Source organism: Columba livia, chromosome Z (genome assembly GCF_036013475.1).
Source record: "Columba livia isolate bColLiv1 breed racing homer chromosome Z, bColLiv1.pat.W.v2, whole genome shotgun sequence".
Classification (NCBI taxonomy): Eukaryota; Metazoa; Chordata; class Aves; order Columbiformes; family Columbidae; genus Columba; species Columba livia.
Window position 1 is genome coordinate 68,173,401 of NC_088642.1, and position 234,548 is coordinate 68,407,948.

General features: G+C 46.0%; 7 protein-coding genes, 1 long non-coding RNA gene and 1 other non-coding gene across 17 annotated transcripts; 5 read left to right on the forward strand and 4 right to left on the reverse strand.

The window, feature by feature from the left end:
• Positions 1-22,857: 22,857 nt before the first annotated feature.
• Positions 22,858-28,443, reverse strand: LOC110355937 (uncharacterized). Its single transcript, XR_010469018.1, has 3 exons — positions 28,202-28,443; positions 26,745-27,182; positions 22,858-26,064 (listed from the first exon to the last, which is right to left on the reverse strand). It is a non-coding gene; the product is annotated as an uncharacterized LOC110355937 (long non-coding RNA).
• Positions 28,444-28,757: 314 nt separating this feature from the next.
• Positions 28,758-41,428, forward strand: SMU1 (SMU1 DNA replication regulator and spliceosomal factor). The gene is made up of 12 exons (XM_065046290.1): positions 28,758-28,943; positions 29,498-29,708; positions 29,816-29,968; positions 30,526-30,636; positions 31,375-31,503; positions 32,813-32,932; positions 33,329-33,445; positions 33,631-33,758; positions 36,733-36,859; positions 38,144-38,311; positions 38,679-38,831; positions 39,485-41,428. Exons 1-12 carry the CDS (start codon positions 28,918-28,920, stop codon positions 39,581-39,583), a joined length of 1,542 nt encoding a protein of 513 aa, XP_064902362.1. The 5' UTR covers positions 28,758-28,917; the 3' UTR covers positions 39,584-41,428.
• A 6,585-nt stretch (positions 41,429-48,013) lies between these two features.
• DNAJA1 (DnaJ heat shock protein family (Hsp40) member A1) lies at positions 48,014-57,030 on the reverse strand. Its single transcript, XM_005514563.4, has 8 exons — positions 56,743-57,030; positions 56,392-56,569; positions 55,131-55,235; positions 54,755-54,982; positions 53,203-53,317; positions 51,130-51,245; positions 50,482-50,582; positions 48,014-49,767 (listed from the first exon to the last, which is right to left on the reverse strand). The coding sequence occupies exons 1-8, from the start codon at positions 56,872-56,874 to the stop codon at positions 49,549-49,551; spliced, it is 1,194 nt and encodes a 397-aa protein (XP_005514620.1). The 5' UTR covers positions 56,875-57,030; the 3' UTR covers positions 48,014-49,548.
• On the reverse strand, positions 54,270-54,375 carry LOC135577476 (small nucleolar RNA SNORA66). Its single transcript, XR_010469289.1, has one exon. It is a non-coding gene; the product is annotated as a small nucleolar RNA SNORA66 (small nucleolar RNA).
• Positions 57,031-57,158: 128 nt separating the features above from the next.
• APTX (aprataxin) lies at positions 57,159-68,316 on the forward strand. 5 transcript variants are annotated; one of them, XM_065046293.1, is made up of 8 exons: positions 57,159-57,381; positions 58,503-58,639; positions 59,564-59,610; positions 62,026-62,367; positions 63,798-63,857; positions 66,602-66,828; positions 67,660-67,763; positions 68,096-68,316. In XM_065046293.1, exons 2-8 carry the CDS (start codon positions 58,510-58,512, stop codon positions 68,248-68,250), a joined length of 1,065 nt encoding a protein of 354 aa, XP_064902365.1. In that variant the 5' UTR covers positions 57,159-57,381; positions 58,503-58,509; the 3' UTR covers positions 68,251-68,316. The 5 variants fall into 5 exon arrangements, with proteins under 5 accessions (XP_064902365.1, XP_064902366.1, XP_021137878.2 ...); XM_065046294.1 differs by having other exon boundaries at positions 57,160-57,377; XM_021282203.2 differs by lacking the exon at positions 57,159-57,381 and adding an exon at positions 57,685-58,031.
• Positions 68,317-68,754: 438 nt separating this feature from the next.
• On the forward strand, positions 68,755-71,165 carry LOC102087911 (actin-like protein 7A). The gene has a single exon (XM_005514569.4). It carries the CDS (start codon positions 69,783-69,785, stop codon positions 70,953-70,955), a length of 1,173 nt encoding a protein of 390 aa, XP_005514626.4. The 5' UTR covers positions 68,755-69,782; the 3' UTR covers positions 70,956-71,165.
• Positions 71,166-73,371: 2,206 nt separating this feature from the next.
• Positions 73,372-107,481, reverse strand: ELP1 (elongator acetyltransferase complex subunit 1). Its single transcript, XM_005514560.4, has 36 exons — positions 107,258-107,481; positions 105,876-106,028; positions 103,552-103,633; positions 101,825-101,905; positions 101,395-101,480; positions 100,075-100,174; positions 99,108-99,198; positions 98,486-98,609; positions 97,721-97,811; positions 97,047-97,277; positions 95,334-95,504; positions 94,589-94,688; positions 93,740-93,922; positions 92,827-92,933; positions 92,229-92,332; positions 91,383-91,436; positions 91,175-91,280; positions 90,441-90,553; positions 89,642-89,715; positions 88,935-89,013; positions 88,589-88,668; positions 87,552-87,692; positions 86,377-86,462; positions 85,711-85,859; positions 84,751-84,874; positions 84,181-84,278; positions 82,763-82,964; positions 81,025-81,086; positions 80,527-80,589; positions 80,347-80,407; positions 79,471-79,584; positions 78,674-78,785; positions 77,434-77,561; positions 75,375-75,529; positions 74,321-74,399; positions 73,372-73,513 (listed from the first exon to the last, which is right to left on the reverse strand). The coding sequence occupies exons 1-36, from the start codon at positions 107,405-107,407 to the stop codon at positions 73,446-73,448; spliced, it is 4,002 nt and encodes a 1,333-aa protein (XP_005514617.4). The 5' UTR covers positions 107,408-107,481; the 3' UTR covers positions 73,372-73,445.
• A 71-nt stretch (positions 107,482-107,552) lies between these two features.
• Positions 107,553-131,365, forward strand: TBC1D2 (TBC1 domain family member 2). Of its 3 annotated transcripts, none has more exons than XM_021282201.2 (15): positions 107,553-107,763; positions 109,631-109,802; positions 111,419-111,915; positions 112,564-112,696; positions 114,658-114,799; positions 116,880-117,016; positions 117,615-117,802; positions 118,915-119,301; positions 120,118-120,228; positions 122,266-122,453; positions 123,556-124,026; positions 125,159-125,279; positions 127,291-127,476; positions 128,084-128,205; positions 128,871-131,365. In XM_021282201.2, the coding sequence occupies exons 3-15, from the start codon at positions 111,508-111,510 to the stop codon at positions 129,070-129,072; spliced, it is 2,796 nt and encodes a 931-aa protein (XP_021137876.2). In that variant the 5' UTR covers positions 107,553-107,763; positions 109,631-109,802; positions 111,419-111,507; the 3' UTR covers positions 129,073-131,365. The 3 variants fall into 3 exon arrangements, with proteins under 3 accessions (XP_021137876.2, XP_005514616.2, XP_064902357.1); XM_005514559.3 differs by lacking the exon at positions 107,553-107,763 and adding an exon at positions 108,125-108,305; XM_065046285.1 differs by lacking the exon at positions 107,553-107,763 and adding an exon at positions 109,195-109,260.
• A 4,715-nt stretch (positions 131,366-136,080) lies between these two features.
• Positions 136,081-193,845, forward strand: CORO2A (coronin 2A). 3 transcript variants are annotated; one of them, XM_065046287.1, is made up of 13 exons: positions 136,086-136,183; positions 171,660-171,860; positions 177,244-177,360; positions 181,643-181,741; positions 182,309-182,458; positions 183,021-183,200; positions 183,880-183,996; positions 185,706-185,810; positions 186,155-186,251; positions 188,069-188,181; positions 189,280-189,370; positions 189,675-189,946; positions 191,355-193,845. In XM_065046287.1, the coding sequence occupies exons 2-13, from the start codon at positions 171,660-171,662 to the stop codon at positions 191,484-191,486; spliced, it is 1,674 nt and encodes a 557-aa protein (XP_064902359.1). In that variant the 5' UTR covers positions 136,086-136,183; the 3' UTR covers positions 191,487-193,845. The 3 variants fall into 3 exon arrangements, with proteins under 3 accessions (XP_064902361.1, XP_064902359.1, XP_064902360.1); XM_065046288.1 differs by lacking the exon at positions 136,086-136,183 and adding an exon at positions 158,932-159,073; XM_065046289.1 differs by lacking the exon at positions 181,643-181,741 and having other exon boundaries at positions 136,081-136,183.
• The last annotated feature ends 40,703 nt before the right edge of the window (positions 193,846-234,548 follow it).

Consider the following 234,548-nt stretch of genomic DNA (forward strand, 5'->3'; position numbering starts at 1 on the left):
TGGGTGCTTGTGGGTTTGGCTGGAGTGTGGACATGGAAAGTCATTCCTGGGAAACTGATGCAAACGTTTGCCTGTGTTCTTGGCACTTTCTCATTAGAACAGTCTCTGTGGAAGAGATCTTTCTGGCTGCTGAAGTCTGGCAAAGGCCAGGCAGCTGTTGTGAGGTCCCCAGGGCCCTCCAGGGAGATGTGGGCTTGTTCCAGCTGGGACCAGCTACCAGCCTCTGGAGCCCAGCTGGCACAAGGGCCAGAACATCACCAAGCTCCTACAGTTTCTCAGAGCTGTGTTCTGAAGACCGAGGGCTCTGGAAGAGGACAGTGGCCTCTGCCTGTTTCATCTCTCCAGGGCTGGCTACCGGGACACTGAGAACAGTGTCAGGGCATCGTATGGAAGTTGCCAGCAGACCGGGGTGCAGCAGACTCTTGTACAGGGACGTAGGTGGTCCCTATGGCATCCTTCATTGGCTTTTGGACCCTGAAAGGCATTGCACAGGAATTGTGGGTGTTTTCTTCTCATGATTCAAAGTTTGGCATCTACAGGCAGAAAAATCGTCTGAGAGGGACCTTCCATTTTCTCCTACTTCTGTCCCCAGGGTATTGAGCTGTTCCTCCCTTCTTTTGCTCAGGGGTGAGGAATGGGCAAGAAGTCACCCAGCTCAGTGTCTGGAAGAAGCCCTGTGTGAAAATTTTGTCCCTTGCTGACAGAAGCAGCTGAGAAGTGTCAGTAGGATTTCACCCTTCTTCCCACTGGTTACCAAGGCTTCTCTGCATAAGATCAGCGTGTGGCTTGTAAAGAATCCCTTGACTCTTTTGTTATGAGACCATACTTGCTCTAGCAGACTTCCTGTCCCAGCTCCAGCTCCACCTGCCTGTCAATGACCAGGATGGGTGAGCAGAGATCTCTGACATTTATCCCACATTTTTACTGTGCTACATGTTCCTGTTTCCCGGTGCATAAGGGGGGAAAAAAAAAAAAAAAAAAAAAAAAGGATGCTGTTAGAAGGAAGAAGAGGACTGAGCTGGAGTTAATGGCCCTTTTCACCCCTTTGGAAGGAGTCTGAAGTGGGTGTGATCGCCCTTTGCTCTTGCTCTCCATCTCTAGTACAGCAGTGCTGACACTGGATCCATTCTTATTTTCCTACATCCTGTTTGCAGGATGCCTGTGCATTTGAGGACGATGCACCCGTACAAGACTTCTGTTTTCTGTCTCTCTGAGTCAACAGCCCCACTCCAGGAGGCTGTTTTCTGTCCACTGCTCTTGATGTTACTACCAGCAACACAGATATTACTGTGCAGAGACAAGATCTCTGCAGAGTCAGAGCTGACTGGATTCTCAAGCCTGCACTAGGTCTTGCAGTGAAGAACCAAGTGGGGAAAACAAGGGACTGGGGTTAAGTCCAAAGCCTGGACATGTGGACTTTTCCTGCTTAGCTTCCTGCTGTTCACATGCTTGAAAATGATCTCCAAGAAGTCTTGCTCCATGACTTTTCCAAGGATGGAGACATTGCTTAAAGACTGCTGGCTGCTGTTCCCAGTTGCCATGATATCCCACCATGGCTGACAGCAGCTTCACTCACATCAACCAGCACTGTTAGCTCCTATGGGGCAGTGCCATCCACTCCAGTAGACAGGAGTAGGGTCCAGCTTACCTAAGCACTCCTCAAACCTCACATTTGGCCTTCCCATCTCCTTCCCAAACAATGCTGGTGAATGCAGATATCTGGGAGCAGGCTTTGCCTGTGGAAAGGCTATAAAAATCCATTGATCATTGTAGTCTTTTCCATATTGTCCAGCACCGTGCTGCCTCCTCCATCTGTCAGTGGACAAGCATATTCCCCAACTCCTACCATGCCTGTAGAGTCCTGTTGTACTACCCTTGATGGCCCTCACTAGTCTGAGCTGCAGGTGGTCTCAGACCTGCCAGATACCACATTGTAAGTATCCAAGCAAGCGATGTTTATCACATTGTTTTGCTGTCTATTGTGTTTCCCATTCTTACATGCATCCTTTTGTTTTGTTTGCATTTTAGTGCAAGAACCTCCATTTTAGTCAAGCAAGACTTCTACTGAAATTCCCTGTCTTCTTGCAGAAGGGAAGGCTTGGGAAATTCATAATGGACAGTGTGAGAAACCCCTTCCCCTGGAGGGTGTTGCAGCCCTAGAACAGCACAGTGAGGTGGGGGAGGGTCTCCATCCTTGGGAGGTTTCAGGATGCAGTCAGCGATTCCCCAGCTGTGTGACCAATACAGAAACAAGCCAGCCCCTTGGGAGCAGTGGGAGAGCGCAGTCCCCGTGCAAAAGGACACTGCTGCTTTGGTGGCCATGAGCTCGGGCCATGCATGATGCCAGCAAGCCTGGAGAAACCTGCAGGGTGCTGCCAGAGAAAGAGCATGGAGCCAAAGGGTTGCCTGTGCTTTCCAAACCCGCTTTGCCCTGTGTTTCAGAAGCCAAAACTCAGCATGGTATTTACCACTGTGAGCGTCTGCCCAGCTGCAAGAGAGAAAGGGAGGAGCTGTCAAGCTTTCCACGCTTGGGTCCAACTCACCCAGAGCTGGCAAAGGGATGCTAAGCCCATGTCTGGGAGCATTTCTTCCAGGCGTCTGTGGAGGTGCTGGCTGCTGGCACATAGGACATTGCAATAAGAGCTTACAGCCTGGGGATTTTTACACTCTTCAGCTTTCTCTTGAGAGGGAGAATAAACAGCTCGGTCAAAAAATGGAAAACATTGGCAGACTCCCATGTGAAACAGAGACAAGGCTCGGAAGTCATCCCACAGCAGAACCCCACCAATCAAATGCCCCGGTTTTCTTTTTCCAAACCACAATCTGGAACAGGAAAAAACAAAACAAAACAAAACAAAACAAAACAAAAAAAAGTCACCATCACCTTATCTCTTTCCCATGGGATTTAGCAGCCTCTCTAAGGGAAATGCACTGATGCGAGTCCTCGCAGGGAAGAGCGGCGCTGGTGAAGGGAGTCTGGGGTCAGAGCATCACTGCGGAGCCAGGATGTGTTCCAGGAGCCTGGGAGGAGATGTCTCTGCAGGATAACTATTGTCATCCCCATTTCCAGAAATTCTCTCAGGAGATACGTGGGCCCAGTGAAGAGCTTGACACGCCAGAGAGAAGACCAGTGCTGGAGAAAACCAGCTTTGAGGGGAAAAGATATTATTTTTCTGTTGGTGGTCCAATTTCTTTGCCTTTCTGACAGCAGCATGACCACAGCAGATGTGTTGTTCTTACAGAGGAGGCAGAGTTAAGCTCAGCCCAGGCACTGGGGTCTACGCGCAGTTCATGCATCCACTCACACAGCATCCATGTCTGGAGACATGCTCGAGAGAAGGAGTGCCAAGACTGTGTGAGGACATCAGTGACACAGGTGAGATGGGGTGTGGAGGTGAAACAAGTCCACTGATGCAGTTGTGCTCTCAGAATGTCTGAGTTTTTCCCATTTCAGGTAGAAAACACTGACTTTCTGCTTGTGTCTGTACAACTTGCTTTTTCATGCAGCTGCTAAAAGTTTTCAACATGTTTTCCAGGTGTAAGCAGGAGCATTACAACAGAACACAAAGCTGAGGGAGTGGGTTGGATGTCTCAGGAGCAATAGTAAGGTGAAGACTACGGCTTCCACCCCACATGGACAAACCCCTGAGTGACCCAATGTGAATTCAGTCACTCTGGCTTTGATCAAAGGGATTGAGCAAGGCACCTCCAGAGATCCTTCCCTGCCTAAATCATTCTAAAACATCATTCTCTTAGAAAACACAGTTGCTGAGGCAGTAATTGACTGTAGTTTGGTTACCTCTAACTTGCATGAACATTGTGATACCTCTCACCAGAAATCCTATAGAGACAAGGTCCCAACATGCCTTGTTGATATAACAAGGATTGCCCAGATAATGTGGGGAACATGCGTGGAAACTGGGATTGCTTAGTGATGTCCACCTAGCAGCCCTCAAATCTGTGATCTCACTGAAATAAGAATTTCTGGTGGACAAGAAGCCAGGTGATCACAGGGGTAGTGTGAAATCAGTGAGGGTACAAACCCCTAATGCGTAAAGGGCAGCTGAACATCAGAGTCAGTGGTGGCAACTGCAAACAAGAAGGCTGTACCCAGCTGGCACAACATTATGCATGGGAGTTTGCCCTCTGCAAAATTAGCTGCTTCAAAAATCAGTGTGTCTAAAACACTGCCACTGGCCCAACTTTGAAAGATTCTTCTAAGGAGTGCTCTGTCCCACAGGTACTAGATTATAATGCTGCCCAAAGTTGTGATTAGACACAGTGGGCTTATACATAATAAAGCTTAATTGAGGACTGGAGCATTAGATAGGAGGAATGTGCACAAAACCCCATGCTCAGGCACACTTGGAGCACTATGCACCAGCCTGCATGACACTGGCAGCTCAAGAGGGTTTTGTTAGGGCTTCCAATCAGGTAAATAGTGAGACATGTTCAAATGCCATTTGGACATGGGTCTAGATGGCCTTGCTTGAGCAGCAGAGTTGGACCAGATGATCTACAGACGCCCCTTCCAGCCTCAGCTGCTCTGTGGCTGCATGTGGTCTCCAGGGGTTGCACAGAGCTGAGGCACCCACAGCCCTGCAGCCATCCCGCAGCAGTGATTCTGAGGACAGGAACCCCTGGAAACACGCCACATTCAGCATCCTGGCACTTCTCCAGGGCGTCTGAATTTCTAGACAGCTCTTAGGCCTCGTCCTCCCCATTCCCTGCATGGCGCCGGCAGCTGCTGCTTTCCCACACCGCAGCAGGTGCCTGACCCCATTGCTCAGATGTGTTTCTCATCGCTCAGCTGCTACTGCTGCTTTTCTTTGGTACACTTAACACAGGCTTTTCCCAGCTTTGGAGGATGCACACCTGATGGAGCACCAGGGGGTTATTCACAGTCCTGGAGTCTCTGCTTTTGACCTGTTCCAAAACTTCCGAGGCCTCTACTGCTGTCACACTTGTATCACACATCAATAACAAGAGACATCAGGTACTGCAGGCCAGTTCACACAGTAAGCAGTTGTAGCAAACTGGCAACAAGTACAGTGAGCCAGGACAGGGTCTTGGTGCAGTGAGCGTTTGCTGTTTTAGTGTAAGGACTGGGACTGTTAGCTGCAGCAGCAATGTCCTTCCTGGTGGAGCCTCAGGTGACAACTGCAGATGGTAGAAAAGCAAATCAGGAGTCAGAGAGCACGACGAAAACATTGGCAAAACCTCATCTTGCAAGAATGCAGCAAAACTCACTGTGGGACCCTATGGGAACAGGGAATATTTATTTTGAAACTAAGCTGGTTTCCTCACTGCCAGCCCCCACATCCCCTTACTCCAAGATGGGAGCATCTGAGTGGTCTGTCCAGGATGCAAGCACCAAAATGGAAGCAGTCTGTCCAAGGACACTTAACGGTGATGAAGAATAAAAGAGACACTTGCTACTGAGGTTTTGTCATGGCTCCTGGGTTGTTACCTTGGGAACTGTGTGTTGCTTTTGAGTCTTGACTTTTTGCACCCATTAGGAGCTGATTGTGACCACGATCTCCTCTCTCTCCATACTGCACGTCTTTTGAGAACCATTAAGGTGTTCTTGCCGCCTTTTGTCCCTTTATTGGGATGCTTTATGTCTCCTACCCTGTTCTTCTCATCAGTATTTTTAATGGCTTCAGTATAGCCTGCTTTAGGCTGTCACGTATTTGAGACAGTCCCTGGTTTTGGGGTTATCTGGAAAGCAATAGTACGCCCTTAATCAGCTAGTGCGAGTGCCATCCATGGCTGCCCATCCCATGGCTGCTTCTGGCACTCGGTCTTGCAGGGGCTTCTGCAACCATGCGCTCTCTGTCCACACCAGTCAGCATTTTTGTTGCAGTCCCTTGCAGAAAAAGAAAACCAGCACAGTATTTCCAGCATAAAGATAGAAGTAGTAAGGGCAAGAGAACGATTGGCCACTTACCCAACCATCAGTTTGGCACTCAGGATCAAAAACGTAGCTGAAAACAGCTATTGAAGTCAGCTGTGAGGCACAGCATTGTCAAACACACTTGTTTTCTTCTGTTTTTCTTCCTTAAAAACAAAACAAAATAGAACAGGATTATTTCTTCAGTCCAATAAAGGGAACGGTGTTTCTGTTACATAATTTGATTTCCTCAAAGAATTTTTGACTTAACATCACTTGATGCTTTGATAAGACCCATGCCTTATGCAAAAGAAACAGAGCTTAAAAAGTGGTTCAGTGACCTTTCGAAAAGCAGCTGTTACAAAACCTTCATGACGTTTGCAGATGGCAGAAATACGGTGGCATAACAAATAAAGGCTCTCTGTTGCAGGATGCTCTGAATCTGAATAAATGATTGCAGTCTGGTGAAACTGACTTTAATAAATAAATGACAGAAATGCAATCAGGGGCCAGTAATGCCAGATGTGAGATCTGACTTGGAAAGCAGTGTTGCAGAGAGACTGAAGTGTATCTGTCGGTAACATCATGAGCTCTTTGTGCTGCAGTTAATAGGGATAATGCAACCTCCAGCTGCAAGCAAGTGGGTAACAGTGTAAGGAAAAGAGGGATCTTGCTTCGGCCCTGTTAGGAAAAGCACTTGGTTGCTGTTTATATTTCCAGAGGAACAAGGAAACATACATACTCAAAGAGGCTGCAGAAATGACCAAGAAGTGCTACAGCAGGAAGATTACCTTGTGCTGCCCATCCAAAAGGTAGAGACCATCTCTGAGCCCTGCTCAGTCACAGCACAGCAAAAGGGAAGGCTCCAGTAGTTCTCTCTGGCCTTCAGTCTTTCCATCAGTAAGATCTCTGCTTTGCTCCTTTTTTTTTCCCTGACACTGGGCATGTCTCTGGGGAGGAAGCATTGACAACTTTGCAGGTAACTTCTGCAGCTCTGCCTTGTAAAAGAGACTACAAACCAGGGCTTAGGCTGTGGAGCCAGTTACCTGCAGGGGTCAGAAAGGATACCGTCTTTCCTGGCCAGCTGCATTTTCTGTTTTAAACCCTCACAACTCTTTGATCAGAGATGAAAGTGCTGAGCAAGTTTGTCATGGCAGTGAATTAAAATGACCAACAACTGCAGGATGCTCACATGGCGCAGAGTTGACAAACAAAGCTCAGCACACCTGTGAGCTGGGACAGACCTGCACATCTGAGGCTATTCCTCTGGGTGGACGATTTCATTTTGAAATGATGTATTTTTTAATTCCTAATCTTGTCTGCACACTCTTGACAGGTCTCAACACTCAGGACATTCCCTTCATTTCTGGGTGCACAGAATGAGCCCCATGACTTCAGTGTATCAGGAACAGCCAGGTGAATGCTGTGCATCCACCTGCCCAAGCACAGTCTGTCCTTCTTTCCTTCTGCAGGCTGTCCAGCCAGGGGACCTATTTTCTCTTACCATTTATTTGCCAAGCCGTATATGTGCACAACCCTGGAAGAACAACTTCAGCTCTGCCAAATCCCTTACTGCCTGTCAGCCAGAGAACAGCCTCTCCGAAAGCATCAGGTGCAAAAGCCCCAGCATGGGGTCAGCAAAAGTGGATGCAGACATCTGGTTTTAGCAAACCAGTTCTTCCTGAACTGCAAGCCAAATTCAGCTTTTTCTTTGTCCCTGGGAGGAGGGGACTAGACCCTGGACCTGGGATGTTTTCCAGCAGAACATTTATACAAGGCCTTCAGCAGTCTGCCAGAGGAGTGCCACGTGGCCAGATAGATATTAAACAGAGCTGGTCCCCAAGGGGAGCGGTGGCAAGGATGGGGGAATTCCGGCAGCTGAGCACAACACAGCCCAGGAGAGGGAGGAAAGCAGATAAGCCCCAAAAAATCCTGCTGGAAGGACGGGGCAGCTGTATGGCTTTCTGAGGAGATGCCTGAAACCTGCGTGTGCTCTTAGTGAAACAGCCTTGTGACCACAAAGCCAGAGGGAAGCCTGTGGGATGGCTATCAAGCAGAGGACCCGGGGTGGCTCACACGCCCAGGATATGGGGACGGCTGCCACCCCAAATGGCCAGACCCCTCTGGTATATTCCTTCTTTCCCTGCATTTGCCCCAGAGCTGCCTCCCCAGCCCCTACCTACAAATCTGATGGTAATGCAGCTCTCCGGGCTGTAGAGTCCTGTCCTAAACCAGTCAGAGCCAGAGGAGCTTGTTTGGTGAAGCTGTCAAGTCGACAGACTTCTCTTTATCTCTGTTGTGATTATTTCCTCCCTCTCTGCTGCATTCCTCAAATAGCAATGTTTCTTTTGGAAATTCCTCTCCTGAACAGTTTCAGGCTGGAAATCTGGGAGGATGCGGGTGCAGGATGGGCACAGAGGCCCACTTGCACTTGCTGTCCTCCTGTGTGACTGGCTGACAGTGTTTACTCCTCTTGCACCCCCCAGGGTGGCTGAGGGAAGTGATGCCCAGGTCCTGGAGCTGCTAAGCCTGTGGTTTGTGTTGTCCCATCACTTATGGTCCTTCTGTGGTTCAGCACTTCACTGCACAGCAGTGGTGACACAGCAAGCAACCCGCTCCCTCCACACCTGCCACCCCAAATTCCAGCCCACATCCTGGTTTCAGGACTGTGCAAGCCAAAGGAGAAAGTGGGTCCTATGGCAGAAGGACTGCAGCTCAGCAGAAGGGATCTGGCAGCAGCACCGCCAAGCCCTTTGTCATGTTTTGTTCTCTCTGGTGGCCACCATGCTCTATTTTGTGTTATTGTCCACTAACACATTCGTAACTGTGCTGTTTGAGGGAAGCCATGCAATCACAGATGGGCCTGTGAGCATGGGAGTTTTGGAGGACAGCCAAGGGGCTCCTGGCCTGTGTTTGAGCACAATGAGAGGGAGACTGGTCTTTGGGCTGATAACCACACACCAGGTAGTCAAGAGTCAAGGGAGGGAAAGGGGCCGTGCCATGGTTGTACAAGTTTCACCCCTGCACAGCTCCTTGACATCCTACTTCCCTTGAGAGATAGTTGCAAATAAAGTACACAGGCAACATCCTGACCTGGAGAGGACTCGATGGAGGAAAGAGCTGTTGGCACTGAACTGAGCAGCTGTGCTCTCAACCTCAGCCTGGTGTCAGCAATAGCGTGCCTAGAGAGCAGATCGATGTCACAGATCAGAAACTCATCTGCCACATTTCCAGGGAGGAGAAGACTCTCGGAGCTGCTCATGGACAGGACAGAGCCATGGCACAGCATATACAAAACACCTCTCCACCTCTGAAACCTTGGGCAGGCTGAAGGAGAGACATTCAGGCCTGTCACTATGCATGCACAAAGAGTGCTGGCAGAGACCATGAAGATGTCTATGTGCCAGACAGCCTGGAAGCACTGCTGTCAGGACCCCCAAAATCTGCCTGCTACAAAGCTGTGCTGCTTCCCGTGGGCTGTGGGTTTTTTCTTCAGCCACAGAGGCACTTCACGCACCAGGAAGGCCCTTAAAAAAAAGGGCAAGTTTTTTGAACTGCAGACTGACCTCATCAGGTGAGCAAGAGAAGGGAAACAGCATGTGTGCCCAAAAAGCCAGGCAGCATGGGTATGGAGTAGAGGCTGAAACCCTTGATCATGTTCACATTCTCACCTGCCCAAATATTGCATCATGCTGTGGGTACACACTGCATCTGGAACAACATCTGTGTGTATCTTACCCTGGATCTACTGTACCTGGCAAAATATCATCCTGAAGATGATTTGTGTTGCTGTTCATGTATGCATTTCTGCAAGGACCTAGTACGTAAAACGGCAGCAGAGACATCTTGCATTGGACCACAAGACAGAGAATAAGGTTGCGGAGCTAGGGAACTGCCATTTTCATGGCTTCATGCCAATCTGAGTATTTGTGGATAGCCAAACCCTCACACAGGAGGGTCAGCCCTGTGGGTCAACACACAGAAGAGAAACAACACCCTGCACAACACCAAAATCCTATCGCAGAGAAAGCCTGAGTTGTAACATTTTTGGGCAACCTCCAGGAAACAAATTAGCCTCCCTTCACTGCAAACACAGAGATCTACAAAGGCATTTCGAGGCAGCTGATAAGTACTGGGAGCTGCGGCTGCAGTGGGGAGAGGAGCCTGCGCTGTTCTGGCCCCAAGGGCAGGCTTGGCTTGTGTTTGGGACAGACATTCTCTGCGGCAGATGGGGCAAGGAGTCTGCTCGCAGGTTATGGGAGTTCAGAGGAGTTTGGCCACAGCTTCGGGCACGGGGAAATGTGAAACCAGCAGGCTGAGGGACACAGTCCCTTAGACTCATAGCAGAGAGGGACAGGGACCACAGTGGCAGGGGTTGGGGGGCAGCAGTGCCTCAGGGGATGGCCATGGGACAGGTTTTTCCACCTTGCAGTTTGTTTGGGCTGGTTCCTGCTAGCAATCCTGCGATGCACCTGGAGGAAGAACACAACCTTTCTCCGAGGAGTTTCACATTTCAAGGACAGCTTGCTCTCAGCACATCAGTATTTACACAGCACTTAATGGTCTCAAAACTGAACACATAAAGCAACACTGGGGGAATTCCCCATGTCCCCAAAGTGCCGTTTGTCACCCAGATCTGCTTCCCAGGAAGGGACAATGAACTGATAATTTTAACCTGTGGGTGGGGACTGAATACTTCAGCCCTCTGCCAGAAGTGAAGCTGCTAAATTAATGTGTAAATGATGTGATTAGGTTACAAAAGACGTACCCATCATTAACCAATTGACATGATAAATGCTTTCTAACCACCTGTAAAATGAAGGGATATTTTTGAAGTTTTAGATCCTTCTGCATTACAAGAATGAGACAGAAGATTAAGTAATACATTGTTTAGAAGCAGAGTGCTTAGCTTTATTTGACTAGTAATTAATAGATGGATTGTAAGTAAGAAACTAATAAATTATAACTAACTTCATACTAACTTTATGATTATAGATGTGTTGTATGCTAAAAATTTCAAAAAATGTAATGAATATGCAATAATTGTGTGAATATAAGCAACACAAGAGCATTCAGTCCTTGAAGTACTTATGGAGGATGATCCCCAGTGTTCCCCAGCACTGTTCCCCAGTGCTGTTAATAAAAGAGTGCCTGCTTGACAATATAATTGACCCTGCTGTTCAGTTTATTTATTTGTTTCAGAAGAAAACGTATTTTGCTGCACATGTAGGACTGAAGCTTACCTTGAATGCCAGGAAGCTTGGAAGTGCTCAAATGAATAGTGGTAATAATGTCTTTTCCTGGCCCAGGGAGGGGAAATAGCCACTCTGTTTATTACTGGCTTGGCTTTGGCCCCTTGCGCTTCTTGAGCAGAAACACCAAACCTCTTCTGGCACCCAAACCCTAGAAAGAGACCACCAAGGATACTCACTGGGTGCACAGCCTGGGGGGGAGAAACAGCATGGGTGGGTGCATGCTGGGTGAAGCCCTGCCCTTCCAGACGGACTTTCTCCTGACCCTTCTGCTCCCTCTTCAGAACAGATGCTTATAGGCCAGGGCTGCTTGGTGAACCGCCTGGGAGTTGAACTGCCCTCTGACTCCCACGAACACAGAAGGAGTTTGCATTGCTGCTCCTAATGGTAACTTGCAGGTCCCTGCTCCGTGCTGCAGCGGGTCACATACAGAGCACACAGTGGTGCTTGTTAGTCCTTCACACTGGTGACTATTCCTCTCGAGTTGCTGCTGCAAAGACCAAGACAGTAATCTCTGTGCATAAGGAAGGAACTTTCTCATTGCTCTTGCCTACAGGTCTGCGCCAGTGTGCATCTGGACAAAGCATTTTGCACAGTTGTAGCCCCCAGCCAGCGCATGGCAAGTGCACAGATATGCTCGGAGGAAGCTAAGGGGAGCTTCATGCTAAGCAGAGCATGTGTCCTTCAGGTGTGCATGGACAATCCCCATTCTGCAAAAGGGATCCCCATAATTAGCTGGCAGAAAAAATGGTGGATCCTATTTGACATATTTCTTACGCTCAGGGGCACTCAGACCTTATAAACACAGCCCGTCCCCTGCCCCAGCACTGCCTTTTTGGGTGCCATGCCTGGAGCAAAGCTGGGAACAGACAGCTCTCTGCATTCATGGCCACCGCAGCAGGGAGATGCTGACTCATGCCTACAGGTTACCATGGAAACCACAGTCATCACGTCATACTCCCTTCTGCAAACCAGTTTCTGCTAGCCCTGGAGAAAATCAGCCACAGGCTAAACCACGACCTGGGAGACACAGCTTCAACCCACCGCCAGCAGCTGGGACCGCAGGGAGAGACCAGCCCTGGCTCTGCTGCCTGTGGAAGACTGTTAGAAAGCCCCATCTCCAATGCCATCTCTCCTGCCAGCCCCACAGCAAGCAGCTAGGCAGGGCAGGAGGGTAAATGAGGCAGGACTGAATTTCAGGAAGCCCTTTTTTTCTGTTTCATCTCCAGCCCCAACACAGTCTTGTGTTTCCTTGCTGTTTCCCGGTGCAGTCAGCTCCTAGCTGCCTCCCCCCCCCGAAGACCCCTTCTCAATGGGCACACGCTGCCTTGTGGCCTCACGTCTCGCTGCTGTTCCTGTGCGCCCAAGGACGAGGGTGCATGGGAAGGTGGAAGTACACATTTACTTCACCATCATCTGGGCAAAGGGTTGGCACAGGGTAAAAGCTGTTTGGATGCAAGGGAAAGCTGCTTCCTTGCAGGAGGGGTGCAGCTGGGGACCAGAGGGCTGGTAGCGAGATACTCTAAACCCAAACTGATAAGGCTCAAAACAATGCCACCTGATGCTGGGCTTACCCTGCTTTGATCAGTGGATGTGTTAAGAGTGCTCCAGGGCTCCCTTCTGATTTAAGTGTTCCACTGATGTCCTGCTAGTGTGAGACAGCTGCTTGTTCAAGTCTTGCAGGACCTCTGAAGGACATGTCCTGTGAAGATCCACATATTCTATGTACAGGACTGTAACTTGCACGACAGTCAGCTGAGTCATCCCTCCCACTGCGGTGACTCAATGCTGCATGAGTCAGTTGTGCCACTTCACCACTGCAAAGATGCAGAACACATTCCCCCAAATGACAGTTCTCTGGTGGCTGCTGAAGGTGCCAACCACAAATCTACCAGGAGAGAGAGCCTCATGAGTGGCCATGACTGAGCCTGGTGGCCTTCCCCAGAGAAATAAATGAGAGACAACAGCTGATATCAGATGACATAATGACCATATGAGGACACGGCCAAGAAAGAGAAGTGGCTCACAGAGACTGCAGAAGCCCAGCCTGCAGGGTTACCCACCTTTAGGACCTGAGATGGATCATTAACACCAGCTGGGTCCAGTCTTGGCTGCCTCTGACAAGGGCCCCTAAATGATCTGCAAAGGTGAGGGTGGAGGGAGGTACAAAAGGCCACAAAACATCACTCCCAGGGGTTAAGACCATGAAAAAGCAGCCTGGGCACCTCCCTCAGACAACTCATCTCAGAAGCAGCCCTGGGGAAGATGGAACTCTCCTTCCCATCCCCTTCTGGAGGAGCTGTGTCCTGTCTGAAGACACAGGAGATGGGCAGAGAAAGTGCTGGGTGAGTCCTCATCTATGTTCCTTTGTTCCTATGTTCCTTTTGTTTACAAAACAGTGGCCAAAGGAACGTGGTCTGGCCCCAGCAGGGGGCAATAGCCCTTCAGCCTGGATGGCTCCTGCCGGTGTGTCCAGGCTGAGCCATCCCCATGCAGCACCCTTCAGCCCTGCACCCCAACACAGGTCCACCCCCAGCACCAGACCCACCTGGGGCCAGACACCGAGCACAGACCCTTCACCCGTCCTCCAGACACACTCAGCCGCCACCCAATCTCTCCCTGCACTTGCATTCCTCCCGCCACGTCTCCTATGCTCCAGCTGTGCCAGCTGCTCCACCCCAACCCACCAGAGCTTCATTCCCTGCTGTGAGGCTGAATATTCCCCCCTGACCTCTGCTTCAGGCTCTCTGCCCCAGGAATCCAGACCCCATCCAGCTCTGGTCTCCCAGGGCTGCTCAAGCAGATGGAGGTGCTGGGTGTAATTACTCAGGCTGATCGTGCATTTCTGTTTGACTGACAGCCTCAAAAACAAACACCAATCTGTGTTCACGTTTAAACACAGGAATGTTTTTCAGACCTGGTGTTAATAAAGGTTACTGATTTGCATTGGGAGAGCAAGAGGAGAAAAGGGGAGGCGGTTCTTGAATGAGCAAATCTTTCTGTCATAAAAATGCCTGGATAGCTCTTGAGTCCACTTGGATCTGAATGCAGAGAGGAGACAGATGTTGCTGATGCTCTGCTGTATTAGCTGTTGGTCCAAAATTTGTGCCTGGACCTGATTAAACTGAAATCCTTCTCTTATATCTTCTCCAAAGTATTCCATCTATGGTAATGTGAATGCACTAGACAAATGGGTCCAAAGAATAAATATCTTCCCCATTCTGATATTTCTGGACTAGAAATAATTACCTAGAGGAAAAACTTCAGACCAAAGTACTTATTCTAAGACCAAAGTCCCATATCTTCATCCCCCCACTGGCATTGCTTGTGAGAGCAAACAAAAAAGCCAGAACAAAGGGAGAAATTTAATTATTTTGTTTGGGGTATTTTAGTTGGAAAAATAAAACAGAAAGGAGTTCCTTTGTTAGCAAAGGCTGCGGCTTCTTTTGTGAGTGGTTTCCATGCGGTTGTTGGTTGCACATGAGTAAGTGATTACCCTGTTTCAAGTAACATCCAGGAAACTCTGAAAAAGCACCAGACATAATGACATTGCAATATCTTAACAAATCAAATTTCTAACCCCTGCTGTCAGAGTTGCAGTATTACTGGGACTACAATACAAAATAAGGGCAGAGCTATAAAGATCCTCCTCTAGGGAAACAAGTAACTTCTGCTAATGTTTAACTCCGTGGGCTGCTGTTGTACCAATGGCTCAGGGTAGAGACTACTCTGGCATTTCAGCAGCCCCTGCTCGGCTAACATGAGATGGTGTGGTAGTCATAAACTACTACATAGCAGAAACTATGGTGATATCGGCACAGCAACACTTGAAACATGGTGTGTCCAAGGATCCCTGGCCTCCAGAGGAAACAACGCCTAGCAGAAGCAAAACATAAGAACAAGATGAAGGACAGCAGACAGTGCCAAAAAAATCACATTTTGGCTGAGAAAAGAACAGGCTGTGTCGCAAGACCCACCCTAACCTTTGCCTGTCAGGCATGCCAGGAGCGATGGCCCCAGGAAGCAGAAGGGACATTGCTGCAGCCACCCTGCACCCTGGCGCAGTTCTCATGACTGCCCATCCAGGCAATGAGTTATTAAGGCTATGCCAACAAGCTGTGTCTGTTTATTCCAGTGCCTAACACACAGCAAAACTTCTTGCCTGCCTTCTGCCAGCATGCCTGTCTGCTTCGGTCTCCCTGCCAGAACACTTGGGTTTCCGCCGGTTTGACAACCTGCAACCTCAGCAGGTACACACAGGGCTGTGAAGGAGTATTCCTTGTGCTTCACCGGCATCAGCACACATTTCTCCTTACACATCATCTTGAAGAAGTTTTTTGGACCCACAGAAACACAAGAGTCTCCAACACCCCTCCTCTAGGCTGGCCATGGTCCTCCTTGTACAGCCCAATGAGCAGTTTGCACTGTTCACAATTAAAATTATTTCTGGCCCATATTCAAGTTCACTCATGCTTACAGTTACCTCTGTAACAGTTACCAGCAGCTCTACCAGCCACTTTCTGGCCTGGACTGATGCTCAGGGTTATGCATCCCTTGCCCCTGTGCACCAGGCACCACTGGCACTTCTGCTTGCTGGTCTTTGTGAGCATTCTGGTGGTCCAGCCTTCTCATTTAGAGAGGCTCCTCTAGACTGAGGCTCTGCCTTTCAGCGAGTCAGCCATTCCCCCATAATGACTATTTCCAGCACTGTAAAAAAGAAAGAAAAAAAAGCATGCAAGTGTACATGTACATATATGTGTGTGTTTGTGTACATATATATACACATTGAAAAATTTCTGTTTTATAGAACTTAGTCTTTTGTCTGCAGACGTGTTGCTGCACCTTTTCTGTTTTTTTTTTTTTTAATATTTCCTTGCAAAGAAATACTTTTATTCAAAGCAATAAAAATATAAATATTCAACCTACAAAAGAAGAAAACAAAAGGAGCCAGAATTTTCTCCAGCATCTTACCTGTAGACCCCTTGAGATGCTTATAATAATTTCCCTAACTAGTCAAACTTTGAATAGCAGGGTTTGTCCTGAGACACAATGCTGTTGGTAATTTATGTAAGCAACTGAAAAAACCAAGGTTAATTATCTGTGAAATGATCACCATAAATATTTTCCAACATTTACTATCATGCATGCTGAAGCCAGTCTGTAACGGATCAACATCGTCACTGGATGTACCCTAGGTGGGGATTGATTTGTTTTGTTTTGTTTTCATTTTTATCCCACAAAGGCATCCACAGAGTTTCTCCAGACAAGGGCTGGTTCCTTATCCAGGTCTTTCTGTTGCACTCATAAAGGCTCCAGTAAAAGCACAGCAAACTGACACCCGAAGCTGAAACATGCCTTGAAAGAAGTCATAGTCCCATCACAGGGAAGCACAGCCAGCACAGGTATTTGTTGTAACATTTTTCTTGGTTCAAGTGTGTGAAGGAGAGCACAGCATTGCCTTCAGAAAACAGCCATGCACCTTGGTTGTGGAAACGCTTTCCCCAATTCCTGGAGCAGAGTGTTGGAGCATGGCGTGCTCCATCATTCATGAGAGCAATGTCAGAATGGAGATGGTCCAAGCACAATTCTCCATATTGCCCATGGCCACGTGGGGATGGGAGGGAGCAGAGGCTTCTATTCACTCACTTATCACCACAGAGGTACAAAACTCTTCATGAGATGCCAGCAACAAGTGTCCAGGACCACCCTTGGGTCCTCTGCCAAGTCCATGGCCGCTGTGTGTTGGTGTGGTGCTGTGACTCAGCCAACAAGTCCAAAAGGCTCACGGTGGTCAAGGGTCTGACACTGTGTGGCAATCTGCCCTTTTGGTATAAGCCAGGAGAAAGCTCTCCTGGGGCAGCAGCTGAAGTAAGAAGGCTCTATATAACCTTCTCACCACAAGAGTGCTTGAACTATGGGAAATTTGTTCTCATCAAATTCTTGTTTAGAGGAATGAGAACGAAAGCCAAGGAAACCTTTGACAACAGCAGAATCATTGGAAAGTTCAGCCTGGAAGGGACCTCTGGAGATGCCCAGTTCCAAACCCCTGCTCACAGCAAGGACAGCTTCAAGGGCATGTACAGCCAAGCTGGGAAACTGTGAAAGTCTCCAGTAGGTCTCCTTTTCTTGTAGAGCAAACACCAGACCTGCAACCAGCACTAATTGCGTGGTTTGTCTCTGCAGATATCCTCAGCATAGGCAGGTACAGTGGATGTCTTTACTGCCACTGTATGAGCCACCCCAACTTGGATGGGCTGGGGGACAGGGCACCAGGGAGGGAGGAGGTCTCTGTCCTTGGAAGGGTTCCTAGACATGGCTGCAGAAAGCCACAGCTGTCCTGATTTTGTGCTGGGAGAAACCTGCTGTGTGCTGGGCTTGGGGACCTTCAGAGGGCCCTGCTGAGTCCTGTGCTGCTGGGTTCTGTGCAACCATGAATGTCACCCTGGGGTTGGCCCTGTCCCCAGCCACTCTGTGCATGGAAAGGTGAAAGCATGGGGGGCTGTGTGCCCACAACACCGTCCAGGTGCACCAGGAGCTGTCCCGGGTGTTCACCACCCAAAAGGCCATTTCCAGACACTGCCACCTCTGAGCTGAGCTGCTTCAGCACACTCAGCCCTGATCTGCATGGGGGGATGAACTGGAGACTCCTCAGAGGCTCCACCACTGGCACTGCTGGGGATCCAAAACCTTTGGGGTGAGGCAAGTCGCTCATGAACAGCAGTGGTTGAAGGTGCTCTACTGAGTTACTCAATGAAGCACAAAACACGGTCTGTAGTACACAACAGAAATTAAATCACTAAGAAATGCCTACAGCTTCTCATCTTGCAACAAATAAAATAAAATCCTGCTTAGGTGCAAAACACCTGATAAATCTGTGTTAAGAGACATGGGTGCAAGCTGACATATCTTGGCAGCTGCGGCATTCCTATCTTGGCTTAGAGGCTGTTCTGTAAGCAAAGATAACAACTTAGCTTTACAGAGACAGCTCCTGAATTTCAAGTAGCTGGCTATTTCCTCTTTGCCAGGAGGAGTGTCCCAGCAGATACTTCCACGACTCTTAAACTCTTGACTTCAGCCCCTGTGAGGTGTGTGCTCCGTGACAGGGACAGGATACTTGGCAATCTCCTCCAGCCAACCTGTTGCATGCTGACATTGCAGATATTAACTCACTTTTTAAAAAACAAAACAAAACAAAACACCAAAACAATCACACAACACTTTTAACTGAAAGATTCTGCTTGCCTCCAAAGTGTGCCTGTCCACGCTGAAGTTTGTTATGGTCAGGCTACACAAAGAGCAGCAAGAAGACACCATCTCCCACATTGCCATCCCCAAGCTCTGCAGCAGTACCAGCTGCTGGAGTGTTCCTCTGTCCTGGTCACTTCCATCAGCCCAGCTCTCACTTGCTGGCTGGTGAAAAAGCCTGGTGAACTTTCCCCCTGCCCAGGCGCCCGAACAGATGGGAGAGAGGCATAGCAGTCAGCCTGCATCTATTTAACTTGGGAGAAAGCGCCTCTCTCCATCCAGCAGGACCCTGCTCATTCAGAAGGAGAGCAGCTGCTGCCTTGCACTGCACCCCCCCCCCAAGAGACAACCCCAAATGAAGGGCAGGCAGCTCCAACGTTTTGAGTCACTAAACTGTTTTTGTTAGATGTGTCAGGGAGGAATGGCCAGAAGAGAGAGCTCTTGCTGGTGCTGGAAATCCCAGCCATGGGGATCCTTTCCTGCAGAGGATGGCACAGTGCCAGCACAGATTATCAAACGCCAGCCCTCCCAGAACACAGCCCAGATGCAGGTGAGCCTTGCTGTGCTGCCAGGTGGTTTGTTTTGCTCCAGAGCCACGCCTCAGTCACAGCAAAGGCGTTTCACACTGGTGACGAGTAGAGCCAAGCGAGCATCTAGATGATAGTAATGGTCCCCAGGCAGGGACTGGGGCTGGGGCTAACCCTGAAGAAAGGCTGCCACCTGCCAAATCACAAACATCATTCCCTGTCCCTTCTTTACTCCTACCGCTTGTGTTATCACATTTTGCCTCATTTATAACAGCATCCCAGAGCCCAGCCCAAGATTATGACTTGGAAATATAACACAGCCTGCAAGTTAAATATACTCAGTCCTATTTAACATCACTAGGGAGCATCATTATTCATTATTAGTCTCCAGTTACATAGAAATTATTCTTCTCACAGTTCTCCTCTGCCTGCAGTCCTTAAAAATGAAAGGCAAATGTCTTCAATCAACTTTTGCCTGTAAATAACAGCCATTTCAGCCTAATTTCTAATTTCACTTATAACCTTGAAGCAGTTTTGACATGAGTCACACTTCAAAATTGCTCCAGTGGGCTGCAAGGTCCAGCTTCAGAAATAAATCTGCAGCGTGGTCTGCCCCTCCAGGATGATACAGCCCAAGTACACCATGCCACGTTGTGCTTTCAGGAGGCCTCCTCTGCTCTGTATGCGCCCAAATGAAAGTCTGTCTGTCCTCATATCACAAAAACCATGCAGATAAGAAGCAAAGTGGGCACGTCTGTGAAAACTGTGCAGGGGTTCCTGCAGTTCTATTGGTTTAATGCACCCCGTGCCCCTGCATTGGTGCACAGCTGCACCTGCGGCTTTTGCAGGTGCTCTGTGCTAATTGCATGCAGAAACACTGTGGGGCAGGAACCCAAAAGCCATCCTCAGTGGCAACTCCAGCAACTGCCTGGCCATCTGCAAGTTGCACTGGATCTCCCCACACGCCTCAGCTGCTGCTCCTCACTGCAAATAGCAGAAAACTTCCCTGCACAACCTTGTGCCCACATTACTTTCCCTGGCCTCCTCCTTCCAGCATCATCCTTCCCTAACCAGCCTATATCAGCCTGTGGCAGGTGCCAGTCCTTCCAAGACGCCCAAGCTAGAAGTCAGAGGGCTGAGATGAAGCTGGTGGGCAGTCTGAGAACAGGCCCTTCACGCGCTGCTCCAGACCCTTTGAGGCCACCAGGTACACATGAGGAGCAATCAAGCAAGCTGGAGGCTCCCCATCACCGGCTGTTCACCCAAACCAGAGCTCAGGCCCCACTGTGGCCAGATTTGATCATTGTCCCTGCAGCAGTGGGGTAGGCTTGGTCTGAAAGACAATGTGAAACCTCCGGCTCAAGGACTGCAGGTGGCCCACCACTGAATGTAGGTGCAGGAAATCTCTGACCGCACTTGGGCCATCCTTTCACCTCTCAAAAGGAGAAGTAAGAGTGGCTCCAGCTGTAACCACACTCTGTGAGAGTCATCTTTTGCACCAAGGCCACCTTCCAGGGAAACAGCAGTTCCCAAGGCTTGCCCTGGATGCCTGTCTGAGAGAAGAGGAAACCTGGGCAGCTCTCAGAACCCTTGATGACCCACTACACACAGGTTTGGTGGAAAGGTGGTTTTCAACCCATCCCAAGAAAATATGAGAAAAATCCCATAGCTAAAGTCAACTGCGGGAGTGGTCCCCATGTTTTGAGTGGAAGGCCTGCCACCTGGTGTGACCTCAACAGGCTGGAGGAATAAGCCAGAAGCAGCCTTGAATCCTGCGTTCAGTTTTGGGCACGTCACTACAAGAAAGACATTGAGGTACTGGAGCAAGTTCAGAGAAGGGTGACAAAGCTGGTGAAGGGTCTGGAGCACAAGTCTGATGAGGAACAGCTGAGGGAACTGGGGCTGTTTAGCCTGGAGAAAAGGAGGCTGAGGGGAGACCTCATCACTGTCTCCAACTACCTGAAAGAAGGTTGTAGCATGGAGGGTGTTGGTCTCTCTTCCCAAGTAGTGAGTGATATGATGAGAGGAAATGGCCTCAAGTTGCACCAGGGGAGTTTTAGCTTGGATATTAGGGAAAATTTCTTCATGGAAAGGGTTGTCAGGCATTGGAACAGGCTGCCCAGGGAAATGGTGGAGTCACCCTCCCTGAAGGTGTTTAAAAGATGCATAGATGAGGTTCTCAGGGACGTGGTTTAGCGCCAACATTAGGCTAAGGTGTGACTTGATGATCTTGAGCATCTCTTCCAAACAAAATGATTCTATGATCCTTCCTTACCAGTTAGTGCTGCTGAAGACTCACCTCTGTGCTGCATCAGGTTCAGTGCTACCCACAGCAAGTAAGATATTGGCAAACCAGAGAGATCCTAACAGTGAACCACCAAGGTAGTGATTAGGCTGCAGCACAAGGGATATGAAGAGATGCTGAGGGAACCTTCCCCAGCCTCGGAAGAGACAACTGAGTGGTCCTCATAGGGGCCATCCACTGCCTGAATGGTGGTTATGGAACAAACAGAGCCAGATTCTTCTCAGAAGCAGACTAGAACAGAACATGGGACAGCAGGTACGGGCTGCAGGATGGAACATTCCAGCTGGACATGAGAAAGTTCCTTCACATGAGAGTGGTACATCTAAGAGGCCACATCTCTGTCCCTGGACAATGCAAAGCACAACCTGATCTAGCTTTGATCTGGGGATTAGAGCTACAGACCTCCACAGATGCCTTCCTAATGAGACCTCCTGACGATTCTGCATTACAGTGGGAGGGAATATGGAATATGGATGCCTTCCTTTGGGGCTTTCAGCTCCCCCTCCTCTGAAACACCCCTAATACCCAGGGCAGATTGAAGACACTACATGCCTCTCCCTCACCTTGCCTGGGCCACTTTCCTCCTCACGCAACATTAATGCAGGAGGGAAGGTGTTTGGTGGGGTTTCTCCACAGCCTGGCAAAGGCTGGAAGCTGTGTGTTGCAGTAGGCTTGCCTGGAAAAACAGTCTGAAAATCCAGAGCTGAGGTGGAGCTGGTGCCAGGGCACTGTGCGGTGCTGGGCCCAGGAAACCACACAGCTGCTGCAGCTCAGAGCCCCCAGCACGCTTTTGGAGATCACCTCTGCAACCTCTTCGAGGAGTATTCCTGTTTGAGCATCCACGGTTTTACTGATGCAGAGCAGTGACTGAGCAGCCAAAAGAAGGAGACAAGGGAGGAAAATGACTGCAGGCATGTATTAAAGTACTCAGCTTGTCCAGCTGAAAGAGATTTCTGCCAAACGATTTTATAAGGAATGAGGTATTTTACAGGAAAAGCAGGGCCTCTCCTCTCATTTCCTCTCCCCTCTTCTCTATGAACTTCAAAGAAAAGAGGGGTCAAAACAGAGGCCAGGCAACTGGAACTGAGTTCCTGAGCCCTAAAGCCTAATTAGGCCAAGATACATCTCATTGGGTATCTCTCAGAGACAGGCCTAAATTACTGATCCTCCCTGCCGTGCTGCTGGGGGTTGGATTGCAAGGGCGAAAGCCACGGACTCCACACGATCCAATGTGAATCCAAGTGAAGCCATTTATTGCTTGTTACAATTCTCCTTGCTTTGTCCACACGCTCACAGGCTGCATGTGATAGGATAGTAGCTACTGTCCACGTGCCGCAAACAAGGGATTGGATCTCTACAGTTAGAACAAGCCCTAGCATTCAGCGATACCTCACTACAAAATCGCTGACTTGCTGACTCCTGATTTCTTCACCGGACACACTTTCTTTTGTTCTCGCTCAAGGCTGCTCGAAGTCACATAAGGCACGTAGGCTGTTTTCCTCTCTTCTTGGTCATATAGGCCTCACAGGTCTATTCGGTTCAGTTCCAGATAATGTCCGTTAGCTTCAAGAAAATCCCTCAAATGTCCCACAATACCCCCTTTCTGCTTTTGCGAAAACCAAACATTCACAAAGGTTTTGGATACCATGTCTTCGAGCAATTTTATCAAACAAGGCACAATTAAAAATATAGCAACAATCACAAACATTATTATTAATCCATACAAAAGCAGATCCCTCAGAACCTGAAGCTGCTATTCTTTTTACTGTTTCTTCCTCTTTTATCTAGCTTCTAGCTATGCTTCCGGATCGGTTGTCTCTGCCACATCTTTGATGGCATCCCCCATGCAAGGCAGGCACAACCACGTGGCACACCCTGCCATGAATCCTTAAGTAGTTCAGAAGTCATTAGGGAACCAAAGAGAAAATCATAACCAAAAACGTGGGGACTTAAGTTGACTAAGATAGTTACACAGATTAAGTGGCTAAACAGTATTCACATATGGCCTGACCACAGGTAAGAAGGTTACAACTGCATGAGAAAACCCATCTCTCTCCCTCAACAGGCGAGTAATAACACATGCACATAGAACAAAGAAATTTTGAAAGTTCAATGAAACATTTGAGTTAAATCAAATGTATAATGCAAAAGTCAGACTCTCAGTGGCTGTCCGCTGCACTGCTGAGCTTTTTTTGGGCAGCTGGAAACCACGTGAGTGGTGCTCTGGCAGGAGTGGCATCTCTTGGGCTATGTCCGGAGCTTGCATTCTTTGGCGTGGTGACCCCACTCACCTCAGTTGTAGCACTCATCTTTTCTTTGGGGTTTCTTCTTATCGATGCAGTGAGCGTCCCCTAGGCCAGTCACCCAAATGCACTCTAAGCCCTTGGGTGACTCTGTGAAGGCAAACTGCACAGCTTCATCATCCTTCCAGCTGTGGAAACCCTTTGTGTAGATCTTGCTCTGGTGCACAAAGACTTTGATGGGTGAGTCCAAGGTCACACCACCCATGGTAGTCATGGTGAGGAAGCCCAAACCCAGGCAGGTATTGAACCATTTGCAAGTGCTGGCGCCATACAGGGTAGGCGAGATTCTGACCAGCTCCTCGCCTGCAGATTGCTGGTGGAAGACAGCTGCCATGTTTTCCACCTCTGCTGATCACCACCGTCATCCTCGAACACAGATGAGACACCACTGGAAATACCACCCCTTTTACGCTGGGTATGGTATGCCCATCCTGTAATTCCCACACTTGCTAACCACCCACTCGATCCATATTCTAATAGCTCTTAAGATGTTAGTCCAATCTCCCCCTTTTTGTTTTTGAACATTGGGTTCACAATGAGTGCAGCAAGGACTCTGGCTTTACTATTCTTCACATTCTGTATCATCCTCCAGACGATTCGGAGGACTACAATAAAATATATTACACAAGCACATCCAATTCCCACAAAAACCCATATATGCAGATTGAGGCGTGAAAACCATGTTTTTGGGTGTAATCACTTTATGTTATTAGATAATGTTAGTAGCATTAATTCTTGCAAATCATGCAGTTGGTTTTGCAGGGCACTGGCTAAATCCTGAACCAGGCCTTATGCTTTAGCTGAGGATGCTCTCTGGAGATGTTGTTTCACTTGAGTCCACTCATGAACACTATAATTTCGTTTCGACAGTGTTACACATAAATTCTTTTGAATATATTCCCAGTCACAATGCAGTTAACATAAAATACAGGTTTGAATATCAGGTGAGGAGATTACAACAACTTAAGGGTATATGAGGATACAACAACATAAAAATAATGAGGATCCACAATGTGCATGTAGTCACTCACAAGAAACAAAACTAGAGGCCTCTCGCTTCAGGGTACTCACAATAAATAATCACTCGCCTAGATTAGGCAAGGGCTTATTCAAGGATATATCTAGTAAATAATCGCTCACTCAAATGAGGAGGTGAGGCGCTCTCAATCCTGGGAAGTCTCCTTAGACAGTGTTCCTGCCTAAGGAAAGGGCTCCCGTTCACAGACCCACAGCTCTGAAAAGACCACTGAAAGGGCGTCTTCGTCGGGAACCCTGTTTTATAGTCTGATCAGATGTGGCTGTGGGCATTACAACGTACTCCAGAAGCTTCGCAGCTACTCTGGGCACCTCCTTTGTTAAGGACCCTGTCAATCGACTGAGGGTCCCACCCCTCCTGTCCCATCAGCTGGTGGAGGTGAAGTCACCCTGCCCCGAGGCAGGAGAGGATGTGACTGTCAGCACCTTGGTAACACCCTAGGCGTGTAGTTTGGGACAGGCACAGTGGGGCAGAAAAGGTGCTAAAGAGCCATCAATTGCCCCATTGAAGGCTACAGTTCTCAGTGGAATGTGCAACTGCCACACAATCAACCCTGTGATCACAGTCATCTGACAGGCTATTTTGGAGTTGTGGTGCAGTCACTTCTTGCCTCCGAAGTCAAAAGGGGGCAGAAGGCTGATTAGTCATCCTGATAAGGAAAACAAATGCATTGAAAGTTTTTTCACCACTTAGTTCCCAATCCAAATAATGTAAATCTGTACCATTCTGATATGCTAGTGCATCTAATTTACAGGGGGCCCAGTACAAACTCAAAACATCTTCTGTAGTTATCTTAAATATTTTGCATGTTAAGACCTAGAATGGAAACAAAATCCAAATTGCTCTGAACCATCCCTCCACGCCAAATCACTGATGAAACAAGTGAAATTTCTCTGACAAGCAACTGTTAATTAGTTTCTTTTAAATACATACAGGAGGGGTCTCAACAAAATACTGTTGCGTTTGATTAAATGTAATCCAATCCTTGTTTTCCAGCAATTGACCTTCTGGTGGCATCCGTGAAGCACCTACCCAGTGTGTGTCATTGTTACTGCACTGTTGCAGGAGGTGATAACTGAATAGGCTAAGAAATTGTTAATTAGAGTGAGGGGCCTGTTGCTGCCATCATAGTACTTGCATTTTGTTGTAACTTCTTCACAAGCTTCTTCCTTTAGTTTCTTCTGTTTCTTTGTTGCCCTCTGCTGCAAGGACAGAGATTGCAGCTCTGACGCTGGGTTCTGCACTGTTCTAACTCATAGTAAGGTTTAACATATTTTGCAGGATGCTACTTCAGTTCGGTTGGATATCAGTCTGTTAGCATTCTCATCATACTGTCCCACAATAGCCACAGATTTTGTGTTGTAACTATCAATAAACAAATATGCAAGTCCTACTGAATGCGGTCAGCCTGTAAGGTTGTCATAAAGTTGTTCATCAAAGTCTCTAACTCCATTTTGGCTTTCAGATTTATTAGATATTGTTTTTCCTTACCAGATCAAGGTCCTGTTTGAGAAAGAAAAGTAACAGCTATTACACACAAAATCTTATTATCATATTGTCACAGTAAAGAACTAAATTACTCACAGTCTTCTGTATAATCACAAAATGTACATCTTAAGTCAACGGATTCTCACGATTTAGCAGTCTGTGAAGGCAGCGCAGTCGCACATGAAGCCAGGTGGCCATCTGGCAAGGACAGTGATGTCCACACAGGTGTACAGCTACTCTGAGCTGCAGGCTGTGATTCTGCACCTCAGTCAGTGCCTGAATCCTGCTCCCCAGCCACTACAGACGGGTGACCTGGTCAGCGTGAATCACAGCTCACTCCTGGCTTGGTGCTCAAGCTGCTCTCCCAGGGAAGTGAGGGGAATGCAGGAGGGGAATGTACAAAACTGATGGCTTTCGGATTGGGCGGGATCTGAAGTTTCTTTTATTAAATTTTCTGCCAGGAAAAAAAGATAAAAGTTCTTCCCTTAAAAATTTTGATTCCAAGATACTCACTTCATTCTTACAGCCCTGGGATTGATGTGCACCGGGTTCTATGCTGTTTTATTGCAGATGATCTGTGCTGCCTAACTGCAGCAGGACCGTTTATCTCCCTTTGCATGCATTTCCCAATTGAGCCACAATACAAAATGGAAACCTTTCTTTCCCTTATGCAATGCTCTGCCAGAGCTACCAACCTGCACGTGCTGGCTGGAAGGACCTCTGGAGGTCTCCAGGTGTGGGACTGCTGCCAACTCCAGATCAGGCTGGCCATAGCTGTGCCTAGCTCAAAGCCAAAGTCGGCTTCTCAAGTGCTTGCGCAGCGCTGGGTGCATTGGAATCCTTTTCTCTGATGAAGTTCACAAAAAGCTCTGACTCCCCACCCAGGGAGGTTCAGCTGGGGTGTCCACCTCCCCCTGCAGCTATCAGGGAAGGAAGGGACAGATCGGATATATACCACCAACATCCATCCAGCCTGTTAGCACGTTCCTGGGCTGCAGCAGGAGAGCACCAGCTGACTTTACTGACGGACCAAGCCAGATTCCTATGTGCTGCCAGCACAAAAATAGCTGCCATCTTTGGATATTACAGCTCTGCTTTGTTATAGTCTGGACCAGACTTGTTTTCAAAACAACCTGCAACAGATATAAATACACCTGTCATTGAAAAGAAATATGCCTGGGATGATTAACCAATAATTCCCAGCAGTAATCCCCGCACCTCTGTCACAGGGGTTAAAAAGAGTGAGTTGGGATCACAGAGAGGAAACAACAGCATGCAAAATGTTAGCCGTGTGCCTCACTCAGTATTTTTTCAACTTTATGCTATTGGATTACTTTCTTAAGCACTCTGGGGACAGAGACAGGGAAGAACAGCTTTCGTTGGCAAAGGCAGGCAGTTTCTCACAGACGGCTCTATTTTCCATGGCTCATCCAGCAAATTGCACGTTAAGCCTAAAAAAACAGCAAGGAGCAAGTCCATCCAAGAGCGGCTGAGTACAGCGATTTCACATCCCCGTGCGCTGGCAGTCTAGCACTTACTGGGAGCAGCTGGGAAGAGCCCCATAACAGCAAGACACCAACAGGGAGCGAGGAACTCCCTTCCCAGCAAGGCCACCTCAGCATACATGCAGCCAGGAGGGACACGGTCAGCTTTACTCATCTTCTAGCATTAACTGGGGCTTGTGACAGATGTATGCGACCCCTTCCCCAAGCAGGACCTTAAATCACTCATCTGCAACAGGGCTTGAAGGCTTTTGGCCTCGGTCAGAATCCAGGCAGCACAGATGGACTGCCGCAGCTACCCTTAGTGCCTTCAGAGAACAGCTCTTTCTCACGTTCCTCCTTGCCGCTGGAGGGCTCTGCCCATACAGCAGCATTTTTCCAATCTTAGTACGTAATTAAAGCAGCCAATGTATGTTATTAATTTCCCTACTAATCACATCTTACTTTATGCAGTATCATTCCTTCACACATGACCACGCTCTTGAGATGCAGAGCTCGCGCCAGCTTAAGGCTCGCAGCTCTGCGGGAAACCCGGGCTCTGTGTCCTAACAGCGAAACGCTCCAACAAGGCTTGTGCTGCAGGGACAGACCACACTTCCAGGACAACGCTGAGAAGCCAACTTGCAGAGTAAATAGGCAGGTTAACTTACACCGGTGCTCCTGCCCTGATGTGACACTCGCTGTGCTCACTGAGGTGGCTGTGCTGTTTTGAGTGCTGCTATTTTGAGGTGTGAGGGCAACCCCCACCCCTCCCAGCTCCCAGAACCGGGAGCCGCTCTCTGGAGCGCACTGGTCCCGGCCTTTCCGAGGCTTTTTCCCCGTGTGTCCTGTCTCAGCCTCCCCGGCCAGGCCGACTCTGTACCCAGCGCACCAGTAACGCGGCTGCCATGACAACTGCGCTAGGGCCTTAGGCCCAACATTCGTTCCAACGCACCCACCCGATAAGCAGCCAGGAAGCCGGGGAGGGTGCGGGCCCGCCCAGCACTGCCCCGGGAACACCACCCCGGGGGCACCGGCGAGAACCCAGCGCGGGGCTGCCGCCACCGGGCGCCCTAGCACCGGCCCGGGCCCCCGCAGCCCCGGGCCCCGCGGCCCCGGCTCCCCCGTCTCCGCGGAGCGGGCCCGACACCGCCGGTGGGGGCGCCGACACCGCCAGGGGGCGCCCGCCCCTCCCGCCGCCGCGGCGCGCGGGTGCCAGCGCACGCACCCCCCGCCCCCTCCGCCGCGTGACGTCAGCCTCGCGTCACATCCGGCGCGGCGTGGCGCGATAGGAAGCGGTAGCAGCGGCGGCAGGGGCAGCAGAGTCTGCGGAGTGTGGAAGTGGTGGCAGCAGGCCTTCCGTGAGCGGTGGTGACGGCGGCTCAAGATGTCGATCGAAATCGAGTCCTCCGAGTACGTGTGGCGGCGGCGGGGAAGGGACGGGAGGGAAGAAGAGGGGGGAAGCGGGGAAGAGAGGGTGGGAAGCGGGGAAGAGAGGGGGGGAAGCGGGGGGGAGAGGGGGGAAGCGGGGAGGAGAGGGGGGAAGCGGGGAGGAGAGGGGGGAAGCGGGGAAGAGAGGGGGGAAGCGGGGAAGAGAGGGGGGAAGCGGGGAAGAGAGGGGGGAAGCGGGGAAGAGAGGGGGGAAGCGGGGAAGCGGAGAAGAGAGCGGGGAAGCGAGCCGGGAAGCGGGGAAGCGAGCCGGCAAGGGAGCGGGGAGAGGAGGGCAAGGGAGCGGGGAGAGGAGGGCAAGGGAGCGGGGAGGGCCGGCGGTGCTGTCCCGGCGGTGCTGTCCCGGCGGCGGGAGGGGGCGGTGGAGCTGGATCAGCGCGGGAGCCGTCGTGCGGCGGAGTGTCCGTGGGGGAGCGGCTGATCCTGAGGCGATCGGGGACTGAGGGCTGTGGTGGGGGAGCCGCGGGGAAGGGCAGCCCGTGGAGCTGGTGCGGTGACCGAGCTCTGTTCCCCCGCAGCGTGATCCGGCTGATCATGCAGTACCTGAAGGAGAACAGCCTCCACCGGGCCCTCGCCACCCTGCAGGAGGAAACCACCGTGTCCCTCAACACCGTGGACAGTATCGAGAGCTTTGTGGCTGACATCAACAGCGGGCACTGGGACACAGTGCTGCAAGCCATACAGTCGCTGAAGCTGCCCGACAAGACCCTCATTGATCTCTATGAGCAGGTGAGTGAGTGCAGGTTGTGAACAGACTTGTCTGGTCTGCGTGCAAGCGCCTCTCTGGAGTTTTCTGTTTACCGTTTGCTGATGCAGGTTTTTGTCTCTTTGTACAGGTTGTGTTGGAGTTGATTGAGCTCCGGGAACTAGGGGCTGCCAGGTCTCTCCTGAGACAAACAGATCCCATGATCATGCTGAAACAAACTCAGCCAGAGCGGTACATCCACCTCGAAAACCTTCTGGCCAGGTCTTACTTTGATCCGCGTGAGGTATGTCACACTGTTCGTAGAGACCTCACAGTGCTGTCCTACATGGGCCATAGCATCGGGTACAAGCTGCAAATCGTGTGCAGCACCTTTTTCATGCTGGGATTGAGAACATGCAGCTTCCCAGTTTGATGATTTTACACGTTTTATAAAATCCTTGGGAAATGGTGTGTAACACTTGATCACGGGGTAGCAGAGCAGTGGTTTTGAAGTCTGCTGCAGGGGGGAGTTTAGGGATTTATACCTATGCCCTGCCATAGGATGACATATGTGCCTTGCTTTTCCTGTCTCATATAAGCAGAAGAAAATGCACACTTTCTAAATAAAATTGTCACTGTACAATAACAGTAATAACAGGGCAATATTTCTGATTGATTGCATCAGTCCGATATTTTTGGTGAAAGCATATCCCAAGCGTTTCAAGGGTTGGTGTTGAAGAGAAGGGCTGTTTTGAATGCTTAACAGAAAATTAACCTGGCGGGGGCTTCAGTTCAGAACAAGGAATGTGTTTATGGAAAACAGTTCAGAAGAATCACTTGGTAAAAATAACTTCTCTCTAGGCGTACCCAGATGGAAGTAGCAAAGAGAAGCGGAGAGCTGCTATTGCTCAAGCTTTAGCTGGAGAAGTCAGCGTGGTACCTCCATCTCGTCTTATGGCCTTGTTGGGGCAGGTAATCCTTGAAAAATATTTTAGTAGCTATGTCAGTTTCTGTAGAACTTTGCCATAGAGGAGATTATTTTCAAAGTATGTTCTAACACACTCTTTCTGTTGTTATACTTACAACGACTCTTTTTTGATTCTCAGACTGTTTTAATTGATACTCTATGCAGACAGTATTTCTTGTATTTTGCTGTTTGGTGGCTTATGTCTTATTTGGCCTACTTACAAGGTTAAAAAGTAAGTTTTCTTGGCTGACAAGCGTGTCCTGTAGCTGAGAGCAGCTCTCTGCTGAAGGGGCTGTGTAAGGTTCCGTCTTTTGAATTTTTAATTGTAGTTTTTATCTACAATTTAATTTAATTGTAATTTTTAATTTTAATGCATGTAGTTCTAGGCAAAAAGACCACAGGTTGGATAGTTTAAATTAACACAAAATTGGACTCACACTGTGTATGTACTGTGTATTGCATGCTGAAGGTAGAATGAGAAGTCTGAGCCTGAGTCATTCTCATTTGTGAAAATCATTTGGGAATAACTTTCTGTTCTGTCTGTGGTCATGAGTTAGGGAGTATAATCTGGTAAGTCTAGTTTCAAGTAATTGTTTGCAGGGTATTTGTCTCAAACTGTGCAGGTGTACAATTTGTAAGGGTACAAGAAACTGTTGCTGCATTGTGTTGATTAGAAGCATGTTTTAGTGAGGAAGATGTGTGCTGGCTGGTACCTAACTGTGTGTCTTTCAACTTCTCAACAGGCACTGAAATGGCAGCAGCATCAGGGTCTGCTTCCTCCTGGCATGACAATCGACTTGTTCAGAGGAAAAGCAGCTGTGAAAGATGTAGAAGAAGAAAAGTTCCCCACACAGCTGAGCAGGCATATTAAGGTGATGTTATGTTTGGTTTTGTCTGTGTTACTACAGTTTATGGTTTATATTGGAAGATAAGAGTAAACCTTCTGAATTCTTCTGTTCTCTTTTTTGTTTTGTAAGTATTTTCCCTCCTCTGTCTTTTTTTTTTTTTTTTTTTTTAAAAAGAAAAACAAAACAAAAAACAACAAACAACAAACTTCTCTGTGCTTTATCCCATCAGGCAACTTTTGATGAGACTCTGAAATGAGGTCCCTTAACGTGCTTGGGTGCTTGTGGTATTTGTGGATGTGATTAATGTATTAACTGTTTCTTTGGTTTCACAGTTAAGAATAATTCAGTTTTCAAAAGTGGTTTACTTAGTCCCCTTCTTTATTTGTGCAGGGAAATACTCATTTCTTAAAATTCAGTGTGCACACATTAGCTTCTGTGAACCACATAAGTTTTGATAATGAACTACTACATACCAGGTCTACTAATATAGTCGGTATCTCCTTTCCAAGGATTTTATAATATAGATTTCAAAAGGCAAAACTGTGCTGTAATGACGTTGTTGTCCTGAAGCACTCACAATATGGAGCAGACAGTTTCCTCCTGTGAAAGCTTTTCAGCTTCACCAAGCAGTTCTGTACAGTGAGGATTGTTACTTCACTGTAGTAGCTCTACCAGTTCTCCCAGTGAACGGAAGTAACATTTTTCAGAAGTAATGAGTTGGAAATTGTAAAATAAATTTGTTGTGTTCAGTAGCAGCTGGGTAAAAATGTTTTATTAGAACTTATTTTGTTTAGTTTACCAGTACTGATCTTGGATTTTTGTATTGACTAGTGAAAACTTTTTTCTGTACTCTGTTGTCGTGAACATTTTTATTTAAAAATTTAAAATTTAAAAACAGTATATAAAAATACCAAATATTGTCTGTGACAATTTAACTGGAGAAATGTCATTCCAAGCAAAGCAACTTGTACTACTTCAGGAATTTCTGAGGTCTGCTAGTGATAAATGAAAAAAGAAAAGATGTTTGCTGACATACACAATTCACTGCAGAAACAAAAATATGGAGACAACCAGCCCAACTGATGCTGTAACTGTGGAGTGTTTGATATAAGTTTCACGGATACTAACAGACCAAAAGGAGAGTTTATGTTTTGAAGTTCTAGTATGTAGGTGTTGACAGGATTTTTTTTATCATCTTAACATAAAATTTGTTGGATGCATACCTCTAGAAAATACTGGGTTTTGCCACCAAAATGAGACTACAGTTTTGTTTTAATGATTTGCTTCTTTCAAACTGCTTATTTGGCTTAATTTATTTTCTCCTATAAAACAGTTTGGGCAGAAGTCGCATGTGGAATGTGCTCGGTTTTCGCCTGATGGACAGTATCTGGTTACTGGCTCTGTTGATGGTTTCATTGAAGTGTGGAACTTCACTACTGGAAAGATCAGAAAAGTAAGTTGCAGCTTACTTCACATGGGTAGTTCATTGACCAGAGCACCTGGTTTTATTCATTGAGGCTATACTTTACTTGCTTTGATTTCTTGGGGACTGTGAATCTGAAAAGGGTGTCTGCTTGGGTGATTCAGATATTGATCTGGAATGTTTACATGGGTTTAATTGTCTGGTTAGGACTTCCCTCTGCAATAACTTTTTTTTTACCTTTCTGGATCATTGTTGTTGCATTTAAAATTGTGACAGTAGCACATTGCTATTATTAGAAGGCTGTGAGGTCTACTTGATGATAGGTGATAAAATATAACTGAAAGTGCTAGTACTTTGTCACTTTGCCTTAAAATATATTTCCTTGAATTCACTGTTTTGACTGGTGGATCTTCTGCTTTCATTTAGGATCTGAAGTACCAGGCACAAGATAATTTTATGATGATGGATGATGCAGTGCTGTGTATGTGCTTTAGCAGAGATACAGAAATGCTGGCAACCGGAGCACAAGATGGAAAGATCAAGGTATAAATCTTTTTATGGAGTATGTTGGTAGAGTTGGAGACCAGAAAGATTTACTTGCAGTTGCAATAGTTTTGCAATTCCTTATAAAAACAAATGAAGCTTAGCATTGCTCAGAAACAAATACTTATTGGTTCTGTGATCTCATAACAAAGTAACCACTTCTTTTTCCCTTCTTTCTTCTCCAGGTGTGGAAAATCCAGAGCGGGCAGTGTCTGAGAAGATTTGAACGAGCACACAGTAAAGGTGTTACATGCCTCAGTTTCTCTAAAGACAGCAGCCAAATTCTTAGTGCTTCTTTTGATCAGACAATCAGGTAAATAAACTTAAGAATGTGTGAGCTACAGTGCAGGAGAACAGAAAACAGAATTTTCTTATTGAGCAGTTAAACTTTTTAATATAGATTGGTTTGACCGGGGATTTGGGAATCTATGAATGGGAGTCTTTATAAAAACTTTGGAGTTGCTTTGGTGCACAATCCAGTTAAGTGTACTGTAGCAAGTTGATAGGGTGTCCGTTCATTTAGAGCAGTTGGATATGAGGTCTGTCTGAAAAAAAATCTAAGGAAGCACATCCCTCTTACTGTGGTTGGGCTAACCTGAACAAACTTGCCATTGCCTGACACCTTCCATGTTCTAGGTCCACACAGTTACCGCAGCTTACCTGGTTAAGCAATAATGTGATAAAGCAATGGATTGTTGTGGGACAGGTATGAAGGTTGTCAGGTTTGCATCTGTGGTTTAAGAAAATTCAAGCATCTGTGCAACCTATGCCAGGCAGACTAGACATAAATTGTAAACCAGTTTAATTTAGAAGAGGTCTCTAGTACAACATACTTCTCAAACCACAACTAACCTTTCAGTTAAGAGCGCTTGCTCAGGGCCCTGTCCCGCTGATTTCTCAAAATCTCCATGGGTGGAGACCCCACTGCTTCTCTTGGCCTCTGACCCAGGTCTGTACAGCTCTCTCAGAGAAGATTCTGTTTGGACATAAGGAATGACGTTTTGTTTTTTTTTTTTTCCTTGTAACTTAAGTCTTTTATGTCTTGTCCTTTATCTGTGCACTCTGAGAAGAACATGACTCCATTTATTCTTTAAAATCTTGTTAGGTAGTGATATTAACCAAATAGTTACAATGTTTCAGGTGTTTAGTAAGGACTTGGGTATCCTTTATTTTTATTTTTATTTTTTTTTTTCCCAAAAAATAAAAGGGTCATTGCAGGACAGATAAAAGCAAGAGTATACATTAATTGTAACTTTAAATACTAGCAAATAGTCACACAAATACTCAAACTTCAAGTTAGCCTATGGTCAAACCTGGTAAAACCCTTGTTGCTGCAGCTTTTAGCATCTGGAAAGTGTTGCTTAACATTTCTGTAGTGCAGTAATCCTGATCCTGCACCTATTTGATGTCTTGTTATGGAGTGGAATTTGCTTACTGTTGGGTAGATTTGGTTTGCAACAAAGCTCTTCTGTTGCTATACAGACACTTTGCTGCAGTTGAGAGTCACTTAGATCAGTTTTGACTAGTTCACAATTATTTTTCATCTTTGGGATTATTCTGATTTACTTAATAGTAGTTTAATTTTTGTCTACAAGGAAGATAGCAATTAGATGCTTCTGAACTTTCAGTTCTCTTGGCTGAACACACCCAGCCCTCTTCATGTATCACATGTGGCCTAGCCCTCTGGCCATCTTAGTAGCAACCCAAAACTGAACACAGTCCTCCAGTGGTGGCTACATCTCTACCAAGTAGAGGGGAACCTTGATCTGCAGATGGTGTCTCTCCTAATGCATCTGGTGTGTGGCTGGGGTTCCTCAGTGCCACAGCACACTGCTGGCTGTCACTGTCTTCTCAAGGCCTCCCAGGTCCTTTGTTGCAGACTGCTTCTGTGGCCAGTCAGCCTACAGCTGAGTCTGATACCTGAGGTGGTTCTGCAACCATCTTTTCTCAACATAGAATCAGAGTGCTCTGAGTTGGAAGGGACCCACAAGGATCGAGTCCAACTCCTGTCCTGGTATATGACAAGCCCACAGTTCACACCATGTGTCTTGAGTGTGTTGTCCAAATGCTTCTTGAACACTGACAGACTTGGGGCCTGTTCCAGTGCTCCACCACCCTGAGTGAAGAACTTTTTCCTAATGTCCAACCTAAAACTTCCCTGGCACATTTTCCTGCCATTTCCTCGGTTTCTGTTGTTGGTTGCCAGAGAGAAGAGATCAGCGCCTGCCCTTCCTCTTCCTCTTGTGAGGAAGCCGTAAGCTGTGATGAGATGATGAGGTTTCTCTCAGTCCATCTGTCTGGTTTGTCAAGGTTTCCAACTTCCTCATCTGTCTTTTTGAAAACTGAGTTGCAGGATATGGGACATTGTGAATCAGATTGATTCCGTGCTTGATGACTGTATATATTTTATGTTTAAATGAATGGCATTATGTAATGTGTTTAATAGCTTTAGGCTCTTGCCTGTACTGTAAAACCCAATGGTATTGCTTTAGATCAACATGTATGGGTCTGGAGGCAACTGCACAGTGAATGGGCATTACAAAACATCTTAATGAGAGGTGTTTAAATACTGATACATGTGAACCATAGCATAAATATTTTAATTCAAATTATGTAAGGTTGGTTGTTTAATCAAGGACAGCAAGCTTCAAATGGAATAAGGAATTTCATTCTCAAGACTTCAGATTTCTTGAAAACTGTATTTCTGTAGCCACTTTAGTACCTACTAAAATTTAAGGCTGATGTAATTTCCTTTTAAATAACTGATCAAACTCTTCCCGGAGTTGCACCATAAGAGACGATGGCAGCAGCTTGCAAAAGAGAAAAAATCTGGCTGGGTGTAAGGACAGACATTTTCTTAATTCAACTAGACATGGCCTTGCTCAAGGCCCTTAGCAAGCTAACATCATTTAAAGGTTGGATTTGTTTTCAGAAGTGCGTTGGACTAGAGACCTCCAGAGGTCACTTCCAAACTTAATTAATTCTTTAATTTTCGTTTTGTCAGCTTCATAGTTTCCCCTTTCATAGTCCTGTTGTGTAATATGTACAGTGTATGTTACCTACCGGTCCTTGAACCTGAAGGTAGTTGATATTTCCCTAAGCTTCTCAAAGGAACTTGTAACATCTTTGTGGAAAGGGGCTTGTGATAGGGACTTCCGGCTTGCAGGTTTTTAGCACTTTTTGTTGCTGCCTATCAAAGGTATCTCATATTTAAAATATGTTGAAGCCAGAGGATGGTTGAGACTACTTCAGTTGCTCACTCTGTTTTGCCTTCTGTTGTGTGACAGGATTCATGGTTTAAAATCTGGAAAAACTTTAAAGGAATTCCGTGGTCATTCTTCCTTCGTCAATGAAGCTACTTTTACCCAGGACGGCCACTACATTATCAGTGCATCCTCTGATGGCACAGTGAAGGTAAGATAGCATTTACCCTTTTTAAGTAACACATTCAAACTCTTTGCACGTTGTAGCTGATTGGTTCTAACTGCTGCAGTCATTGGAGAAGGATTTGGGGTTACCTGCAAAAAAATGTCTTTCCGCTTGTGGCCTTTGCTGTAGGTTGCTGTAAATGGGAACTGATGAAGTTTCATACTCTGCTTACAGACAGCTGCAGAGCCTTTTTCTGCTGTGTTTATGAAAGGAGGACATGGGTGCACTACTTACCTGTCTGGTCCTGCCTTATTCTAGAAATCAAATTGTCTGTGACACCTCTTGTCCTAGAATGTGGGGATTCCCATGTCTGAAATAATGTCATTTTCCTGCTTACTGTGTTGGACATCTGTTTGTTTCTTGGTGCTTAGGAGTCCCTTGCTGTGCAAGCTAGGTAATCTAGCATTAATGAAACTGATTATAGGAGCGTTAAGTTTGGCTTCTAGTCTCAGCAAAGAGTGTGTAGTAGTTAAGAGTAGTAAAGAATTGCTGTGTACAGGACATTACTGGTTAATAATAAATAAATAAATTGATACAGAAACAGCTACATTAAGTAGGGCATCGATGCAGGGCACAGGGGCTGGGTAAACAGATCCGATTTATAGATGTGGCCTGGGAGAGGGTGATAGATTTTGCACATATTAAATTGGGCATTACTTCAAATTTGCATTCTTTGTTAGACTGCCCCTGATTGTGGAAACAGCATAAGAAGGTGCTATCTTTCATTTCGATTGTACTAGTGTATTCCACAGATAGTGAGCTATCTTTTATTTTAAATATCCAACAAGCAGTTTCGTTTCCTTTTAGTAAACATCTGGAACAGCCTGGTGTTGAGCCTGTAGCAGCTCCAAACTGGGATGCTTCTCCCACTGACATCAGTGAGGCTTTGCTTTTTCACTGATTTTATGTCTGTCTTATGTAAGGCAAATTGCATGTGCAGGGGCTGCACAAATATTCACAGATACTAGCTAAAACCAGAAAGCAAGTCTGGAGTCACCCCTCAGGGAATATGCTTAATGAAAGGGAGCCAGGCTGAATTGGGATAATGGAAATTCGCTTTCAGTTCTGTTATATTGAAACTGTTCCTGGTGTTCACACTTCAAAATAAATGTGGCAATTTATTTTTAAAAAATCTGCTTTCAACTACCGTTGTTGGGATTCATATTTCCCTTCAGCAGCCTTGAAAGATCTGGGCCCTGTATCCTGAATCAGCTTGGTTTTGTTTAGTTTTTTAAAGCTAACTGGTTTTACATTTATGTTTCATGCTAGGTTTGGAACGTAAAGACGACAGAGTGCTCAAACACCTTCAAATCTCTTGGCAGCACTGCTGGGACTGACATTACTGTGAACAGTGTCATTCTGCTGCCTAAAAACCCAGAACACTTTGTTGTTTGCAACAGATCAAATACGGTCGTCATCATGAATATGCAAGGACAAGTAAGTGATCTTACTGATGTTCTTTCAAGTCTCTTTCTCTCTCTCAGTCACTTTAACCAGTTTCTTTGGCACTCCTAATTACCTAGCCTTGGTTTAAACCTGATTTCTCCAGTTTGCTTTCATGGCAGACTATGTACCCAGTTTATAGAACAGCTTGGCTTGCAGAAAGCAGTTGCAGCTGTGGAGAGATCCTGTGTTCTAATCACACTAGTACTGCCTGTATCACAGTATGTTTGGGATTGGAAGGGACCTCAAAAGATCATCTAGCCCAGTATCTGTTGGATATCTAGATATCTGTGCCCTGAACATAGTAATGATGTGCTGTAGTTTAATCCTTCAAAATAATTTTGTGTGGTTATCTTTGCAGATTGTAAGAAGTTTCAGCTCTGGTAAGAGAGAAGGTGGTGACTTTGTCTGCTGTGCGCTTTCACCACGTGGTGAATGGATCTACTGTGTTGGTGAAGATTTTGTGCTCTATTGCTTTAGCACAGTGACCGGCAAGCTGGAGCGAACTCTGACTGTAAGTTCTTAACTTTGAGCTTCTACAGAGGTATAAGAACAAGATGATCAAAACGTTTGTTATGTATGAAGTCCATAACGAGAAGTCTGTAAGGACAAATCTCGTACCAAGAAATGTTTCAATTCTAGCAGCCATGATTGGTATCAAATGCATTCCAGAACATTTCACTGTAGAATATCTTTAGGCTTTTTTAGAGCCATTTCTGTTTTAAAAGTTATGAAAATATTTACCCACCAAGCCAAGAATTAATTGGTTCAAACTTATTTGAACTAGAGCATGTCTTGATCTGGGCTCTGGCTGATGGAGAATCTGACCAAGCTGTCAGATTTAAAGCTATCAGGCTTGGATTAAACTAAAGAGGAATACCAGCTTGAATGTCTAAATTTAATGGAGAACACTTAGATGTCATGGATTTCAGTGGATGTAAACCTCCACTAACCCTTCCCTCACCCAACAAAAAGTAATTGCTGTGTCACAAAAATTGTTTGTATTGCAACTTAATACTGAGGGAGCATGTTGTTCTGCTTTTGCTGTATGTACAAAGCATGTTAAACCTCAGTCCAGCTTTCCTCTCATTTTTGTTTGAAGAGAGTATTTGGCTTGAATCTGCTAGAGGAAGGGTTTCCTGATGCATCTTTCTGCTTATCCTCTAGGTTCATGAAAAAGATGTCATTGGCATTGCTCACCACCCCCACCAGAACCTGATTGCCACTTACAGTGAGGATGGCCTGCTCAAGCTCTGGAAGCCATAGCTTGATTTTACAACGAACTATGAAGTGTACCTGTTAGTTGCAGGTTATTGATGTTTGTGCTCTAACAAGGTCTAAATGCACAGAGTGTGATATTTGCTTGATTTTCAGTTCAGGTTTCCAGAGAATGACATTTTTACTCCTTGGTCTAAAGTTAGGTAGATTGATGCCTAAATACAGCATCAGATAATTTCAAATACTTTTATTTTTATCAGAGTAGCTGAAGCAACTTCAGTGAGAGGTTTTTTTTCTTCCTCCTGAAGTCTGTACTCTTCCTACAGTGCTTGTAAAAGTTGAACAAGCTAGGAACTATACATATTTACAAGTGGTTGCTAACTTCCTAGAATACAGTAAAATGTATTTTTGAGTGAATTATGTGACATGGGAAAACTGTCACTTCTCCCCTTCTGAAACAAAAGCACAGTTTTCCTTGAATTCAGATGAAGCTACTCTATCCTCAGCTTGACAGCAGAGGCTTTTCTAGTCCTGTGAGTTTTGCTGTGTTAAATTTTCGCTATGATTTTTCCAGTTATACCTAGTAAGTAGTTTCATGCAGCTTTGTCAGAATGAAACTATTCTTCCCCATCTCCCAGCACTTCCTGCTATAAATCTGCCTACTGTAGCAGTGAGATAAACTAAAACAAAACAAAAAAGGCCAAACAAAAAGCCCGAAATTGGCTTATTTCCAGGCTAAAAGGAATTACTACCTGGGCCCTCTTTCTGTAAGTGCATAGTGTCTTCAGCAAAAGCTGGTTTACATAAGCCAAGTTCCTAGTGCTGCAATGCTGCACATGCTGGAGTTGTTTTTTGTTTTGTTTTGTTTTGTTTTTTTTCCAGTTTACTCAGTTTAGCTTCTTACTTTCTGATTGGGGATAGCATACTTAAGCTTTAAATAATTATTTGTAAATTTTTTTTTAAGTTTTTTTTAAGTTTCTTATACCTGTGGACCTAGCTAAGTTTATACTTAGGTCCCACTCCATGATAAAAAGGTTTCAGGCTCTTCAGTTTGGAGCAGATGATTAACGTGTTTGAGATCCTGACTAATGTACACTATTGTGAATGTACACCAGAATCTCCTAAAGTCTGACCATAATTTTTCTAGGATGCAGCAGAAAAAGAGGTTTTGTCTGTAATGTTGGGACAAACGTGTCTAGATTTGGATCTGCTGCACTGTGTCCTGCATTCATCTCTTGTAGAATGCTTTTCCGCCACACCAGTCTTTTAAACAGTAATAACTTCTCTTTGGCTTACTAGTTATTAGTTCTAATTTAAATAGCCTTAGAGTTTTTCTCAGCTGAAGGGCTTCATCCTAGCGCAAGGGTTGGTTCCCAGCTGGTGACTGACCTCCTTCAGCACTGACCGGCGCACTTGCTTGGTCTGTGTTCATGTTGGTCTAAGGAAATGCAGAAAAAATTCAGCATAACTTTTCACATAGCATTGCTTGTTCACTACAATTGTAGTGTTTAGTTTTATGTTTAGCTGTAATGTTTTAATTCCTAAATTTTTTACTTCCATAGGTATGGAAATAAAGTTTTTTTTTTTAGATAGCAAAAAGTGATTATTTTTCCTGTCCAGAAAGACACCGGTGTGTCAGAAGCATCTGACAATGATATATCTGACAGGCTCCGTTGGCAGTTACTACTTCTGATACAGTAGAACATCTTGACAAAATATTTTCAGTATGATCTAACTTGTGGTTCATTTTGCCTTCATATTACAAAGAACTGCTAATCCTCAATGTAAACTATATTTTACATTGTTTGTTAAAAGTAGTTGTAGCAAATAAAACTGTCAGAATCCTCAATGTTTGAAGATTGAAATAAATTCTTAAGCTTAAATGTGAGAAAATCTGGCATTTCTTCTTCTTTTTTATTTAAGAGTTTCAGAGTTTATTGCATCGAGTACTCAAGACAAAAAAGCATAATGTACCATTACATGTAACAGTATATGGTAAAACATATATATGTAATGGTGTATGGTAAAACATAGCTGGCACTTGGCACGAAAGCACAATGGCAATCTTGAATTTTTTTTTTTTTTAATGTAAATGTTAGGGTTTTTTTGTTGTAATCTAAGAAGACATTTTCTGTCTGGAGAATCAGCCAGGTGTTTTGCCACTTACTTGTATGTGAGACTCAAACAAGTCAACGTATAGTGCAGAGGTGTCAAACGCATTTTCACCGGGGGCCATGTCAGCCTCGTGGTTGCTTTCAAAGGGCCAACTGTTATTTTAGGACTGTATAAGCGTAACTACACCTATGTTTATATAGTCCTAAAATTACATTTGGCCCTTTGAAGGCAACCGCGAGGCTGATGTGGCCCAGTGTGAAAATGAGTTTGACACCCCTGATCTAGTGCTTGAACTAGTATTAAAGAAAGCTTTGTTCACCAGTGGGCCTTGCTTGATTCTTCAATTCTTTTGCATGGAGCTGGCGAGTTCTGTCGTACATAGAGGAGCACAATATGTTTTGCGGGGGGATCACCATGTAACAAAAGTCTCATCCTGCTCATCCTCCCGTTCCTGAACTGGAGATCAATGAATTTCAACCTTACTCAGGTGGAATCAGCTGTCAGTCTGTCTGTGCTTGCAGAATGTATCTGGAAGAGCTACTGCCACATCAGCAAAAATAAAGCACACTTAGGTTCCTGCACAGTTACGTAGGTGGTGGATGTAACTTTTTTTTTTTAATATCAGTAACGTTTTGTCCTGGTAACACAAGCCTATAGATAGGGGTGCAGTCCTTCTCCGATACTACTGCCAGCTTGCCATCTGTAAAGAAAAATCAAACCCTTCTTTGAGCCCTAGTAAGATTTAATGAGAGCAGCTGAAAAGTTAATATCTCAGAAGGAAAAGATACTTTGTGGATATCCTATAAAGCTGCCAAATTCTCCCGAGGTCATAGAGATGACAGTCTCCATGGGTGCCTGCCAGCCGTGTGAATCCTTGATCCTGCACATTGCTGAGGATTTTGAACCGCGAGCTCAGGCGAGAGGGCCTGCCTCTGGTTTGAGGCAGCTTTAACACCCGTGTTCAGTCTCACGAAGAGAAAGAAAGTATGTTGCAGAGATCCGTAGGAAAGATGTTAGAAGTCTGTTATAAATGCTGTTCAGTTACAGCTTCTTTGCACTTTTTGCCTAGCATCTGCATGGGTTTCGGGAGTCGTTTTTAAGCATGGTAACTAATTCCTCTTGATGGTGTGTTCTCTGGATAGCTGTAAATAAACCCTCCAACATTCTGGATCATGGTGTGAGAGTCAGGCTGAACAAACTTGGATCTGAATGTTGGGGGAAACACAGGCTCTAGGTGAATCCTAAGGGCGGTTAAATGCCTTATTTCAGGGGTAGAGTAGGCATCATGTGGGAATTCTTTGGGTCCCCATGGAGCAAGACAGAGGGAGATGGATGCTGCTGAAGTGAAGAGAGCATAACAATTTTTCCTTTAACAGGTATTGCTTGCATTATTAAAGGGAGCAATGAATCCCTCTTCAGTTTGTGTCCCTCAGCCTACAAAATGCTCCCTGTGTAGGAACAAGTTCTGATACTGTCTCTGCTCTTTTGGGCAGGAAATTGCATTAACTTGTGTGGGAGCAGGCAACTAGTTAAGCTTTGCAAGCCAAATCAAGAAGGAAGTGTTCTTCTAAGTTTTATTAACAGAATGATAGGATGTCTGAGGTTGGAAGAGGTGGAGACTCCACCACCTCCTTAGGCAACCTGTTCAGTCACCCTCACAGTGAACCAGTGTTTCCTGCTGTTCAGAGGGAACCTCCAGTGGTTCAGTCGGTGCCCATGGCCTCTGGTCCTGTCCCTGGGCACCACTGGGAAGAGCCTGGCTCCATCTTCTTTGCACGCTTCCTTCAGGGATTTATGTACCTTGGTAAGATCCCCCTGAGCCTTCTCCAGGCTGAACAGTCCCAGCTCTCTCAGCCTTTCTTCGTGTGAAAGATGCTCCAGTGCCTTCAGCATCTTCATGGCCATTTGCTGGACTGTCTCCAGTATGTCGATGTCTGTCTTATACTGCGGAGCTGTGGCCTCACCAGTGCTGAATAGAGGGGAAGGATCACCTCTGTCAACCTACTGGCAACTGGGATACCAATAACCTTTCCAAAAAGGGCACACCACTGGCACATGCTCAACTTGGTGTCCAAGTGGACTCCCACGTTCCTTCTCTACCCAGATGCTCTCCAGCTGGGTTGCCCCAGTGTACACTGGTCCCTGGGGTTGTTTCTCACCAGGTACAGGATTTTGCACTTCCCCTTGTTGAACTTCATGAGGTTCTTGTCATCCCATTTCTCCAGCCTGTCCAGGTCCCTCTGGGTGGCAGCACAACTGTCTCGTACCAGCTACATCTCCCAGTTTTGTGTCATCTACAGACTTGCTGAGGGTAGACTGTACCATCAACCGGATCATTACTGGAGATGTTGAACAGGACCTGACCCAGTATTGGCCCCCAGGGTACACTGCCAGTTACTGACCTCCAACTAGATGTTGTGCTATCTGTCCTGTCTCAATAGATGGGATGAAGGATGAGTTAACTCTGAATGCAACATGGGCCCTGTCTCAACAGATGAGACCAGATGTGAGTTAACTCTGGGTTAATTCTGTGTGGTTATACAAAGTGAATGACAGACAGTCACCTTCGGGGTCCAATTTAATTATGAGTTTTACTAAAAGTATGTGTTGGAATACTAGTTACAGCGAATAGTGGCTTGGCAAACGTATTTTATGACATCACAGAACTTATCAATACATTAACAGCAAGAGTCCTTCCACAAGCAACGTATTGGCAAACATTAGTAGCTACAATATGAAATTTAACAAGGATTCCACAGCAGAGCTTACGATGATGTTACTCTTATATGTTCAAAAGCAAAAGAGAGAAAGAGAGTGGTAGAGAGGGAGGGAAAACTAAGGTATAAAGAGAGAGAGAAAGAGAGTAATATATCGCCACTCATGGAAGGGGAGACAAAGAAATAGGGATACAGAAAAAAAGAAGAGAAGGAAAGAGCAGGGAGAAAGGAAGAAGGAAAAGCTGATGCATCCAGCCACTCTTACGGCTCCACAGCGTGGATGACGAGACTTGTATGATGATGTATGGCCTCTGGTGTCCCACGACGAGGATGCTGGGGTTTGCAGTTCAGGAGCACAGCGTCCTGCAGTGTCTGGTCCAGTTCCCACGGTGAGGCTGATGGGCAGAGGGTCCTCAGGGTGGTGGGTTCAGGTGAGCTTTTTTTATAGCTCTCTGAGTAAAGTCTGGTGTGGAAGGGGTGATTGCGAAAGATTTACAAGTCTCAACAAGTCCTGGGCCATGTTGAAGGGCCTCAGCTTTTCCTCTTTGTGTGCCAAGCTGGGCATATCAGAAGATGGGGCTGTGTGCCATCCGGCACATCCCTCACCTCCAGTATCGGCCAGCCAGCCTGGGCTGTGGCTCGTTAGCTTGTCGTTGATATGTAAATAGCAGTTCACCCTATACTGAATGTGTCATCTCCTGCTACAATGTTTGAGGCATGATTCCTTTTAGCCTTTGACAATCCTGGGGCTGGAGGAACTAGTTTTGCCACAACGTTTTAGCCAGGATCCTTAATCAATACACAACACCATCCTCTGGGCCTGGCCATTGAGACGGTTTTCAACCCACCTCACTGCTCATTCATCTCCTGTATCAACAACTTCTCTATGAGGATCCTATGGGAGACACTGTCAAAGGCCTTACTGAAGTCCAGGTGGACAACATCCACTGCTCTCCCCTCATCTGCCAGGCCAGCTATTTCATCATAGAACTTTATCAAGTTGGTCAAGCATTACTTCTCCTTGGTGAAGCCATGCTGACTACTACTGATTATTTTCTTGTTGTTAATGTACCTGGAAATGGTTTCCAGGATTAGTTGCTCCATCATCTTCCTGGAGACCAAGGTGATGTTCACAGGCCTTTAGTATCTTCCTTCTTGAAAAGACAAGTGACATTTGTTTTTCACCGGTCTTTGGGCACTTTCCCCAGTTGCCCTGATTGATCAAAGATTATAGAGAGTGGCCTTGCAATGACATCTGCCAGCTCCCACAGCACTTGTGAGTACATCCCATCAGGGCCTGTGGACTTTTTGCTTAAGTCTTCCCCGAACTGATCCTCTTCCACCAAAGGTACATCTTCCTTGCTCCAGACCTTCCCCTTGGTCTCTGGGACCTGGGATGAAGGCCAGTGTTGCTGGTAAGACTGAGGCAAAGAGGGCATTCAGTACCCCAGCTTCTTCTGTGTAACCAGGTGCCCCAATCTCATTTGGCAACAGGCCCACATTTTCCCTAGCCAGTCCCACATCTGTACTCATAGAAGCCCTTGCCTTTAACATCCCTGAACAGATTAAACTTCAGTTGAGCTTTAGCTTTTGTAACTTCATCCCTGGATGCTCAGACAACATCTTTGTGTTCCTCCCAACTTACCCATCCTTGATTACACCCTCTGGACAGTCCCTTTTTGTGTTTGAATTTGTCCAGGATCTACTTGTTCATTCACACAGACCCCCTGGCATTTTTGCCTGATTCTCTGTTCACTGGGATGGACTGCTCTTGAGCCTGGAAGAGCTGAACCTTGAATATTAACCATCTTTCTTGGGCTCGTCTTACCTCCAGGGCCTTACCCCTTAGGATGCTTCCCAGCAGACCTTTGAAGAGACCAAAGTCTGCTCTCCTGAATTCCAGGGTTGAGAGCTTGCTTTTGACCCTCCTCATCCTTCTCAGGATCCTGAACTCTACCATTGCTACAGCCAAAGCTGCCTTTGACCTTCAGAGGCTCAATAAGCCCCTTGTTGGTTAGCACAAGATCCAGCAAAGCACCTCTCCTCCTTGGCCCCTCTATCCTTTGGGTCAGGAAGTTCTCACTGATGCACTCCCGGAACCTCCTGGACTGATTATGTCCTGCAGGTATCAAGGTGGTTGAACTCTTCCCAATCTTTGGGCACTGTAATAATGCTCATCTTACCCCCTAAGAAAACATGGAACCTGGCATTTCTTTATCTGTGTTTTTGGAAAAGGATGGCTTAAATCAAACCTTCCTTCTCCCATGGTGCCTTACTAACACTTGGAGCATCAATCAGTCATAAATGGAAGCAGAAAAACGTCTTCTCAGATGAAGTTGCTAATGAAAAAGTCATAGCGCAAGTTGCTTGCATCAAACTGTAAATCGAAGCATATTTGGGATTATTGAGTTAACTCCCCTGGGCTTAGCAAACTTCTCTCATTGCTGTTGAGTAGCAGTTAGACAAAGCACAGGGAGGAGAATTAGGGCCCTGAAGTCTTACAGGGAGAAGCAAAAATGACAGCAGGCTCTTAAATGAGAATCATTGTAACAGTCTAGACTATAAGCTTCATGATGTGAATTTGTCGATGTTGAAACTGAAAGACTGGCAGTAGTTGCAAACATCAACTCAGATTGTGGTAGGTTGGATTACTATGTTGGTAGTTACAGAGCAGCTGTTTTGTATCACTGTGTCCCCAATTTCTATACTGTCCTTTCAGTTTATTCCTTGAAATGCAAAACTGTATCCCACATAGAACAAGACGTCAGGAAAAAATGTCTTATTTCATTTTTCAGTGGCACAGAACACATTTTGGTGTTTGCTGTAGCTGTGTGACACCTCAAGTTTCATGGGAGAACTAAGCAGCTTCCAAGAGACCACACATTGTACTCAATATCCCCCTTCAAAGTCTGAGGGTGGGTCCTCCTCCTTGCTAGCTCTTGCCTTTAATTGCTAGCGCTTTTTGCTGAAGGCTTACTCCACTGCTGCCAGCTTATTTCTTTGGGACACAGCTTATGTCAGTCACCATCTCATTTCAAAGCAGATTGCTGAACTGCTGGTGTTTCTGCTGCCCTTCCTGCACTAGTAGAGCAGCCCAGAAAAAGATGCTGCTGCCAAGACTTCTGATCAGCCACCCTTCTTGGAAGCTAGACCTGACCTGTTCTCTAGACTAGCTGTGGTGTTGTCAAGCTTGACACAGAAATGGCCACCGTGGTCCCAAGAACAAGTCAAGAACAGAAACATTACCTCAGCTGTGTTGATGCAGCTATGGGTGTGGTGAAAGGAAAACTGGTGTTCCTAGGGGGAAAAAAAAGGCTATAGGAATGCTTATTTATGTAACAGTCATCTGAACCAAAATAATGTCTTGTCACCCTCAAGGCACTGCACTGAGCTGGGTTTGCCCCAACTGTTAAAGAAAAAAACAAGCTAACAAGGGCGCTTACTGAACTGAAAACAAGTACCTTATTTTAGTACTGTTTAGTCTCAAGACCGTCGTGCGGGAGCCCCAGACCTAGCCAGAGGTAGGATGACTTTCTAGTCCTCTCCTTGACTCAGCCAAACTGTCCCCCTGGCAGTGCAAAGGCCCCTGCTGGTCACATTTGTACAGCTCACCGATGAGCTCATTCAAGCAGAATTTGGAATGACATTTTGCTTACAGAATTTTATTCCTGCTGAGACAAAGAAAGCAAAAAGGGGAAACATGCAGGGGATCACTATTCTGTAGGTACCTGAAAGGGAACGATGTTCAAGGTAAAAAAACACAGTACCAGCTGTCCTTATAAACTGAAACCCGTAACACAAGAGCTAGAGATTTTTTATAGACTAACAGTTTCCAGGTATTCAAGTAACATGTGCACTGTCATGTACAAAAAAAAAAACTAAACCAGAGTTCTCTTCATGACACTTTTGCTTCAGAGCAGTACGAAAACCATAAGCTCTGTCCCAAGCCAGATGGTAGAACAAGACTAAACTACCACACCAGAGGTTAAATCTGGACCTGTCTTCTCAGCGTATTTCCTGAAAGAAGTTTTTTGCCAAGATTTTTCTGTGAATAGCTGTCTAAAAAGCAGGGGGTGGTGTCTTTAAACCAACATCTGGTCTAAGAAAAGAGGCAATGAACAATTTTGTAATTATATTGGAAATACTTCATCTACAGTAATTAGAACATTCATACATTATTTTTCAAGAGTCAGCTTAAAATAATGCACACAATACATGAACTTCAGAATGTCAGTTGGTTGTGTTCACTGACAGCAAGTTTCTCTCCTCTGCAGGATCACATATGCCCACCAATGGGGCTGGTACCGCTTTCCATGACACACCACTGAGTGGTACCCAGTGTCAGTAACCAAGGTGGAAGTCAGGCTTCACATGCCAGCAGGCTGACAGGTTCCAAACCACATGTGTGCTGATAAAGCCTGGAGGTTTTTACTCATGCACAGCAGTGAAGGAAGCGCCTGCAGCAGCCAAGCAACCACTGGCTCTATACACAGTACAGTGCAGGACAGCAGCCTAAGACTAGTCAGCAATGAACTGCAGAAAGCTTCACATCTAGCTCCAGGATCAGGACCAAAGCTGGCAGAGGCAGGGACTGTCTGACCGTAAGAGCAGCAGCTTCAGAGAGCTTGTGGATCGCATGATTTTAATTGGCCTGTGAAGGCTGACCACATCCTTGCCAGCTTCACATATCATGTGATTGCACAAGAGCCAGTCCCTATTTAACTAACACCAGTACAAGCCCAAAACATTAACATATTATCCTAAGTGGTACAAAACTTAACTATATCTTACCATGGATTGTAAGTACTTGTGCATACTTTATTAACAGAGTATAAGATCTAAAATTCCTAAAAACACCACCACCGAATCTTAGTTTAAGCCTGGGCAATTAATTGCACACATACAGGAATTGAAAACCTTAGAATAAAAGACAAGCAAGGAAGTTTTCTTGCCCAAGTATGAGTGGTGAAGTGCAATTAACTTCATTTGAGCTTGCATCCTGGAGCTTTATACAAATTGCAAAGTCACTTTAATTACTTAGTTTATTTCCTTATGCTTTTAGAAACAACTATGGCTGGGTAGAACAACAGATAGCAGGAATTGAGGGTGAACAGCTTGTAGTCCTTCACTTATCCCCTAATGCGTACAAAACAAGCATCACAAGTTAATTCACTGGCCCATTTATGATGTCTGGCATTGAACACCACCTCTAGGGTGATGCTCATCATCTTCATAGACTTCCCCATTATAGTGGTGTCTTCTTTTTTGAGATGGATCGAAGTCCACTAAATCCACTTGTTCCATTTCCTCAGTTTCTTCTATTTCCTGCCTCATAGGTAGCAGTTTTTCAAGTAAAGACAGCTTGTCTGAGGAGAGGAAGCCACTCTCTGGGAAGTTCACCTGAAATTATCAAGAACCGGGGTTACGCAAGTCTGCCTGAATTGGCTTTTTTCCATCCCACTACAGGTCAAGTATCTGACAGAGTTAGCTTTATCACCACTGATGACTTAAACCCAGTGCTTAAAATAAAATATCTAAGGCTATTTTTTAATGCCTGCAAGAAGTTAGCTTCTAATGCTGGCAACTTAAACAAACAAGTCTTATCCAATATTTCTTCTGTCTCAGGCTGCTCTCTGGAATCACCCTAGAAGCAAGGAACAGGATATACCAACATCAGCGATACAGTTGAATCTCCCCTAAAGCCACAGCAGGGTGTTCTGTGGCAGCTCACAGCACCAGCTTCTCTCCAGAGAAGAAATCAGCATTTTCCAGCCTAGCCCCTTGCTCCAGCACAGGGGAAGTTATTAATGCATTCTTCCTACAGGATGATAGAAAGTAAAGAACTTGCCAAACAAATAGAAATTTGCAAGGTATCTGAAGAAATTCTTCCAGTACTTAATGTTCTTTCAGCACAGAGCGTTCTGGAGCTCTCTCTTTGTTCTGAACTGTAATTCTGTTTGAATGATTACATGTTCTCACCATTGTTAAAACCAAATACCAAACCAGGACATCTGATAATCGGTGCCTCTTCTTGTGAGGTAATGCTTAGAAGTTAAATTTTGGATGGATATTCAGTGCTGAATGGTTACCATGGAAGTAATTTGATCCACTTACCCTGAATTCTATGATCAGACGTCCTTTTTCATATGGTCTGCGATAAATTGGCATACCTTCATTCAACACACACTTAATAGCCCCATGCTTGACAACTTGGCCTAAAAAACAACAAAAAAAGGGTCCATGCAGGCAACAGGGGCAGTGCTAGTTTTAACTCACTTCAATATTCATGTAACCTTTTACATCATATTTAGACAGTTACACCAATATGTAGTAGTCTAATAGGGATTTACTGCCTGGTCACTTCTGAGTAGGAAAGCAGGCTGACGTCTACGTTACGTTCTTGTAACCTTGTTATGCTTCCCAAAGGAAGCATACTTACAAATTTTTAAAGTGCTCCATCAGTTCCAAGGCTGAAAAAGTGGTTTTCAGAGACCCATGGCCTTCAATTCTCATGAAGTATCCTCAGGATACAAGTATGTCCGTGAGGTAAGGTCTGTTACTATATCACGCAAAGAGAAAGTTACTGCTAACTGCTATCCAAAAATTCTTTTTAAAGATTTGTACTGCAAAGACTAGGAAAAATAAGCTTGATACCAGCACACACCCCTTGTACATCAGCATGGGATGTTTCTGCTCCTTTAAATTTGCAGCTTACATTCACTGTATGCTTGGACTTCTAGCAGAAAGCAAAGCAACACTTACCAGGATGGGAAGTAATAATAATAGTTCTATTATCCAGCGTTGTGATAGGTTTTTGAAAGCCACATAGTGCTTCAACCAGTTGAATATCCATAGACATAAGAAGGTCTTCATCTCGCCTAAGAAAGAAACAATCAATAACAGTCACAGAGAAGGAGATGCAGTAAAAGGAAACATACTCAACTTCAGTATTTAACTTGGCAGGGACAATAATTCTAATGGAAGCCTGGGCAATTAAATGAAGAATACTGAACATACATGCAGCACCTCAAGCCAGCAATTACAGGAATGGCAGCCATGCTGAACATCATTATTAAACAAGTCTAGCACAGAAGTGTTTATTGAAGAGAAGTAAATACAGCAAAGCTCACTTGCATTCAGTTTCACTTCACCACTCCTTCCCAATTCTAGGAAGAAGTTATCCCTTAGCCTCCTAAACCTTGCAACTGGGACAACTAATCCTTTCCTTCATGTAGATTAATACTTTCATAAGTGCACCAGGTAGCTCTACATTATTCTGTTACACTTGGTCTCTGAAGATCTGGTACTAGGGAAGTTTGAACAGGTCATGGCCACTCTGGGTTATGATGTTATGAAAGCAAAAAGACGTATCTGGAAAACATAATGTAATTGTTTTAACTGCTTATTGTCACTTCAACACGCAAGCACTAGAGATGTCTGCATGTCAAAGGCTACAACACCCTTCAGCCTATTCAAAGAACTTTGTTATTTCACTCACCCTGTTTTAAAGGTGTCTCAAAGGAGACCTGCCTGAAGAGTTAATTTTAGGCTGCAACAGGTTAGAGGCAATATTCCACTTGTCTAGAGCAGCACAACCTCAGCATAACCCCTTAAGACCAGTAATATCAAGGGTTATCTAAGGACACTAGAAATGAAGGCAGTGGGCAGAAAGATGGACAAAAATAAGCCAGCGGAGTTGTGACTTCCAGTTCCAGGTAACTGTGCAAACAGTCTGGCCCAGACTGTCCCTTTGGCATAGCTGATTCAGTATCTGGTTTCACTGGAAGTTAAGAAAAATCAGCTGAGTAAGCTTATCCAAAGCAAACACAACTGATTCTTAACCTGTGAGCTCAGTGTTCTTTAGCATAGAGTTCTGGCACCAACTTCCAGCGCTCAGCACCACACAGGACAGTTGGGCAAATCAGCTGCAGGCTTCCCAAGAAGCTCTGACTCACCATTCCTATTTACAAGTACAATGTCCATGGTCGGTGCTGAGACAAATGCTATCTCTACATCCATCGATTCTGTTGTTACTGCTCTGAACAGAAACCGCAAGACACCAAGTGCAACAAATTTCTGAGAGATGACCGGTGTTGCTTTTAATTGGACCAAAATGTACTGGGCAGACTCATTTCACAAACAGTAACTTGAAACAAGGAGGGCTGCAACACCAAGCAGTACCGCCCAGTAACACTAAATACTTGACACATGGTCAACACTGCTTGACTCACTTTTACTTTCGCAAGAAAAGACAGACAGGACAGACTACACTGACCAGTGCACTCATGCAGGAAATTAGTGTGGGCAACCACCTTTGGTCAGAAGGATGCATGCTCTATTCAGTAAGTTTGTCATAAATAAGATTCCTGAGCAAAAGTAAACACACTACGAGTGTTATGTGCCTTGAAGCCAATTGGGCAATGAACAGCTCCCTACACTAAATGGTAATTTTCTGAAGTGATGGAATGCTATCCTAGAAGGAGCAAAGAAATAATCTGAGGCATTCATATCTGCTAAACAGAATACTGGTATTTTAAGAGTTCTTAAAATTCCAAGATCTGTAACTGGTTTTGTTTACCTTCCACCCCCTTCCACTGCAAAACCTCACAAAAGAATATGTTCTGCTACCCGAACACAAGTGGCTACGACTAGTTGGACCAGGATTCCTCCACACCTCAGTGTTCCTTTGGCCACCCAAACAAGCCCACAGTTGAGTTCTAGCCACATGATCCTATCTACTGATATTTCCAGTAGATAAAAAAGGTGAGTTGTAACCCAGGACGCACGTGGACAAGCATCTCAGGAGTTAACGCAAAGGACGCCTAGAGTTTTTACCTTGTAAATACAGAGTGGTCTTTTTGATCCAAGACAATAATAATGTCCCCTGGCTCTAGTCCTGGCTCTTGGTCGCCTTCACCATGGAATGTTATTTTCTGACCATCCTTCATTCCTGTTGCAGAAAACCAACAAAAAAAATTGTTCATCCTTTTAAGTAAACAGCAGAAATAAGGAATATTTTTACAGGCACAAGCTGGTACCAGGAGATCTCTGGATCTTTAAGCTACACCATCTGGACCTTCTCTGGAAGCATTCATACTATTTTTTTTTTTTAATCCACTCATATGTCCAACAGATTTTAGTGGTGCCAGTGTGAACTGTGTCTCAAGATCATTAAAATTAACCGTAGTGTAAAACGTTCACCTGAAAGGATAAAGTCCTTAGGGAAACAGTATCAAACCAGCTTTTATCATATAAACAAGTACTAAAATAAAAACAGAAACACTGCATACAAAATACATTTTAAGAGCAAGCAACTGATCAGCTTCTTCGGTTTTATAAATATATGTGGCAAGGCTACTTATGAAACATGATCTCAGTGCCTGCAGAGTGCAAGACTGTAACTGTCACATAAGAAACCCATTTCACCCACACAAGTCTCTGTACTAAAAATTCTAGCTGCCTCATGCTAGCTCAGTCTGTTTTTCTATAAGGAAAGGAAAATAAACTAGTCCCAATTATTTCCCTCACTAAAATGTGTGTAACATATTCCCACTAGCCCTTGTATTTAGTGTTATTGTAGTGTAGTTAGTTAGTGTAATTTTCCCTATTAAAACAAATCCAGGCATTGCATAAGATGTGTTTACACCTACAGCAGTTGCAGGTGATAATCAGGCACAAGTCTGTAGCAGCCATGTGCTTGTCAGCTCGCTCTGCCTTACAAGCGGCACTACTCCAGAGACTTCTCCCACCAGCTTCTTTCTGAGCAGCCTCCTCAGCAGAGAGGCACCTGTGACTCAATGCTGTTGTGTTCTCTCATCACCATGAGGGTTTGTGTATTGAGTTGCATTTTGCCAGGCAAAGAGCACCTGCATGGTGCAGCACTGTCAGGGTTGCATAGCAAACAGAGTTCTAAGCATGAGAGGCTTAGTACTGTCTCTGCACCCCATTGCTATAGCAGACCTGGTTCCCCTTCACACTGAAACACAGTAGAAGTGATCGAGTCTGCAGGGTTTCCCTACAGGCAGAGAAAACTGATTAGGCAAGCTGAGCCAATAAATGATGAGATTTTAATCAGTCCAGTCACCTGGACAAGACTCATGCTTATAAGGTCGCTCAAATGTACTTCACTGCTTACAATACTGCATGTTTCAGAATTTGTTCTCAGTTATGTGCAAAAGTATTAGATACGAAGACAGAAGTAATCAACCTTCCCCAAAATAAGTCTCCTACTTTTTAAAGGCAGCAATAGGCAATTTTAATGTGTATACATATTCAGCAATGTTACTCACCAAATCAACATCATGCATTTAACAAAGCTTCTGTTTTAGTGCAGCAAAGTCAGTCAGTATATCCAAGTTCAACACTTCAACTTAGTAAGAGACCTCACCTTTGTCAATGTGAACTTCTAAGATCTTCTTCTCCCTAATAATTTTTCTGCCAGTGCAGCTCTTACAGCGGTCCTTGGGGCTGATGCGCTCTCCATGCCCCTGACACTCCATACACACAGACTGGATTTGTTGCACCATTCCTGGCCCAATCTGGTGAATTCTGATCTGCATGCCTGTTCCTCTACAGTTAGGACAGCATTCTACCGCACCTTTCTTGCCACCACGACCTGAGGAGAATGAAAATTTAGAGATGGATGGTTATGCGTTGCCAGAAAAAAACCCAAAACCAAACAAACCAACAACAAAACCCCTAAACCAAACCAAAACCTGAAAGCTTTAGAATCAATTTGTGCTTGGTTTCAGTTTCACTGTTACCTTCACATTTGTCACAGATAACATTCTTCTGCAGTGCAAGTTTCCTGGTTGCACCGTTGTACATATCTTCTAAACTGACCGACAGCTGATGGACCACATTTTTGCCTGTAAAAGAAAACAGATTATTTACTTAAGCTTGAAAGCTTGGTCTCCAAGTAACAGTAAAATTCCCATGTCTCTATGCTCAAGTCATGACAAAACAAGTCTATGAACTTTAACATCCTATTTTAATATAGCTTTATCTTGTTTTGCTGATATTAGTCAATAGCCCCTTCCTATCTGATGTCCCATTAAGTAACAATTCAAATGGCTTTGTTGGTAACAGTTCTCTATTAAAATAAGTCAGACTCTTCTATGAAAGCATAAACTGTAACAGAAACAAAGTATGTAGAACCTCAGATTTAAGTTACATGGTGCAGGCTTTCATTTTTAACAAAATGACTGACTGTGTCACCTGCAAGGAAGTGGGGGAAACACACTTTCTTCCTCTCACAGGGGGACTTTCTGGAAACTGAAATAACTACATTTTTTACACGCAGCAATTAACTAGAACTTCAGCTACTGCGGCCTTAATTTTTTAAACGATACAAAGTCCTGGGTTACTAGGAATACTTTGATACAACACTGTAACATTTTGACACAAATCTTCTTTTATCACCAGATCTACACCAAGAAGGGATGGGGTCAGCACTACTCAACCAGTTTAATTAACACCAGAGCCTTTCCCAGTGTGATTAATCTGGAGTTTAATTTCTGAGCAGTATTTTATTGCAGCTTCAACTCAATTGCACTGAACAGCACAGGAAATCAAAAAGGTTTCACACACTCAATCTGAACTGGCTATCTTATTTAGACAGTAGTTACTTGCAATTAAAGACCAAATTCACATTCAGACACTACACTTCCAGTAGTTTAGTTAAAAAAATCACTTTAAGTTATGCTACCACTCCACTTCCTCTTTAGCCTATTAGAAGCTGAGCTTATGCTCAGATAAATGCTTTTCAAACATGAAATCTGGTTAGTTATTAACATGAAACAATGCACAAGAGACCACTGTATGAACCAAATGCCCTCCCCTGCTTGTTTCAAGTGTTAAGTGATAGGAAAAATGTTTCCTTCCATATTAAGATCAAGCCCGTAACTTCATTTTGACGCTATTTAAAGTCTTATGTGTATGGCATTCTCCTCAGAGACTCTGATCCTGTCTGCCACAGCACTTACGCCGTAAAGTTTGGTAAAGAGTCAGAAGATAGCACATTACCTCTCCTCTCCCTCTGCATCCTCCCTCCGCCGCCAAAGAACATATCGAATATGTCCATGGGTGACCCGAAGCCACCACCAGAGCCACCCTCTTTGATGGCCTGCTCGCCTCCTTTATCATACAGGTCTCTCTTCTTCGGGTCGGAGAGGACTTCGTAAGCTTGGGAAATCTGTTTGAACTGCGAGAGACAAACACCGCGCTTCAGCCACCCGGGCCTGCGAACCCGAACAGCCCCCGAACGCCGCCCAGCCCAGCCCGCCGCCCTCCCGTCCTCCAAACCTTCCCCAGTCGGACCCTCGCCCTCCCTGTCAGGACCCCCGCGCCAGCCGGCCCCGCCGCCCCGGCACAGACCTTCTCGCCCTCATTGGGGTTTTTGTCAGGGTGGTACTTCAGCGCCAGCTTTCGGTAGGCCTTCTTCAGCTCCTCGGCGGAGGCACTGGGCTTCACGCCCAGCACATCGTAGTAAGTAGTCTCCTTCACCATGGCGGAGGGCGGCCGCTGAGCACCGGGCGGTCCCGCACCCCACGGCGGCTGCTCGCCCAGCGCCGATCCCGACTTTTCTGGAAAGTTCCGAGCCGGTGCCGCATCCGGGCGCTTTTGAGCCGGCACCGCCCCGCCCCGGAAGTCCCCCCCCCGCCCGCCGTCAGGCTATGGAGGGCGGGCAGCCAATAGCAGTGGGAGGTGGACGGCGGCTGGCCAATCACCGCAGCCTCTCAACAGTGAGCGTGCCCGCCGCCGCCACTCCCGGCGCACACTGGCCGCGCGCCGCACTGCGCATGCTCCGGGCCCTGCCACGCGCAGCGGGCGGAGAAGCTCGGCGCGCGTCAGGGCGCCGTGCGGCGTCAGCTGCGCCGTCTGCGTGTTGCGGGGCAGTCGCCGCTGCGTCCCGCTACGCGCGGGAACCGGGCAGGCCCTACCCGCGCCACCTCCCACGGCCCGCGCTGCCGGCGCGAGGCCGTTCCGCGCGGGGAGGCACCGAGCTGCAGGCGGGTACGCAGCGGGCAGCCCGTTCGGCGCCTTTCCGGCCCCCGCTCCACATCGCCCCGCGGGCCTGGTCACCGCCGGGGCGCGGTTACCGCGCGGCCGCTCGACCCCCCGCTCCGAGCCGCGGCTCCCGCCCCGCCGCGCGCCGTCTCAGAACGCGTGCGCCGGGCCGCGCGGGGACACGCTGCGGCAGCCGATTGGCTGGGCCGGCCGCGGCGCCGGCGGCAGCGCGCGCGGAAAGGGGAGGGGGCGGCGTTGCTATGGGGACGGGGTCCGGCGCCCCTCCGCTCTGGGGGCCTGGCGGGCAGCACTGGTCGGCGCCCCGCCGCCCGCGGGGATCCCTTGCGTCCGCATCGGCTGTGCGGTGCTGGTGGCCGTGGTTTTGTGCCATCCCCCCGGGTGGTCGGGCACCGAGGGTAATGGCGGCTCCCCCAGGCAGGGTGTGTAGTGAGCACTGGAGGGGCCCGGCCGGGACGTGCGGCTGGCTGGGCATCACCGCCCGCCTCATGTTTCTGAGTGTGTGACAGAGTTGGTGTCGCACTGGGACAGAGAGTCGCTTTCCACACCGCAGAGCTGGGAGGTACAGCGCCCAGCGCCCAGCACCAGGCAGGGAGGAGAATGTGGGATCTTTGTTGTCCAGGTCACGTTTGTGTAAAGTTGAGTGTCCAGTTTCATAGCATGATCCATCTGCAGATTGTTGCCGAATGAAGCTTTCCTCCTCTCTTGCCCTCTCTGCCTTCTGCTGCTTTCTTTGTGTTGGTGTGTGAGTTAATCTCTCAGATCAACTCTGGTTCAGTGGGAAACAAATCAGTTTTTCTGAAAGGCTTTTCCGTTGGTTAGGTCCGTTGATCCAATTGATTTTTCCTATACATCATACATGGATGTGAGAACATATGGTATATTTAGAAGGAAGGAAAATAGGATTACCTTTTCAACTGCAACTTGCTCTTAGTTTATGCTAGTGTTAATGCTGTGCTTTACTTTGAATTTCAGAAACATGAGCCTGGTTAGCAGAAGTGACTCAGCTAATGAATGGCTGACAGCAGAATTCTTGGACCCTGTTTCACAGAAAGGTGACCCATTGGGAAGCTGCATGTTAGTAACATACTGTTTATTTTGCTCTATAGCACAGTGATGCGTGTGTGCTGGCTTGTGGGGAAAGAGAAATGCAGTCAGCGTGTGAAGCTGCCACACTTGGAAGCAGTGGTAATCGGGCGTGGCCCGGAGACTGGGATAACAGATAAGAAGTGTTCACGGCAACAAGGTAAGGTTTAGCTCAAATCCCGCTTTCTACATGGAGCAGCAACCAAACTTGTGAAGAGAGACAGAAATACAGCACTCTTGTTTATAAGTAAACATCATTCTTCTGTTTGGCTATATTACAGTGAAGGTAATGGACCAGTGTTTTGGCCTAATTCTTAAGACTGCTTTGAGCAGGGCCTAAATGGGAAATCACAGTTTTTCCTTGAAATCTAAGCAGGTGTTCCATGTGCTTGCTTTTGCAGTCACTGGCTTATGGCCTCCTTTCTCTGCATGGTCCATAGTGTTGCCTGATTCTTGAAGACATCAAGCTTTTATAATAAGCACTTATGGAGATCTCTAGGTCCTAAAAAGTCGAAGGAGACGTGTAATAGGAAGTTTACCTTAGTAAACTAAAGCATTGAATCATAACATGAGTCCCCAGGCCCACAGTTATGTTCCACTGCCTGTACTCTTTGTAAAGAGTGACACTTCATTTTCCTAGTCTTCTACCAGCTGATTTGTAGTATGACTTGTTATTTTATAGATGCACTGGGAGAATATATAAAACTATCTGTGATCTATAAAATACTCCCCTTTGCATCTTCTGTGCCTTATCTTTCTTCCCTCTGGACAGAGTTCTGTTCCATGCCTGTTGAGAGCTGATAAGAATAGCAAAAACTCCCACAGATTTCACCTTTATTCTGAAACAATTTTGCTGATCCGTGATGTGAAATACTTAGGTGTGACTCAGTGTATGGGTCGGTTCTGTTTTACCTGCGGTCCTGGAAACAGAGGATGAGGTGGCAGTGTTCTTTGTGTATAGATCAGCTTCAGAAGGTAGCAGGTCTTAAAATACAGGAGTGTTTTCTGCAAGGGGTGGTTCAGCAGAGTTCTGGCCTTTTTATTTATACTGTTCTGTGACACTTTGTTCTTTCTTTTGTTCCAGTTCAGTTAAAAGCAGACTGTAACAAGGGTTATGTCACAGTTAAGCAGGTATGTTTTTAAATATACAACATTTTTCATACTTACTGGGATGGTTGTTGTACTTAAACTCCACAAATGCCACAAGCGAAGATTCTGATCAGCAGGTCTGAAGGGCCTGAAGATGTTTTATGACGGAGAGGACAGCGAGTGGTCCTCAGAAGGGATCTGTCTTTTTTGTGTGTGTGTGTACCTCAGTGTAAAGACTGCACGATTCCTTTCAAATAGTCTCCAGTCTCAGACAAGACAAGACTTGCAGCATCAGGGCACACTGCTGTGAATCCTCAATCTGTTCTTCCAAGCTCTGTGTTTGGGAGATTCTGGAGGTCTTCCCCTAAACTTGCTCATCATGCCTCCTGAGCCTTAAATGTCTGAGCTGAGGCAGCCCTTCACTTATGGTCAAACTGGTTCTTGTGTTAATGGGATGGGGCAGTTGTGGAAGGTTTTTATTTGATGGCTGGTAGAGCCAAAAGCGTGGTCACCTCTGGGAAGTGACAGGACACGAAGCAGCAGTGAAGGCATCCTCATGTACTAGCTGGATGGATGTAGGCCTACTCTCATGAGGACCAGTATACCAGAGATAATATGAAAGGAACATTTTCTAGCTTCAGGTGCTGGGGCATGTGTGTGGACAACATGTCAATGTGTTCTGTCTACTGAGGAGGAATGTCTTCTGTCAAAACAGCCCCAGTGCTCAGTAAGCACACAGACCCCACCAGTATCTGGTGAATCCAGCAAAGATGTCTCAGAGTGTTTTTCACAGAAATCAGCCTTAGCTGCAATTTGGGTGCCATGTTACTGGAATTTCAGGGCTGGGAGTACTTTCTGGTGGCGGATGTGAGCGTGTTTTTGCTGCCTGCTCCAGAGGTGTTTCTCAGGTGATAAGTGTGCGTCACAGGGTTCCAGTGCTCAGTTTGATGGCGTATTGGAGGGTGTGTATGGTACTTGACATGACTGAAAATGCAGAACTGTGGACTGATGAGGTTCTGGATGGAATCAGGCAAATGCTTCATCACAGTGAATACCAAGCGATGAGAGGCACAGTACCATCTTGTGAAGCAGGCAGATATCGCAGCGACAAAGCTAAAGGAACATTCTGCGACAGAGTTTATCAGTCTCAGGGAAGAGCTGGTTTCCTAAAGCTTGTTTCATGAATAAACATTAACCAAAAGCATTTGGTGAAGTTCGAGACTCCTGATTTCCCTATGGTCACCCTCTTGATCAGGCAAAAATCATCTATCAAGCAGTCACTCTAGGTAGCCCAGGCCACTTTGTGTTGTTAGTTATGCCTGAGACACAGGAAGATGTATTGCTTTTCAATTATCAGCTAAAGTTCAGGTGGCTTCTCAGTCTTAAAGTGTTTTGAGGGGAAAATTATTTTAGAGTTGCATAGTTTCATAAAGTGATGAAATGTGATGCAGGTAAAAATTTGACCTTGCTGTCCTATTTTTCTGCTAGTACAGAATAACTAGTGTAAGATCCAAAATGAAAATAAGTGCATTAAAATACAGATAGGCTGGTATATATAGTACTTTGCATAAACTGAGGTGAACAGAGAGGTTTATCCTCTCTTGAGGGAACAGGAAATTGTTGTCACCATGTTTAGACACAGTCTTCTCTAGGCTGAAGAAGGGTTATCACATTTGGCTTGGCAAAGGAGGAAAAGACAGGACCAAGGAGCTGATCCCTGCGAAGTGGACTCTTCTAGAGACTCACAGATACTTTCTTCCTGATTTTCTTTCTTTTTCTTTTTTTTTTTTTTTTACTTCTACTGTGCAGGAGGGAGTGTGTTGCAAGTGTTAGCAGTGAGCTGTGCTTGGTGAGCCAGTGGTTTTGAGCCCAAACGTTCTTCTCTCTTGAAATGAGCCACAAGAGTTGCTTATGTAATTGAAGGCAAATGTGTTGATGGGACAGCATTTGGTAGAAAACAGAAAACAAAATGTAGAAAAAAGGAGAAGCAAGATAAACTCATTTGAAAACAGGAATTTTCTGGGGATGATTGGACTGAAATAATTAGTTAAAACTACTCATACTCTTCAGAAATAATTGTTACTAAAGCTGTTATTATTTCAGCAGTTTTTTTAATAGGATTGTTTTGTTTGTTTGTTTGTTTTTGAGCAAGTGGCATAGGTCTTGCTGTAACTGTGTAGCCAGCTGCTGCAGAGCTGTGGGGTCCCTGTGGCACCGTGCCCCTGAGGGTTGTGCACTGACAGCTGTGATTGCCGTACTGGGCTGTAGGGAGGTGTCTCCAGCGTTGGACCTCTCTGATCCGCTAGAGCGGGTTGATGTGGGCAGAGAGTGCCATGAATACAAAACACATTTGCTTTACAGGGTACTTATACTCCAGGATGATGGGGCAGTAGTTGGTGATTCCAGTTACAACACCATTTGCTATTTTCTTTTTATTCCTTTGTCTCCCTACCAAAGATAGGAGTTAACCCGACTAGTGTTGATCTTGTGGATATTGGCAAAGATGAAGAGGTGAAAATGAAGCCAGGCCAAGTTCTTCACATTGTGAATAAACTTTACCCCTACATGGTGCAATTTGCTGAAGAGTCAGTGAAAATTGTTACAGAAGCAGAAGAGAACATAAAAATCAAGAAGTGTGGCAAAAGTGTGGCAAAGTGGCACTCCTGTGAGAATGATGATGTAGAGCTTGTGCCCAGGAAAACAATGAAGAGGGAGGTGGTGAATACACAAGGCAGTTCTGCAAATCTCAAACTAAGCAATAGTGGTGTATCTCCACATGAAGGAACTTCGAGTAAGAAGGCAAGTATATCAGTAACAGTACTTGTGCTTTTTCTCCTGGGGTTATATCCTCCATCACGACTTCTGTGGGTACTACTGGTGGAGAAGCATCTCAGGTGAACACAAATCCTCAGAGTATTCAGAGCATGAGAGCTGATGTCTGCTGTGGCAAAGGCTCTGCTCCTGCAATAACCTGAGAAAGTTACCTGTGACCCATTCTGACCTGAGCTGGGTGGGTGGGTGTGAAGGGGCTTGATTGTAGGAGGTGATAATTTAATCTCTGGTTCTTGCTGCAGTTTCTGCTTAGAAGGACAGTCCATGTGAGCTCATTCACACAGGGATACTGTGCTGCCTCTTGAGATGAAATCTGCTTTGTTAGAAATAGAGCAGTGGTTATCTAAAAGCTTACGCACAGAGAATGGAACAACTTGACCTTTTTTTTTTTCTTTTTAATTGCTTTTTTTCCCCTCTTCTGGTTTGATCATTCATTGTGGTAGAACCAGGTTTACATTAATGAATGTTACCAGCCAAGATCTTTTGAAAGGGAGTTTTTAGCCCCTGATGACATGGACAAAATAGAAGACTGCTTAGTGCATCTGGAACTATAACAGTGCAGTTCCTGGAACAGAAGGCACAGAAATTAATTGGCTCAGGACAAAATCTCAGTCCCAGGTTGAGGGGGGTTTGACCACTTACTTCGTTTGTTAACTCAAGCTAGTTATATTAGGGCCAGATTTGTGGTGGTACAAAGGGGGAGACAAGATGATTGACACTGTCTGTCAGCACTATAATATTTGAACATCTTCCTCTATAAGAATATGATGAAGATAATTATTGATAAAGCTTGTAAAGTGATCCAAGCAGATAAAACATTATCTGTTTTGAAAAAAAAGTGCACTTGAGCCACTTTCTATTAGGTGTGTGGTAACCAAGTTAAGAGATATCTGCTAGTGTTGGCTTGATCTTCCTGTGCCTTTTTTGTTTCCTGTGCAAGCCACTTCTTGCACAGTATAAACAACTAAATACATCTAAGCGTATGCAGAGCATAGGACAGTTGACAGATACCCTTGTAATTCCTTTCGCCTTTGTGATCCATGAAGCAGAGGGTCTTTTTGTAAAATAATATGTCATTGATAGTAATCAAGGAGTGTGCTACAACATTTGTGTGCAAATTATTAAATTAAAACAGATCCAGGACTCCCTGTTGTCAAATTTCCAACATTTCAAAGACTGAACTTTGAATCTTAAGATCATCTTGTTAAAAGTTTTCAAAAGTAGCTTTGTGGGGGCAGGTGGAGCAGGTGTGTTGGCATTTATAGAAAGGAAATCATTTAGCTGTCATTCAGCTATTGTGCTGTTGTATAATAAAGAAAGCACTTAACTGAATGGTTTAAAACATATAACTGATTTCTTAATTATCTTTTAAAATATTTTTTCCTTGTGTGCCTTAGGAACATTTAGGCCACTGGAGTCAGGGTCTGAAGAGCTCCATGCAAGATCCAAAAATGCAGGTGAGAGGTCTGCACTTGTACTCTACAGTAGTTCTTGTCTAACAAAAATAAATGAGCTTTCTTTCATCCTTCTGCAGTTTACTTTAATGATCTGATTAACCAGTTGAGTACTGCATAAGGTTGAAAATGTGGTTGTATTCATTTGGGAGTCTCTACTATTAATATACTGATTTTGCAGAACACCATTATCTTAATTATCTTTGAACTCTCTACATCATTGTCAAATTCAGCTAACAGATTTCAAAAAGGTTGTTGGGAGAGCAGGCAAGCAGTGCAGTTGCTCTGGTTCCTTGGGGAAACAACTAAAATGAGGCTCTGTGGTTTGAAGCTGAGCAAGCGTTGGAGGTTCCTGTTTTCAAGCAGCCAGCACTGCCTTCTCCCGAAGCTTGGTGCAGTTTCCTGGTTCACAGTGAACTCTTCACTGCAACAACTCTATGCCAGCTGGCAGGATGTGACCCCTGGCTCTTCCTCCTTTTCTTTGTGCCGACAGGAATTTCCTGGGTGGTTTCTTCTATTCTTCTGCAGATTTTCCAGATGTACCACCCTCCTTCTGCTTCCCTGTGGTTGCATAATGGTTTTCCTTGAGCTTTTTTTTTTTTTGTTGTCTGCTGTGCGCTTTTGGGGAGCTCACAATCAAGACACAGAAATCAGACAAGTGTATTTTGTGGTGGAAGTGTATACACGCACTTCCCTATCCATGTATAGAACCTACTTTCATTTTATTTTTAAATTATAGAAAACATATAGACAACTCCTCAAAAACAGGTTTTTTAGCTCAGCTCCAAAACAGGGAGAATGGTCTCCATCAGTGCTCCACTGTCTGGCAGAGTAAGGCCTGAAGCTTGGGTCCACTGAGTTTGGTTTTTTTCTGGCTGACTGCTGCATGGCCACTTTAACATCAAAGGTGTGTTTTCCCCTTTGTACTTCTCAGCAAGAGTATCTGTCCAGGAGGGTGGATATCACACCTGTGATACTTGGTCCTTGAAATCACTGAATAATTTCAGTTGGAAAAGACCTTTGGAGGTCACCAGGTCTGACCACTTGAACTCGGTGTGACTGCCACAGCCGTTGTTTGAGTTGAGGTGGTCTCTAAGGATGAGGATCCCATGGCCTCACTGGGCCCCTTCAGGTTATGATCAGCCTCATGCTGAAAATAATTTCCTTGATAACTGATCAGAAGGTCCTTATTTCTTGATTTTGTTTTTCTTTTTTTTTTTTTTTTTAGTTCAAGTCTTAAGTGTTGAACTCCGTGGAGTTCTAGGAGCACTGGAGGCCCATTCTCCTGGAAATGCTAGCAGTTTCAAATGAGGCTTTCTATAAGGAATGATAAAGCTATTGAAATACTTGCTTACTTTTAAAATATGAAGCTTAATCTTCATCACCTAAGCAGAATTTCATATAGCACTTTCCAAGATAGTGCTTTCTTGACCCAAAAGATAAGCTGGATTTGCAGTTATTCTCTGAATGTTAGAACACAAAGAACTGTTTGTGAATTAATGTAAGCTGTATTAGTTGTGGTTCTGAACTAAGCACACAAACAACAGAATTCCTATCTTTGTTTTTTAATCAAATATTAAATAAATGGCAGTATTTCTTTCTTCTGAAAATACTTGATCATGATCCCATTTCCACTGGCTGCACATGCAGACACTAGTGTGTGTAAATAAAAATACGACAGCATCACCGGTTTTGCTGCTGAAAGAACTGGTCCTATGATTTGTGTGCTGATAAAATTTTAATCTTCCTTCCTGTAGAGCAAGACTGGTCAGCTCTGTATGTAAACATACGAGAATAATTAGCAAAGATGGCAAAGACATCATCCATCGCTCACCAATAGATGCACTACTAAAAGATCAGAGACACAGCATGTAGTTTCTGCCTCAGAACCTGGCAGATTTTTATTGCCAGGGCCAGATTGTGCCCCCTATCTTCCAGATGTTCTGCTGCTGTTTCTCTTCATCAGCTGCATCAAATTGTTGCAAAAGGAAAACCAAAATGGAAACAGGGGAAGAAGGGCATGATAGACAGGAATCTGTCCTTTTTGTGAGTGTTCTTACAAAGTGGCACATTGGGTAGCATGAACTGAAATAGCTCAGACTTGAATGTTTTTGTCTTTGCTGGCGGATGTCACTGGGCACACCACATGTAGCACCTCTGAGACTTGCATTTCTCTCCAGAAATCTGCAAAGGATGAGGCAGTCCAGTGCATTTGTACATGCTCTATATTGAGCACAGTGCCGTGATTTTTGTTTCAGTGACTGCAGACCTTGAATGTAGCCTGATGGAAACAGAGTTTCCCAGACATCACTGATATCTGAAGCCAGGTGATTTTCAAGAGAGTTCGTATCCACCTGTAGCAAAGCTTAACTTATTGCTATGTAAGAACAAAAAGCCTTTTCGTGAAAGTATATAAAGAGGGATGCTGGAACATTTTTTGTAGCTGCCTGGTGCTTGGTATGGAAGAGGATGCATATCCTGGACCAGCTTAGTTCTGGGAGAAGTCCTCCTTGAAGTGGAAAGCTCTGCTGCTTTATATTTGTTCCCATCTAGTAATCTTTCCTGGCTTTTTTTTCTGTCAGTCCCAGTTGCACTAGCAACACATACATGTGCTTAAGGACTTCTGTGACCACAATGTGGGATGTGCAGATGGATAACATCATCTCAAGGTCCACTAAATCTAGTGCTTATAGGACTAAGATATTTAGCCTTCAATCAGTAAATAATCTAGTTATTTGTTTTGCAAGGTTTACAAAGATGAAAAGACTGTAGTCATCAAGGATAAATATCCCAAAGCACGTTACCACTGGCTTGTGTTACCATGGGACCCCATTTCAAGCCTCAAGTCCGTCACCAGGGACCATCTTGAACTCCTGGAACACATGCATGCAGTTGGGCAAAAAATGATTGAACAGTGCCCTGACAGAGAGAGTCTGGAGTTCAGACTGGGCTACCATGCTATCCCCAGTATGAGGTAAGAGCTTGATGTGTCATCAGGTGGAGACCCTGTTCTTCCAGTTACACAGATTTGGGGCTAAATTTGTAACGTGATCGGCCATTGCTAAAGAGCAACTAACCCTCCTAAACGCTACCAGTGGTTCAGTGTCCAAGTTCTTTGGGTGCAGCCATGCACACAGTGCTGTGTACATGCCAGTGGGCTAAGCAGATGTCTTGGGGCTGCTGGGAAGTGCCTGTTGGTTTCCCCCAGCAGAGGCCTGTGGCTGAGGCTGCAGCACACCTCTGCTGTGGTCCCAGCAAAAGAGGCGGTGCTGCCAAAGGCCGAGTGCACCAGTTTGCAAGCAGAGAGTCAGTCTCAAGCCTATCGAGCCCTGCCTGATGCTAAGCAAGGATTTGAGCTTTGTGTGTAAATAAGTCCAGATCTCACAGCATCCAAATGTCTGTGGGTATTGCAGTCAGTGTTCCTCAACTGTTCTCCAGTTCTTGGATGAAGCTTTGAATTACTCATCCAGTCCTATTCGTATACTCTACAAAGTTTAAACCTCTGTTTTATTAAAACCACTGTTTCTGCCATTTTGGAAGGCAGCAGGAAAACACACGGTAGTTAGGAGCCAGCGGAATATGCAGAGTAGTGACCTTCACTGTCCAAGTGAAATGCTTGGCGTGAGACGGTGCTGCCAGGACTGACTGGGTTTCTTCTGTCGCAGGACTGTGGGTCAGACACAGTCAGGCTGGCCCATAAGGCTGGCAGTCCTGCTCTGCTGAGTCACCTTTGCAACTGATACCACTGCAACAGAACTTCGAGCATTAACATTATTCTTCTCTCTTACCTACATATTTGTTTCAGTCATCTGCATTTGCATGTAATCAGCCAGGATTTTGATTCTCCAGCCCTGAAAACAAAAAAGCACTGGAACTCTTTTACTACAGACTACTTCTTAAACTCTCAAGGTAATGATTAGAAAAAGGATTTCAAAACACATAATCCTGTTTGTGGCTTCTGGCTTTTTTTCCCCAAAAAAATCTCTAAGCCATAAATTCTATTGTAATAAGTGAAAGGTTTAATGTAATTTCAGATACTGGGGAGTAGCACTAAGTAAAAGCCAACGGAATTTTGTGACTGGCTTAGATTAGAATGCAGTCATCCTATGCTGTGCATGTGAACCAGCACCCAGAGATTCTGCAGTGTTATGTGTTTCATCATGCTACATGGTCCCAACACCTCTGGTCTCTAATTTTTTTGTGTTTGTGTTTGGTTTTGTTGTTTTTGTTTTGTTTTTCAGAAGTGCTGGAGATGGTAAGAAGCAAGGGAAAAGTGATGGTGAAAGATCATGTCTCTGAACTTCTCAAATTGCCCCTCAGATGCCATCGTTGCAAACAACAGCTGTCCACTATCCCACAGTTAAAGGAACATCTCAGGAAACATTGGCCAAAGTGACTTTGCAAAAATGATCTTACAACCTGTCTCCAGATTTCAGCCTAAAACAAAGACCTCAAAATGTTAGTGGCTGTGTGCGTTTTCTGTTAACTGGGATGACAAATGTAATGTGGGAAAAAGTGGCCTGGAAACAGCTGCGTACTAACTTTGGAATCGGTGTGTTTGCAGCTTTGTTGTGGTATTGCCATGCTAACCTATATGACAACTGGAGTCTGGAAGAAGCATTTTGTTTGAATGAAAGGATTTTTTTAAATTCAGAAGCTGAGTAGGTTTCTGCTGAGAAAGGAAAGAAACAATGAAATTGAGGTCTTCTGCATATAGCTGGAGTTTCTCTGAAGTGATAATGTTGTAGAGGCTGGAGGGGCTGACAGCAAAGTTGTCAAAGGAGTGGGAAGCAGCATCGGGTATGGTGTCACGGCACTGTGCCACAGCATGGCTTTAAGATCTTTGTGCTGCTGAAATTCCCTTTAGCTATGGAGCAGGCATCGCCCTTTGCCAGGGCAGTCACTACTCAGGCTCTAAGAGGGGCAGCCTGTCTGTTTCATGTACAAGGATGTATTTAATTGTCATAAAGACATGAACTCCCTGATAGGCAGCAGTCCGGAACTGGTTTGTGGGGTTCAATTTCATTCTAAGCCCAGCTTTGACTTGTTCAGTAAGATGCCCTCTGGGTGAAATGGCTTTCAGTAAAAGAGCACACAGAGCTTTTGTTTTACAAGGAAAATGCTGCTTGTAACTCTTTGTCCTTCTGTGCCCCCATGCAGCAGCCTGTTACTACACACACTGATGGGGCAACAGTGACTTGTTGCTGCTGGAAAAGAACAAAAATGTTCCTGTAGTGGAAAAGGCAACAGTTAAAGGTGAGGGGTTTGCCACGGCCTAGTTTCACATACAAGTCACATTTCAGTTTTTGCTGATGCCAGTAACATTATCCTTTAATTCAGAAAGCAAAACTTAAAAATAACGCCAGATAAACAATGACAAAAGCACAGCCAGTCTAGGAATCCACTCAACACAGTCAGCAACCAGGGCTTCACGTGGCCCCAGAGTTGAAGTAACACTGATGCTTAGCAACAGGCGCTGTTTTGGACCAAAAGCAGCTGCAGATGCTGGAGAACCATGGTCTTCCTCATGTGGCAGATGCAGGCCAGAATGGAAGCCATGCAGCTTTACAGTTAGAATGCACTGTTCATTCCCCATGGCCCATCACAGTGGGTGGGTGTTGTGTTTTTTAGCACCTCGGAACAGGTCCAAGAGAAGCACAAATACCTGCAATCCACCTGTATACAACAGGCGTGCAGCCAGGTCACACTTGTCACATGCTTGCATGGGGAGCACTGGTTTCTGAGGGGCAAGCCTACATGTGATGTCATAAATCAGTGGCATCAGTAGAACCACTGACGTCAGGGCTCCAGGCCCGTGTCAGCTGCTTGTGCTGCCCCCAGGTGGAGTGGTGGCAGGGCAGTGCTACCAAGAAGCACGTCCAGCACTCGCTGCGTGAAGTCGCAGCTGGACAGAATAAGTCCCCAAGAATGGCAGCAGCGGGCACAAGTCATATGAAATCTGAAAGGGACAGCCATGTATCTGCAACCGAGGGTAGCGTCAAGGCCAGGAAGGAAACTAAAGCAGTAGTTTTAGACATTGGCACAGGTTATTTAAAGTGTGGCTTTGCAGGGGAACCATGGCCTTCTTGCTTTGTTTCATCTATGGTTGCTAAGCCCATATGGGAGACCGGGAGAAATCAAGAAGAAACCTTTGTTGGAAGAGGGCTTCAGAACAGCAGTATACCCTTCACCTTCACCAACCCAATAAAACATGGCATAGTGGAGGACTGGGACTGTGTCCAAGATACTTTGCAGTGTATCTTTCAGGCAGAGTTGAAGATACAGCCAGAGAACCATGCTGTTCTGGTGTCAGTGCCTCCCCTGTGTTCCATCATGGACAAGGGAAAATATGCTGAGATCCTGTTTGAAGGACTTTGCCTGCCTGCCATCCACATTGCCTACCAGTCCCATTTATCCATGTACTCTTATGGAAAAACCTCAGCTCTCGTGGTGGAAAGCGGCCATGGAGTTTCACATGTGGTTCCCATCTATGAAGGTTATATTTTACGTAGCATCACTACGACAGTAGATTATGCTGGCTTGGACGTCACACGTTATCTCATGCAGTTACTAAACGAGTCTGGAAACACATTTACAGAAAACCAGCTAAACATCATACAAGATCTCAAAGAGAAGTGCTGTTACACGTCTCTGGACCTTACACGGGACTTGAATTTGCCTCAACAAATAGATTATGAGCTGCCTGATGGACACCTTATCACTGTAGGCAAGGAGAGATGCCTTTGTGCTGAAGTGCTCTTCAAACCAGAGTTATTTGGCTTACAGCAGCCAGGGCTCTTGCAGCTGACACTCAACTGTCTCAAGAAGTGTGATGAGGACATCAACAAAAAAATGGTGGGGAATATCCTGCTGTGCGGGGGCAGCACTATGATGGAGGGCTTTGCCAACCGCTTCCAGATGGAACTGGCCAGGATGTGTCCCAACGACAACATCATCACAGCAGTGTCCCCTCAAAGAAGGTGTTCTGTCTGGATTGGGGGGTCTATTCTGGCCTCGCTCCACTCTTTCCAGGAGCTCTGGGTTCACAGGAGTGAATATGAAGAATTTGGTCCTTCCTGCATTTTTAAAAAGTGCTTCTGAGGAAGACACTGGATTGCTTTAGAAAGACCAGCATTGACAAAGGGTACCTGAATCAATCCAACACCACATCCCTTCCACCCATTGCTGTAATGAAGAGATTTCTGATGCACGTGTATTATTCTTGTGATATTGTATGCCTAAAATATCTTGTGGGTTTATGTATGTATGTATGTATGTAATGAAGCTAGACAGCAGAAAGGTGACAAACTTCTTACTCTAATGAGAGAAGCAGTCTTCTGTACGGCCATATTTGCTCAGAAATTGGGACATCTCTTAAGCTAACTCAGTAGTTATATATTGATGCCATACCTGATAACTGCATCTGTTTGCAAGAACCTCCACAGAACTCAGAATAGCAAACTCAATGAGTCTGCAAAGACATCAGCAAAGGCATAATATTTTTCAGGATGACATGCATCACTAACAAAGCAAAAGAGCATCCTAGCAGAAATTAAGGGAAACCAGACTCTTGGCTGCTGCTGAAAAGCAGCTGAGGTTCAGCAACTGCAGAAGTAGGAAACAGGAGGCAGGACATCCCCCTAGAAGCTCATGGACATTGGGTGCTGCTTCCAGCTCTACCACTCCTTTGTCAAAGTTCATTCAGGAGAGAGAGGGGTAGGGGAAGACAATGGAGTTCAGTGACCAATGACCATGTGAATGATTTAGAAGACTGATCTTACATCTGGATGACAGATTTAAGTGATGTTACCTTGATGGGAGAACAGAAAAACGTCTAAGACCAGAGGGTCTTCAGCTTTGACCATCACTGTGATAGAAAAGCAGAAGTACCCATATACATATATTAAAGGAACCGTGGTGTTTAGGCACAAGCATGAGCCCTCAATAAGCTGGCAGTTTTTCTTGGGTTCTTTAAAGAGGGAATATCTCTAGACAATGGATCAGGCTATGCAAGGCCTCAGCATTTTCTGGCATCAGATTTAGGAATGTCAGGAATTAGTGGTGTCAGTACTGAAACTCAGTTCCAGGGCGAGAGCCCTCCATACCCTAGAGAGGACCGCAGACTCACTCATCACCCCTTTCTCCAGATCTGAAAGATGGCTTTTGTATTTCATCTTGGACTATGTTTTGCTACCATTTTGAAGACCCATATCTAGTACAACACTCCTACCTTACGCACCCTTTCATGTGCTTTGCCATCTCAAGGCTTTACTCTTGGGAGAATCACTTTGCAGCGTAATACGTGACAACAGGCTTATGCCATCCCCACACCACCCAGCGTAGTCCACGTAACTCAGAACAGCAGGAATTAACACCATTCCAATGCTTCATGAAACACCGACAAAGGATTGTTTTATCACTCCAAACCCCCATGGCAGCATGGCACATACAGTGCAAGCCAACATGGCCATCCAAATGTGATGGAGTTCTCGTATCACAAAAACAATGATTTGAAGCACTGGAAACATGCTGATGCCGTGCAGTAAGAACACAGCCCATTGCTATGTTGTGAGATACCTCCAACAGACAGAAAGTGCCTTGTTTGTGCTGGCGTTTTTCCACAGCACCTAACTGAAATAGCTGGCATTGAGTACAGCAGCTGCCAGGCCAAAATTAAAAGAGGGAGTGGTGGACTGCTACCAAAAGGTTTTCAGACTCACCTGCAGAGCTTGTCCCCTTTCTCTGCTTCCAGGACGGCTGCTGTTACACAGAAGTATTCTGAGGTAAAACCTATTTCTCAGGTATGAGGTTAAATCAGTTTCCAGCTGAAGCAGTTTTGCAATAGCACAAGGCATGATCAGGGTACAGCTGCTGATCTGTCAGTGCCACAGAGCAGCATTAGCTGATCTTCTTAAACTCAGATAATTAGGACAGTGTTACCCAGCAGTGTGTTACACTGACATTCCCCGTCCCCCTGCTTTTTTTCATGTTTACTCAAGATCTCCCTGGTGTGTATGAGCACCTTTCAGGACATAACAGCTGTTGGTACTGCAGGGTTCACTCTGAGGTAACAAAATTATTCTGATGACAATCCGGTGTTACCAACATCCAGCTTCAACAGAGAAACCACCACTCATTTGTTCAGCAACTACAACAAATTGCTATTGATACGGACTTACTGGTGAGATCTCTTAAGCCAGGTTGAACAGCTTAAAATGTGACCTGTCATCATGGCAGGTACCATCCACAGGAGGAAGCGATAGCGCAATCACCACTCGTGGGGTTGCTTCATCCAGAAGGGAGGGAACAGTGGTGGGAGATGTTAGATTCAGCCAGCAGCATTCTGAGCTGTACACCCTGTTACTTCCCAGCCTCACAAACTACCTCTGCAGTGGGATGCAAGTGCTTGTCCCCATTACCATGATGCCATGCAGGTCACAGTCACAACTGCATCTGTGGAGGGACCCTTCACTTGCACAGACCTAAGAACAGTGTATCAGAAACGCCAGGACAACAATGGTTGTATAAAGATGTAATGAAATTATATGAAAAGTTACAGTTCAGAGTCCCTTGGGATTCCTTGGCTTTTAGTTACTGGAGAAGATGCAGTTTCCACTGCAGATTTTTATTGAGTTTTGGTGGAATAAGTAATTCTGGATCTGAAAGAAAAACAGGATAAGTGTCAGAACAGAGGGTAATAGCAACATGGTTTCTTCAGGAGCTCTCAACTTAGTTTTCTTTACATCAGAGGACACAGAAGTCTCCGCCCACAGCAGAACTGCTTACAGAATTAAATCTCTGGAATAAATCAAGTTCCCTCTCCATTAAGTGTTATTGTTCATAATGAGAAGGCAACAATCAGTGGCATAAAGTAGAGCTCTGTTTGTTCACCAGCAACTGGGACATCATATACAACTGCCAGCTGGCTCTGTGTGAATGAGAGGCATGAGGTCTTCTCTGGAGCCAGCCCTGGCAAGTGTCAATAGGCAGGTGGTATCTAGAGGTTTATTAGAGGATTTCTCCAGGCAATTCCAAGACTAGTAGGGGAAGAGACTGTAGGACTAGTGGGGAAGACAGCAAAGGAGCATGATAGTCTGTAGCCTGGCCTGGCTGCCAAAGCCAGATAGAAAAAATCAGCAGGTAGGTTACCAGCAGAATTATCTAACACATTCCCTAAGAAATCAGATTTCCTATTCCCTCACAACAAACAGAGAATACACACACAGGAAGGCAGAAGCACAATCCAGACGGTACTTTCAGGTCACAAATTCAGAGGAAATAAAACCTTGTTAGGATGGCTGTTCACTTGCCACAAATTGGGAGCATGCATCATAAGGCAAAGCAAGAAACTCCCACAGCTGAATAAATGCTACAACCGTTGGCAGGTATTGGTGCTTGGCAACCCTCAAAACCCACTGATCTCACTGACATTTCACACCCACACCTAACTCAGAGCCCCAACTAACCTTGTACACCAGGAGCCATCATCCTCTTCTGCTGATAGGCAGCCATAATGCTGTTGGCAGTTGAACTGGGTCCCAGGACCTGTGTGAAGAAGCAATACCCATGTTTCAATCTGCACAAAGCAAGACTAATAGCAGGGATCCTACAAAGAAAACTGTTTGTCTCCAAAAGCAGAAGCAGCTGCCTGCAGGAGACCACACAGTACAAAGTGACTAGGAACATGAGATCAAAGCCCAGTAATGTCTCAGAAAAGTCGACACAGAGGTAGAAAGAGAGAACTGCTTTCAGACAGCTTCTCAGGACACAGAATCCTCATCCCTGCACCTACTTCATTCACAGCACTGTCATGACTTGGCAGGACTACTCTCATTACAGTGTCAGCAATATTTAAAATTTGTTTGAGAGTCTGAGCTTTCTGTCACATAAAAGAGTGTTAATCTGTCCCTAAAGACTAAGGGGAAGATACTGGGGAATATCTTGTGTTTACCATGAATGCTCAGAAACTACTTATTATAAAGAAAGACTTTTGCTTTGGAAGGAAATTAACTGCAGTCCTTGCCATTTCTTTACTCTGCATTAAGCAGAAACTTAGAAGCCTGACATAACCCTTCTTGCAATAAACTTATGATATACTGGTTCAGACTAAACTGACAAGTCTGGTAGCGTTTCACTTCACAACACCAAGTCACAAAAGCTATGCTAACACTTCAACCATCAGGCCTAAAAAAAGAAAACAGTGTTCCTATGTTCTACAAATTCCTTAAGACAGAGCTTATGAAAAGAAGTCACCACGAGGACAAGGTAACACAAGCCTTATGAGACCTCATCATGTCCAATGTGGCACTCAGTGCAAGAGACACGGCAGCCTATACCCGTTGTACACATCTAGAGTGTACTCACTTGGCAGGCACTGCACAGAATATCTGTTTGACCTCTGCAGAAAAAAAACAGATCTGGAAAGCCAGGGAAGGACTCCTGACTCTTTGCTAGAGAATGCAGCATACTGATAAATACTTGGCATTGTACAGTAGGCAGGTATTGTGGATGAGCACAGACCGGGTTGACAGAGCTCTGCTGCAGGTCTGGAGTCCAGATTTCTGGGATTGAGGTCTCCATCAACTGTAAAACCTCTTCCAGGGCTTGCTGCAGTGTCCCAGCTAGCTCATCATAACCAAACAACACGAGCTGCTTCAGAAGGATGTGTATGTCTCCTGCAGGAGGGAACAGAAGCACAAGCAATAGCAATTAACACAGGTATGCTAAATAAACAGCTGTATTTCTCTGGTATCAGGGCACAGGAATGGGAGCAGCAAATCAGAACTGGTTCTGTTCCTACCAAACTCCTACAGTGCCTGAGTACAAATTATCATGGCCCTGACAAGGTCTCATTTTTCTGCTCCTAAACTTCAAATGTGGAGAGCTCACACTATCCCATGTTCTTCCAGGCACAGAGGCAGATGAACTACATCAATGTCCAACACAGATGGTCTTACGAGCCAGGTGGCTTCTCTCCATGTGTGGCAGATGCACTTGTCCTCCTCCAGCCAAACCAGCAGCAGTTAGGTACAGACTCCAAAGGAGGTAAGGGCCTGAGCTGCAGCCGGGCCAGGAACTCCTTTTAGGAAGCCCATGAGGAAGCAGAGCAGCACACTGAATATGCACAAGGTGCGGGTGCAAGGGGTCTCGTGCATATTTTTCCCACTGTATGCAAACTGATCACAAGACAACCACTTTATTCTCTAAATATGACAACCTGGATAAGCCTACTTTGATCTCTCTCTGCTAAAAAATCTGCCTGTATGATGATGATCTTTTACTATTCACAGACCACTGGATGAGCCCTTCATATCAATCATTCAGCTTAAGTAAATGTGTACTAAAGAGACTGAATCACCTAGAATTACAATGTCATGTGACTTTTCATATACTGTCTGCTTCACATTACTTAATAAGCTAAATTTGTTGAAATCTTAAAATGTATTTTGAAAAATTCTGCTCATGTTTACCAAATTTGTATCTACTTAATGAAAACTAAGCAGCTACAAACCATCAACACCATCTGCATAATAAGGCCTGTTTTGCACCTTATTGAGAAGAACAGAATTTACTCGAACAAAAAAGCACCTTCAAGGCTAGCACAAAGCTACAGAGCATCAAGAACACCCGCAAGGTAAGGCCTGTTCTGCACTTGTTGATGTACACAGGATCCATTTGGACAGAATAACACTTTCAAGGCCAGCACAAAGTGGCTATGGACTACCAACAACATCTGCAGCTAAACAAACCAGGGCCTGTCTGAAGACAGTGAAAGAATCCAATGAGAAGCAAGAAGGCCCCAGACTCCAGTATTACTACTGGACTGAATCATCACATGAGGGGTATAAAAGCCAATGGATTTCTATGCTTGGCTCAGCACCACTGTGAAGGCACTCAGCTCGAGCAGACCCTGCTGCTATAGTACTCCCCTATATTATTTATTTCTACCAACTCTGACGTCTGAGAGCTTGCTTGGAGAGACCTAGGATCCAGACTTTGGAGCACCTTGACCACCAGGCCCCTGGAGGTGCGTAAGCAGCTTATGGTGCAGAATCATGAAACTTTGAAATTCTAGCCAAGCCATATAAAGAATCGGGTGTGCACATATAACCCTTTAGTCATAAACACATATAACTAATCTCTTACCTGTTTTCCCTTACCTTCTATGTCTCTTAGACATGATCTATTGACCAAGTCTGGGTCTAGTCTGGATCCAGCCACACCCAGATTCCTTTCTGAAAAGGAGTTTAGAAAGCGAGGGGGGCCATTCTGAACCTCATGACTCAATGGGAGGACCTCCACTACCCTTTCACATCTCCTGTCCTCACAGAAATCACTCTAAAACAACTCTCACTCAATTCTGCTTGGCATATTTTCTCAGTGCAGTAAGTAATGGAGTGAACCTTGCCATCAAACTCTGTTAAATTGTACTTTTGAGGGATCTAAACTGCTCTGCAGCAAGCAGGACCCTAAATCAGTCATCTGTGACACCCCAGCACACCAATTAAGAACAAGAAGGATCATAACTGCTTCAGCTGTCCTCACAAGCTGTGGAGCACATTAAGGTCAAGTGTCCTACCCTTCACAGTCTCAACAGCACGAACATTTTCTCCCAGGGCTTCCAGAAGAGCCATATCTTCAAAAGGACTCCCCTCTTTCAGGCTGTATCTCTTGCGTTCAGCCTTGCGCCGGTTCTTTGAAGATCGCCTGAAAAGGAGGACGCTTAATTATAGTGTGCACAAAAGGATTAGCTGTTAAAGGGTATGTCTGAAGGAACATCAACAGTGCGCATGAACCTTATTACTTAACTCCTCACTCTCTGCAGTGAGAGGAGACTGCATGCAGGCTTAGGTATCTTTATGTCCGTGTTTTCAATGCTACTCAACCAATATCCTTTGTGGTCTGAAACATAAGTCAGTAGTTGAGCTGTTTCTCTACTACAAAAAGGACTTCTCTTTGTTCCAGCACTGCCCTAAGCACAGAGTAGTGTAAATTGTTTGGCAGTAGTCACTATCAGGCAAACCTGAGCTCCACTTAAAACAATTTGGTGCCAGGGTCTGTGCTTGCCTCTGCACACTTTCATTTCTGCTGTCTGCACAAGTTGTGAACTGATACAGCTCAGCTCCTGCCCATTATCACAGGAAAGCGACTTCTCATCACAGGCCAGTACTTGTTGCATAGCATCCCCAACTGATCAGCACACTCTGACACAGGTATGCTGAATGCTAAGGTTGCATTCTCTTCCTCCTTTCATGTAGGCTACAGAAAGTGCCCTAAGAAGTCCACACTTTTCCCACAACGGTATTTTTGCACTAGGGAGTTCAGAAGCAGTCCCACAGACTACACTGGCCTCTAACACACCCCACGCTGCAGTTCACATTCTTAAGAGCACTCAAAAGCAACATGGACACCCACTGTGGGAAGACACTGGTATGAGATTTAGTAGCAACCTCCACCCATCAAGCACAAAACCTAGGACAAAGAGCACAAGCCATGCGCACAAGCTGTTAATGTCTGAGGAGCTCTGCCCATATTCTGCTTCCTACAGCCAGCTATTCTGGCAACATGCCCAGCACTCACAGAGCCAGCTCCCTGCCAGAGACTGTTCACAGCTCCTCTGCTGGGCACTCAGTTCCTGTTGCACTAGTAGCTTCTGGCATTTTCTGCTCTCTCCCTCCCAATAAGAGTTAAAATAACCATGAAATGCCTGTAACTAAAGCAGCTTCAAGGCACGCACAGTTGCGAGGAGGAACATGCCAAGCATGAGCAAATGCTGATGCCCAGGGCAGCCACTACCTAATTTGGAGGCAGATACCTACGCTGATATTCTTGAATTGCTGTGTGAATATTTGCTGTTCATGTCGCTGGCTGTCACAACACTGCTGGTTTCAGAGAAAAGATCCAATTCTGGGCAATGTGGCATATCATAATCTGCAAAACATGTTAACAACTGTCACAGTATGGAAAAAAGTCACAGTTATTCCAAGCTTCCTCTCTGGGTAACGTATGTAGCTTGTTGGAGAAGCAGCTTGGGCAGACACATTCTACCTGCTGCTGTTTCAGAGCCTTACAGCTCTCAACTCCTCTCAGTGAGCACACAAGAAGAAACACCAATTGCGAGAAGAACACTGCTCCTCTGCCCTCGGGGGGACTGTGACATTAAACAGCACGATCAGAGGGATGACAATCTGAGCGCAGCAAATCTGGACCAGGACAACGCACTCTGCTTTCAGAAAACTACCCTGAGCCTGTGTGAGCTGGCAGGTGAATGCGTTTAGAGGGTACTTGGCATGCTAAGCACTGTCTGATCCAGCCAGGCTGGCATGGTGGAGACAATGCTGTGTTACTTTGAAATGCTTTCAGGTGCATTTTCATCACATGAAAGCTGCGACACAGACAGCACTGAAAATAAAGCTCTTTTTACAGAATGAGCAAGGTCAAATAATCACAGCCCAAGTATGGTGTGAGGAAAGGGTGAGAAGAATGCCGTTCTACTGTTGTAGATACCACTAGAGCTAGAAGAGAACACAGCACCATCATGGCAAGTGGTAACCGCAAGGAAAAGGTGATCAGAGTTACGTATGCAGGATAAAGTCACATGCATTTCAATACCAACCCTGCAGGCTCTCACAAGCCTTCTGCTTCAGCTCTCGGACCACTTGCAGGCGACTCCTATGGTGAAGAAATGCTGTTTTCTGAGAATCTAGGAAGGTCAGCTGACTTTTCTGAGCTGCTCAATAAGAAAATCAGAACATAAGCATTTGTGCAAAAGACCCAGAAAAGCATTTTTTACACAAGAACTTTGAAGGAGTAAAGTCCTTCAACAAGCTCAGAAGTCAGGTGCCAAGCACACAACAGGGCTCAAGTGGAAAGAAATTCCAAGCTTATAACAGAGGAGACCACCAAACAAGATGCACTTGAATGCAGAGTGAATTAACCTGCCAGACAACCATTTTGTGGAAAAAGAGTCTGTTTCTGAGAACCAGAAAAGCAGAAAGCTCTGTGGCCACTTCTCTCTACATGAATTAGGTTTCAAAGGAAAAACAACCAATAGTAACCAACAATGCTTCTTGGATAGAAGGGATAATACATCTGTTAAATCATATTTTTCAAAAACTACTAATAAAACCTTATAGCACAGCCAGCCATTTTCTTAAGTCCACAGCTTGGCTGCCACATGTGCTCTGGAGCAAGGACCTCCTGCTTGTTCATGGACATGCAGACATAGACCCCTTTGCAGTTTGTGACTGTGAGGTGTGGAAAAGCTCAAAAGGAGTTTGGCTGAGCTAAAAAGAGCCCATGAGACTGCAGGGCTTCAAGCTGCATTGAGTAGAGTCAAATGCAGCTAACTGGACAGCATCAGTTGGGCAGAACCAAAGTATCCTTCCATACAGTTTCCAGTACTGGAGTGCTGTGACTTCCCAAAGAACCAGTAAGGACCTTCTTCAGTCTCTATAGCACAGAGAAGTCTCAGATTCTTGCACAGATTCACCTTCCAGAATAGCAGGTTTAAAGTTGGTCTCCAAGATATCCAGTCTACCATACTTGTGAATCTGGATCAGAGAAAGTAAACAAGGTATTATTTAAGGACCTAATCTAGATCCCATCCCTCTGGTTCTTGCACTCTAAAGAAATATTTCCACTCTGTTTTTTGTGCTCTAAAATGTCTTACCAGCCTTAAAGCCTCTTCCCAGAGAGACCCTTCTAAGACCAGGAGAACAGCCTCTTCATAGTCCTAGAAGGAAAGAGCAATCATATACTGTTACTGATGCTAGTTATACACCTTCACGTAGCACCTAGCACACTTTGAAGTGCTGAGATTAAAAAAAGAACAAACACAAACTATGTTACTTCTCCTATGCTGAGGGGAAATCCCTCTGGAACTCTGTCTTCTTTACTCCAGCCCTCATGCTTGAGCTCTCTGAGATAAAAGGTTTTTCTATCAAAGCAGAGACAGCTTCATAAGCGGAAAAGCTCAGCATTCATCCTCGCCCGGCTTACTGCATCACCTTGACCTGCTCTGCCCTTTCCAAGAGAGCCCATGGCACAGACTGGTTTGCTGTCAGCCTGCATGGAGTCACACGTGGCCCAGGCGAACAGACAAAACACAGATGGAATATCTCTCTGACAGGATATTACTGTGGCACAGACAGGAATGTGGTTACATTACCTGAGTGTACTGCTCCAGGAGTATGGCTGCCTCTGCATGCCTTCTCTGTTCAACTAGTTTTCCTGGAAGAAAAGGTGGAGTTCAGCTTTCCAGAAGTAGCTGGATTTTGAATCACAAAATTACTAAGTAGAGGACAATCCCACTCACTGAGGCAACTTCTACCTGCTCACACACTTTACTCAGGCTGCCTGGTAAAAAGAAGGGCTGCCTGATGTCAAGGATTCATTAATGTGCAACATTATTAGCCAGTTGCTTGTGAAAATGCTGGTGCACATCCTTCAAGGGCAGCTGGAAAAGGTTTTGCTCCCCATCTGAGACAGAAATAGTGAAGTGTCACTTAAGTGGAAGGGGCCAGGATGTAAAAATGAAATATCTCTTGAAAACTCCAGTGTATTGGCACCTTGCAATCTGCAGGGAACACTTCGCTGCCTACTCTGTAGTATTGACAGCAACCACCAAGCTTGTAGGATTCAAGGCTTCTAGTCCCCTAAAAGTCAGAACTGGTTTGGCACGGGTTAGTATGCTAGGATGCAATGTGAGAGAGCAAGTGACATATAACACCAGGGAAAAAAAAAAAAGAAAAAAAAAAAAGATAAAAAAAGGAAAGAAGAAAGGAAAGAGGAAGGAGGAGAGGAAAGAGGAAAAGGGAAAGAGGAAAAGAGGAAAAGGGAAAGAGGAAAAGGGAAAGAGGAAAAGGGAAAGAGGAAAAGGGAAAGAGGAAAAGGGAAAGAGGAAAAGGGAAAAAAGGGAAAGGGAAAAAAGGGAAAGGGAAAAAAGGGAAAGGGAAAAAAGGGAAAGGGAAAAAAGGGAAAGGGAAAAAAGGGAAAGGGAAAAAAGGGAAAGGGAAGATTACCCAACCAAAGCAAACTCATCCAAGACAGCTCATGTCTGCTCATTATGCTAAATTACAGTTCTGATTTCAGAGGGGCACCAGAAAAAGTATCAAAGGCAAGACACGAAGGATCCAAATCACACTAAGTGACGCAAAAAGAAAATACTGGAATATTCAGCTCTGGGAGATGACACTGGCAGCAGCCATATTGCCACTGTGTAAGTGGGCCCTTCATAAACTCTGCCTCAAAGTAAGGCAGAAGTCAGGATGATGCTCCCTTTCTCTTGTTGAAATATAGGCCAGGTCCACAACACATCTCACACATGCAGTCTGATGTTCACTACTGAGCACAAACTCTGAGACCAGCTACCTTTTTCTCCTGCAGCAGGACAGCACATAGCTTCACAAGTACCAGTTGGTCCCAGCTGCCAGCAGGCTTTAAGGAGAGAACATGAAGCCACAGCTCTGAATTATCCAATAGCCTTTAAGGTCTGTGACTAGGCATGGTATTTAAGTCAATGATGTCTAGAGGCCTCAGTCATGTCAGATACTTCAAAGGATCTCCATTCCCTGAGGTTAATCAAGGATGCAATTTGGAATAGCAGTTCAGCAACTGTTTGCAAGGAAAAAGTGCAAGAAGCAGTCAGCATGGGGCAGCCAAGGCACAGGTAGCTTGGCAACTCCTGGATGCCTACCAGCTCAGCTCCACCATGTTTTGGTTCCTTTGAGAAACAAACATGATGTGCAATCACACAAACCCTTGGGAAACATGGGATCTTTGCTCTCCCTTTAAGAAAAAAGCTGCCGAAGACTGAGGTTTTCCCTAAATTTTAGGAAAAATCAAAATGAACCAAAAATAACAGCAGCCAGTTTTATTCTGCACACTTCCATCTCCTCAAGGCCTACCTGTCATGCTTCGTGCCAGGCTGGACAGCTTGTCCTTTGTGTAACCAAGCCGTGATGCCATGCACAGGGCTTGCTGCCAGCTGCCACAGTTCTGAAAAGCATCAAGTGCTTTTGCAAAGATGCCAGCACGAGCAAATATCAATGCAGCCTGTTCATATAGCTGCTTCTGAATCAAGTACTCCCCATATGCATCGCTGATATCCTGCAAGAAAGGGACAAAAGAGAAATTAGAAATCAACTGTAGCACCAGTAGCAGTCCTTTGTTAGTAAAAATTAAGTGCCCATCAACATAGCCTTATTTCCCCATCCCCCAAGGAACTTCCCGGCACAATGTTCATACCCTCATACCCTATTTCAAACTTTATATCAAGCCAAGGGCTGATGACTAGCACATGGAGACATTTCACAGAACTGAAGCAAGAGACACAGGGAGGTACCTAGCTCTGCTAGCCAAAGGCTGGGTAAACTACATATTGCAGGAAATCAGCTCCTTCTTCACCACTCAAGAGTGCTGTTTGTTAGAATGTCTCCCTGAACCACCTTACTCCAGGAGTCAAAACACCAGCACAAGGGAGGATGCAAGCCCTGCAACTCTATAAGCACAGGCTGCTGTGATTCAATATGCTGAGCTTAACTACGGTATTCAAAGCGTACAATCTCCATCAATAAGTGGAGGGTGGATTTGACTGGAAGAATACAGAAGGAATAAAGAAAGACTCCCAATGAGCCAGAGTCAGGAACAGATCTCCTTCATGAGGAAAGAATCCTTTCTGCTCTCACTGTGTTGCAAACAGAGTTTCTGTATTTCCCCTCTTACTTATTCATCTACTTCTTTTACAAAGAATTCTGTGTTGTATATTCACAATATCTAAATTAAATGATATTAAATGTGTTCATTTACATTTTACCTCTGCCTTGGACAAGCTAAAGCTCTTCAGTAATACCAAAACCAGATACTACATGCTAGAAAACAGCACATCTACAAGTAACCCAAGCTCTCTAGCACTCAGCAGAATAGTTTAACAAAGTGTCCCCACACACTTTGCAAATGCCAGACAGAAAGCTGATATCACAAAGGTAAAGACAGGAAGAAAAATCCTTCTGTGATAACGAGAGTTCTCCAGCACATCACAAGATAGTGCAGCAGAAACCAGACTCCAGGTGCTCTACTAGTCATGGGATCAAAGAAATCACAGCCACTCTTTCAATGACCAGACCTTGCAGGGTCAGTGCCAAGTCATTCCAGTTGTTATCTCAGAGGAGGGTCTCAGACAACACAGGAATAGCAATGACCTGCAGAACCTGAACACAAGCAGCTGTTGTCTCATTCCTGTCCCCACTGAAGGTGCTGAGGATGTGCAAACATATGTGGGAAAGAATAAAAAACTTGTGCACTGCAGTGTCACATGCTTACACACCTTGTATTCCTGAGTGCTAGAGGGGTACAGCTTCAAGGCTTCACAATACAGATTCTGATCCTTCACCAAGTTCAGAAATTCAGAGAAGTGTTCAGGACCTGTAGAAATAATTTATTTTTCATAGCAATAAGAGAAAGCACATGGCTCTCATGGCTCCCAGCCAGCCTGGGTTCACTGCATTAAGAAGCAATGTGTTGCTTCATTAAGAAGCAAGGTGTTTTGGGTGGAAGAGCACAAAAGCACCTGCTCTACTAATATAAAAATCAAGGTGTTAACTTCCTTGAGGTTTACTCAATTTTTGGCAGCAATATTAACTGGGAACAAGCCACCTACAACAGGCACAAAACAAGACACGCTTCGTGATCACAGAGCAGCGAACATTCTCATCTCTCTCTCCCTAAGACAAGCTACACTACAAAAAACATGTAGCAGAAGTTCACCATACACTACCAAAAGAGAAGAAAACCTTGTGCAATTCTCTTTAGCTTTTCCCCCACAAAGGCTCTCCAAAATGGAAATGTTCCACTGCAGAATTTCTCCTTGGAAATGTTGCATGTGCAGGACACCTACCACATTTGCTGAGGTGTGCAAGAGCTTTTGTGTATCTCTTCAAGTGTCTGTCTATTGTATATCGCTGATAATTAGCTTCCATTTTCTGGAGGGTATTTAAGAAGGGCAAGTATTCTTTTGGGTCCTGCAAAGAATAATGAAAACTGCAGTTGAGCTAACCTGCTAAGACATATGCCCACATCTCCACCAACAGACAGTCTCATATTTGAAATTGTACAATAATACACTAAAAATATTTTTTTAATGTAAGTCATATTAAATAATTAATTATGTCTATGTACTCTTGCCAGGAATGACGAACTTAAATTACCAGGCCTCTTTCTACATGGACTCCAGCAGTGGCTAAAGGCTGGTGACATTTAAAATTCAAGGTTATGTATCATATCAAATATTATTTTCTATTAGCTATTATCATGTATAGATTTGCTGCTGTAAGGTGACCAACTTCCCCACACCAAACCTGTTAACATGACCAGGGTGTTTTAATTGATGGACAGCAGGCCGTGCTGTAACATTAGGAAACTCTGAAGCCCCTGATGGGCATTTTCCTTCAGAGATTTCAGATTAAACCTGCGCAAAGATACACATTATTATCGTAGCCACCACCAAACCAAGCAAGAATCAAGAGTACAGAACTGGGAACATAAGGCATGCAGTGATAACACCTCAGACCACAGTCCCTCCCATCCCCAGAGCTACTTTGCCATGCTACTCTAGAAAAGCCATGTTTCACCTTCAGTACAAGCAAGTTTCCAAAGATGTACTCAAGAAGTGCTGGGGGATGCAGAGACATTCCACCTTCCCAGTATCACCCCAAGCACATGCAGGACTTCTGAGCAATGGGGATCCTGCTTGGGTAGAGAGCTATGACTAACAAAACATGTGTCTGATAGGCAGACTAAAAAGAACCTTTAGGAAAGAAAAAAAAATAGTTCCTTGGCTGGAACTATAAGCCAATACCTTTTGAGACTTTTCTGCCACCATGATGACTAAATCAAAGTCATACGTCCCCAAGGAATAATCATACAATTCATTGACATCCACAAGGAAAAGCAGGTACTTCAGTGCTTCTTCTGCACTCACAGCTTTGACATCTGGAGTAATGCTTTCTGTAACAAGATAAAGCAGAATATGATCAGTTACACCATCAGCTGTGAAACCCCACTCTGAGCGAGATGCATTATCAGACATATCCTTGACACCAGACAGGAACCAAACTAACAGCATGCTCTCTCTTGCCAGAGTGGTTTCTTTGCCTTTTCTGGGCAACTTCAAGGATCAACCCAAGTACAGTAACTTGCTAAGTGTGCAACAGTGACAAGTCAGAAGTATCAGCACAGAATAAATGCAAAGTTTGCCCATTTGAGACACTAGGATCCAGAATGGGAACCTCTGGGAGAAGGAGACATACCTAGATACAAGGATGAGCCAAGGGCACGCACAGCAGTGTATCTTAGCTGATACACTGCTGTTCCATTAACATACAGCTAGTTTAAAGCACATTTCTGTTTTCTGGCTAACTCCATGAACAAACACCTTAAAATAATTTTCAGGGTGAACTATGCTAACAATTACAGCTCCTGCAAACCACACATTTTCAAAACTTTAGAGTTGCTGATACAACACCTCGAAGATCATGAACCTTCTGGAGAGCAATTTCCAGTTCTGGAGGACTCTTCTTCACATGTGCTGTCAGTATCGATAGGCAGTATCTGAAGAAAACAGGAACAGTAAATGAAAAAGCAAGAAGGCAGAAACATTGCTTCTTCCTATTTTAGCACAGTTCATGCAGGTTCTAGTTTACATTTTAGTAAAAAAAAAACCCATCTACTCTTTTTAAAGGAAGGCAGCAAAATGTGAAGAGAACAGAATATACCAGAAAGGTTTTTCTACTCAGCATGTCTGCCCAAACATGTCACAAGACCAGAGGTGTGTTTTGAGTTGAATGAGTTTCCTTACCATGCCAGCCAGTGTAATGGAGAGAGAACACTCTCTCTGAAAGCTCAGATAGCTGGACACAGTTTTCCTGATCAAATTTAGCAGGAAAATGGTCTTTTTTATAAAAGGAAAGCTTTCTAGGAGGTTATTTCCACTTCCATAAATTTCACAGGTACTATTTCAAACCAGCTTTCCCAGTTAAGGGGATGCTTTGTTTTCCAAAACCTTTTACTGAAAAGTATCTAAATTTCCAGGGTTCAGCAGCAACCCACCATCTGTTGCTCCTCTATCCACTGTTTCACATATAAGCTGCCCATGGTTTAACACTGCTTCACTAACCACTGTTACTATCCTATTTTCCCAGTCTTTATCATTGCCTAGTGTTGATTCATCCAAAGAGGATGGTTACTGAAAAGGTAATAATTCAGAAATAGGCAAATGAAGGTTTACAAAAGTAATTCAGTCTCAAATGGAACAGCTGAGATCTTTCCAAAAGGCCAGCTGATCCTAAAAGCCAGCATCTCCCTGAGATTACAATCCTTCTTGTGCCTCACTGTCCCCTATGCCATACAGGTTGTTCCTTAATTGAGTATATTTCTTAAGCCCTTACAAGCACCATGTGTCTATTACTTAAATTCTTGCGGTAAGAAGCTGCTTTGCTAGCTGCAGAATTAGACGTTGTGTTTTTCAGGACAGCATCCTCAGCAGATGGAAGGTATGGCTATGTAAGTTTTGTGGACCACAGTATCACCTCAGAGGATCTGAAGCAAAATAACTCATGTTAAGGACAGCTTCACTTTCTGCAAATGAATTACTAGAAATCTCTCTAATGGTTCCTTTACCCACAATAAGACAATGCTCACTTTTGAGGGTTGATGTGTTCCATGGCAACTCTCATCACATCACATACAAGGTTTACTTTATTCTGGTCAGGATACTGGTGTGGTTGAGCATTACCACTACCATTCAAAGATGGGTACATAGTCTTTGTGAAATCTTCTTCTCTAAAAAAAACAAGACATCGTGAATACTAGCGTCGTCCATCACACAGCCCAGTACAAAGACAATAACATTAAGAAACACAAATGTATGCAGAAAACAACTACTCAACAAAACAGCTCATATGTCATCCAGTACTTACACACAACCTTCCACACTACCAGAAAACTCTCCAACATCTCTTAACTGTCTCAACTGTTTCTCAGCCAAGAGATGCATTGAAACAAATTGTTCCAAACAACTACTCTAGTTGCACAAAAAATCAGAAGGCAAGATTTTCAAGATGCATCTGTCTTCTACTAAATCCACTAAAGAGATGCTCAGCACAGAGCACTCTGTAAAACTGAACCATTTGCTTTTGTTTCTAGACAAAGATTTAAGGTCAGGTCAAAACTGAAAATAAAACAGAACAGCTAAGTGATAGCTCCAGCTCCTACACAATTATTTAATTCAACAAGGTTAAGAAGTCCTGAAGCTACCAATGGCTTAAAGCCTCTTATCACTCAATCTTTAAGAAAGAAGTCAGGGGACCTGAATTGGGAATTTAAGCAAGTATCTCGGCCTCAGGATTCAGAAAAGCACTGCTGTATTGCTCCTCTTCATGACGGATCAAAACTTTCTCTGTTCACATTTACTCCGGTACAGCAAACCAGAGGACAAAGCAATCAGACGATGTGCTCATCCCTTGCTGTAAAATCTAATGGCTGCCTGCAAGCTGGAGTTCACAAAAAGACACACTGACTGTCCCTGGAACTACTGAGCTCACTTGAGTCTTTATGACCCAACATGCCAGATTTCTGACTGACTCCTCACATCCATATTGAAAAGCTGCCAATATTTTGACAAAATATTGTAGCACCACTGATTACATGCATGCTTCCATGTGCAGAATTGTACTCACTTCAGTTCTGTGAAAAACAAGTTGATATAGTTCACAGAATCTATTTGCCTGATAAAGGTTTCTGTGTTTTCCAGAAATACCTGAAACGAACAAGAATGTTACTACTGTTATTCTGAGTAAGTACACTAACTACAAGAACAAATTAAAAGACCTTCTCTGAATGTAGAAGATGTAGGAAATGCTAAATCCCATCTGCTTGCATGAGGATGCAGCAGTGCAGAGCAGCCACTCCTGCTGAAATCGGAACTGACAGCACCACCTACCCTTTTGAGCTCACTGTTCAATGTTGATGGATTCCAGGCTAGACGGGTATGGAAAACAACACAACAGAACTGGGCATACTTGCCTTGGGATTGTGGTCATAGAGAAGATTGAGATTGATTCGCAGCTTCCTCATACACTGAAATGCTTCCCTGAACATAAGCCTGGAGGAATGAGTCAAATGGGATAGTTTACATAGTGAATAAGTACAATATCTGCAAATAAATGTGACTGACTAGAGGTAAGCACAGACACCCTGGGAAGGGAATAGCCTAGGCAATAAGCCATGCAGAATGCCTTTCAGAAAAAATGTGCAAGGCAGTGTTCATCGCCAGTCTCTGCAGTGGAAGAGACCAGCATGCCAAGTGGAAGAAACAACACAGGCCTGCCATTATTTTTTCCTCCTAGAACAGAGAAATACATTTTAATCTAATGGACCAACTTCTGTTTCAGAAAACTTCAATGTAAATCAATTAAACAAAATGTGAAAAACAGCAAGCTTCACCATGAAGTGATCAAGACGTCTAAAGACTGGAGCAGATGAAGATTTCTCCCACCCACACAGTCTCAGCACACGTTAAAGTCCTTCAGTGTTGAAATGAGAGACACCTGGGACTGCTGAAAGCTGGACTTCTAGCTGGTAGCCCCAGAAACAGTATCATTTCCACTAATGAAGTCAATTCCCTTGAGCTTAGCCTCCCTCCTTTCTCTAGCACAACAAAATCAAAGGCAGCCAGCCTCTAACAGCTCAGACTGGGGGAGGGAATACCAGAATACACAAGTATAATTTACCTGTCGAGCCACTTTCGAATCTGAGCAAGAACCAGAGCTCGGTGGTGAACTGTCTCCAGGTTTCCTCTTGGCATCTATAACACAAGATCCACACGATTATTTATTTGTAGTTACTTTACCTACGTTGAAGGCAAAGTGAAGGACTGGCCAATTTTCTTGGCCTGTCTGCTGCTTGCAGGTGCATGGGCCCATTTGTTCACTTTGACGGACAAGTAATTCCAACAACTGTGGAAAAATATCTGAAAATCCTCTCAGCTCAGAAACATTATTTCCTCAGGAGGTTGGACTCAACCAGGCAAAACCCAGAGCAACCTGATCAGGCTTGCAGGTTACATCTGTTTTGAGGAGGACGCTGGGCTACACACCTCCAGAGGTGCCTTTCAAATGACACCCTTCTCCATTCTGTGAACCGATGCTGGTTCTGAAAGTTGAGCTCAACACTTTTAGTGCCAAAGCTAAGGGAGGACTACTAGCAAATACAGGAGGTACTAAGAGGTAGGTCTGAGATTTACTGTGAGAGGCCACAAGGCATGGAATTACACTACCTCAGCAATCAGGCATTTGGTCAGTCCTTCGCAGTTCTGTACATACCCAGCTGCCTGTGCTGAACCTAACTCCAACAGGCATGTTCAAAATCCCTCCACATCCAGCCAGGCAGCTGGAGATTTGTGAGGCACTGCGCTGCAGCAGTACAGCTTTGTAATGCTGCACACAGTGTCTGCAGGTTGACCAGCTGCCACTGATACTGCCCTCCTACACTCCGATAGCAGATATCAGCAGACACGCACCGAGCACTGACCTGCAGAACAACCTTTGTGTCCTGGGGCACAACGGTGATGATACGTGAACCTCGCTCCACCTTGCGCAGGGTCTCACTGTTGGGTGCAGCACTGCTCAGGCCAGCCTGAAGGGCTGAAGACAGCATATTTATCAGCACACATGGCACACCACAGCACGGTGCCCCAGGCAGGCTTGCCTATGTAAGGTCGTACTGGACCAACTCAGTCAACGATAGATCGGTGATCTTCAAGGGTTCCAGACAGAAAAAGGATCTCTTAATGCTAAGCACTCCTGTACACCCTTCCTGCTCTGTACAACAGGAGCACAAAGCTCAACAGAGCAGATGAGAGGAACACAGTCAGCTGCAATGGACCAACAGGACCTCTCCCAGGTCCTCACACCCCTCATAGCCAGATGCCACCAGGAACTTTTTCTACTGGGATCCTTTCTCTGACACACACCCTCAAATAGCACACAGCCCTTTCTTTTTTTTTGGACGGAGAGGGTAGGGAGAGAACACAGGGCTAAGCTGTTGAAAACAGTGAAGGGACACATCCTGTCCCCTGAGAGGAACATGTGATACACAAAGTCAGTTCCCTGTGCTCCTTGCTCTCTGATAGGTTTTTGAAAGCAGCTCCCTTCCTCCATCTCTTAAGCAGTTGCCCTGAGTGACCTAAGTACAGCAGGTTTTAATGTGAAAAATGGGAACACCTTGTGGTTCCAAGACAATAGGCAGCAGCAGGCAGCATTTACCTTGCACTGATATGTTCTTCAAGCAGAAGCACTGACAGGTGTGGGAGTTGGTTGTAACCAACAAAAACTCATTGTACGTTGCAAATGAGGTGATGTTGGAAGCGACCTGTAGAAAAAATGATTAAGTTTATAGCTGTATAGAGTGCAACAGTAAAGCTGCCTTTGGCAGAGAAAAAGGGAATGCAATGAGGGGCAATAACTTTGGTACCTCAATATCATTAACAAAAAACCGGCATCGATCTGTCAGGCCCAAGATCACCTCCTGTAAATAAAAAGCTATCAGTGTAACAACCTCCAATGACTATCACTGGATTGAAGTACCTTACAAATAGGTACTGTGTACCTCACATTAATTACTTGAAGAAGCTGGACAGGAAGTCATACAACTTCTGTACCAGGATGGCTTACTTATATTTAAACACTTCTGTCTAGAAACCCAGTCTAGTCTACCCTGTAACCAAAACTACACAGTAACAAAATGGAAGCAGAAACCATGCCAGATAATTGAGCAGCATTTGGTTCAAAATACCAGAGGAAAAGCAGTAGTACAGATCAGAGCAAAGCAACTATATACAGCATTCACCTGGATGCATGCTGAAGGAAAGAAACCCTGAAACCACCAACAAAATAGTTAGTCATTCCTTAAGCTGTTGTAACTGTCAAGAAACCATTACCAACAGGAAGCACCAGTAGCAGGAGATCTGCAGTAACTCGGTGCAGCCATATTTACTAATAGGGTAAGTTCAGATCAAAGAGAGCAAAATGCTGTTTTCAAGAAAACCATGGCAGTGACTGCTGGAAATTTTAAATCTGAAATTTCTCACTTTTCAATGACATTATTAATTGAATTCATAGAATGGGGAGATTGGGTGTTAACTGCAAGCCATCAGAAACTCTCTTGAAGAACAGGAAAGATATACTTTTGGTTCTGCATAGGGCCTTATGAAGAATGACACTGAGAAGTATCACTGGACACTGGGCAGAAGAACACAGACACATTTGACACAAGAGAACAACTGAGTAGGGAATTTAATCTGCTCACAGTCTTACTTACTTCACCATTGATCCTTGTGATGGAAGTCTGCACACAAGGGTAGGGGAACCGAACAGCAGCACCACTGCTAGTCCGCCAGGGCTCAAGGACTGGAGTAGGAGCCTCTGAAGAAAAAAGAAGATCAAACCACTTTACAGTCAAAGATTCAGACATTACAACCACATGACATGTATCTCAAGAAAACTAGAGCTGGTAATAAGCTATGCCAACTGACAGAGAGGAGGAATGCTGACACAAAAGTCTAGGACACAGCAGAAAAGAAGGTGGTAGCTTCTAGGGGCTTGGCAGCACTTTTATGCCACTGTGGAAGAATAGAGAAGTGTCAAGGACATGGCAGTCAGTCAGTCAGTCCTTCTGAAATCACCAAACCAGTCATCCTCATATCATGAAGTCTGAACTATCATTCTCAACATTAACTCCTTTCTGACACAAATCACTAAGTTGGGCCCGTTTCTGGAAGCAGAGGAGTCATGAAAGGCAGAACCAACTACCAGCTAGAGTCACCCATGACCCTGAAAGTGAAATTATCTCATTAAACCTTTTGAGGTTTAATGGTAACTACACTTCAGACCAGGTACTTTAATAGGGTCCAGCTTACCCCAGAGGTATTTCAGGATCTGTCTATCAGCCAGTTGCAGAGCTACAGTTTTGGTCACTGGGCTGCAGAACAGGCTGATCACTTCTCCATCTACAGGCACAGACAACCTGGAGCAAGCCCGAGAAAACACAAACCATCAGTCACAGGAGAGGTACATTTAACATCTAGATCCTGCATTTGTGGCCAGATGGAAGGGTGCACATCTCCAACATGGACAAATACCTTCTTCATGTAAGGATCTTCTGCAGTCTTTTCACACCTATGCCAGCTGAAGTTGGCACCACAGAACACCAACAATTCCAGCCAAGAGGCCTTTGCCTACCTGCTAGTCACTGTCTGCATGCTCACAGCATTTTGCAGACCCCACACTTCTTTTGTTCTAATCTACAGTCCATATGCAAATCAGCCTATCTTTGCTGTGTGATTGTTGCAGAAAGCAACTCTTAAGATCCCTTTGGGAAGTAGATTTCTGTACCCCCGGTGCCTTCCTTTTGTGATCTGGTTTTAGTTCAGCTGATCCCACAAAGGCCAGCAGGTGAGGAGGAGGACAGGAGTAACAAGGGGTTCCAATCCCCTTCTGGACCTTGACAATGGTTGGCAAAGCACAGAATGGAAGAAATTCAGTCTCCTCCCCACCCAAGGACCCGATTCAGACGAAGGAACAGAGCTATCCTGTACTGACACAGGCATGCTAGCATACACCCTCTTGTCAGGTTGTGTTTAGGCATTAGGACTACAGGACAAGTGCTGACCAGTAGGCAGCTTCATGAGCTGTTTGGTTCTCCTGCAGGAAGAGTGTGAATTCCACAATAAACAGCCTCCAGGCTGCATGTGTAATGAGAGACAGAATTCCTTCTAGGCACTGTCCAGAGGTGCTCTCAGACTTCACCCACAACCGACAGATCTCTAGTACCTCAAAGCCAGGCGCTCTTCTTCAGCTCCAGCTGCATGAGGCACTGCAGTCAGATGGTGAAGGACAGACAGAGCAGCATGTTGACCCTGACCAACCACAAGGAAGCTGTCATCTGGCAGCCAGGTGAGAAATCGGAGCCCCAAAGGATTCATCACTTCATTGTTGTCACTGCCCACATCAACTCTGTCACAAAATAAGAGAGGGAAGCAAATAGAACCTTGTTTCATCAGGCCACCTCACTGGAGAGGTGAAGGTCTTCCAAGGCACAACCTGTCTGCTCAGACACACAGCATGGCTAGGATGGCTCTGGTGCACACACGGGCACACAGCATGAATCCTGCCTCAGGCTGGGATAGAGATGAAGGACGAGATCCAGGGAGCCCCATTTGTTCTCCCTAGGCAGTACTGCTCCCATGCCAACTGTGTATTGGAACAAATGAAGAGCAGGGTGTGAGGGTTTTTTTATCTTGTCATTGTCCCTGCCAACAAGCAGCTGTGTTGCTCAGTGTGCCATGGACACTGCACAGCCATTGCTTGGGTTCTGGGAGCAGGACAGCACCACAATGCCAAGAGCACCAGGAACAGGAAAGGCAATCTCGGTGCTGTCACTGACAATCACTGCTCCCACCAGATCAAGATGTCAGTCAAGGGCACTTCTCAAGATAAACTGCCCACTATGTTTCCCAATCCTTGGCACTAGTTGCAGCCACAGTGTCAGCACAATTAAACCATATAATTTGACAACATCTTCAAAATCTTGAGACAAGTAGTCACAGCTGTGACCTCTAAAACATGCAGCGAGGCACTTCCCTTTTCTCCCTGCTACAAGCTGTACTAGTTTTATATTACCTGTAAGTTTTATCCAGGTATGGTGTTTCCACAGCTGCTTTAAATCCATTTCCACCCACAGCTCCAAACTTTACAGTAGTGTCATTCACTGTGCTCTGTCCTAGCAAACACAGAACAAAGCAGAGTTTAGAGATCCTGCCAACAGAGTCCCTTCCATCTTTGTTTTCATAAAAAAGTAAATGCTACAGGAAACTATTATAAAAGTCAGGAAGTACCGCCCCTATGCGTACAGCCAACACCTAATCCTCTGAGGAACTTAGGTACCTAATAATGCCACAGTACAAAACTCAGAGACATCAGCAACAGTCTCTTGTTTCACAGCACATTTAATATTACACTATACAGGACTGCTTTGGCAAGAGCTGGGTGCCTCAAACAGACCCTAGGTAGCTACTCCCAGACATTTCCAGTGCCAATCAGCATCAGTGCAAATCAGAAGAGACCACACAAAACACCACTTGCTGCAGTCTACTGAAGTGAAAGCTAGGCAGGGGGATATTATCAATATAAGCACACAGCCAAGTGCTGAACGCTGCCTTCTCACAAAGCCAATGCACCATCAAAATGCCTCTGTGCTGCCCAGTCTACTGAAGACTGGAGAATTGAGCTTGAAATCACAGATGAGCTAGATTATCTCACTCCTGACTACCAAAGGCTTGAGCAACCATGACCCTGCTAATCCCTCAGGGTACTGCTCTCAGGGACAAAGGTTTTCCTTCAACAGGACAGTGTAACATGCTCTCACCATATCTGTACAAAGAGATCTTGTTATCAGCACCCAGGACAGCCATGTCTCCACTACGTTTGGGATCTGTGTGAAACGCAACTTGATTAACTGCCTGTTGGAGCTGAAGCTCATAGGTACACATGGGCGGAGGCACCACAGCATGCTGGAATGCAGTGACAAGCACTTTATCTATGGAAGAAAAGAGAAGAAAAATCACAAGATGTAACCTAGGCCCAAAGTTAGTGAGGCTCTTGTTAGGTGTGGTGGATGCATTCGACACCGCCCCCAGCCAAACCAGCAGCACTTTGGTCCAGGCTTCAGAGGAGGGAAGGGCCTGAGCTGTAGCGAGGCCAAGAACTCCTTCCAGAGGAGATGCACAAGGAAGCAGAATGACACGCGGAATGCCAGTAACTTGTCTTGTGCATATTTTTCCTACTGTATGCAATGTGACTATGAGTCAACCACTTTATTCTATAAACGTGACAGCCTGAATGAGCCCACTTTGAGCTCTCCCTGCTAAATAAGTGAGCTGTATGGCAATGGTTTAACTACTTCCCGGTCAGTGGATGAGCCCAGTTTAAGTTTAATATTAATAATTTAGCTTAAGTTGATGCACACTAAATATAATATTTTAGAGACATAAGGCTGTATGATTTTTAATGTACTCTTTGCTTCATGTTACTTGGTAAGCTGGATTTGCTAAAATTTTAAGCTGTAAAGCTCTGTCCATATTTACCAAAAGGAACTACAAACTACACTGAACACTTGCAAGGCAAGGTCTATTTTGCACGTCACTGAGAATAAAGGATTTATTCAGACAAAACAGTATCTGCAAGGCTATGGACCATAAACAATGTCTATGACTGAACAAACAAAGGCCCATATGGAATCAGATAAGAAGATCCAATGAGTAGCAAGAAGATATCAAAGTGAAATATTGCTATTGGACTGAATCATGGTATGCACGGTTTGTAAAGATATAAAAGGCTACGGTTTTCTGTGCTCGGGTTGGGCTTCTACACATGCATCCAGCTTGAGTCAGCCCTTCTGCTATTCTACTCCACTAATTTTTTTTCCTAAGAATTTTGTCTCCTGAAAGTCTGCTACGCATACGATTATCAGGCCTCACCTGAAAGTTTGCTACTGGAATTCTAAAATACAGACTCCAGAGCAAACGGTTATCAGGGAGAGAAGAATCCTGACAGTTTGCACTGCGACGGATACAGGCCTCGCCTGTAACTTCGCCTCTGAACTCCAGGATACAGACTCCGGAGTGAACAGGTATCAGGGAGGGAAGATGCCTGAAAGTTTGCTTTGTGAATGAGTATCAGGCTCCTGGAGAGAAGGTCAGCAGCATTCGGCTTGGCATATTTTCCCCCACGCAGTAAATAAAAGAGAGAACCTGTCGCCAAACTCTTTTAAGTCACACTTCTCTTTAAGAAATCTAAACATTGTTGTGCAGCAAGCAGAACCTAAACTACTCTCCGGTGACATTAGGTTCTTTACTGAAAGTAGGAACAATGTTACAGGAAAATACAGTTCCTGTTCCCTTTAGCAGCTAACTTCACTGAACCACTGCTGAAACTTCCATCAGTTACATGGTCCCTCTCACTAACAGCTTTGTAGAAACAGCAGCCAACAGAAAAACTACCATAATCCCATCCGGTCTGCATACAAAAGCCTATGCCACCTCTTACGACTCTAAAGCTGCAAAGCAGTCCCACTGCTTACCTCCATCTATGACAGCCACATTTGCCATGTGTTGGCTATTGTCCCCTATCCCACAGTCTGTGGTCCAATGCCAGTCATAGGACAGGTAATGCCAACCCTGGCAGAGTACATGCAGTCTATATGGGTGCTCTCCATCCCACAGCAGTGACACCAACCGATTTTCCTCCAGGCTACCAAAATGTAGACTTTGCTTCAGGTACCAGTGATAGTTCCCTGTGGTCCACAGCTGAACTGTTGAAAAACAAATGGTTACCACAGACTATTTCTTGAAACCCATCTTGAACCCCTCCCACTGCCACTGCTCTTCTAGGTTGGGTTAAGATAAATGGAAATAATAGTTCTAGCTGTTAGCCCATGAGCTGTGTCATGCAACACCCAGGACAAGAAAACCTGAAAAAAGACTTTGTGCTAAAGCGTCAATCCTAGAATTCTTTGAGTTCACCTTGTGAGAAGGCACCCATATTTTATGAAGGGCTCACACCTTTAGCATTCCATTAATACCACTTCCAGTTATAGCAAGCCTGGAAGATGCTTTGAGCTGAGGTTGAACTACCAGTTCTTCCGGACCTGCACAAGGGTCTCAAATCTGTAGGAAAGCCACCCCAGTGTCTCCTAACTTGTAGAGAAATACCCACTGCTAACCACAGAGCGAGAGCCTCACATATCACTCTCACCATAACTGTTTGGGTTGGAATTTTCCACCTTCAGGTCTTCCAGCCATATAGCCAGGATCGTAGAATCTGCATTCCAAAGCAGTTCATTAACCTGAAGAAACAAGGACAGCTCTTACTGATATTGCTGCTTTTGCATAGAGTGGGTATGGTCCCAATTGGTTTGCAAGACCATAAGTTCCTCCTTATTTTCAACAATACAAGATGAATGGGTTAAAATATGAACATAGCCCTCAGGTACTGCAAAGCTTCTGACAGTTGGAGCAAAGCACCCTGAAGTAGAACCTGTCACAGAGGTTCCACACAGCTCAAGAGGCAACACAACCACAAACATTATAGCAGTGTTCTCTTCGCTTTCCTTGGTGCTGAGGAAGCATCTGCCGAAAGACCTCTTGGCATCCAAAGGCAAAAGCTGCACTAACATCCTAGCAGTAGCTTCTTGCTTTTGTTTGGCATAATGTGAGTATTTCACCTCACTCTTGCAACATCTGACATCCTGAAGAGCATTTTTGAAGCATCTGCCTTGTAGAAAGTATACAGGGGCCAGAGGCACCTACAGGCTACAATCCCCGTGTACCTGTCTCTGTACTACAGGCATGCAGGCACTACATCTTCTCCACAGGCTTCTGCATTTTTCTCTTTCAGGTCATTTTTTCCAATAGGACCAGCACTAACAGGTAAGTTAAAAACTTCCTTCTAGAATCTGGAAAAGATCTAGTCCTCTTCTGCATTACACTCGAATCAAAGAAGCCCAGACAAAGCACTTACTTTGACCTGCCCCTTCCGGAACGGGAGGGTGAACTCCCCGTGAAGAAGTCCATTCTTCTCCAAGAAAACCACATCATGTCTGTTGGGCTTTTCTTGTGTGGATGCTATCAGGTTTCCAGAGGGCCTTAAAAAAGAGCCAAATGAAAAGTAGTTGCTCACATAATCACTAGCTGTCATTTTAAACACCAACCATCTCACATTTTCTTCAGAGACATGAAGAAAGGGGCAGTAAAGGATGTGTTTTCCTCAGCACCGTTCAGACAAAGTCACAGGTCCAGAACAGACATTTTACAGAGCTTATGACATCTTCAGGTGAGCAAGTAAATGTCAGCACTGGCAAGTGGACCCTGTAATATTCCTATTTATCCACTTGAGTACAAAAACATTTGACATTGAGACTGTGTAGAGAATCTATCCCTTCTTCCCAACATAATGCAGGTACTAGGCTTTTTAGGGTTTAAAGGGCTACTCTTCCTTGTGATGGATCAGAAGGAAGCTTTCTTCAAGTTTTGAGAACAATCAAAGACCACAGGAGAAATTAAATTGATGCTGATCAAGGATTGTGACCAGGGAATAAAAAGCAACACTCTGCTGCCAGCATGCAGACTGCTTTGTTACTCACTTCCAGGATAGTGCTTGTTCTAATCCCGAGATAGGTTCACTTGTTGACTGCAGCACAAGCTCTCTGTTCCACACTCGGATCTTCCGAGCACCTACAGGTTGAGACAGCAATGAGACAAAGGTGTAAGAAAGCACTGGGAAGAGACTTTTCTAATTCCATGAGAGTAGGATAGCAATTTTTGATACACATGAATAAAAATCAGATTTCTCTTGTATACTTTAAGGGATAAGAACTTACTCTGTCTCAAGCAGTTCCATAGTAACTGAGTAGAATTTCAGTCTAATGTAGCTCAGTCATAGTCACTTACCTCTCCAACTTTCACCTTGGAAATGCTAAAATCCTCTTATAAATGCAAGATCCTCCCTAATCTGAAGTACTGACAGTACAAGACCAAACTAGTAGAAAAGCAGTGCAGTTTGGTGCAGTTCAATATATTGATCAATACATTTAAACTGCTCAGTAATATTTATCAAGGAACATACAAATTACAGTCTTACAAGAAATGTATGTGCTCATCACCTTTTTGGCTTCAGGGCAAAACCTAGGGAAAAGTATCACCTGTATTTAAACAAAAGTGTGCAAGTGTCAAACTGCTAGTATGAAGGACAGCAGGTATGGCAACCCAAACAGTTTCATCCATTTGGCATTGGGAGTCCATCAGAGATTGATAGAGCTTGAGCAGTGATTTAACGCTGGTGAAAGAAGCAGTTCAGATAGTAACCACCCAGTTGTAACCTCTCCTGGCTTCTCACTGGACTGAAAACCAAACTGCAAATGAAGAGTTCAAAAGATCATGTCTAAAAAATGCCTCTGAAAACACCGAAACAGAGAAGAGAGTAATTAACTATCTCAACTCAGCCTTGCTTTAAGTGGCTGAGAGACCACCAACATCAGTCAGTCTTTGCTTAGATTCTGCTTAAAAAGCCTCTTACACATGTTGGTATTTCAAAGAAGTCTGGTCTCATACCTGTCTCTGGACAGATGACGCTCACTGCAACAAACTGTCCATCTCCTCTCCATGTCACTCGAGGCTTGCCGTCATCCCAAGCTGAAGCAGGTGACACTTCCTAAAGTCATACATAAGAAAGCTGCATCAAAGCTTGGGAAGGCAACTGCTGTCTTTGTCTAACCAGGCTGAACTGCTAACCAAGCTCTTTCAAGAGCCTTGGCATTAAATCAATGCAAAGTTAAAAATTCATTACTCAGAATGTTATTTAAGAAAATAACAGAATTAAATCTGTCTGTAAATTCAATCTGTTCTTCCTGCAAATGCATGTGATTGTCTATTCACATGATCATACACTATCCTTCCCCTGCACCAAGGTCTGTGCTCACAGATCAGCTGTGCCTAAACCGTGGTGAATCAGGGTTTGTTCACAAATGGTGCCTGGTGTCACAACCCCTTGGGAGGAGAAACGCAAGAGAAGCATGCCATCCAGGCAGTCTGTATGGCAGATAGAAGCTGGGATGAGAAGTAGTGTTGTTCCAGGCAAACAGGTTCTTCACAGAACAAAACAGGAAAAAAAATCCCAATGGAATACACACAGAGGCAGCTGTTCAAAGGTTTAGCTTTGTCAAAGTAGGCACATTTTCCTAACACAGTCAAGCCTCATCCTGTCTGTCCTGACAGTAAAGCTGGACCAGGCCACATTTCATGCCTCTGCTCTCCAGCCTGCCAGGTTTCAGCAGGACAGTTTTAATTTTGAAATTTAAACACAAAAAGAAAAATCTAGCAGTGGAGCGGTTTTATATACCTGACATCTCACCAAATAAAAAGCAGCGAAAACAAGACCCAAACATATAAGTGTCAGACAAAGGAGCAAAGAGGTAGAGTGTGCAGGCACATGGAGCTGCCCCACATGACTGGTGATGCTCAGTAGCTCAAACCCTACTCTTGCCTTCTGGGAACTCCAACTATTGTTATTTCTGCTCCTCTCAGACAAACTATTTATCTTGGTCATATTAATACTTCATTATATAGCACAGATTCAGAAAAACCTATCATGCTGATTCAAGGGTGGCTTTCCCTCTGCAAGCATTAGTGCTTGCAAATCTTCCTGCTTTGAGCTCTGTATGAACAGTCTTAAGTAGTCCCAGCTGCTGTCTTGAACTAGGAGGAGGAGAAAAATGCTGGATTTGAGATAACAACAGAAATAAGCAGAAGAAGCCTATGAAGACAACTGCTAAAAACGTGGTGGCAAACTGGCACCACAGGAATAACAGAAGCTCTCTTTCCATGTTTTCCTAGAGACAGTATGGGTCTAACATAAAAGAACTAGTATAATACCGTCTGTTTGCGATGTGCTGCCTGTTTTCCCTCTGATCCATGGAACTGCGTCTCCTTTTTACCCCAGCCAAGAGCAACAAACTTCCCTGAAGAAGAAATAATCATTACAGCGGTAGATTTACAGCACTACTATGCACTGTGTGGTAACCACAACCACAGCTCCAAGCCACTCACACCTTCCATCCACATTTAATTCTAAAAATCCACAGGAAATTTATACAGCCCAGAAAGTCCTTTGGTACAGAGAACTTACTCTAATTTATGCTGAAAAGTAAAATACAGGTGTTCCCCTTCAGCTGCACAGCAGCATTACAGTCTAAAATGTCTCCTTGGGCCCAGTAACTGCTCAGCTCCATTTCTTTACTTTCTGCACACTTACAACACACCATTTACATCACTTTGAACAACTTCATTTCAGTGCTGCACTCACCTTCCCCAAACTCATCCTGGTGGATTTGCTTCTCAGTAATTGGTTCAAAATCCCTTGTCATCATGATGAGTGTTTGCTGACCTGCAGGGCAGATATTAAATACAGTATTAGTAATGGTATCTACAGCAAATAAAAACTCACTGTTCCCTTATGTTGTCTTATTTTTCTGACATGGACTTGATTACAGAAATATTTCTAATGGCAATATGGAGCAATAAAGATAACACATACTTCAAAGCAGATAATCTCAAACCGTAACAGAAGACTTCCAAGTCTCTCTTCAAAAACATGGTCCTGCCCTTAGCTTAAAAAATTCTTTCCATCTTCAAAATAAGTACCTGGCACTCTCAAACATTTTCTCTTGAGATATGAGGAACAACAAGGTGATTTGGAGCAGTTGGCCTGGATTTATGAAGGGGAAATCATGCCTGACCATCCTAATAGCCTTTTACAATGAGATAACTAACTTGTTGGTATGGGAGACTAGTGGATGTCACTTATCTTGACTCTAAAAAGCCTTTTGACACTGTCTCCCATAACATCATCATAGACAAACTCAGGAATGAAGGGACAGATAAAAGGACAGTGAAGTGGACCGAATAAAGCTTGCTATCAGTTGCAAAAAGTCCAGCTTGAGGTCAGTCACCGATGGTGTGCCCCCAGATACTAGGGCCAATCTTTAACATCTTCATTAATGACCTGGAAGATGGGACCCTCAGCAAAATTGTAAATGACCCAAAACTGGGAGAAGTAGCAGGTACAACAGAGGGTTGTGCTGCTGCCCACAGGGACCTTGTTGTATAGGTGAGATGGGCTGTCAAGAACCTCATAAAGCTCAACAAGAGTGTGCTAACTTGACTGAAACCAAGTTAATTTTCTTCATGCAGTTAGAAAACTTTCTTCTTTGTAGCTAGCACAGTTGTTGTTTGGACTTAGTTTGAGAACGTCACATGAGAAGAGTCTGAGTGGAATCTCTTCGGTGTGTTTAAGTATCTTATGTGGGAAGTGGGGTACAGTAAATAAGACAGAGCCAGAGTGTTAGTGGTGCAGAGTGACAGCACAAGAGGTAGTGGGCACAAACTAAAATACAGCAATTTCCGTTAAAATGTAAGAAATTTTTCACTGTGAGGGGGTCACAAACAGGAATGGGGTGCCTACAGAGGTTATGGGGTCTCCATCCTTGAAGATATCCAAAAACTGGCTGGGCATGGTTCCCAGCAATTTCCTCCAGGTAACCTGTTTTGAGCCAGGGGGCTGGAATAGGTCATCTCCAGAGTTCCCTTTCAACCTCAAGCATTTTGTGATTCTGTTTTGCTTGACATTAACTTTATTTTCTAGCTGAGACACATCTGTAGCTAAGTTGAGACTGTGACACATGCATTTCCTACCAAAGGACAAAAAACAGTTTTCGTTACTAAGAAACAATACTTATATAAAGCAGGAGTCTCTGTGTTTTAAGGGCAATATCAAATCTACTTCATGATCTGAAAGACAATAAAACTCAGCTTTTGGGGCCTGAATAGTTTCTGCTTGGATCACAAAGCACCTCATGGATCATGAAATGAAATCTTGTTTATACAGGATCAGGTGGGTTTTTCCTGTCTTTTAGTCCCAGTTTCATAACTTTGTATTTTGTTTCTTCTATCTTAAACATAACTGTGTTTTGTATTTTCACTACAGTGGGCTTCACTCCTAAAGACAGAAAGCTTACAGGCTGTTGTTGATACCTGTTGCAAGCAAAACAAGCTCTTGGTCAGGACTCCAGCTCATGGTACTCAAACCGCTGTCCACACTTCCAACACATTCCACCTACAAGACCAAAACAAGATCACAGAAGTGTAGGAACACCAGTGCTGCACCATCCCAGTACAACAGCCGTGACTCATCAGGGCAGGAAAATCCCCTCCTACTTAGAAAAGTGACAAGTCTTACTTTAACCTTTGTGTTGAATAAAACAAAAGAAACATTTCTAGCCAAAGATGGTTGCAGAATATTTATGTAGGAGACCCCAGACAATCTAGAGATTATAATTTTCTACCACACGCAGTTTTACTATGAGCTTTATTCGGCAACTCTCAGTTGCTGTCTCATCAGCATGTACATCAGCATGTACAGTGTTAATACTGTGTGATTGGGTCTGTGGTTACATTGGTAAACATACTGAAGTCACAGAACCCAGATATAATGGTTCTTAGCTAGAGAATTCCAATGTGCCGTTAAGGGGCACTACATCCGTTAAAACTCTAATCAGCTTGTGCATGCTGAACCTGAAAATTGTATATAGCTGCACTAACATCAAAGTTTATGAAAAACTGGGCCAGTTTTACTGGGCCATCATGAGTATATATGAGATATCCCTGTCAGTTCAAGAAAGACAGGGAACTGCTGGAGAGAGTCCAGCGCAGGGCAACAAAGATGATTAAGGGAGTGGACCATCTCCCTTATGAAGAAAGGCTGAGGGAGCTGGGGCTGTTTAGCCTGGAGGAGACTGTCACCTTATTAACGTTTATAAATATATAAAGGGTGAGTGCCACGAGGATGGAGCCAGGTTCTTCTCAGTGACAACCAATGGTAGGACAAGGGGTAATGGGTTCAAAGTGGAACACAAGAGGTTCCACTTAAATTTGAGAAGAAACTTCTTCTCAGTGAGGGTGACAGACACTGGAACAGGCTGCCCGGGGGGGTTGTGGAGTCTCCTTCTCTGGAGACATTCAAAACCCACCCGGACACATTCCTGTGTAGCCTCATTTGGGTGTTCCTGCTCCGGCAGGGGGACTGGACTAGATCATCTTTTGAGGTCCCTTCCAGTCCCAAACATTCTGTGATTCTGTGATATATGCAATAGCAGTGGGCAGACAACTTCACTCATGCACTGTTACTCTCATTTGCAAAAGGCATGGAACAACTGTGATAAACAGCAAGGTGATGCCATTCAAGGAATTAAGCTCAGGTGTCACAATCTTTTCAGGTAAACAAAGTGGGTCTGGGCACTGGTGGGTAGAGTAACAATCACCCACATGCAAAAGGTTTCAGAACAAGTAATCTTCAAGACTTCTATCTTGGTGCCCAGATTGCATCAAAAGAACACAACTTTAAGGTTGAGAAATTAAGCCAAAAAGCCCTGAAAAAAAGGATGTGAAGTTAAACCTCAAGTCCAACCCATAAATCAATGCAAGAAAAGTTTCATGTATCACATCTTTTGTTAGTCTCTATTCCTTTATGACATGCTTTAAGCTGCAATATGGGACACATTTTTCAGATGCAGACGATGGTATATTCAAATGGTATCTGCAAACCAAACCTAAACAAGAACCAAAACAGATAAGCTGCAAATCACCACAATCTCACAGCTAACCCAGACAGACTACTGTCACCTCATGGCTACCTACACCTGCCCTGTTGGGCTGGTATTCCAGAAGCCGATGCAGATTTCAGAGGGTGCTGCTGCAGTGTTTAAGCATCTTGCTGAAGATTGTACAAATCTGACACTGAGGATGGAACAGAAAACAAGTATCTCAGCTCCTGCCATGTTTACTCAGCTAAGACGTTTTTGTTCCCCTTAGTGTTTTCTAGGGCTTTTCTTATTCCAAATGTTCTCTATAACAACAAACAACACTTTCTTCTCTCTTCAGTTAAGTCATGTCAGCATGGTGCTCTGTATTGACTGCTAAGAATAAAAAGGCAGCTACACTGTTGGTTATGAATGGATTCCTTTATTCTGTACCTAGTCGCAGCAATATCCTATTTCTCTAAGACTGTCCAGTGTATTCTGTCCTGTGGGGTGTGTGCCAACAGCCCCCTGACCAAACACATAGGACTAGGGCTGTGGACAGTCAAGCCACCATTGCAATTCTGGCTCTTTAAGGAGTGTACATTCTGTCCTCAATCTTGCTTAAGGCTCCCACAAAAATTAGCTCATCTGCCCACAAAAGGAAGACTAACTACAGCTCAGTATGTAATAAAAATACAACTGCCCCTTGAAGAATTTAAAACAGAGTCAATCTTTCCTTTGAAATCTCTCAGTATTGTTGTGTATTTCCTGCGACATTACCTGCTTTGTGCTGAGATTGCACAGTAGAATGTCTCCAGCTGCTGTAGCAACACACACACACTCCTGCTCTGGAAGATCTTCCATACCCACAATGCAACCGCTTCCATCCTCAGGCAGGAAACCCTCCACAGTCAAGGAAACTTCTCTTGTCACCTTGGCATAGAGAGGACAAAGACTTTTTAATCACACATCACCTCACTGGGATTTTTGCAGAAATGACAGAATAACATCAATGGGTACACTTCATCCTACTGCAATTACACAGAACATTACACAGCAGAAGTATGTGAATGCTGCCAATGTGCAAGTACTTATCTTTACTTATGCACAGGGAACTTTGAAGGTTCTCTTATGTTCAAAGTGTTAGAGAGTCAAGGAGAAAACTCATATAAAGGAACAAATAATAAATGGTGATACTACAACTTCTAATTTATCTTGCTAATCACCCTTTTCCTCCTTCTCCACGTAGTGTCAACATCAAGCTGGGTGGCTGCTTAAAGTGTCCCTATACTTTTAAGGTGTCATAGACATCGCATAAGAATTACTGGAAGGACTCCAGTGGAGGGCTACGAGAATGACTAGGGGTCTTGAGCATCTTTCTTATGACAAGAGACTGAGAGAGGTGGGTCTGTTCAGCCTGGAGAAGAGAAGCTGAGAGAGGATCTCATCACTGTTGATAAATATCTCAAGGGTGGCTGTCAAGAGGAAGGGACCAGACTCCTTTCAGTGGTGCCCAATGATAGGATGATGGGCAATGGGCACAGGCTGAAGCACAGGAGGTTCCATCTGAATATGAGGAGAAACTTCTTCACTTTTAGGGTGACAGAACACTGGAACAGGCTGCCCAGAGAGGTTGTGGAGTCTCCTTTTCAAGAGACATAAAAAAACCTGCCTGCACACATTCTTGTGCAATCTGCTCTGGTGAAGCTGCTTTAGCAGGTGGGTTGGACTAGATGATCTCCAGAGGTCCCTTCCAATCCCATTCTGTAATCGTGCTTAAGACTAAGCATAAACGACCTGTGTTAAATACAACCACCCTCTTCAGTGCTTTGAAAGCACAGCAAACCACTTAAGCCGCAGTGCAGCCCCACAGACAGCTTCCAAGGCACCCTGAGCCGGCAGTAAGCGGTGGCAAGGAGCAGCAGGAGGCTCTGAGGCCCCGGACACGCCGCTGCAAAAGCGCGACCCACGCACAAACCAGCCCCGGTGGCACCCGCGCTGCCGGAGGCCCAGACACTTTATTCCCCCTTTGCGGGCGGACCGAACCAGCGATGCGCGAGAGCCGAAGGCACCAGCACCCTCCCTCCCCCGAAGCCACAGCCCTGGCCCGAGCGCGACAGCGACAAGAGGCCGCGGATCCTGGTGCGCCCGGCGGCTCTCACCGAAGCCCCGGCGGGGCCCAGCTCCAGAACGCCGTGCTGAGAGCCCACGAGAACCCTGCCGGGCTCGGCGCTGAGGCAGAAGCACTGCGGGGTGCCCAGGGGGGCGGCAGGGCGGCGCCCGCCGGCCCGCAGCAGTCGCAGGTTCCTCATGCTGTAGGGACGCCCGACAGCTCCACGCCGCTCACGGCGCCGCCATCTTCCCGCGGCCGCGCAGGCGTAGTCCGACGGCACATGCGCTGAGTGGCACAGGCGCCGTGCGCGGAGAGCGCACGCGCAGTCCGCCTGTGCGGGCGCAGTCGGTGACGGGGTCGATCGGGAGCGGCGCATCCGGGTCCGGTAGCCGCCACGCCCCGCTGCGCCTGGCGGCCTCACCCCGAGCCTTTCCGAAGAGCTCCTGGAGGTCTCAGCGCCGTCCTGGTGCGCGCTGGGGGCCACTGCCACCGGAAGATGCTGTGCCCGGTAACGCCGCCAGCGCCAGGCCGAGCTGGCAGTGTCGCCCCTGCTCGGTGCGTGTCGCGCACTGTCCACAGCTGCTCCTGTCAGGCCTCTTGCTGAGCCGCTCCGCGAGCCCGGGTCCTCTGCCGTGGTGCAGGCGGCTCTGCGGGGCGACGGACGGGCACTTTGTGGCCGTGTGAGAGCGGGACCCTGGCGGGGCACCGGGTACCCCCGGGCCCCTCCCGCACTGTCTTTGCTGCTGGTCCTACGGCCGCCTTCCCCTCTGTGCACCACCAAGTGTGTTCTGGGTCTGGAAGCAACGCGGGGCTGCGGTTTAGACAACAAAACCAGTGCTCCGACTTGCCGCCTGCTCAGTTCCCTGTGCGGTTGTATATGCCTGTGCCAAAGTATATGGTAAAACTGGGAGCAGGATGGTTATTTTGCAGCCATGCTGATATTTACCGGTTGAGGAACTCCAAATGAGGCTTTGAAGGTGCTTCCAGGGCAGCCTACACATAGGCTGATACACATAGCCTGATAGATTTTAATTGCGCTCAGTCTTCCACCTCTGGCTGAAGCCAAGGCTTCCAAGAAGAATTTCATGCAACCACAGGTATAGCCTTCATACTTTTTTTCCTCTTTTGCCTAATGGAACTAGACTCCATCAATACTGATCCAGTCAAATGGCCAACTGCTGTGCAAGTCAAATTTGGGTCAAATTGGCTTTGGCTCTGGAAATGTGTAGAGTTTGGATGCTGTTACTGGCTTCATATGTGCTACTGTTTGAGAGCTTAGGTCAGTGGAAGGATGGGCCACCAGACATCTTGACAGTTTTTCTTCTTGCTGCTCAAGTACTCCACTAAAGTTGGTGATAAAACTTGGCAAAGTTAGCTAAACTCAGAGGTGCGTTTCTTGAGACCAACAGAAATTAGTCAAATCATCAGCGCTCAGCTATCGCGGCATGCACAGAAAGTCAAAGCCGGGCAGACTCCGTATCCTGGGGAAAGGGTGTGAGAAGTGCTTTCCCAGGCCAGCCCAGTGCCTGCCCAGCCCAACAGGTTCTGGCAGCACGGGTAGGAGAAGACGCAGCTGCCAGAGAGCGTGTGAGCCTGGCTGTGTTCTGCACCCCATACCCCTGCATTCTCTCAGGACCTGCCCCCTGGGTTACAGCAGTCTCTGGCACCCCTGTTCTCTGCAGTACCTCTTTTGGAGGCATTTTCAGGGGTCGGTCTGAAACCCTTTGGCTCAGCTTGATGCTACGAGCCTCCAGTCTCCTGTGACACCAAGTGCCACCGTTTTTACCATGTGAAATTTGCTTGCCTGAGCCGATTGGTGCCGCATCACCCTGGCGAATGATTTTCTTGCCGATACTCGGCTGAAATGTCCTTTTTAAATTATTTTCCCCGCGGGTGCGGCTGGCGGGTATACCGTCTCGCACGCCTTTTGCTCCGCTGCCCCGTCCCTGCCGCCCTGCCCGGGCCGCGCCCCGCCCCGCCGGGCCCCGCCGCCAGACCGGCCCCGCAGGAAGCGCGGGGCCGCGGCCGGGACAGCCCGTGCGGCCGGAGCAGGTACCCCCGTGTGGGCCGCGGGCCCTCTGCACACCCCCCACCTCTGCCACCCTCCTCCCAGCGGCCCGGGTGCACCCCCCGAGCCTGGCGCTGCGGTGCCCCCCCGGCCCAGGCGGGCGGTAGCAGCGGTGCCACGCTCCGTCCCCGCCGCGCCGAGCGGCGCAGCCCGGTGCCAGGCTCCAGCAGCCTTCGCTTGTGCCCCAGCGCGGTGCAGCTGGGCTGGGAGGCGCTTCTGTGGCTGGGGAGGCACGGGGAGGGGCGCGGAGGCTGCCTTGTGCTGCTCACACCAGCAGCTCCAGAAAGGTCTGAGCAGGGCTCTCTTTTTGTTGAGTCAGAGTCAGACCTCCTTCCAGTTAAATTTATTTTTTAGACAGTTCTCAAGCAGCGACTGGACCAAAGGGAACTTGAGGCAGAAGCCCCTCTTCTGTTGCTGTTGCATTTGTTTTCGAGACTGTGGTTACCTGCTTCGTGGTGCTTGCAGCAGTACCTCTACACCAGCAGACGGTGACTTCCAGGGGCATCGCTCTGCTTCGCTTAAGGAGGTGAGATCTCCTCTAGAGTGCTTTGCAGTGCAGATCTGACATGACTCCTAATAACCTGATGCTTGAACCCAAAATGCTTACCTGGTCCCGTTCACAATTTGGACTTTTGGACCATGATACTGGCAAGAGGCAGGAGTCTGATGGAGCCTTCAGATGGGACAGGAGGTCCTTATGCTGGTACTGCCATAAAAGCCCCAGGGTCTTTTGGGGGGAGTTGAGACTGTTTCTTCCTCCTAATGATGTTTCCTTTGTGCCAGGCAAAATTAGCTTGGAAATGAAGCTTTTGGGTATTTCAGAAGATTACCTGAGACAGCATGTACATGAAGGGTGCTTGTTATTGGCATTTGTGAATGTGTTCAGCAGCAGGATCCATGGTGTCTGGGAGGTGAATGAAAAGAAGTTCAGTATCTTTCCAAAAATAGTGAACATTCTCTGTAGTTGTCTAAAAAACTAGTGTGGGAACAGGAGGGGGCAGCAATAAATGTGATGGTGCTTAGCCAACACTACAATGCCTAAGCCTTTTTTCAGTCATGAGGATAAGTCATTCATAAGAACGTGAGCTTGGGCAACATCTCTGCTCCACTGTCTTAATCGCCACTCACGTGTTATCACTCAGCTGTTGCGTTCAATGGTTTTGTGTTTTCAGCTGGATTCCCACTAACTTAACACTGCAACAACTTATTTGCTTATGTGTTTGCTTCAGATATGTTAGAAGTCTCTAGCAGGCTTTTCATTTATTGATATTTAAAACATGAGTGTCTGCAGCTCTGAGCAAAAAATCATGCCTGCAATATGGTTAAGCACTTGAAAAAATGCCCAGAAATGTGGCAGAATTGCCATCTTTGCATATGATCAAAACTCACTTGAATGTGGACCCAGGCTGGCTACGGCTTTGAACTTGGCCCCTTTTCTGGGAGGAAAGATGGACTAGAGACCTCCACAGATCCCTTCCAGCCTTATTTTTCTATTTTTCTCTCACACACTGCATTCCTTTTGTGAACGCAGCAGGTTACTCTGGCCACTGAGCAACCAAGTCTCTCTTTCAAGGATCAGAGAGTTACTTTCTCTGGTGCATAATCCATCAAAGCCTGTTGCATAGAGACCCAACACATAGCATGCAGGCTTTTTGACAGCAATCCTCAGCTGACACAAATGATTTATGAGGATGCTGCATAAGGCTGGATTTTTCTCCAGATACTGTTGTTTAAAATATTAGCTGAACATTCTGTGGAAATGCTAAGATACGCTTACCTGAAATCCCTTGATCACCCCTCCCTCCGAGCTTGTTATCTTATGCTGTTTTCTGCAACTGTCACTTAACATTGTTGTCTGTTGCTTCCAATGCCCTAGTTATTACTGGTGATTTGGTATACCCACAGACTGTGCTTATTTTCCACTCAGGAGGTTGTGGTACTGCTTCTTGGTTGCTACTTCAGGCTAATTTAGGAATGGAAGAGGGAGAAAACAGATATATAGAGGCCATCTGAGCCAAGGAAGGCAGGGAGAAGTGACCAAAAGTAGAAGTGAGAGACCTTGGCTGGGCGGTTTGAAAGCTAGGGAATGTTTTTTGTTGTATGCCAGACCTGAGCTTATTCCTCCTTTTTCATTTGCTGCAGGTTCTATAATGATGATATAATCAGGATCTGCTGTTACTTATTTACCTAGAGAATTTCCTGTTTTGATCTGATCCTGTTTCCTGAAAGAGATGAAAAAAGGACCAGAAGCCGGAGCTTGTCCCCTTGCCATTCCAGGCAATTTAGTGGAGTCAAATCCAGACAATAACAGCAGTGATGGAGCTTCAGCAAAAGAGAAAGACACGCTTTCCTCTTCTGGAGAACTGGAAAATGTACAGCTGAAACCTAACAGAGAAACATCCAGAAAAAAGCTCTGTGGCTATTTAAATAAGCTGGGCATCAAGGGGCCAATCAAGACCTGGAAGTCTCGCTGGTTCTTTTACGATGAAAACAAATGTAACTTACTATATTACAGAACTGCACAGGACATCAACCCTTTGGGGTCTATCGATCTCTCCAATGCCAGTTTTGACTGCAAGGTGGAAAACGGGGAAGGGGTTTTTGAGATCAGAACACCAAGCAGAGTTTTTACTTTGAAGGTAAGGGGCAGCATCTTCTTGTAGGAGCTGTTATAAAACACTCCCAGTCAGAACAGACACATCTCTACTAAGATACCTCTTAGCTTGAATTTCGCTTTAGTCCTACCAACCTGGACTGTTACCATCTGGACCTGAATTGTTTACATTGTTTTGCCAAGACTAGGACTCCATTACCTGTGAGATGGCTGTTGTTTAACAGAATAGGAGTAAAAGGTGAACTATATGCTGAATTAAAATAATTGAGGAGTCCTGCAGTCCAGATGTAATTTGCTGAACAGAAATGAGCTCCCCTGTCTAAAATGGTTGCTCCAGCAGGAACCTTTGTTAGATTTTTATCTCTGTGGAAATCACTAGTAAGAAGCTCTGTGGATTATTCCTGTCTAAAATAACTGTGACATTTTTACTTAGCCTTGGAGCATAGTAAACCAGAAAACATTTAAAATTAGGTCAGTGGCCTACTGAGGTTTTGTTTCTAAGACCATGCTGAAGATATTCTCAGTTCACCCAAACTGACATTAGGATCAGAGGGTATAGCATAGCCTTGACACAGCTGGCCTTTATTTCTGCTGAAGTGGTGGTCAGCCATTCAGGATGTGTCTCATGCTGATGAGGTCACTCCCTTCCTTTTCCTATTTTATGTTATATTAGGCAATCAGCAAACAGGCAATGATGTACTGGCTGCAGCAGCTACAAATGAGACGCTGGGAATTTTGCAACGCTCAGAGCAGATTTCCTGTGGGCAGCTCCCAGCTTGTGAATGAACCTCTGGCTGGCAGAACAAGTAGGTGTTGCATACATCAGCCTTTCCTTTGCTTTCAGCCCCTCAGTGACAAATGGTGCTCCTCATCTGTAAGTGGGCAGAGGTTTTGGCCAGGTTTTTAAATGCAGGTGCCAACTATCAAAGCTTGGTCACAGTATCACAGTATGTTTGGGATTGGAAGGGACCTCAAAAGATCATCTAGGCCAATCCCCCTGCTGGAGCAGGAACGCCTAGGTGAGGTCGCACAGGAACATGTCCAGGTGGGTTTTGAATGTCTCCAGAGAAGGAGACTCCACAACCTCCCTGGGCAGCCTGTTCCAGTGTTCTGTCACCCTCACTGAGAAGAAGTTTTTTCTCAAATTTAAGCAGAAACTCTTGTGTTCCAGCTTGATCCCATTACCCCTTGTCCTATCATTTTTTGCCACCGAGAAGAGCCTGGCTCCATCCTCATGGCACTCACCCTTTATATATTTATAAACATTAATGAGGTCCCCCCTTAGTCTCCTCTTCTCCAAACTAAAGAGACCCAGCTCCCTCAGCCTGTCTTCATAAGGGAGGTGCTCCACTCCCTTAATCATCTTTGTTGCCCTGTGCTGGACCCTCTCCAGCAGTTCCCTGTCCTTCTTGAACTGAGGGGCCCAGAACTGGACACAATATTCCAGATGTGGTCTCACCAGGACGGAGTAGAGGCGAAGGAGGACCTCTCTCGATCTACTAGCCACCCCCCTTCTAATACACCCCAGGATGCCATTGGCCTTCCTGGCCACAAGGGCACAGTGCTGGCTCATGGTCATCCTGTTGTCCACCAGGACCCCCAGGTCCCTTTCCCCTACACTGCTCTCTAATATGTAATTTCCCAACCTATACTGGAACCTGGGGTTGTTCCTGCCCAGATGCAGGACTCTACACTTTCCCTTGTTAAATTCCATCAGGTTATTCCCCGCCCAACTCTCCAACCTGTCCAGGTCCCGCTGGATGGCAGCACAGCCTTCTGGCGTGTCAGCCACTCCTCCCAGCTTAGTGTCATCAGCAAACTTGCTGATAGTACACTCTATTCCCTCGTCTAAATCGTTAATGAATATATTGAATAATATTGGCCCCAGTACTGACCCCTGAGGCACTCCACTAGATACTGGCCTCCAACTAGACTCTGCACCATTGACCACTCTCTGGCTTCTCTGTTTGGAACTTTTGGCCTTATTACGGATGAACACGAATAGGCTGTTTCCTAATACACAGTATGTGACTGGAGATGCTCAGGTATATTGTGATAATGAATTACCTCTTGGTTTTCCACACACATGTGAAATGTGCACATTTGGTATATTTCCTTCCTCTTGCGAGGCCTGTGAAATTTACAGCAAGCAAGTTGTTTTTGTTTTTGTTTTTGTTTTCAGCAGCCGTGGGATAAAGATGTGAATTCCTAGCAATGGGAGTAGACAGGCCAGTGGGTCAGGGGAAGGCACAAGCAGGGTGTCCACCCGCTCCGTTATGACTAAATGCACATTTTGTTTGAAACAAGTAACCCCCTCCCTAGTAAGTGTCTGCTCTAAAAGGTTCTGAGTACTGCGGCATTTTGCTACATCAGGCAAGAGTTTGGTAACAAACTATATTTGTGGAGTATTTTCTGCATGTTAAAACTACCAAACACCATTTGGGATGAGGGGAAGAGAACAGCAACAGCGCCCTTCCTTATTAGTTTAGGCAGTTAAAGTTTGGTGGTTTAGGGTTAGTCTTTCTCATATACAAACAGTTGAAGTCACTTTATTGTCCTTGCATAGATGATTCTATTTGTACATGTAACCTTCTGTAACTTGACCTAAAACTAAGCAAACCTGCTCTACTGTCCTTGTTCCACCTGGCTAATTGAACATGGAATGTATGCCTGTAGTAAAATGTTGCTGGCTCTCAAGTTACATGAAAAAGCATAAATCAAATAGTCTTGGTCACTTGCTTCTGTGTCCTGATTTGTTTTTACGTAGATGTTGTTTACAATGAAGACTTCCTGCCTCCAGTGAAAACACCAACAGAAGCAGTGGGTTTAAAGGCAGCATCTTTGCCTGCACCCCAAACATCTACTGCTTTGCAGAACATCTCCCTTAAGCACCCTTGGACAGAGATACAGTAAGTGCATGAGGAGAGATGCAGTGGAGCTGACATGCTGGCTTGCCTTCCTTGCCTGTCATGTGCTGTATGAAATGGGGCTCTTGCCTCGATGGAAGAACCGTGAAGCAGCTTTTTGAAGGAGATTCCAGGCAAAAGTAAACTTCTTGTGAGAGGGTCTTTCATATGCCCTTGTTCCAATGCATTTCACATTATCTAGCTCTTTTAGCAAAGATCCTGGTGGCATACCTGGGGCTTGTTTAAGCTTTCTTCAGGGTAGGCAGGGGTTTATGTGCCTACTGCAGTGCACCTGCACATCACTTTTGGGAGGGCAAATGGAAAGTTTGAGCTGTACTTGGTAGGTTAGTGGTAGGAGCCTGAAAGCACTTTCCAGTGGTTTCAAAGGACATTGAATGTCATGCACCCTTCGAAGCAGGAACTCCAAACAAAACATGCTTGAGCCTGTCATGTGGCACAACACTGCACAGCTTTCTACTGCTTGCTGAGTTTCGAGTATGTGAATATTCCCACCCCCTACAATGGTGTTACTGTCTGCAGTCACAAGGTGTATCTCCAGCAGGACTACAAGTTACAGGCCCTGGGCAGTTACAGTTGCACAAAAACAATGCCCATCAATATCTCCTTCAGTGTGTCCTAGTAACTTGTTTACATGTATCCAAAAATGTGTAAGTGGCCACAGGTGTGGTAGGTAGCCTGGCACCTGTCAAATATTTTTGTGCGAAGGTTGACTTTATATTTTACCACCACTCCTGTGGTTACAATCTGATGCTGATAGGAAGAAAGATCTCCCATGAGACCAAAGAGCATCAGGATCAGCTGCACTATTTTTCAGACTATGCATTCTGTCCTCCTTGATCTCCTTCCACCTCGCCAGCCTTGCTTTTGCTCACTTGAATAACAATCACCACTTTTAAACTTCAAATTTTATTGCTCTTCTGGTTCTGTGAGTATTTCTTGAGGCTCTATGACTATCAGACTGGGTCTTCATGAGTGTAGCACATCTGTTTTCAGCTAAGTTCAACAGATCCCTGTGCAGCTGCTGTCTTAGAAAAAAAAAAAGTGCAGTATGAGGTAGAGAAAAGTAGGAAGGTTGCCTTGTGTGAGTGCCAACTGTAAAATACAACAGGGAACGATAGTGTGCTGATCTTATAAGCCAATATGTTCCCTGAAGTCAGAAATGTCTGCTCTTTTGCTGTGGAACCTTACAGTAACCAGGCAAAAGAAAAGCAATATATAAATGCCAGCTTTATGGACAATTAGGAAGCAGCTGACACTGAGTCTTTTGTAGATCTCAAAACAAGAGGCTTCTTTTGCTTTAGCTGACAGACAACGCAGGAGGAGAAGGGAAAAGACCTGCGTAGAAACACACAACTGTCCCACTTTCCTGTATAGGTTTTACAGAGAATACTTGTGCATTTGTGGTTCTGCATGGTTCTGTAAAGTAGTCTCTTAGTGCTTCTGACAATATCTGATAGCAGCAGCTATAACAAACTGGTTCTGGGTCTGATTGCAGTTTTATTCCTGAATCTCTTTACTGCATCAAAGTCTGTTGAGTTTGGTGTGGCAAGGTTATTAAATGTGGTTCAGAGCACAGGACCTGTGGCTGCTTCAAATGTGATTGTTGTGGCAGTTTTGGCTGTGCTGTGGATAGCTGAGCTTTTCTTGCCACCTGGGGATTTCCACAGTGAGCTAAGGAAAGGCAGGGAAGGAGGAGAGGGAGAGGGAGAGAGAGGGAAGGAAGGGTTGTTGTTGATCTACTGTTACCTGTGATCCCTCTGTCCAGCCTCATACATATGTGCAGGATTCAAGCACATGGGCAGACATCTCCAGGTGATTTACATTGCTGTGCTGGTACTGATTTTGTGGCACCAACCTGATTTACATCAGTTACAGCCTTGTTTCCCTCAGACCTGTGGGTGCCACGAACAGTTCTTTTTTTCAGCACATGAAGAAGACAGGTTTTGGGAGGAGGGGTGGGATATGAGGAGAAGTAAGGCACTGAATCGTTTGAGTGTGCACTGACTGCAGTGACCATGACTTCTCCAGTTCACTAGGTTGTCTTGATCTCTTCTTGTTCCAGAAACACTGTTTACAATATCTGTGGCTCCAAGCAGCTCTGGGGGAACAACGGGAATGTCTTTAGCTTCAGTGACTTCCAGGAGCATCCTGAGGACCCAGATGAGCAGCAAAAGGCAGAAGTGGAGGCCCGGTGTGCAGGTGCTTGTTACTGAGCTGTGTGAGCTGGTCTGAGTATGATGCCTTCTAGCAGGGAGTCAGACTTAGCAGGAAAGGGAGGGAGAGGGTGGCAAACCAACATGGAACATGAAGACCTTATCACATTGTCTCAGGTCCCTTCCTGTGTTGTTTGCACTAGACCAAGTCTTTTGCCTCTGCTGCAGACTGCATCTGTCTATTTCCTACCTCTGGAACCTTCTGCAGAGGCAAAAATATGATCCATGGTGCCAGCCCATACTGGTATTTCTTTGAGGTAGAAGTTAAACTGCTGCATGGTCACAGGCTAAGCTCAGCAGCTCCACTGCATGCTGGGGAAGTTACCTCTCCAGGATGGTAATTTGTGTTTGCTGTGTGCATGATAGATGGGTGGGATGCAAGGTGGGTTAACAGGTATTATAAAACATCATGGGTTTGTTTATTCTGGAGGTACCTGTGGCTGATCCCTACTGTCTGAGCTTCAATCCTGTGGATCCTAGCAGGTCAATTTTCCTTGTCCTGTGTGTCAGTCTTCCCTGCTGAGCTGTTGTGGGTCCTCCCATGGCAACCTGATTCTGTATAAATTAATCCTATTTCCCTTCAGTAAAGGAGGGGATCCCAGAGGAGGCAAAGGCGGAGTCCAGGCTGAACTGGGTTAGGAAAGCCAGGTGGATGAACAGTGGCTTCCTAGGCTTACCTGAAGAGCTGTCCAGGGAGAGGAACCCAATGGATAAAGTGAGTGTTCTTCAGCAACAGATCCTGACACTCACAGAGGAAGTCAAGTCGCAGAAGGTGAGTGTAGAGATGAGTCTGCTGCTTCTAAGGGCAGAGCCCCAAGCCTGGTCACAGGGCCTCCCTTATTCCTTGGTGTTAGGCTGAGGAGTGCTCAGCAGGCACTCATTGGGGACCAGTTGAAGCTCCTGGTGTTACCACTTTGTATGTTCCTGATCGTGCCTAGCACAAGGGAGAATGGGCGGTCCTTCAGCCATTGCTAGGAAGCGCAGCTATCAGATGGGCTGGAAAAGGGTGGTTAAAAAAAAAATCAGAGCGTGCTCTGCAGGTGTCTTGCTGGTGCATCACTGTTTAGTGAATGCACAAAGTATAGTCCTGAATATGTATCGTGACACTGGTAGGAGCTGCCGGCCCGAGTCATGCTGCTAACAGTGATCCACCATTAGGAGGTAATTTGACTGTAGAAGTCAGTGCATGAGTCACTGCCAGGGCTGTCTCTCCTGAATGATACTGTTTTTAAAAGCATGGAGTAATGCCAGGCTCTCCACTAATGATGGTGTTAGCTCTTCCAGCAGAAGAGTCAGGTCCCATGGTGGGCAATCAGTTGCATCCTTGATTTTCTTCCTTAAGTGGCTGAGGTGGCAGAGCCTGAATCAGCAGCATGTTGCTGGGGCAAGCTTTTGTGCCTTCATGTGGAATGGAGTGAGGGTGGACTCTTGGCAGAGGGAAGATTAAAATGGGTACAGCAGTTTCCTTCTGGTAGCATGAAGAGATGCAGACTGCATTATTTTCCTCCCTCTTGTTTTACCACACTACTGAACAGGTCTTCCAGTCTGTGCTGGGCCTCTCAAGAAGGATGACTAGAAAGTCAGAATTCAGGTAGCATGAGCAGCAGCTTGTCTGTTAGCCATTCACCTAAAATCAGGTCATCTGCAGCCTGTTGCAGAGACCTTTCAGGCCAAGCTCTGCGAGCAGAGCTTCTCTACTGGGGAAGAACTGTGATGTCAAAATGGCTGCATTCGGTTTTGCTTCTAAAAGGAGTCAATTTCGAGATTCTGAGGACTCGTAACTGGTTGGGTCACTCGTAACTGGTTGGGTCACTCGTAACTGGTTGGGTCTGTGCTGCCATTCCCTTAGCAGTGTGATATAATGGCTTTGTATTCCCTTTCCAGGAGCTGGTTAAACTTCTCCACAAAGCTCTGGAGGCAGCTCAGCAGGAGAAAAGAGTATCTAACATGTATCTCACTGCAGCAGAAGATAAGGACAGGCTGGAGCTGGTGCGCCACAAAGTGAGACAAATTGCAGATCTCACCAGTCGACTGGAAGCTCTTGAGCAAGAAAAGAAGGAGCTGGAGCAGACACTAACTCTGAGAGAAAGCCACATCCAGGAACTCAAGGAGCACATGCAGCTTCTGATGGAGAAGAACCACGCCAAACAGGAAGTCATCATGGCCTTGACAGAGCAGATGGCCCGAGAGCTCTCTGACTCCCTGCAAGAAGCCAACACTATCACTGCAGAGACATTGTATAAGCAGCAGGAGGAGATTGAGCACCTGAAGGTGTGTGAGGTGGCACAGGTCATTTGAGGGGTCCCATTTCTTTGTCCTCTGGTTCAGTGGGAGGTTTTTCCTTGTGGGAAGCACAGAATGTGCTTCTGCTAGTTGTTCCATCTGTCTCCAAACCAGAGGCAGGCTGGAAGGGTCTCATCTGATACCAACAGGGAGCTCAAAAGCATCTGAGTCAGTTTCAGCTTCAGCTCAGAACCTGTTTTGTTTGACTCCTTGTCACCATTCTGTGCCTGCCTCTTTTTTTGCTCTTCTTTTGTTTCACATTTGTAGTCTCACTTGCTCCCTTCAATAGCTTTGTTCCTCTGCAGTATCCCAACATGTCCTGTTTTTCTGAAATCCAGCCTATTCTGTTTTCCTATATGCACAATTATAATGACCAATTAGCGTGGGGTGGAAAATTGCTAAAAGAGCCACTTAACTGCATTGTGGGAGAGTGTTTGTTTTTGCTGCCAGCCTTGGTGCTGAAATTTGTGTCAGATTTTAAAAAATGGAACAAAACACATCGTCGTCTTATTTAGGTGCCTCTCTAGCTTTATATCACCTGGATGTCTCTGTGTTTTCCAAACATGTACATGCAGTGCGCTTAGCATTTTCAAGTGTCTTGTCTATTCATGACACTCCTATTTAATGTTTTGCCTTGATTTCCTTTGTAGGCAATGTTTGTAGCAGGGAGTCCCATCTTTTCCCTAGAACACAAAATTGTGGAGATATTTTCTTAACACCGTCCACACCCGAGGTCCCTGAGCCGGGAGGGGGTTTCAAGGCCCTCAAGAGCTCTCCTTGTGTGACTGTTTTGCTTTGTGGCAGGATGATATTGATGCATACAAAACCCAGAACCAATTTCTCAACTCGGAGATCCATCAGGTTACTAGACTCTGGACAAGAGTTGCTGAGAATGAAAAAGCCCTTCTCATGAAGGTAAGGCAAAATGACTTTTTTTCCTTGGTGGGAGCTGTTACTAATTTCTTTCAAAAGTCAGCACTTGAATGGATTTTAGTGCACAACAGGAATAAGCTTCCCAGTGTGTTTTTTTAGTGTGACCTTTTTTTTCTGCTTTTTGTTTTTCCCAAATTAGACATGATAATTTTCATTCTTCAGTAAAAGTAAAATACCTGCAAAGCTCAGGCTTAAGGATGTTGAAACTTAACCCAGATTTCTGCATTTCAGCTCTGCTTTTAGATACAAATTAAAAAGCAACACTGGGGAATCAAAATTTTTCTGTGAGCCAGCAGACTGACTGAACCCTGGCTCCATCTAGTTTTGACTTCTCTACCAGTCTTGGCACTGCCACGTGGCAGCACTTTCAGATCCTGCAGCTAAGTCAGGGATCTTATGTTTTCTTAAGCTCTGTTCTTGTTTCTGGCCTTGTAAATGTGCATGATCTGGTTACTCTCAGATTTGTCTCATTCTGCCTTCTGGTGCTGAACCACTTCCCCAGGCTGATGGTGTGTGCTGGCATTTGTTCTGTGAGTTTTTCCTGGGTTTTACTTCCCTGGGTTTTAAGGTATGTCTCGCCAGTGTTGGATTCTGGAAAAGGGCAAAAAGCTGCTTCTGAAGTGTTATTGCCATAATTACGTCTGTTTTCTAGTCCTTTGAAACCCAGCCTTCCTGCTAACTTATTGCCCTTTTCTGATCCTGAAATTACTGTAACATTCAGAGAGGAAGTAATCAGACCAACATGCTTCACTGTGAGGCAAAATGCAGATTAAAGTGGTGGTATGAAGAAAGGCTGAGGGAGCTGGGTCTCTTTAATTTGGAGAAGAGGAAACTAAGGGGGGACCTTATTAATGTTTATAAATATATAAAGGGTGAGTGCCATGAGGATGGAGCCAGGCTCTTCTTGGTGGCAAACAATGATAGGACAAGGGGCAATGGGATCAAGCTGGAACACAAGAGGTTCCACTTAAATTTGAGAAGAAACTTCTTCTCAGTGAGGGTGACAGAGCACTGGAACAGGCTGCCCAGGGGGGTTGTGGAGTCTCCTTCTCTGGAGACATTCAAAACCCGCCTGGACATGTTCCTGTGTGACCTCACTTAGGCGTTCCTGCTCCAGCAGGGGGATTGGACTAGATGATCTTTTGAGGTCCCTTCCTATCCCAAACATACTGTGATACTGTGATATGACAGTATCCCACACCCCTTTCTGTCCTCTCTATATGCAGCCTAATTTTCTCAGTGGTTTCCATTTTGTTTTTGTTTTCTATTACTGCTTTTCTGTTACTGCTTCCCACTGAGCAGGGGTCTTCACTGGGCTTCCTGTGAGACATTGGGTGAGTCTTGTCACCTGTGTGGCCTCAGTTTCCCACTTGTAGAATGCGTTAACAGTCCTCATTCCTTTTTTCTGCTTTGTGTGCACACAAGTATGGTAGTGGCAGGGCCTGTCCTGCTGTCTGAACTCAGTTGGGCTTCCCGTGTTTGAATGATATTGTGTACCAGTGCCATGGGTTGGGGTTGCTGAGGGCCATGTGGTCACCTTGTCTCTGGTGCTACTGCGTATCCTGAAAATAGGGTTGTAGCTTAGTCCCACGGGTGGTGTGTTTTGTCAAGATATAGCTCCATATGGGGTAGAGAACTTGACTCAGGAGGAACGAAAAAGCCTGCAAAGAACTAAGCTGAAGTGGTGGGTCTTTGCTTGTATCCTGAGCTGAGCTGCCAGCGATATGACCATTCACTGGTGCAATGCAGGAGCTGAAGTATGTGAAGCTGTAGTAGGTTTCCCACTCGACGAGCAACTTCTGTTGCATGTTGTCTACTGCATCTTGTGTTTGTTCATAGACCGTGGTGATTCATTCATGGCTGCAATTCCACTGTCTGTAGAAAACTGCTGTATGTGTTTTCTGGGGCTTTGCTGTTCAGTAGTCTTCACTTTACGTGCAGATGAGTCCAGCAGAGAGCAGTGGCAACACAGAAAAAACCATAAATGAGCCAGCTCATTCCCTTTTGCTTCCCCATCAGTGTGCCTGTTTGCAAGCACGAAACTGCCAGATGGAGAGCAAATACCTGACAGTTCTGCGGAAGCTGCAGGAGGCTGTGCCTGACCTGCCCAGCTCCCATGCCGAGTTGGTGAGGAACCTCATTCAGGAAGCACTCCAGTGGGATGTGAAGAAAGAAGCAGAAGAAGGTTTTAACCTGAACCCTGTAAGGTAAGAGGCAAGAACATGGGGATATTCACACCTTTGTAGGAGTCTGGCCACGCAGGGGCGTGTGCAGTCAAGAAAGATCCAGGGACATTTTTATAGCAGGGACTTGGAGCCATGACCTAGGAGTGGGCATTAAAGTGGGCTGGTTTAGTTCAGTGGTGTGGAGACCACAAGTATTTGATAGCAACATGTCACTGTATGAAGAGTTACAGTCAAACTTTTCATGGCAGTGGCAGACAGTATAGCAAATGACAACAGCCATGGTGTGCCTGGGAGGTAAACGCTGGGCATGAGGATAAACTCTGGTAGGAGAGGAGGTCACCTGGGGGGTGGGTTATCTCCATACTTTGGGGTTTTCTAGTGCCAGCCATACAAAGACACTGTTGCCGTGTTCTAGTGCTGGGAACAATACTGCAGTGAAGCGGGGCTGGACTGGAGACCTTCCAGAGAACTTTTTTCACCAGCGCTGCTGTGGACCTTGCATTTGAGTTTATGCCTTTCTGCCCAGTTAGAGCCCCAGATCTGTAGCAGATTCTATTTCACCTGGTTGGTCAGGCTCATGGGTTTTCCAGGTAGCTTTGGAGATGAGACCCCAAGGCCAAGCTTGGTCTCTCTCTCAAGAACATAGTGCTGTCTTACCCCTGTACTATCACACTCCTGCATTGTGTACAAGGAGACATCAGAAGAGACTCTGGATCTCTCTTCTTTGGTCTGATGCCCCAAAATTTTGTGGTCCCTTCATACAGAGCTGTCTCTGCACTGGGATATGGTAGGGAGAAGGTACACAGCTTGGGCTTTAGGGTCGGGAGGGCAGACAAGGTGAGAGGGGTCTGATGAGGTTGAGCTGTAGCTCAAAGCAAAGTTAGATTTGAGTTTGTGTGTGCATGCCGTGGCTACGGGCTCTCATTTTTCTTCAAGGCCCTGAAACAGTGGACATGGTAGGCTCTCACATGCAGCTGCCCAAGCAGTGAAGGAGGCGTACCTGTGCATGGGTGACAGAAACCTGGCATCAAGCTGTATCTGGCATGGTCCCGAACAGTGAGTGGCCTTTGACGCAGGTACCAGCACTGTCCTTTGCAATTATATCTGTCTTGTGTCCCTCCAGTGAGTATGATGAGTATGGATTTATGACTGTACCAGACTATGAAGTTGAGGACTGGAAGCTTCTGGCCAAAATCCAAGCCCTGGAGATAAAGTCCAACAACCTGTGGAGCCAGGAAGTAGTGGAGAAGCCCCTCCGTGACAGGTGGAATGGCGTTGGAGAGCTGAGCCCCTCTGCAGAGCTGAAGAGCCTGATCCGAAGTGGCATTCCAGTGGAGCATCGGCAACGGGTCTGGAGGTGGATTATCAGCCGGCGCTGCAGCCATTTGCCTGGCCACTACCAGCGGCTGTTACGGCAGAGCGAGAGCACCGAGCACCCTGCCTGCCGGCAGATCGAGCTTGACCTGCCCCGCACACTGACCAACAACAAGCATTTTTCCTCTCCCACCTCCCAGCTCATCCCTAAACTCCGGAGGGTGTTGCTGGCATTCTCCTGGCACAATCCTACCATTGGATACTGCCAGGGGCTGAACAGGTGAGGAGCCAGGTATGCTGCTTCTTCATGGGATAGCACTGGGAATGTGTAGACACGTGCTCTTGGCTGTGATTTGAGCAACTCTAGGCTCCTGCCTCTCTTGAGTTCTGCCTTGGCTCTAGGTATTTTCCTGCAGAATTCTGTTTGGTTTCTTTTTTCATCCAGTGTTGTTGCTGGGATCAAGCAAGCAGCAGGATTCAGTCGTTTGGCATCTCCATAGTTACAGAACAGGAAGGAGCAGCTATAGGAGGTAGAATGGGGCAGTCCCAGAATAACAGCATGAGGCTGGGGCTGAATTTCTGTGTCTTAATGTGCTCAGAAGAACAGCCTGGTGATTCCCCTTTTCGCTGTGCAGAGTTGAAGGAAACATTGAGAAGTGAGATGAGGGAATTGTAGCAAATGACATGAGGAGAGGCTGAGGAAACTGGGATTGTTCTGTGTGGAGAAGAGAAGGTTCAGGGAAAGCTTCCAGTTCCCAAAGAAGGTTATAGGAAAGAGGAAACCAGGCTTCTTAGAATTGTGCTGCCAAGTGAAAAAGGTACCATGCACCAGCTGCAAGAAGGGAATTTCTGGTTAGATCTTTTCACGTGAGGAGAGTCTGTGGAAGCTATTCCTGTTGTTCTTTGAATGGTGTTCATAAAGACATTTTCCACTCTAGGTAGACCATGATATTAGATATCATCCTTCCAGTCTGGCTGCAAGGGGGTAGGTCAGCGCTGAAGGGGGTAAGGGCTGTAGAAGAAGCTAAGCTATATCACATAATATGGAGTATCTCTGGGTGAGCTCTTGTCTATATTGACATAGCCAAAATCAGCACACTGCTAACTTCAACAGATCTACAGAACATCCCATTAGCTGGGAAGTCTGGCTTTGTCACACCAGTTCTGTATTTGATGCTTGCTGTTTGCTGACAGAGGCACATGGGGAAGAGAATCACAGCCCCATGGTTCCTTCAGAAACCCACAGAACAGATCACTTGCCTCTCTCACCAGCTGTCCTGCCATGTTTCATGTTTTGAATGTTCATGGAGCTAGAGATATGACAAGAGTGATCTTGGATCCTGCAGTTCCTGTGCTGGCCTGTGTCTCCTCCTGCAGTACTGCATTGCCTTACCATGTCTTTTCCATCACAGATTGGCAGCTGTTGCTCTCCTGGTCCTGGAAGATGAGGAAAGTGCTTTTTGGTGCCTAGTTCATATTGTGGAGAACCTAATGCCAGCAGACTACTACAGTGACACACTGATAACCTCACAGGTAAGCTGGGCACTCTCACTCCTGCTTGGACTCTGATACAGTGATTTTTAGTGAAGTTTTAAAAGCAAGCTGCCAGATTGCAGTGTGTTTAATTTCTCGCAGAACAGTGATACCACCTTGCAATCCCTTCCATTGCAGAGGTGTTGTAGACTTGAGAGTCCAAAGTTGTTACACAGGAACAGCAAAACTGATCCTCAGCACTAGGAAATTCGGCATCACTCCTGAGTAATCATTTGAAGATCAGGTTAGTCAGAAGGAAGGTGCCCATTAGTTGCACAGTTACTTATTTTAAGGAGGGCCTAGTAGAGGTGAAGCATTAACTGTGACATGTAGAACTGTGTATGAAGAACACACCATTCTGCAGCCCTTGAGATGTTTCTTTGGAAACTGCATTCTATCTTTGGAATGCAATGTGCAGATGGAAGACAATACTGAGATTTTTATATTCACTGTACTTGCCTTAGTTCCTGGTCAAATACTTTGTTAGTTAGGCTTTAGGATTCCCTGCAGATCAGAAAGACCTTTGGCTATTTGTTGTTCTGTGAGTAACTTACACTCCTGGTTCAAAGTCACTGGATTTCAAGCCTTCCAAGATGTGTTGTCTTGTATCAGATATACTGTGTCCTTCCAGGCAGGCAGAGAGCCAAGATAAATCTCATGTGGTTCAAGAGAATTGTAATTGCGTGTGTGTACCACCCACACCCAGCAGTGCCCAGTCTGGTGAGCCTGACTGTGACCTTGGTGTCTTTATTGTGTGCATGGTCCTTTCAGAGAGAAGAGGGTTGTTTCTGTGGGCCCACAACAGATGAGGCTACAAGCATCAGTAGTTGAGAGTAACTGACTATCCCACTGAGCTGGTAGATTAATGTTTACTGGGTTAGTGGTGTGCTGGTGGAGAGGCCAACCCACAGACTGGGGAAGCAGCCAAATCACTGTGCAGATAGCAAAATGTCTGTCTGGAGCTGTAGTGTTAGCTGTGAGATTTTATAGGCAGTGCTCAATACTCAACAAATAGTGATTGACAGGGAAAACATGTCAGACTGGAAACACAGAGGCTCCGCTGCATTTGGTGAGAAAAGGCTGTCAGCTGAGGGAACCTTTTTTAGAAAGACTTCCTGACATCATGGTTGTTCTCTGCAAGTCTAGCCAAGACCCATGTAAAGAGGAAGGTCTAGAGTGATACTTTGTGGGCTGGTTTGGTAAAGTGAAGGTTCTGAATTAGCTGGAAAACTTAAGGTTTAGCTCTGGCAGATTTTAAAAAAACAAGCATGTCACCTCATCTGGTTTGTACCGTTACATGACAGCAAAGTGTACTGACACGGTTGGGGCAGTAGTTTATGACATAGGGGAAGACCTAACCATGATCTTGCTCCATAGCACTTCCCCTCATTAAAACATGGCTTCCCTGAGATTAAGTCTTTATAAACCTGGGTCAAGCATCTCATCAACTGCATTTCTGTGTCTTTGCTCATGCAGCCAGAAGCAGAGCACAGACAGTACTCAGACCACAGAGAGAAGCTAAGTGAGATTATCAGGTCCTGCTTGTGAAGTCAAAAGGGTTCTAGGTGTTTCTTCTGTTGGGCCATGTGCAGTCATTCAGACCTGGGCAGGTTCTAATCCCTGTCATTCAATTGGATGCTCATGACATCACAGAAAATCCCAGTCAGATTGATGCAGGAAGATGTGGCAGCATTTTCCCTCTTGATTTTGAGGTTGGGAAGGAATATGATCCTCTGAGAGAGAAGAATGTATGTATCTCTGCTTGTATATTGGTGCTGTTTCTGCTCCACACCTTGCACTGCGTACAGCACACAAATACACTGCTCAGACATTTTGGAAGGTTGGGAGACAAAGGATGCTCAGCTGTTCCTAGGATGTGTGTAGGCTAGAAGGCAGCACCAGTGATTACTGTAGCATGCATGGGCCACTGTTCTGTTGCACCACTCCTCTTCTCCAACACCAGGACTGCCCTTGACTAGGATTTGATTGTTTTCTTTTTTGTCAACTTCAGGTAGATCAGAGAGTCTTCAAAGACTTCCTGTCAGAGAAGCTGCCTCGCCTCATGGCTCATTTTGAGCAGTATCGGATTGATGTCTCACTCATCACCTTCAACTGGTTTCTGGTGGCCTTTGTGGACAGCCTGGTCAGCGACATCCTCCTACGAGTGTGGGATGCCTTCTTGTATGAAGGAACTAAGGTGCAACTCCAAGTCTAGGCCTTCTGTATGCACCAGCTCTGTGACACGATGGCAGGGTGATGGACATACGCATGTGTCAGGGAGATGTGGGGTTGAGCCTCTTGTCCTATCCTGCCTGTTTGGTGGGGTGTCTTGATGCCTCCCGGCCTGTATCGTCTGTATCCTTGCGGCTGGCAGGCAGACCTGGTCTCTGATGCTGTGCACAATCTCTGACAGCCCATGGTGTCTTCTGCTCTGTGACTCAGACATAGCTGAGAGTATAACAGATACAGGGAGCAGAAGATGGGCAGAGAGTATCTGAAAATGTGAATCTTGCATTGCCCTTCTGCATAGGGAGAACTGGAGAATCCTTGCAAAATCCCTGTGGGTCCTTTTGGAGGAGCTGTTGTACTCTGGGGTTCTAGATTTGCTTACAGAGGGTGTTTCTCTTGGGATTAGCTCTGTGCTTCTTTAGGCTTGCCCTGATGCAGCCTGTTGAGAGCAGGAGAAGCTCAGCATCCAGCCTGTACTGCAGTGCTATGTGCCCCACCTCATGTTTTATGTCAGGAGGGCCTGGTCCCTCAACTGCCTAAGACTTTGTTAAGTCAAATGCCTTTCAACCCTCCAGGTGATTTTCCGCTATGCTCTTGCGATTTTTAAATACAACGAGGAGGAAATCCTAAGAATTCATGACAGTGTGGAGATCTACCAGTATCTACGCTTTTTCACAAGAATGATCACGGATGGCAGGTAGGACTGTGGGTTGCAGACAGCCTTCCATCCTGGGTTTGTATCTGCTAGCTTGTTAGGTCAGCCTGAAAAGGGTTGTGACCATTCTGTTAAGAGTGATGCACACACATTGACAGGTCCGTAGGACATGGATCAGTTTGTCTCTTTTCGACTTCCCTTCATGGTGTTACTTAAAGTCCTTTTGGATTGGGAAAAGGCACACTACAGCAGAGCAGGCCACAAGTCTGGAACTTGTGCTGCCACTTGCTGAGTTTCTCTCAGCTGTCATTGGGTATTTGGGAACACAGCATCAGTCACAACCTTTAATGACAACATGTGTCTGAGAGGAAGATTTCTGTGATCAGAAGAGCTCAGCATTGGGAATATTCCTCCCCCAGGGACCATCAGAATGTGCATCTGGTCCAGTATCTCCTGACTGGTGGCTGTACACCAGGACCTTTAAAGGTGGTGTGGGGTAAGGCTGTTTATAGCGTTGCTGAGTTGGTGTTTGTGTCAGAAGGAATTGTCTGTGATCATTTTAAGACGGTCTTGCTTGCTGACTTTTGAGCTCAGAGAGGTGAAATCTGAGGCCCTGCTCTTTGCCTACTCCAGGATGCACTTGGCATATGTTACTGTCTGGTACTAGCTAGTAAATCAGTTCACTAGACCTGTCTTTTCCATCACAGGAAGCTGATGAACATTGCCTTCAATGACTTAAACCCCTTCCCCATGAAACTGCTGAGGAACCGGCGGTCAATGCACCGGGAAGAGCTGGAGGCAGAGCTGTGTGAGCTGGAACAGATCAAAGCAGCCTACGTAAAAGAGAGAGCAGAGCAGGCGCCTCAGGACCTGAAGGAGTTTGTTAGTGAAGAGGAAGATGAGATTTAACAAAAACAGAATTCCTCATCTCTTCCCTCCCACCTTGCAGAAGGTCTTCAATAGCAACTGTCTGTTAGAGATGGAGCAGAGGAGGAAAGGTGGTCACAGCAGGAGTTCATCTGCCCCAGGAAGCAAGGCTGTACGTATAAGACCTTTTGGGTACTAAGCCAGACTTTGTAATGGTTTGGAAGGTGTCAAAGGAATTTTATCCTCTTCTGTACTTCTCCCCATTCAGCCCAACTTGTTCCGTGTGGCTCAGGCTTACAGCTGAAGGTCCATAGGAAATAGCAGTTGTGGTTCTATGACAGAAGTTGACATGGTGCAAAAGACCCAGCCAGGCAGGACTATTCTGTCTTTTCTGGTGACAGCTTGAAACAGATCTTTATGTACAAGTAAAATCACCAGAAATAATGAACCGAGAGCACTCCCTTGTTAGTACCCAAAGCTTCTGAACCTGTGAGGAAGAAAACCTTCTCTTTGAAGATATGGTGCCTTCAGTGGCTAGCCTGCCAGGGGAGTGTCTGTTTAATATTGCAGTTACTGGGTCATGACACTGTTTCCAGATGAATGTTGGACATCTTCCCATTGGGCTCAGGCTGGGCCACATAAAGTGGGTTGTGGGAAAGCAGAGCTTCTTCTCCAATTTATTTTTGTTCCTGGGGAAGTCCATAGGAGCACAATTTGTGTCTTCGTGCCTGGCTGGGAAATACTGGGAGCTACCTCTCCTCTTTGTTTAGCTTTGAGCAAAGCTACTATGGGTTGGCTTGACCCAGGCAGCTCTGTGCCTTCCGGAGGTGAGTTCGCTTCAGAGAGGAGCTCTCCTCTCAGTGTTAAACCGACTGTAGTCTGGCTGCAGGTAGGGCCTAATGTTACGGAGACTGACTACTGGGGACACCTGGGTCTTCTGATCATCTCACACTTGGCCAGGATGAGTGTGTGGCCGTCTGTCTCTGCCTCAGAGTTCTGTTCGTCCTGTGCTGGGCTTCTACATTGATATCTCTGTCTCCGACTCTCCTTCACAATGGGAAGGAGGAGGTCTTTTCTGTAAAAGTTTCCTATATTTCCTATATTGAAGTTGTTTGACCCATGGAATATGGCACTCTGCCACCTGCAAGCCACTTTGACTAGGTCACAAAAGATGGCTTAGAAAATCCATTATTTTCCTGTGAACCAAGGAGTTGGCCTTCATGGGTCCAGCACACAGAGATGCCTGGCCTGCCTCTGAGAATGGGGTCTGGCAGCTTTCTTCCCTGCCTCCCAAGCTTGCCTTTCCTCTGGGCTGGATGCCATGCCTGCGCAGCTCAGTCCTCCACAGACCCCCCTGAGTCAAGTGCTTCAAATAAATACAACTTCTTCCTAACATGCTGCCAGATCCTCCTGCCCCACTTCCCTGCTGAGTGGTGCTTTATTCCAGGTATGCCTGCAGTGCTGGCATGGACACTGTGCAGCAGATCTCACTCTAAGTGGGGTTCTGCTCTACATTTTTAGACTGACCTTGAACCCAGTGGATGCTGCCTCCTTTAATCCTGTTGTGGTATGAAGTTGTCTGCTTGCAGAGGAAGGGAAAGAAGAGTTTCATAGACCGTACCACTCTCAGCCAGGTGAACTGTAGCCAAGATCATATACTAGTGAAAAGAGCAACAGCCCCTACTCACCTGAGACATCTGGTTTGCCTCAGCCCTGTCTTTGGCACAACTGGATAAATCAGCCTGTTTCAAACAAGCATAAAAGTTTGAGTTGTGGAGAGAGCTGTGGAGGCCAGCCACACAGTACAGAAGTAATCAAAGCAGAAATGAGGTTTTGAGAAGAGCAGATAGATGACCCAAGAGTGAGGTGGGTCCCCTGCATGTCACTGATAGCTGCACACATTCAAAGTGTGGGATGAGAAGAACCAGTCTTACCACACTATCTCAGAAAAATGCATTGCTTTTAAAGTGATGCCATCTAGCTACAGAAGCTCAAAAGGCAGAAGTTTTGTTTTTAACAGATGATGTTGCTAATTAATTTACTCATGCTGTTACGTGAATGGGTGCACACAAATACAGATTTTTGCTACTGTTATAGACTTTTGAAAGGCATTATCTTAAACCAATACCATGGAAATTGGATGTATACTTAAAATTGTATTTTTCCTAGAGCTTAAAAATATTTCCTTCCATCTTGCCCTTATATTTTTTAAAAAAGGCATTTGAAACATGCATTATTAAACCAAACCATAGCCTGATGTATGTCTACAGTATGAATAAACATTGGTCTATGTAGTATATAATGACCCACTAAAAATAAACTTTTCTGAAGAAGATACGAGGACCAAGCTGTTGTCCCTGGTGGTAAATTCAGGCAATAGTTTTTAATTGAAATCAGAAGGGAAGGATATCTCAGGTGTGTTAAAAGTTTCTCTTCTGTTGTGTCTTCACCACCTCCTGGTTTTGCTCCACGTGTATATTCACTGAGGGCCATTTCTTCTGGTCATACCACCAACCAGTCACCTGTGGTTGTTCCTTACTAAAATGTGGTAGATGCTGGAATATCTGCAAGGCCTGTGCAGATCTGCACTTCAGGGCCAAACTAGTGTGTCCTCATGGGCCCTACTGTGTTTCCCTTCTGCTCTGCAAACTTTAGGGCTACGGAAAAGCACTGAACTTGTGTTGTGAGATGCCAGCTGGGCCCAGAAGTTAGCTTAGCACTGTGCAAGTCGCTCGGGCCTCTGCAAGACCTGCAGTGATGATCAGTCAGTGCCAAGGGTGTTTTGAACAGAGGTTATCCCTGCATGAAGAGCACAAGGGTAATTTGTGCTGCCATGGCTGACTGTTGTCCTTGGAAAACAGTTTGACCTGTTTGCCCAGCCCAGTAGCTCCCTCTGCCTGTGCTGGTGTTTGTGGACCAAACAGGTGTCTTTCCACCCCAAAGTCAGCCTTTGCTGAGCTTTGCTGTATGTGTAACATAACTTGTTAAATTAAGCCCTCTGCTTCTGCATTAATACTAAGCTTGGGATACCAGTCCCAACTCTAAAAGGCTGGTTTTTGTTGTTATTGTGTTTTTTCCCCCCTAGAACATGCAATTAGTCTGTAGATCACCTTGTTGCAGTACTTTGGGGCCACCAAGAGTTTAGATGATTGTGAGAAGACAAATTGTTAGAGGGTGGCAAAACATATAGAAAGCCACTGCTGGCTCTCTAAGGTCCTGAGCTTGCACACAGGCAGAGGCTAGGAGGCTTCCCGTCTTCACCCGTTTTTGGCCCTGGGTAGTATTGGGCTGTAAGGTTTTTTGATTTGAATCACCTCTGTAGGCTGTAGCTAAGTGCAAAAGCACTAGTGCACGACAAAGACATTCCATCCACTCCCATATCCTGGCACTCTGCCCTGGAAAGAGGCATTTCTGGGAAAGTTGTTTCTGTGTTGGGTTAATGTTTATCCCAAGCTCGAGCTTCTCATCCAGGGGGAAGGAGAGAGCCGTGGGACAAGGTGTTGCCCATGAGTGGCAAGCAATAGCACCCCGTAGCAGGAGCTGTCCCTTAGTGCTGAGTTTCTCCTCCAGCTTGCAAGCTGGGCAACCTTCTGCTGCCACCACAGACAGAGGACCTGGGGCTGGCTCTCTTCCCACATAAGAGCTCGCCTCAGTGGCCTTGAGCCAAACCTGGGACTTCTCCAGCCCTTTCGCAGTGCTAGGAGCTGCTCTACAGAACATTAGCCCTGTCTGGTCTAGGGACTTGCCAGGTTCAAGAAGATAAACAACTTTTGAAGGCCAGGGCTATTGTGGTGGAGATGATGTAATTTAATGCCCTCTGAAGTAATTTAACCCCTTTCCTGGTGTTTAGTGAGAGGCTGAAGGCCACACTGAGATGCTAAATCCTGAGAATATCACTGTGTGCCTCCTGCTCAGCCTCAGGAGCTCTCCAGAGTGAAAATGGCACACCAGGGTGGTCAGTGGAAGAGGAAATATCACTAACCATAGCAAGCATATTTGGGGTGAGAGGTTCCTTGTCCCACTGCAGACAGATGCTTGCTTGAGGTGCATGGTCCACTACCACTGAGATGAAGTCCCCGCTTCTTCTTGTTATTAACTGATGGCTTCTTGCCAAGTGCAAAGTCTGTCTTTGAGATCCTAGCTGGTGGATTGGTATCTGCTCTGGTTTTAAGCTTAGTTTTTGTAATACAGAACCTCTTTGACACATTCTGGTGTCAAGCTGGTAGGAAGCTTTGAGACTTGAGGCAACATCCAAGGTAAGTAAAATCAAATTTCAAGGTCCCTTGGGAAAAAATAGTACTCAGCCCAACATCACAGCCCCCTGCTGAAAATAATACCTTTATTTTTTTTCCATAAAGGGATTCTGTTAATACAAAAGTATTATTTATGGCAGAAATTTGCAGGGAGGAAAAGTTGCAAAAGGAAATGAAACCCAACTGATATTTTTTGCTTCATCTTCCAATAATTTAACATTTTTCAACCTGATAAAAGCTCTTGCACATTCAAGGGGCATCCCGATGCCATAGACTCTGAAAAGACTTCCAGTTTTGATGCTGCCATCACAATGGCATTTTAAGTCAGTACCCAAAGCAGGTGGGTGTTGCATGGGCCCAGCTTCTACCCCACCCCTCCGTGCCACCCACCCCCGTACATGTGGCACAGTCAGCAATCTCGAACTTTGCAGGGCTGGAAATACAGCAGGAGAGGTGGGAGCTAGGGAAATTCTTGTTAGATATGATGCTAATTGGGTATAACTAATTAGAAGCTTCCTCCATGTGGCTCCATCCAAATGTATCGTGGGCATGTCAGGCCCCTTGTTCTCAGCAGACTGGGATGAAGCAGAACACAGTGTTTGCTACAGTGCCTTCTCCAGTGTAGATGTACCGGGCTGTGCACTGGTATAACACAGCCCTGAACTAAACCTGTATGAGGATATTGCATCTGCAAAGCTGTCATGCCCTTCCTAGTGTTGCAAGGCATATCACTATCGGAAAGCTGTTTTTCTTCTGCTTCATCTCATCCACTTCTGCAGCCTCTCCCTTCAAGGCAGGACCCTGCTCCCTGGGAGCTGCCCCCACCTAGGTGAGAGGTGCTTTATGCCACAGCCACACAGACACCACAAATATGGCCATGCCAGTGTAGCTCCTGTGACACAGAGCAAGCACAACAGGTGTCAGCTCCGCTCTGCCCAGCGGCTTGCTGCAGGTTGCAGTGCTGGATGTGGTTTCTGGCCAGCAGTATGCCAGTGACACACAATACTCCCTTCCATAATGAGCTGTGCTGTCTGCGGCGGTAGCTTTCCACTTTTCATTAATTTGCACAGACTGGGACGAGATGTCCAGAGGTGACACTAGCCTGCCTCTGCATTGATTTCTGGCACTTCAGGATGTGGGATGGCAGAGAGTTACAGGGCACACTGCTCCAACTTGTGCTGTTGGATTCCAACAGAAAGCACTAACAGCAGTGTTTTCTTTGGGGCTGCTGGTAGCCCTATGCAGAGCAAGACAAGTGTTGTGTGTGAGGGTGCTCTTTGTCACAAACCACCTCTGTGGACACAGGCTGCCAACAGCAGTTGCTCAGCCAGGCCTTTGCTGTTGGATGACCAGTTGAGAAGTCCCAGGAAAGAAGACAAGGAACAGAGTTCACCCCAATGACCAAGGACATGCCAGTACAGACACCAGTCTCAGTCTTAGACGACAAAGGGGAATGTGCAGCAAACCTGTTCACTTTGTCAGCACCTGAAGCAGCTTTGAGGAACGGCAGGGCAGGTCCAGGACAGCTGCTGCAGAAGCAGCCATGATTCCTGTCCACAGCTGGATTGCTTCTTGTGCTCTATCCATGGACAGTTCTTTTCAACAACTGTGTCTTTGCTTGATTGCCTCAGTCTCCTGGATTGTCCCAGCCTGGTAACTGGCAGCAAGGTCATTCTTGGGGGCTCCTGGTTGCTTCTGAAATTCTGGTCAACTCCCTTGAAGGATTCCGTAGAATAGCTCTTGTCAAAGCCTCCTTTCCTTTTCCCAAAAGGACTCCTGCTGTCCTGAGGGACTGGCAGACTCCCATCTCACTACCACATAATGAAAGTGGAGACACCTGAACTGCAGCATCTCCCTTGCGGAGGACAATCCGTCTCACAGTCTGGTCACACCTGCTGGGTCAGCCCTGAGCTGCCACTGCTACCCACAGACTGGTGGGACTAAAGCATGGAGATGAGTTAGCTGTCTCAGACTCTGTTTAGACAGGACCAGAGTGGTGTTAGCTGAGCGCGTGACCTGGGCAAGGAGATCTCTGCCCTTTCATCTGTCATGCTGTCTGTGAGCTAAGTTCCACATCCAAGTACTAGATGGGCTTGTAGTACCAGCTGATCCCAGAGTCTGAGTGTGAGCTCAGCAGGCATGAGAAGCTTTCTAGAGTCACTTGCCATCAGTGAAAACCCCTGCACCTTTGGTCTGATGTGGGCTGGTGTCTCTCCATCTGCCAGGGACTGTTGAGCCTGCCAGAGGCTGCCAGCTAAGGCTGGCACAACTGATAGGTGTTTTAGAGGTGTGTGCTGTGTTCAGGGAGCAGTGTCCAGTACCTGGAGGTTGCACTAAGATTATAGAAATGTGCCACCATCTTCTCAGCAGATCCGTGAGCTAAGGCAAGACCTGTGGGTACCTTCTGCACAGATGATGGCAAAGTCCTGATGCTGTCCGAATGGTCTCCTAGGAAAATGTACCCAGCCTTCACAATGTACCTCCAGACACAGACCGGAGAACCTACTGCAGGGGTGATGGTGACGAGAAGTTGTACCTGTTGGCCCAGGCGGGCTGGCTCCCCGAGCTCAGCGGCACTTTGAGCACTTTGCCGTGTTTTTGGAGGTGCTCTCCCCACGACAGCAGCACAGCAAACCCCACGCTTCCCACGGCAGATCACGCCGCCGCCCTGCCGGACCGCACCTCCCCGGGAAGGCGCGCCGGAGCATTGCGGGAACCAGCTCCCGCATCAGGGGCGGCGAGCAGCCCCCAAGCCTCGCCGGCACCTCCCGCTTGCGCGGCGGGGCGGACCGGGGCGGGGACGGCGGGCGGGCGGGGCCGGGCTGGCACGGAAAGGCTGGGCTCGCCAAGGCTCCCATGCTCACTCTGTACGCTGCCGGACCCCCGGCGCCTGCGGCAAGGTATGAGGCCGGGGGTGGGGAGGGTCCTGGGGCCGGCGCGAGCGTGGGCAGGGCCGGTCGGTGCACCTGCCACAGCCTGGGATGCCCGGTGGTGCAGCGGAGCGGAGCGGGGAGCGTCTGCCGTACCCGTGCGCCTGGGGTGCTGCAGCCCCCGCCGGCCCCACCCCGCTTTGTGCGCAGCCGGAGCCGCTGCCACCCGCAGCCGCGGGGACACCGATGGCCGGGTGATGCGGCAGCCGCCAGGTGCCGCGGGCCTCAGGAATCCCCCGGTGTCCGCAGCGGGAGCGGGGCTTCCCCACTGGTCGCTGTCGGGGCAGCCGGTGCTGGTCGCCCCCTCCCCGGGCAGGATTCTTGCTCCCTAGCAGCGCGCTGCCCTTGGGCTGTTCCTGCAGGTAACCGCAGGAGGGATTTTCGGTGTGGAGAGTGACAGACCGAAAGCCGGCCCTCGGTAGGAGCCCGCCGGCCCGAGAGGGTGTGCAGTGGGCCGGGCTCCTCTCCGGGGTGCGTGGCCGGAGCACGGAGCAACAGGGCTTCTTGCCAACTTGAGGCAGGTGGGAGTCAGCATCACACTGCCTGCCCGGCAACGCTGTGCCTCATCCTGCCAGCTCTGCTTGCCCGTGAAACGGTTTGGCATCTGTATAACTGTGCCTATGGTACAGAGAGAAGCCTAGTCTACGTCTCTTGTGTGTATGTGTGTGTCCCTTTGTGCTGGAGTCATGGGGATTTTGGGTGTGTGATGTCAGGGCAGGTCACGTCTTGTACAGAGCACGATGACAACCACATAAACAACATCTAGGCCATGCTCTCTGGCAGCAGGGTCTCCCGGTGCCAGTTCCTCCTTCAGGGCAAACCCATGAAGGGGTCTTACTTTCAGGCAGAACAGGTTTGGAGTACTGCTTCTTCTGTCAGGGGTGAAGGCAGGCTGTTGGGATGGGATATGTAATGATGACAGCACTTTGCAAACAAGTCCCCAGTGGCCTGGGGAGGCCAGCTATGTGCAGTGTCTTGCTGAACATCCATTGTTCACCCTGCAGGGAGTGGTACTCTCCTTGTCTTGTGCTGGAGCATGGAAAAACAGCCTTTGCAGCATCCTGACTGTTCCTGATCCCCCAGTTCGCTTATACCTCCTAAGAAGGCACCGTGTTTGTTGCAGTCCCTGTAAAGGGAATTTGCTTGGACAGGCTTAACCTCTTCTGGCCTCTTGGCTCAAGGGAAATGATTTCTTCAGAGGATTCAGGGAACACTTGAGGAGAATTTGGGTGTTGGTTGCTTTTTAAGCTTCCCAACTCAGGCTTCCTGATGGGTTAACAAAGGAGCAGCCTGTGTAGCCCTGCTGTTCCTTTTGTTCTCCCACTGTCTCTGCACTCTTTAGAGAGCTCTGATGTCTCCTGGCTTGATCAGCGATAGGGAGTGACTGATGGAGACAAGCAGGTAGTTCACGTTTTGGTGAGAGCATTTTAGGAAACATTAGAGCAAAGCTTCAGGAGGTGGGATAAGGGGGAACTGTTTTTTTTCTTCAAGAAAAGGCAAAAACGAGGTGTTTTCATCTGTGCTGATGTTTTTTGGTGAATCAGCGTTATTGCAGACAACGTATAGCTCTGTCAATGACAGCTATTTTAAATTCATTCAATCCATTAGGCCATAGCAACAAATCAAACCCTGTCATAGACCTGGGAAATGTGAGGCCCAGGCACTGGAGATGTTTGGACAAAGTGCCAGACAATTATGCCTCCTGCACCCCAGCTCTGCCCCGAACTCCTCCTGACCTCTGTTTCTTGGCGGCAAAGCAGGTCTGCATGAGCGTGCTGGTTTTTCAAGTCTGGGGTGGAGAGGAGACCACTGCCTGCCCTCTGTGTGCCAGCTGCACCATCCTGGCCGGCAGCATCGCTCACCTCTGTCCCACCGATCAGACCAGCTGCTGGCTGTGCAGCAGGTGGGTTTCCTGATAGCAGCTCAGCGTATATGCAGATGTGTTGGGTTTCTCACTTTCTTCCCCTGCCCTGGGTAATTTCTGTATGTCTCTCGAGTATATATGTTTGCCACTCTGAGCAGATTTCTTGCTGAGAAAATGTCAGTAATGGATAATATTTTGGATGTTTCTGTCTCTACTACATTTCTTAGCTGGATAATAAGTGGATTTTGTGTTGTCTGACTCCGTGGCAGGTTTCTGTGAGTCTCTTTATAGGTAAGTTGGCACTGGACAGGCTGCTGGTCTCTGGAACCAATCTGTGGTGCCTATTCAAGGGCAGTTCTCTCTTGCCTGTGGGCTGACTGGACTGCCAGATGCCTGAGTGCTGTGCAGACCATGTTTTGGGGATGTACGCTCAAGTATGGAACAGGTCCCTCTGCAGTGAGCTGCAGGTGCCCATGCACACAGACACTTCAGTGTTACAAAGTTAGGGGGAGCACTGAAGGCTTTGGCAAATCCACAGAAGTGAAAGCAATGTTTTGGAGTGAGAGACAGCTGCCTCAGGGACAAGCTAAGATAAATTTTGTGCGTGACCTTGCAGGCTCCTCATACATTGTGGTTAGCTTGCTGCCTGTTGTTCTTGTGTTCCTTGGCCCGCGGTAGCTCCACAGCATGAAGTCTTCATCCCACCCTGGTGGGCCTTGGTTTCCACAGCAGGGATTTTGATGGGGAAACTCTTGGAGGCTGGGTTGTGACAGAGACCTTCTGTGAAGAAACAGTGAGGAGGGAAACTGTCCCAGCTCAGTTCCCCACCATACACGCTTGGTTGGTCCAAGGGGACCTCAGCAGAGTCCTGGTCCTTAGTGGATGGACCCTCTCCTCCACTCTCATAAATAAATCTTGCCCAAGAAAGTTTGCTTGAAGTGTTTGCTTCAATCAAACAAACAAACAAGCCATCACCTTATCCGAGTATAGTCATCTGCCAGTTATAAACAGCAGCAGTCCTTTATGGCAATAAAATGGCAGCCAGTATTACAGTTGGCCAGTGGGCTGCTGTCTGGGAGGCTGCTGAAGAACTTGCTGCTAAATCTGCTCAGACCTGAGGAGACCTGCAGCTCTGTTCCTGGTGAGGCTGGACAGCGGCTGCTCTTTGAAACAGCAAGGGCTGGCTGCCTCTTCGTGCACAACGGGGCCACAGGCGGTCTGATCTCTTGCTCCTATGGCAAGAAGACAGCAGAGCAATAATGCAGTGAGTTGTTTCTCGTGTAGTCATCACCTGGCTTCCCCTAAGCGCACGTTAAGCTGCTCTGGCTGCAGAGAGCTGACTGAGGCGAGCAGCCTGCAGCACATACCAATTACGCTGACGCACCTTCTGCCTCTCCGCAGGAGAAACAGGAAAGACCTTTACATCATCCAGGAGGCTGTATGGGCTGAGGGAGTTTGACACTTAGAGGGTTATACTGGCTTGCAAGTAGAAGCCAGACTGGCCTAGTATTTCCAGGGATTTCCCCTCTGTGGTATTACAGGCTTGCCAGCAATTCTCCGTTTTGAAAATACACCCTGCAGGGCTCTATTAGGGTAATGCTGATGCTTACTATTTCCAAAGCACTTTGAAATTCACAAGTAGGACTTTCTGACCTTCAGCCAAGCAAAACCCTTTCTAAAGCTTGGAGACATATCGCTGCCCATGGTGGGACAAATGATAGTGTGCAGCTCCAAGCCTTGTTTTCTCTTCCTGTGTTGACCTGCTCCCTGCTCTGTTTCACACGCTTTCATGTTTTCCAGAGCAGTGTCCAAAGTTTGCCCTCTCTCTTCTGAGCATCCTTCTGGGCTCTGGTTTGTGCAAGGGTTTCTTTCCAATCTGGTGAGTTGCTGGGCTCTTTATCTCTGTGACAGGAAACACGGAGATTCCTACCTGCAGAGATGAGGTCTTCTGCACCGGTGACTCTGCACTACCCCTCTCCCTCTGTGGCACAGTCACTGAGGAAAATGATAAGAAAGACAAAGCAGCAGAAATTCCCAGCATTTGTGGTATTTTTATCACTGAGATTGAGTCAAAGTCCATGGAAACTGATTAGATATCTTGCAGAAAAGCAGCGGAGGCCAAACTCCATCTTGTTCTTTCTCCCGCAGCTCTGGAAGGTGTGCTTAAACAGGAGAGGAGGTAATACAGGAGGAGAGATCCTCCCAGGAAAAGGTGGCTGGGCAAGGCTCAGGTCAGAGTTACACTAGTGAAGTGAATATGAGCCTCGTGGCTCCAGCTTGTATGTAGAGCAGACCAAGGACAGTCAGCACAAAGGTGTGAGCTGGAGCCAAGGCAAGGACTGGACCTAGTTCTGAGAGCAGAAATAAAGCAATCCTTGGTCTGCAGATAACATGATTTAAATTCTCCTTGCAGGGTGCTTGTGTAGAGGGCTGAAATCTTCCTTGGGAGAGTCAGAAAACTCTGGATCCCATTCCAGGTGTTCTGGGAACCACAGACAGGGTGCACGGGTAGTGCTCAGTAGACAAGTGCCTCTTCCTCAGAGGTGTCCCTTTCCCTCAGTTGGGTCGTGGAGTGATGCTGCGGATGAACAAGAGTGCATGCAAGCGCAGGGCTGGGAGCAGCAGATCTCTCCTGAAGCCACCTGTCCTACTGCAGTCTCACCTGGGTCTCATTTAGCTGGAGAGCACTTGCACATAACATGTTTTCCCGTCTGCTAAAAAGACCCCTGAAGTGGTGCTGCCCCTGAATGCCACTCAGTGTCATTGTCACACTGACGGTCTGCGCTGAATCCAGTGATAGGCTTTTCACCATCCTCCAGAGCACAGTAGCTCTTCTCCCTTTGGGTATCTGTGGAGTTTCGCTTTCCAGGCTGTGCAAAGTTCGGGTCTGCCAGGAAATTCAGCTCTCAGCCACCTTCCACACCGTTACATGTGAGGTTATTTTAAATCAGTTATTTAAAGCAGTGTTTTGCGGTGTTTGCCCTGAGCAAGAATACACGAATCTTGGAAAATATAAAACATATTGCCTTAGAAAATTGCAGCTACCATTTTGCCTGAACTACTGGCACAGCAGCAGTGCTCCTGTCTAAGGCACCTCACATTTATGTTACTGGGAGCACTGGTAATGAATGATGCTGGGAAGTACCAATCTTCCTTGTCATCCTCTGGTTTCTTCCATTCTGTCTGGCCTCTGCAAGGAGCCTGTGCTGGCAACAAAATTGCAGGGTAATAGACACAGACAACCCAGACAGCTCTTTAATGGCAACAGACAAATACAAGCAGTCAAAGATTGTCTTTCTAACATCTAGTTAAATGTAATTAGTTCACATGATTTTTCTCTGTCATTTTCTCTAATTTAATTCGAATACCAAAATACACATACAGAGGAACAAGAACAAATCAGAATAATATTGCTCCAAGTTCCTGCTTTCATAATATTCATCTCCTCCCATGTAGAGAGGCTCTTTTCCTTAATGTCAGGGAAGATCAGAGTCTCTCTTCTGACCCCTCCTGCCTGTGGTCATAGTTGTGGCTCATGTTTCTCTTCAAATTTGCAAAGGTCTTGATATCAGTAACTGAGGCCCAAAGTCTTAATTGAAAAGATTGATTTTGCTAATTGTAGCCTGACATCCAATAGCTTCCATAGAAATCAATAGGAGTTCATTGTCTCGCAGTTTTAAAAATCATGGCACTCATTTAAAGGCAGAACAGGGACTGAAGGGCTTGACTCTATGACCTCTTGTGTCTCTTTGAGGCTTGTGTCCCCCACCATGTGTTAAGCCCTGTAGAGTAGTGGAGGGTGTGATGCATCCTGTCAGACAAACCTCGTCTTGGTGCAGAAAAACCATACCCTTTACTGTGATTTTATAAGTAAAAGCTCAAGTGGAAACATGACACTTTCATGTTTCTTGGTGTTCAGGTTGTGTTTTGGTGAACCCTTGGTTTCTGTAGAGTTGAAAAGATCAGAAGTTTCTTGTATCTTTATAGATAATGGATTCTTCAGTCTGGCTGACAAACCAGTACAAGAGCCAGGAGCTGGAAGCAGAAGTTACTGTTTGGCAAAATAATAAGGCAGTTGTGTTTTTAGCAGCGAAGAGGAGGAATCGTAGGAAGAGCTTCCTCGGATGATGCATTTCTAGAAACTTGAACAGGATGATCTTTTAAATAATGTTACTCAGTTCAGACATCAGTGTTCTCTGGAAGTAGGTGACATCTCTCAGCCTGCCATTAGCTAAGCAGCAACTAGCTGGTATCCTTCAGAGATTTCTTTCTCTGGCTTGTCACCCCAAAGCATCCCACCTCACCATGGTGGAGAGCATACACTCTTCTTTACAAGCTCTCATCACGTTCTACTGGGCTTTGCCTTTAGGGCCCCAAGGTGGTATTCTTGTTCCTCAACACAACAGCTAGCTTCATCTCCTGAGTTTGGTGTTGTGGTCACTGGAGGAGTGATAATTTGAAGGCAGGAGTCCTCTGAGTCACTTTGGACATTGACTGTAAGTGGTGATGAACTTCACTGACTGACTTGGCTGGAGATCTGGAGAGGGAGGGGTAGGTGAGTCATCCTCATGGAGGCAGAGCACTGTGTGTGACTGGTACGTGCCTCTACAGCTGTTGTGTATTGACTGACTGAGGTCATGGTTATTTGCCAGACAGTGGCTTAGCAGGATGGTTTGCTTGCCTGTAGTACCTCCACCTTTTGAGATTTTCAGAATTCATGTGGACAAGACCCTGAGAAATCTGGCCTGCTTTAACCGGGCGTTTGGCCTACAGACCCATCAGAGGCCCCTTCCAGCCTAAACTCACCTGTGATTTTGTGTTGAGAGTAAAAGTGAAAACGTGGTGATGATATTAGGAAGTGAAGTTCTAAGGATTCTAAAGAACAAAGGAAACTTCTAGCTAGTGTCCACCTGGAAGATCTATCTTGGTCTCTGCTTCCCACACTTCTTTCCTAGCACGCATGCCAAGTGTTGAACTCGGATGAGTGGTAAGAATCCCTAACATTTTGCTGCAGAACACTTACCTGCTTTATCTGCACTGGATGGAAGCAAAATATCAAAGGATGTCCTAGAGTATATTGTGGTGTGCTGGTTTGGCTGAAATGAGTTAATTTTCTTCATGCAGTTAGAAACTTTCTTTTTTGTAGCTAGCATGGTCAATATTTGGACTTGGTTTGAGAACAAGCAAATAACACCCCAGGACAGAGTTAAAATTTTTAATTGCTCTGGTCTGAGAGCCAAGGACACTCTGAGGGTTCTGCTCTCTGCACCGAGGCAGGGGGGCATGGATGGGGCAGAGCTTGACTGACATCCAGACTGATCAATGAGAGTATTCCATCCCATTAGTGTCATACTCCGTATTTAAGAAGTCAGGGCCTTTTGGTTGACACTTCTTCAGCTTTCTCTTACTTGCTCTTGCTATTGAGCTGGGGGAGTTTCAGTTGAGACGTTTAGCCCAGCCTTTTGCCATTTTTGCAGAGGCTTCTGGGCTTTCTGCCTTTTTTTCCTCTCTTCTTTTCTTCTGGAATCAGCTGTAGGACCAGGTGTGGCTTGCTGGGACTGACTGCTCAGTTGTGGACAGAGTTCGTGAGGAATTGCCTTCAGTATCTTTTATTTCTATTATATATATAGAGAGAGACTAGTAGTGTATTAGTATTTTGTTACTTTATTAAACTGTGTTTATCTCAATCCAAGTTTCTCCCTTCCCTTTTGATTCTCTCTCCTCTTATGGGGCTGGATGAAGGGGTGAGTGAGCAGCTGTCGAGGTTGTATTGCTAGCTTGGGTTAAACCACGACATGTGGTCATCCTTGAAATTTCAAAAAACATTTCAATAAAGCTTGTCTTGCTGTTAGCTTGGGGTGTCTCTTACTTGAGATTACTTGGGAGCTTGTTTTTGGTGCCTAGCCCTTTGAGGGCTGTTAGTAGAACAGGACTTCTTAAGCTTAATTGAGAGTGGATCTGTTTGATGTGTAAAAAGGGAACTGAAGTGGCAATTTCTCTACCTCCTCTTTCTTTCAATTTTGAGACACCAGAGAAACCAGTCATTATCTTGTGTATGGTTTTGTGTATTTCAGAAGAGTTTTCCAGTGTCTTATCCATTCTTCCTTCTCTGGCAGCATCGCTTCCAACATGAACTTTTCTGTGGCTTCATGACAACTTGTATCTTACACACAAAAATACAGTCTAGCAGTGTTTATACTGTTGTTTCTACCTGTCATGCAGTCAAGCTCCGTTGTGGGGGTTTGGAAGATTAATGGCACAGACACCATATGTGACACTAGAAGGGTTTCACACACCTTTCACTGTTGCGTGGTTCTGCTGCCAGTGGTGCCACTCCCAGTACAGGAAGATGATTGCATGGTGTATCTGTCTGTAAGTCTGGAAACCTGTAAGTGTCTTGAATCAGTTATTTGGAGCTCTTTCTAAAAACATTTACCTTTCTTTACTTCTGTATCTGTGGGTGTCATTGTCTGCTGTCTCTTTCCCATGCCTGGAGTTACCTGGCTTCACAGGGTGCCCAGGGTGTCACATGGGGCAGTGGCAGCACTCAGCTGCTGCCTGTGGCAATGAGGAACAACACATACAGACGCACAGACATAGAGTTCTTATTAGCAGCAAGAGCAGAGCCAGGCAGAGGCTGTCTTTATTAGCCATTGACAATTTATAGGTCTGTGTGTTTTACAGATATGGGCCTGGACTAAGAGGTTAAACGAGATGTTTTTTCAGTAATTGTTGTTAAAAACACACCATACTCGTGTTGTGACTGTTTTCAGTCATGTTCCCATGCATATCTTGTCGGTGACACTCTGACCCGTGCATTCACATGCCTAGTCCCAACGTTCACATATCATGCATATGGGGGTGGTTTTCTGACCCGAAACACCATTCTCACTGGCCTGGGCTATCACTCCTTGCACTCGTTAAAAACATACTTCTGTATAACCTGTCCAAGGCTGTTTAGCTGGAACTGCACATCCTGCTGTTCCCACAGCTGCCCTCAAGCCTGCTTGAGGACCTCTCTGTGGGACAGTTCCCCCTTGCTGTCATCTCTGGCTGAGCAGGAGCTGGGAGCAGGACACTGAGTCTCCTCTGGCTTTGAGGAGACTGGAGCCTGGTATGGAAAAGCCCTAGATGCCCATGTAATTTCATGAATGCATACAAGATATCCAGAGAAAACCGCATATTCAAGTTAGGTGCAGTGTGTCGCAGTGTGTCCTACCCGGTGCTTTTCTTCTCACTCTTCTTCACACAGATAGTCTTTGTTTTGCTGCTCAAGGCATGGAAATCACATCCCAAACTGCCTGGCCTGCATTGTATCAGGAGTTCAAATGCTGCTTTAATTCAAAGCCAGACTTCAAGAACTGTGCTACCTTTCCCTTTTCTTTTTTTTTCTCCCTTTCCGCTGGCACTGTGAAAAGATCAAGTGCTGTCTGGGTACGTCTACAGTGCAGCTGTGTCTTGAATGCCTCATGCAATTCTAGCTTTCTGCAGCTTATTGAAGACCTGGTAGTGCAGAAGCGAAGGCAGAGAGGGACTACTGTTTAGCTTGGAAAAGGTATGCCTGAAAAGGGGTATGACATATGGCCTTTGATGTATAGTAGGATGATGGGATGGAGAGTTCAGATAGGGAGCGGTTGTTCCCCTGTTTATCACTGCCCAGGAACTACAGGATACAGATAAACAGTGGAACTCATTGACACAGGATGTTGGGGATGTGATTCAAGAAAAACTATTAGATGAATCTGCAGGTGGAAAATCCATTAGGGCTGGCTAAACAGACAGATAAGCCTTTGGCTCAAAAAGTCTTTGAGGCACACATGCCCAGAGCTGACTCAAAGGCTGGGAAAATATCACTTTGTCAGTGTGGATATCAGCTATCCTGGAGAAACAGACTGGCATGGAAAGAAGCAGTGGTAGAGGCAGAGAGAGAGAGCCTGTAGCGAGGAGCTCAGCTGGGATGTGGCAGTTCTGGCAGGGCTGGAGAGAGGGGTGATGCAGAGGGACAGAGCTGGAAGGCAATCAAAAATATTACTGAGGAGGTATGCAGAGAGGCTGGCAGGAATGAACTAGGTGTGACTGACCTTACCTCTCTAACTATAGCCACATGTACAGTGCAAGAGGAGTAGACCTGCAGAGCGAAAGAGGTGGTACTTGGACTTCATATCAACAGGCATTTTTAAAGTTTTAATTTTACTCAACTGGTCAGTTAGCACATGGAGTGCACTGGGTTCTGATCTTGGAATGATTTTGTTTTCCTCTGGAGGCAATCCTGCCTGCATGCTCCAAGATGGCTTTGCAATGCAAACTGGAATGCAGTAAATAGCAGGGATAAAGAGATCTGCTTCAAAAGTGTGCTACCAGTGGGAGCCATACACTACTTCTGCACTTGAACTGATGGACTCAGTTTAGAGTGGTGCCACTGGTTTCCCAGACACTGTACATCTGCCAAGACCAGCAGGAGAAAGAATGGGCACAGGATCTCATTTCCCTGGCAGGGAAAGCATGGGTAGTCCCACCACTTAGTCTGCCTTTTATTGATGTTGCCTAAGAACCAAAAAGAGCAAAACTGAACACGCTATCTCTTCTCTAAGCAGTGAATCGATTTTCAAACTTGTGATGTAGCAGAAGAACGCATTGGCTGTTGTGTCTGGAACACCTGCATTTGCCATGCTCTCTTGCTGGCTTGTTGTGCATCCGATAAATGATGCCTACTGTTAGGATGCTCAAAAGTGTCTTAGAATTGGCATCTCTCTGTTCTCCAGGAAACTCCTGGTTCAGCCAAAGATAATAGCTTCAACTGGAACCATAAAGCAATTCCACAGGTGGTGCATGGCTGTGGGGTTGCTCCTCACACTTCTCTTTTCTGTGAGTCCCTAAGTGTTTTTGTGTGCAGATGATGCTGAAATGGAGATGGAAGACCTCTGCAGTGATAGGCTTCAGAGAAGACCTCTGATGCTGCCCACCACCTTTCAAAGAGCAAGGTCCTGCTGTCATTGCTTCCAGAGAGACAGGGACCATTTCCCTTTGCTCCTGGCTGGGAAACCCAGAGCCAGTTCTTCTCTAGTCTATGGTAGTGGGTACCTGTGTCGTCTGCTGCCAAACAAATTTACTAACAATGGGATACAATTCCTGGAAGGGAAGTTGCAGAGTCAGACTCTTCTTGGCAGTGACAGATCATGTAACAAGGAGAAAAGGATGCAAGCTGCAGCTGGAGGGAAGTAGGTCAGACGTGAGAGAAAACTGCATCCCTGAGAGGGTGGTGCAGCCTGGAGACCAGGCAGATGGAGGCCTTCATCCTTGCAGGTTCTGAAGGCTCCACATCTGCCTGGGTTTAGGACTCTGGGCAGCTTCACTGTGAGGCTGGACTGGAGATCACCAGAGGCGAGGTCCTTTAGGCCACATGTGTCAAACTCATTTTCACCAGGGGCCACATCAGCCTTGTGGTTGCCTTCAAAGGCCTGAATGTAATTTTAAGACTGTATAAATGTACGAGTAATTACATTTATATATGATCCTAAAGTTACATTGGGCCCTTTGAAGGCAATTGGGAGGCTGATGTGGCTCTAGGTGAAAGTGAGTTTGACACCCCTGCTCTAGACTGTCCTGGCATCTGTGCTTGTGCGTTGCTACCCAGACAATCAGATCCTGCTTAGTTCCCCCGCTCTTTAGCAGTTTCCATTTTGACCTGGTTGATCAGGCTCTCAGTTTTCTCAAGTAGCTTTGGAGATAAGGTTAAAAGGCTTGGCTTGATCTCGCTGGCCAGAATCTCACCATATTGTGCAAGCATTCTAGCCCCTGGGCTGGTTAATGCACAAACCTTCAGTCATGGGGGAATGTGATAACATTAGATCACTTTAGAGGTAAGGGCTGTATCTTCAGACATTAAAGTGTGTAGCATCCAAACCTTCACAGACCATGGAAGAAACATCTGCGCTTGGTGTATTTCCACTGCCTTTGCCATCCTGCTTGCCACTTCAGATTTCCTAACATACCTTTGTCCTGATTGCAGCCACAACTCTTCAGCTAGGCAGAGGTTTGGGAATAACTCTGGCCAGCCCAGTGGACACCACTTGGAGTCCTCTGGGCAACTAACCAAGGTCTTGACATTCTCTGAAGATGGCCAAACCCCCTGAAACAGTGATGCTCAGCTTTGCTTCAAGGAAAGCCTTCTGCATAGACTTTAGCAGACGTAACCCATCTGCCAGATATCTGCAGGTGTGCTTAGACCTCACTATAAAGAGCACTGTGGCCAAGTGTTCCTATAATCCCAAACAGCTTGGGAGGCTACTAAGACCCAGCTGTGTCTTTTCAAGAAGGAACTGAACTTTGGTTCCTGAAACTCAGAAACCAGCTTGGCCTTGAATAGCAGGAAGCTTCTTCCTGTGAAACAGAAGACCAAAAGCATGGTGTTCTGGTTTCAGGAGAAACTGCTGAGCTTGCAGAGGGTCAGATGATGAGTTTTTCAAGGTTGCCTTTCTGATGAGAAACGTGGCAACTTCTCTTAAAGCTTGTGCATTTCACCACTTCCTTTCTATAATGAGTTTTTGCAATGTGTGTGGGGATGGGGGAGGCATCCAGTTTTTGTTGTTCTTTGAACTGGGATTGTTGTATTTGCTTTTCTTTCGTAACAGAGCAGGATCTTGCCAGGGTAGAAAAGCTCTGTAAGGTGGAATTTGCCCTCTCATTGAATTCAGGAGCACATTAGTACTCACAAGGAAGTTGATAAGCAATAATATTTTCTTTGCTGCCCAGGTAACCGTCAGAGTGAAAGAGGGTATTGTCTCTGGAGAATGCAGGCAAGTCAACTTTATCTTTCTGCCAGAGTACATAGGCTATCTTGGAAAGCTGGCAGTGAACCAGAGGAATAAGGGGCTCGCTCTCCAAAGAGGCTGGGGTGGCCCCATCCTCTGCTTGTCATACTGCCTCCTGCCCTTCCTGGGAGCTCTGATAAGCCTAATGAAACTGAGTTGAGTTTCAAAGTAGTTTTGCATTTTTCCAGCCTTTAACGCTCCCCCTACCTACTACTGCATTTCTTAAAGGCTGTGCTGGTTGAAGCCATTTGTGTCTCCAGTCACCATCTTTCTTTCTGTCAGAGTTTTTGGAGTAGGGGGCACCACATTAAACAATCATAGGACCTGTGGCAAAGGGGAGGGTTGAACTGCCAGAAAATGGTGTTGCCACTGAGTGTGGGATCATCCTTGGAGGATTCCCTGTCCCTCCTGGGTTGCAAAAACTGACTTTGCATTGACCAAGCACTTGTTGGAGGGTAGACCATGCCCTTCAGCTTGATTTCTAGATGACATTATCTTAAAAATATTAACGAAACAACTTCTTCCGCAGCCTGGGGGAATTCATCTGCAGCAAGGCAGTGTTTCACACCCTGTGCCTGAGTGAAAAGTGTGAACCTTCAGGAAGTGGAGCTACAGGTGCTGTTGGCAGCAGAATGGCAGTGGTGGTGCCCACAGGTGCCTCAGGCTCCTTTGCTCCAGGATGAATCACTTTGGTTGCTCATGGAAAGAGTGGCGCCTGTCTGCCCACTGCAGGAAAGTCCAAGGTCTGGCAACAGACCGTCCATGGGCACTTCCCAGCCCCTGGGCTTCCTAAACAACCTGGAGGATCCCAACCTGCTTTATGCCCTTCATGGGCTTCAGTAAAGATAAATGCCAACTTCTGCCCCTGATTTGCAGCACCTACCTGGAATGGTGTGGGCTAGGTCTGACCAATAAAGAGAGCAGCTTTTCAGTGAAGGCCACGAGGGTCTGGGTGGACAAGTTTGACCAGAGTCATCTGTGTAACTTTGCTAGCCCTGCAGGCCAACTGCAGCCTGGGCTTCTCCACAAGACTGTAAGCAAACAAGTTTCCCAAGGAGGCTGTGGGATTTCCATCCTCATCTGTCTTCCAAACTCAAGTGGACAGTCTGAGCAACATGATCTGCCTTTGTACTGAGTTTTGCTGGGGGCTGAGGATGGGACTCAGGACCTCCAGAAGTCTGGACTATTTTTTCCCTGTGATTCTCTATGCTTTATTGTTGCAATTTCTTTTTGCTTCTTCAACTTGTCCCAGGGGAGGCTCAAGTACACATTTAGTGTCAGGCTTGGAAGTGACCCCAGCAATAAAATAAAGAACAGGTCACAATTCAGGCAGTACTTCATGACGTGGCTTCACTTTACAATGTTCTGGGGGATCCTACCCAAAATGCAGTCTTGGGTTCCCCATCAGGTCAGGTGATAGTCTGAGCCTCTTGGGAGCTGCCTGAGGCTGTGATCTGTGCCAGTTTTTCTCTTTTCTTTCTTCCCTGCTCCTGGCCGTTGCCGCTGGCTGTGCTGGGATGACCTAGTTAAAAATAACCTGGCTGAGCTATTTTTTTTAAGCACATATGCTTCCTCGTCCATCTCCTTGCTGTGCCAGCATGACAGAGGAGCACAGCCATGGAGTAACACCAGGTGGTGAGGATGTAGCAATACCATGGGCAGGTGTCACCATCAGGTAGGATGGGGTGCATTGTCGTTTCGACTTTGACTGAAGCCAAATGCAGTTGGAAAGCTCATCCAGGAAGGCCACTGGATTTTTGCTGTCTCAACCTTGCCGTGGGTAGAGTGATCTTGTTTCCCTCCTGTCAGCCCTAGCCTGGACATCTGTTCTTAAAATGATTTTGGGGTTCAAAATACTTGCTATATCTTCTAGCATGAAAAAAATAAATCACATAATGTGTGTTTTGTCAAGTTTGGTATGTCCTTGGCCCTTGGTGGGCTGTTTTGGAGTCCCTTGCCAGAAATATACACTGAGATGATATGGTACCAGCTGGTGACGGTGTTTGTGGGGCTGCAGTGGGCTGCCAGCATCTTGCTGTTCACTACAGACCAGGTCTCTCTGCGATGCTAGCCTTTTCTGGCCCACACAGATATTTTGGGGCAGGCAAAAGTATTTGTGGTCCAAGCAGATGATGCCAGTGTCAGCAGAGGAGCCACTGTCTCACCTCTCCTGGGGCTGTGTCTGCCTGGTACCCACTACATAAGCTTTGACCTGCTGCTAGCACAGGAGAAGGTCTGACATGTCTCCTACCAGGGACACGTGTCAGAGCTCACGTCCTGCCCTGGCCAGCATGGACCAAAAATAAGGGACAAAAGGGGCTGCTGTGCCTTCTCAGAGACAGGCCTGGGACTCATTTTGTGGATGAGGAAATAACTAATTTCCATCTTGAGTGACTCCTTCACCCTCTGATTCATGTCCTCTGTATTTGTAAAATGTTTATGCTACAGGCAGAGGTGTTTTTTCACAACCAGCTTTTCAGGGTACTGTATTTAACTGTCTTTGCTATGCTGGAGAACTGCAAATATTTTGGAGTGTTATTGAGAGCTGGATTTTCTAATGAAAGATAAGACATCTCAGACATATGGTCTTCTCTGAAACCTTGCTCGCTGTTGTCATTTTTGTCGCACACCACCTCTGCAGATTCCGGTCCATCCGCACCAGCAGCATGTCCTCCCTCAGGCAGCCAGTAGCCTGCAGGTTGTGCTGCTGCGATGAGTTGACGGAAGCAGTTCCCACAGCTCCTGATGGGCTGTCAAGAAGAGACCTTTGTGGTTCTGTATAGGACTGATGTGCAGACTGGTGTGAGTGATGGGCATGGACAAAGCACCACTTTCCTTCACCTGCTTTGCCTCTGAAAATACAGAGGTTTGAGTACATAGAATCATAGAGTAGTTTGGGTTGGAAGGGACATTCAAAGGTCATCTAGTCCAACTCCTCTGCAATGAGCAGGGACATCTTCAACTTGATCAGCTTGCTCAGAGCCCCATCCAGCTTGGCCTTGAATGTTTCCAGGAATGGGGTATCTACCACCTGTGCCGGTATTTTACCACCTTCAGCATGACTGAGGCTTGGTTTTGTGAAGGCTCTTTGCCCACACCGCCACACTGGGGAAGGGTACTTTGATCGTGAGACGGCTTTAAAGCCCAGGAGAGGTATGACATGTGCATGTTATGTGACTGGTGGGGCCACCTTGTTCCTCTTGGGAAGAGAGAATGCGAGGGCAGGCTGCACGTTGTGAGCTGCTGCCTTTGGGGGTGGCATGTGTCTGTTTCCAAAAGTGGACTGAAACCTTAGTCTGAGCTCCCTTAATCTGAGCTTCATAATGGTGGGTGTGGATCCTTTAGGAACAAAGGACAAAGAAAAGCAATTGATAAAATCAAGGCCCATTGCAGGATGGCTGATTTAAAAGGCTGGTTCCCAGCTGGCCAATTTAAAAGGCTTCCAGCTCTGGCAGCAGATAGGGTTGTTTTTTCAAGGATATGCCTCTGAGCAGCTGTAAAAAAGGTCCTGCTGCCTGATAGAAAGGCGTGCTGAAAGGTTTTTATTTGCTACTGTGGATTGATTGGAGTACAGATGCTCTGGAAGACGTGCTGCATTATTCATGTGGCAGATACCTTTGCTAAAAGCTAATGCACAGCCGGAGGCTGAGAGAAGTGGTACAGTCCTTTGTGTGCTTTTGTTGATTCACTGGAGAGCCTGGACTGCTCTTAGGCTTTTTTTTTTTTTCCCTGAATACTGAGATTGATAAAGCAAATCGAGGAATGTGAGGTCACTTAGCTAATGGCTCTCCACCACCTTTCCTTTTGTGTTTACAGACTATTCCCAGATGCCTTTTTTTTTTTTTTTTTTTTTTTTAATGCATCATTCTTAACAAAACTGCTTGCTAGACTGGTCCTGTTTGTGAGACTTCTCTGGTAACTCAGTTTTCTTGTGGTATCAACTTAAACTGTTTCTCTGACAGGGCTCAAGTGCCTGGGATGTTGTACGGATGCCATTGTGCCATTAAAAAACCCAGTGTATGCAGTAACAGTGCCCATGCTGGATTTTCCATTGATGCATATTCAGTAGTGTTACCCATGAAGACTCCAGCTGTCTATCGTAGATGCTGGGGCACCCAGCACCAGCAGCAGGGCTGTGGAAGACAACTCCCCTATTTCTGCATGCTGGCTGTGGCTGGAAAACCTCGCGTGGGGTTCAGGGTGCTGTGCTCTGAGATACAGGGCCCTCTTTTTTTGTGGGAAGAGGCACAATTGCACCGTGCATGATTGTGGCTGGACTGTCTGAGCCCCCAGAGATCTCCTTCTGAGCTGGTGCCAGCCAGCAGTGTGTGCTTATTGAAGAAACAGCTTTAAGTTACACTGCAAGCCCCAGAGTTAAAGATGCGGAATGCTTTTCCTTCTTGCACGACCCCTGGTTGGGAGAAGACCTTGCTGGACTCAGCAAGGCAGACTTTGTTTCCCAGTTGTGGTCACTGACTATAGTTGCACTAGTCCGTGAGCCAAATGCATAAAAAGCCAGCCTGGGAACATGGCTCTTTCTATAGCTGTCTTCATTGTGTTTTGGCAACTGGCTGTCAAGTAACATGGTCAAGGCTATGGTCCAGTGGTCAGGCTGTCCGTCTGCGGACTCTGAGTAGACAAACCTCACCTCCAAGGCAACATCCATGTAGGCTGGATTTTGCTTCTCAGTCTACACTTGTGGAACAGGCAACTGCCTCTGTTTGCCTTGCATTAGGTGAAACCACGCTGTGAGCCAAGAGGGGAAAACCACCATATCTGTACTGTTTATTACTCTTGTAACAATAAATCTGTAGCCTCTGAGCTTGTAGTATTGTTTGAGATTACATCTACACATGGTGTTTAAAGCTCTGGGTTGCTGCATAATTATGTTGCCTGGTTGACTTTGGATCCAAAGGAATTTATTACTGATAATTTGTCCCTGTTAGTGTTATTACACAGCAGAAGTGGAATTTGGACAGTGAGGTGCGTCTTGGGGGTGCATGACCGACTCTCTTGCAGATGTGTGTAGGAGAGCGTCCGTGGCTTGGATGGGAGCCCAGCTTAAGACCTGAGGCTCACAAACCATGTGGTGTGGCAGGTTTGAGCTAAGCTGGACCAGAAGACAAATGGTTTGTGTTTATTTGGCGCCTGATCAAGCAGGCTGATGATGAAATTCTGAAGGCTCCAATTTTGGTTTGAAGTAGTACACAACACAAACTGTGATAAAACATCTGTAAAAGGCAGGAGACTGTTCATACGTGTTTGTATTACAAATTGAAGATAACACTGACATTCCTCTGTTTGCCTTCAGGGTTGCTTTTTTGAGGATATACTCATCTTACATTTTGAAACTTTGTGGATGGAAGGGTGTGGGTGGATTTTCTTTTGAAAAATGCGAGCTCAAAAATGTAGACCTGGAAGCCTTGAATTAGTACAAAGTATTGCTTGGATGAAGGTGAGAGCCAGCATGCCAGCCTGTAATATGGCTGCAGCAAATGCACGCACCAGGGAACTGCCTAGTGTAGACCGGTGGGGCCATACGTCATAGCTGCTGTGTGCCTCTGCCTGCACAGTGTTTTGCAGGATTCTCCCTGCCCCCTGATGCTGTTTGGTATTTTTGCTAGTAATTAGGACAAAGGAATAAATAACGAATGGGAAACCAGGAGGAGCAGGAAGCCTGCAGAAGGACAGGCCTCTGGTTTGAAATTGGCTTGATGAGCTGAACACACACCACTGGGAAGTCAGGATGCAGTTTAGTGTTGAGAGGTTCAGGTCTTCAGGTGATGCAGAACCACCTGGTGCAGTTCTGCAGAAAAGTGTCCAGGGGCTGCAGTTCATTTTGGGCTGAGCACAGCCCAGTGACATGCTATAGCAAGAAAATGATAAATATGAATAGGAGAGTATCTGGTAAATTATAAAGGACGCATCTGTTCGTCCATATTAGTAAAACAGATAGACGCTGGTTGTAGTTGCAACTGCTCTGGAAAAATACCGATCAGCCAAAGAGAGCAGAAGTGAGGAGGACAAATTCATCAGTTGTTCAGAAAATGTGGGTGATAGAAGGAGAATGAGGTAAAAGCTGGAGAAGGCTGCAAAGCTATGTGTCAACAGTGGAGGAAAGCTTGCTGCAGGAAGAAGGGAATAGCCTTTTTCCTGTGACCTGGCTGAGTAGGATAAGAAGTGAGGGGCAACGATTGCACAAAAGAAGATTTAATTTTGAAAAGCAGGGCGAAGTTTTGTAACCGTAAAGGCATCTGAGTGCTGGAATAAGTTTCGCAGGAAGATGTTGGTCTGCCCATTACTAGACAGTTTTAGGAAAACATCCTAAGGGAAAGATGTAGAGAAATGGATGAGAAGACTATGGAAAAAATGGACTCCCAAGACCTGTGAAGGTCTGCCTCTGTTGCTTGAATTTATCCTTCCCGGAACACATGTAGATGTATCAATAGGGTGGTGAGAGTCTGTTTAGAACTTAGGTGTGCAGCACTCAAAAAGTATATTTTTCCCATTTTTCACAAACCACTTATACATTTGAGGACCTTCTTGTTAACCTCTTGCTGCCTTATCACTGTGGTGAGGAACCATGCTAGGATGGGAAACCGAGTACACTGTGTCACAGAGACTTTGATTTTTATTAGTGCAGTTTGGCTTTTGAGGCCTGGTGAGGATTTACAAAAGCTGTGCTGACTCTCAGTTTATCTCATTTTTATCTGCTTATTTGCTAATTTTATTCTGTTTTTTACTTATTTGATGTCATTTTAATTTCCCCAGCCTCCCCTGGAAATCTTCTAGCATTGCCTTCTCGCTTTCCTCATATGGTTGGATTTAAATGAGAGAGCACATACTATAGTCCTGCTTCTTTTGTTGCTTTAAGTCAGCTGGTTGAGTTGTTGCTGCTTGTTTCCTTCCCCTGAGCATGGCCCATTTGATGAGTCCGTGGCAAGCAGAGTTGTGTAATGGGAACTTCTCCCATCTCCTTCACAATGAATGTGCATAGGACGTTCTGGTCTGCTTTCACCATATCTCCTTGGGATGCTCTCCCTAGAGATCTTTGTGCAGATTTCACAGTCATTGCATGGCTGAGGGTGGAGATAGCCCTGAAGATCATCTAGTCCAACTGCCAGCTCAAAGCAAGTTACCTACAGCAGGTTGCTCATGGAATTGCCCGGTTGGGTTTTGAGCATGTCTAAGGATGGAGACTCCGCAGCATCTCCCAGCAAACTGTACCAGTGTTTGACTTCACTCACAGCAGAAAAGTTTATTCTTATGTTTAACTGCCTGATCAAGCTCAGGCCGAAGGGCCCATGGCTCACCAGATCCTTTATCTTGCCCTTTCTGAAGATAAGGTTGACATGTATTTTCTTCCAGTCCTCAGAGACATCCGCCATTGCCATGACCTTTCAGAGGAAACCAAGAACAACCTCTCAACAACACAGGCCAGCTTCCTCAGTTCCTGTGGGTGCATTCCATCAGGTGTTTGTGCATGTCCAGTCTGTTTAAATGTTCCCTAGCCTGATCCTCTTCCACCATGGGGTGTATCTTCCTTGCCTCGGACTTTACGCAGGTCTCAGGGGCCCAGGATACATGAAGGCTAGTCTTAGCAATACAGACTAAACTGAAGAAGGCATTCAATGCCTCAGCCTTTTTGATGTCTTTTCTCACCAAGTCTTCATTCCCATTTCTCAGCAGGCCCACATTTTCCCTGGTTGGCCTTTTGCTGTTGAGGTACTGGCAGAAACCTTTCTTGTTGCTCTTCACATCCCTTTCCAGATTCAACTCTAGGTGAGCTTTAGCTTTCCTAAGCGCAGCCTTGCATCTTTGGACAGTGTCTCTATAGTCCTCCAAGGAAACCTGTAGTTGCTTCCATATCCTGTGTGTATCCTTTCTATGGTTAAATTTCATGATGGTGTCCTGGTTGATCCATGCTGGTCTTATGCTGCCTTTGCTTTTTTTCTCACATTTTGGGATAGACCATTATGAACTTATAGGAGGTGAACCTTGAAAATCCTGCTGTGGTTGTGCTTGATAAATAATTTAGTAGCTTTTGTGCCATCTATAAATTGTTCCTCATCTCCTTCATTGTGCTTTTTTATATTAAATCTGCCTAAACTTATGAGCCTCTTTCTATTTTCTTCATTTGGCTGCAACTTTAAACACTCTTGTTCTCTGTATAATGCTCTTAAATCTTTCCATGCCAACAGCAAGGACTTGATTATTTTATCTGCTTTTTCTACCACTCCTTTGCAACAAGCTCCTTGATTTATGCTTGGAACTGCTTCCTGACCCAAAACAGAATTGCAGTTATGTTTGGGCTTTCTGCCTTCTCTAGGCAAAAGAAAAATGTACATTTCCTTCAAGAAAGGAGCTGAAATGCTGGAGATCTGTTATGACACCTGCGTCTTCCAGGTGTGCCAGCAAGAAGCTTCCTAGGTACGAGAGGACTGGAAGGTGGCCCATGCAGTACCACTACCTGCTGTTGTTGGTTATTGGGGACAAAATAACATGTTAGATGTTCATCTCCTCAATCAGTTCTGAGCAAGATTTCCTCCATAGTGACAGCAGTGTATTTCATACAGCCTTACCCCAAACCTTTCACACCTCAAGACAACGAGTGCTTAAAATGGAAGAGGACAGCATGACCCCTTCAACACAAAGTTTCGATGGCCTTAGGAGGGTTTGGCCTTGATTTATTGATGTACATTCTTTTGGGAAGAGCTTATTATAGATGAGATGTCACTGAGCAGGACGGAACAGAAGAGAGCAGTGTTTGCCTTTGTGATAGAGACCTTCATCATGGAGAAGCAAGAGCTGCTAACAGGATACCATGAGGGCAGTCCCAAATCAATGGAGCAAACGGGTGCCTTGGCAAACCTTCCACCTGCTGTTGTCTGACACTGTGGTAATTCCCTTGTTTTTTTGGGGAGTCTCCTCTAGCTTCTTCGCAGACTACAAAACAGGGACTGTCTCTCCCTCTGCTAGGTGGTGCATAGCACTTGACGTTCATGAGCACACCCATATCATTACTGATGCTGTCATTAAGAGACTTACATGCATGGAGAGGCGTAAGCAGAAGTCTCCAGGGGTAGGTCAATCTAAAGACGATGGTGCAAAGCACCAGGAGAGTGACGGATTCTCCCTCCTGGGGCTTTGCAAGGCACAGCTGGAGAAAGCTGCAGCCACACTGATGTGTTGCTCCAAGCCAGGGGGTTGTCCTTTAACATCTGTGATAGAACTGTACCTTGCTGCTGCTTCTGATGAAAGGGGAAAGAGGAGGGTGAGAACAGGGTGAGACGTGAAGAACTGACTGCTCTGGTGAAATCACCTGGGAATAATATTTGTGAGGAGCAGAATAAATGATGGCTGGTCTAGGCTGTGCTCCAAGGGGCTGAGAGCTCATGCCTGAGTCTGGTCTGTGTTAGCATAACAAAGTCTGTCCTGTCTTCCAAAACCGTCTTGGCATGAGTGTGTGCTACTTGCAGAAAACTGTTATCTTGTTGCAATACTTAATTTATCAAGAGGCACACATTTTTCTTCTCTGCTGTTTCTAGTTAAGCCTTTTTCATTGACATAAAAGCTGGTGGCAAATAAGGGCATGTGGGATGGGAAATGGAAATCCAGCCATGGTTGCTTGTGGCAAGAAAGTGTCACCAGATGAGCACAACAAGCAGACACCTTCCTTACCACTTCCTTGTTTTGTGCTCCTATCAGGGCTGCAGCCAACAGCCTTTTCTCTGCATAAGGCAAGAAGAAAGGGTGAGAAATACACGTGGATTGATGTGAGGTTGGAAGTTTTAAAGCCGTCTGGAAGTCAGAAGTTCTTTTGCATGCTGTTTCTTCAATGCCTGTCACTTTGAATGCTTTTGTTTACCTGCACAGGCAAGGTGTATTGGAGCATGTGTCCTGCAGTATGGGGTCTCAGGGAGAGAGATCTTTGCTCTGTGGGAGAAACATCAGTGATATTATTCAAAGTAAATATAATGACGTGACGTACTGATACTTGTCTTTGCCAAAACAATCACAGTCTAGCTGAGTGGCCCTGGGACGTAGCTGGCATGGTTAGCTGTCTGCAAAGAACAGCCATTTCCCAGTGAAATGTGCTCGTACATGAGTCTTGCTGGTGTACCACATACAGATGACAAATGTCTTCTGCAGGAGATGAAGGAATATTGATCTTGCTGACCTGAGGTACGTACTGTGCTTCTCCCCAGGTACGCCCTAGTGCTACCTAGGTAGGAGCAGAGAGTTTTGGAGTAGCATGCTCCGCAGCTGGACCCCAGCTGAGATGCAGCAAGCAGTGAGATACGGCAAGAAGAAGGCCTCTTCTCTGAAGAAAGGGCAAACAGTCTAAAGTGGAAATTGTGAAACAGAGACCTTGTGCCTTAAAAAAGCCTGGTTTGGGGGCAGGTAGCAAATGTCTTCTTGTTTCAGTATGAATCTATTGTGGGCAAAGCAGGGTAAGCAGAGGGGGAGTTCTTTTTATGGAGCTTTCTTGTACAGTCTTCTCCGCATGGAGTCATTTCATGAAATTTACAGTGCATGTAGCTGTCTCCGAGGCAGAAAACCAGCAGTATTTCATGATATATTAATTGTGTTATTTTAAAACGATGTATTTAACTGCTTCCTTTCCACAAGTCCTGGGGTACTGGGAATGGGAATATCTCTCCTGTTTCCCATGTGCAGCTCAGTGTTCAGTACAGTGTTGAAGCCTACTTTGTGTACATCCTGCTCTTGTCATCTGTCTCTAAGCATTATCTAATTCCCATTGGCAAATACAAGGTAGCTGAAAGAGCTTTTCAAGTCTCCCAGGGTGACTCGTCTTTTGATAGCAAATTACATTATCCATTTCAGGATGGGGAGGGATGCATTTTGAGAGGATCAGCTGTGTGGAAGAAAAAGACAGGGAGGAGAGGAGAAAAGATTTAGGAGAGGAAAAGGATAAGAGGAATGAAACTGAGTTGGAGACAATAGGAGAGAAGGGGACAGAGAAAATTATGGACCTAGGCAGATTTCAGGAAGGGCAGTGATTCTTGCTCTTGTTTGATTTTTTTTTTTTTTTTTTTTTTTTTTTTTTTATTGCTTGGAGCTGAGTGCATGTAGGGATTTCAGGAGAGGATGTGTTTATCCTCTGGAGCCTTCTAGCTGTGTATCCTTGTGCCCGTTTCAGTCTGCTTATTTGCATGGAGTTGGAAGTTTGAATCTCTTGTGGCACTCTCCTTGGATACTTGCAAACAGTGCTCCCAAGAGACTAATAAGGCTGCCCTGTGGCTTTTTTTTGGCCACAGAAACGTCACCTACAAATGATGAGGATGAAAGGGAAAAAGCATTACCTATGCAATACAAGTTTAGCATTCCAAAAGAGAAAGTGAAAAGGGAAATGAAAAGTTTTCATGGCATTTCAGATTGAAATGTTCATTATAACTTTCAAAATAACCCTCATTAGAATTGGTATTCCTTCCTTTCTCCCCTTTTTATGTCTTTTTGACCATACATGCAAAGAAAGGAATGAGTGGTAAATCTGTTTTTCTCTTAGTCTCTCTGCTTTTCAAGGTATCACTTTCCATATTGGGACCTCAGAAAAATTCTTCAGAAATGTAAATTCTCTTGATTCCCTGTCAAAAAGGACAAAGGTAGAAGTCCAACTTGCCAGACTGGATCACCTGAACATCTGAAGTACTTTTTGGAGTGGCAGTAAGGTATAGGCAGAGTTTGGAAACCTGTGAACAATAGAAAACAGTACTTAAAAGTTTCTGGAGGACTGTTATGTTATGTGCTTTCCCAGATGTCCAGACATTTGGCTGGATAGCCTGTGTCTCCTCATGCCAGGGCAGCTTTCACTCAGGTGTGTGACACAGCCCACACAGACCACAGGTCTCACGGAGAAGGAAGGCATCTTGTGCTGAAACTGGGGGAGCATAAGGCAAATATAATCATTATTAATTCATTGGCCTGTATTTGTACCCTGCTCAGATGTGAGCAGCCCAAGAAAACAGAAAATAATTGTTTGGTGAGTGGCATGTACCGTCCACATTGCACATCACAAACTGAAGATTCGCAGCCCAGGCATGGGGTGTTCTGGGGAGTGTGAGCAGCTCAGTGTGTGTTTGGATGGGGAGAGGATGCAAGTCTGTCCTTTCGGGTGATGGTGTGTCAGAATTTGGCCTCCAGAAGAGCTTTGGCTGTCCTGAGATTGCTGCAATAGTCCTGAGATCAGAGACAGAGACAGGCAGACTGTTCTACCTTTGCTTACCTGAAGGCAGGCAGAGCTAGAGAGCTTCCTGTCAGAGCTTACAAACTGTTATTTGGCCCAGAAGTTCTACACTGGCTGAATTGAGTGCTACTTCTGCAATCCATGCAGCTTTTATGTGCCCTGCTTCCATACTAGAATTGTAATACAGTCTTGTGAGAGACCCCTCAACTAATGTGATGCTCTACAGACAGTGATATTGTGCTTGTGGAGGCTTAGCTTGGATGAAACTCGTTAAAAGTGGTTTTAAGGTGATCTTATAGCTGGTGTGGAGTAGGATGTATCACTGGAGTTGACAGCAAGCCTACTCCCTCTGCAGCCTTCAGTCAGTGAAACGTTAGTATGTGTTGGCATGGGGACAGAAGGGGCCAAGGATGCAGCAATGAGGAATGACACACACTGGGATGCAGACAAGGATGCACACAGAGGCAGAAATTTTGTTCAGGAAGGAGCGCAGGCCTGGGCAGAACAGAGAGCTGAGCTAGATTGAGGCCCTCTTCATTAGCCGTTGACAATTTATAGTTTTACAGATGTGGGCCAGGACTAAGAGGTTAAAAAAGAAGGTTTTCAATAATTGTTATTAAAAACACACCACATTCATGTTGTGTCTGTTTCAGTTATGTTCACACTCATTCACAGACCAGGCCAACAACATTCACACATCACATGTACTTGGGGGCAGTTATCTGGCCTGAGATACTATTCTCACAAGTCTTTACAATCATGAAAAACATACTTCACCACAGCAAGCCCAAAGCTCCTTATATTTTTGACTAGTTGCTGTGATCTAATTATATTAGTATTATTTCTTCTTTGACCATCCAGATGATCATGTTAGTATTGATCTTCCTTTATCATCCAGGTGGCTGGAACCATGCATCTTGCTTTCCCACACAAGGACTTCTGTCTTGATGGGTGCATGTTGGGTGGGTGCACACTGTGTGCTTCCAGGCCCCCACATGTGCTGTGCATGAAGGTGGAGATAGGGGCTTGGTTCATGCCTGGAGCCAGGTCCCACAAGAGATGGGTACTGGGATGGCCCTGGGGCAGATCTGGGTGTGGAGAAGCCAGCTCTCTGCAAACAGGGAGTTGGTTTCCAGCTTGGTTAGCTTGAAAAACTTCTGTAGGCAGACACCTCAGATAATTTCCCTGAAGAAGCTCCAGGTAGTATAGCCAAGAGGAGAAGTTTCTTGTGCCCACTGGCCTTGTTCAGCTCCTGGGAGTTCTCCAGATGTGGTTTCATGTTGCTTTGAATGGTTTTGTGCTTCTGTTTCCTCATTTTCTGTGATGCTGTATGATCTCTGCTTCTGAAGGTCCCACCCCTTTAGTTCACTATCATCTTTGGCTCTGCATCTGGATGGGATGATCTCTTCCTTCTACACATCCTTTTTGCAGTTTCATATGGTTGAACTGAAATCCCAGTGCAGGTATGTGGAGTGGGGCTGGAGCTCACAGTCCAGCGTCATCCTCTCTGCACACTTATGTGTCGATTCTTTCCTGGAAATAGAGACAACTCATGCCATGGTTAAGTATTTCAGCACAGAACCAGTCTACCTCATTCCTTGCTTGTATTTTCAGAGAAGGGAATATGCCTAGAAGGAAAGAAAATACATGGAGAACATGTAGGTTGGTAAATGATGGAATTGCTCAACCTTTCGCCTCACATAAAGTCAGCGGAAAATTGTCACTTGTGGCGATGAGGAACAATGCATACAAATGCAGACAGATGCACAGACACAGAGTTCTTGTTAGCAGTGAGAGCAGAGCTAGGCAGAGCTGGGCCAGGCTGAGCAGATTTTATTAACAGTTCTCAATTTATAGGTTTACAGATACGGACATGGACTAAGAGGTTAGATGGGGTGATTTTTCAGAAAATATTATCCCAAACACACCACACTCGTGACTGTTTTCAGTCACGTTCCCATGCATATCTTGTGGGCAGTGTTCTGACCCACTCATTCACACACCCAGGCCCTTTATATTTTGACTAGTTGCTGTGATTTCTTCTTTGACCATCCGGATGGTCATGTTAGTATTGATCTTCCTTTATCATCCAGGTGGCTGGAACCTCACCTCTTGCTTTCCCACAGTCACTGACACTAAGCCAGTTGCTGAATCAGGATGGATGGTAGTGGACACTCTTGGCTCCAGAGACAGCCATGTATGCCTAGCCCTTGGTGTCCATTTGGTGGATGGAGGCCTGGTAGCTGATAGTTCTGCTCTGTGCACCTGGGAATTAGAAAATGAGTGCCCTTCCAGGCAGCCAGCAGCAGGACGTGTGGAGGCCCTGGCTCACATGCCTTCTGGTGTCACCTCTCCCCTCCAACAGAGGGGATCCACTGTTAGCTTTTGTGTGCATGGCATGATAGGACACGCTGGGTGGCAGATGGTACATGTGCTGGAGTTTGCTGGTCTCTGAGGGCTGGGAAAGAGCAGAAGGCTGGCATGCACTAGAGACTGTGCAATACAGGAGATGGGCATGCCAAGTAGGCTTTCCGGCCGTCAGATTTCTTGATTAGGTTACAAACCCATCTCCCATCTGACCCTAATGTACCCTGAATTCCTTCCTGCTCCAGCTGGGTGCAGCACAGTCCGTGATGTGCATCCAGCCATTGCTGAGATGTGTATGCTGGCTCACAGGGTAATGGGGCAACGTCTGGGTTGTAGCTACTCCTCCTTTCCTGGAATGACACTATTACACTGCCTGACTGTGGTTACCTAGGTAAGCTGAGGGGATCTCATTGCTGCCAAAGACACTTCGATTCTATCTGCTTCCAGCTGTGGTGTGACACCCATCCATTTGTGCTCCATTTGACCCACATCAGATACTTTTAATGATCTGATTCTGCTCTAGTGCCTTGTTTTGATGATGCTATTATTATTTTTTTTCCTCCCACCAGGGGTTAGAGCATTAGAAAGCAGCTAGTGGATGGGTCTGAAAGTTCCAGGACACGAACAATCCAGGAGTGTGTGCTAGAAAGGTCAGCTTGTAACAGTGCATGGAGCTACACCCAAGAGCTGGTATTTCCAGGAGATAAGGTGCCCATCGATCTTCTTTCAGGCTTTCCTCAGGGCGTGAGGTAAATAACTTCCTGGCCTGTGTGCCCTCCAGCTGCTGGCACTATCTGTGCCAAGGATATCAAAGATGATAAAAGGCAGAATAAAGTGCTGTCATTGTCTTGACTTTCTAGACTGTTAGGGCTGTGGCTCTTCCACAAAATACTGTGCACCAGAAGGAGGAGAAATTTGTCCTGAACTCACATATTCAATGCACAGTGCAAGCAAATCGTAATCTTAGGGTAAGCAGGATGCAAGGGGGCAAGTGGGAACGTGTTGCCTTACGGTGAAGCACATGTTCAGTCAGTGGGACATGTATATGCCCATTTGTTTTGTCTGACATTTCTTGGAAAGTAGTAATTATGCCACAGCATAGCTCTTCCAAGACTGCTTCTAAGTGCTGCAGACATCTCTGGACTTCACAACCCTTTTAGGAGCTCACACCTTCAGCAAGGAGCTAGAACCTTTGCAGTCAGGTTTCATGGATGAGTCACGAAAAGATATCTTTTAATAAATAACCTCATACAAGGGTCAGAGCTAAAGCAGCACAAAGTTCCTTTGATACTGCTGCATCATATGTCTGAAGACAAGTGGTAGACAAGTGGTAGATTCTACATCTTAAGTGTTCTAAGTGTTCTTTAGAGGTCACGTAAGTATTTCCATGCTCATGTCTGGTAAACATGAAAAGGCTGAGTAGGTTTTGCTTGAGGGTATCAAAGTACCACAATGGTTTTCTGGACACCTTTTCAGCTGCCAGGAAGAGAAGTCCCACCTGTTCTTTGAACTGCACTGAGCATTGCTGCTGTTTTGCTGTTTTTTCTTATAATATCAGACCCAACCAAGGACAATATGACTGTGTCTTTAAAAAAAAAAATTAAAAAAAAAAATAAAAAATAAAGGAACAAAATCCAAAAGGATTTGCAAGCAGCAGACCTACAGATCAATTCTAAGTCAATTCCCTTGTCTACTTTGCATGAGCCATTGCTGACTGTGCTTACTGCACCTGTCACTTAACCTGTGCATACACAGAAATGGTCATGCTCATTGCAGGCTCATTTTTCAATGAAGTTTGCACTCTGTGCTGCATGTTGAAGACACCTCCAGAGGTTTCTCTGCTGCTCTCAGGGTTTCAGTGTGCTGGGCCAGTTGTCCGAATCCCTACTGCTTGCAAGGGACTGAACCAGACAAAATTTTCACAGAGAGCTTGGGTTCTAGGAAGATCCCGGTTCTCAGAATGTGGGAGAAGTCACAGCCACAACTTCACTATCTCTGCCTCCTTCTGCTGTATTCTGGACGTTGGACAAGAGGCTAGGATCATTTTACATTCTGAGACCAGTTTGCATGGTTCCTCTGTTCCTCAATTGAGGCTCTCCAGACCATCAGATCTCTCAGGGTAGCCCATGTTGTGTCCTTCTTTCAGCTCAGAGCCAAGGACCCAGAAACGCCTGTTGTGAGAGGCTTTAGGGAGACCTTTAAAAATATTTGTATGTCCTTGCTTCTTGCAGCTGCATTATTCTGCTTACGGACTCAGAGGAACTGTTTCCTTTGTCTATGCCAGCAGTGAGGAACTATGAAGCAAATTGATGCATTTCACTCTATTTCGTATAGAGCACTGCATACCCTTTTATGAGATTATGGTACTCCCAGTGCTAAGGTTGGACATCTCAATGGCCCTAAGCTGGCTAGAAAACACTGTCCAGCCTGCAAAAGCTTGTGCTGATTGCCTGCTGCAACCTGGTAAGCAGAGATCTGAGAAGTAGTTGCAGAGATCTCTTGCAGCTTCAGAAAAAAATCTGCTTATTGTTCTTTTTTGGAAGAGGTGGGAGTGACAACCACAAGGTCCCACTTTAGGGGAGGATGGTGCTAAGCACTTTATTTGCATGAGCTGTATGATTAGAAATATCTGGACACATGTACAATCTGCAGTGTCGCCTTCCAGCCCAGTTCCCTCTCCCCTCACAGTGAGGCTGGTGATACTGAGAATTGTGTCAGGCTGATGGGGAAGGAAGGCAGGAGGCTGATTCTTGGATTGCAAAGGCTACAGTCTTCCTCCTTTCTCCAGGATGCAAAGGGTTCTGTGTCATGCTGGCAGAGGGTTGATGGTCCATCTTCAGGATATTTCATACTTTTGTCATTTCAGCAACAGTCTCTGTGCTGGGATAGTGGCACCAGAGCCTTGAGCAGCAAGTGATGGGGGATCTTCTTACTCCTTGACCAGGTGACAGGACCCAGCCCTCAGCTCCAGCTGTCTCTCAGCATGGGGATATGCTGCCTATGGGCAGTGCCCAATGTGCAGGGATGGTCTGCCTGTCCCTGCTGTGGGCAGCCTGGCTCCTTGCTGCCCCACAAGTGAGTGAGTTGAGGTGAGATGTGGCTTCAGGATCTTCAGGAGCTTGGTCTCTGCCCATGCTGACTTGCCCTGCTCTGACATGGCTCTGCAAGGAGAGACTCTGTACATTGGAACCAGACCTCCATTGAAGGGAGACAGCTAACCCCATTAGTCCTAAAATACATCCAGGGAAAGCGTTGTCAAGAGACTATGCAAAACATTTAATTTTGCAGCTCTATAAGATACATAAATATACCTTATTTATTTATTTGTTTGTTTGTTTTTAAATTTTGGAAGTGATGGTGCAAGTTTTTGCAATGAAAAAACAGTCCTTATCTTGTTGACAAACTGGTGATGTATTTTCCCACACTTTCTCCCCCTCACCCCTTGTACCAGTTCATATTAGCACAGTTTTGAAAATGGTTGCCCCTTCAAACAGCATTTTGCATGGAATGAGGAACAAATGTGTTCTCAGCAGGCCCACATTTTCTACAGTTGTCCTTTTACTGCCGTGGTACCTCTAGGAACTTTTCTTGTTGCCCTTCATATCACTTGTCAGACTCAACTCCAGGTGGGCTTTTTTTTCCTAAGACCACCTCTGCATGTTGGGACAGTGCTCACCTTCTTTTGCCTGGTGTACCCACCTGCCCTTCTGTGCTGTGGAGAAGAAAACTGGAAGGAAACCAAGTAAGTGTGACTGGCAAAACCTGAAAATGGAGAAAAGGGAAGTGAACATTTAAAAATGAGAAAGAAGGGCCTTGCAGGGAACGCTGAGCAGATCCCACCACCCCAGGATGGGCTCAAGGAGGTAATGGATGCCCAGGGCTCTGCCTGCTGCTGTGAGTGAAGAGGAACCAGATGTAGCCCTGCTACTGTGAGGATCTCCTTGTCCAGCTCCCTTTTCTTCTGGAAGTGGAAGCCTAGCCCTGGTCACACAGGAGGAGGTTGGTGAAAAGGTCCTGCAGTGTGGTGGGGCCTTGAATGTGGATGGGTAGGTGAAAAGTACAGCCAGATCCTCATCAGCTTTGTAAGAACTGAGGAAAGTTACTTGCACACCAGGGTCTCCTGCTTGCCACAGAAAGATGAGGGAGAGGGGGATCCCCTGGAGGTGCCACTGCCTCCTGTTCTAGGGAGGACTTTGCAGCTATCTCTCTTTGGCCCATGGAGTCAGCTCTGACAATGCTGCATCCCCCCAGCCCCCTGCCCCCAGTAGTGAGGACTTATCTCCTAATGCTGGCGTGGTACGCAAGAGTGGGGCATGGAAAGCATGAGATGAACTTGGAAATGTGCCACTGTGACATGGCTTGGGTGGACTGGTTTGATGTGAAATTAGCTTCTTATGGAGAAGGTGAGGGCTGCTCTGCTGCAGGAGTCATCCAAGATGGAGAAAGATTCAAGGTGGTCTTCCCTCCAAGAGTGAATGGTGGGAAACACTGCTGGTGGCCCAGGCAGCCATCTCTGCTTGCTGCCAGGAAGCTGTTACCATTCTGTGAGGAAGCTGTTTTGAGGACCTGACAGTCTTGCAGCGATAGAAGACAAAAGATGAAAGACCAGTTATCTCTTCCTGGTACATGGATGCAGCAGATAACATTATATTGTTTTTCTTAAAGAGGCACTGGGGAGCTGCTCCAGAGCAGCCGTTTAGAGAAGTGTTTTTCCCAGACAAGCTCTTTCCAGCTTCTCTATCTGGGCTGCTGCTTGGCTCTCTGTGTGTCTCACTGCAGCCGTGTTCAGAAGTGGCATCTTACACTTTTGCAGACATGTCATGACACTCCAGGCTGCACTGCAGCTCCTTCTGAGAGCAGGAGATACATCAGAAACTGGCGCTTCCTTGCACTTGTAAGCTGAGGAGACCCTTTCCTCTCAGAGTATTCTGAGAGCTGCCTTCTCTGACACCTGTGTAAGGAGTCAAGCCCAGCTTTTTGCCAGCTGCACCAGAAAAGGTTCTCTGAGTCCTGGATGGGAGATGCTGGAAGCACACTTCCTCCTCTTGCCTGGCCATGGCAATTTTTGCCTAGGTCTGCCTTCGCCATGATGCTTTCTGCTCTCCTTGTTGCGAGGAAGGAGCAGAGATGCCTCTCTTCCCTCTGGCCAGTCTCTCTGCACCACCTTCAGCCCTGAAGAGTGGACATGGTGCTCAGTCAGTTTGTCTCTGCCAGAAACAAATATGGCATTGCGCCTAGCAGGACGAAGAGAGGAGGCTGATCAAGATGGTTGAAGTACCAAATGAGGAGTGAATAAACCAACCCCTTTCGTCCAGGAAAGTAGAAGGAGGAGGAGCAGAAGTGACTGGAAAACCTGCTGCTTTATGAAGAAAACAAGGAAGAGACCCATAGCTGTAGACTGGAGAGCCCCTTCTGCCCTCTGCAAGCACAGGAGCTGAGCAAAGAGGCTGGGCTAGGACTGTTGATGGAAATGGGCTACCAGTGGCCTGTGACTGGTGCCTATGTTGCCCTGATAGCAGTGGAAGGGCAAATCTGGGCAAGCTGCTTGAAGGCAGACTGCACTGGGGACCTGCTTGGTGTCTTCTTCATGTAGTTAGAAACCTTTCTTTTCTGTAGCTAGCACAGTTGTTGTTTGAATTTAGTAAATGTTTTCAACTGCTCTATTCTGAGAGCCAAGAACATTATGGCAACAGGTGTGAGGTGTCGAGGAAGGGGAGCATGGATGGGGCAAAGCTTGACTGACATCCAGACTGATCAATGAGAGTATTCCATCCCACTAGTGTCATGCTTCCTGTTTAAGGAGAGTCGGGATCTTCCACTCTCTCTCTGTCTCTTCTTGCTTTCACTCTTTGCCAGAGCTGGAACAGAGACATGTTCTGGGGAGTTTTGTTTTGGAGTATCTTTATTTCAGCCTTTTTCCATCCTGCCGTTTTGCAGAAGCCTCTGGGCCTTCTGCCTTTTTCATCTTTTCTCTCTCCGAGATTGGCTGTTGGAACCAGGTGCTGCTTCCTGGTACTGGCTGCTCGGCGTGGACAGAGTTTGTGAGGAATTGCTTTGAGTAACTTTTATTTTATATTCCATTTCTCATATATATATATACACACACACACTAGTAGTGTATCAGTATTTTATTATTTTATTACACTGTGTTTATCTCAATCCAGGTTTCTCCCTTTCCTTTCGATTTTCTCTCCTGTTTGAGTGGTGGGGGGCAGAGGGAGGGGGGTGGGGAGTGAGCGATTTGCTATCATGGTTATGGTGCTAGCTTGGGTTAAAACATGACAGCAGGTAATTATTTTCTTTTTGCGAATATAAAATTCCTGCTCTAAGGAGGAACTGTTGTATCCAGACAATACAATTTTTTTGTTTGTGTTTTTTGTTGTTGTTGTTGTTGTTTGGTGTGAGTAAACCTTATCACTCAAGCTGTAATGAGTGTGAAGTTGTTTGAGAATGCTGCGCCTCTGGGACTCTTCGGGGACCTAAACAATTGCATATAATCTCAGCTGTAATTCTGCCTGTGAACATCCCTTCTTCCAAGATTAGCTTCACAGGATCACTGCTTTCGTATTCAAGTAACTTGCATTTCCTCATTTTTATTTGGGATAGGTATCCTTTACTGTGTTAGAAATAATTTGCACCTGATGTTTGTTGCACAAATAATATATTCAGCTAAGAATACGGACAAATGCAGGGTTAACATAGGTAAAACATACCAAGGTAAAAGTGAGCAGTAAAAATGACTCTAAAAGCAACCAGTGATCTGCCAGGACTGATTTTTTTACAAGCATGTGTATTTTTCCAGGGTGGGGTTGGCTCTGAGCTGTGCCAGTAGATTGGGAGGAGGCAGGGATTGGGACAGAACTTGTGTCCTTCCACCATTCACAGCCCAGATTTTCCAGTGTGACATGGGATGTGAGCTTTGTGGATCTCTGTGTTGATGAGTGCTTGTAAAGCTCCAGTTTGCCCAGGATCAAGCAATACATCTTTCTAACATTTAGCAGTCATTCTAGGAGGATGCAATACCGTGCCAGCAATAAGGACATTTTGGTTTAGAATTGCTTAGACCCCTGCTTGTCAGGTAATGATGCACTTGGCTTCTTGCCATTGAGTACATGCTTCCCTTCAAATGGTAACCCACCTGAGTGAGCAATTTAAGTCTTGCCGTAACTCAAAAGCTGCTTGGTTGGGTTCCTGTCTCAAACTGGAGTATCATTGATCCAGCATCACTGATGATACCGTTCACCCAATGCACATTAAATGCATAAATATGTGGCAAAACTTCTCCCAGTCTTTGCCCGTACTTCCAGCTGATTGTGTGGGGCTCTCTTTTACCCATAACTTTCTTGGCTGATCTGCATTTCTTTTCCTTGGGGCAGCAGGATCTTATCATCCCTGTCATGTGCCTTCTACTGTCCAGGTCTTGTGGAAAGTGCAGGAGTTAATAGTCTGAATTGCCTTTTCTGTCCAACACGGACAGTTTCCTATTTGAAATCAGTAGCATCAGTTCCATTAAGCTTTTTGTGGGAAGGGATTCTTGTGTTTAGCATGCTTTATTTTCTCATTTAAACACCATTTAAAATGCTGTCTGTCAGACAGCTGTGGTGCAGTTACAAACAAGATATGCAGAACATCGTTATCAGTGGGGAAGAAGACAACTGGTGACTGTAACTATTTGTATGGTCTGTCAAACCTCTTTTTTTTTCCCATCATGTGAGCAAAATTTAGACTGACTTTTGGTTGTGAACCACCTGAGGTCTAAATGAAGCATGCATCCAGACTGACTCATTCACTCGTCATCTTTCAGGCTTTCCTCACCCAGATATTGTATCTTTCATGCTTCCTGACCTCTGTGCTACTGGGATTCATCTCTTCTTCAGCTTGCTGCTGTGTCACTACCTCAGTGACAAGGACTATGGGTGCATGCACAGCCCAGCTGGCTGGTGGTGCAGAGGGCTGTCTTCTCTCCTGCACTGTCTTCTGTCCATCGGAGGTGGGCAAAGGGTGCGGAGATGGGTCATGCCGAAGGGGTGAGGACCAGCAGAGAAAAACATGGCTGCTGCTTGCTGGCTGAGGGTTGGTACAAGGAGCCCAAATGGGGAGGGTGAGTCTGTGCTGGGGAGAGGGAGCAGGGCTCTGTGACCCCTGCTGGCATATTCGGTCATTGTGTCATGGGACTTTGTGTTTCTTCCCCTGCAGATGTCGTGGCACCCGCAATACCGCAGCTCCAAGTTCCGCCATGTGTATGGCAAACCTGCCAGCAAGGAGAAATGCTATGACTGTGTGCCCATCACCCACAATGTCCACGACAACCACTTCTGCGCTGTGAACCCCCACTTCATTGCAGTGGTGACTGAATGCGCAGGCGGCGGTGCTTTCCTTGTCATTCCCATCCACCAGGTGAGCTCCACCAAGGAGAGCCAGCTTTCCAGAGGCTGGAGGAGAGCCAGGCTTTCCAGGGAGCTAGTTTGTGGAGAGGAGATTTAATTGATGCTACTATCTGAACTGCAAAATGATGGAAGAGACCCCAAATGCCCTGGCAGGTGCTAGCCAGGATGTGTATACTTACGTCTTACATTGCTGCTTGCAGGTTTTTAGCACTCCCTTTTGTTTCATTTCTCATTTGCCTTTCTTGTATAATCACCAGGAGCTGTGCTGTTCTGGTGTTTGTCTCCTGGGACAGTTGTGAATAAAAAACCAGTTAGTAGACACAGAGGGCAAAAACTAAGAGGTGCTTTAGTAGTATGGCTTCAGCTGTGAACAAAGGATAATATGGTATGTTTTGCTCTACCTTCTCCTTTGAGAATGTCCTGGTTTTGTTAAAAATGCGTTTCTCTTTTAATGAATCTGCCTGTCAGCTAAAGCCTTCATGTTAGTTGCATTTTTTCTGAAAAGCCAGATACATTTTTTGGTAGACATAGCAATGGTATGCAAAGTCATTGATAGGAATTTGAGAATGGATGCACATCTTGTGAGGGAGGCAACGAGAAACAGGTGACCAAAAAACTGACCAACTGAAGTATTCCATCCTGTTCACGTGATACTTCATATAAAAGTGGGAGATCACAAGAATCTTGTCCCTGTTTTCCTCATGGCCGACATTAGGAGAGGACCTTGCAAGTCGTTCCTGTGAACTGAGGCCTAGTGACAGACTGAATCCAGCTCCGGTTGGCTGCAGAGTCCAGTCCAGGACTTCAGGTGCTGGCCCAGCACTTGCTTGGACTTTAAAGATATGTTTTGTATATTTTGTGTTATTTTCTCTATTTTTATTAGTAGCATTAGTAAAACATTCGTAATTTTTCCAGCTCTCTTCTCTCTGTCCTTCTTTCCCTCCCGATTGCCTGTCCTTAGTGGGAAGCGGGGAGAGGGAGGGGCTGAAGGGAGAAGCAGGGGCAGAGGGGGTTAACAATACATCTGCCACGGTTTATTGTCACGTCACAATCAAACCTCGACAGAGAAATAATGGAGACACTGATATCAGGCAATGAAGCTCTTAAGCTTCAAGCACTGGTGCTGGAAAAACTTCCCTTTCAGAAACAGGATCCCATGTTCAAGGGTTTTGATGGCTTAGGGATCTGATGAGAGGGAAAAGCTGTCTGTCTGATGTTTATTGCTTCAGAAAAATTAGGCATGCACTAATATGAAGTAACTTCGATATGAGATTATGAGCTCTCTGGAATCAAGGCAGAAGAGATGAAAGGCAGAAGTTCAGCCTTCAATTAGAAGTTAATTGATGGTGTTATTGCAATGCCACTTTTTCAGCGTGTATTTGCTAAGGATGAAAGTGAACTGGCTATGCTTGAAGAACCTAGCACAGTTCTTGGCCGTCCTATTCTTTCTTTACTCAGCTTCTTCAACTATGGTGCTCTTCAGAGACAGTCCATGTAAAATTAACCACTACCCTGTTTTTCTTGACTGAGTGACTTCTCTCCCCTCTGCCATGATGTGTTGAGGTTTAAGAACTTGTCGTTGTCACCGAGCTGCATCTGTAAGCAGGCAGCTGATGACTCTGGGACAGAGGGTGGGACCCAGCTCTCAAAGTGTTGGCAAAATGAGCTGAAGGTGCTTGCAGTGCTTACTATTAATTCTTATGTCTTCTCACCTCTTCTCAGGTTGGCTAGTCTTTGTAGCAATTCTTCCATTCTTAACACCTGCTCACATACTCCACCCAGATCTGAAATACTGCTTGTGGAAGTCAAGGGCATGGTAGAACTAGGAGATACAGAAAAGGATAATTGAAGTACATTAATGAAAATGTAGAACTGTTTTCATATGAGGAAAGACTTTGTAGGTTAGCCCTCAATCAGTCTGGGAAAAAAAGACAGATGAATGAGATGCATAAAACTGTGAAGAGAGTGGGAAGAAGTGTAAGGAGTGATTCTTCTTGATTTATGTGGTGATCCTGGAGACTAGGGAGCATACTGTTAGCAGCGGATGTGAATGCTTCTGCAGTTCAGATGTGGAGCTCACTGCTCTGGAAGAATTAAAGGGTTCAAACCAGGACAGAGTTATGGATGGTTTAGTTCAGGAAGTCCCCTGGGGATTCACCTTTGGTTGATCAGGGAAAGGATCTGTATGTGCTGTGCTTTGTACTGCTGTTCCTCACCCATGCTGGGGGGAGAGCAGCCTCAGCCACTCACAGAAGGGGGTTCTCTCAGTCTGGGGGCTGCAATACCAGTTACTTTTTTTTTTTTTTTCATTATACGCTTCCAAACTGCTGAAAACTTTCAACTTATGCTCCTGGAGGTGGTGTTTGTGGCTGCCACCTCCTGTGATGGTGACCCATGGTAGAGAGTGTACAGTGCTCTTGGCTTGTGGCCCTGGCTGCCAGGGAACCAAAGGCAGCCTAGTCTGGAGATGTGTGCCTGGGACAGTATTGCCCTCTAATGATGGACATCTGGTCTGTTGTTACTTTTGCCACATCCCAAGCATGTCACAGTATGGAAGAAAAGCCCAAGAGCCAAGACATCATGTTCAGCAAAAGTGGAAGATGGTAGCCAGGGCAGGGAGGGCTGTACTTTCTGGGGAGGATGAACAGCCTGGGGAGCTGGTCTTGTCCCTTCAATGCTTTTTTGAGTTCATTCTGCATGTGCTACTGGAGAGGCTGCCTGCCTCAGGATGTGCTCAAATATAGGCTCAACCTTGCTCTGTTTCACTGTGCCTCCTCGTTTGTTGTGCTCCTCTCCTGCTGAGTCATGGACACAGAGTTCTCTCTTCTCTCCGTGGATAAATACCGCTTCTTGCCTTCTGCACCATTCTTCTTTGAGAACCTGGGGGTGAGTTAGGGTTGGGAGCAGCAGAGGTTATGTAGAAAAAGAGCTCTGAAACAAACTGAGTGCTTTGTAAATCTTGCAAGTCTTAGGAGACACAAGCTCAGTGTCATTAGCTGGCAGATGAGCTGCTTTCTCACAGTGTGGCCTGGGTGTAGACTGGTGTCTGACACAGATGTGTTGGGGAAGTGCATGCACCGCAAGCGCCACATGCCAGGGAAAGAGCTGGACTCTGAGGGCAGTTGTATGGCCTTCCTTTGAACAACAAAGGCCTTCCTCTTTCCTTTGTTGATGACCAGACATAGTTGAGACTGCATCTGTCTCTTCCTTTGCAGCATAAAGTGAAGAGGTAGCAAAATGAGAACAAAGTCCCAAGGGACAGGGAGATATTTGTGTCTAAGCCTTTGCAGTCTCCAGTATTTCAATGTGCTAGCACCAGGTGTGAAAAGGAGGACATCTGTGGTCATATAGACCTCCAATACACAAACCCTGCTCCCTTCTCTCTGGGGACAAAGACTATGAAATGAAACCTGTGATGACCCCTCAGGCCTTACCTGACTGATGCCATATATGAGTGCAGTGCCACGATGTGATGATGAGATATGTTGGTGCCCTTTGGAGAACACCTGAGAAGTGAGGCTGACACGTCTCATGGTAATCTACCCTGTACAAATCTGCCAGGAGAGTTTTCATAGCTGTCTCATTTGAAGTGCTTTTTGTCAAGGAACTCCCTGTTTGGCTACTTTTAAAAAAAAACTACTCATTTTTGTGCTCTGCAAATAAGTGGAAGCTGGGTACCTCTGCATGAATGATAAGACATCAAGTTACTGAAATAGTTTTTGATCTGTGAAACAAAATTTCCCCTAGCACAAGACAGAAGGAGAGCTTCACTTGCACATGCAGATGTGCATCTGAGACCATCAGCCCTACCTGCCACTTAACGCTTGCTGGCAGCCTGGGGGTCTCTGTGTTGTGGGTCCTGGTCTGTCCCAGGGCTGCAGGATTGCACTGGGGCAGGTGGGACTGGTGTCTGGGAGAACAAGGGCTCCATTCTGGGGCCAGCTGAGCCTGCTGGAGACATGGGGGTAGGAGAGCCTTGCAGGATGGGGCAGGCAGAGCAGGCTCAGGGCAGCCTGGGAGTCTCCCAAATGAAGTGGGGAGGGGATGGGCAGCCAGCTCTGGGAGGGGATGGAGTTCCCAGAGGGATCAAGTGATCCCTATGGAACTGGCTGCCCAGCCCATTTTGTTGCCAGCTTGAAACCGAGCACTAAAGCCTGCAAAAGGACACCGTGGGCGGGGGAACGCTTCTTATTAAAGGCCTTTTATCTGTCTTCTGCCTTCCCAAGTCACTTTGTATTGTTGGTGCTATAAAAGGGAATTGTTTTAGACTGTAGTCTAAAAAACCAAGGTCTTTTACATTTCAAAGCCTTTTGGGTGTTCAAGTTTAGAGCAGGTTAGTCCCAGTCTATGTGACAAGCTTTCCAGTGAAGCCAGAATAGTTACATGTCATGTCATGTTCTGCGTTCAAAACCGTACAAATTACCAAGGCTGGGAAACTTACATTATAGCCACATCCATTTTGTGGCCAATATTGATTTCCTTCTGCTGTGCACTCTTAAGGCCCACCTCTGGAGAGGTCTTCTCCTGGAGACAATGGAAGGGTCTGTTTTCCAGGAGGGGTTCATGTTTCTTCCAGAAGCAATGGAAGTAAGCAGGTGAGCATCACCAGCCTGCCACCATGTCTCTCTCATTAGGCAGCTCAGCTTTGCTCTTGGACAGATGTCTGGGATGCAAGGTGATTCCTGGAGCTCCTCACACTTCTGCTCCTGGCAGGGGGAAGCAGGTGCTGATTCAATGTTAATAAATTCCCTAGCACCTTTTCTAGCACTTAGCAAATATACTGACCTGACTTTGTAGCAAAGACGGTGACTGCAGTGTGGGTTTATCCTGATGCAACACAGCCCTCATGTGGCGTAAGGCCTTCAATACGCCTTAGTGCATTTTGTGTGTGGTGTGTTTGTTTTTTTTTTTTTCCAAGACCTTTAAAAAATGTGGAAGATTCAACTCATTCATAAGTGCTTCCAGTCTACATTTCATTCTGCTGTCTGAACCAAATATTTGCTCCTAACTTCAACAGTCTCTACTGCTGCATGTGTACAGATTTCCTGACTGCAGTGTGTACCTAAGAAGGCACGAGCACTTCTTTTTCCCTTTCCCTTTCCCTTTCCCTTTCCCTTTCCCTTTCCCTTTCCCTTTCCCTTTCCCTTTCCCTTTCCCTTTCCCTTTCCCTGTCCCTTTCACTTTCCCTTTCCCTTTCCTTTCATTTCATTGATATCATCAAGACTTGCCTTGCAGGGCCAGCAAAAACCCATTCTCAACAGACAGAGAACACCCAGGGTGTTTGGAGCATAACAAGCACGAAGAGGTTTCTTGCTGGAACTGGCTTGGATCTTCCTTGAAAATGTCCTGTAATTCCATAGCTCACTTCATGTTTGATGTTTGTTTTCTTCCAGACAGGCAAGCTTGACCCACATTATCCCAAAATATGCGGGCACAAAGGGAATGTTCTCGACATCAAGTGGAACCCATTCAATGACTTTGTAATAGCGTCGTGTTCAGAAGATGCCACAGTAAGTTTACCAGCTTGTGCTCTGTGTTATTACCCGGCTTATGTGCTTTTTGGGGAAAGAAATAAAAAAGAAACCAAAAGGTCCATGGATCAGATGTGAAAGCATATGTATACTCATTAAAAAATATCAGACAAGACTAAGGTTCCTGTCTTTCTCCTGAGGTGAGACTTGTGTGATCCCTTCTGGATGATGTACTGAAGTCAGTGTGAGGAGGAAGATATGTTTTGTGGGGGCTTACATCTTTTTGGATGTGTTTGCATGAGAAAAACAGAATATGAATTTTAAATAGAATAACTATTCAAGTTTAATCACTATGAAACTCTTTATTGTAGAATAAAAGCTTCGACACAATGTAACCTGGAACAGCTATTTCAGATTAATTTCCTGCAGAGCAAGTTTGAGCTTGTTCCTGCACTCAGTTACTCTGTTAAGTCACGTCGATCAGTTATAGGGTAGCTGAGGAATCTGTGTCATACTGCTCTGCAAAAGGCATAAATGAAATGAGCATTTTCCTACTGAAACCACAGAAAGTCTCCAGAGATGCAAAGGTTCATCTTAATGCAAACCTATAATTAGATATTGAATAAATAATATCAGGCTTAAGTTTTAGGCAGTAGGTAGTTTGGCTGTATTTACTATAATTAAGATGCAGTCACATATTTTACTTCAGTCTAGGTGCAGACTAGTTATTAGAAATTGAAAGATTCAGTTAATGTTTGCAAGGGACAGTTTAGCCCATATGTACCCACTGAGAGGTTGCTTTCCATGACCTGTCACAAGCATGGTGTTGACTTCTGTGATAGTGAGGGCATCTGACTAACCGCTGTGCTTTCTTCCAGAGATCCCGTATGTATTTTCTCTCACTGTGCATGATCATGCTCTGCCACACAGCATCAGAGAGGTTTCCTTTGTCATGTCCTTCAGCTTCAGCTTGGTGCACATCCTCTGCCATTTCAGCTCTGCCAAAAATCACTCTTGAATTGGAAATCTAGGCTCTTGGAATTGTCCTTCCTGTTTAGTAATTTGCCTTTGCTTCTTTGGATATTCATGTCTCTTTTGAAGGCTCCTTTCAGTTCCTGGGCTGTCTCAGGGCGTTCTATTTTATCTGCAAACCCGTATGCCAGGTTTTCTCATTGTCTCAGACGGGACTTGTGGCAGGAAGGCACCACCACGACTGCTCTTTTGAGCCTCAGATGAGGAGCACAGGCTTTGAAGTTTGCTGCTCCAGTTACAGAATCACAGAACCATTTGTGTTGAAAGGGAGCTTGGGCCATCTCTACCTCCACATCCTGTGCAGGTCCATGGAGCTGAGTCTTGAAAACTTCTAAGGATGGAAGTTTCACCACCTCTCTGGGCAACCTGTCCCTGTTCTTCGCCACTCCCATGTGGAATTTTTTCCTTATATGCAGTCAGAACCTCCCCAGTGTAGTTAGTGACTACTGTACCACATCCTCACACTCTGTACTTCCAGACAGAGCCTGGCTGTATTGAAGGCTTCTTTTGGTTCTCCCTGAAGCTGTCTCTTCTCCAGGCTGAGCAAGCCCAATGTCTCTCAGCCTCTCTTCGCAGGACAAATGCCGCAGTCTCTTGAGTATCCGGGTGGCCTCCACTGGACTTACCAAAGTTTATCGTCATTTCTCTGGCATGGGGATGTGCAAAACTGGATGAAGTATTCCAGATGTTGTTTTAAAGATTCCTGAGTAAAGGGGAAAATTGCTTGTTGCTTCCTGTGATCTTGTGCAGGGCTGTCCAACTCATTTTCACTGGGGGCCATATCAACTTTATGGTAGCCTTCAAAGGACCGAATGTAATTTTAGGACTGTATAAATGTAGGAGAAGTTACTTTTATGCAGTCCTAAAATTACATTCGACCCTCTGAAGGCAACCACAAGGCTGATGTGGCCCCTGGTGAAAATGGGTTTGACACCTCCAATCTAGTGACTATCTTCTTGTTGTTCCAGACCAGGACGTTGCTAACTTTCATCCCTGACAGTACATACTGCTAGGTCATATTTATTCTATTGTCCACCAGACCCCGGGATCCATGCAGAAGGGCTGCTCTCTACCAGCGTTCTTTTCCAGTTTCCTACTGAACCTTGGCACTGGATCATTCTCTAGGCTAAATAATGGAAACACTTGGTTTGTCACTGTTCTGAGCACCAAAAGTTGTTCTAAGAAGTCTTGCTGTTTGTGACTGTACCCTCTTGTTTTTGGTACTACCCTCCCATCATTACCCTGGCACCAGGAAATGGGATCTTAGGGGTCCCCTGCACGGTGACACGGTGTTGGGACACCTCTTCCCTCCCTGCTAAGCAGTGAGGACAGCAGATGTGTTTCTTAGTATGACTGTCTTTCCTGGTACCTTGTAGCTAGACATGTGGAGGTCACTTAGTCCAAGTCCTGCTCAAAGCAGGCCAGTTGAATCATGTCGCTCCAACCCTTGTCCAGATGAGTTGGGAAGATCTCCATGGCTACAGATCCCATGGCCTCTCTGGGCCCTTCCTCCAGGGACTGAGTACCTTTCTGGGGAAAATAGGGCTCCTCTGGTCTCCAGGGAGTGCCCATATTGACATTTGTGTCCATTGCCTTTAGTACTCTCCTCGTTCACCTACAAAGAGTTTGGCTCTGTCTTCTCTGTGCCTTCCTGCAAGGTAGTCGAAGGGCAGCCAGAAGAGGTCACCTTTGCCTTCTCACTCCTGAGCTGAACAAATTGTTTTATTTCCAACTCCCTTCAGGTTTGCTGTGCTCCTGTCCCCTCCTTATCTTAGTGGCTGCTGTTGGACTCCCTCCATGGGGTCAACATCTGTCTTACTTGTCCTGGCCTGTAGTGGAGAGGTCAGATTGGGCATAATGTAGGAAACCTCAACAGCAACACTTTCTTTGTCCTAAGAGAAGACTGAGGAAGTTTTTGGGGTCTCAGAGGTGTCTGCTACTTCCTTTGGGCTAGACATGAGAGCCAAAGCCTTCCTTGAAGTCTGTTATTAAAGGCTTGAGTGCTCTCTGCCATTTCTCAGCATTAGAATTAGCCACTGTTCTGGATTGTGTGCAAGGATGTATGTGATTGCTCTTACAGGACTGGGTCTCCCTGGTGCTTCTCAGGAAGGTTGCAAGCTTCTGTGAAGATGATGGAAATCTCCCATCATCCACATTCCTCAGAGTTTTTGTGGCCATTAGTCAGTCTTTCTGGAGCTTGCCTTGGTGATATCACAGCAGTCTTTTCTGGTGTGTAGCTGAAGCATGTAGGGTGGTACTTTTGGGCACGACGGGATGGATAATGTCTGTGAACATCCAGTGCCCTTTCCAGTTCCCACTGCTGCTTCAGTCAGCTGAGGCTGAGGCCACTGCAAGTGGCCAGGGGCTGAGAGTTTGAACAGGATGGGGAGAGGGCTTATCCTCTTACCCCTTCCGTTTCTTTTGACAAATCATCAAGCGTGTACGAATTCAGCTTACTTAAGATCTTCTCCTCCATGGCTAGAGGGGCAACTCTGTGCCTTTTACTTTGCTTTGTCGGATTTTCTTCAAGATACAGAAGGGCAGACAGCTTGTGGATTGTTCCTGCTTGTCCTGGCAAGTCTGGCTTCAACACCTGCTTCTTCTGCATACTAAGCACTGGCAATTTCTGCCATTTAATGCATCCTGAGATTCCAGCCTGCATTTACCACCCATCATTTCATAGCATGAGGAGTGAACGGTTCATTTTAGGCAGTTCTTCTTAGGATGAACATAATCTATTTTTCCTTTCCCTACTCTCTCAGCTCCATTCCTTTAGTGATGGCTGTTGAAGCTGTAGAGTGTGATGCTTTCTGTTACCACTGCGGAAGTTCATCTAGAGGCTACTGGACCCCACAGTCCATAGGTTTCTGATGGACTTGATTCCCCAGTGGGCTAAACAGTGTTGAGAAGGGTGCTCATGATCTTTCTCAGCGGGTCCCAGCATTTGTCCTTCTTGGGCATAGAGAGGCATGATCCTCATTAGTCAAACAGTGGGAGACTTGAGCAGGTGTAGCTTATTTCCATAAATTATCTGATTTGAAGAGCCTTTCCCTTTTGCTTCAGGCTAAGTCCTAGAAAATTTATGACAAACATAGTCATTTTCATTGAACCAAAGGGCTAATCATCTGTTAGAATCCTAAATACTTGTGCTTTTAGAGTTAGTGTGAGAAAGATTATTTTTTTTTTTTTTTTTCCCCCTTCCCTGCATTGGTTCAACCCCTTTTGCAGGTTTCCTCTACTGTCTCCTTCCGCTCCAGGAGGACAGTGGATTTTTGTCTTCATGCTGCAGGTTAACGTGTTATGGGACAGCACACTCCCGGTGTTGAGCGACTTCAGTGCGGTGTTGCCCAGTCTCTCTACTCAAGACGCCTGCTGTGTGGCCACCTGGGTGGGCTTCTGTGTACTTTGATAAATGGCTGTGTCATTTGCAAAGTGTTTAGCACTGGTGCCATTTGTTATGGAACAAACAGTACTACAGCTGTCATCTGACCAGGGAAGTTTGCAGTTCTTTTACCAGGTAGCATTGAGTGGATGACTGTTTGGATCAGTCATTGCTATAATATTTTCTGGGAGCCTTTGCTGAAATTTATTTCAGATTTGCTTGTTCCTGATCAAAGTTTGCTAGGAGGCAAGGTCTGCAATATCTGTGTTTTTCTTCTTCCCCTTGGAAATAACTCTTCACAATTGTTCTGACAGCTTGGCCAGGTGTAAGGGTTAGATTGCGAAGATTAAACAATCCGGTAAAACTGTTGGCTAAGGATAGAGGGTAAAGAGGAGTATTCAGGCCCACAGAAAAGTAAAGATACTGGTTTAAAGGACTGGTATTCAATAAAGGTAGGAGCATTCCTATTCACTACCAAAGGAATAATAATACCAAGGGAATAATAGTTTTTAGTAACTTCCGAATTGGCTTCTTGCTCAGGAATCTCACTGATACACATTTTGTACCATGCAGATCAAAATCTGGGACATCCCCAGGCACTTGCTAACAAAAAACATTACCAATCCGAAGAAGGAACTTCTTGGGCATGTTCGAAGAGTGGGCCTCATTGAATGGCATCCCACTGCTAATAACATCCTCTTCAGCTCTGGCTATGACTACAAGGTGGGTCTGTTCTCTGTAGAACTCTCATCCTGGGACACCCTGTTTGGCAGGGCCTTTTGAAATTTGTTTTAATTTCAAGGTGTAAGATAATACTAAAGAGTTCAGAAGCCTTCTTCAGTCAAAAATTCCATGGTGACTGCAAAAACAAAAAGACATTGCTGCAAGTTCAAAAGCAATTGGTAATTTTCCAGTCTTTTGATGAATTTCGGTCTACTCAGCCCTTCTCCTTTACTGGATTTGGTATAATGTAATGTAATGTCATGCACTTTTTTGTTTGGCTTCATTCTTGTGCTATTTCAAATATCTGCACTGATGCTGGCCATTTTTATGTGTAAAATGTAGTTCCAAAGGAAATTTGAATATTGGACATTCTGAGCAGACACTGTGTCCCTGATATATGCTGTAAGTACCAGGAATTATGAGTATTTTAAATGCTGGAGAGCAACCAGTTATTATGGTAAGACCTATATATGTAGAGAAGAGAGGAAGAAGTGAACAAGGTATACAAATTCCCTGGTTGTTCAGGCAGCAGAGGGCTGATTTTTTTGTTCCTTTGCCTCAGATTATGATCTGGAACCTTGACAACAAGGAGGCTGTCATCTCAAACCCAGTGAAGATCCTTGATGCTCACAAAGATGTGGTCCTCTCCATGTCATTCAACACAGATGGCAGTCTCCTTGCCACGGCCTGCAGGGACAGAAAGATACGACTGATAGACCCTCGTGCAGGAACAGTCCTACAAGTAGGTTGGGTTCAGAGGTTTGTGATCCAGCTGATCTTACCCCTTGGAGTGTTTCCCCTTTTGGGTAGGTTCATTGCCACTGAAGAAGATACACCTGTGCCCTGCATTGCCCAAGGAACCAGATGGTAGTATTTCATTCTACTTTTCATGGAACACTTGCTGCCATTGTTGAAAACAGGGTTTCTGCATCTTGCTACCATGCTCTCTGAAACCCTTCCTGAAGCACACTGTTTACATAGCTCCCTCCTGCAGCCCTCTGAGTAATGCCTTGGGAGGGCTTGTAGAGATCAGGTGGACCGGTGAATGCAAGCGGACATTTGTCCCACTGCCAGGGTTGTTTTTGTTGCCTGTACTTTGTATCTGCTGGTAAGGTGAGGCTGACTGCATTTCGTAGGTATTTGCACAGATTTGTGTATATAGAAAAGTCTTCCTTACCATGAATGGGGTTGCCCTCTTTCAAATATGTGAATCAATAGTTGGAGATATTGACTGGGCTTTTAGGAAAGCTGCTGAAGAGTTTAGGGCACTTTTCTTGGATCCCTATGAAATACTGCTTGCAGTAGTTGAGCTAGGCTGAGCAGAGCTTTCAGATGTGACTGAATCAGAGGTCTCATGTAATATGAAATGTAGCTATGCAACAGGTGCCGTTTCTTATGCAGTGTCCTTTCTCTTCCTATAGGAAGCCAGCTACAAGTCTCACAGAGTCAATAAAGTCTTATTCCTTGGAAACATGAAAAAGCTGTTCTCTACTGGAACATCTCGGTGGAATAATAGGCAAATTGCATTATGGGATCAAGTGAGTTGAACCAGCAATCTTAACCAGCTTCAGTTTTCTCCCTTTTGCTGTCACTTCAACTTTTCCAGCTGCCAAATACCTAAAAATTGATTTATGACAGATCACTTCTGCATTGCTGCTAAATTATTTCTTAATGTGTGACAGACCTTACTGCTATAACACTGTTAACTGAGTATGAGTGTCTGAAGAAGCTCTCAAAGCTTTCAGCACAGAAATCCACCAGAACAAAAAGAATGCTATGCCCAACATGGGAAGAAATAATTCAAAGGACCTTTGGGTTATCACTGTGTCTCTGACTTAAAGGCAGCTCTTAGTGGCAAATTGTTAGTGGTACTGGAAAGAGAAATAAGTTCTAGATACAGCCTCGGTGAAGCCCTCAGTGGAGAAAAAGTTGTGACATGTTTTTGGTTACTGATAATTCCTGACAGAGTATTGAGGTAGCACTTATTGGTCACTTCCAACACATGGTCTCCTATCACGGCTGCTGCTAGCCTTACAAAACCTGACCCTCCTGTATGCCTCTCATGTGCAGTGAGATGCTTTTCCTTTGTCAGCATCTCGTTTTGTCCATCCATACCAACCACATTGCAACACAATCTTCTGCCTCTTTGTTGTGCTGTCACTTTTTGTGCCACACAAAGCTGACAGACCAAGTTTATGATTTGTGATTTGGCTGTGGTTGGACACAGTTTCTTTGCACATGTGAGAGGCAAATCACTGTGTGGCTGTCTGAAGGCTTTCTACAAAGGTGAGCAGTGCTCTGACACACCGTGGGTCTCACATCAGGGGTTCGGAGCTGCTGGAGGAGCTGGGCACATGTAGTTTGAGAACACAGTGGGAAGGCCCATGAGGCCAGGTGTGTGCAGTCTCCTTAGGGACAGACATTGGCACAGAAGCTGCCCAGCAGGCATCTTTCTGATGTTCACATCTACTTATGTCATTAGTGCATCTAAACAGAAACTCTGGCTTTCTGGAGCCTGCAGCAGGACAGTTCTGCAGGACAAAATATGTATTAACCCTATGCTAAATACATATTTATTTGGCAATAGCCACAATGGCAGCCATGGGACACCATACTCTGCCCCTTTGGTGGTCCTCCCAACATTTATCCCTTCAGCAGTACTGCGATAGCTCTGTGTAAGGCATGCCAGCCTGTGTGTGGACTGCTGTGCTATGTGCTACTACATGGCTTACCTGCAAAAGGCTGATGGAAGCTTTTGCCCTTGCAATGGACACCTTTCCACTGTGCGGGGTGGAGACTGCTTGGCTGATGTGGGTTGATCTTGTGGTGGGTAGTACACTATTGTGGCGGTACTGCCTTCACTAGACGTAGAGAGGGAACATGAGTGTGTGATGCAGATATGCCCCAAAGTCCCCTCCATCTCCCTGAATCTGGCAGCCCATGCAGAGGCAGGCAGTGTTTCTTATCATATTTACCCACTGTGAAGTGCCTGAGATGTTCTAGTGATAGGAACTGATGTCCTGGGGTGCTGACCTCAATCAAGACCCAGTGACAGAGCACCTATTTCCCGCTCACAGAGCTTTGAAGAAGCCTTTGCATTGCCCTCTGCTCCAGGCAGCTGGCTGTGACCTAGGATCATTATACAGCTGTGCTCCTGTGCTGCTGCCAGGTGGGGTTCAGGTAAAGTGTCCCTTGGCTTGAGGTGACTGACAAGTGATCACAACTGTTTTTCCTGTGTCCTGCCCAGAATGACCTTTCCGTGCCTTTACTGGAGGAGGATCTAGATGGCTCCTCAGGACTCCTGTTTCCCTTCTATGACTCAGACACACACATGCTTTATGTGGTAGGAAAGGTAAGTGCTTTCCACATCAGCAAATGCTGGCGTGTCTCATTTTTCTCCTGGCCTATGTCGCATCAGACTGAAGTCAAAGATGCTCCTGAAGCACATCAACCTAGGGGTATGGGCTGATGGCATGGGGCCTAGTGCTGCAGCATCAGGCCACACTTTTCACTGCAGACCTGCCATGTTTGCTCTGGGGGAGGTATGCTGCAGAGCCCTAACCTTTCCACAATGGAATGTGAGGGTAAATATTTGGTTCGTTCTTGACCCTTCATGGCTTCTGGGACCAGGCATTCATCTCATGACCTCATGCTGAACAGCAGGGTATGGCTTATGTTAATTTTCTTTGCATTTAGGGTGATGGAAATATACGATACTATGAGATAAGCCCTGAGAAACCATATCTGAACTACCTGATGGAATATCGTTCTCATTTACCACAGAAGGGAATTGGTGAGTGGCAGCATGTGTCTAACGTTTCAAGAAGATTATGGCTTCTTTGTTTTGAGGCTATCAGAGTCCAGGACTATCCAAAACATAATTTAGGAAAGAGTGGGTCAGATTCCAGTCTCCACCCAGGTTTACAGGTGCACAACAGTCGGCTTGGTCCAGCTTACCTATGTACCATAGGTGGCTTTACAAAGTCACAGCTTGGAGAAGTCCCTTCTGACCAGCAAAGTATGGGTCGGGCAACTTTATTAATCAGTGCTGCATCCCTTCTCACACACCTGGTCAAGGTGGAAGGGAGGATAGTCTGGATTTAAAGGTGGAGGATGTTCCTTGCCCTTAATGAATCTGCCCCAAGATTTTTGGCATTGAACACTGTTGACATTGTTTCCACTCTTTGATTTCTCTGGTAATGGGTGCACCATGTCTTAATGCCTTCACTCTAATCACTTGCCTACTTTCTCATGTACTGGCATTTCTCGTTTAGAGATACCCTAATCACAGTCGGTCTATCCCTCCTTTGTTGGAGACCCTTCCTTATTAACCTGTCCGCATACTACCCGTTGTTTAACCCACTCAAGCTACAGAGTTTGACTTTCAGCCTCAGACCTTATTGGTAGCCCTTTCTTGAACCTTCCAGTCTACCCTGTAAGCCATATTCTTCTGCAGACTGATGTGTTTTTAGGACCATTTGCCGCTGCTCCACACTACCTATGGACACTGTTATTCTTCCAAGACATTGGTACAGATATTTAGCAGCATTAGATTTTGTGCCTGCAGGTCTCCTTCAAAAAACTGTTACTGAAAAGGAATAAATCACTTAAAATTTAACTGGAAGATCTCTCTGTTATTCAGGTCTATTAATCCTTCCAATGTACAACATCCTGGTTTTAGTGTCATAGTCTCTTTAAAAGTCTTCCATGAAAAGAAAATACACAAGTGTTTTTAAAAAGCCTGAGTGAATCAAATCTCCTTGCCTTACCTGATCTCTTCTGCTGATCAAAAATTCTGCTAAGGCTATTGCAGAAGAGCTTCCTTCCCAATACTGCCAAAATGAAATACATTGTAGAGAAGTGGAGTATAGATTCACATTTAGATGAATACATACCGTAAGAAACAACAGTCCTTCATGTTGAATCTACTATTTAATGAAGTATTTTTTTATTAGAAGAAAACAAAGCTTCTGTAGAACACCATGAAGCAAGGTTTCCAAGGAGAGGCAATCTTCTTGTTAAGGGAACTGACGTGGTTGTAATCTTGCAGAAGAGAAATCCACTGAGGTTGACAGGTACTTAAAGACCTTGTGGGGCTTAGCCAGTCCCTGAAACACAAAGGGTGCTTTCTGGCAAAGTAGATGTCCACACCCTTCTCATACTCTCTTCTGCTTTGGGACAGTGTTGAGGGGAGGATACTGAGGAGGGTTTTCATCCTGGCCCATATGGCTATTCTGGTGTTTATGTGTCCTGAACTCCCTTCCTGCTGATCCTGGTAACCAAATCCTGTGGTATCACCTACCAATTCTGCTCAGTCATGGTAGCTCTATTTGCAGCTTGTGAGAATGAATAAGGAACAGGAGGCTTAGCCCAAGAGCCGCAGACCTTGTGTGTAACTCTGTGGCCTGACAGAAAAAAAAAAAAAAAGAAAAAAAAAAATTGTCTTGTCATTTGTGCCACTGAGCCAGTTTTGGGTGCAGATTTCAGACCACTCTGCTCTGGAGCTGATGCTGTGACTTCTTTTGTTGTTTAGTGTTGTTTTTCCGTGGCAGATGACATTAAGTTTCCTAGGGAGATTTATACCCTGTTTCTTTCCTGCTACCCCACCAGGAATGATGCCAAAGAGAGGCCTTGAAGTGTCAGCTTGTGAGATCTTCCGTTTCTACAAGCTGATTCCAACTAAGAACATGATTGAGCCTGTCTCCATGATTGTGCCTCGACGGGTAAGTTCGTGTTCATGTCTGGGACAAATATCAGTGCAAAAAAGGGCGGCTGTGGCTCCCCTCTGTTACTCTATGGGGGAGGAAAGTAGGTAGTACAAGGGATTTTCTCTCTCCTCATCTGAGGGACAAAGTCGGTCAGTTTATGGGGCAGTCCTACAAACAAACCCTGGCTGTGTAACTCTTGAGTTAGGTCTCTGTGTAACAACCAGCTTTCTAAGATGTGCTCACCAAGATGTGGGTGCAACAAGGGGTCTCTTTGGCTGTTAGGTCAACTACCTGGCTGTAAACTTCCTCAGTTGGTGGCATTTGTTTGATGTAATGATGAAACAGAGAGAGGGGTTTGGCATGATGTTGGATGACATGATAATCTCCTTGTGGAAGGAAGAAGAATCACCCTGGGAAAAAGGGAACAATGGGTTCCCAGGTCTCCACCCAGTAGGTGCAGGTGTGTTACGGACAGTTGTTCTGCAGCATGTGAGACATGACCCGTTGCACAGAGAGTGATGTAGAAGTAAGTCTCAGACCTGGTGTGGCTAGAGAATGACCCATGAGCAGGGTCATGAATCTGTAGCTAACTAAGGTAGCTCCATATGACTGTGTGAGCAAAGGTACATTGTAAATGTCAGCACTATGTCCTACACTTTCAGAAATGTTGGAAGGTACAAGTGCCTTGAATTCAAAGAGGCTCATTGCAACTACTAGTCAGGCATGTTCCTTCAATGTTATTTCCTTGGCCAGTTTCTGTCAGCTGATGATGTGTGACTTGTGTCCATCCTTCATATGTACTTCTTCATCCTCAGGAACAGAGCTCAGGAGAGCTGGGTTGCCCATGTCACCAGCCTCTCCCAATCTGTTGTTTGGATGTGTAAAGGCCTTACTGGCAGAAATCAAAACAGGCCTTCATATGCAATTCTGAGTTGTGGTGGGCAGGAGAGAGGCTCAGGGCAGGTTAGAAGATTTTATGTGCATGCCAGTGAGTGCTCATGACACTCCTTGTGCTGAGGTGGAACAAACTTTTTTCTCCATCACAATCCAGTGTGGTCACTGTAAGCCAAAACCTCACTGACACAGCAACTTTGGACTTTTTTTTGCTTGCAGTCGGAGTCATACCAGGAAGACATCTACCCCTTGACCACAGGAGACAAACCGGCACTGACAGCACAAGAGTGGCTGAATGGAATTAACAAAGGTCAGCACATGTTGAGCTGCCCAGCTCTCCAGCTCCCCAGGGCTTGGGTAAGCTGCTGCTGCCACTCACTCTCTGGCCTGTTAGCTGCCAGAGAAAGAGGAAGGGAGGTAAAGGAGAGACATAAAAAATATGGCTGGAAGCTAAAATAATTTGGTGGCTAAAATAATCACTGCTGTGAACTCTGGAAGCCACTTCAGTCAGGTGCCTCCATGTTTTTACCTACAGGTTGTTTGAATGAAGTGCTTACAGCTGATTTCTCAGTGGGGTTTGTGAGTGCTAACCTGTTATCTGCCTCCCTCCCCAGGGCCTCTCTTGGTATCCTTGAGACCAGGTTATGGAGCTGTGAATTCCTTACCACGGTTTCCTGAGCCAGAGCCACTCATGAAAACTACTGACCTGAGCCAGCCTCAGAATCAGGGAGGAAGGATGCCACTGGAGGACGTGCAGAAGCCAAGTGGGGCTGAAGACAGCAGAAAACAGCCAGAAGTGCAGGAGAAGTTGCTGAAAAATGAGCGAATGTGGCTCACCAATGGCTTTGACATGTTTGAGTGTCCACCACCAAAAACTGAAAATGAGGTGTGAATGTCTGGGGTGAAGGCTTGGGGCTGTTGGGGCAAGCGCAGATTCAGCTGGCAAAGGATGCTGTTCCAATGGTGACAGAATCTGTGCAGGGTTTATTTTATAGACTTGGGGTGGTGTGAGCTCTTCACTCTTTGTGGGGACAAAAGCTCTGCCTGCCCTGGCTGCCAGATGGGAGGAAAAAATGTGCACCAGCAGCACCCCAGCTGAGGAGTTGAGGGGTTCTGAAATGAAGGGAGCAATCAGTATTCGTGCTTTCTTAGGCATCCTTGTGGTGCAGGCCTGCCCAGTGGCTGGCTGGGAACAAGGGGGTTCTTGTGACCTCCAGGCTCTGGAGAAGGGGAGGAAGTTTATGCAGGTTTATACCCTTCTATGAGAGCCACACTCAGAGAGCCTGGTGAGAAAGCAGGGGATGCCTGTGAAAGAAGGGGGTGTACCCTGCTCCCTTGGCACATGGTGCATCCCTGTAGTCTTAAGCGCCTAACCATGTTGTGGAGCCTGACATGGGAAAGGGGCTGGCTTTGCCTTGGGAGCTCACAGCTGGGGGACAACTTTGGAGTGCAGGGCCATTGACGCCGGCTGTTGGTCACAGCCTGCTCCTGGGAATGGTTCCAGAAAAGGTCCTGGCAACTCCATTATCTGTTTTCAGCCATGGCCATCCCACTGTCTGTATAGTAACCAAAGCTTGTTCAGTGTTAGATCTCTGGTGATTTGCAAATCTTCCATCACTGTCAGCTCAGAGACAGTTTTGAGTACATGGAGCCTGTTTGCTTTTAGGAACCCTGGAAGGATTTCCTTCCCATAGCTGTGCTCAGGTCCCCTTTCTTGCTCTGCAAGATTTTAGCATCTGCAGCTTGATGGGGCAGGAATTTCCACAGCTGAATTTTCCCGTGGTGTGAAAAAGCATTATTCTTCTGCGTGTTTCTGAGCTGCTGCCCTGAGGTTACAGAAGCAGCCCTTGCAGAGCTGGGTGCCTAGCTTTGTGCACAGTGAAAGGCTGTGCTAGTCCCAAATGGAGAGGACAGAGCACAATCAACAGGAAAAGAGAAGTAAAAGGACTTGCCTGAGGTCAGACTAGATGTGGCAGATCTAGGAACTAGGACTAGGACTCCAACTAGGATCTAGGACTCCAAATATTCTGTGTCTAGCCTTTCTTTGAGTCATCAGTGGTATGGGGTTATTTTTTCTGATCTTTTCCATTGAATTAAGCAGATGTAGTGTTACTAAATGATACTGAGAAATAGCTGCACTCATAGTTTAGGCTCATGGACAGCAGGAGCACTCTGGATGTTTAGTGTGTAGATGCTGTTTCTCTCAGAAGTAATGTGACAGGACTGGTGGCATTTGATGAGTTAAGTCTGTATTTTCTTAGTGTAAATGAAGTAAAATGTGACTTTTCTTACAGCTTTTGCAGATGTTTTACCAGCAACAGGAAGAAATTCGTAGACTACGTGAGATGGTAAACCAGAGAGATGTCCAAATTAAGCAGATGGAGCTGGAGCTCAGAAACCTCTGCACGAACACAGGCAGGCACTGACGGTGCTGGCCTGCAGCTATTTGTACTCCTGGCAACTTGAGCAGATTCCAGTTCTGTGGATAACTCCTCCAAGAGTTTATGCTGGGGGAAAAAATTGATGCTTCAGGCAGCATGGACTTTCCTAGCTTGTGGTGGTCACATTTCCCTAATCATCACCTGACTTATTGATGGACAGTTATTGCTGTGTTTCTTCAGGCTCCCCTTGCTTGCCCACTCATGTCAGAAGCTCATGCACTATAGCTAGTGAGTGACTTTGGAAAATCTTGCTCTGCTGCTGCTGGAGAAACCACCTGTTAAGCTCCAGGAACAACCTGTTTAGCTGCCCCTTGACATGACAAGAGGACAAGAGACTGAAGGCAGCTGCCAGCTTCTTTTCTCACCGTTGGACCCAGCAGAGTGGCTCCTGTGGCTGCTGCGCTCCTGCGCCAGGAGGTCACTCTACATCTGAGCTTCAGAGGCACCTCCAGTTCCAAAGTGATCATCATGCAGCCCTCTCATCTTGCAGCTCGGCCTGCAGCCAGGTGGCTCGGCAAAGCCGTGACTGCCTTGACCTGGTGCTGGGGATAGTCCTGCTCTGAGTGGGAGGCCGCACTGGGGCTGCCATGGGCCAATACTGTTGTGATAGGTAGAGGAGAGTTGCTGTTTGGAGGTCCCACTGTAAAGGGGCAATGGTGTGTGCTAGTTCTCACCAGAGGAGCTGCAGAGTCCAGCAGGGATCTCTGGTCCTTTGAGCTGGTGGCCTTCTTTCTCTCCTTCTGCCAAACACCAGTCACAGTCACCTGGAGGCTGTGCAGCTGTGGTGCTCATCAGACAAATGAGGACAGCATTTAAAGCTGTGGTGTTGGCAGCAGGGGCTTTGCTCTCACTTGTTCCTGTGATGTGGGGCACTGTTTGTTGCCCCAGGGGCCAAGCACAGCAGCAACACTGCAGGGGGAATATTTTTCCTTGTCCCAAATGCAGAGCTTGTGGAGGTGTCTTAAACCCAAGAAGAGCAAGCAGCTGCTGTTTAGCTTGTAACTGTGCACCTCTGTTGTGACACATGGAGGAATGTATACTATGCCCTGCTGGTTCTCTGAAGTGTGATGATTTCCCAAAGTCTGAAAAAAAAAAAATCTCCATAGTCAGAAATTCCTGCAAACAGACTCCTTATTAAGGGGACTAAAGGCTATGCACTGCCTGTGCTCATGTGAGATGCCCCTCTGGTTATCCCTGAAAGCAATAGCCAGCAGGGAGCTCACGGGCAATAAATACTCTTACATGAGAATCACACGAAGACTTCAGCAATCCTTTTGCTGTGCTGCAAAGACTTCACCCAGCTTTTGAAGATATTTCATCCATTTCTACATAGCAACAACAGATGTGGGTGCTAAAAAGTCACAAATATTGCTGGTTCTTTCTGCAGCATTACAAAGAGGGTGTAGTTATTCATATTTTTCAGGAAGAGTCCTTTAGAATCCCTCTACTCTTTTTGTAAAAAGTAATATATTAATAACAAAGTTGTTGAAACAATGTACTTTCCTGTGCCCTGGGAACACTGTGCAGTTACATGCAAAAGCAGCTCACTGCAGACAGAGCTTTAATCCAAACACGAGTCTTACACCAGAAGTGGTCAGGCTTTCTCACCAAAGAGAGGAGCAATGTAAGAAATCAAGAAGCTCACAGCTTTTCAGCTGTGTCAAACATTCCTGACAGCCTCAAATTTCAAAGGCATTTTCACAGGGGTTAGCCCCAGGCATATGACACTGTGGTTTTCAAGCTGTCATTATCAGAAAGGAGAGCAAATAACGCATCCTCAGCAGTCCAGCGGATACGACACTTTTCTATTCACTGTTTTTTTTTTCCCTAGGTTATTTTTGCTCGTTTTTCATACACAATAAATTATTTAAATTATTTCCAAGTTAAAGTAATCTTTTCCAGACTGTTTCTTTGTTACCCTATGGCTGGCTAGCATAGAAAATGGTTGGCCACCATGGTTCTTATTGTGTTGATTTCAGCATTTCTGGAAAAGAAGTTGCTTTCATTTAGGCTTTGCTGGCAACATTTGATAAGGTGAGACTATTTAATCAAATGTTCTTTTTTAGACAGTATGCCCACAAAAGCATTGACTGTGAAATGTATTTCAATTTGGAGCTTAAAGGCAACCATAAATCTTACACATAGAGAGAAAAGAAAAAGTGCAGGAAATGGATTTATGTGTTAATGAACTGTGCCTAAATAGACTTAAGTGATCATTTAATGGTTTCTAAAACTCCTAACAGCTTTGTAAAAACTGTAAAACATGGGGATAAAAAACAAATTTGTGCAATGAAAAGCAAATGTACCTGAATAATAAATATATTTAGAGTTTTACTTTTTGATACATGTGAGGTTGTTGGTTTCTTATTATTGTATTTTTGAAGTGACTAAAAATTAGGCTGAATCATGGTCAGAAAGGAGTATCACTTTCTGCCTCTTTTGTTGCATGAAGTTGTGGCCTTACATTAGTAGGCAGGTTGTGTAGGGTCTTATATATGTGGGTATATCTTCTTACATTTTTCTCATCTGCCCTTGATGCTACAAAGGGGTGGCCGTTTCAAACCATTCTGCATTATACTGCTGTGTATGTTGTCCTGGGTAAACTGTGCTCTGCTGGAGATGCAAACCATGTAGTGGGGTGTTTCCTGACCATGCTGCCTTGCAGTTCTGATGCTTTTCACATCCAACACACTCTGACCAGGCTCTTTCAGATATTCTGCTTGAGGAGAATTTAGTGTGTTATTACCCAGTTTACTTATTTTAAGACATTTGACATTAGATGGGATTTTGATTCAGCAGAGTGAAGCAGCAATTGCATATAGCAGTTGCAACATCCAGTTGATTCACAATATAAACGCAATTCCCATTACTGGTCTCTATATGCTCACTGCCATGTTGCTGTGTATTGCGAGTCATGGGGAAGAAATACGTGGGTTGAAGCCAGCTCAAGCCTGTAGCTCTCTTCAAAGTCCATTTTCTTGGTTGCTCTGTTTTTATAATTTATGTTGGGCTGACCCTTGTGCTGGTCTGGCTGGCTCATGAAGACATTTACACCTTTTCATTAACTGGCAACCGACACAACCAGTTGATCACTCAAACTGATATGACAATTAATCTAAACAAAAGCCACTCTCTGGTCTCCTTTCTACTGAGATAAGTTCAGCTTTCTTTACAACAGCTGTGGTTGCTCCTTGTATTCGTCCCTGAGCATCATGAGTGCATCACCTGTGTCCATCTCCTCTGAGCCTCCTTCTGCTGTAGGGGTTTGATCGTTCACAGCTTTGGGCATGGAAATGTTCACAGCTGCATTCAGGATGAAACTGTTGTTTGATAAAACAACAGATTTAGGTGAGTGTTAGGAAAAAAAGAAGGTGGAAATTGGTGGAGAAAGTCTGTGCTGGGAACTTTGTGCACCAGCCATGCAATCAAGGCACGGTGCCCTCCTCACCTCCCTGTATCATAAGGGACCTGGCAGCTAAGATGCCAACCATGTCCTGGGGTGCATCAAGCACAGCATTGCCAGCTGGGCAGGGAGGTGATTGTCCCGCTCTGCTCTGCACTGGTGCGGCCTCACCTGGAGCCCTGTGTGCAGTTCTGGGAGCCATAGGGTAAAAAAGATACAAAGCTACTGGAGAGTGTCCTGAAGAGGGCTACAAAGTTCATGTTTAGATTTATTGCTATAACAACCAAGAAGACTGATAAGATTTCACAGTTCCATCATGAGAGGGGTGTATTTGCAAGCAGGGGTGGATAGGACAGGTGACTAAAACTGACCAACTGAGTATTCCATCTCGTATGTGTCATACACCCTATAAAAGAGGGAGATCATGAGGGTCTGGCTCTTCTTTGACCATGGCTGGCATCTAAAGAGGACCCTGCCACCCGTGCCTGTGATCCAGGGCCTGAGACTCTGCATCCCTGAATCCAGTTCCAGTTTGCTCTGAAGTCCTGCCCAGGACTTCTGGGTGCTTGCCCTGCAGCTGCTGGAGACACTTCAGCTCTGCACGCCACGGGAGGGGTTAAACACTGCTCTATCCTGGGACATACAAGATTGGGTGTGTATATTTTGTATACTTTCTCTATTTATTAGTAGCATTAGTAAAGCCCTTAAAACTTTTTCTAACCCTGCAAGTCTGAGCCTCTCTTCTTTCCTCGTTATTCTTCTTATCACTTTTTCCTGTCTAAGGAGATGGTGAGGCGATGGTGAGTGGGTAACAGAAAGCATCTGCCATGGTTTGTTGCCACCTTGTAATTAAACCTTGACATGCTCTCAGACAAATGGTGTGAACTGTGGGGTTGTCATATGCAGGGAGAGGAGCTGGACTCGATGGTCCCTGTGGGTCCCTCCCAACTCAGAACATTCTATGACCTCCATGAGTATGATCCTGTGCTGGGGAGAGTTACTGGGCAGACACTGTCCTAGGACAGGTCCCAGGGTACTGTGTCCCTCCTCTGGCACTGACACAGGCTCACTGTTCTGAGAAAAGTTTAGGAAAAGGCAGCAGGAGGCAGGCTGGTGTGGGAGGCAGAGGAATAGCCTCTTTCCTGTCCTGGGGTTATTGCAGATGAACCACGAAGTGAAAGCAAAACACAACCCTGCAGTGTCACTTGTCTGCTGGATTTAAAGCCGCAACACATCAAAACTTCACCCTGTACTCCAGGCCAGCTGCCAACTGCAGAATGCACTTCAGTCAAACCCATGCAATAGTTGTCATTCTCGTTTATTTTCCCGCCCTGGGGGTCTGTAGCATTGGTGTGCTCAAGGAGCTGTGAGCAGAAGCAAATATGCAGCTGATGCCCTGCAGAGAAAAGCAGTGGGTCACTCTGGCTGGCCCTGGACTGGCCAGCATCCATCCAATGGGGTGGCTATGAGCTGCAGGGAGGCCCTGGAGCAAAGCCCCAGCACCGGGAATTGCCTTTGGGCCATGCTACAGCACCAGTTCAGAGTAGTACCTCAGAGCCTTTGCTGTGGTCACACCAGTCTATCCATAGCTTGCTTGTAGTGGACAGCCCTGAACTGGACTCAGCACTCTTCTGCATAATGCTTCACCAGTGCTGAGGGGAGAGGAAGGACAACATCCTTCAACCTGCTGGCAATATTCTTTTAAATATAGCCCAAGATGCTGTTGGCCATCTCTGTAGTGAGCCATCACTGCTGGCTCAAGCTCAGCTTGTTGTCTGGCAGGACCCCAAGGAACTTCTCAGCAAAGCGGCTTGCCAGCCGTGTAGTCCCCAGTGCGTACCAGTGCAGAGAGCTGCACCTCTCCAGATGCAGGACTGTGCAGTTGCCCTTGCTGAGCTTCATAACATTCCTCCTTGACCAGCTCTGCACAGGTCCTGCCAGGGTCCTCTGAAGGGCTGCACAACTGTCTGCTGCACCCACCACTCCTCCCACTTTTGTGTGCTCTGCAAACTTGCTTGAGTGTGCATTCTGTCCCATCCTGTAAGTCACTAAGTGAGAGGTTCAACAGCTCTGGATTTGTTTTGTAAATAGTTTTTTATTTCCCCCTCAGAAATCCAGACTGACTATTCCTGAGCACCTTTTGATTATTTATTGCTTTTGGAAATACTCTACAGGAGGATTTTCTCCACCGTCTTCTAAAGGACTGCATGAGGCTGACTGGCCCACAGTTCTTGCGTCTTCCTCTTTGCCTATTTTGAAGAGTAGACTGAGAGCCAGTCATCTGCAGCCTTTCTCAGGAGCCACCACATTTCAAAGAACATTGATGGTGGCCTTGCAATGCCACCAGCCTTTTTCTTCCTTGGCATGTTTAGCTGCAACCCATCTGGCCCCATGGACCTGTGTACCTCCAGGTGCTGAAATACTCCCTAATGTGATCCTTCCTGTTCTGGTCCTCCCTAATACAATACACAGCAGATGTCTACCACAACAGTACCCATTTTTCCCTGCCAGCTTTCACTCTCCTTAGGTCATTGTGAAACTTTTCAGATTCTCACTATGGCTACCGTGCTTGTGGAAAACAAAAGCTTGCTATGAGCAGCAGCTATGCAACCAGTCGTTCACCTGCAGTATCTGTTGAGTCCTCCTCAAGAATGATGGAGAAAACCAATGTGTGGGTGCATATGCCTTTAAGCAGTGCCTCTGGAACCTGCTAATCACACTTGGTACTTCTCAGGTGACTCCTGAAAGTACATGCATCCTGGTGCACACATGAAAAAGCAGCATTGTATAGTAGAGGGCCAGATGAGCCTTGATAGCCTCTGCACAGCACCCTTAATAAAACCCCCAGGCAAACTGCAGCCCTCTCTAGAATAAATCTGGTTGGCAGATGCAGGGCTTTTGGCCCTGTAGTAGACAGTAGTCGCCTCTAATTATCACTTGGCTGTTGTCATTTCCTTCTAATGGTCCTGAGTGTCTCGCATACAAGAACCCCCTTTTTGTTGGTCCTGATATGCCTGGGACCAAGGCCACGTGGCTAAAGCTACCAGGCTTAAACCCTGTTCCTCTAAGCCACTGGCAATTGCTGCTTCTGCCAGCAAAGAAAGCTTTCCTGAATAGGTTTCTCATTCAGACCTGGAGGAGAAAAGTTTCTGAATTTCATTTTTCAGCATCACAACATGGCTAATAACACTACACCCAGTTGTTTTCAATACCCTGTTTGCAAAAAAATGACCCACAATAATCTGTTTAAGTGAGTTCTTAAAATGTGTGTGCATAAGTCAAGGTGGATTTCCTTTTCTGATTTTCTCTCCTCTTGTTTTTGCATACTTTTTCTTCAGCAGAAATTTCCATACACAATAACTTGTGACCCAGCCACAAACACCCCTGAGGATCCACAGAGGAAGAGGCTTAGCAAGGAGTTATCTACGTTTTGTATCTTTCCCAGCATTCAGCTGTCAGATATGGAAGCCATGTGTGAAGGGCGTTAGAGGTGGCTGCAGCCGGCGTAATTAGTATTTCCTTTAGTAGAAGAGACCTTGGGCATTCATCTGCTTTAAACGTTGCTTGTTACATTCTTCCCTCTGGATGATAATGGGTGGTTGTCCTTCCGGCTACAGGGCTCTTCTGCTTTGTGTTTGACACATTATACTTTCACCATCTTGACACTTGGTTATATTTGCTCAGATCTTGCAAGATCTATGGGAAAATATCAGCAGCACCTTAGCCTAGCTTCAGGTCTATGTGTTTTACATGCGAAAATCAAATTGTTGCACTGATTCTGTATCTCAGCAGGACTTAGTACACAAATGGACATGTGAGCAAACTTGAGTATGGAACAGAAAATATAGGTGTGTAAATCTGAGAGCTAGTCTGTAGGGTAAAATAACCTAAATGTGAAAGTAACATGCTTTGAATCAAACCTTACTTCCTACTGATAGCCTTTACAGAACCCATCAGCTTCTTTGACCTAATGCATCCTGGAAAACCTAATTTCTATGTCAGTGTCTGTGTATCTTCCTGTGATGTAAAATGCATTTTAGCAATGTCTGGCATGTGTGCATAAGGCTGGAGAGTTCCCACTCAACCTGATCACTGCAGGAAGATTTTTTTTTTTTTTACCAGGAGCTGGAAACACATATTTGTCTCTTCAATTTCCGTATAGATGTTCCTGCAAAATTTTTTCATGTGAGTTTATCTGAGCCTTTCACAAAAAGAATGCTTAATACACCATTGTGATTTCTGAGGCAGCTTCTTTAGGAAGATTTGAGTGAAATTATGTTCAAGCACAATTTTTATGAGCAAGGACACTGAGTGAAGACTCATTGTCCCAGCTGGAGTCTGAAAAGTGGTGCAAATAACGATGTTTATGGAGAGCTGCAAAAAAATGAACAGATTTTACTTTCCATTGCTGCTGAAACTATTTGAAAACAGATTCAAGGGAGAGATGGTGAGTGCACTGGTGTTCCTAAGGCTCAGACACACTCTGATCTGAGGTGTGTTGGTCAGTTTTCTACAGCCATAAACCCTGACTGTCCACAACCTCACAATATTTTTTGGTGGTGATGAAGTTAAAAGTATAGTCCATCTCAAGCTAAGCACAGGGCTTTCTTTTAAGGAAATGAAGCACCGAGAAATAGTGAGGGGCAGATGAGAATGCTTGCCTTTCATCTGAGAAAAGAGGTTAAGAAGGATTAGTTGTTTTTAGGGCCATGGAATTGAATCATAGTAGCTCATACCCAGGCACTGACAGCACTTTTGGTCCTGGTGGTCTTTGGGGGCAGAAGGATGTCATGATTCTTCAGGAAGCTTTTCAAGTCTCTGGAAGTGAAGAAGACAGGCTCCAAAAAAAATAGAGCAAATCCACTGTGAAAATCAGATGCAGTCAGTGGAAATGCCAGTAATATGGGATGAAGAAAAGCTGAGTTTCAGTTCTGCTGCTCACTGGAAAGGAGCAAAATAATTGCCTCTAGTCTGGTTCACCTTATAGTGATAGAATAGGTGTCTGAGATCCTTTCATAAAAAGAACATTAAAAGAAACGCCTGACTCACACATCTGCTTTTCTCCCCATTGAAAGCCAACTGCAGCAGATAACGTTTGGCTCTTCATTTTAGTTAAAGACCAGAAAGAAGCAGCTCAGTATCCCAAAAATTGATCTCTGGTCCTTCAGCTAGCTGAAGGTGACTGTTTTACTACAGAAGATGTTCCTCTCACAGGGCCATTGTAGCCCCAGGCTCTTCTGTATGTGTGGGGATGAGCTTTTTATCACATATCCTAACACAAAGCATTAGGGTACTAATTTTGGGAATATGTATCTCTTGGATCAGTATCTTTCAGAATCCTGAGCAGAAGAGGTTGGCCGCAGCCCAGGTCCTTGGTAAAGCTCCCTTTGCTTTTTTGTAGCCAATTATTGAACGAATCAAGCACAGAAAAAGTGGTAGATAAGCATATCTGTCTTCTCTGCCTGCCTAGTTAAAAGGACATACTGTCATCTGCCTGGGCACTGGGCAAGTTTTCTAATATACTGTGAACATTAGGAGTTCACAGTCTTGAATAAAACTTTCTGATACTTAAACAAAGACTCTGATTTGCTGGATTATAGGGTTTAGAGTTGGACTTTGATTTACAGCTTTCACTCAGGTCGATGTGAACCTCTGCAATCTTACTCTTTCCTTTCAATGGGGCAGTTTTATTTCAAAGGGAGGGTGCTTTCCTAATGGGGTCTTTTGAGCAACCTCTGTTTACAGATATTTTGGTCAAGTGTAACACTTGCTGTGGTCCTAACACAGGCCCTTTCCTGCAGTGAACTCTGTAGAAGCTGATCCTCATGATTCATGTGGACATGGATGGAAAGTACAGGGATGTGGCTGTGGCATCACAGCCTGTGGGTGCTATTGGTCCTGGGTAAAGGCCAGCAATGGCTTTCATGACTCAGGAAGGGTGATCTTCTGCTCTGGTGACACCCCACCTGGAGTTCTGCATCCCACTCTAGAGCCCTCAATACAGGAAAGACGTGGACCTGTTGGAGAGGGTCAGAGAAAGCCACAAAAATGATCAGAGGGTTGGAACAGCTCTGCTATGAGGACAGGTTGAGATAGTTGGGGTTGCTCAGCCTGGAGAAGGCTCTTTGGAGACCTTATTGTGGCCTTTCAGTACTTAAAAGGGGCAGATAAGAAACATGGGGACAGATGTTTTAGCAGGGCCTGTTTTGGTAGACAAGGGAGTAATGGTTTTAAACTAAAGGAAAAGAGATTCAGGCTAGACATGAGGAAGAAATTTTTTACAATTAGGGTAGCAAAACACTGGCCCAGGTTTCCCAGACAGGTGATAGATGGCCCATCCCTGGAGACATTCAAGGCCAGGCTGGATGGGGCTCTGAGCAACCTGATCTAGTTGAAGATGTCCCTGGTCATTGCAGGGGGGACTGGACTAAATGCCCTCATAGGTCACTTCCAAACCAAATTAATTTATAATTCTGTGATTCAATGACTGCTGTGCCACACTGAGACTTGTGACCTGCAAGCAGGTGGGAGGTGCAGCCTCCCTGGGCTGCAGGCAAGCAATGGCAGTGGGGAGGAAGAGCGCAGGAAGGAGGAAAGAAGGGTGAGGAGGAGTTGTGGACACACACAGGTTCACTGTCTGCATGGAGTGGGATGTTACTTTGGGGAAAGTGGCCTCCAAAAGGCACCAGGGCAGCACAAAGGGAGCACAAGAAAGCCTGGGAAATATCAGCAGAGGAGCAGTGTTGAATGGCCATCCCCTTCGCCTTTGTATGCTTGCTGGTGGTGCAGAGGATGGACCAGAGACCCTGCTCCAAGGGGACCTCATCAGGTCACCTTCTGGAACACAGCATGGGAACTTTGGCCAGGAGATGTGAGTAATGGCCTCAAGGGTCAAGGACCATGCAGCTCCTGTTGGAGTCAGAGACAAAATCTGCTTGGTGCCTTCTTGGTACCCACACAGCCATGTCTCCAGCACATCCCAGCTGCACTCAGGAGGCTGGTGGCATTTGCAATGAGACAGCTGAAAGCAGAACAGGTGATCGGCATTGATGCCTCTGCCAGCCTGCAGCTCCTTGCAGCCACAGGCAGAATGGGACATAGCCAGAGGCCAGGCTCTGCTGCAGGCAGTGCAGATGGGTCTCTGCCTCTGCTGCTGCCAACAGGGAGAGGCAGGAGCTGTGCACCCTTATATGGCACCCAGCACCTCCCCTGCTGCGTGGCCCCACCACCTCTTGAGGAAGCTGGTCATGCAGCACAGGAGGAAGGTGGCTCTCCGAGACACGTGAGTGGTGCTGCTGTGTGCATGGGGCACAGAGGCTGCTGCCGGGCACCTGCAGCCTCCAAAGGCTCTCTCTCCTCTCTCCCAGACCAGGTACTTTATCTTGAATCTTCCACAGGGAAAGGCAGCATCCTTGGGGGTGTTGTGGCTTAACCAAAGCTAGCAATATAACCATGATACATGATAGCAAATCGGTCGCTCACCCCCCGAGCAGGGGAGAGAATCAAGAGGGAAGGGAGAAACTTGGATTGAGATGAACATAATTTAATAAAATAGCAAAATACCAATACACTACTAGTAAATGTATATGTAAAATAGAAATAGAATATAAAATAAAAGATATTAAATGCAATTCCTCATAAATTCCATTAACACCGAGCAGTCAAGCCCAGGAAACAGCACCTGTTTTGCTGCTTTCTTGGTACCCACAAAGCCATTTCTCCAGGCCATCTTCTTGATGGACTTCCAGGCCATCTTCTTGGTCCCAGCAGCTGATCCCAGAGAGAGAAAAGATGAAATAGGCTGAAAGGCCCAGAGGCCTCTTCAAAACAGCTGAGTTGCAAAAGGCTGAACTAACAAAAGTCCCAAACAAAACTCCCCAGACAGTGCTACCTCCAACATGGAGAGTGAAGAAGGTGAAGAAGAGAGAGAGACCAGAAGATCCCGACTCTCCTTAAATATGAAGCATGACACTAATGGGACGGAGTACTCTTTCTTACTGACCAGTCTGGGTGTCAGTCAAGCTCTGCCCCATGCTTGTGATCCTGTGTAAATTTGGTTTGCTCAGCTGGAGATGAGGATTGGTGTCTTTGAGGGGCCATTTTGTTTTTTGAACTTGGGCCCTTGAGATTTTTCTGCCTTACTTCCTTTGTCTAGTGTTTCTTCTTGCAATGAGTGGTTATTTCTAGTCTATTCTACAGCTGTTCTTAGATTTTGTAATCCATACTCTGGTCCAAAGACAGAAGACTTGGAATTAAATCTGTGTTTAAAATAAACTCCTCCTTCCAGTTTAGTGATTTGTACATTCTTTTAAAAACACTGTGGGCTTGGGAGTCAATGTATTCCAGAGAATGCATGTTTCACTACTGAAATGGTGACAGATCCTTACTTAGAGCTGTTGTAACAATCAGTGCTTTCAGCTGAAATAGAATGCAAAAACCCACAATCCAATACTTCATTGATTTCTTTACCTCTCTTTCTTTATGTGCTTGACCTCTTTGTGTATAGACCTTAAGGCTTTTCTTGCTACTGTAAGGTTGGTATGAAAAAAGCTCCCAAGCCCGCAGTAAACATTTACGGCAATTCCATTCAACAGTGGTTTCTCTGCAGTAAGTGCAATATTACCTCGGTCCAGAAGAGGGGACTATTGTTTCACATATGGCTAGTCTAAGCAAATAGTTTAGAAAACCTTCTAACATCTACGGCAAAGATGAAAATGGCCTTATCTAATGGTAATAAAAGATGAGGTGTGAAAACTGAGCTATTTAGAGATTTTAACAAAACAACAAAAGATCAGAGCATAGAATTCCATCTACCTTTGCTTTTAGGGTATTACATTGGTGATTTATATAGAAACTTGCAGGTTAAATTGAGTTGTTTATCATAGAACAGGAACATCTCAGATCTTACTTGTTTTCTGGCATGTGAAATAAATTGTGTTAATTAGGTTCCTTTGGTAACACACCTAGGTTTAATTTGATTTTCTATTCAATGCCTAAGCCTTTCTGGGGAACAATAAATGTCCTATTAAAAAATGAAACCTTTCATTTGCAGCTTTCTGCTGTAAGCCATTGCCAGGAATCAGAAAGCAAAAGTGTTTTCCTTCTCACAAGGATTCCTTTAAGCGAAGACTCTGGTACTTAGACCTTGTTTGTTGTAAATACCTGACTTTCTTTAAGAATAGCTTATAGTGAGTGATTTTTTATTATTATTGAACTATTCGGTTCTTGTAACTATCTGCTGTGCAAATTTAACAGCCAGTGCTCTTGTAGCTAATATTTGTCTTTGGAGAAGGGGCTTCTTTCATATGCTCAGTGATGATAGTACGTTTCCATCTTTAGCTATGTTGGTTTTAGTCTATATGCTCAACATTAAACGAGGTATTTGTATCCTGGCAGATTTTGTGTGTTCCTGTCATCATGCATAAAACCATGTAAATGAATGCCAAGTAACAAATTAAGGCACAATGAGAAGCCATCGAACTACTATCAGCGTGTTTGTAGCCTGGAATTGGGCATGTAGTCTGTGATCGAGGATAGGAATGAATGTTATTTTAACTGTTTTCAAGACAATGTGCAGACGATATGTCCTACATTTGGTATCCCTAGTACTAGCATGTACAAGAAAGCAGCTCTGTCGGAACTGCTAGCACCCATGATTAGATTTGAATAGTGAACTGAGGGCCAGCATAACTTCCAGCCAATGGTTTGTCAGTCAAGCCACGCCATTTTCTCATTGCTGTTGCTAAACAGCAAGGTAATATTCTCAGACCAATAAAACCAGCCTTGTGGCTTTGTCTTTAGTTCTGCTGATCTGTTGCCTGATGATGGCAGCTATTTTGTATGGCTTTCTCCACTTTCTCACACAGCTGTCACCAGTTCATCTTGGTGCCAAGAAGCAAAACTGATGACACATTTTTAAGTGTGGCTGTCTCAGAGATGGCACCATACAATGGCTTCTGGTTACCACCAAATGGCTAAATGCATTTCTTGGATAACTCCAGATAAAATCAGTGGGACAGATTTTCAGATGCTGTATGTCAAGTCTGCGAATTGCAGTAGAGCTACACCAGTTGTTACAGTCTGTGGCTGGGAAGAAATAAGCTTGGCCACTTGTAATGACCTTGTTCTCACTCCTGTGTTTTCTAAGTAATAATATATATTTTGCATGTTTTTTGTCTTTTCATTCCTTTTCATTAATCCTTGTATCTTCCCACTCATTTTTAATTTTCCCAGGAATAACGACATGTTGGCAGGACAGATACAGTGGTTTGCCCTGTGAACCATCAAAATAACCCAAAAGTAAAAATTCTAGCTCTTGAATCTTAATGATTGAAAATGATATTCCAAATAGAAAAAGAATAGCTTAATTTGCAGGTACGAAGGCAAGACATTTCACTGACAGCTTAGAGTAGCTTGTCTTTTGTCAATAAGCTAAGCAGATATGACTCCAGATGGTACCTTGAGGCTATAATATAATCTTTCTCCACATATTACTTGCATTTGCATTTACAGCTGTAATTTGACATGATGTGAAATGCTTTATAAGTTACTTGTATAAAAGATTTTTGCTATATAAGCAAACAAATGTATTTCAGACTTAGAAAATCCCAGCAAATGTGATCTGGAACTCAATGGGCTGAGTAAGTGCAGTTGACTCCAATGTCTCTTCCTTATTAGCTTTTTTTATTCTAGTTATGTATAGAGCAGAGCTGAAAAGGACTACAGGGGTGATCAATCCATCCCTCTGCCCGAGGCAGGGTTAACTGCACCCATGCCATTCCTGGCAGGTGTTTGTCTAGCCTATTAAAAACCTCCAGTGATGGAGATGCGTGTCTTCATCAGGCAATCTGTGCCAATGCTTTTCCATCTTCACCCACAGCAGGATTTATGCTAATGCCTTGCTTGGCTTTTCCTTTCTGTAACTTAAGGCTATTACTTTTGGTTCTGTTTTTTGGAGCTGTAGAACAGACTACTCTTTTTTATTCTGCAATAGCTCTTTGCCCTGTTGAAGACTACTGAGTCTCTCCTCTGTAGGTGAAACTACCCTTAATTCATTCTTTTCTTCCTCACTGCATTAATCTCACTGATTCTTTGGGTCCTTTTAGATGGATCCATTCAAATCTTGTGATGTGACACTGGACAGACAATAGACAGAGACTAAAGGACAAGGGTGCATTAACGAGTTATCTTGGCTGTAGTTTTGTTTCTAAATGGCTGTATGATGCTTGGTTTCCTATAGAAATGCATGAAATTATGAGAAATAATGCCCAATATATTCACTATAACCCCAGCCTCTCTTCCTGTAGTGCTATGTTCTTTCCTCCTTGTATTTTTCAGATGGTGATTCCTGCCTATGTGTAGTATTTGGCATGTCTTTGTTAAAGTGTTTTCTAAACACCTTGAAATAAAAATGTGCCTGAGGAGGAATGGGAGGTTAGACTTCATCACTGTGCCACCAGGAATTAGCAATTGAAAATTTTTTTACTGAAGAACTTTGTTGAATTATAATATTTGGTAATTCAGCTGTCTTTATTACTGGAACTCAATGAACAGTTGTCCAGTAATTCTTGCTCAGCCATACTTAACAACATAATTCATGTAGTTGGGCAAGTGCCTACCTGGCTCAAACTTCACTTTCTTTCGCTCCTCTTATAGTTGTTTATAGAGAGACTGGATGTCTTAGATATCTTGTTTCCTGGTACAGAGTGTGAGAATGATGTCTTTTAGTACAGGGTGCCATAGAATGGGATCTTTTCCTCATAATGATGCCTCTTTCTTGAATTTTCAGTGTTGGCAGAAAGTGTTATATTTTCCCTTTGTAGTGAACTACACATAGTTGCATATAAGAAAGAAGATTAAGTATAAACTACAAATATGCAAAAATGTTGGAGAAAAATCAGAAAGTGTGGACAGATTGTGGAAGTAGGAAAGAGCAAAATGGAAGTAAGTCTTCCTTTTCAGTACTAAAATACCGACATCTAATTGGATAATGTTTTAGCTTAATATGAGTCATTGTGCCCATTGTAAAAGTAGCTAGGTGAGTTTTCTTCTGGACTGGGTCATGCAGGAGATCAGATCAGACAATTTAACAGCCCCTTCTGCCTCAAAATAATTGAATGAGCAAAAGATCAGACTTTTAACAATGCCAAGGGCAAGTAATGTGGAAAGGAGCTTAAAAAGGAACATAGAAGATGGGGTAAATTCAGTGTGAACAGGAAACATGGCTTCTAAAGAGGGGAAAATGAATAACAAAGTTCAACTCTATCTGCTGAAGTTAGGTGAAAGGTTGCTGCAGATTTAAAACCTCCATGGGCTGAGGTCTTAAACAGCAGATGTGTACCCCATTACAAAGAGAACCTGTACACTCTCATGGTAAGGGTGTGGGAGTCATTTCACTTGTGCACTGCTTGTTAATGTGCAGAACCACCCTTTCTGTTGGCATAGGATAGAATATTTCAACTGAGCTGTCAGACGAAAGCCCAAATATCTCTTCTGAAAATGAGAAAACCAGACAGCTTTCATAGGGCTTGATCTTACTTCTGCCTTTTGAATTGTGGATGTACAGGAAAGGAAGAGAAGGGAACAATTTTGGTGGCAATACCTCTCTATTAAACATGCTCAGTGTTCTGGGTCAAAAAGAGCATCCATCAATATTGCAGGATTGCTCAGTGGAGCAGCTGTGGTGGTCCAGCATATGCAGGTTACAAACCGTTGCCACATATTAGCCAGCTGGGAATGATTGGAAATGCCCGTCATTAACTGCCTGGAGCAGCAATTTGTAGGAGCTACGGTGCGTTATGATGGATTAGCTCTGCAGCTGAAGGTGTCATGACCCATTTCTCTGTGTCTTCTTTGGAATAACACTGTAAAGCAGAGGCTTTTATTGTTGCAGTTTCAGGGGCAGGAATCTAATTTGTAATGATGCTGTAGGACAGAAGGGAGGAAATGCTTAAATAGACAATGCCTGTGAACTAAGCACACACTTAAGTTCAGTTGCCACCATGCTTACCTGCTTCAGGGAATTCCTTATTCAGAAATTACTTACAAACTTCCATGCACTCAGGAGCACTTAACACCAGACTGGGACTCATTTGCCAGGATGCTTTTTCAAGAACTGGTCACCTGCACTTTCACTTCCACCTGTCCAGCTCCAACTCTCTGTGCTCTGATGACCCCTCCAGCTCCCATCAGTCTTATGCTGTCCTGATAGTCCCTGGCAACCCAGCTCCTTGTAGTTCCTGCCTCAGGGAGGGCAGAGCCACTGAGTCTGTGACACCACTCTATGTGACACTGGCTTGTGCACTTTTACAAGGAGGACTAGTTCTGCATTATATTTATTTTTCATGAGATCCTTTCTGAAGAATCTCTCTGTCCCTGTAGTGGCTGCATGACTGTCATGAGGTATCACTATGTCAGATTTGTCTTCTCATGTCTGTGTTTTCTTACCTTGTCTTTCTGCCTCAGTCCAGTGGGTTGTACAATGGGTAGGAACAATTCTACTGTGATACAATTCAAGGGTTTGTCACGTTTCTCTTAACGCCACACGGAGAAATATAGATGCTTGGCTGGGTGACTAATCTATACAAATAGATGCATACAGACATATGTATGTATACTTGTGCATGTGCACGTGCATGCACACTAGCACGCAGTGCTGCAGGAAGTTTAGTACTTTCTTTCAAAACAGCCTGGGTGGTGTGCTTTTTTACTTACTTTTAAAAAGAAGGATGATGTCTGACTATGAGGATCCCAACTACTGTTCCCTCCTCACCACTGTTCTGACATCTGTCTAGGCCAGTTTCTCATCAAGGGAAAAACAATAACGTATTTATCGGATTTACTACCCAGACTATTGCTGACTGTTGGCTAATATTTCAGTCTCCCAGCTCACATAAATTACTACAGCAGCCCCTTTGATTAAAAATCCTCCAATTTAGTTTAATTGTCTGTAAGAAGGAAGAAAGAAATCTAAAGCATCGAGCAAGGGGTTGCTAAACTTCTGACCTTTCTTTGCGTCAGGTGAGTCAGCCTTTTGTACAGAAATGCAAAACATTGATGAGGGAAAGGTGGATGTTTTCTTGGTCTCAGAAACTCCTTCCGAGTCCTCCATTTTATGACAGGTTTTGTCCTTGTCCCAGCAAACACAGAAAAGGTAATTTCTACTTTTTGGGATCAGATCCTTCTTTTATTCCATTCACTGGAATGTGAATCTGAAACTGAGCAGCAGTAAGTGTGCATTACCTTCCAAAACTTCTTGACTGGGTTATCTTATAGCACCTATACTCTGTCATTTACCAGTAGCATCAATAACGAACCCTTACTGGTTTCCTCTGCAGCAAAGGATACCTAGACCTATGCAAAAAGGGCAGCAATCAGCAGCATGGCAAGTGATATTTTGATGGAAACTGGGTTGATGTGGGCACAGGGCTGATGTGGGTTCAGGGGACCTGCTGTCTGGATCGTTCAGTAAAAGTCCATATGACATTGTTTCCCTCATAAGACACAGAAAATACCCTTAAACTGCAAAGTCCCTGTAACAAGAAGATAGATCTTACGTGGACTTACTATTTGAAATGTGAAATATTTTCTACACTTGCAATGATATTTATGCATCCCCATTCACTTATAGCCTTACAAAACTCTTTCACATGCCCTTTGAGAGGTTGACAGTAAAAAGACAAATATAAAGTGCAGTACTGATACCAGCCAAAACCACAACTCTTTGTTGTTCCTGAGTGCTTCACAAATAATTGGAATCGTGAGGATGGGATGAGTGGTTAACTCGGATGGATAAGACATCCCAGGCATGTTACACAGAGGCTAAGAGATGAGCATTGTGTTTGTGACACAAAGGGATGAGTCAAAGAGTAAGTACAAGCAGACAGGATACTGGAGAAAGATGTTATGAAAATGGGCAGATCTACCTGCAACTTGTCTTAGTGGACACTGCCCTGTGGAAACAAACTAGTTGTGTAAATTGGTAACAAGTAGCCACAGACAGATGGACATAGCACAGTGCTAGGGAAAAGCAACATTTCTGTGGCTTTTTCTTCTTGCTAGAAGAATCTGTGCCCGGAGCAGGATTATTTTACAATCTTGTGGTGCTCTTTCTACCAGAGGTTCGGTTGCATGTACTGAAGAATGACATGATGACAAGGAGCATTTCAACCGAAAATCAACTTCAGTGAAACTATGTGTGCAGGGTGTTGAAGGGAGTGTCAGCTCTCCTTGCTTTAGGCAGTGACCAAGAAACTCCTACCCTTTGGTGAGAAACAGGACAGTAAAACACATCATTGTGTGTTTTATACAGGTTTGTCAGTACTTTTCTCTCTGTTATACTTAACAGCTAATGTGCCATTGAAGGCTGGAAAGTCTCAGAGAACAACCATTAGATACTTATACAAATATCTTGTAACGGGCCAGCAGAGTGACTTTTTTTCTGAAGTTCCATTAGAAGAATGCAAAAGAGGTTACCTGTTAGGATTTTAATTTAAATCTTGCCATACAAGATGATGGTGGATTGTGTACTAACTCTGGAAGAGGTACCACATTTGGCACAGCAATCAACGCAAGCTTGTGAGAGTGCCAGCGAAAGGCAGGTAAACCCATGGGAGAAAAGTGGGAGAGTAATTTTAAGGATGAAAATAATTAAAAAAAAAGAAGTTTAAAATGTTCCTTTAAAAAGCACAGATTTCCCAACAGATCTATGGACAACGCGTCAAGGGATGAGGGAGGACACAGTCAGCTCCTGTCATTGCTCTGAAGAAGCACTAGGGCAGGGAACATGTCAACATTCATCTCACATACAGGGTAGAAGTCAGCAGATTGAAGGAAGGGAAGGACTCAGAAAGCTGTTTCTTTGGAAAGACACAGCACCCAAACAAGCTTAGGCTTCTTAGGGAACTGTAGTGGTGCTGGTCCTTTCCAAACTGCCTTGAGGTGATGACACATAGACTTGAAAAGAAGAGTCAAATACGTCTGCCAGCACACACAATAGAGTTTGTGACTGCAAACAGGTGAATAAGACACACAGGGCTCAGAACAGTTAGAAAGTGATGCGGGTATTTAATACATCAGTACCTGGAAATCAGCTAAAAGTTTCTTAGAGAGATCTTAATCTTCTATTTGTGGGGACAGACCTTACATACCTCTCCTGTGGGTTTTATTCTGGAGCACTAGCAGGGTGTTTGCTGGGAAGGAATGACAGTGCATAAGCAGGTAGGATTGTGCCATACCACTGCTTTCTGCTGTGCTGTCTTGATGGACAGGTGACTTTGGGTGAGCCTCTGCATGGAGTTTCACCCTGTTTAGCTGTAGACAGCTGGTGTACATAAAGTGAGCTCCAGACCAAAGACATACCAACTATGGTCAGTGAAGAAGCAGCCTGCTTCCAAAGAAGGACGCTTTTTCCTTGAGTAGAAAAAGTTGGTTTTTCAAATGGTGAAGTCTGTGCATGGTGTGCGGATCCTGAATATGGTGTCACAGTGAGTCTAAGGGATTCATCAAAGGTGTCATTTAGGTAGATTATTCTCAGTCTTAATCTGTCTGGGTGTCATAACTGGAGGTTTCCTTTCCCTACCTCAAAGGAAGTTACTGAGGATAAAGACACTGTTGGTGCTCAGATATCATAGTAAGGCACTTTAGGTACAGCAGATTTGCAAAAACACATGAAAAGACATATGCAGCACTAATTGGCTTTTGTTATTTCCTTAGAGCACCTTCTGGGGCATTCATTCCCGTGGCCTAATTTCAGCTGCATGACAGATATTCATCATTAGTGCTTCTTTGACTGCTATGTATTTTTTTCTTAGCATTTTGAAAAGGCCTAATTTATTGTCCTAGAGATGCCTCTGAAGAAGTTCTGGCAGTTCACGCTAGAGATTCATAATGTGTTGTGACCCTTAGCTGCCAGTGGCAGTTGCAGAGGTAGGAGAATATTCACTGTGTCTTTCACCTGTTTTTCCAGGTAGATTACAGTAAACTGAAACAAAATGTCAATGATCCCAACCTCAACAGACCAGACCTCATTTACAGGCAGATTAAGGTGATTTTTTTTTTTTTTTTTAGCTGTATTTGGTCATAGGTCCTTTTCATGCCCTTCCAAATCAAAAAAAGGTTGATCCCGCCCCCCGCTTTTTTTTCTTTTCTCCATGAAGGATGGCTTCATACATTCCCTGCTTCCAGCTACACAGTTTAATCCTCCTTATGCCCAGACTTCAGGGCAGTCTGAAGTAGGGTAGGAAGAGGCGGCTTAAAAGACCTTAGGCAGAGATGAACTGGTAAGAGAAACCCGCTTCTCTCCTCCCCAGAATCAGGAAAGTTTTCCAACAAGGTACGCAGCACTGTGATTCAGGAGAGCAGAAGATTTATGGGTCTCCCTTTGAAAAACAAATGTGAACGGTAATGAAGGCTAGCCACTGCTATCTTTATCATTTTATTATCTTCAGAACTGGAAAATCAAGCATTCTATTGAGCAGTTTCCTCTTCTTTTTCTGTCTCACATTTAACCACAGCAAAGACAGAATACATCACTTAACATTTTGTACTTGCTGATTAACAGTTGCATTTGAAGGCAGCTGTGGGAGATCATTACAGTGGAGTCAAGGGACCTGAGATCTGCCATTGAGCTCCTAGGATTATGCAACAAAACATCATTCTGTCATTGGAATTATATTCTTAAATTATTTCAGTTTTGTTCTTGAAGCTAGCTATTTATAAATGGGAGTAATAAATACAGGCTTACTGTGATTACCTGAACAAAATATCTTGCAACAAAGATTCAGGGACCAACATACACAGAAATTCATTTTATATGGCTTCTATTGCAAAAAAAAGAAATCTGTTCACATGAACTCGAAACTCTTCGATATTTCAGCCATGCTGATGAGTTTATCAATGCATCTGTGTGTGCCACTTGCTAACACCATAGAACTGTGAAAACATACACATTTACCAGACAGGCCAGTAAGTGTGCAAAGGTACAGATAATTTTCTTCCATGTGAAGACTATAGATATGGTCATGGTGAACTGGACCAAAGGTCTACCTAATGCAATATTCTGTGTTCAATAATAATAAAAACCAGATGTGTAGGGAAAAATAAAGAAATGGACAAACACACATGAAATTTCCCCAAGTTTTCATTTATTTTCAGCTTGGGAATTCCCTTGTTTTGAATTGGAAACTGTTTGCCCTTCCAGATTACTAAAAATTTTACAAGTGGACCTAGGAGAGCAGTGTGTGATAAGTTAGTGGAAAGGCTTTAAGCTTGTCCTACTGTGAAGGCAATACTTTAACAAATCACAGAACCAGATACTGCAATCATGAGGGAGTTTAGAAAACCTGTCTATATTTGCAATTTTATGGTTAACATGTTTCATGATGAAAGATGTGATTACTGGGCAAAATAATTAAAATATAGTTTGCAATGGCTAAAATAGCTGAGCATATGATCTCTAAGCAACTTTGTATGTAGCTAGAAGACTGCTACAAACACTTATGTCTACTTTCTTATCTATGAGCCACTCCCTGAATTTCTAATTATAATGTGTTTGCTCCAAGAACCCCTCCAGCAAGTTCAAATAAACAAAACAACTGGTAAAGTGGTACCTTCCCAGGAGTGCGTTGGGAGAGAAGTATTATAAATGCTGACAATAGATGGGCTCAATATATTGTTTGAGAAAGTTGTAGCTAGTGGCCTCCTTCATCATAGTGACAGCAATACTGACAGCTCTCTGCAGTGCTGCATCTGTGAAATGATGGATCAGCAATGAGGACTGACTGGCAGGAGGTACTTGAAGCATCCAGCACTCTCAAAGTCTTCCTTCTCTGCCGTGGTTTATTGAAGCTGCATAATGGGCAAGCAGTGACAGTGTATTGAATTATAGGCTTGAGCCTTGAGATCCTGATCAGGGATAACTTGCCTAAATCTGCATAGTTCTTTTCTTTTGAGATGCATGCAATAGCAAAGCCTGTGGCAGAAGTTGAGAGGGTGAGACCTGTTCAGTGCCTGGCCACTCAGAGATGTTTGAAGTTAATGCATATATAAGCATGAATAGGTCTTAACTAAGACAGAGGGAAAGGCCACACTTCTTTGTGATTGCTTTTGGAATAGAATTGGCCTATATGCTGATGACTAGAAATTATTTTAAAGCTATAAATCAGCCTATGAACTGTATGTACAGAGGCAAATTAATGATGACATAAATCTAATGGCTTGTGTAGCTCAAAGAGCAAGTGAAGTTATAGTGCCATGACAACAGCAGATGTATTCAGAGAGGATGTGAAATAGACTTTAAAATTTGGCAAAGATGGGTTGAATAAAAATAATATGGGCAGAACATGATGGAAATGCTCCCTGACAGCACCATGAGACTTGGCTTTTTCTTCTTTATTGCTGTGAAGCTGATAGGAGACTTGTTAAGGCAGAGCAGCAGCAGCATCTAAAGCTGTGTTTTAGTTAAGGGTCAGTGTCAGCGCTTTCATTATAAAACTTGTTCCTCTGGAGAATATGGCACTGCAATAAAAACATTCACTTTGGCCTGAAAGGTTCTGCATGACAGTTTGGTTCAGGAGCACAAACAGAGCAGTGAAACAGCCCAACTGAAAGCCTGCTGAAGTCAAGACCAAGGCTTTGGTTTGCCTTCTGATGAGGCCACATGCAAGTTGACGGGCTGTGAGGTGGATTAACAATGTCAAATTTCCAGTGTCAGTAGAGAATGAACAGGGAAAGTGCATGTTTCCCTACAGTGACTATTGTCTGAGCATACTACATTCATAAGATGCACATTAAGAGCAACACATCACATCTTGGTCAGTTAACAACTTTCCCTTCCCTCAAAACACATACCTATTGCATGGTGAGGGGCCAGTTAGCACAGCTCCAGTTCTGGAGCATGGACCAGAACATCATTCCTAACACTGAGGAAGTGTTGGAGATATTAAAATTAGGGCTTAAGTCTCTGTGTATTTGCTCTAAAGTCGGTGCAAAGAGAGAGAAAATTTCAAAAGTTGGCTGTGATATGGAAGTATATGGGTCAAAATTTATCATCTCAGTCCAACACTGATGTGAGATAAGGTCACAGATGAGCTGCTAGTAAGGCTGTAAACAGCCTTTGTCCTGCTGAGGTCCCTCCCAGGGCCAGGTCCATCATGGTTTCTTACAAGGGCGTCCAGCTGGGATAGGTGCAGGTACCTTGTGAAGGAAGTTTTCTTCAGTCTTTTGAGGCTTGAGGGTCATGTCTGTTCAGCTTGTGGTTGGCAGAAGAGGAATTTACAGCCTCAGGAGTGTGAAAGGTCCTCCAAAAAAGGGAAGATTCCTATGGTGTAAAGCAAGGACAAATGGACAAGCCTTCCTTACAAAGTTCAACCAAGGCCAGAAAAGCAGTAGTTTTCAACCTTCTTCAGCTTGTAGGCCCCTAAAATACATGGACATTAGAGATACAGACAACTTTATGCTGAATTCAAACCAATAAACAACAGCTTCCTTCCCTTAATTACATTTTTCAGATGCACTACGTATACTCTGTAGGCCTTAAAGGGTGAGCAGATCATAGCCTGAAAGTCACCTCCTTGAAATGGTGTTGTTGTTTAACCTAGCAGGCATCTAAACAACACACACAGATGTTTGTTTACTCTTCCCTGCAGTGAGATAGTGGAGAGAATTCGAAGAAAAAAAAGGTGAACATCATGGGTTGTGACAAAGACAGTTTAATAGGACAGAAAGGGAGGAAAAAAACCCCAAACCAAACTACCATCACCACCAATAATAATGATTATAAAGATAAAATAATATATAAACCAAGTGATGTACAATGCAATTGCTCACCACCCATTGACCAATACCCAGCCATTTCCTGAGCCTTTGCTTATATACCGAGCGTGATGTCATATGGTACAGAATACCCCTTCAGCCAGTTTCAGTCAGCTGTTCCAGCTGTGCCCCCTTCCAGCTTGTGCATTGCCAGCCTCCTTGCTGAAAAGTCATTGACTTTGTATAAATATTACTTAACAATGATCAAAACACCAGTGCATTATCAACATTCTTCTTGTACTAAACCCATACCACAGCACTGTAGCAGCTACTAGGAAAACAATCAGCTCTATCCCAGCTGAGAACACTACAATATCCACCCCTTATTCTATACCATCTGTGTTACACCCAGGTCTCACACTCTCCAATACATTCTAATTAACCACCGCCACTTATCCTGTCTTTGGATGAATACGCACAGATATTATTCCCTTAGTCCATGGGCCATGCCTCTAAAATATCAGTTAATTTAGTCCATGACTTTGGGCTCCATCTGCCATAACAGTCTTTCAGGGCAGGGGAGGTGAAGTGTGGTGTTAGATTGCTGCATACTGTGTGCAGAGATCATAGCTGGTGTATCTGGTGTGGCCCAAGCCCATGGTCTGCTAGTTGAAGATGTTGATCTTGAGGAAGTCACTGGGTGACAGTTGCTGAAACAAGTTGTGGTTCCACCACAGCTGCACTTTGCTTGGTTTCATCACAGTTCATTCCTCATTAACCTGTGTGATTCTTAAAGTGGCAGGGTTATATAATGATTAACACCATACATTTCAAGTCACTGGCTATTCTCACCCAAAATCAAATCCACTTGAGGTACGCATTGAACTTGCCTATCCTTTCTGATCATCCACTACATGTACCCTGGTCCTTGAGCAAAAGCATTCATGCAGATGGGTTTGCCTTTGCCTAAGTCAGGAATGACCCAGACTGTCTTCCCTAACATATTCTTTATGTGCACTTTATCCCCTTCTACAGTACGTACAAGTTCTGAATGGACATGGCTGGCTCATTTGGTAGATCCTTTAGTGTTAACTAACCAGGTGGCTTTTGCTAAATATGTATACCAATCTTTGAAGGTCCCATCACCCAACGATATCAGTGTAGTCTTCAGCAATCTATTGTATTGTTCAGTTTTCCTGGAGGATGGTAAATAACAGGGGATGTTATATACCCACACAATGCCATGCTCTTTGGCCCATTGTCTATGAGGTTGTTTTGGAAATGTGTCCCATTGTCTGACTAATTTTTTCCTGTGGTGCCAGACTTGCTTTCAAGGCAAAGGATAGTGTTCTGGGAGGTGGCATGGGCCACGGGATATGTTCCCAGCCATCTGGTAGTTGCTTCTACAATTAACTACATGTTACTTGCCTTGGTGAATTTGTGGGAATATGATGTAATCAATCTGCCAGGCCTCCCCATATTTATATTTCAGCCATCATCCTCCATATTAGAGAGGCTTTAACCATTTGGCTTGTTTGATTGCAGCACATGTTTTACGTTCATGGATAACCCACGTATATAATGTCTGTGGTGAAGTTCACCCTTCGATCACGAACCCAGGTGTATGCTACATCTCTTCCTTGATGACATGAGACATCATGGGCCCACAAAGCTGTAAATAATTCACCCTTATGTTGCCAGACCAAATCCACCTGAGAAACTTTAATGTTAGTGGCCTTATACACCAGCTCATTGTTTAGATGTTCTTCAATGGCCCAGCTCTTGGGTATATGAGCACCTTGTGCTGGTTTGACTGAAAATGAGTTAATTTTCTTCAGGGTAAGAAACCTTTCTTTTTCATAGCTAGCACGGTCATTACTTGGACTTAGTTTGAGAACAAGAAGATAGCGCCCCAGGACAGAGTTAATGTTTTTAATTGATCTGGTTGAAAGCCAAGGGCACTCTGAGGGTTATGCCCACACATGCAAGGCATCAAGGAATGGGGGCATATACGGGGCAGAGCTTGACGGACGTGGAGGCTGATCAATAAGAATATTCCATCCCATTAGAGTCACACTTCATATTTAGTCCCCTCCCCTCCCCTCCCCTCCCCTCCCCTCCCCTCCCCTCCCCTCCCCTCCCCTCCCCTCCCCTCCCCTCCCCTCCCCTCCCCTCCCCTCCCCTCCCCTCCCCTCCCCTCCCCTCCCCTCCCCTCCCCTCCCCTCCCCCCCCCTCCCCTCCCCTCCCCTCCCCTCCCCTATTCTCTTTACTCTTGGAGATTTGTTACCCCTCAATGGGGGCAAGTAACTGAGCAGCTGTGTGGCAGCCGAACTGTTAGCATCCCATGCCCACATTCCCAAAAAACCTCACGCACAGACAGACACTCAGAGACACAGCGTTGGTTCAAACACAACATTTTTGGGGAACTTTGCACAGAGCCAAGGTCCCCCAAGGCAGGGAATGAACTCTGGGAAAGAAGGTGCGGAGGCTGCCTAGGAGGCTGGCGCTCTGTTTCTTCCACGAGTCCTCCCTGGAGTGGTGGAGGAAGCACAGAGCCAGCAGGTGGGCTTCAGGGGCACGTGCCGGCGAGAGACCGCACCATCTTCCTGGGGACGCGGACTGTCCAAGGTGTTGCCCAGCCCCCTGACGGGCCTCGGTCGCAGCATGTAGGCATTCCTGGAAGGATTTGGGCTGGTACGGAGAAGTTCATGGGGCAGCTCCGCCGTCGTCGTCAACGGTTCTGACGTGTCCGGGCGGCGCTTGGCCGAAACTCTGCCCGCATCGCGTGCGCTATTGGGTTTTTCTCTTATCTTCTCCTCGTCCACTTTCCTTCTGGAACTGCCCCCCTTGCCGCTGCTGGCTGGCTGCTGGCTCCGTTTCCTGAGCCAGCAGCAGAGCCCAAAGAGCAGGAGCAGGACTCCAGCAACAGCCCAGAGCTGCCACTGCTGCAAGGCAGCGAGGAGTGGGACTCCCCAGGCAAAGCTGCTCTGCTCCTGCTCCTGCTCCTTCAGCGCTGCCTCCTGCGCCTTCAGCTCCATCTCCTGCTCCTTCAGCTCTATCTCCTGCCACAGCCGAGTCATCTCCTGCCTCAGCATCTCGGCACGCTGCTGCATGCGCTCCTGTGTGGCGTCGTCCAGCTCGTCGCCAACGAAGTGCGCATACGAGACCAGGGTTTGCAGAAAGCCGGCGAATGTCATTATGGCATCCATGGCCTGCAGGGGGAGGGAGAGAAGGGCTTGAGTGGGACTGCTAAGGAGGGAGCTGGCAGCGTAGGAACGGGGACGGGGGCCACAGGGAGCGCGGGGCAGGTAGGAGAGGGGCCGAGGCAGCTGCGAGGCAGCAAGGTCTGTGACCCGTCCCGGCGGCGGCGCGGCACCGAGCCCTGCCCAGGCTGCTCCTGCATGCGGCTGGCCCTCGATGCAGGGTGAGAACCCACCCCCCCCAGGGCCCACGCTTCTGCCCCGGCCCCCACCCAGCCCAGCCTCCCCCGGCCTGCACACTCACTGCTGGCCCAGGCCGTACTGGGGCAGCGCGGCTGCTGGTGCCCCTGAAAACCGCCCCATGGTGACTCGTCCCCTGTGAGGTCACAGGCGCAAGAGCACGTCGCAGACACGCCCAGCGGCCAGCCCCACCTTTCTGCCCCACCCCGGCTCAGCCGCTCAGAGCCGCCCTGGTGTCCTGGTTAAGGCTGGGCTAGAGTGAATTTTCTTCGCAGCAGCTTGCGTGGTGCTTTATTTGGGATTTGTGGTCCTCTGCCTGCCAGTAGCAACCTCATCAGCTCAGGATGCCCTGGCTTGGAAGGGGCCCACGGGGATCATCCCGTGCAACTCCTGACTCCATAGCAGCCCTGCTTTAATCACAGCATCACCGAATCGTTGAAGTTGGAAAAGACCCGTAAGACCATCGAGTCCAACCGCAAGCCAAGTCGACTACTAAACGATGTCTCTAAGTGCCCTGTCTACGCATTTTTGGACATACCTTCAGGCTTGGTGCCTCACCCACTTCCCTGGGTAGCTTGTGCCAATGCCTGCCCACCCTGGGCATTCGAGTCGCCCCCGGGACACAGAGGGAATTGGGAGGCTGGACTACCAGACAGTGCTGCCTTCTTCTTCCTAACCCCCACCCACCAGCCCCTTCAGCCCACCGTTTGCTTCTACAGGGAGAGGGCCAGAAACTCCTCCAGCCCCATCGCACGGGGGCCCCAGCTCTGCAGGCTGCAGAGGGAGCTGCTGACCTGTGGGACCCTCCTGACATGGCAGGTCTTTGCCAGAGTGAGAGTCGGTCCGAAGATGGAACAGTATTTGCCGGAGCATTGCCATCAAGAACTCAGAGAACTGAAACTGAGACCGAAAGAACAGATGGACAATGACTTGGAGAGAGGCCCAAGGAGAAGCATTGTGTTGCACTGTTTCTTCGATTAGGGGGGGGGTCCTGCTAACAATGGCTGTTGTGTGGACTTTGCCTGCCTCTTCAGCCAAACCAGCCCCCGCCTCCTGAAAGCCGTTGTTATGAGGGTCTCTTTGACCCTATGACGATAGCTGCTGTCCAGAAGAATGTGTTCTTACCTGCAGCCTCAGTTACACATGTCCATCACCTGCTCCCTCAAAAAATGGCCAATGAAAAGCAGCATGGAGGAGCTCACCAAGGGTCCTGAGGTCTCCCAATGGGCCAGAGAAAGACCCCTGAGAGCTGGACACGTAAGCGCTGGCAAAAGAAAGCGTGAATCTCTCGAGCCTGCGCAGTACGAGCCTGGGTTGCGAGGTCTAGGCGGAGACTGGCCTAAAACAACGGGAGCAAGGCGGGGTGAAGAAGCATAAAAGGTGACTCCAGAATGGACACCGTTGAAGATCTTCCCACCAGAGCATCCCGAACCACGACGGAGGACCGGCAGGACTCCACGGGACCGGAGACCAGAGGGACGCCTTTGGAACTCGACTGGTGATAAACGCAACCTCATTTCCCGTCTCTACCTTTGCTTTTCCCCGTTTCTTTCCCCTTTCTTTTTCTTACTCTCTCTCTCTATCGCGTGCCGCTTTAGGGGCAAATTAATAAAGTAACACGGCTTGATCGAATTATAACCCCTTGGCGTTTTGGTCGCCTTAGTTTTGCGCTCTGAGATCAAGGTAAAAGAAGCATCACGAGTCCATCGCCGAATGGACCGTGACAGCCAGCCTCTCCAAGACAGGCCTGATGCCAGGGCAGTGCTGCTGGGGATGCCTGGGCACAGAATCAGATGCAGTTTCATCAGGGCTATTAGTGAGATTCAGGAATATGGGTGGTAGAAGAAGAGGAGGGCAGCAGGTTGGATAGTGGGTCGTGCTGGCATGAGACCTCTGGGCCAGAGTCTTCCTTCAGGCCTGGTCATAGGAAAGGGTGTTGTCCTGGATGCTTGATGGATGGTTCTGCTCGCCACAGAGCCACGTTCAGATCACTCCAAGAAATGTGCCACTTAACCGAGTGTGATGGCAAGGCTCACTCTATTGCTTAAGGCATGGAGGAAGTATGCCAAGGAGAGTCGGATGAGCGTTGTTGTTTTAGAGTGATTTCGATGGGGACATGAGTTGCAAAAGGGAAGATTCCACATGCGTGACTTCTGCTCCCTTTTGTGCGGCCAGAACTGCTGTTAGCTCTCCCCCTTGTGCACTTCCTTCACCTTCTTCTACTACTTATTCGCCACTGCTTTTATTCAATGCGGTCGCCTTGTAGTGCCATTTGCCGTTTATCCTTTTTGCTGAGGCGTCAGTAAACCAAATGCCTTCTGTTGGTGTTTCTTGAGTGAGTGAGGTGCATTCAAACACTTTTGCTTTAACTGTTAAACTCTCCTCTCCCACCCCACAGGTTTTCCCTCTTTTACCCGTCAGATGCTCTGCACCGTGCCAGTGGGGGCAAGTGACTGAGCAGCTGCGTGGCAGCTGAGCTGTCAGCATCCCATGCCCACATTCCCAAAAAACCTCACGCACAGACAGACACTCAGAGACACAGCGTTGGTTCAAACACAACATTTTTGGGGAACTTTGCACAGAGCCAAGGTCCCCCAAGGCAGGGAATGAACTCTGGGAAAGAAGGTGCGGAGGCTGCCTAGGAGGCTGGCGCTCTGTTTCTTCCACGAGTCCTCCCTGGCGTGGTGGAGGAAGCACAGAGCCAGCAGGTGGGCTTCAGGGGCACGTGCCGGCGAGAGACCGCACCATCTTCCTGGGGACGCGGACTGTCCAAGGTGTTGCCCAGCCCCCTGACGGGCCTCGGTCGCAGCATGTAGGCATTCCTGGAAGGATTTGGGCTGGTACGGAGAAGTTCATGGGGCAGCTCCGCCGTCGTCGTCAACGGTTCTGACGTGTCCGGGCGGCGCTTGGCCGAAACTCTGCCCGCATCGCGTGCGCTATTGGGTTTTTCTCTTATCTTCTCCTCGTCCACTTTCCTTCTGGAACTGCCCCCCTTGCCGCTGCTGGCTGGCTGCTGGCTCCGTTTCCTGAGCCAGCAGCAGAGCCCAAAGAGCAGGAGCAGGACTCCAGCAACAGCCCAGAGCTGCCACTGCTGCAAGGCAGAGAGGAGTGGGACTCCCCAGGCAAAGCTGCTCTGCTCCTGCTCCTGCTCCTTCAGCGCTGCCTCCTGCGCCTTCAGCTCCATCTCCTGCTCCTTCAGCTCTATCTCCTGCCACAGCCGAGTCATCTCCTGCCTCAGCATCTCGGCACGCTGCTGCATGCGCTCCTGTGTGGCGTCGTCCAGCTCGTCGCCAACGAAGTGCGCATACGAGACCAGGGTTTGCAGAAAGCCGGCGAATGTCATTATGGCATCCATGGCCTGCAGGGGGAGGGAGAGAAGGGCTTGAGTGGGACTGCTAAGGAGGGAGCTGGCAGCGTAGGAACGGGGACGGGGGCCACAGGGAGCGCGGGGCAGGTAGGAGAGGGGCCGAGGCAGCTGCGAGGCAGCAAGGTCTGTGACCCGTCCCGGCGGCGGCGCGGCACCGAGCCCTGCCCAGGCTGCTCCTGCATGCGGCTGGCCCTCGATGCAGGGTGAGAACCCACCCCCCCAGGGCCCACGTTTCTGCCCCGGCCCCCACCCAGCCCAGCCTCCCCCGGCCTGCGCACTCACTACTGGCCCAGGCCGTACTGGGGCAGCGCGGCTGCTGGTGCCCCTGAAAACCGCCCCATGGTGACTCGTCCCCTGTGAGGTCACAGGCGCAAGAGCACGTCGCAGACACGCCCAGCGGCCAGCCCCACCTTTCTGCCCCACCCCGGCTCAGCCGCTCAGAGCCGCCCTGGTGTCCTGGTTAAGGCTGGGCTAGAGTGAATTTTCTTCGCAGCAGCTTGCGTGGTGCTTTATTTGGGATTTGTGGTCCTCTGCCTGCCAGTAGCAACCTCATCAGCTCAGGATGCCCTGGCTTGGAAGGGGCCCACGGGGATCATCCCGTGCAACTCCTGACTCCATAGCAGCCCCGCTTCAATCACAGCATCACCGAATCGTTGAAGTTGGAAAAGACCCGTAAGACCATCGAGTCCAACCGCAAGACAAGTCGACTACTAAACGATGTCTCTAAGTGCCTTGTCTACGCATTTTTGGACATACCTTCAGGCTTGGTGCCTCACCCACTTCCCTGGGTAGCTTGTGCCAATGCCTGCCCACCCTGGGCATTCGAGTCGCCCCCGGGACACAGAGGGAATTGGGAGGCTGGACTACCAGACAGTGCTGCCTTCTTCTTCCTAACCCCCACCCACCAGCCCCTTCAGCCCACCGTCTGCTTCTACAGGGAGAGGGCCAGAAACTCCTCCAGCCCCATCGCACGGGGGCCCCAGCTCTGCAGGCTGCAGAGGGAGCTGCTGACCTGTGGGACCCTCCTGACATGGCAGGTCTTTGCCAGAGTGAGAGTCGGTCCGAAGATGGAACAGTATTTGCCGGAGCATTGCCATCAAGAACTCAGAGAACTGAAACTGAGACCGAAAGAACAGATGGACAATGACTTGGAGAGAGGCCCAAGGAGAAGCATTGTGTTGCACTGTTTCTTCGATACGGGGGGGGTCCTGCTAACAATGGCTGTTGTGTGGACTTTGCCTGCCTCTTCAGCCAAACCAGCCCCCGCCTCCTGAAAGCCGTTGTTATGAGGGTCTCTTTGACCCTATGACGATAGCTGCTGTCCAGAAGAATGTGTTCTTACCTGCAGCCTCAGTTACACATGTCCATCACCTGCTCCCTCAAAAAATGGCCAATGAAAAGCAGCATGGAGGAGCTCACCAAGGGTCCTGAGGTCTCCCAATGGGCCAGAGAAAGACCCCTGAGAGCTGGACACGTAAGCGCTGGCAAAAGAAAGCGTGAATCTCTCGAGCCTGCGCAGTACGAGCCTGGGTTGCGAGGTCTAGGCGGAGACTGGCCTAAAACAACGGGAGCAAGGCGGGGTGAAGAAGCATAAAAGGTGACTCCAGAATGGACACCGTTGAAGATCTTCCCACCAGAGCATCCCGAACCACGACGGAGGACCGGCAGGACTCCACGGGACCGGAGACCAGAGGGACGCCTTTGGAACTCGACTGGTGATAAACGCAACCTCATTTCCCGTCTCTACCTTTGCTTTTCCCCGTTTCTTTCCCCTTTCTTTTTCTTACTCTCTCTCTCTATCGCGTGCCGCTTTAGGGGCAAATTAATAAAGTAACACGGCTTGATTGAATTATAACCCCTTGGCGTTTTGGTCGCCTTAGTTTTGCGCTCTGAGATCAAGGTAAAAGAAGCATCACGAGTCCATCGCCGAATGGACCGTGACAGCCAGCCTCTCCAAGACAGGCCTGATGCCAGGGCAGTGCTGCTGGGGATGCCTGGGCACAGAATCAGATGCAGTTTCATCAGGGCTATTAGTGAGATTCAGGAATATGGGTGGTAGAAGAAGAGGAGGGCAGCAGGTTGGATAGTGGGTCGTGCTGGCATGAGACCTCTGGGCCAGAGTCTTCCTTCAGGCCTGGTCACAGGAAAGGGTGTTGTCCTGGATGCTTGATGGATGGTTCTGCTCGCCACAGAGCCACGTTCAGATCACTCCAAGAAAGGTGCCACTTAACCGAGTGTGATGGCAAGGCTCACTCTATTGCTTAAGGCATGGAGGAAGTATGCCAAGGAGAGTCGGATGAGCGTTGTTGTTTTAGAGTGATTTCGATGGGGACATGAGTTGCAAAAGGGAAGATTCCACATGCATGACTTCTGCTCCCTTTTGTGCGGCCAGAACTGCTGTTAGCTCTCCCCCTTGTGCACTTCCTTCACCTTCTTCTACTACTTATTCGCCACTGCTTTTATTCAATGCGGTCGCCTTGTAGTGCCATTTGCCATTTATCCTTTTTGCTGAGGCGTCAGTAAACCAAATGCCTTCTGTTGGTGTTTCTTGAGTGAGTGAGGTGCATTCAAACACTTTTGCTTTAACTGTTAAACTCTCCTCTCCCACCCCACAGGTTTTCCCTCTTTTACCTGTCAGATGCTCTGCACCGTGCCAGTGGGGGCAAGTGACTGAGCAGCTGCGTGGCAGCTGAGCTGTCAGCATCCCATGCCCACATTCCCAAAAAACCTCACGCACAGACAGACACTCAGAGACACAGCGTTGGTTCAAACACAACATTTTTGGGGAACTTTGCACAGAGCCAAGGTCCCCCAAGGCAGGGAATGAACTCTGGGAAAGAAGGTGCGGAGGCTGCCTAGGAGGCTGGCACTCTGTTTCTTCCACGAGTCCTCCCTGGCGTGGTGGAGGAAGCACAGAGCCAGCAGGTGGGCTTCAGGGGCACGTGCCGGCGAGAGACCGCACCATCTTCCTGGGGACGCGGACTGTCCAAGGTGTTGCCCAGCCCCCTGACGGGCCTCGGTCGCAGCATGTAGGCATTCCTGGAAGGATTTGGGCTGGTACGGAGAAGTTCATGGGGCAGCTCCGCCGTCGTCGTCAACGGTTCTGACGTGTCCGGGCGGCGCTTGGCCGAAACTCTGCCCGCATCGCGTGCGCTATTGGGTTTTTCTCTTATCTTCTCCTCGTCCACTTTCCTTCTGGAACTGCCCCCCTTGCCGCTGCTGGCTGGCTGCTGGCTCCGTTTCCTGAGCCAGCAGCAGAGCCCAAAGAGCAGGAGCAGGACTCCAGCAACAGCCCAGAGCTGCCACTGCTGCAAGGCAGAGAGGAGTGGGACTCCCCAGGCAAAGCTGCTCTGCTCCTGCTCCTGCTCCTTCAGCGCTGCCTCCTGCGCCTTCAGCTCCATCTCCTGCTCCTTCAGCTCTATCTCCTGCCACAGCCGAGTCATCTCCTGCCTCAGCATCTCGGCACGCTGCTGCATGCGCTCCTGTGTGGCGTCGTCCAGCTCGTCGCCAACGAAGTGCGCATACGAGACCAGGGTTTGCAGAAAGCCGGCGAATGTCATTATGGCATCCATGGCCTGCAGGGGGAGGGAGAGAAGGGCTTGAGTGGGACTGCTAAGGAGGGAGCTGGCAGCGTAGGAACGGGGATGGGGGCCACAGGGAGCGCGGGGCAGGTAGGAGAGGGGCCGAGGCAGCTGCGAGGCAGCAAGGTCTGTGACCCGTCCTGGCGGCGGCGCGGCACCGAGCCCTGCCCAGGCTGCTCCTGCATGCGGCTGGCCCTCGATGCAGGGTGAGAACCCACCCCCCCAGGGCCCACGCTTCTGCCCCGGCCCCCACCCAGCCCAGCCTTCCCCGGCCTGCACACTCACTGCTGGCCCAGGCCGTACTGGGGCAGCGCGGCTGCTGGTGCCCCTGAAAACCGCCCCGTGGTGACTCGTCCCCTGTGAGGTCACAGGCGCAAGAGCACGTCGCAGACACGCCCAGCGGCCAGCCCCACCTTTCTGCCCCACCCCGGCTCAGCCGCTCAGAGCCGCCCTGGTGTCCTGGTTAAGGCTGGGCTAGAGTGAATTTTCTTCGCAGCAGCTTGCGTGGTGCTTTATTTGGGATTTGTGTTCCTCTGCCTGCCAGTAGCAACCTCATCAGCTCAGGATGCCCTGGCTTGGAAGGGGCCCACGGGGATCATCCCGTGCAACTCCTGGCTCCATAGCAGCCCCGCTTCAATCACAGCATCACCGAATCATTGAAGTTGGAAAAGACCCGTAAGACCATCTAGTCCAGCCTCACCCCTTCACCATTTTTCAACTCCTCTGATGAGATTTCAGCATCTTTACCTTCTGAATAGTCCTCGATTTCTTCCAAGATTCCTGGATGATTGCAGTTTTCCATTTGAGTCTTTTGTCTTTTCAATGTGACGCACTTACTTCGTGGAGCATCAGTTGCATGATGTGTATATGAGACTTTCCCTTAGAATATCCATCTCAGCACTGGCAGTCAAGTTGCCAGGAGGAGCTGTGCTTTTGCACCAACCAATTGTAAGCAACTTGAAACCCTTCATATGCTTCCAATATCTCTTTTCAGGTCGAGTGTAGTGGGCCTTGTGTCTTATTATCAACTCCAAATCCCAGGGGTTGGCATCAAGTCGTCCCTGGTACTTTCTGCCAAAGGCTCTAGGCAAGGCCATTATCCGCAGCTGCAGTGTACAGCACATGTTTAACATCTTGTTCTTTCCAGACTGGCCCAAATGCTGCTGCATGGACTATCTCTTGCTTAATTTGTTTAAAAGCTTGTCGTTGCTCTGGGTCCCATCCGAAATCATTCTTCTTCTGGGCCACTTGATAGAGAGGACTCACAATCAGACTGGATTTTGGAATATGCGTTATTCAAAACCCCACAACACCTTGTATTACCTTTTTACTAGTTGGTGGAGACGTAGCTGGTAATTAGTTGATCACATCCATTGGGATTTGATGACATTTACTTTTCCACTTTACTCCTAAAAACTGGATCTCTGCGCAAGTCCCTTGACCTTACATTGTTTAATAGCAAAACTGTCTTTCAGAAGGATTCAGACTATTTTCTTCTTTTTCTCAAAAACTTCTGCTGTATTGTCCCACATTATGATGTCATCAATGTATTGCAGGTGTTCTGGAACCTCATCCCATTCTGGTGCAGTCTGGATGGTAGACCTGCATTTCCACCCCTGGGGCAGTTGATTCCAGGTGTACTGAATGATCCTTCAGGTGAAAGCAAACTGTGGCCTGCACTCTACTGCCAAAGGGATTGAGAAAAACACATTAGTGCTATCAGTCGTGGTGTAGCACTTGTCTGCCCTTGACTCCAGTTCATACGGAAGTTCTGTCACATCTGGCGGTGCCGCATTCAGCATTATCAGGACTTCAATCAGGCCACGACAGTCTACTGTTAATCTCCACTCTCTGTTAGACTTTTGCACAGGCCATATGGGACTGTTTAAGGGTGAGTCCTGTTGATCACTCCTTGGATCTCTGTGGTGGTAGACATCAGCACCTGTTGTTCTTCAGCCCTCAGCAATCCCACAACAGAAGGGTCCTCTGAGAGACCAGGCAAGGTAGACAGCTGTTTAATTTCCTCTGCCTCCAAGGCAGTTATGCCAAAAGCCCACAAATACCCTTTGGGATCCTTGAAATACCCTCTCCTGAGGTAGTGTCTGCTAAGGATGCACGGAGCATCTGAACCAGTCACGTGGGGTGCTTTTGCCACATACTCCTGGTTAGGCTCCCTTTTCACAAAATTAACTCTATTCCAGCCAAAACCAGGACAAACAGGTATTCTAAAATGAATTAATTATTCTTGTGTGTAATAATACCTGATTTACTCTAAAGCCTAATCAGAGTGAAGGAAATGTTGGTGTCAAAACTAGACATGAGCAGGCAACGTGCACTCACAACCCAAGAAGCCAACTGTATCTTGAACTACATAAAAAAGGAGTGTGGCCAGCAGCTCATGGGAGGGGATTCTGTCCCTGTGCTCTGCTCTGGTGAGACCCCACCTGGAGTTCTGCATCCACATCTGGAGTCCTCAGGTGCAGGAAAGGTATCGACCTGTTAGAGAGGGGCCAGAGAAGGCCACAAAAATAGTCAGAGGGCTGGAACAGCTCTGCTATGAGGACAGGGTTGTTCAGCCTGCAGAAGAGAAGGCTCTGGGAAGACCTTATTGTGGCCTTTCAGTACTTAAAAAGGGATGATAAGAAAGACGGGGACAGACTTTTTAGCAGGGCCTTGTAGTGATACGACAAGGGGTAATGGTTTTAAACTAAAAGAAGGGAGATTTAAACTAGATATAAGGGATCATTTTTTTTTTTTTATGATGAAGTTGGTAAAACACTGGCCCAGGTTGCCCAGAGAGGTGGTAGATGCCCCATCCATGGAGGTATTCAAGGCTAGGCTGAATGGGGCTCTGAGCAACCTGATCTAGTTGAAGATGTCCCTGCTCATTGCAGGAAGGTTGGACTAGATGACCTTTGAAGGTCCCTTCCAACCCAAACCAGTCTATGATTCTATGATTCTATTATTATCTCTCTTCCAAATAACTGAAGCATGCAAAGAATTACCTGGTTGTGAAGATCTGCATCTTCTTAGAGATGAAGCCTAGTTTTGCTGTTTTAGGACAGCAAGAATTCACATGCAAGTGGTCATAGACACGGTGGCACATACCCTGTCCTGATGCTTGAGCAAAAGAGCTGTTCCATGACCTCTTGTGTGGTCTGTGCTGCCGAGCTGGTGACATCAGTCAGAAATTTGGCACTGGAGAAGGGCTCCTTTCTTCACGGTCTGATTTTAATTCAGTAGTTCGTCTGAAGGTATTCCAGCTTATAGGGCTTTGACAACAACAACAACAACAACAACAGCTGGCTTCTGCCACTGAAACTGCATGAGCTGAACTGACATGGAGTCCAAACTGTGATCTTCCCATCAGAAGAGGCTACTTGCACCCCACGGTGAGGCATGTGTGTAATGTGCTACCATGTAAAGCTTCTCTAGGCTTTGACATGTCAGGTTAGTTCTATTGGCCATTTAATATGTTTCTGGATGTAATGAGATCTGTTTCTATGGCAACCATTTTGGCAATATGGCTATATTTTCATTAATTTATCTTGCTCAGTTTGTTTTTTTTTTTCTCATCTGATTTGTGGGACTTAAAGGGAAAAAAGTTCAGTATGAAACATTATAGTCTGGGATAATCGAGTTTCCAACTTGAAATGAGAAAAAAGTTCAACAAAATTAACCATTTTGTCTGTAATCAGATTTTCAACTTTTGTGTCCTGGTATTTTCAGAGCTACTGAGTATTTGGGTATTCTAAAACAACTGATGCATTTTGTGGCATTTGATTTGTATGTTTCTGCTACATCTTTGTTTATACAATAGAATAATCAATGTTATTTTTGGTCTTGTGTTTTTATTTCTGGAGGATATACATGTACAGACACTCTTTAAGCATGACGTATGCTTACTGCTTTATCACGCTAAAAGGGATGGGAAAGAACAGTTGTCAAATGAATTCAGTGTATATACTCATTTGTCCAAACTTGTCACCTAAACCCAAGCCAGTGAAACTCTCTGACATTTTCTGAAATGGGCTGCTTGCCTTTTAGAATCTTCAAGATTCCTCCAATGTACAGAACTGCTGGAAAGTGGACAGAGTTCCTTACTGTGAAATCTTATGACCATGCTCTACCTTCTAGATACACTGCTATTATACTACTGTTCTGTGTTGATGTTGTGCAGACTTTCTTGCTGGGGTCACAGTCCTTCTGTCAATGCAGCAGGAAACTCAACGGAAATATTATAAGAAACTGACTGAAGAAAGGGATCTGACCCAGGGCTGTGGATCTGCTCACATTCCACTGAGAACCAAGCATCCTGGAGCTGAAATTTGTCTTTTCCATCTCTGAATGAAACCACTGAATGAAATGAGAGGCCAAAGCATGCTATCTCTTAGAAGTGCTGGTCTGGTCTGTTCCTAAAAATGAGTGCATTTTTAGATTTGGTTCCAATCAAACCAAAGGTTTAATAAATTTTTTTTTCTTCTTCAAACTAAGGGTTTATTCTCAGTGGTCTATGAAGATTTACAACACAATTAACAGAGATTTAGACAATATAATTTATTATAGAGCTACTTGTACCTGTGAACATAAAACTATTCACTACTCTTTTTTAGTACATCCCTATGACACAAGAAGCAGCACAGCATACATCAAGAACTTGCTTATCACCAGCACAGTTACTTACATCTTACTTTCTAGTCATTATGCATTTAGTTGTATAAGCTGTAAATGTGACAACAAATATAATAAGGTCTACAGTTGTATCTTGAAAATGTTGAAGTTTCAGGAATAAAAAATTCAGAAAGCTGAAAGAAACAAGAAGCGTGGCTCCTTGTGGAGCCTAAATCCCTTGTTTGTAAACATGCTTTAATCTTTAATCAGAGACCTAATAAATACTCCCAGTGTTATTGGAGTCACTGAAATCTGGGGATAATCAGCACCTTTGGAAATAGGGTCTATCATGGTTCATGGACTCTTCCTAATAACAGTATTTTCAGTCACTAGTTTTAACACTTCAATACGTGGAGGCAGACTCTCTGCCAGAAGCCATGAAAGAAATTCTCTTCTAGATACACATTTTGATGTTGGAAAGCTCCTGTGTGGGACATGGATGGGTCAGCTGTGTGGCTGCATGATAGTGGAGATACACCATGGGAGATGGGCAACCAGAACCACAGGGCTGCAGATAGGGAAAGCAGAGGTACTCCAGCTCTGCACAGCTGGCAGGTCCTCTCCCATGCTCCATATTTGTCCCAGGTAGGGCTGCAGGGTCAGTAGGATGCATGATGCAGTACTGGACAGCCACATATTCTCAGTTTCTTGAGGAAAAGTGAACACTGGGGTTTAATGCCAGACTTGAAGACCTTGTTGAACTTTCAGTGGATCCATATCTTCTCCAGGGAATGCTGGTGCTGGGACACTTTTTCTAAGATGTCCTATGGAGGATCCTATGGTGCTCACTGGAGGGGTGAGCAGGAGGTGTTAATGCTCTTGTTGACACCACACCTTTGAGGAAACATGAAATATCTTTTGCACTGTAGTAACTTGTGCACATAAGTATATGACTTTTGAAAAGATGGAACTTGTAAGAAATATTTTAGCACATATGCACATGCATTTGCCATTACAGTGTTTGTGAAATCCACATGCACAAAAAGTTACTTTGGTTCCTACATATATATCTATATATTTTCCATATTATAATACACAGGCAGTAGTAGTGTCAGGTAGTATGTTTATGATCAAATGATGTTTCACTGAAAAACAGTATTTCATGTTAAGGCAAAGAAGGAAAAAAGATAAGGAGATACTGCCTCTCAACAGCACTGCAGTGAGAACGCAAATATGAAATACAGGAAATGTATTTATGTCCCTCATCTATCTCATTCAGAGCTATCTGACATGAAAAATTCAGGTAGAGTCCTCCATCTGGGATTTTTCTAAGCTTGGCCCATGTCCCAGGTAAAGGCATGCATATTTGAATGGGAGCTGATTTAAAAAATATTGCATTATAACACATTTCTGTGTTTATAAGAAAATTCTGAGTGGTCTTTTTTCTAGCAGGGGACCAAAATCCCCTTTCAAAACTGTGTGTGACCCAGAGTGGAATTGTTATCCAGGGATCAGTCCTATTCCACTCTTTTATTTTCTTTTGGGATGATTTTCAACTACTGTAGGCTTAAGCCCTTGGGATGCGAAAACTGTAATTAAAAGAGTGGGTTTCTATGAGGAATGATGGATGGTGAGTTATATATCCCAAAAGGTCTCTCCAAGGCAACAGCATCTAAGCATGACTACTCAAAAAGTGAATCCAGTTTTCTTTCCATGAAATAGGTCAAACCATGGACTGGAACTCTGGAGTGTTGGCTAAGGTTTTAACAGGTTTGGGCTCGGTTTGTCATATGTATATGCCAGTTCCATCTCCAAGAGTTTGGACTATAGACATAATTGATAGGGTCCCATGGCTTCAGTCCACTGATGTTTGACGAGGAGGAAGACACCTGTGATGGCAACAATAATGAACTGAGAGCTGCACTGTCCTCTGTCAGAGTATGTTCTTTATATATAAACCTCCATTTCTGCTTCTTAGAGGGCCCATCTTGACATGAAGTCTTACTATGTGGCCTTATCTTGGCTCAGAACAGCTGCAAGAAGCACAGTTTCATTTATAACCTTCCCTAGAACAGTTGCTGTACTTAAAACTACTTTAAATTAGAGCTTCTCCAGCTTCACATTTCAGGGATGCAGAAGGCTGGTTGTATTATCAATATTTCTTTTGATGTTAGGCAGCTCAGGATAAGACAAAGTTGTGAATGCTCCTTGGGTTATAACTTGAATTTACAATCTTGACAGCTCTGTTCAGGCACAGCGCCAAAAAGCTCTTGGTACATTTAAACAACGATAGGACGAAGTGATATTGTCTCCTCAGGGACAACAGGAAACAACTTGGCCTTTCAGAAATGTTACATTGATGTGCTTTCCTAGGAACATCAAGGCTAAGTATGGCAATCTCCTGGTAAAGTATCTCCAGGGATCTCGATTGAATGAAAGCTATGATATGATAAAGCTGCTGAATGGAATAGAAAATAAGGAAAAAGAGTGGAAATGGGAAAGCTGATTCCAATTAAATAAACCTTAAATTCACAGAAATAATTTCTCTATAGGAAAAGGGATTCTTTGTTCATTAAATAACAGTTTGAAGGGACGCTTCTATAGTAATTGTTGCACGATGTAAGTGCATGATGGACTCTCAGTGTAATTTAAAACTTGTCAGATAATGCTAATGAATTTGTTGTTCTTTATTTTTATAGCAGTCATTTCATTTCCATCTTCGGCAAAATGAATATGAAAAGCCAGTCTTCTAAGTCATGCTGCTGCATCAACAGTGAAAGTCTAAACAAAGGAAATGTGTGTTGAATAAGGCAGACAGGTTACATGAAAAGGGGAACAGATAAGACTGAGGTGCTCAATGTTGTCTTTGCCTCCGTCTTCACTGATGGTGTCCCCAGAGACAGGATCAAGGAGGAGAACAACCAGCAAGTGGATGAAGGTTGGGGCAGGGATTACTTGCAAAAACTCAACCCATGCAAGACCGTGGGACTCCACAGACTCCACACTAGCTTGCTGTGGCCATTGCACATACCCCTAGGAGCAGAAACCTTCAGTGGGGCAGTTGATGGCTGCTTATCACCTTTTGTGCCCCATTGTGCCTGTCCAGGGTGGTACCAAGGTGCTGACAGTCACATCTTCCCCTACCGCGGGGCAGGGTGACTTCACCTCCACCACCTGGTGGGGCAGAAGGGGTGGGACCCTCAGTCAATTCACAGGATTGTTAACGAAGGAGGTGCACAGAGTAGCTGTGAAGCTTCTGGACTATGGTGTAATGCCCAAAGCCAGATCTGACCAGGCTATAAAATGGGGTCCCTGCTGAAGATCCCTTTGGAGTGGTCTTCTCAGAGCAGTTGGTCTGTGGACTGGAGCCCTCCCCTTAGACTGGGACACAGTCTAAGGAGACTTCCCAGGATTGACCTCCACGTTTGAGTGAGTGGTTATTTTCCTGTACTGGATATATCCTTGAATGAGTCCTTGTCTAAACCAGGCAAGTGCGAGCCCTTGTCTAACCTAGGCAAATGTGAGTCCTCGCCTAACTCAGATTAAGTGGTTATTTGTTGTGGGTACGCTGGAATGAGAGGTCTCCAGTTTTGTTTCTTGTGAGTGTACGCATTCACTTTGTGGATCCTCATTATTCTTATATTGTCATACCCCAAGAATCTCCTCAACTGGTATCTGAACCTGTATTTTCTGTTGTCGGAGTGCTAAATAATTGTATAAACCCTGTTTCTGGTCAGTTTGTTTACTACAATTTTCCAGCTAGAATAAAGTCTCTTTTGGAAAGTGTTGTCTGCCTAAAACTGACTTTTGAGGTGCCTCTGTGACAGCTGTTGAGAGAGCTGGCTGGTGTCCATGTAAGGCCACCCTCAAGCATTTTTGAAAGGCTGTGGAGAT

Excerpts from the sequence above, each read along its gene's own strand:
- SMU1 (XM_065046290.1), top strand. The coding sequence starts at position 28,918 with ATGTCGATCGAAATCGAGTCCTCCGA. Across the intron at positions 29,709-29,815 it reads TCATTGATCTCTATGAGCAG|GTTGTGTTGGAGTTGATTGA; the intron begins GTGAGTGAGTGC and ends CTCTTTGTACAG. Across the intron at positions 30,637-31,374 it reads TTATGGCCTTGTTGGGGCAG|GCACTGAAATGGCAGCAGCA; the intron begins GTAATCCTTGAA and ends ACTTCTCAACAG.
- DNAJA1 (XM_005514563.4), bottom strand. The coding sequence starts at position 56,874 with ATGGTGAAGGAGACTACTTACTACGATGTGCTGGGCGTGAAGCCCAGT. Across the intron at positions 54,983-55,130 it reads TATCTGTGACAAATGTGAAG|GTCGTGGTGGCAAGAAAGGT; the intron begins GTAACAGTGAAA and ends CATTCTCCTCAG. Across the intron at positions 50,583-51,129 it reads TATTATTACTTCCCATCCTG|GCCAAGTTGTCAAGCATGGG; the intron begins GTAAGTGTTGCT and ends GTTGTTTTTTAG.
- APTX (XM_021282203.2), top strand. The coding sequence starts at position 57,994 with ATGTGGGATCTTTGTTGTCCAGGTCACGTTTGTGTAAA. Across the intron at positions 58,640-59,563 it reads GAAGTGTTCACGGCAACAAG|TTCAGTTAAAAGCAGACTGT; the intron begins GTAAGGTTTAGC and ends CTTTTGTTCCAG. Across the intron at positions 67,764-68,095 it reads CTACTTCTTAAACTCTCAAG|AAGTGCTGGAGATGGTAAGA; the intron begins GTAATGATTAGA and ends TTTGTTTTTCAG.
- LOC102087911 (XM_005514569.4), top strand. The coding sequence starts at position 69,783 with ATGGCAGCAGCGGGCACAAGTCATATGAAATCTGAAAGGGACAGCCAT.
- ELP1 (XM_005514560.4), bottom strand. The coding sequence starts at position 107,407 with ATGAGGAACCTGCGACTGCTGCGGGCCGGCGGGCGCCGCCCTGCCGCC. Across the intron at positions 85,860-86,376 it reads GAAGGTTCATGATCTTCGAG|AAAGCATTACTCCAGATGTC; the intron begins GTGTTGTATCAG and ends ATCTTGTTACAG. Across the intron at positions 84,875-85,710 it reads TGGCAGAAAAGTCTCAAAAG|GACCCAAAAGAATACTTGCC; the intron begins GTATTGGCTTAT and ends TATTCTTTGCAG.
- TBC1D2 (XM_021282201.2), top strand. The coding sequence starts at position 111,508 with ATGAAAAAAGGACCAGAAGCCGGAGCTTGTCCCCTTGCCATTCCAGGC. Across the intron at positions 117,803-118,914 it reads AGGAAGTCAAGTCGCAGAAG|GAGCTGGTTAAACTTCTCCA; the intron begins GTGAGTGTAGAG and ends TTCCCTTTCCAG. Across the intron at positions 122,454-123,555 it reads TTTAACCTGAACCCTGTAAG|TGAGTATGATGAGTATGGAT; the intron begins GTAAGAGGCAAG and ends GTGTCCCTCCAG.
- CORO2A (XM_065046287.1), top strand. The coding sequence starts at position 171,660 with ATGTCGTGGCACCCGCAATACCGCAGCTCCAAGTTCCGCCATGTGTAT. Across the intron at positions 186,252-188,068 it reads TTTACCACAGAAGGGAATTG|GAATGATGCCAAAGAGAGGC; the intron begins GTGAGTGGCAGC and ends CTACCCCACCAG. Across the intron at positions 188,182-189,279 it reads CCATGATTGTGCCTCGACGG|TCGGAGTCATACCAGGAAGA; the intron begins GTAAGTTCGTGT and ends TTTTGCTTGCAG.